The sequence below is a fragment of the Manduca sexta genome, chromosome 22 (assembly GCF_014839805.1).
Source record: "Manduca sexta isolate Smith_Timp_Sample1 chromosome 22, JHU_Msex_v1.0, whole genome shotgun sequence".
NCBI lineage: Eukaryota > Metazoa > Arthropoda > Insecta > Lepidoptera > Sphingidae > Manduca > Manduca sexta.
The window spans coordinates 13,731,993-13,965,888 of record NC_051136.1 but is presented as its reverse complement, the minus strand read 5'-3'; the positions used below and the strand labels follow the sequence as shown (position 1 = coordinate 13,965,888).

At 35.2% G+C, this 233,896-nt stretch overlaps 7 protein-coding genes across 8 annotated transcripts; 2 read left to right on the top strand and 5 right to left on the bottom strand.

Annotated features, from left to right (window-relative positions):
• Positions 1-44,476: 44,476 nt before the first annotated feature.
• Positions 44,477-52,104, top strand: LOC115441997 (protein ARV1). The gene is made up of 7 exons (XM_030166940.2): positions 44,477-44,698; positions 45,507-45,626; positions 45,858-45,991; positions 46,350-46,489; positions 46,978-47,049; positions 47,821-47,988; positions 51,973-52,104. Exons 1-7 carry the CDS (start codon positions 44,600-44,602, stop codon positions 52,083-52,085), a joined length of 846 nt encoding a protein of 281 aa, XP_030022800.1. The 5' UTR covers positions 44,477-44,599; the 3' UTR covers positions 52,086-52,104.
• LOC115441999 lies at positions 52,100-56,541 on the bottom strand. Its single transcript, XM_030166943.2, has 2 exons — positions 56,311-56,541; positions 52,100-56,237 (listed from the first exon to the last, which is right to left on the bottom strand). The coding sequence occupies exons 1-2, from the start codon at positions 56,375-56,377 to the stop codon at positions 55,897-55,899; spliced, it is 408 nt and encodes a 135-aa protein (XP_030022803.1). The 5' UTR covers positions 56,378-56,541; the 3' UTR covers positions 52,100-55,896.
• Positions 56,542-56,792: 251 nt separating this feature from the next.
• LOC115442028 lies at positions 56,793-59,418 on the bottom strand. The gene is made up of 5 exons (XM_030166978.2): positions 59,308-59,418; positions 58,574-58,742; positions 58,017-58,227; positions 57,417-57,513; positions 56,793-57,121 (listed from the first exon to the last, which is right to left on the bottom strand). Exons 2-5 carry the CDS (start codon positions 58,712-58,714, stop codon positions 57,010-57,012), a joined length of 561 nt encoding a protein of 186 aa, XP_030022838.1. The 5' UTR covers positions 58,715-58,742; positions 59,308-59,418; the 3' UTR covers positions 56,793-57,009.
• A 1,938-nt stretch (positions 59,419-61,356) lies between these two features.
• On the bottom strand, positions 61,357-63,747 carry LOC115442027. Its single transcript, XM_030166977.2, has 5 exons — positions 63,426-63,747; positions 62,880-63,057; positions 62,337-62,557; positions 61,894-62,024; positions 61,357-61,608 (listed from the first exon to the last, which is right to left on the bottom strand). Exons 1-5 carry the CDS (start codon positions 63,567-63,569, stop codon positions 61,410-61,412), a joined length of 873 nt encoding a protein of 290 aa, XP_030022837.1. The 5' UTR covers positions 63,570-63,747; the 3' UTR covers positions 61,357-61,409.
• Positions 63,748-64,639: 892 nt separating this feature from the next.
• LOC115442007 lies at positions 64,640-67,056 on the top strand. Its single transcript, XM_030166953.2, has 5 exons — positions 64,640-64,973; positions 65,382-65,553; positions 65,936-66,156; positions 66,430-66,560; positions 66,774-67,056. The coding sequence occupies exons 1-5, from the start codon at positions 64,836-64,838 to the stop codon at positions 66,955-66,957; spliced, it is 846 nt and encodes a 281-aa protein (XP_030022813.1). The 5' UTR covers positions 64,640-64,835; the 3' UTR covers positions 66,958-67,056.
• LOC115442005 lies at positions 67,053-79,915 on the bottom strand. 2 transcript variants are annotated; one of them, XM_037441452.1, is made up of 5 exons: positions 79,852-79,915; positions 76,748-77,523; positions 73,906-74,125; positions 69,444-69,636; positions 67,053-68,739 (listed from the first exon to the last, which is right to left on the bottom strand). In XM_037441452.1, the coding sequence occupies exons 1-5, from the start codon at positions 79,898-79,900 to the stop codon at positions 68,601-68,603; spliced, it is 1,377 nt and encodes a 458-aa protein (XP_037297349.1). In that variant the 5' UTR covers positions 79,901-79,915; the 3' UTR covers positions 67,053-68,600. The 2 variants fall into 2 exon arrangements, with proteins under 2 accessions (XP_037297349.1, XP_030022812.1); XM_030166952.2 differs by lacking the exon at positions 79,852-79,915 and adding an exon at positions 77,778-78,018.
• Positions 79,916-82,514: 2,599 nt separating this feature from the next.
• LOC115442004 (protein O-mannosyl-transferase TMTC1) lies at positions 82,515-199,811 on the bottom strand. Its single transcript, XM_037441594.1, has 15 exons — positions 199,506-199,811; positions 185,531-186,480; positions 143,276-143,453; positions 92,047-92,120; positions 90,430-90,564; positions 90,066-90,242; positions 89,603-89,792; positions 89,279-89,400; positions 88,869-89,033; positions 88,488-88,601; positions 88,162-88,305; positions 84,333-84,532; positions 83,834-83,993; positions 83,620-83,749; positions 82,515-83,238 (listed from the first exon to the last, which is right to left on the bottom strand). Exons 2-15 carry the CDS (start codon positions 185,824-185,826, stop codon positions 82,888-82,890), a joined length of 2,436 nt encoding a protein of 811 aa, XP_037297491.1. The 5' UTR covers positions 185,827-186,480; positions 199,506-199,811; the 3' UTR covers positions 82,515-82,887.
• Between the last annotated feature and the right edge of the window lie 34,085 nt (positions 199,812-233,896).

Here is a 233,896-nt window from a genome sequence, read left to right as displayed (position 1 = left end):
GGGGGGTTTTAACAACATTTATGCGATCGTCGCTGTCTTAGCAGATACAAAATATATTCTCCCGCCCTGTGGACTGGGGGCGTTTGGAGAATTCCACCACGGTATCCCCTGCCTGTCGTAAAAGGCGACTAATAGGTGCCATGGGGGGGTCGCCGGCGGGCAGCAGGGGGCTGTCGGCCGCTGGTGTAGGTTGTGCACGCTTAGCACATTGTGGTGACCCCCGGGATGGACGGCAGTGTGTAGTTGGCCTCATGCTGCCGTAGACGCCGAGGGCGTCCTTCGGTGCGCGGGGGCTTCTGAGCCCCCCACCCATAGGAGACGGGCCGCAAGGCGGCACCGCGCAGGGGCGGCTGCGGTCGCAGACTAGACACTTCAACGTCAGAGGAAGCCCGCAGCCGTCCCTAATGCGCCGAAGAGGGCCACTGCGGAGTTTTAGCTGGTAGGCCGTGCATAGGTTAAGTTGTATATAGGGTTAGGGACTCGGCCCGGCAGTCGCCCGAAGGTCGTCAGCAAATCCGGGCGGCTCAACGCCGGGCCGTAAGGCACGGTTACCCCAGCATAACCGCTCAGTCACCCCCCACGAAGGCTGGGCGATAGTAATAAGGGACTTTCTCCGCGAAACCAAAAAAAAAAAAAAAAAAAAAAAAAAAAAAGATACAAAATATATTCTACTATCAGCAAAATTGTCTCAATTTTTTTAATTATAAGTGCTGTTCGATAATATAAATTGACAAAACGTTTGTTATCCAGAGGCACCTTCGCATACAGCTTGTGATACAATATATTAACAGTAGTATTTTTTTTCGTTTCTGGCATACATACTATACTAGATAAATAAATGGGAATGAAACTAAAAGTAATAAGTCGTACAAAATCCACTACGTTGCGGCTTATCACCTCTTGGCAACTACACCACGCATGTACCGAACGGAACGCGGTTTTTTAACCGCCCGTCTAGTACATTTAAAGCGTACTGCGTCGATGGCACGGCCCGTGGATTCAATTAGTCCAATACGCCGCAATAACGATTTCGTGGGCGAAGCAAATTCAGTTATAAATGAAATTAATTTAGTTTGCTACGTCGTGATTTGATTTAGAGATGTGAATTATCTGTTGTGCGGTTTTGTAAATTAAACAAGAGGTATTCTCGAGTGTAATGAATCCATTATTAATACATCTGAGCTGCGAAAACCGGGACACAATTAACCGTAAATAAGATTATCCACAGCGAACACTAGTTTATGCTCGTGAATGTGCCCGTGTGAATACTTTTTCCAAGATAATAGTCCCACTGTTTTTTTTTTTTTGTTATAATTTTATTTTTATATTCTTAACAATTGTATTATTAGTAAAAGCGATATAAAATTCAACAATTATAAAAAAATATATATTACGATATCCTTGCGCATTCATGCACAGCGCTCTACTCCTTTTTCGAAAGGAATATTTTACACCCACATATCGCCAGCTATGTAATACAACCCCCTTATTCATAGGACGGAGCAAAGCTGTGATAACAAGTCTGTTTTTCAGTGCTGACGGCATGGCAGCCTTCGCAGTGCGTAGATATGGGGCCGTTGTGATTGACTAATATTGAGATACAATTGTTGCTTTGCTCCGTCCTTAGATAAAAAACGTCTATAAATATGGGCGTAAGATCCTACGCGGCTAACTTTTTTACCAGCGAAATTCCACCCGCCGGGTTGATACTGAGCAGAAAAAGTAGATTACCCGATCGGAGTTCATACCCGAAACCCCAACATTACATACGTACCGAGTTCGCAACACCACTCAGACAGAACTCTATAAGTATTGACTAAACTCATGGATGATAACTCAAAAGTATACAGAGTCATCTTGACGTTGCATTATTAAATGAAACCATATATTCTTCTTCGTGAAAACTACTCCTACCCCTTACAAAACAAACAAATCAGATGCGCATTAACGATATTGATGTGTCACGTGAAAGCACGAACAAAAATTACAGCTTATATTGTCAGTAAAACATAGTGTATGCAGACGACACATATTTCATCATAAGCCACATAAAGTCCACTGCTGAACATAAGCATCCCCCAAAGATTTCCAGACGGACCTGTCGAAAGCGGCCTCCATCCAGCGTATTCCTACGACCTTTATCTAGTCGTCAGTCCACCGTGCAGGTGGACCTCCAACGCTGCGCTTGCCGGTACGTGGTTACCACCCGAGAACTTTTTTGCGCCATCTGCCGTCAGTTCTGCGAACTATGTGCCTTGGCCACTGCCATTTTAGCTTGCTAATGAGTGACAAAAAATAAATATAATGAATGAATGATTTTCGTTAATTTACGGATCTCTTCATTCCTGATTTGATCGCGTAGCGGTCGCGATCCAAAACCGAGTTCCTTTGAATGAAACACAATACACAGCTAGACTTGTGCCGGCACGAGATTTACTTCAAATGCATTAAAAAACAAAGAATGAATATTAAATCCCGCGAACATCAGAGACCTATTATCCTGTGGCACAGAAATAACATTTAATATTTGTTTCGAGACAAAGCTTTATCTGAGATATAGAATTTAAAAGCAAAATGATCTGTTCTCTCATCGCCATTTTTAATTTCATTTCTATTTTCTACGTTAAATTGAATCTGTTTGAGCTATTTCGTTTTGTAGAATATGTTTTTGAATTGTTGGCTGAGATTGGTTTTTTCTTTGATACCAGTATTGCCACTTCACTAACTTATTCACTGAGCTATGTTTTTGAATATTTGTTTTGCATAGTATAATTGTCAAAACCGGTTAGTGAAAGGGGTACCTTTTATATTTTATACACAGCTCAGTAAAGATCTTTGACCTGCTTTACTAAAGCTTCTCATTCCGAGATTAACCCTATCCATTACAGCAAACGCTTCTACTATGCGCGAGTTATCTGGATGGGTACCACGGTTTGTATACTTCAGATACCAAGCAGCTACGATAGAGCACCATGTTTCCAGATTGATCGACATTATTACTAATATAACAAGATTAGTTATGTTTGCTGCACTTTATGGAACGTTACCTCTATTAACATCTTACATCCGTATTCTATGGCACAGTGCCTCCGAACGCATAGCGTCGGTAATTTTTATAGTTGTCTTTGACTTTGTTCAGCTTTGTTTAACTGACATCTAACTGAAGTAGGAATGTATTAGCAAAACACAGCACCCTTATGCCTACACACTGCGAAGGACATCATGCCTTAAGCACTGAGAAACAGACTTATTATTATATTTAATTACTGAATTGTGGCGGTCCAGAACCATATCATGTAGTTCTTAGTTCAAACATTAAAGAAGCGAAAATTAGAAATAAAATCCCAATTGCAAAATACATTCCAAAACATTCTCCTAAACAAGATTTTCTGTTCATTCACATTTATTCCTGAAAGAAAACACAATCTAGATTATAAAGGTTCAGTAATTCTTTTGTTGTTAAAATCCATTTTGTTCGGAAATGTTTCAAGACTATTGCCGAAGGATAAATCCTGCACAGAAGATGCTGAGTAAGAATCGTTACACTCAGACATAAGTTATACATTGCCTTAGGTTCTCCATCGACGGCTTATTTTGTAGTAACTGTATGTTTATGTTGTAATTACGCAGGTTAGAAGAATTATACTGTCTATCAATATATATGTCGTTTCCTCGGTAATGTCAGGTAAAGTAACATTTCTTTATTATTCTGAATTTAAAAATAATAACTTCCAGCGAAAGATGTATTTCTGGAGAATACAAAAATAGGTAGATAACCTATTGTTGCGGTAAAGGATCCAAACATATCCCACTAGACAGCTGAGCACTTTAAAGTACAAATACTCAAAATACACTTTTAAGTATTTTCTAACCTCAAGTTAAATCCAAAGCGAGCGAATAAATCGCGAAGCGCACCTCACGAGCTAACTTGATTTAGCACAAGACTACGCCATTGTTCGAATTCTTCCACTTACCGCACTGAAATCGTATTTCTAGAAAACATTTCATTTGAAAACGTTAAAATAAAGATATACTTTTGTAAACTTTTATCTAAAAATGTTGCGCACGAGAAAACAAAAGCTCTTGGAATCTGCGAGCTGTAACGTATAAAAGTCTGTTCTGAAGATCAGTGAGTTTAACAAAATAAACCAACGACAACATAACTACATACTAGAAGTAAATTATGGGAATTGTATGAGCAATATTTGCTAGTAATAAATATTTTATACACGTATATCAAGTTGCAAGTGGTACACTTGAGGTTTTCCTTAAAAATTTACACATTAGAGACAAAATTACCTAGAAAATAAATACCTGCTATATAAAAACAAAACGCATGTGTCTCATGTGAATAATTATAATATGATAAAAAATTCAAACAACAACTTAAACAGGGAATATGTAATAAATATACAAGCAAAGAACTGGCGGCATTTAAAAACATCAAAAAACAAAATCAAACATATTTTCCTTTACAAATTCAATTGAATTTAACTGTTTAATGATATTGATATTTAAATTAAAATGAATAAAGATTGACAACGAACAAAATGAGGAGCCACTTAGAGTAACGAGCAGGGAAATAAATTCAAATATGAATACAACAGAAACGGGACGACCGCAACGCGAGCTAGTTTAGGAAACAACTTCATTCTAGGACTTTCAGGCGTACGGGAAGAAACTTAGTACATGAGAGACAGAGGAACGAGAGAGTTCGATGGTAAATATAGGGTACATATACTAAACCTAATAAATACTTATCTAAAAATAGGACCTATAAATAGCAACAGTGATTAGGCGCAAGTTGTGACTATCAATGACAGTGTAATTATTGAGTAAAAAACGATGTGGATAATTTTCACATTACTCTTAATTACAATAATAATTATGCGACAACAAGCATTCCTGGCTGGAGCTAGCAGCCATTTAGGTAGAGTGATGATCTGCGAAAGGTAGGTGGCAAGAAGTGAATGCGACAGGCCGAAGACAGGCCAAAATGACGCATATTGGAGGAGGCCTATGTCTAGTAGTGGACAAAGATATAGGCTCATGATGATGATGAACAAGCATTACCTTGTAATATAGCTGCTATATTAAACTAAGATGGATTTCCAAAACCGCTCCTCCTTCCACCGTAACCAGCCTGCAATTTGCGGTCAAGTGGTGAGAGTTGCTCATCTTCACAGAACGTGCAGTACCATTGAGTGCCGCAGCCTCTATCGGAACTGTGTCCGGTACAAACTTCGCCCACTTCCCATAATTGATTCCCAACTGTTCTCTGTTTTATTTAAATACTTCTTATTCTAGGATTGATTGCTGATGTTGGTTTCGTTTAAAGGTATTTATTTACGTGATCATAAACTAAATGTTACGGATGCTATTTCTTTATAAATAGTTAAACTAGAAAAGATAAATTTTGGTGTTAGTCAACTTTTTCGATAAGAATACTATGATCCCACAGTATTTTTCTAATAAAAAATATATTGTTTTCCCGAGTATGTTTTTACTATTATGACTCGTCATCTGTCATTTATATTAAATTATCTTTACTGATTAAACTTGCGATTTTAAATTTGACATATTATTAAAATTATTCTAGATAAATAATAAATTATATGTGACATATTTTTTTAAAGGCATAGGGAAAAGAAAAATGTTTAGTGGATCTTCAGCTCATTGAGAAAATGAAACCCAATAAAAAAACTTAATCCATATCAGCTGAACGAGAGCATACTATAGACATCATTGTCTACAGCGTTGCTTACAAAAGAAAAAGTGGTCACACCACAACACAGAATAATACAGTTATATATTATGAACAGCGTATAATCCTATCTGCGCCTATCGTGAGCACGTTAAAACGATTTAAGAGCATTACATTGTAAGGCTTACAACGTGCTCATCTGTCCAACAATAAAAGTCTCAGAATCCATAAAACTTGCCTCAGATTAACTCGGAACGAATTGCGGCGGGCCGATGTTGAAAACGCTCGACAATTCGATCAGCGGTTCGGAAAATTTTAAGATGTTCGTCGTTTAATAAATAGATATCTGAATGGTAATGGCCGATGTAGGTAATGGAGCGTATTCTGTTCTGTAAAAGATGTTTATACTGAGCCATAGAGTCGATGGAGTTTAGAGAAAATCTTTTCTAGACTTAATTATATGGATGTTGGGATATTGCATTGGCAGAGAAATTTGTTTGTGAATTAATGACAGGATTTGATGGCCATATTTTATTTGAGATTATAAAGAGGAAAGTAAAATAGGAGCAGGGTTGCGCTTTGGGGAAAGTTGTCTGAAACAAGTGATCACAAATTTTATCCTCAGAACAAAGTAAATGTTTACAGATCTTTGTTTTGAATCTGAGTGATGTAGAACTAAAAGATAATACAGAAACCCTCGCTTATATCCTGGTATCATAGATCAGTGGTGTCAGAGATAATATGAGCGTCGTTGTTGCAAATATTTTATATAGGTAAAATTATATATTTATAACGATGCTGACTTCTTTGTAATGAATCATTGTTTTAACATATCCAAAACTGCCCTTTGTAATAAATCATTGTTTTATAAAAATATCCAAAAGATATATATATATATATATATTAGAATCGAGACATTATATTACAATTACTAAAGTTTGAGAACCACGTGCAGAAGCAATGGTGCTTTTATTACATCGACAGTTTGCGTTAAGTGTCTCAGTAGGGGGCGGTCTGAATTGAGCCAAAAGAGAGAATCCCGAGCAATCGCGCTCTTCAAATAGATGGTTATTTGCGCCAGAAACAACGGTTCGGTTGGGTGAAAAAATCTTCTCTAGGTTTGATTTTGTGACATTGAATTATATCGCATTTGACTTATCGGGTACCGCGGCTTTGCTTGCGAATAAATCAGTATTAGGTATTAACGAATATTTATTACCAACTTTGTGTGACATCCTCGGGATATTTCCTGGTTTAATTTTGTCCCATATTGAATCGTCAAGTCTTCTATAAGAATTTTCATTTATGCAGTCAGGCGTTAGCTCTGGAACTAATTTGATTCATCTTGAATTTTAAATAAATAAATTACATTCTTTAGGAGGGTGACAAAAATGATAAATTTCAATTGAAGCAATACTAATTTGCATCCCCATACGCACCTATGGAGCATTGTAAAAAAATATTATAACCGCTTACAAATAAATTGCAATAAAGAAGGAATCTAAAAATATTAAAACATTTACTTAAATTATTTGAATTAATAATAGCAATAAATATCGCTCTACAGCGGTTACAAAGCTATGCAAACACAATTTATTTTAAAACAAACGCAATGCAAAATGACTTTTATTTCTAAACAAAAATATTCATTTTTATATGTGCTGGCACATTTGTTATGCCAATAAACAGATCCGAGTTGGATTCCTTTATAACGTTTCTATTTCCTTCCCAATAACCGGCATGTGGTCGACATCCGCAGGCTTAACACGCTGTTCAAATTCCATTCCAGATATTGGAAATTTTATGAGAAAAATCGTAAATATTGTAATATCCGCTTTAGCATAACTTATACAATATTGCACTTGTTATAGATAATGTGCAGTTTTTAAAGATAAACAGATATTAATGGAAGATTGTGAACGATACTCACATTTAGTAGATGTATAGAAATAAGCCGTGGACAAACACAAATGAGACGTAACATCTCATGTCTCAGGATGACGATCGCAGTGGAATACCAAACAATACTTTTTAATTCAAGGTGTTGGATGGTGTTCCTACTGTTTATGGGCGGTCGTATCGCTTACCATCAGGCGAACGGCAAGCTCGTCTCATCATTCAAAGCAATAAAAAAAACACAAACGGAGTAATCGGAACACAAATCATTTCAATAACATTTTTAGCTTCTATTTTAGATTGTATTTAATATCCCCTACGAAATTTTTTGCTTGTATTTTATATCCGCTACGAACACAAGGTGTTAAAACCCGCCATATTGGTCCACGTAAATGTGTCGCTTTCCGGGATCAGCCTGTGTACTCGTATATCCGGTTCCATGGCCAGCATAATTATGTCGACTGCCGAGATGTAAAGATCTCTCGTCAGCGGACATTCTATTAGCCCCCACTCTATTTACCACCAGATGCAGTGAAGTCACGGTACCGTGTCCGTTTAAAATAAAATCCTTTTGGAAATTGACATGCTGGATGGAAACTGACTTCCAAAAACTGCTAAAACAATGAAACAACTTTAAAACTATAAAACATTAAACCTCATTTTGCTAATTATAAATTATCTAATCCCTTTATTAAATAACACTGTCATAGCCTAAAAACACCCTGACCTGCCATCATGTCGTCAACGATGCCTTTAATCCCACCGTCGCTGTTACCCTAATATGTAATTAGGGCCAAATGTAGGGGTCGAATTAAATGGAAATCTCGTTTACCCTTGCATCAACATGTCATTAAAAAAAAAAACTTCCCCGTACGTGGGTTTCATTGAAACCCTTTTAGAATTTGAAGGGTTGGGAATTACATTTTGTTTTTATTCAAAAGCTCTTGATAGTTATTTTTAAAGAAATGCAATACTACAATAATTCAAGTGTATATGAGAGAAGCCTGACAAACAGCTGTGGAGCAATTATGTTACAAAATTACCGACACTTATAGAATAAATAAATGACGAATCCTAAGATTGTAGCTAAACTATAAAGAAATACATAATATAATACGGGTATTGCATAAAAATCATGATAATGTTATAAGTTAGAGGCGCGTTATGTTCCTTTAGATCAGGAGTGGCCAACCGGTCGATCGCGACAACAAGTCCAGTCGAAGGCAAAAATATAAATACGTAGAACAGACCGCGCAACATACCTAATCACTAACTGCTGCACGCATCGTCTTGTATCATTTTTAATAATAATAATAAATTGTGTACTGAACTATGTTGTTTCATTTAAGATTTCAAGATGTATGTAGCTTGGTAGATCGCACAGAGTATCATCAGTGAAAAGTAGATCTTGGGTCTTACCAAGTAGGCCACCCCTGATTTAGATAAACTGCTTAGTTTTGTAGCGCATTGTATTAGTATACGTATTAGAACATAAGATTGTATTTACTTAAAAATAATTAATAATTGGCATAACTTTAGCGACTCACTATATTAGCATGTCCTTTAATAATTTCTATAAGGTATAAAATAACCATGCGTATGACCTACGTAATTTTGGTTTCCAGAGACTTTAATTCTAAACAATCGTGAAACATTATTGTTAATATTAAAGGAATTAATAAATTCAATACTATACAAAGGAGAATTAATTTTGTACAAGATAATATCTACTATAACTCATCGACTAAATAAATACAAGCACCCTTGTCACCGCAAAACTTTCACTTAGCAAAGAGAAGCCGATAAACAGAATATAAAAGCGTCCCTTTTCAAATATATTCATCATGTTCTAAAAAGATTTATAGATGAAGCAATAAAAGACCATTTCCCTCTGAATATCTCCGACCCAATTAGATAGGACAGGTGTGCGGACTCGGGTCCTTTCCCTAGGGACGTCCCCTCCATGGTTTCAAATATTCATTTGAATGTGAAAATTTTCAAATAAGGAAATCAGTTTATTGTAAATGTTTGACCTTGCTTCGGGATTGGTAAATATTGATTATTTTGTTCGTAGATTGTTTTAAAACGAGGTCAGGGAGCTTTGGTGTGACCTATAAGTGGTGTTTTAGGATTGTTTAATTCTTTAGTCCTATTATGTATTGGAATATAATTTTTGTGAAATTTGGAGCTATACAATTCTGATCATGATTCTGCTAATATAAATGTTCATGGATGGTATAGATTACGTTACATTTACAACGACGCGGATTTATTGGCATCAACACTTTTTAAGAAAATAAATACGAAATATAACCCAAATCATGTTTCTATGCATATTTTTTATATCAAAATCTTCCTCCACATTAATACGTTGTTTAAAACGTGAAACAAGCCAACGGTTTAACAAACTCAACATGCTCACGATACAATGCAAATTATTCCCGAGTTTGTATTTCTAAAAGGCGTACGTACAAACTTCGGTTAATTAATGCAAAGAATACAAAACATGACGGAGCATTACATTAATTCAATGGAACTTGAAGACAAAATTGTTTGCTCGCGCGAACTGACGCTTTCAACTTAAATAGTTTCAAAGTTCCTTTATTTCAAATTGTTATACCTCTCGGACGTGCTGTTTGTTGGAATGTAAGTTTGTTTAATCCTTTAGTGGCCGTTTTTATAATAATTAATATTTATTAGTTTATTACTTATTTATTAGTCACAGGAAAATAGATGTCGCTTGGTACAGGTAAGAGGACAACGAATTACCATAAATAAGGACAGATTTTTCTAATCTACTATTGACTTAGTTACAAGTAGAACGTTGATAGAAAAACTTTTTTTATTGCTTTGAATGACGCGACGAGTTTGCCGTTCGCTTGATGATGGTAAGCGATACGGCAGCCCCTAAACAGTAGAAACACCATTCAACACCTTGAAGTAGGTACAAAGTATTGTTTGGTATTCATTGCGCTCGCCATCCTGAGATATGGGCTGTTAAGTCTTATTATGTCCAGTAGTTACACTGGCTACAATGTTGCTCAAACCGGAACACAACAGTGTTACACACTGCTGATTGGCGGCAGAAATAGATATTGCAGTGGTACCTACCCAGGCTGACGCTCACATATGAAACACCTACCGCCTTTAATACATCTTTCCTGTGACTAAAAAAAAATACACGGATAAAAATATTTATTTACAATTCTGATACGTGAATTGAATAGTAAAGTATAAACAGAACTCTAGAAAAGTATCGCGATATATACATGCTCTCTATAGCCCCGAGGGAAACCGTAAGAATAACTTTCATGTATAAGAATTCTAATTAGAGTTTCGGTGAAGTATATGAATCCGCAAGAAGCGTGCGCGGGCGAAATGCCTTTCACAATAGGGGTAACTTCATCCATCGCCGAGATTATTATTATAACGTTTAGTATGTTGTTGTTTTAAAAGTTATAAATGATGAAGCGGCGATAGCCTAGTTGGGTGTGGAACGGACTGCCAAGACGAATGTCCGCAGGTTCAAATCCCAAGGGCACACACCTCTGATTTTTCTAAAATCATGTGTGTATTGTTTGTGAATTTATCGTTCGCTTTAACGGTGAAGGAAAACATCGTGAGGAAACCTGCACATCTGAGTAGTTCTCTATAGGAATTTCGAAGGTGTTTGAAGTCTACCAATCCGCACTAGGCCAGCGTGGTGTACTAAGGCCTAATCCCTCTCAGTAGTAGAGGAGGCCCATGCTCAGCAGTGGGCAAGTATATAATACAGGGCTGATATTATTATATTATATTAAATGATGATAACAATCATTGATATCTCTCATATTTGTTATTGGTACATAATTTAATGGTTTTCTTATTTGTTAATTATTAACTATATTATTAATTAACTAAATAAGTAGTTCCATTCGGTGAATGCTGTGACGCCTGAAGGTAATGCCTTTACCACGTGTTTTTCTTAAATTATTTATTTAGTTATAAGTTTTATTGTAATTACCACTGGATGTCCTAATAAAATAAAGTATGTAGGTATTTTGCTGTTACGATAAATTAAATGTTATATGCAGGAAAATGACACATGCGGTCAGATTTAAAACCAACAACAATGGATGACAAAGTTTTATAGCTCATAATAGGTACATACTTTTGAACATCAAAATAACCAGGTTTATTGGATGACATCATATTATTACCCAGCACTTTGCATTATATTAAATGCAATTATGTGGTTTATTTGTAATCAATTCTATTTGAATTCTTCTCATCCACCTGGCTTTACCCCATTTCTCTGTAGAGTCGATGTATCACGCTTTTCAAGTGTGACGCAGAAATTGACAGCTTCTATGAGTGTGGCGTATTTTAATTATGATACAATACCGCCCTGAGGTCTCGATTTTATTTTCACATCAAGTAAAATGATAATGTTTGTTTTGCTTGGTATAAAGAATCTGAAATTTGTGCTTGATGTGGCGATTCCGCCCCTTATCATAGATTGGGATGGAACACATAAATGAGGAAAAGTGACTTATACAGTGATCGAAATGCCTCGAATGATTGCCTCGATGGCGTAGTTGTAATTGTACAGGGTACGAATACGACTATTGCTTTGAGGTCCTGGGTTCGAATCCTGGGTTGGGCCAAAATAATTGTGACTGGGTTTTTCCATTTTAAAAATTACTTGGTCGCAGCTTGGAGTCGGGAAGTTGGCGGTATGATACCCCCGTGCCCGAAAAGCACTTAAGGCCGTTGGTCCTGCGCTTGATATCTCGTCAGTCATGTCGGATTGCCGTCTCACCAGACTATGAGAATGACGGAAGAGAGAGTGCACCTGTGTATTGCGCACACACTTGTGCACTATAATATCATCTGCATACTTGGCTCATCACCGTTAAGGTTGGCCGTCGTGGCTGAAATTCGGTTAGGAAGGAATCAATCAAAATTAATATAATTAATGAGAGATATTATATAAAGATTATGATCATTTCAGTGTACTCATTATGAGGTCTCAATTTATTTGCGCTGATTTATTATTGTAATAAGATCACGGGGTGATATAATCTTCAATAACTCGCAAACTATTGTAAAGCTATTAACTGAAGGTCGATCCGTTCGGGGCACATCGGAAACTATCGCCAACTTTAATATTAGTTACAAGTTTAAAACTAAAATAGTGTTAGCCGGTTACACGATAGATAATCGATGTGTGAAGTTAATTAAATCTACAGTCTTCTGCAAAATGGTGCAAGTTTTGGATTGTTCGAATAAATTGAGCTTAACTTTCGAGGTAGTTGAACGTTTTTCATTCTATTCATCCATTTGTTTATTTAGTAGCGTAGTTGTGCATGTCTCTGTTATATTGGCAAGTGATTTAATATGTGCGTCATCATTTTTATACAGATCTTATAAAAAATGTAAGAAATAAACATAAACCTCGTTCGCATTATTATAATATGATTTTATTAATACAATCCTTAAATAATATAATAATCTCGTAACTAAGATTCTGAGTAGGCACATTTGTTCTAAAAATAACTATGTGTGACATTTCCTATCTATGTCAGTTCGAGTCATCATCATTGAAACCATCATCACATTGGTTGCAATCATTATGACGGCTCTGCTTGACTACAATATGATCACGACGTTTCTAGTATTTTAGGTGACCCATGTGGCCGCGTCGGGTTGATCCCTTTTTTAGTACATGTTTTCTGCAAAAAACTAGTATTATTTTTTTTTCTTGACCCGGAAAAGAGACTACCGAACTTGATATGTAATGTCGACCAGCGAGAGATTGTTAGCATTCATCTGAAGACGGTCTGTTTTTCTGTATATATATCTTTCAGTTCTGAATGTCAGAAGCGACTGATCCTTCAGTCACTACTAATTTTGTTACGTATTTGGTTTTCGCTATCTAGTAGGTTGTAAGAGATATTATATGGAAACCACATTTGTTTTATACGGTCACTGCAAAATGACCACACTGTATTTGATGGTAAGGTAAAGAGTCGACTAATGAGAGATGTTGAAATTAAACTAATTTTCGGATTCTATCGCATTAGGGGGGACTGTCCCCCCGTGACCATGAAGGCTGCAAAGTCTTCGAAACGTCGGGAGAAAATAAAACATTAATTACCGCGATAGAATCCGAAAATTAGTTTAATTTCAATGTCTAACGTTCGCGTAAACATAAGAAATCATTAATGAGAGATCGTTATTACTCGCCAGGTTGTATTTACACCAGTTCACGTTTAATATATTTAAGCTTGCTACAGACGTTAATTAGCAAACCAACATGAATACCACACAAACAAAATCAATAGCGTCGTGCAGCATACCGAAAATAAGCTTTCGATATTTCGTATCTATTTGGAAATCGACCAAAACGCTAGTCGAGCTCCGCTCATATCCAATTATATCAGCCGCTAGCGATTACGTCCAAAATCACTAGTTAAACTAGCAAGAACCCCCAAAATTAAAACGTTGGTTTTGGCCGGAGTTTTCATGAACTTATTTAGTTATTCCGTTCATTAATAACTAAGATTGTAAACAAGATTTACGATGGACTGTCTTTATGATAATGGATCTTAATATCTTTACAATATAGACTTTTTGAGATCGTGATTCTATCATCTAATTCATTTGTGTTGGTAATAGTATTTAATAATTATTATTTTCAAATATTAAAATCAAGTCGCACATAATTTCCTGAAACGTATATATTTTATCGCCCGAAAGATTACTATTCCTCTGTATTTTTCAAGTCTTTTTTACATTTATATTAATATATTTAATAAGAAACAATGTATATAAAAATATGAACCACCCTCCGATGGAGAAGCGCAAGACCCAAGAATACCTTTTGTATCTGGCCTCTGACCCAACGGCCAAATTAAAGCTTTATCATTGATGATATAATTCACATTGTTACTAGGGTAGAAATACCTCCAAAATACCGTTGAGGATTGGCTTCGGTTTCGAAAGTATAATTTTCTATTCGACAAACCGTTAATGCCTATCAAAACTTACACGTTATGTGGTAATATGGAAATAGACTCGTTGAATTGTAGGTGAACTTATGACATCTCTATCTAGTTTATCAAAGATATAATATGTACTACCTAGGCAGTACGGCAGCGCTCTAAGCTCCTGGGTTTGAATCCCGGGTCGACCAAAATTCTTTTTGGGTTTTTCTGCTCAGTATCATTCCGGAATCCAGAATTTGTGCCCGATATGGCAATAGGCTCGCCCCACATCATGGGCCGAAAAGTGGGTGCTCAGGTTACGCCTCTGCATACCTCTTCGTAGATACATGCGTGATGTGTGTATTACATGTGTATAACGTTAAATCCCAAACTTAGAGTTCCCACCCTAGTTCGCCTTATATCAAATTCGTTGATAATCTGTATTTTCTATGCCGTTGGAATATGTAGTTAACTATGTTATTAATGGGTTTGTTTTGGTTAGATATAACTAGTAATTCTGTGAGCACATTCGTGAATTCTCATTTTATTATCATAGCTTTGTTTTCGTTCATCTTGTTAAGTTAAAGTTCAAATTTAATTTTGTATATAGTGTGTTATTTTATTATGAATTTCTTCTTAACTATCAATTGGCTAGTCGCTAGCAGTTAATGTTAAGGCGCATTCGTAAGGTGGTGTCGAAGCACCCAAATAATAATCTACCCGATGACATTAACAAAATGGAATTTTAATAATTGATAAAATTGTATATTAAATGTATAAATAAATAAACTTAAATATCAATGGTATACGAGTACAACAATAACGAGGTTCGAACTGAAGACACAATACAACACTTTCTTTGTTTACTAAAGGTCAAAGGAAATAGATTTTAATCACTAACGTTTCAAACCTTGGCAGACATAAAGGAACTCGTTAATCAGACATTTGAATTCTATTCAACTGTGACAATAAGGCTTTATATCAAAGGTCACAAAGTCCTGATCCTTGTACCCTCAGCATAAAGGTTGGAGGTACAAGGCTATTCCATTACCAGGGTATAGACAATATCTAGAACTGATTGGGGTAATTAATTAGGTATCTAAAACCACGTGACTTCAGATTATCTAAATTCTAAAATCTTCATTATTAATAGTTAATTTATACTTTACTTGGATATTCAGAGGTAGCATGTACAATCTTAAAAGGATTTAGGGTGTGGGTTTGAATTCTAGATCAGCTTTTGTATATTTATACAACTAAATGAGAGGAGCAGGCTGCCTCATAGTGAGCTGCAACAGCCCGACGTGACCACACCTGCACTAATAGCCTATAAGTGGCAAAAAAAAGCACATGAAACTAATTGAACTCTCATTAGTAACTGTCTCGTCTAAATTCAAATAGAATAATTGTTTTAAATTAAACGTCACAATTTTAAATGTCACAATAACATAAACTATGCATGAACTTCTAGCCCATTGTAAGATAAACAAACTCCACATTACCATAGAAAGATTTATAAAGGACGAAACAAAACGTAATTCAAAGTTTATTTAAGGGAGGAAATTTTTTCGTGTTTGGGGAGAGAACGGCCCAAATTACTGTAAAGACACCTTCTCTTTGTAACATCTGCACGGGCAATTCGAGATTCATTCCGTTTGGGATCCACTTTATTCACAGCAAACAATTTCTTTTGATAAATCGTTTTTAATCCGAACAAAAAACTGGATTATACCAATTTCGCGAATACGAAAAAGATTCTCGTAATGGAATTAGTTCGTTTCGTGTTCTTGAGCGGAGTGTACGTGCCCGGGTTGACGCTGTGCAGGGATTTGCCGTTATACTTGAATTTTATTTCAGCGGTTGAAGAACAATTTCACTTGCCCAAATGTAGATACTAGTAAATATTTATCTATCCTCGAAAATCGTGACTTAGTCGTAGTGACATCGCCTAAATTCAGTGTCCTAAAATTGGGTTAGTTCAATTAATAAAGGACATCTGAATTTATGTGATTTCAAAAAAATATATACACGACTGAACAAAAAGCCAACCTAAACTCTAAAAACCATTCACCATTAAAAATGCTTAAATACAAATAGGATTTTTTTACTATACACAAGTCAAGGACATTCGTAAATCATTTGACCTACTGTTTGGAGTTGCTTCGCGCTCATTGCGAATTCGGCAGACACCGTCGCCCACGTTGGAGTTCTAGAATATTCTATAGGTATTTAACGCTGTTCACGGGATTCGGATACAGCCTTTGCCTATTAGCGCACTGCATTTCACAGAATTGTGGTTAATTAATAGATCAAATGGCAGCGAATGGGAGTTCTTTTCACTTTTTTTTGCATCGTTGAGTGATTTCAGACTTTAAAGCCATTTTTCAATTTACGTCTTTCTCTCCCTAAAGAATAACTGTGATATTTGATCTTTAGTTCAATCAGTTACAAATTCCAATTCCGAAAAACAAGTTTCAATTTTGTCACTGTACCCAAATTTGGTCACCCCTTGAAAAATAAGTCCAAAACCACGTCTGCAACTGCAAGTACGCTGCAACTAGACTCAAGGTAACTGAGTTTGTTTATGAAGAAAAAATGGGATAAGGGCGGTAGTCTACTGAATTTGCGATAACTTTACGAAACGCAAATGTGTAGCTGCAAATTTACCCTGTTTATTAGTGTATATCTAATCAGGCCAGCAAATTTTGTATCGACTACCCAGGGGTAATCATGTCTCGTCAAGCAACATTCTATTTGAACCCCAATCCACTTACCATCAGGTGTTGTGGAGTCACTTTGCCGTGCACGTATAAAAAAAAATACTGCCTATCATACTGAGTATCAAAAGGGCTTAAAATTTCGATATAAAACATAACACTTACAACACTGAATAATTTCATAGGGTTGTGCGATTAATCCCTCTCTCATCGATAACTGTCGCCGTTGATCCTGGGTAATCCAACTGGACATCGAACCGGCGACCGGGATTATACAACACTGTTTTCATATTAGCCACACTTGATACATAATCCGTTGTCATTCATACTTTATTAGTAATTTGGAACTCATTTTAGTTGATCGATTTGGTTGCGATAATATTTCGTTGTGTATTTATTCCATGGTATTAAATGGTGCAACTTCATTATCAATTTTAAAGATATGTAAGTGTTTCCCCAGAACCGACTGTCCCAATGTGAAACAAGTAGATCATTGTTGACCTTTTACATTTATAAAAGAAAATGTTAAAGTCCACAACTGCGTATACTATAGCTACGCCACTGACACCCGTAGTGATCCATATGGGTGAATCGCATTCCACAATCACCCTGTATATATGTGATTTCGAACAGGTTGGCATAACTGAATAAACTTGCGAAAAATAATCATCCTCATCATTTGATCTGCACGCCAGTCCACTTACCATCAGATACAATGGACTCAGTTTATGTTGCCGTGTATAAGGCCATAATAAAGTACTAAATGCTGTATTTAAAAACTTCAGCAATAAATAACCCCGCTCTAAAACAGTTAATTCATTATCCCATTAAACGGGGTGATCCCGTGGGACGCAGCACATCTGGGCGGGAATTCTCTATGACAAACTGCGACCAATCCCTGAGGTTTTAAAACAAGTAGTCGCTAATAAGCCGCTAAGGATGAGGGTCCTGAGCCTTAATTTAATAACTCGTAATTAATGACGGTATCAATTTAGCGCTTGTTTGGTTTAGAGGAAGCTGAAATGGGCCGTGGACTAAGAAGTTGAGGGTCTAATTCTCAGTGAAGTAACGGTTGGGAGAAATGTTATCAACAAAATTTTTCTGCACTATGATCCTTCAGTGTCTGTGCCTAAAATTATTTCCAAATACATTCTATATCATTCGTAAACAAATATGAATTCCCGCCTCCCTCATTCAAATGAGATCAGGCTGTCATTGACTCTAATTACCGTGCTTTTGCAAATGACTGATCATCATTATTCAGTCTCTTAAAGTCTACTACTAGACATACTTAGGCCTTTTATTCTTCGTGCCACTCATTGTCTACACGAGCCATCAGTTAATATGAATTTTAAGTCTTCTAGTTCTGAATCTGCCGCTTCAAATATAATCCACATATAAGTAGTTAAGTCAGCTAAAGTAACTTTACGTGGTCACCGAACCATGAAAAAGCATGATGTACTCCTAAAATCTGGGTCCTGTCGACCAATCATTTCCATTTTTGCAATTTATTTCCGACCCTCCGATAGTTCGCTGTCATATTTGGAGACCTAAATCACAAAGAGAAATCGGATTTTAATGGAGGTACCCTTCAGTGTCTTAGATTTATAACTCCTTTGGGATATCTATATTTGGGATCTGGCTTTAAAAGATTAGTTTAGCCCGTTACGGCGTCTGCGTGAAAGATATCCAGAAAGTAAGCAATTAAAATAAAAATATAGTTGATGTGATTTAGGGTTGTTCTATTAGCGAAAGAACTTTATAATTGGTTAAACATTTCCTACAAACTTAAGACTACCTTTAACAATATTATTGTAGTTATTTTTTTTACTGTGGCAAAATTATTTGAATGATTCATCGTTACAAATTTGTCCTGAACTCTTAAATTTTACAGCCATTTGTGGTTTCATAATATTAAAGCAAAAAAGCTGTAATAGGATTAAGTCACGCAAAATTATTAAGATAACGAAAGATTACAAGTCCTTTTAAAACGTCTTCATCGTATCTCTGAGAAAAATATAAAAACGTTTTTAGTGAAAGTAGATGTTCAGATATAACATTTCTATTATAAAGAAACATCATACCGACCGGCGGATATAACTTCAGAAACCATTTCCAACATGTTCAAAACTTGTTAACCGAAGATAAACACGTGATAATACGTAAAAAGCGATACGTTGATACGGCGTATATATCGGATACGGTGCGGATACGCGGCGGATATTGCGCGGATATTGCGCTGGGGCGACGTGTCGCCTCTCAGATAGCCCATTAGCGTTATGTGACGGCATTTTAATTAGACCGAAATGGAAACACGCTGTAGCAGATGGGTGTGCTGTAACGTGTTTATGAGTTATGTTTCGTGTGAAATCGGTTTTTTATCTTAAACATACAAGTCAGAGACGAACCGCAGACCGCAGCCGTAGGCCGAAGACTGCAAGCCACACAACTAGCCTCTCTATGATAATGAGTCCAAGCGACGCGTCATTGTAGCGTGCCACACGCTACTTGCTATTGCAAATTGCTACTTAGGTATGTATTTCTTAAATAAGTTTACAAAATTTAATACCCCATAAATTAACAATTATCGATAACAAAGATTGGAACAATGCGTTCTCGGCCTTCGTATAGAAAAAGTCGTTCTCATAGATATTACTAAATGTACCTCATCGCAGTTGGCGACGCGTACAATAAAAGGGCGTATCCGCACTATAATGAAAGTACGGTAATAAACGTATGTCACAGTATCCGCAGTGCGCACGCCTACTGCACAAATGGCTTCACAGATAAACACACAAATAAATTTATTTACAAGTTAACTGCTATTATGTAGTCATGCTTTTATAGTTCATGGTAATTAGGTGAATTTTAGAAAATTACCTCGCTGTTTTGTTGCTTGTTTTGTTGTGGTGCATATGGGCAGCAAAAAGGTGAAGTCCAACGTTTACAAACGACGTTTATTGGGATGATACCAGAGCCATTGTCTCACTATGATCACGTAATAGTGCGAAAATGAACTTCGTAAATTTTGCATATAAAAATGTGTGGTTTGCCTGTGTTTCTCAGTGTATAAGTGTGAGCTCAAAGTATAAACAGCACATCGTTTTTATCACTAGTCTTTAGGCTCTTTTATGGTATAGCAGGCTCATCAGAGCTTCTAGTTATCATGTTCGTAAATGAAATATAGAACTCTCTAGATAAAAAAAATCTCAAGCAAAAAAATTCTCCAAAGAAATTACCGGTATAATTAAAAAGCTAAAAAAAGGCCATTATTTTTTCCCATCCACGTGCAAACTGTGACGTAAATACTCGTAAATTAAGCAACTGGAGCGCTAAACAGCTTTATCTTGTCAGCAATAAATTATTTTTATCTACGAACAACTAGAAACCATTGCCCAGTATAAAATTGTACCAAATTAAAAGCTTAGAAATGCGAGTAAATCACTCAGCAGTCACGTTTGTCTTAATTGTGGTTGTGAAAATAACTTTCTATCAGTAGGATTTCTTTTTAAATGAATGTCCTTTAAAGGAATATAACCTATTTCTTTCCCAGTGTGTGCAATATAAAAGATGTATCATTTGCAATGGTTTATGGGTGTTAGTGGGTTCACGCAGGCGTATAAATTAGAGGTTAGTAAAGCTTTACTTTATTTCGCGTAAGATGAACGCATTGGATAAGATATTGGATGGAACCCGATTCAATTTGTAAACACAGGTACATCATGTTTTCCGAATGGGAAAGATTTGAAATCAAGCAGATGCTACCTAACTATGCTATGCTATCTATTACTTAAATTATCCAAAAACGATTCAGGTATCAATTTTGAACAAATCACAATCGAAACACTTATATAATTAATTTATTATATTGATACGAAGAGCCGAACCCATAATAATACCTATTTCACGCTTAATACTTTTATTGAGTGTGAAATAGGTGTTATTATTGGTATAATAGCAGCTTTCTGCTATTATACCAAAAAGGCGACGAAGATATCATGAAAATATCGAAATGTTAAGTGGATTTTCGGATTTTTCTCTTTGTTACGACAATATTTACGTAAAAATATTGGGCGTTTTAAATAACAGTTGAAGAACAATATTGTGGGATGAAATCACCTATATTATTTTACGCGGAATTCATTTTATAACTGGTAACATCATATTTTTTAATACTTATAACATTATATTTGAAGCAAATACGCTACTAGGTCCTCATTACCAAGGGAGTAATTTAAAAAACGTTGACGAAAATAAGTATACGCTTCTTTTTGCAATAAAAAAAGCTTAATGTTAGCAGGTGAGGGAACATAATAAATTCTTAATAATAACTGACTGAGAGAACACACGGCTTTAACCAGACCACTGAGAGAATAATTTAAAAAGTTATAGTGAGTTTATACCCAAAAAGGTTACATTCAATCACGCATATGAATACTCCAAAACACCTTATATACAAACCCTGTTATAAGCATGTTCAAAACAAACCTATTCATCATAAGCAAAAATCATTCTGCCACGTCAAGTTTTATATTCAGTAAAAACACCGTCTAAACCTCGGCGACCTGAACCGATTTACATGCAAATTACACGGCGGGTGCCTCTTAACTGGCGTTTCCTAAACTTTGTTGCCGTCCGTTAATTTACCGCTTAAACTGGCTGCTACTTCTTGTGGTTTTTTATGCTACTAAGATTTTGAGAATATTTTGAGTGTCCTGTTTTCGTTTTTGCGTAGAATGCGATCTCATTTATAATTATTTATTGTGGCAGTGTTTATTTTTTTACTGTCACGAATGGAGAGAATAATTTGTGGTGCCAAAATTATTTCAAATAAAACAGAAGGTTCCTTAATGTAAGTGAATTTGTGGGAATCCTTAACTCCATCTCTCCCCTAATCACCGATTCCTACTTTAATAGGTTCAGGATATATGTTACATTACAATAAGAATTGGAGTTCATGGGCGGTGTGATCTACCACAACTAAGCATCAAGTGGTTCTGACATACAAAATTCAGCTAGCCTAAATTGTTTTCAGCGTTATATAAAAAGATAAAGTTCCTCAATCCGTTCAATTCTGTTAGAAAAGGATACAAAAAGTAACAATTTATTCAAAACTGACTCTCAACTAAAGTTGTGACTACGCTCGTAATAATAACATTATGGCTTGCAAACCAAATCTCCAAAACAAGCGAACAATGCCAACTTACTATTCTAATTCCAAACGACTGTTACCATCTTGTATTACAATAAAATTGGAGATATGAAAGAACTATTTCAAAGTATGTCAACAAGAGTATGAAACGCATGAAGTTTGTAACAGAGAGCTGCTCACAGTGCCAAGTTCTGGAAAAGAAAACATTTTAGATAGCTGTATAGCTGATTTACGATCTAATTTGGGCAAACTAACATGATTATATTTTGTAAGTCATACAGCAAAATATGAGGAGGTTTTAATGCCCATACGCATGTCTGTCAATATGTAACCGCATCACGATATAATAATCGAACGGCTTTGGAACAGGCACTACTTTTAAAAAGAAAAAGTTTATTGTTGAAATATTTCTATCGTATACACATTTATATTTAGCAAAGAGCCACTAAATAAAAACTGTTTTCTAAGTCAAGAACAAGGTCAATAAGGCCCTTATCCAGAATTAGTAATATCACCTGGTCATGAACTTGGTTTTTAATTTGCAGATGCATGTTGAATATGAGTTTCTTTACACTGATCGGAAACTAATATATGAAAATCTAAAAATCCTTTTTCGATTTTAAACCGAACTGTAGCTGAGTAAGTAATCTCTGGTGGAAAGGCATTCTAATAATAGCAATAATAAGGCCTGTAATATTTAGTCTAATGTCTAAGCTTCTGTTTATGAAAGAAACAAATATGACACAAATAATTCTACACATACAATTTCACAGAGTCAAATGGCTACTTAGTACTAACCTGGCTTGAAATGTATCTATTGGACCGTCCCCACTAATTCTCTAATGAAACGCTCCGGCATTCCGTTTCCACTAATCGACAGCAATATTGGCTCAAAGTCAAAGCTATCGGACATGCGCTAAATTATAAAGCGCCGCCATTATTATGGCAAATTGACTGAATCCAGGCAGGCTAATGGCTTTAACACCTGGATTATTTTCGATAAAATAATGTAATAAACCTTATTAAGCAAAGATATAAAGATAAAACTAATGGATGATTCCCATTTTTATATTAAAACGATAAATTTGCCCACATTGCTTATTCTTGTAGTAATAATATTCTTTATATGACTTAATATTAAGTAATTCACAAAAAAAAACTTATTGTATTTGATACGAAACCATTTTTTTCCTATAACAAAACCATTACTATTATACGTATTTGCTGACTCGTCGGTTTTAGATTTACCAGCTGATCTGACGTTATCCCCACGAGACTGTTGATCGCTTCCAAGTAGAGGTAATGCATCGATCTGTTTACTTGGCAAGCAGTCAAACAATACAAAAGAATTCACATATATTTAATAAGCGATAGAAACACTGTAGTCAATTTTGTAATAAAAAAACGTCATGGAAAACCGAGGAAAAGTGGCATAGTTTCTGTTGCTTTTCTCAGTGTAAATACTAGACCATTAGACTCGGCCAGCTTCAACCGGCCGGCATAATTGTGTCGACTGCCGAAAGTAATCATCTCTCTTAGTCGACATTCTATTGGACCCCACTCCACTTAACATCAAGGGCAGTGGGGTTACTTTGTCGTGCTCCTATAACAGCCCATAATACACAAAATCTAGTCTTTTTCTTCTGGTATTGTAGGCAATGGTGATCACTTGCTTTAGATTATCATTTTTTTACACAAAGGAATGACACAACCAGCACGCAGCGCGTCTAAGAGTAAGTAACACAACTGCTTTTAACAGCAGCGACATCACGCACTGCGTGGCATTTTTTGCGCTCATCACCCTGAGATGGTAGATGTTATTTAACTACTGCCCAGTAATTACACTGGCTACAGTATTCTTCACACCGAAATACAAGAGTGATTGTGATAAGCGGCAAAAATAGACATTGCGGTGGTATCTACCCAATCATGGTCTTGCATGTCAGAAACATGCTACTAGTGAACAACTACAATATTCTTTTTGCCTTCTTATTGAAAAAACAACTTTATAACAGGAGCGGAAGGGATACTGTTGAGCTTGCTTGAATTAGTTTCCTTTCGAAAGCAGTTTGTTTGCGAATAGTTTGAAAGCCTTCGTAGTTTACAGAAGAGGTGTGTTTTGTTAGTTTATAAGTTTAATGATGTTATCAAGAAAAGGAATTTAATTATTTGAAATCTTATTGTTTTAGAAATAGGGTATTGAATTGGAGTGGGAATCGATGAGATATCAGTTTTGATTACTATGTCGGACATATGTAATAATATTGTGTAAATGTCTTTTTTGATCTCACAATTACACATGAAGTATGCTGGGATAAAAGAATTGATGGTATCTGTGGAGGAAGTGCCCAGATTTACATTATCAAAAATAAATTCTGAAACTGTTGGTATAATAGACCTCACTCTTTGTCTACTAATTCTGAGTAACAGGGTGAGTATATTTGTATAACTACGTAAAGTCAGAGTTGCGTGCCGTTTTAAAAAACTGTCACAAAATACCTGTTGTAGTCCACGCTATGTCTGCTTAATTTTACTACGATACTTTAAAAAGGGTTGGTTTATAATATTTTTAATAAACAATTTTAGGCTATGATATAATATTATATATATTGTTTTATTTGTTTACCGCAATAGATTTATTTGATGCATCTACCTTTTTTATCTCTGCACCACCCCAAGGTTGACTGGGAGAGAATGCCAACGCTGTTAAACTCGCCTATGTAAAATATTTAATTGAATATAAAGTGCAAAATAAATATATATTAGGAAAGTCTTAGCGACAAATTAGATACACTTCTGAAAAGCAAATCTGTACTTCGTATGTGCATGATGGTACTAAAAGATGCCGTCCAACATTAAGCGAGTCTGCAACGTCCAAACACTAAAGCCGAATGTACATTAAATCCCATAGCGATTGCCTCGAAGCAAACTGAGGCATCTGAAATTGATGTCTTTGTGTACTACGGCTTCGACTGGGTCTATTAAACTGCGTCAAGAAATAACAAAATGACACGTTGTGAAGACCATTTTATCTATCTTGGTATGACAAAATGCATAATAATTAAAGACAAATAAAACAGGTACCCTCTTACATATTTATTAATAAAAATTCAATTGAATTGGCAACCGTTTGTAAGCACATTAACGACTGCGATATGTTCGTTCGACGCCACTCGATATCAATTTAAAAATATTCACTTTCATCAACTTAAATTACCCACTAATATGTGCCGTACAGTTCGACTTGCCTCGGCTTGAGGCAATGTCTAGAGCTGCCTTAAGTCGAGACGGTGAGGCTTCTAATGGACACGGTGCTTAAAAACTTTACAATGTAATAAATTCAGCGCTGCAGCAACATTTAGTGCAGGCTTAAGTGCTAATTAGTGTAATGTACTTTATCAGTATAATTGAGGACAGTTTGGCTTGTTTTGGACTAGGAATGGTGATCTTGGATTTTAATCGCTTGTGGAACTTCCAACGTACAAGTTGCACTTACATATTTTCTTTACATTAACGAAGATTAGATACCCGTTTATTAATATAAGGCATTAGTACCCAGCCGCTAAGAGATTTGTAGCATTAATTTCTTTTACTAAAACAAAGTGCTTCGGAAGTGAAAAGAAAGACTATAGAGATGTTAATTTTATGATCGATTTGTTGCGAATAATTTAAGACAGACAGGGTTTGAAAACATTGTTTTATATTTATAAATTCCTGCTAAAAAATCTTTTTGAGTTAAAATAATTTTATCTTAATTACGTCTCGCGTTTCTCAACTGCCGAATTTTTTACAAGCTTCGAATTTTCAAGATTTCCATATAGTGGGTAGTTGGGAATTGGCGCAACGTTGGAGCGCTAGTTATTTAGAATTGGTTCTTCACGCCTGCCAACCACACGACAGTGGGACTGAGGTGCTCGCGCGGCCGACACGGTTACACCGGCATGTAACTACGTCAATTTTTAACTACGAAAAAAATTTGTTCGTCACTAAAATAATATGTTATATCTTATGTATAGTGCTTGAGGTCAACGTTCAGGGTGTGAACTTAAACCTCTGCGATATACTTTTGCTTTCTGATGAATGCGTAAGAAATTGAGATAAATTGTTTGATATTTGCTTTACGTGTAATTTATATAAAAAATTGCCATTTATAATATTAATAAGGTACAAAATTAGTTCGATAATTTAGTGTTGGATAACCCATTTATTGAGGAAGGCTATGTATAGCAATATAACCAATAGGAGAGGAGCATCACTGAAAAATGTTGCAAAAACGGGAAAAAATTGTTGGGTTATATAATAAGTTACGCAACAACTATATAAGACGGAATTATTTATCTTAAAAAGTTCTAAAATCAGTTCTATGTTCTGGGGCTCCTTTTTCTGCACTTAGCAGGTCGGGCCGTTGTGCGTTAAACAATTATATAAGACTGGTTGTGCAAAAAATATCGTATGCTATACGGCACGGTGTGCACGTGTGCGTCTCAGGTCGGCGAGACGTCGATAACGAGAGACTTGAAGCCGCTGCATCTGATTAGCTGCGGCTCGCCCACACCTCACCGCTACCCACGCATTACACTATGTATATACTGATTAACCTATAGAAGACAGGTAAGCTAAAATAGAATAGCTTCAACATTAACCCCCGCAAGCATTTCTTATACGCTTGGTCTTCACACCGAATTCAAGCCGGGGGAGGAGGGGGGGGGGGTGTTCGGGGGAGGAATTAGTCGCTGACCTAAGGACACAATGTAATGTGTACATTTCTTCATTGCACAAGTCAGTGAGGCCTAAATGGGAACATTTACCCCCTTTTTCTCCACCGCCTATACTGGGAAGTTTCCATCCTTCTCTCATTTCCTTTCTCATTCTCCAACGAGGTCGCTGTGGTTGCTAAGCTAATGGATCGCCTGTATACCTTTCGTAGGTTACCCGGTGCTATCGGCAGGGGTTCTTAAAAAAAACATTAACGTCGAATACATACCCCATGTAAATTAATTTATTATCTGATTTTACAAATAAATTTGTGCCGCTATACTAAGTCAGCCGTCACTCACACTAACAATACCTACATGCCAAATTTGATGAAATTTTAAAGGCCGAAATATCCATGAATGTTCATTATTTTTACGTTTTTCTTTCAACTGCTAGAAGTAATCACTAACTAGACGTGAATTGTCAATACTTGTTTAGTTACCCACATTAAGGATGAAACATAATGTATCGAAAATGGGGCTTCGCTTCGACCTTAATACAAGGGGAAAAAACGTATGAAAAGCTATAGCAAAATAATCATTTATACATATGAAATAACTGTACCAAAAAGGCACAAAACTACTTACGTAAACAGGGTGTACTGACTAAGAATTCGCTAACTTTCCTTTCTTCTACTTTGACGCTATGAAACTCCATTAATTGACTTTATCTCTGTTTATTTATAGCACAATAGGTAGTGTTTAGCTGTCACGTCACACGCAGTATTTTAATTATAAAGGACTGCGCACGTGGATGCGCAAGGATTCCTGGCATACATATTACACCCCACTCTAAGTAACAAAGCTGTATTCGATTTTAAAGTTTGGGTTATACCGTGGTTGACACTAAATTTAGTCTTCAATTTCTATCTGTGAATAATACCTGTAATACTAATTGATTTTTTATATAAAACTGCTTATATTAAAGGAAAAGAACAGATTAGGTTGGAGCAGGGGAGTGGTCATATAATACGGTCAAAAAAATACTTAGATACGCTTTTTTTCACACGATATGGATTTAGTTCCCACACTAAATGATACAGTGTAAACAAATATCACTGTTGCTATCAAAAAATCTCTAATACGTCGCAGAAGACTGGTGGTACATAGTTACTGGTGGTAGATCTCTCATATGTGAGAGTCCGCCTGGGTAGGTACAACCGCAATGTCTATGTCTGCCGCCAAGCAGCAGTGTGTAGTCACTGTTGTGTTCCGGTTTGAAGGACATTGTAGCTAGTGTAACTACTGGACATAATGAGACTTAACATCTCATGTCTCAGGATGGCGAGCGCAGTGCAATAATAAACAATACTTTATAATTCAAGGTGTTGGATGGTGTTTCTACTGTTTATGGGAGGTCGTATCGCTTACCATCAGGCGAACGGCAAGCTCGTCTCGTCATTCAAAGCAATAAAAAAAAAGATTTTCCAAGTTATAAAGTCCTTGAATTACAATATGACAAGGCGTGACGTGAGGTGCTTGAAGTATGTCTCGGCTCATTGTCCGCCCAACAACGGCAAGAATCACGTAGAAAGAGGCCTCTCAAGATAACAACTGATTCAATAGACCATTGTAATAAGGTACAGATGAAGTGAGAAAAAGTTTTATTGATAGAGAAACTTTAATGGCGGTGAAAATTGCTTCTACCGTTTGATTTGGGACTTAGAATTTCGGGCTTGTTAACTTTTTGTCAGGGTCATGCGAATAGATTTATAGGCCGAGTGATTGGAAACGTCAGACTTTCTAAGAGAATTTTCGAACAGATGTTTTTTGTAAAGGGTTTTGACATATAAATTGGTGATTTCAGCACTTTTTTGATACTACTGCTAGATTGTTGAAGTTGTTACATTTTTACTTGTGTGTGCGCATAAATGAAATCACTATTATTGTAAAATATTTCTATGATATGATGTGATAATAAATCTATATTTACAGTTTTTGTGCGTCATTAAAGAGAAAATAATTGTGCACAAAAAATAAACGCTTTAACTATATGATAATAATACCATTAAATAACGAGCGAAAGAAGTCAATTGCTATACCTGTTAGTAAACGTACGCGTTTTACAAACAGTAGCAACACCACCATCATTTTGAATTATAAAATACAGCTCAGATAATATTTTTTATTATAATAATAATAATAATAAGCCCCCTGAAAGCCAACCACACGTCCTGATCGACCACCTGATCACGTGGGGGGCGGGCAACGCAACAATAAAATACCGGTGCGGCTAACGTGGCTCTGGAACGTAGGCTAGGAGAGGAGGTAGGATAGAAGATAGTAGAGACAAAGCTGCTTAGAGCTCCTAGACGGCTATATCATGGTAAGGTCTAAGTGGAACAATCAACATCAGCGCGGGGTGTTGGTTTCGGATTGGCGGCGGAAGAGTGTCTTGTACACCAACGACGGCAACCATAGGTTTAGTTAGTTAGCTTACTGCGCGCCCACTTGCTATGGACAAGCGAGGCGGGCTCACCAAAGTCCAAAACCTTAATGATGGAAAGCGGAAAAAGTAGATACAATTTACGGTCGCTTCCCGGGGGCGATCGCCGGGGCGCATCTGGAGCCGATGCTGGATGCCACAGCATGCGAACCATCGGTAGCGGAGTGTCGAGCAGGCGGGCCTCCGTTAGCTCTGTACCCCGTACGCGGGGTGCACGGGTAAATGCTACAGCCGACCAACAAATGCAACCAATACCAATGTCACCGTCATCTACCCAAAGTTTATTTGAATCTCCCGTCAGTTCGCCATTTTCATTTGAGATTCAATCTAGGTCACGTACGACATCTAACTCGACAAACCCAGAGGATGTTGTACAAGAGGCATACGCCGACAATCTTGTACCCACCACTGGCAACACTCGTGCGAGAAAAAAGTGGACAGCAGAAATGAACGAGTTCATAATACGCACATACCTTATAGTGACTAGATTGGAAACAAAATCACGCGGATATTTAGACCCATTACACAAGCAGTTTATAGAGAAGTTCCCTTACATGGATGTTTCCAAAGCAGCGCGTAGGAGATCAGCGACGAACAATCGTAAGAAATAAATTATTAACTGAAAACACACTAAAATTAATTAAAACAGAAGTTAAGCACTATTTAGAAACACAAAATTTAGAACATAACATAAATCAAAAACATGACACGGAGATAGGATCCAATAAATTCAAAATCCAATAAATAGATCCAATAAATAGAAACACAAGTAAATTCAACTTCTAGGATGCGGTGGAGTGACGATATTAATGAAGCCATTATAAGACACTATTTAAGAATCACGCAGTTAGAATCCAATAAAACAGCATATAGAAAACCATTATAAATAAGTGTTATTGAACAATTCCCACACATTGCTCATGTTTCTGAACAACGAATAGCAGACCAGCGTAGAGTAATAGTAAATAATAAACTCATCACAGGCCAAAGAATGCAAGAAATAAGACAAGAAATAGCAGAATTACTAAGTAGTCATAGACTCACGCAGAATTCAGATGAACTAACACAAAATTACATATCAAATACACAAACAAATAATATAGACGATCCGTTTTTAAATGTAGAATTTGAATTTACCACACAAAATACTACAGATATAGAAGGAAATAGAGTAACCCATGAACAACCTGATGATGAACGATGGCAGGACGAACAATTGAACATCAAAATATTAGATACATTCAAAACAGCTTATGACAATTTTACAAACACCGATCCTACAAAAAGACCCTATCTACCAAAACAAAAAGCATCTAAAAAACTTACATATATAATTACATATTTAAATTTACAAGTGCTACCTATATATCAGCCCACTGAACCTACTTTCACTACAACACATACACTAATATACTGTGCAGCGTACACCACAGCTATATGTAACGGCTCCAAAATTATAAATATTCAAAATAACACACCACAGCTACAAGCAAAAAGAAAAGATAGGAAAAAGGCTTGGCAGGTTAGATTAGAAAATAAGATAAGAAAACTAAGACAGGCTATAGGGAGAATGACGCAATATATTAAGGGTAACAGAAGTTTTAAATTAATAGCATACGTAGCTGATATAAAAGAGAAGTACAGGATTCATTCTCGGCATGAGAATCCAAATAAGACAGACGAACAATATTTAGATAGTCTTAAACAAAACCTTAATGCGACTTGTAGTAGGCTCCGGAGATATACTGACTGTACTAAGAGGAAAAATCAAAACGCCCAGTTTCACAACAATGAAAAACAATTTTATAGGGATCTATTGACAAATACAGACCGCATAAGTAGTTCAGAGAATAGTAGAAACCCACAAACAATTACTGCCGAGGCATTGCATAAATTCTGGTCAAATATATGGAGTAAATCAATAGAATACAATAAAGACGCTCAGTGGATACAAGAAGATGCACAAAAATTAGAATCAGTTCCCCAAATGCAATTCCAGCTAATTACATTAGACACATTCATCAATATACTAAAAAGGATACACAACTGGAAAACACCTGGCAGCGACTATATACATAACTACTATTATAAAAAACTCACAACTATGCACCCAACACTTTACAACCACATAAACGAATTTATACAGTCTCCTAAAACAGTACCTCCATTTGTAACTCAAGGCATAACTTACATGATCCCAAAAGGTGATGTAGATACAGACCCTTCAAAATATAGGCCCATTACTTGCCTTCAAACTATATATAAAATAATAACCGCATGCATTGCCGAACTTGTATACAAACACGTAGTTGAACACAATATATTAGCAGAAGAGCAAAAAGGGTGCCGAAAAGGAAGTCAAGGATGCAAAGAGCAACTTACCATAGACAGAATTGTAATGAAACACACAATACAAAACAAAAGAGAATTGCACACTATGTATATAGATTATCGTAAAGCTTTTGATTCTATTCCACACACTTGGCTAATATACATACTTCAACACTATAAGATACATCCAACACTGGTTACATTCTTGTCAAATACAATGAACAACTGGCACACAACACTTAAAATAAGAAATGTAGGAATCACTATAGAAAGCGACGTAATCCCAATTAAACGAGGTATCTTCCAGGGAGACGCCTTCAGCCCTCTCTGGTTCTGTCTCGCATTAAACCCACTCTCACAGATTTTAAATAATTCTAATAATGGTCTGAAAATAACAAGTACAAATAAAAATATCTTAATGGCACACCTAATGTACATGGACGATATAAAACTATATAGTAACGACACCCCTTCACTACAGCGTCTAGCAGACTTCACCCAACAATTTTCTAATGACATCCAAATGCAGTTTGGGATTGATAAATGCAAAACCTTTACACTATCTGACGGCCAAGTAACATCTGTAAGCTATGAATTAAATACAGGAGAGAATGTAGACCCCCTCAATCATAATGAAACTTATAAATATCTAGGATTCCAGCAATCGCATCAAATACCCCAAAAAGAAACCAAAGCCGAGATTATAAGAAAATTTAGACATAGACTCAATGTGTTAGCAAAGACTCAGTTATATTCGCGGAATTTAACTCAAGCAATAAATACATTTGCCATTCCTATCCTTACATATTCATTTGGAATTATTGACTGGACAAAGACAGATTTAAAAAAGACTGCAGACTATAATTAACACAACATTAACAAGCCAGCGTAAACATCACCCCCGATCTTGTACACAGCGAATGACACTCCCCAGAAATGAAGGTGGCCGAGGAATCATCGACATCCTGAACTTACACAACAAACAGATAACTACATTAAGAAGCTACTTTTACAAAAAAATGGAACAATCACAACTACACAAATCAATAGTAAAAGCCGATAGACGCATAACCCCACTGAATCTACAATACGAAAATCTACAACGTAATCAGCACATTACATCAAATAGAGACAAAATAGCAGCTTGGAAACAGAAGTCTTTACATGGGAGACATCCGCACGACCTGGAACAGCCTTATGTTGATAGGAATGCATCAAACGCGTGGCTACGGCGTGGCGATCTCTTCCCAGAGACTGAAGGTTTCATGCTAGGTATACAAGACCAAGTTATTGACACAAGAAATTACCAACGTTACATTATCCGTCGTCCAAACTATAATGATAAATGCAGACAATGCCACACAGCTTCAGAAACAATCCAACATATTACCGGCGCATGTAAGTCAATAGCTCAAAGTGATTACAAACATAGACACGATCAAATAGCTGCAATAGTACATCAATGTTTAGCCTACAAATATAAATTAGTTAAAGAAAAAGTACCCTATTATAAATACAAACCACAGATTGTTCTTGAAAATACATATTACAAATTATACTGGGATAGGACTATAGTAACAGATAAGACCATACATTATAACAGGCCGGATATAACAGTATTAGACAAACAAAACAAATCAGTTTACCTTATAGATATTGCCGTTTGTAACACACATAACCTCTCTTCTACCCACACCGAAAAAATTGCGAAATACGTAGATCTGGCTATAGAAATTAAAACACAATGGCGTGTAAATACCACCAAGACAGTACCAATAGTTATATCTACAACCGGTGTAATACCGAAAACACTCCACACTAGCTTACAGACATTAGGGATCCCACCAATGACTTTTTATACTTTTTACAAAAAGCTGCAATACTGAACACCTGCAGAATTGTTCGTAAATTTCTTAACAACTAAGTAAGGGAATTTCTCAACAACAATATTATCCATGCACTTGGCTTCGGCCCGTGCTATGTTTACCTTCTATTGCAGGAGAGAAACGCTTTTCGTTTATACAATAATAATAATAATATCAGCCCTGTATTATATACTTGCCCACTGCTGAGCACGGGCCTCCTCTACTACTGAGAGGGATTAGGCCTTAGTCCACCACGCTGGCCTAGTGCGGATTGGTAGACTTCAAACACCTTCGAAATTCCTATAGAGAACTACTCAGATGTGCAGGTTTCCTCACGATGTTTTCCTTCACCGTTAAAGCGAACGATAAATTCACAAAGAATACACACATGATTTTTTAGAAAAGTCAGAGGTGTGTGCCCTTGGGATTTGAACCTGCGGACATTCGTCTTGGCTGACCGTTCCACACCCAACTAGGCTATCGCCACTTTTTATATTTTATTAAGACAAATAAAATTTAGTTAATTTTAATTTTAAGTAAGTATTTTTTTTCGTTTCAATATTATTAGCACTGGTTGGCTTTTACTTTCCAAAACCCTATCTTTACATACCATCTATCGTATAATCGACAGGCTTTCATCGGAACGTATAAATTCAAGATACACTACGCTTTTTACATATAAATCATACTAAATGTCCGCAACATCTCTCCGAGGCGATGTGGAGTTCCTTTGGCCCCGTCCCCATCCGTCGTGTCTAAGTGAAGATTTATACACCACAAAGTCCCCGTGTAGGAGAAATGTCGCGGATTTCAAATTTCCTCATGATATATAAAGTGTGGAATCCTCTACACTTAACATTTCGCAATTTTCGTTTTGAAATATTAGCGTACATTCCTCACGTACTATTTCAGTTATTCCCACGTTCATATTTTGTGGCTATTATGCAGTATTGCGTTAGTTTTAGGATATAGCTCTTTTAGCTTATTTTAGTTTATAATCTAGGAAGAGAAAAAACGTAGCTATAATATATTATTAAAATACTCATAAGTACTTTCACACAAAAACATTCACGTTTTTTATCTCCGAAGGGGTAGGCAAAGGCGAAACTGGTGTACCCACTTTTCGCCGTATGTATTCCGTCCCATGATGTGATAGGGGGCGAGCTTATCACCATATCGGGCACAAATTCCAGATTCTGGGCTGATACTGAGTAGAAAAATCCAATATCACTTTGCCCGACCCGGAGATCGAACACGAGACCTCAGCACTGCAGTCATACCGTAATACAACTATGCTACCGAGGCAGTCATGAGCACTGATTTACCAATACTCTGCTATTAATATCAAATACGAATGCCAGCTATCGGCTAGTAATCATAGGGATCTTTAAAATCAAACCAAGTCCCAGAATAAAAGATACAATCAAAATCAAACCGTCCCATATAGAATTATAACATACAATCGCAAATAATTTTCTTTAAGCAGCATTTGATTAAGCATCATTGCACTCATAAACTTCTCACATGAACGATGTAAACTTCTAATCGTGTTTACACAAATTTTAACTCAAAAGCCAAGTTGTCAAACTGAATGCTACGTGCTATATACATAAAGCTACACAAAAAGGAGCATGAATGCTATTTAAAATCTATAGCGAGTGTTTTCATTAAACTGAATGGCTTTAAAGCGGTCCGGCGCTTTCAGTACAGGAGAATTGCTTTCTAACTAAAGTGCGTTCTGAGCTAGTTTCGCCGAGTCTTAGTAGACGCGGTTAGAAGCTAGTTTGAGTGGATAGACGGCTTAATGTGTTAAGCTTTACAAAACATCTGAATTACTTAGTGAAGCCTCGTGGTGTAGACGGCAATGAATGCCCCCATAGAAGGAGAGTCCGAAGAGAGAAGTGCGTGTACTACAGGAATGGGTTTCGATTTGGATTAAAATACCCTTAAGTTACAAGACTCGATACTTTTTTTATACGTGAACAGAAAGTGACCCCACTGCACCTGATGATAAGTGGAGTGGGGTCTAACAGAATGTCGACTGACGAGAGATGATTACCTCTCAGCAGTCGACACAATTATGGCAGCCTATTGGGACCGGATATACATAGGCTGATCCAGGAAGGCACACACCTACGTGGGTCACTATGGCGTGTTTCAGAAGCTGGTGTACGGTAGTCGCTATCCGAGGTATATAAAATATATCCCTACCACCAATATGTATACCAACACCATACGCTATTAAATTATTTCCGCATGATTATCACGCGTATCGTACTGTATCAGTGCAGTATTTGTACCTTGTACTTTCTGCTAGTGTGCAGTATTTGTATTATCCGCTAAATATAATATTATGTATTTTGTATCTTGACTTCACAGTGGGGTTCGCCCGTTCATGATAGAATAATTTGTGACTCATTTAGTAACACTGTAAAAATAGTTGGGAAATATCTCTATTGAAACAGATTTTTAGGCTTGATATAGGACCAAAACACTTTCAGAGGCCAAATAGTCATTTGCACTCGATTATTTAAGTTCTAGGAATCTTTAAAGAAACTTGGAATAAGCCTTAGCAGAAGTTAGCCAGAATCGAGAAATTATGTAAAAAATTCCTTAAATAACTTAAGTGAACAAGAATAGATTCTTATAAATCCCTCCCCTAAGGGGTAAATTGGGGATAAAGGAGTCGAAGACGTAAGCAAAAGCCCGTTTTAAGATAAACGTAATTACACAATAATTAAGGAATATAAATCAATGCACATTAATACATGAACTAGATTTGGAAATCCATACGCCGAATTCTAACTACGTAGATCAATCATAATTACGTTCCAAATCATTGAAACTTGTCTGATGTCTAGCTTTACATGCAAGAGGCAGGTCATTCATCACGCTAATAGCCTGGGCACTAGACAGCGATACTATAAATGATCACCAAGTTACAAATTAGAAGAAATAAAGATCATCCGCTTTGTTAATAGAGTGGTCGGTAAGGCGCTTGTTCATTAATTGATTTCGATTGAAAAGGATATTCGTGACCTGTAATACTTGTTTTTCTTCTCTTGATATATTTAGATACGAGAGATTTTTTTGTTTCTTTTTTAATATATATATTATGGATCTTAATTATCATATAATTTTGTAGATAATAAGATCAGAAGTCTATTATGGTTATTTATTTATAATAGAAATTAATTGAATTCTACTGTGGATTTAGAATGATATTGTATTTATCTATTTGGTAGGATACTCCATCAGTTGTTTATTCGGAAGAGGAAGATATGTCAGTATTTGCATAAACACAAACACCAATTTGAATTGCCAGATGACAGCGCAGACTCTCAAGATTCTAAGCGTAAGTACTGGTACTATATTATTAATACCCAGATTCTTCTTCAGATTTTTTTACCGGGCTCGGTATAGTGACCCCACTGTATCTGATGGTGAGTTAGGTTGGGTACAATAGAATTTCGACTGACGAGAGATGATTACCCTTGCCAGTTGATACAATTACGTGGGCCTGTTGGAACCGGATATACGTAGGGTGATACCGGAACGCGACACACTTACGTGGGCCACTATGACGGGTTTAAACACCTTGCGTACGATAATCGCTATTCGGATGGATATAAAATATGAACAATCAAAGATTTCCTAAAGTTAAACAAAGATTCCCCTAAGCTAAAAAAACCTAAAGCCAATATAACAAGGAAGAAGTTGAAACAAGTGAAATTCATGATGCTGAAACAATTTGAGGGAACGCGCCGCCGAGCTCTGATATTACCTGTAAAATGTTTTACAATGCAGTAAAACAGAGTGCCTCCCCCAGTCTCCCCCGCGTTTTACGCTGTAAACCATATCTCGTTCACGTGCATTGAGACAGGTTAATAGTTAATTATGTCTCTGTTTTAAAATGGGTTACAGTGTTAATGAAATTGCACATTATATGAATGAGAGTTGGATAAAAATCGTCAAGTTATGACGACCAGGATGCTCTGTTGTAAGTTCCAAGTTTATCTATGAACAAGGCTTCTCTAATCTTTGTATTATAAAACATACGTCACCCAGCGCATATTAGAGGAGGTCTATGTTCAACAGTGGACAAAGATTAGTATAGGCTGATGATGATAACGTCACCCTGTAGTGCGGCTGTTACCGGATCCTGTGTAGTCAAATTTACGATAGATTCCAAAGGCGAAAGTTGAAATATTCCGAAAGGGAACGCGACACAACAAATAGGTACTAATATGAATGTGAAAATCGATCTAATGATCAGCAGATTCTACATGAAGGGAAGCCGGCGGGAATAGGTTTTTATTATTTTCATTATTGAAAATAATAAATTGATCAGTGCTGTAGTAACATACAGAAGTAAACCAGGATTTCCGGGGTGTTTATCTCAATTCGGATGACCTTTAATGTGAATTTAATACTCTTACCCAGGACTGGGCCTTTAAACCCTATTAGGTAAATCTGTTCCTTAACATGCTTGAAATAGGGTATCGTGCCCACCCCATACTGGAATGTTATTAGCAGGAAGGCTACGGGACGAAATAGTCATTTATTAAATTATTAATAATACGTTTATCGGTAAAGGGTCACTTATAAATGGCCTAAGAAACAAAGCACACGAAATAAATCATATATCGCCGTCAATTTTATGCGTAGACATTAAAAGCGAATTTCATGAAGTCCCTCACAAAGGGTCGCACGTATTTTGTCATGAATATTTTATTTACGTCCGTGTGACCGAGGCTCAGATTTACATCACGGATTTATGGCTATGTCTTCTTTTATATTCAGAAATTGTTAGGGTTTTATAGTTTTTATAATATTTGGAAATTGGCTTTTTGTTTTTTAGTTAGATGGAAATCGAAAATTTTTTTATAAACATATAGATTTTAAATTTTAAAGGCTAATAGTTGGCGACAATGTTCGTCAGAAGTGTTTTGGACTCTTTTGCTCCTGGATTGATACAGGCTGAACAAGCCACTATGATTATTCAGTTCAGAATTCACGTATAAATTAATTATAAGAGATGATCACAATAGACCAAGATCTATATCAATATTCTATTTCACATGAAGCTATAAAACTATCTCGAAGTCGATATATTATTCAATTACGTAGTAGCAGTTAAAACGCAATGCTAGGCAGACCATAATGAATATGAATGGCAAGCTATAGGACTTGGTGGTAAAGATATGGCGAGTATACAGAAGTTAAGGACATATAAGACCTAAAAATCATTTGATTACTGTAGCCATAATAAAAAAATCACCCGTATACATTAGTAAAAAGGAGCTGATACCACGCCACCGAGAAAATGCCCTATTTTTTTTTATGGACTCAATAATCATAATGATAAAAAAATCTTATGTCTCAAAGTGACGTATTGGTGTGCCAGGCGGTACTTCGTAATTCAATTGTTCATGGGCAGCGCTTACTATCAGGCGAGCACCATTCTCATCTCATTCAAGTGCAATAAAAAAACAGAAGTAATTTTTCTTCCCGCTCATCACCAAGTCAGTAACCGCACGTTATCTAACGCAAACGTAACGCGGCGAAGTGTTCAAACGTTTACGGCACAATGAGACGGCACTTCGCCGCCCTTATCCGTTGTTTAGACAATAAACCATCCCCTAACATTCCCCTAACAGCACAGCGTACATTCAGTCCTCGTAACAGTTTGAATTTAATTTGTATTGTACTTGTTTATTGTTACGGTCGGTTTTGGAATAATATTAACTTTAAAAATGAAACCGTGTTGAATCAAAAATTAAATTTTTAGAGAAAATATTTATGTTACGTAATTGGTAATAGGTTATGATATAAAGAATATTTTTGTGTCTCAAGCTTTTAAAACTGTAAACAAAACACTATATAATATCAGGCAAACGAAAACCGTAAATAACATTGCATTTTATTATCATCCCATTACATTTTATTGTATTCAAAAAATCCATTACCGCTAGAACATCAATTATAAAACATTTACCAACGCGGCCGCGTTCCATAAACGGACATAAAAACTAATTAACATTTTCTTAACCGTTAACGTTGTACTAAAATTTAAGTACGTTGAAACATAAATATTAAACAGCCTTGCCGGAAAAGTTTGGCGGCATTCGCCCACTAAATTGGCTTTATTGGGGCGAAATACGTAAAGTAGAGGGTGATTGGGAGCGCCACCTCACGCTATGTTGACGAGGAAATTGTTTTTTCTTTTTTTAACAAATTGACAGAATGCTTTATCACGCTTGAGTAGCCATGGAATGATAGAATGTAACGTTTCCGTATTGTATAATTAAAATTTAATTAATGATATAGAAAAATATGCTTTACATCGGTGTCTTCGAAGTTGCGTTTGAGTTTTTAGGTAGTATAATTACTAATTAATTTGGACTATGAAACATTTCATGTCTTGTTATAACAACAAGCGGTGCCATGTAGTATTATTTTATTTAGACAAAAATATCGTTGTTACAATAAAATATAACTTAAAAGTAAAGCTTTGACTAAAACGTGTTTTGTATAATCATATTATGTAATCGGATTTAGCTCATTTATGATTTATTTTTTATATGTAAATTTTGGTCCGATAAATATATCTACATCTATAAAGTTAATGTTGTACATTCTGCTGATTCGCTGTAGGGGTGCATGAGCGAGCGGAAGATTATAATAATGCGAATTAAATTCTCGTGCTACACAGTTTTTAAACACAGCTAAATACACCTTTGACTTGTCTTTGTCCCAATTATGTCACTTGTTCCATACAATAACACTAAAACATTTTGTATTTTGTACACGAAAAATATCTGCAAGTGGTGCGAAGGCCTAACTCAGCGGGATGATCCAGTTATGGCTTCCAATTATTTTAAAATCGGTCGGAAAGCGCGCCAGTGCGCGGTCCCGCCGCACGAGCGCACGTTAATGGAATAGACCGGCCTAGAATCCACTGTCTTTTACACTGCACGATTTACTGACCTTACAATAGTAAATACTGACAGTAAGAATAGTGCTGTCTAAATATGCTGATGAAAGTCCTCTTGCCACTTAGGCTCCATTGTTTCATCCGTGATCAAGTAAAGTTAAGGTTCTTACTGCCATTTGACGAATTCGCAGTGCGCGTGCAGCGCCTTCTAATTCACTTGCAAATCGCCACTGTAATTAGAGTCCTAACTTTACAAGACCGCGGTTGCAATAATTAGGCCTTAATGTCTATAGTTATATAGCCAACAGTTAGCCATTTAGATGTTTTAATATCTAGCGTTTGTTATCATTAGAATTATTGTGAGTTACCTATAAGCTAGAAAAACTGCAAAGTAACTACGTTGGGCCTGATAATAGTATTACAGTTGCTCCTACTTCGCGTATTATGGGCCTATGATTTCTACCGAATTACTGAGCAGTGTTAGTTTGCGAAATCCTATGTCATCTATAATAATAAATATGTATCAATTATTTAGTTTGTACAAAAGCTTCTCCAACCATTGATTTTCTAGTTTCAAAATAATACGACATTAAGTTTTTTAAGATTTATAAACATGAATACAGCTTATTTATATTTTTATAAATTTACATTCTTTCATCTGCGAATCCCTAGGACCAGATCCCTCCCCCCAATTTATGCAAAATAAACAGAGGATTAAAAAACCTTTTTGGTTGTTGACGGCCTTTTGTAAATCTCTTCGCGTGTGTCTAAATGGGTCTTAATCCGCATTATTCAAATTTATTCGAGTACGGCAGGTAAGTAATTAATTTTAATGATTATATTTTGAATATTAATTGAATTCAGGTTATGGCTGTTTCGTGTGTGCCCTTTTAGATAGATTAAGGAACCTTTTGAAAGTTATAATCGATCGGGAGACAACGAAGTACTAATGCTGATAAATAGGTGAGGCTTCTTGGGCATCAAAATGCATCTCGGTAACCTTGCTTATTTCTGCCGCAAGCTATATTGGAACGAGTAAAAATGACTGGTCTCTGTGAGACTTGGGTGGTTTAAAGTTAAGTCAAAAGTAATATTAAAACGCCATTGCATACAAATTTTATTGGGAAGAGTGCAAATCGATATACCGCGTAACTAGCATAAGTGACGAAAAAGGTTTAGTATTATCAATCAGGTTTAGTAAAGTAATCAATCTCTATTATTGGGTTCTTTTGTTTACCTACGCTATATTTACCCGACGATGTCGTTTAGCATTCTATTCCTCTATGACAAGCGATCTTTCGTTAAAGTGACCAAGATATACTTAAGCAAACAACAAAAAAAAAACAAACTCAGTATGGTACGATTTTAAAACAAAAAGTCTGATCGTGTAAATATCTTCATATTTTTCGTTGGCTCTTTGAAGAGGTGGCATTTTATGAAATGTGAAATTGATATTGCGGTCGAGATGCAGTTAGAATTTCCATCTAGGTACCTAAGAGTGCTTCGTAAGTTATTACCGTGAAATCTGTTTTGGGAAATGCACTGCTAATGGAAACTCTATTCAAAGACCCTTTTTGGCTTGATTTTCCAATCAGATGGTTTCTATTGAAGATAACTTAGGAATAACATAATATGTTCTATAAAGAAAAATATATCGAAATGGTAAAGTAAATTTTCGATGACGTTAATATAGGTATTTTGATGATTAAACAGTTAAAGTAGGTCAGTGCCGTCAGTCGAAATACATCGTCAATGCGAGATACATTCCCTCTGGAAACCGCAAAATCATTATGTTCTGCATCTACACTGGATGTTCCCGAAACGAGCTACCATAGTGATTTTTTGCTGGTGATTCCAGTCGAATACAAAATTTAATCGATACCAATATTTAATTTTGTAAGATCAAGCAGAAGTTTTTGAACTGAATTCCAAGTATCAACGTTGTAAACTTATTCAATTTATGACATCTTTTAGGACGCAAAGGCCGTCTTTCAAGTTTCATATTTAAACCAAGTTTTATGGAAAGGCGTTGGTCTTATTAAATTTTTTTAGTTCATAAAAGTGCCCCTTGCAGGGTCCACAGACCCTTCGTACTTAAACAAAAATTTACATTTATATTGCTAAAACACTCCTACATTAAAATATTCTAATCCTGTACTGAGGTAAGTTCTTAAGAACGGTCATGTCATTTTATACTTTGTAATCAAGGCAAGTTTATGAATCTCCAAATATTATACTGAGTGCCGTGTGGCGTGTGCGGATGTGAATTTATTTATTACGACATATACGTGTATATTCTGTATCTAAGTACATAATATTAATTTCGCTGGTAGATGTTGTAAGTCTACCATGAGATAGGCATTCGAAAAGTCTTATATTTTTAATGATCATAGATTATAAAAGTTAATATTACGTATTAATAATAAGACGTCTATATAACTATGGTTAATGATACTACGGGATTTACAAAAAATAAAATATTAATAAGTATTATTAATTAAGTAATATTTTGTAATTTATTAAAATTAATTAGAGTTATCCGGTTCAAAAGCATGCTCTTTTTATCGGCTATAAGTATACATTCAGAAATACCTATTATGCGCTAAAAACATTTTAAAACTATATAAAAATAATTTTATTCTACTTTACTTAAATTTAATGTATACCTATTTGTACATACATTTCAGTACAGCGGGAGAAATTCGTTGTTACTCTTGACCCGTCGCGTCGTTCGGGTAAGAATTCGCAGAGGTGCGGCTAAATGTTCGCATACTGAGTAAGCGTTTTCACGCAGGTAAACTACAGACATATATTATGAAAATTTAGAATTCCACTGCTGAACATTGGTCTCACCTATAAATTTCCAAACCAACTTTTAAAAAGTGGCCTTCATCCAGCGGGTTCCTGCGACCTTTGTGAGGAGGTATACCTAAATATGTAATCAATGGACTATTTTTAAACTTACTTTATTCTTTCTGAAAATAAACATTAAATATATCTCTATTATAATAACATAATGAATCAAATTAAATAAGTTAAATTGTAATAAACTTTAATGATTACTTATGTGATTTTAAAGCGAACGATAATTGATAAAGAATACGTAACTCCATACAGTCAAAGATCGGATATTATTCGCAGTCCGTTCCATTTCAAACTAGGCTATTGAGTACTTCGATTTTTTGCCTACTAAAGAACATTTAAAGGAGGATTACAAAAAAAGATGGACGGTGTGTGTGAGGATGGATACTTGATGATGATGACTTCATTCTAAACATTACACAAAAAATAAATATTACTTATACTTAGGTAGTTACTTAATAATATTATTAACTCAAAAGAATACATTCTGGTCACCCCTTCGGCTGTGTGAAGACCAATCTCGACAACAGGTAGAGTAATAAATGTAGGTACTACCTTTTCTAAGCACTTGTAATATACCCTAGAAACTAAACTATATACGAATTACAAAATAAGTGACGCCATCTGTTGGGAAATATTGAACTATTTTGTTCAGTTGTTTAGCAACCTTTATATTACGCAGACATAGTTAATGGATAGATTTCTAGGTACTATAAATCAACAATATTTAGTTACTTATTGGTAGTGATAAGATAGAATAAAATTGTTACAAAATAAAATCGTAATATAACATGCAAACGGATACCGTTTTTGGACGAATTATTCAATGTCATCAAATTGACATTGTTTGTTTGACAAATGACAGTGACATTCTGTTATCACCGGCTATCAGCTGTTGAAAACAATATTTTTTAGAAATGGGAATATTTTCGTTTTTGAGACTGTAAAAATAACTTTAAATAGCTATATGGCTGATACAAAACCTTACAAATGTGTTAACTGCGGTGAAGCTGCAGCCGCTCTATTTAGGAACTACGGACCATCAGTATTAAAACTTACAAAATGTGTAAGTACGGTTTATTTTTTTCGCTGTTATTCTACAGAAACGGTTTATTATACGAAGAAAACCAAGTTCCAACTAGAATGCAGCTTAAAACACTTAATTAACAACAAACGGATAAATCACATCATAGTAAATGATTAGCTTGTAGTTTGCGAGAGGAATTTTTTTAGCAGAAACTTGGGAATTTATCATTTCTCTTAGTCCTACTATTCTATTCTTATAATGAATAAAAGATATTATATTTTTGTTAACATCATTTTTATGTATATTAACTTAAGACAGCGGTCGGCAACCTTTTGGTACGCAAAGGCCAAAAGGTGGCAAAATTAACTATAGGCGGACCATACGTATAACATTAAACCTAGAAACCCTGCTTTAGATGCGCTTACTCTTAATTTAATACATTTATTTTGATGTTGAAGCCTTATTACTTATATGCGGCGATAGCCTAGTTGGGAGTGGAATGGTCTGCCAAGACGAATGTCCGCAGGTTCAAATCCCAAGGGCACACACCTCTGACTTTTCTAAAATCATGTGTGTATTCTTTGTGAATTTATCGTTCGCTTTAACAGTGAAGGAAAACATCATGAGGAAACCTGCACATCTGAGAAGTTCTCTATAGGAATTTCGAAGGTGTGTGAAGTCTACCAATCCGCACTAGGCCAGCGTGGTGGACTAAGGCCTAATCCCTCTCAGTAGTAGAGGAGGCCCGTGCTCAGCAGTGGGCGAGTATATAATACAGGGCTGATATTATATATAAGCCTTATTACCGATAACATGCTTTTAATAAAAGTTTATTAACAAATTCCAGGAAGAATGTAAAGGCGTGGTGGACAAGTACATAGAGTATGACCCTGTCATAGTCATGATTGACCTTGTCCTAATGTCCCGAGAGGCTCAGAGGCATGTCATCTACAATATAGAATTTAAGGTGAATAGAATTTGCATTCATTTACATATTTTAAATTTATTCCATATTTATATTTAACTATCACAGACATTAAATGTTGGGAAAATGATACCTACAGAGGGGTGATCAATTTAACTCAATACGTAACAACCTATAGCATAACTCATATATGCTGCCCAATACTAAGAGAGGTATATATAGTTATACCTTTTAATATAATTTATTATAATGTAAGTTCTTAAATATTTTCAGTCATACTGGAAACTGCTCATCATACTGATAATGTTGGAAACATATGGAGTGTGGCGCAGCGACAGTCTGTTCAACATAGCTATAAACACTATGTGTGGTATACAGACCAATAATACTGTGAATATGACACATCTGTGAGTATCTTCACACTTACTTAATTAATTAAAAAAAAATTTAAGTTGTAAATTAATAAAAAAAGTAATTATTCAATTTATACTTACAGATAATATGTATTGCCTTTTCCTAAGTTTATAAAATCTTTATACCTACATAGATAAGGTACCTACCATAGTACCAATACTTGAACACAATAATACTCTTATAAAACAATAATTCATAATTATGTGGTTACATTCTATCTGTGAGAAGGACATTCCCAAAACCTAGCAATAAACAACTTGGTGATATTTTTTTTAATAAATAATATTATATTTATTAAGTGTGTCATACAAAACTTTTAATATAATAAATATTCTAAATAATTTATTTCAGGAGTCTGCCGATAAACTTATCAGAATCAGAATTATTGCGGAACAGCTGTCTGGCGTGGACACATGAGGAGAAAACAGAAGATAATGACTTGTTTATATGGGAAAAAGACTTTTATATTCAGTTCACATCTACATTCCTAGGTGAGTATTGATATTAAAATTATACAGAAAAAACTTGAGTAAAAAAGAAAACATATGCAGTAGTTAAAAATGTTGTCCATAGTATCACTATAATTATTATTTAGTAGTCATTATGGATGCTAATGATCATTTGCCATCCATTAAGACTCTACAATATAAAATACTTTCAAGACATGTATTCTGTTTGCCACTTTGATGTTCATTAACATTAGTTAGGGGATCAAACCCCAGACTGAAGGGATAAAAATACTTATTTAGCGAGTAGCTTCGACACAATCAATTATTACTAAGTATTTATAATATAACTAAGTACTTAAAGGACAAATAAACTTTGGTTTTGCTTTTTAAATGGTTTTTCTGTCAGGGGTTATTTGTAAAAAATATATCATTGTTAACCCATTGTGCCAACTTTCAAATGGGTTCAAGTAACAAATAGAAATCTATACATATTCAAACAACTATTTTAAAATGAAATTGTTGTTTTTCAGGTATTGTGATGTTTATATTGACAGTGCAGAGTTTGATGAAGTTGGTCAAACCAGTCACATCACAAAGGGAAAGTAAGTTGAAACTTTTAGATTCAACTTTTTTTAAATCTAATAAGTAAGACAGACTGGTGTAGCGGTGGTGTAGTTATTAATATTAATATAAGCATCTTATTGATAACAATACCTAATTATATAGTTTTAATTCAAGACTAGCGGTAACATTGTAGCCAAAGACGAAACATTATAGATTATAATAATTAATTCGCTGCGTAATATATTTTATAGATGTGTATAGTATTTAAAAATAGGAATGGAACAAATAAGGCCAACTTTCTTTTTAGGTACATATTAGAAAAATTCTGTAAAATTTGTAATATACTTAGATATAATTATTTAATATATAATTGGAATTATCTATAATTCTGTTTTAAGTATTTTTAGTGGTGTGATTATTACGCGTGCGCGGTCCATCAAGGCTTAGGTTTTAGTTTCGAAACCCGGATTGTATAAAATGATATTGTTTTTTTTTGCTCTCATACCAAACGAAATAAAAGCTAAAGCATTAAACTATATCTATTACTAGCTTTTTTGCTCGCGGCTTCCCCCGCGTGAATTGGTTTTCCGGGATACATTTTTTTCCGACTTAATCGATATGTATCGTTGTATTATGATCAAATTACACAAAATCACTATAGCCTATGTATTATTCTGATGTATAACCAATATTACTGTAAAGTTTCATCCAAATCTGTTCAGTAGTTTTTTCGTGAAAGAAGAGCAAACATACATACATCCATCCTCACATACTTTCGCATTTATAATATTAGTAGGATGTTTGTCTAGTATCATTGACGAGGCTGTTGAAAGCGTTCTCGCTGGCCAACGTGAGCATCCTGTTCACGCTGCCCATGCTGGTGTGGGGCAACGCCGAGACCTCGCCGGACACGAGAACCATACACTACACACTCGTGTTCCTCTACAGCTACGTTATGTTCGTCAATGTGTTTACAGGTTAGTATTGTATTATAAAACAGTGTTGCTTGAGCTCCGGCTTCTTGAAATACTTTTCCGGAAGCAGGTCACTTTTTGTAGATATTTTTCGGGATAAAAATTATATTTTAATCCTAGACATGGTCTATCTGTGCCAAATGTCATGCAAACCTGTTTAGCAGATTCTGCATTTACTTTTCTTGAATATCTATATTATATGAATATATAATATTTATTATAATAATATTGGGATATAATTCAATTACTTGTATGTTAGATTTGTAGGTAAGAAAACTGACGTGCATAGATTCCTAATATAAAAGGTCAATATTATTTATTTATTTAAAACTTTTTTGTACACCAAAAATGTAAAAAGAAAACAAAAAGAAAATATTAATGTCTGATATGGGGGTTAAATCATCTATCTATAGTCTATCTATATATATAAAAATGAATTGCTGTTCGTTAGTCTCGCTAAAACTCGAGAACGGCTGAACGGATTTATCTTATCTTGGTCTTGAATTATTCGTGGAGGTCTAGGGAAGCTTTAAAAGGTGAGAAAAATTCGAATAATTGCCGGGAAAATCCTCAAAACAGCATTTTTCTATTTCCCATACAAACGTTTTCTAAATAAAATGGAGAGTCAATTTGTAATTTATTACCGCTGCATAAAGTTCAAATTCGCGTGCGCGTTGGAGGATCTAATATCGCGTTCTGAAACTCAACAAAAGTGAAAGTGAATCGCGAACGCGACAAAATTGCATAGTCTCAAAATACATAGTACATAAATAGTGGTCGGCTTCGAGAAACTCAATTTTAGCTAACTTCAGTTGTTAATCTATACTATTATATAAAGCTGAAGAGTTTGTTTGTTTGTTTGTTTGTTTGTTTGTTTGTTTGTTTGTTTGTTTGTTTGAACGCGCTAATCTCAGCTACTACCGGTCCAAACTGAAAAATTCTTTTTGCGTTGGATAGCCCTTTGTTCGTGGAGTGCTATAGGCTATATATCATCACGCTATACCCGATAGGAGCGGAGCAGTAATGGCTAATCTCAGGAACTACCGGGCCAAACTGAAAAATTCTTTTGCGTTGGATAGCCCTTTGTTCGTGGAGTGCTATAGGCTATATATCATCACGCTATACCCAATAGGAGCGGAGCAGTAATGGCTAATTTCAGGAACTACAGGTCCAAACTGAAAAATTTTTTTTGCGTTGGATAGCCCTTTGTTCGTGGAGTGCTATAGGCTATATATCATCACGCTATACCCAATAGGAGCGGAGCAGTAATGGCTAATCTCAGGAACTACCGGGCCAAACTGAAAATTCTTTTTGCGTTGGATAGCCCTTTGTTCGTGGAGTGCTATAGGCTATATATCATCACGCTATACCCAATAGGAGCGGAGCAGTAATGGCTAATCTCAGGAACTACCGGTCAATGTGAAAAATTATTTTTGCGTTGGATAGCCCTTTGTTCGTGGAGTGCTCTAAGTTATATATCATCACGCTATGACCAATAGGAGAGGAGCAGTAATGGCTAATCTCAGGAACTACCAGTTTGAACTGAAAAATTTGTTTTGTGTTGGATAGCCCTTTATTTGTGGAGTGATATAGGCTATATATCATCACGCTATGACCAATAGGAGCGGAGCAGTAATGAAACATGTTGCAAAAACGGGGACAATTTATTATGATTTTGAGAGCTTCCGTTGCGTGCGCTGCGTAAACGGTTAAAGTTATGCAACAATGATGTATGACGGGATTGTTCCTCTTAAAAAGTTCTAAAAAATATATTATAAAACAAAAGTCCACCGCTGCATCGGTCTGCCTGAACGTGTTAAACACAAAAACTACCCAACGTATTAAGATGAAATTTGGTATGGAGACAGTTTGGGACCCTGGGAAAAACATAGGCTCCCGGGAAACTAATACTTTTATAACGGAAAACTTTAGCCTGAAAAACTTTATAACGCGAGCGGAGCCGCGGGCAAAAGCTAGTAGTATTATATAAAGCTGAAGATATTGTTTGTTTAAACGCGCTAATGCTTCAGGAACTAGTGATTCGAATTAAAAAAATGTTTTAGTGAGTACCTATAGGATAGCCCATTTATTCCTGAGATTAGCGCATTAACAAACAAATAAATTCTTCAGATTTATATAATAGTATAGATAAATTACGAAATCTGGTAACACCAGTTGAACTTGTGTCTACTGTTTTAACTCTTGGTCTCTCGTGGCTCGCCGGCGAGCCAAGACAGCTACATGACATTTGCGTGTGTCACGGGATTATAACCTTATATACTACATAATATATCTATATATATAAAAATGAATTGCTGTTCGTTAGTCTCGCTAAAACTCGAGAACGGCTGAACGGATTTATCTTATCTTGGTCTTGAATTATTCGTGGAGGTCTAGGGAAGCTTTAAAAGGTGAGAAAAATTCGAATAATTGCCGGGAAAATCCTCAAAACAGCATTTTTCTATTTCCCATACAAACGTTTTCTAAATAAAATGGAGAGTCAATTTGTAATTTATTACCGCTGCATAAAGTTCAAATTCGCGTGCGCGTTGGAGGATCTAATATCGCGTTCTGAAACTCAACAAAAGTGAAAGTGAATCGCGAACGCGACAAAATTGCATAGTCTCAAAATACATAGTACATAAATAGTGGTCGGCTTCGAGAAACTCAATTTTAGCTAACTTCAGTTGTTAATCTATACTATTATATAAAGCTGAAGAGTTTGTTTGTTTGTTTGTTTGTTTGTTTGTTTGTTTGTTTGTTTGTTTGTTTGAACGCGCTAATCTCAGCTACTACCGGTCCAAACTGAAAAATTCTTTTTGCGTTGGATAGCCCTTTGTTCGTGGAGTGCTATAGGCTATATATCATCACGCTATACCCGATAGGAGCGGAGCAGTAATGGCTAATCTCAGGAACTACCGGGCCAAACTGAAAAATTCTTTTTGCGTTGGATAGCCCTTTGTTCGTGGAGTGCTATAGGCTATATATCATCACGCTATACCCAATAGGAGCGGAGCAGTAATGGCTAATTTCAGGAACTACAGGTCCAAACTGAAAAATTTTTTTTGCGTTGGATAGCCCTTTGTTCGTGGAGTGCTATAGGCTATATATCATCACGCTATACCCAATAGGAGCGGAGCAGTAATGGCTAATCTCAGGAACTACCGGGCCAAACTGAAAATTCTTTTTGCGTTGGATAGCCCTTTGTTCGTGGAGTGCTATAGGCTATATATCATCACGCTATACCCAATAGGAGCGGAGCAGTAATGGCTAATCTCAGGAACTACCGGTCAATGTGAAAAATTATTTTTGCGTTGGATAGCCCTTTGTTCGTGGAGTGCTCTAAGTTATATATCATCACGCTATGACCAATAGGAGAGGAGCAGTAATGGCTAATCTCAGGAACTACCAGTTTGAACTGAAAAATTTGTTTTGTGTTGGATAGCCCTTTATTTGTGGAGTGATATAGGCTATATATCATCACGCTATGACCAATAGGAGCGGAGCAGTAATGAAACATGTTGCAAAAACGGGGACAATTTATTATGATTTTGAGAGCTTCCGTTGCGTGCGCTGCGTAAACGGTTAAAGTTATGCAACAATGATGTATGACGGGATTGTTCCTCTTAAAAAGTTCTAAAAAATATATTATAAAACAAAGTCCACCGCTGCATCGGTCTGCCTGAACGTGTTAAACACAAAAACTACCCAACGTATTAAGATGAAATTTGGTATGGAGACAGTTTGGGACCCTGGGAAAAACATAGGCTCCCGGGAAACTAATACTTTTATAACGGAAAACTTTAGCCTGAAAAACTTTATAACGCGAGCGGAGCCGCGGGCAAAAGCTAGTACTACATAATAAGGTTATTTTTCTGTAACACGCCTAGCTGTCCATGTTTGCCGGCAAACATTCAGCTACCTCACATAAAATTATAAGTACTAAGTAATATTTTGTAATCTTTGTATGATTTTTTTCTTTTCCAGTATTATACAAATGCCCAGTAGTGGTCACAGCGCTAATATTGGCAGTAAGTAATATAGTAAAGAATGCTACAAGTTTCCACATAACACCACTGATGAGAAGTTATGCTTTATAAAAATAAACAATTAGCAATATCACAGAGTATTTATTCAATATATAACCACAAAATGAGATTAATTAGACAAAACATTTAATTATCTTATTTCCAGTTTTTTTGCCTGACTTGAAGTTAGTCATCTTATTGTGTCCTGACAGTCTGTGAAAATGACAGCTGTCACACCGCCCGTGACTATCTTCAGTCCAGCCAAAAATATTGGTATTACACCAATAAATATTAAAACCAGTGATACTAATATGTAGTCATTAACTTGTCAAAGAAATTAAAATATACAACACACTAGGTAATCACTGATTGAAAATTTTCTTGGTAAATATAAATACATTATCTTCACTATAGCTATGAATATGAATGATGAAGATTTAATCAGTTATGACCAAAAAAATGTTATCCTCAGAGACATGCATTTACATAATATCGATCGAGCAAAGATAAGTCTATGAGAAACTTAAATAATCGGTAAAAATCTAACTAATAAAGAAATTACTGCAACACATTCCTTAAAAAAAAATTATTGATTCAATCTTCATCATCCCATTATATGAATATGAAATAGATAATATCGGTTCTACATAGTTGTCATGGATTATTTTTTACCTGTTTATTTTTAACCTGTTTGAGTAATGAATTCCAAAATGGCTTATGACTTATTCCTCATATTCAGTATACCATGAAATATCGAGACAAATAAATTCCCATCTGAGTGCACCTTTTTTAAATTTTAATTCTTCTATTTTACACATAGATTCTTTAATTATATTGAACTTAATTATAATATTTTTAAGGCATTTCAAATAGTCTGCCAGTTTATAAATTCTGTATAACACCCATAAATTACCTTAAAAATTAAGAAGTAAAATACGTAGGTATAGCAAATATGAAAAAGCCAATAAGCGAAATGGATTTCCAAAAACATACTATTTTTTTAAGCTACAATGCACACATATATAATTTAATCATAATCAAAATAAAATTAATTTACCAAATGTTTGTAAATATATTTGATAATACATTGGCTTAAAATACAATAACTATAGCTAAATACCTAACTTCTAGATAGAATATACTAAAATTACCGATAAAACAGCATCTATTTATTAAAAAAACATAAATAAAATATTTTTCAGTAAAATATAACTCGGAACAATTGTTTTCTTGTCTTAGACACAGTAAATAAAAATATAGAATTTTTATTTTATTTTATCCCTTTACCAAATCTAAGTTCCTAATTAATGAGTGAAATAAATAAATAATTTGTGCTTGTCTTTTAAAATAGTTAGGGCTAGTTTCACTACTCCTTAGCAAAAGTATAAACTAACCACATAAAAAAATTACACTCATCCATGCCCAAATAAATGGTAATAAAATGAGCATTGTCTACATTATCTGTGATATAATAACTGATATTATTCACTTGGTCCTTGTGTAACAGGCCCTTAGATTACTATAGAAACACAAATATTATCTTCCTTAATATTATAAGCAAAATGATATGCAAAGTATAAATAGCACAGCAAATAATAATTGTGCCATTGAATAAAAAAAAAACCATTCAGTCTTTGGCTAAATTGAGCATAAGCAAAAAAAGGTAATCTTAATTATTATTTCAAATTGGTATTATTTTTGCCATAGACTACAAAGTATGCTTTATCTGTTATAAAAATCAAGTATCACCACTTCACAAACCTTTGCTCAGTTGGACAAAAAAAAATAAAGACAATATGTTACAGACACTGGATGTGATTGTGTACTTGTAAGTTCTGAGCTGTACATATAGCAAACAATGTGTATCAAAGTGGCAGAAGAATAATAAATTATAGTCTATGATATACAAAGATCAGTGACAAATGACATAATTATATATCTACTATCTAACAACAAATAATCCGTATTAACATATATTATCAATGTTTATACTGGATATGTTATTTTTGTCATTGAATATAAGAATATTCAATGATAAAAATAACATGTCCTTTAATCATTTCTTTTATATCACTTGTCATGTCATAATATGTAATTTGTTGTCTACCAGCCTCAGTAACTATACAGGCTGTTACCGAACGTGTAAACAAACTAGGGGTCAGAGTAGTGCGGGAAAAATGCACTTACTTCATTATAATACCTGTATTAATACACTAAGAAACTACATGGTTTTCGCCTAAGAAATTTTAAGAACGCATTGAGGAATGAAGGACAATACTATTCTAAATATACAGTCACATAATACATAATACATAGAAACATAAGGAAAAATTACAATAAACAGTAATTTTAGATGCAGCATGTCACTTATGAATCATCATTTTTCTACCTAAAATAACCATTTGTTCGTACTTTGTATTGCATTTTTATATAACTAATAACAATTATTTTTCCACCACAGAGAATGAGACATTACTTGCATTGTTAAGTGGAGTATTCAGATTCGGAAACTAGAGATATTTGGCCAAGTTGATGTAGAAAAAACAACACTCAGACGAAATTGGTAGAGTTTTTAAATGTAAGACCTATTTAGCAATAAGATTCCTTCCTATCATAATGCGGTAAGTAATTATTGGATACCCTCTGCCTACCCTTTCTGAAATGTAATAGCAAGCTTATATTATTTGAATTGGAATGATAAAACCGCACTCATAGTACTTTTATACAAAAGGTGTCCTACAATAGTTACCGGGATACAAAATAAAAAAAAAATATATATTAACCAATTTACAAAATACCTATAATATGATTACAAATGTCAAAGTTCTAAGTGTATTGTCTTGATAAACAAAGCTATTTGGAATTTATATACATCTACTATGGAATTTATCAATTTAACATTTCATAAAGATTTCCTTAATTACCTGTATATTATACAAATACTTTGATGTACAGAACTTATCAATTGTTTGGAAATAACACTAATTTTGTTTGATGTTTTGTCAAGCTGATAGTGTTTCAAATACTCTCATACACCTAATATATGCATTGTTTATTACAATTAGCCACAACATATAAAATACTTTTTAACATTTATTGAGCCAAGTGTAGAGGTTTTGTTTGCAATATATAAGAAAAAGTGCATGTTATAAAATTTGTAGGTGACACAGTTATCAATGTCCTTTATCACTATTATAGGTTGTATGGTAATTTGAATTATGGTTAAAATATTTCTATTTGAAACCATTAAATTTGTAAGCATCATTTTATTGTCAGTTGGATTTAATTTTTTAGTAATATAAAATCTTATTTTGTTGAGTAGAAAGGCAATTCGTTATTTATTCAGTATTAGTATTGCTTTTACAAAAATAATTGTTTATTGAATTTCATAATTAGATGTGAAAGTGTTGGTATATATCACATAAAGAATGTAAAAGTCAAGAAACAAATCCTATATTTAGATGAAAAATAACATTCTTTGTTGTAATTGCCAATTTCAAAATACTTAACAAGGTGTTTATGTATATTGACTTTTTGGTGCCAAAATGTATCTTGTAAAGTAATGAACTCCTTTTTATTGCCATAAACAGAACCTTGGGTATTCAAATGTAAGACTAAAGGTACAAAACTAGAAGTAGGTAAAATAATCAAATAATGTTTGACATATAACAAAATATATTTTATGTTATAATCTCATTAACATCTACACTTGGCTCATAAGGACAATCATGCATCACAGAGTCAGCAGATTATTTTATATTAATTCTTATTAATAAAAGTCCGAGAAATAAAATTTATATACATTTATATTATTGACACTATGTTGCATACATTGTCTCTCATTAACAATTATATCTATATAAATAAGTTATATTATAAGGCATTAAGGGCTGAGCGGGGGGTCGTCATTGCCGATCATCACATCCTCGTAAATGACGTCGTTGTTCCTGTACATGTTAATCTTCTGCCTCATATATTCTATCAAATTGTACTTCCTTATCACTAATACAAGGCCACAGATGACTAAAGCTATGGTGAAGACGATCACCACGACGTAGGTGGAGCCGTGGGACGCCAGGGAATCGTCGGAGGGCACCTCGCACTCATCCCCCACCATCACAAAACCCTTTTCACAATAACATAGTGAAGAGGTCAGATTGCATATCTGATGGTCGCCTCTACAAGACGTATCCAGGGAGTTCGCATCGCAGGACAGGATGTGGTCTGTTAAAAAGAACACCATTCGTAACACATCCCGATTTGAGTCAATTAAATAATTGTCCACTCCAGTACTCACCCGACGATACGTAATGTATCAAATTTATGGCCAATGTCGTCACAATATCGATCTGTTTCAGCGCCATATTGTTGGTATAACAGGTGGATAGGATATCACATCACAAATTAATAATAAAATTGCGTAGTTTTCTTTTTAGCCGGATAAAGAAGTTAGCGACCGACTCTTTTCTTTCAACCGAGCAAGCAAAACACACGTCAAAAATATTGTGCTGTCATTGACACCGCAATTGCCAAATACGTTTTATTTCTTCAAATGTTCGACGAAATTTTTACTTTTTAAAAATTTTATCAGCAAGCAGATTAACGTTGTTTTAATATTATTTATTTAAGATCAAGCTGTACTTCTATTTATATCTTGCTTAAATAGGTAACATTTATATATTAAATGCCAATGTAATAGATATAACAAAACGCCAACTAGACTATAAACTAATAGGATGTTTGAAATAAAAAAACACATGATATTTTTGAGAGTCTTTATTTATTTAATTATTTTTTTCTTATAATTAGAGTTACAAAATAATACTTTACACATTAAAAATATTCTATAACTGTTGTTAATTATACCGTACGAGAGATGGCGCTTACCCCGTTCTACGATTTAAAATCTGGCGGGAATATTTTTTTTTTCTAAAAAACGTTTGTAGTTACAATCTATCAGTCTAGAATAATTATCATTCCTAGATTTATAGTTTGTTTAGAAATTGTATTCTTCGCCACTGCCGTACGTGTATTTTTCAGGTAAAATATAATCAGCAGGGTCATGGCCCTTCGCTTCTACGCCTCCGTTGCCATCACTGTCGCCCTCTCTGTAAGTTTAAATAACATAATCAAAATGTAGTAAACGACGAATCTACAAGCTATGTATAAAGGTAATGTGATAAAAATGATTTTTGTAATAAGAAAAAACAAATGTTTGTACCATGCATGTTAATTGTTTCAATGAACATTTATTTGTTTTCGAGCATGATATTGAGGATTTCATATTGCATATAGTTCCTGATATCCACGACACATCACAGAAGACTTAGGTTATTGTGAGGTCCAAAATGCATGTCATTACTCTAAAACATTTCCTATATACCACAACCAATTATTACTTACTTAATTTCTTCATGGTCTATTTCCTTCTCTTGTTTCTCAGCCGGCTGCCTCTCATTCTCATCTAAGTCTTCGGGCTCTGGTTCACGATATCTTTCGGCTACAAAGAGATAAATAAAAATCATGAATATGACGAAATATTTTATTAAAATTGGCAGTCTATAAGTTCAGTACAGTTGTGATGTCTCAGTCTTAAATGTAGGGCGAAATAAGGTAGTTGTGCCTACAGTACAGATTTTCGTAGCATACGAAGAACTTTCAAAAGTTTTTCAAAGTTTCGAAAGAAAAAATTGCAAATTAATTATAAAAATAACTCCTGGATTCTTGTGACCATTCTTACTTATAAAATCTGTTAATATATTATTATTTAACTGAAATCATTTATAATATTCACGTTAATTGTGCAATAAATTAAAATAATCTTAAAAATCCAACCCCAGATATCAACTAATAATGATAGAAAGAAAGTAGATTTAATTTTGAAGCTACTTGAATACGATTCAATATCAAGTCAAATACTGATGTGTCATCACCAAATCCATCTGAAAAGTCTCCTTAAAAATTTCAAAGGTCTCCTCACAATCTTAGCGGATTTCTCATCACCTCTTCTCTCGTGGTTGTGGCTGTGCGCTCCGTCTTGCTTCTCTTCGTCGTGGCCGAAGGAATCTTGTTTCTCGAACTCATAGTTATCTCCAGCCTTCTTATGGTAGGAGTTGAAGTGCTGATAGCCTTTCTTGCCGCCTCCTGACTTCTTCCTGGAGTAGCCTATTTCACCGTCGCCCTCATTTTCGTAAGATCTGTGGTAGTCTTCTGGCTGGAATAAAAATTACGTTTCTTTGACGAAGTATTTTTAGAGCTAGGTCAAGAAAAATATTGTTCTAAGTCGGCTTGCGACATAGAAAATTGTCTAAACTGACCATTGATGGAAAGTTTTATAAAGACATTAGCTTAACAAATAGTTTTATGGTATAATCAGCTGTTAATGGTTGTGGAACTCAATTACAAGAATGTCTATTAAACATTTTAAGCAGTTATTTCAGCAGTTAATTCATATTGATTATAATAACACAACAAGTTGGCAAACACCTTATCTTCATCGTAAATGCCAAAAAAAAGTTTGGTTACTAAAACATCAAATAATCGAAATCATTTAGACTTACCGCAGCTGCCCTGGTTTCCCGTATGTAGGATCCGACAGACATAGTGTCGTCAGCCATCTCCATATCTTCAAGTGTGAGGGCTGGCAGGGCCGCTGCTACGTGCAGCAAGCCCAGGGCTATGGACGCTAACCTTAGAGCCATTGGAGACTGGTAACTGGTGCTAATATCGCTATAAAAATATTTCACAATAACTTTTATTAGGGAAAGGTTTTCTACCTATATCTGAACCGATCATAGAACAAATCGCCCACATTTTAGATGCTCTAAGGAACAAACCCAAAACGTCGCGCGTTTAAATGGTTTTCATCTTCAGTACTATAGTTTAGGTACCGTTAGAGTCGATTATTACTAAATATTAGTAAATATTTTATTAACAAATGCAATATAAGAAAAATATAACAAAGGGATTTCAAAACCAATTCAAGATACGATTGCGTCTATAAAGAAATTTCAATTATTTTCCTGGGTGCATAAAATATCAAACCTGAAAAAATAAACAGAATTCCAAAACGTTGCCCCACAATTTCTTAGATGAGTCAATGAAGTTGATTGTTAGTAAGCGTCTAAGATTGCAATAAAACTAAAACAAAAAAAACTAATTTTCAATACGATTTCCCAAGTTAAATCTGCAATGTCATTGAAACTGAATTGAATTAATTATAATCGAACTGTAATCCAGATAAAAACTGCTGAAGATCAAATATAGACTCACTGAACTATTTTTTATTTTTTACCTCGTATATTGTAGCAAAAACAGCAAGCGTCCGTACAACGTGGTGACAACTTGGTAATTTTGAATCGATGCCTTGTACTTTATATAACTGTGGATTGCGCTGATTTTGTCTTACAACATCGCGGTTGACCCTTGTTAATACACGTATAATTTTTTATTATTTATTTGTTAAGTCGATGAATTGACCGGCCCAGTAGCAAATATCTACTAAGATAATGATTCAATTACTTAAACTTTATTTATTACTTTCAGTTAAACAAGAAAATAAACTATGACGCTCTAAATACTAAAGTAGCAGAGAAAATATATTATTGTGTACCTTACAACATCGATAGCTATTTTCGAAACTAGATTTCGAAAAATCTATGTAATAAACATTTTAACTATTATTTTTACCATTTGTGAGAAGAGAGACCCCAGTTTATTCAGGGGTTCTAAATTAGCATTATTTAGACGGATTTTTAATGAGTATTATTAGTTATTATTTATCGTGTTGGTTGTTCTGTAGTTTGTTTAGTTTGGGTATTTGTTGTGAGATGTTGCGCTATACTATTCCCAACACAATGATTCACGAGATTAATCACTTTTCGTTTCTATAAGGCTATTACTATTTAACAATACAAAGAAGTTTACGAGTTTTTATTATAGTACACAGTCTCATTAACTGGTATTCTGTACAACAGTGAATGTTCTTTTATATTAAGTATAATTATTAATTTTCTTCCTAGTATTTTAAAAATCGCATTTAAATTTTTATTTTTTTGGTAAATTTTAATCGGCTATCTTTTACGGTTCTCCTACTATATTTGTATGTAGCGCACCGTTTAAAAGTTTATACTGTATTTTTCCGATTAAGGAAGTATTTAAGATTTCTTGGTTAGTAAGAAATAATATAGACGATTAACTTCTGTGGTAAGTTTCAACATTTGCGGTCTACGAATAAAATAGCGGTAGTAATTACATTTTATCTAATTTCGTGTTGTATTATATACCATAAATTTCACACCAGAATTGGAAGTAGTCATTGTTTAATATTGAAATATAATAGTTCAGCTATTGGCGAATGCATCGCAGATTTTCGCAAAAAATCTCTTTGTGTCTTCATAATGAGGTTCACTTTCAATCAACCTTCAGATCATTGTATCAATCGGTATTACGAAATGATTACCAGAATTAACATTGCAACTAACGTTTAGCTCAACGAGTCAGTTCGGCATGAAATTGCTTTCATTACAAAGCGATAAATAAAGAAATGCATTGACCGTACAAATTAAGAAGTACCTTCACTGGAATTTTGTAATTTAGGTGTTTGTTTTTGCGGCAGAATTCAAGGTGTTTGCACCGTCCTTGACTTAGCTTATGATGCAACAAATTAAAAGATTCTAGATCAGGGTTTGATTCACTAAAATGTGGGCAAAAAGGTTATCCGTCTCTAATGGGAATCTATTATTTTTTTAGCTAAATTCAGTTTCGATAATTGATCTCAGTTGCTTTTTACACCGACTTCAAAAGAGGAAGGTTTATTCGTCGTAATTAATTTTTTTATGTTTGTTCAGCAATCATTTTTTACTCCATGGTCCAATTTAACCGATTCTTTTTGAGTTCGGTTTTATTCCTTTGCGTTTAACTTCATTGGTATACCTAGGACTTTGAACTTGGTCGAGTATAGCAAAAGTTTTTGAAGAAGAAAGATGCTTATGTTCAAGGTTCGGAAGATTTAAAGTGAAATTCCTCGAATGGACTTTTTTTATTTTGTTCAGGAAAATGTTTTCCGTTTACATTTCTTCAGTATACTTTCCAGTAACAATAGCTTTGTCAGTAATTTCACGAATTATAGTGCCACTGTCGTCCTGAACAGTTATGGTCCTGTGACTTCTGATGTATTTATAATTATAGCTCGAAATTATAATATTTTTAACTTATTAATGATTTTCCATTTCAGATCTTCGGGGAATCAATTATTCCACCGAGATTTAAGTATTTTCTTTACAATAGCAAATTAGATGCATTCAATAAGGTTCAATTTTGATAATAAAGAAAATAAGGAACATAATCTCAAATATCTATTATACAGCCGTCAGTAGACGTTAAATTATGTGAATCTTATTTTCTTCTGTCTGCTTGTGTAAGTGCTGTGTAGACTGCCAAATAGTTGCTTCCTATGGCGGATATCTTCTCTCGCTCGGTTAATGTTTCTGTTGCAGAGTGTGTGATCGCGTTCTTATCCTTAAGTCCGTCTAGAGAAGTATTGCTTGGGAGCTGCCATTCTTTCTTTAACTGCAGGTCTTCGAGATATTTAGCACTAAATAAATGAAAGGCATTTAAAACTTGCACAAGAAATTAGGTATTAATAGTACGGTTTACAAACCCTTTACTTTTTCATTAATTTAATTGTTAAAAAATAGGTACACCGTCTAGGTACTTGAGACCTACATAGTATAGCATGATAACATGTTGGGGTCGTATAAAAAAGAAGTATTATCACTATAAACTAAAGAGAATGCACTAAGTAGGAACGCATTTATCTACATAATATTAAATCCTAAACAAAGTACATATAAAAATAGTCTTGTAAAAAGACACGAACATGCTGTTGTCTGTGACGTCGAATCTTATTAGCGAGAAGCCGACATCTCGCCCCCTCTGTATGACGTTCTTTGCTAAAGTGTGGATGATTTCTGCACTCTTCGGTGTGTCTTTGGGAACTATTAAAATAACCTTAAAAACAAGAGCATACATATCAATACCAAAAATATTTAACCTAATAAAGATTTAATAAATGACCCGCATTTGCTGGTGAGCGTTTTATAGCAATTAGAATTTATAGCCTACGATACGCGGAAAGACTGCAATATTTTTATATTATAATAATATTATCTTTCCTTCATTACATTTGGCTCTCGAAGTATATTATCCTATCGGTAATTATAATTATTGTAATTCCGCCGATATCTACAGATTTTTAAAGATTTATCTACACCTTAGATTCTGTGAAGTCAATAAAGTGATTAACTTTGTTTAGAAAATTACCTGTAAAATATTGTGTACTTTATATTTGTCATGCAGCGCCGGCGCTCTAAGGCAGTGTGCGGTAAAGTACATCAATCTCCTTGATCTAGGACATCTGACGCAGCGCGCCCACTTCTCCAACATAGTTGCATCCCAAGCACACACGGCGGTGCCCAAGGCCAGTCCTCGGATTTGCGACCAGCCGCGACGTGGCTCTTGCCGCTCTGCTAGCATCGAGTGGCCTGAAAGAATTGATATATTGTGTTTTGGTCTACTAAGAATATATAACTAAAATATTGAAAAGCCACCAAATCTTAATAGAGATAATATAATTTTTTTATTTAAATTACATAAAAAATAAAATGTTACTGTAGAATAAACGATAGCAAAATAAATATGCAGCTACAACGATAACAAAGCAATGCCCTCATCAATACTGGATATAAACATAAAATTGAAACAATTATAATTACTGACATTCTTAATAAGCAAACAGAAAGTTTGCAAGTTTTAGTATTGCAAATAGCAGCAATGCTTATCGATAGCGATATTTGTAGTTCCCACCTTGAGCAAGCGCCCTAGCTACATAGTCGCACAAGATCACATGTGAAATAGAAGGCGATGCTGCGAGCCCTGGCCACGTGGTTCGAGCGTGCTCCTTCACGAACCTTAGGACTCTAGGCACGTCTGATGCCCTGGCTCGACGCACGCGAACTTTTTCTTCATTCTCGGAGCCCTGTGTCTGAAAATGATTAAAAATAGCTTACAAATTTAGCTAGGCTGGCAATGTTTAGCACTTATCTAAGCAAAATGATGCTGTTGAAAAAAATTTGCGTTATAAGTACTTATATATTTAAGAAAAAATTGCATTTTTTTGAGATCTAGAAAAGTTACAGCCCAATACAAATGTTCATCTTTGTAAGCGTAATCAATCAATGTAAGCCCTTTATTTAAGAAACTAGTACCAATAGCTATTACCTATTATATCGAACGTTCGATATATTATGTCGAACTAACTAAGGAGTAGCACGAGAAAAGTATTTTAAAGAATTATAGCCTTACAACCTGATACAAAATATGTATTTGCTTATCATGTCCTTCAAAACTTACTACGATTTGTTTAGAACCGGAGTCGGTTTTGGATGTATCTGCGAAGGTCCTCAGTTGCCTGCTTATGCAGCTGACAACTCCATCAGTCTTCCTGGCCAACTGTCGCCCTGAAATTAGTCTGAAGAATCCTATCAGTGTGGACATAGTGGGCGGCCGGGATAATGCTATGGTTCTTAAGATGTTTCTATTTACTCCGGAATTCCATGATTGGTGGTTGAAATATAAATAATAATTAAAATATACAAAGTAAATAATACGGTGCCATACTGACGGCTAATCTGACGTTAATTTGGGTTTGTTTTTACTGGATTAGCGGCCTACTGCCGTAGTTATTGAAAAAGGTTTTAAAGCTTAGTTGTCTGAAGAGTATTTATCAAGAACACAATGTTTGGATTGTTTTTCATCGACTCTAAAGAGAGGATTAAATTTCGTCAAAAGTAAGTAGGCACAGGTAAAAGTGGACGTACGGAGCGACATAGTTGTGAAAAAACGGCCAAGCTCCTTAAATAATTATTAAAAAAAGAGGTTATGTATTCGTCTTGTTTTTTTTAAGTATTTTCACCCATAATGTTTGAGTCCATGGTCGTAAGTGATGCTGTTTGTATTGCATTTCGTATAGTTGTTATGGTTCCATTATACATTATAGAACCTTCGACTTTAAAATCTAGAGGGAACTCCTCTAATTAAATAGAATCTCGGTAATTATTTTTATATTAGGTTCATGAGAGGTTCGACATACTTACATATTAAAAAATATTGTTTTTTGGCCTTCAATAATATTTGATTATGTATCAGGGAACTCTTACAAAATTAAAAGAGAATAATTATCTTTATCTTACTTACTTTACTCTTACCTTTGAATCGTTGAAAACAATTATCAATTTTAATTAGGCACCGACTTTAAGTGCATATTTACATAGAAACAATAAAAGGAAAGAAGGTTACATTGCCCGTGGTTTAATAATTTTGTATTGAACCGTATATAAATATCCAATTATTTACTTTAATGTTTTTGGAGTCAGTTTTTTTTTTTTTGTTATGGGAAAAATAAGTACAATATTTTAATATCTATGAGTGTTTCTAGGTACTTTCACTTCATTGCTTTTGGCTACATTACATTTTATATTAATTCAACATCATAAATTACTTATAGTCATTTTCTCCCTCTAAGGAATCTATTTCGTTTTGCAGCTATGAATATGGAAGGTAAATTGGTAACCAAATAAGGTTGTATTAATTGTTTAAACTATTCATACTTCCGTAAATATTCTATAACTTTTTAAAATACTTCTGTCAGAAATGAAGCATTCAAGATATCCTCAATCAGCCAAAATCTAGAAATGTAATCAAAATTTTATGTTAATTAAATAAGAAACCAAATAAAAATCATGAAGTGGTAAAAGCAATGTAATGATGAACTGCCTTAAGGTATTTAGAAGTGGTCTGAGGGTGGCTTGCCAGGTTCACCACCCAACCAACATGGCCTTCAAAAGGTTCAAAAGAGTTTCGCCCTGCGACATCTGCTTGAATCATCCAGATAAAAAACCGGTAATTTTAATTAACTAATAATATTAACATTGTTTCTACTGTGTGGATGAGTAACAGTACAAAAACTTCTATTTTGTATATATTGTACTGTACAAGGAGCCAATATTTTCATTTAAAAGAAAGCCCTGAAAGATAAACATAAAGATATTTTTTTTTAATTTATTTATTCCAGAAAATTTATAGTAATTAAATAAAATTTTACTATAACAAAAAAAAATCCTCTAATGTACAAAAAAATTTGGTGAAACGTTTATACAATAATGGGAAAACAGGAGCTGAAACAACATCTACCACACTTATTATTTTAATTAATATAGTATTCATTTCAATTGCTTTCATAAAAATTTAATAGGCATATATTTTAACCTAAACTTTAATATTTATTTCCGTACCAAAATGTTGTTTTAGTGCTTTGATATCCGCAACGTGTCAGTAGAGCTCGGCAACCAGTGCCACGCTAAGATGATCCGTTCGTTCCTGTACACGCACTACTGGCCTCGGGAGCCAAGCGTCGTCGCGCTCTGGATGTCTCTCAACTGTCCCTACTTGGACATCTTGACTGACAAGTACTCGCATTCAGGTAATTCGTCTATAACTGTCAAGAATAATGTTTTACATTTTGGAAAAAAAATAGTTTTAAGTAATTCTTTTTGCATTCAATACCAACAAAATTAGAAAGATAGCCAATATTAATTTAAAATGAAAAGTGTTTATATTTTTTTAACATTTCAAGATTTTATTGGAGCTCTATTCGTGAATATGTTTGGGTAACTTAGTATAACAAGTTTTAGTATAATATGGATGATTATAAATAAATTGTAACTATCAGATTCCTTAGTTAACTTTAGGAGTTCACCCTCAGGATTCTTAACACCAACGTAAATCCTTGCAGCAAAATTTTCTGAGGAAATATTTACCACCTTGAACTCTAAATAGTTGTCAATATTGGTAATTCATATTAGGTGATCGTTTCCTCGCCTTCGAACGCATACCACGCACAGGCGAGCGCAAGCTGGTGGGTGTGTGTGTGGCCAACCAGGTACATCCTTGGATGATCGATGAGCTGGAAGAATGGGCGCACTATACTGCCTCCCACCCTGAGAGGAACCGCATGTACTTCTGTGCGCACTGCCTGAAGAGTCCTAACCTCTTTAGAAAGTACAATGTGGACTACATCTATGATGTGAGTAAAGATCGTCTGGAATGACTGATCTTTTAAAGCAAGTTTTTCATCATAGCGTATATCTATCCTAATGATAAAATATATACTTTACTGATATTTTGTAAGTATTAAGTAGGTACCTACTTAACAAATTATCATGTGTTTACCCTATCAATTTGTACCGTCTAGTCTCTTTTAAAACCAAGTCATTACATTTTAAATTAATTATCTCATATCTAATGAGGCTTACATTGCCATTCTTATAATTTTTTGTTAAAATCTCAATGTGATCAGATTGAGGTCTTAGCCACGGCAGCGGAGGTGACCGGCCAGGGTGTAGCGACGCTGCTTCTACGCAACGCGCTTGCGCACGCGCACGAATTAAGGCACACTCTCGCACAAGTGGTGGCTGTCAGCCAGTACATGTAAGTTTATCTTTGCAAATCTACAGATCATTTCCAAATTTCCCGATATTTGCAGACTTGTGGGCAAACATATTAAACAAGATCAATCGTAGAAAAAACATGATACATTTATAATTGTTTTGATTGGTCACATTTGCCTTACAAAAATTTCGATTAAATCAGGGTGACGGACTCCTTGAAGTGACAGTTACTTAAACATATAATTCTTTTCAGCTCAAAAGTGTGCGAAAGGGCCGGTATGAAGCGTGATTGGGCGATGAACTACGATGAATTTGTCGACGACTGCGGGCAGAGAGTGTTCTTTCCCAGGAGACCTCACCAAACTGCCGCCATATATGTGAAGCACTTCGATCCTAGAAAAGGAGCCGAAACACCATGCAAACCGCCATTCTTGTAAAAATCATTGTGTTTAATGCCATCTATGGGCATCGTCGTTAACTATTTACACGTTTATAACAAGCAATGTCCAATATTGATAAATAAAAAATCATAAAAATTTTGTTCTTTTAATAAAAACAATTGGCGAAACATTATAAAAATAGATTAAACAATAAATAGGATTACAGCGCATGTGTAACACGGTAAAGCAACTTCAAATCTTAGTCCACACAGATTTCACAAATGTAATCAGTATTAAAATTTAATTAACATTTCCACAGATAAAACATTTTGCTATGTATACCATAGCAAGAAATCCTATATGCATTATACGATTCAATGAATGTGTGTATTTCATTCTTAGCTCCCATGAAGTTTAGATACCTATCTATTCATAATTCAAAATAGGCAAATAAAATTTCCATAGTAATATTAAGAAACGCGGGTTTCAGATTTGAACTAATAATGCTATCACACTTACTACTTAAGTACATATATACATCTCGAAAAGTAACTAAATGACAATCAGAAGACCAGCTCAGAGTCAGGGTGTTTTCTGATTTTAGTATTGCTTCTATTAAATAGCTTTGTAAGAACTGGCCCCGAAATGAATGTGATAGATATGGAATGGTGATTGGATGATCTATAAAATATGATTAAGGTGAATGAAAAGCAAAAATAACAACTTACATAGACGCCATTGATGATATATTTAGAAATAAGAGCAAAAACTACTGGTTACTTAGAATTTGAACATCGAGAGTCGTGAAACGCAAAAAAACGAATGCCATACAAACACAGACGTACAAAAAATAATGAGGTCAAAAAACGTGTCTGAGGGCATCGGTCGATTTGCCACGGATCTGATGTAACCTAATCAAACATCTTTCGAAACGACACAAAGTAATTTATATAAAGAAAGAGCTGATGATTGAAATAATATCTCATTTCCGGAGACAGAATATTACTCATAATGGCTATGTAATAACTGAAGGAAAGAGCCAAAAGTTAAGCAATGCATTTACTAAAACATGTTGATAGTCTTGGACGGCGTTTAAAGAGAAGGAATTAATATTTACGAAAATTTGTATATAGTTTCTGCAGACAAACCGATAATTGGACATAATTAATTACATAAATACAGTTGATATAACAAGATTCGTTTGGAAACAGGTGCAACAATTCGGATGTTATAGTTTTTAAAATAATTTGTCCGAGTTTGGGTCGTCCAAAGAGGACTGGTGTAAGGCAGGCCGACAGTTATAGTCAAAACCTAACAAAACATGTTTCCCATCATGCATGAAGTGTTTCATCAAACCTAAAACTCAGTAGGATAGCATACATACACATGTAACAATCATAAAATTAATAATTTGGACATAATAATGATTAGGAAAATGATCTTAGTGCAAATAAAAATGGAGTAAGTGAAATAATTAACCATTAAATAAGACAAGTTTTTCCTATCACAGTTGAAAATGTTACATAAATTGAATACTTATTTGTGTGGATACGATTTCTCAGTCTATGATATAACGATAGAGGGATTACACACAACTTTTAAAGTTAAAAGAGTTGTAATCTCCAATCCGCTACTCTTATTTTAAACCTCAAGACTTAATACCCGTCTATTGTAACATGCAATAACTATCATGCGTGCTTTTAGTTTTTCTTGTATCCCCATTGGGAGCCTCCTTCCTTGCCACCTCTCCTGCCGTGGTCTGAATGATGTGCGTGGTGTTCCTCGTGGCCCCCCTTGCCGTCGTATCCTTTGTGGTCGGCGTCCACGTGACCTTTGTTGCTGGAATTTGATAAATTGCCATAAATATAGTCTTGTTATGAAACACCAGGTTTTAAAGAAGGTAGTTACAAAAATCCATATTTTTCAAATAAGTGTTTTTGTATGATTATAATTTACTAATTTGTCGAATCTATTTATATTGTGATTCAATGCAGAGATTCCCCTGATTATCATAAATAAGTTTTTCATAGCTTTGATAATAATTTATTGAGTATATAAATGACTAAAATTAACAAATGTTTAATACTCAATTAGAAGCCTAATCAGATCTTCAAAAGGTAGTACCAAGTTTCAAACAGACTTATTGTGTCGAATGACATGAGATAATCATCTCTCGATACTTTATTTGAACGCAACTACACTTTGGCTAGCGAAATGTCATAGTCAAGGTGCAGTGGGGTCACATGGTATATTTTGCTTTTTTTAAATGGGCACGACAGAGTAACCCCCCAGTGCCGATTGTAAGTGGAGTGGGATCTTATAGAATGGAAACTGACGAGAGATGATTGCCATTCGGCAAACGACACAATTAAGCCACCTGTAAAAATAGGATATACACAGGCTAATCCCCGAACGCGACATACTTATATGGGCCATTATGGCAGGTTTTAACACCTTGTACAGTCGTCGCTATGCGGGCGGATATAAAGTATATCCTACCACCAGTAAAACAGTTTTCATAAATGTGTGTATTGAAATCTTACCTGTATCCCTTCTTGCCACGCTCGACGTAGTCGTGTCCGGCATCGACGCGGTGCGCCTTCTTCTTACCACTCTCGTTGCTGGCGTGTTTAGCGTGGAACTTGCCGAAGCGGTGGTGCTCGCCGCTCTTGTGGAAGTCGTCGTAGAACTTGTGCTCCTTATGGAACTCGTCCTTGTGGTACTTGTTGTGGTAGCCTGGTACAGGTTTAGTGTTAAGTAATGTGCAAATTGGAGTATCTTATATAAAGTTGAAACTAACGAAATGGATAATAATAATATTAATATAGTCAAGAATGCCTTTCAGGATCAAGACTTTAATAAAGAAGAATAGGATCAAGATGATGAAAATTCACAGAAAAAATCAAATTTTAATCCCCAATAGTACCAATCGTATTAAAGAGTGCCCTAAACCAGCACCATTATTAACGACTTGCCTGGTGAAGATAAGGCGGGCTACTCTTTGGCTTTTTAGTTTTGAATACTATGACAGTCAATTGTTTGTTTAAGGTAGGTACTTAAGTAAATACAAAAGTCGGTCTAGTTTTAAAAAAAGGGATATTAAATCCCTGAGCGGAAGGAGGTCGAACCAAAAATTCACAGTAGCCAAAAAATGTGTTGCATTCTTTCACCATATTGGCGTGTTTTAAGTAAGAATTACCTTTTTTTTTTTTTTTTCATGGGGAAAATCCTCTTGGATCCCTACCTACTAATGGGAAGCAGGGTATGCCGGACTTTTACCGGCTAAAAACCCCATGTTAGTCTCCATCTGCACCTTGGTGAAGCTCTGGGACCTCAAAATGAACACGCCAGAACTCCACCAGTGCTTTGCTGAAAGCACTGTCTCGGTGGAGGAATAAGAGCTCTTACTAATACCCTCCACTCTCAATACAATCTATCTGCAAGCTGTTAAGCAGATGTACCAGGGCGGTGGATACGACCGCCTTGGCGTCTTCGTCTTCGAACGGGGTCGGCCCTCTCCCGATCCCGCTCTGCGGCCTCCTTCGCAATCATGACAGTTTCACAGAAGGAGGCCACTGCTTTCCAGTTGGATTCTCCCACCAGCATCGCCATCACGACTGCGGGCAGGGAGAGATTACTTCCAATCCGACCCGTTAGGGCTCGACGTTCCCCATCCCACGCAGGACACTGCGCGAGTGTGTGGTCTGCAGAGTCCTGAGCAGTGCCACCACAGTGGTGGCAGTTCGATGTTGCCTCACGTCCTATCTTATTCAGGTAATCGCCAAAGCACCCGTGCCCGGTGATCACCTGAGTCAGTCTATAGGTGAGTCTTCCATCTTTTTGGTCCATCCAGTCTTTAAAGACCGGGAGGATTGCTTCGACGACGCGTAAGTAAGAATTACCTAGACTACTCATTTCGAAAATAGGATTCAATAAAATATCAATAAAATTATATTCGAAATTAATGTTATAATTCAAAAATAGTTATCGTAATGTTTTTACGTGACCTTTGTAACAACTCAAGTGTAAAATGAAACCTGGTTACGAATTGGAATATTAATTTAAAATTTAATGCAAATATCTAAACGTCAATCAATTTGTACGTGATTTAGGTAGGATTTACGCTTTCTGATTTTAAAGTTTTAAAGGTGATTTATTATCGCTTTATATTTTATTATAACCACAATTTTGAAAGTTTACTTAAGCATATTTTTTTCGATAGCAATTATTATTGGGTTTTGTTTTCTAGCACAGGCACAATTTTTTTAAATAATAAAAAAAGTTTGTGTGTAGGTACATTTAGTTTTATTTTGAGTCTATCAGTCAACTCTCTTTAATTCGTAATTCGTGAATTCCCGGGTCCGACTACGATGCATAGTTCCATCAAGGAGCAGTACGTTTCTATGAAACTCGATTATATTCCTGTTTGAAAGACATTCTAGCCAGTGTTATAACAATCGACCATCAGACTCGATATTGATATCTTGCAATTTGAAGTGAAGTACTATCCCTTGCACATTATAAGTTAAAATTTTAGAATATTCTAGAGCATGATATTTCCGAATTAGGAGCACCATCTATTTGTCTTGTTAATTATTTTAAAACAAAATTCCACTATTTGTGGTTCCACCTATGTCAAAAACCATTAGGGACGAAATATTAGTTTTTTGAGGATAGCATGTATAACAGACATATCTTATATGCTTGGGTTATATATTAATATATATTTTTTAATTATTCTTCTATAGTATCCAACGAACAAGTCCATTACAATAACGAATTGATTGAATCTAATTACCATAAAATGAAAACTCAATTCTCATTGATTTTTTGTAAACAATTCTCTAATTCTAATGCAACGGTGCGGTTTTTTCTTCGTCAGGCAGGTGTTGAGGTTTCACAAGTAAGGACTTTAAAGTATTTCATCAGAATTGGACGAAGCGTAACTATGAACGAGATGGAGAAAAATAGTGGCATCTAAGGGTATGAAATGAGAGTCCGTCTGGATAGGCTTTTATAGTAGCAAGCAGGTAAGTGTTTTGCCCAATGTTTTATTATCACCACTGCTCGACGACGCATCGACAAAAGAATAAATACGCTATCAATATGCAGAAATGGGAGTTAGCAGGGAATTTTACCTTATTCCATTTAAGCTGGTCTGTATCATGGCTCTGCACTTGGAGTTTAAGATTAAATTGTAATAAAATGCTGTATACGTCTAAGCCCAATAATAGCCCAATAGCTCTAATAACCAGCAACCTTAACCAATTAATTAACGCAAACACTCAATTAATATATTTTCATTGAAAGAGAAAAACAATGATAGCTAGTTCGATCATCGTATCTTTACGTTCAATTAGTAATCGGAATTTCGATACTGGTTTTAATCTTACCATATTGGATACTTTTCTTCAATACATAATTTCGTAGTTCTATTCTAAAATAGATTCATCTCGTCTCTGAGACATTGCAGATGCTCACGGAGATCTGATTAGCACATCTATTTCTAGATACTGATCAAATGTTACTAGAATCTATTCTTAAAACGAGAAATGTCCCTAAATGATAATGCATATATTTAATCTTATCAAATTCTACAAAAATTATGATATATTTTGTTACAGATATGCTGAGCAAATATTCATCTTATGCTGTAATAGGGTACTAGGCTATCGGCATATTATGAAAGATAAACTCCTCTTTATATATTTTTTACTGGTAAGTGCACCCACTTTCCACCGTGTATATTCCATCACATGATTTGATGAAGGCGAGCTTATCACCATATCGGGCACTAATTCCAGACTCCGGACTGATACTGAGTAGAAAACTCAATACGGTGTCCAACCCGGGGATCAAACCCGTGACCTCAGCACTGCAGTCGTACCGTAATTAAGAATACTTTACGTTAAGGATTCATACTTAATTACATTCTCTACATTTACAAATAATGTTCGTCAATGAAGAATCCAAACCACGTACATTTGTTCCTACGAATTTTAGGTATCAACGAAGAAACACACATACTGAGGTTATTCCCTATCATCTAAATATAAGTATTTTGTGCTGAAGTACCACACTACGCCTGCTAACTTATATCTACTACCATTCAATTGAGTTACATAAAATGAATTTAAGAAATCGTAGGCGTTAATAAAACTTGAGGTCAAATTAAAGAATATGCCGTAGTTAATAATGTGACGTAATGTCGCTTTCTCTAACCGCAACCAATCTGCCTGGCCATTATTAACAGATTATTGGAAACCCTTGTAACAATTTATGTCTACGTGATCAAATGTACTTAGATGTTCAAGTCGTGATATTGTGGTAAAGGGCAAATTATAGACAATTTCAATGATTTGAAGACTATCAGTGGCGTTGTTGAGTACTTACGCAGTATTCGGTGCTGAGATTTCAGATTCAGTGTCAGGGTGGTGGAAAGTAATATGTGGTTTTTCTGTTTGATATCAGCTCGATGTTTAAAATTATGCCATAAGTCACAATAAACATTGCCTTCCCTATGATTTGGGACTTAACATAGCAGGCAAATCGTGGGTACACTTAAAATCATTGGAATGGCATTCAAAGATTTGATGTATTGTCATTATCAGTCTATTACGCCGGTTATTGATCAATAATTTCAATTAATAAATAAATACTAAATAACAATAATACATCGCTCACAGCAAGATGTATGATTTGATTCTAAAAGAGACTGAACTTCTATAATACTTAGATCAAACAATTATATAGCTTTAATATCGATGTGAAAAAATAAATCGTCTGCGCTACTAAAGCTGCAATTTTGAATAATAGCTGTTAATAGTTATGCTATAAAGAATAAACATAAAGGATGGCAATTTCTTGATAATCAGCTTCTTATAATTTCAATTTTATGCTAAACAAAGTACCTGCGTAAGTTTTATTAAATATGTTAGGCATTGGATCAGACTTCAAATTAAAAACAACTTATGAAATATTGAAGATATAAAGGGACTAACTAACCTTTGGTCTTATGTCCTTTCTTGTGACCCTTCTTCTCGTCGAAGTGTGCTCCCCTGGAGCCGTGGGCTTCCTCTTCGTGACTACCCTTATGGTCAGCGTGGTCATGATGTTTCCTTTTCTTCCCAGCAGCATCCTCGTACTCCTTGCGATGCTTCTCATCTATCCTGAACCCTTTGCCTCCTTTGTCTACATGATGATCGTTCTGGAAGCCCTTAGTTGTCTGGAAAAGCAATAATTTGATTTTGAAAGACCTATCGGTGTGACGATCAGGAATTGCTAAGTGATTTTCTTATTATTGACTAGTACCTGGTGCAAAATCTGTGAGATTGTATTTTTTTTTATTTAAGAGCTTTAAATCTCTCAAAGAATCATTAGTAGCCTACGCGACCAATAAGATTTTTTTTATCTTCTTCAATACCCTGGACCTGCCCATAATATCGGCGTGGGTAAAGTATGGCTAGTATACCTATGGTGGCAGTTTATACCGTGAGATTATAGGTATCCTTAATTACTTACTGATCCATCATTGCAACATCAAAAAGTTTATTTTAATGTCTACAAAAACCTTGCAAGAGTTGAGATTCTTACATTGATGACCAGGTGTTAAAATAATATAGACTATAATAATAAACACATACAACAAACTTTACTCAGAATAAAAACAAAACTATTCACTGGATTCTTATATCAGCATGTCATAATATAATTAAACCATTTATAATGAACACCTGGCCCTAACGTTTCCATTTCAATTGGTATATGTTAATGCGTTTCATATGCCTTATTACTAAAATACCACCAAAATTCGCGTGATCCATTCATTATTCTGATGTTTCTCAATCTTTATAACAGTTCACACAACATCATAAACAAAAACTAAAAATATTAATTTCCCCATACAATACCATGCAAAATTGAATTATATGCATGTCGATAAACACTTAATAATATCAAAGCTATAACGGTGCTGTAATGAGGGGAAAATAACCTTCAAACTAGGCGTCATAATATGAACCAAATAGGCTCGCAAAATTGCAGTTTCACCTGGAGTTCACGAAGGTCAACCCGCCGCCATCTTGAGTAATTAGAATGAACCGTGGGGCACTCGATTTATCAACCCATTACCATGTTTGATAGATGTGTTAAATATTAATGATCAAACATGGTCAACTTTTTTATCTGTTGGACCAAAAGATTCCGACATTTTTGAGAGGTCATTGACAGCTTCTATTTTAATTAATTTTAAGATAAGTGCATTCAAAATCCAATATTAAGAAAATGGAAAGGCGATTTGATAGCTGCGCAACTCTTTCTTTCGGCACGAAACACTTTTTCTACTTTGCAGGAATTCATTTCCATGGGCTATGTGAGAGTCTTCCATGGGTCATGGTTTTATCGGTGGCCTGGCGTTAAGCAGTCTTGATGAAATTCCGGAATAAAAGTAATCTATGTTTAATTTTGAAGATTTTCACTGACGTCTTCGTGGTTAGTGGCTTGACTGTGCCCCCAGTATTACTCACGTCTACGCATGACGGTAAACACTTATCATCAGGGAAGCTACTAGCTCCCCTATCCTCCGAGGCAATGAAAAAATGTGCCAAGCCAGAAATGTATGGCTAACTACATTCAGTCAAATCAAGCGTTTATGAGTAAATAAACATCTTCACAAACATTATTCTAATATTAGGCAGTGTAAAATAAACCGTATAAACTGTGTCCCTAAAATACTAAGCCGAGGTTTTAATAGTACTGATTAATAAAACTTTAAACTGATTTATTATAATATTATTGCAGACGGATTTTTGTATTATATTGTTTTATGGGCCGCTGATCTGACATTGATAGCTTTTTTTACCCTCGACAAGCCAAGCAACGTAAAACTTTCAAGTCAAACAATATACAAATTTTGTTGACAGTAATCGAAGCGAGGATTTGTCAGTTCTGTCCATGACAGTCCTGATATTACGTGATCTTAAAACAAATAATTTAATATCGTCCCAATTGGCGAGTCTAGCTAAGACAAGATGATATTCTTAGACCTATGACGTGTTTTAACACTAATATTATCTCACTCCAATGTCGGGTCAGTATCACATATATTTCCCAATATGTAAAAAGGTTTTCGCGTACTAAGTTATTCCGGTTAGTCGTAATATAAATATTAAAAATTAATATTATAATTAATTATATTCGTATGTCTTATATTTTCAATGATGCGTTAACTGTAGTTTCTATAGAAGTAATAATTAAATGCCTAATTTATAAGCTAATGTCTGTATCCCATAGTTACGTAGGGGGTATGTAGAAGCACAGCTATATAATAATAATATCAGCTCTGCATTATATACTGTCCCACTGCTGGGCATGGGCCTCCTTTACTACTGAGAGGGATTATTAGGCCTTAGTTCACCACGTTAACCTAGTGCGGATTGCTAGACTTCACACACCCTCAAAATTCCTGTAGAGGATTTCTCAGGTATGCAGGTTTTCTCACTATGTTTTCCTTCACCGTTAAAGTAAGCAATAATTCACAAAGAATACAAACTACGGATTTGAACCTGCGGTCATTCGTCTCGGCAGTCCGTTCCACACCCTACTAGGCTATTGCCGCTTTTTCATAAGCACAAGAAGAAAGAAAAATATTATTATTATTATTATATATCCACTGTGAATAGAATAAAGACTATTCCTACTTTGACACAGATTCCAGAACATAATGCCCAATCATCACGCTCGCACGCTTGTTAATTAATTTAAATTTTCTATTAAAATTCACAGAACGAAAGATCGAGGGTAGTTCTAATAATAAAACTGTGCCAACGAAGCAAATATGTTTTCTTACCTTCCCACCATGTTCATTATAATGATTTCCATGATGTGCGTGTCCACCACCTTGCTCGTGTCCGTGTCCGTAGGCCTTCTTATGGTGGTGACCTGCCGCCGCAACGAATTGGTCGCTTTCAGCCAACTGTTTCAGCGGCTGTGAGTAGGGCACCGATCCCGCCGGCACCGTCCCGTCTAAGTTAGCTGGAGCTCTCGGGATAAACTGGACAGGGTCCGAAGGAGCCGCAAACTGCGCCGGAGCGGATTGACCAGACGCAAGCTTCTCTGGTTCCGCTACAAACTTCGCTGCGGTCGGCTGACCAGGAATGAATTTTACAGAATCAGAAGGGGCTGCGAATTGCGCTGATGAATGTGCACCCGGCGACACGTGGTTTACGGGTGCCCGTGGGTCTAGGTATCTGGCCGCTTTAGGAGGCGCGACGTAAAGCTGGTAGTGATCAGCGCTCGCCGCCAACATTTCTTCAAACGGAGGCGACGACGGGTCCAGGTTTTCATCGGTAAACTCGTGGACCTCATACTGATGGAACTGTCGAGGTGCCGCGGCGTCCACTGACCTCTTATGCCTCTCTGAATCGCAGCGGCGCTTGACCCTCGTATGGTCCATGTTGGGGTCGTACACCTCCCGCCGCCGCCTGTAATTGGCCTCGTTCAAGTCATCGTAGGACTCGTCCACATCCTCCTCCTCGTACCAGGGCTCGTCGACCACCTCGGCGACGGCGATCGCGACAGCAAAAAGCCAGAATACCACTGGCCGCATTTCGTCCAACCAATGCGCTGAAAATTCGATATTTTTTTGTTTTATACTTATAAACCTCTCACCGTTGACTAACTAAGGACTTGGGTGTTGAAACGTATTTTTTTAGAAATAGTATGAGCGAGCGGGTGGTCGTGCGCGCGGTATGACCGACACTGCTCCGCGCGGACTTGCGGCCGACGTAGAAAGCGGCAGCGGTCGCCCGACGCGAATTGAAAATTATTTTCACGAATTTTCGAGTTCAGTGAAAACGGTTGTACAAAAACACTTTTACCGGTCCGAGATGAGTTGCTTGCGTAATAATATCTAATTGGATGACCGAATCGATTTGCCGATTGAACTTTGCCACAACGCGATACGCTAATGAGTTTTCACGTCTACCGTGTTTTATAAATAGTCAGCCGCCCGATTTATTATAGTTTATGATTTATGGTTATATTCAAATATAGTAATGAACATGTTGCATGGTATGTTTCGAATTATTTTATATCGAAAATATAATGTACCTATCGTTAAAATATGATATGAATTTGTGATGGTCATGCTCACATTTTTTAAACAGTGTTACGCTAAAAATTGTCTATGATCAAATTAATTAAATATCTGTAATCCTCGAATTATAGATATTCATACCTTTTTTACTTATCTACACTATTGGAGAAAGGGTGATTTTAATCAATATTTCTTATATTATGACTATTAAAATATTGCCAGACTAATGAAAGGAAGCCTAAAGTCCCCGACTTACCTTTGTAATACAGAACAAAGGGAGTAACTTAGCACAGTATATTTAAATGAAACGTTTATTTATTTAACTGTGAAATGACGAAATATTGAGATATGAGACTGCGTCACTATCTGGGTAAATACAAACAGTAACAAAGTATAAATATTTATGCGCGTGAGTAGATCGTTATTTATTATATCAACTTAATGATGAGCTACTTGCTCGTTTACAAACGGTGGTAATTGGGTTCGATTAACTCACTTGCTTGTATCGCGATTAAGGCCTTATACCCAACACGACGCGCTTACCATATTTTTAAGTTATCCAAATTGAGAAAAAAATAAAACTTCATACGTTTGCAATATATTGTATCTACTTTAGTTATTTTAAATACGTTTTTATAATTTTGATATTAATTCGTTAATTTTATAGTAAAAATTATTGATTCCATGCGTTACCATTTAAAGTGCACCTCGTTTAATTTGCAAGTAACATTATTAAATAGAAAATTTAATAAGAATTGTTTAGGTAAAATACCTATTATTCGAATCTAAAATTGGTTTTTAAAGTAATTATTCGTAAATCTTTGTTTATTCCCGCCCGTAACTCGCGCACAGTTACTCAAGGCCGTTTACTCGAGGAGGAGTCTTAAAGATCCATTTACAAATGGAATCCATCGAACAAAACTTATCGTCTACATTTATGATAAAAAAGCAATTTAAAAATGTCACGAGCTGTAACATTATTCAACTTAATAACCTGATGACCTGAAGAAGTTGAAATTTGAATTATGACATCTTTTGCCTTTTACAAAGTTTTGCAAAGTTGTTACGAAAATAAATGTAAAAAGAATGCAGTGTTTGGACTAATAACATTTCCGGCAGAAAGGCATTTTCAGTCGAATGTAACTGAATCGATTTTGGAATTCGATTTGACACTATGAAACGACTGATTGACGCTTCATTACGATTTATGATAGGTTTTAAATCTTACCAGAGACCTTGTTTTCGTAAAAATTTAGATAACAGTGTAATGTAAGTTTATAATTAAAAGAAGAAGCAACAATGAAATTTTTTCTATCTATGCATACGTGCACGCAGAATTAATGTAATTAAATCAATTCGATATAAAAAAAACGATTGTTTCAACAATCGATATTCCAATCTATCGAGATATCGGCACCATCCAATAGTATTGCAGAAGTAACTTGATTGAAATGCAACCGATTCGTGACTTACATTTGAAATATGGTTATGTTCGTGTCTCTGGTTCCGTAATGTTTTTTCTGGTTTCCTTGACCAGCGGAGATGGTTGCAACAAGTGCTTTTTGTTATAACCAATTAATGTTTGATCGACGTGTCCTGATTCTGAAGCTTGTTTTACTATAGAAAGAGTTACATAGCAAACGTTACTTTTTCTTAATTATATCTGTAGATATAACGTTATGATTAGTGACAGCGGATGGATAAACTACCTTGTACGGTAATTTTAATTACAATATCCAGTTAATGGTGAACAATGTAAAGCGCCGAAAGATGAAAATTCTAATTTAGAACAATTAAGTTACTTTTACAATGGAGATATTTTTTCCGCATAGGCGTAATCAGTGCTTTGAACTTACTTCTGTGCTGTTGTGTCGACTGTCGAGGGGTAATCATCACAGTTGACATTTTATTGGACCCCGTTCCATTTACCGTCAGATGCAGTGGGGTTGACATTCTATTGGACCCCATTCCCCTTAACGTCAGCGGAGACACTTTGCAATGCTCATAAAAAAATATTCTTACTCAGAAACTAAATTTGTTCTGTCCGTCTCGACTCTGTCTGCAGTTAATAGTTATGTTACGGAATAAGTAGTTTCGTCGCGCACGAGCGGTGCCAGCCAGCAACACTCCAACAAACGCGTCAAAAAGATAGGTGGGTATTTCGTATGAACTCAAGATTATTGACGGCTCAAAAACTTTGTAAATAGACTGGTTTAGTGGCAACTTGAAGTACGAAATGCAAAGACTGACGCAAAGATGTTACTCCGCAGTGTTTTGCAAATACAACGGTATAGTACCTATAGGTAAGTAGCGATTAAAAGTCCACAAATTTGAGTAGAAGCATCAAGACGTTCAGCCGCCTTTTGTTCTGTTTTAATTCTATATTCTTCTAATTTAAAACAATCTGCACCTTATTCTTACAGATCTATTTCATAGCACCATGATAAATAAATTGCAGTAGTACTGATTGGAAAAAACAGAACAATTTAAATTGATCATAATTTAGTCTGCCTAATTAATTTGGTCACCTTTACAACATCTGTAAAACATAAAGAAAATATTTTAGATTCCGACGTAATGCAATATTCAACTTCTATTTATTGAAATATTCTATTGATTCGATTGGTCTCGCTTTATTCTTTTATTTTCATCAATTGTTACGATTAATTTGATTCTTGTCTTTTTAATAAGAAAACCTAATTACTTTTTATGTCAACACTCAATTTGCGGAACTTGTACTATCGGAAATAAAGTTTGGTAACGTCCCTCACTTATATGCAATTACGTAAGATTTTATAATAACCTAAGCATGGTATAAATAGAAATGGTATACGTTGAAGTAAACATTTGATTAAATACGTAAAATTGTTGGAGTTTCTAAAATCAGATCAAACAACACGTGAGCCCGGGGTTAGAACTTTTAATACTAAAAGAAGGTAATTTAAATGATATTAACAAGTCCATAGAGACACAAATCGAAAAATAACAATCAGTATGTATACATGATTATCTAAAACGGCTAACGGTCGAAGTTACTAATGCAGTATAGACTACTGAACTACGTGAATGGCGTCCCAATTGGAATTAGATCATTAACTACCCCCCAATTAGCAAAAAATGTTAATAAGATACTTTACGCCTACGAAGTTGTTAATATTAGATCTATGCTTTAAAGTAACGTAGTTGTATAATGAACAGTCCGTAACATTACTCCAGCGAATAATGGCTGTATTGATTGACAATATGCTTGACCTAATGTTGCGTTGGAGTTAACGTTCTCTCACCTTTGTTACCGTTTCAATAGACCATATTTCGATATGTGTTAGGCAATGTATTATTAATTTTTATTGGCCATTTCAGCTACAAATTAATTTCCGTCGTATTTTAAATATTTATTTTCATAAATAAGCGGAGTTAGACAAAAATTTATAAAAAGATTAATCCCCCCCTCATTTTGTAGTCGATAATATATATATATATATCCCTCGTATTTTAATATTTATTTTCTTATCAAGCGGACTCAGATAAAAATAATAAAATGAAACCTTCTCTCATTTTGAAGTCGATAATATAATATTCCAATAACCTATCTAGTTACATTGGTATCAGATAGTAAGAAAATACCACAGTTTTAATACTTACTCTGTTGGAATAATTGTGGAATTGTCTAGGTATACCGACGAATGACAGTAACATATTTTTGGTGACTAACAAAAAAAAAAAATTAGGATAATAAATAATTCAGGATTTAAATGGAGCATTAATCTAAGAATCCTGTATCAGTGATTTTTATACATATTGCATCCAACTTCATCCAACATTTCAACATTAATATACAACTTGCGCAATGCACAAGACCTACTCACTTCTATTAACTCAATGAAAATTTATTTTACAATGATAGAAAATAAAAACAACAAAAGCTAAGGTTCATCATGTTTTATTTCATTTGTAACCAAATTTATACATTATAGAAACATTGAGTTCGACGCTGCATGACCAATATTGGAGCCACAATCCTCTTTTTAGTATTTTCTGGTGCTGGCCCAATATTGGTTATTGTAGCTTTGTGACATCAGCCAATAGGACTGGTGTCAGTGTTTGTTAGTTTATATATGGCATTATATAAATTAATAAATGATAACAAATAACTTCATTTCGATTTGAAATACACTGAATAACAAATTGTGGTCTTCTTAACGGACTTTAAAATGATTTAAGTATTTTACCATATCAGTTAAGTATACTTTATGTTCAGAATTAAAAAGAATGACGTACTACAGTGAATTACGAAAACCGATTACAGAATTTGGGTCTCTTAAGGTGGTTTTTTCCATTAATTATTCTTATTTATACCTACTTATTACTACTGTACTGTACATAATACCAATTTATTTACAAATACGTACACAAAAAAATTGTAAACGATTTTATATTTATTGCACAATGTTCAAACGTCATTATTATTAAATCCCAAAGGACGAAATTTGATAAAATTAATACAATTCCATTAATATTATTTTTGATAGCTACATTTCAGCTTATTTTATACTAACTGCATGGTTTGAAAATAAAAACAAAACTATAGCTTACACTAATTGCCTTAATTTACATGGCATACATTGCGACTTACAAAATAATCACCAAAGTCTTTGTTTAATATTTAACCATTACTTTTAGTAAATGTAGATTAATTTTACACAATACTTATTTACAGAGAATTCAATATGACTTTATTTTGATACTGAAACATTAATACAAAGTCAACTATTTTATATATGGACATTGGACAGAGTTCATCAATATATTATACAAAAGCATTTCCTGATTGCCATATTGGATCCTTCATAACTACTAAATGCAAATCACAACTTCACTCTTAGTCTTCAATTTTAATAAGTTTTTATCAAATGGTTCGACACAAAAGGCGAAAACGACTGTGGGTCTTTAATTTTTTTCTTTTTGTGCAAAGGACAGCTTTTCTGCTTGTGTCCGGTTTCTGATTTATTATGTGTAGGTTTGTATTGAGCTGATAGCGAGACGCTCTTCTCATTAGTTTTCTTGCAAATTTTCTTAGAATTATTATCTAGAATTTTGTTCGCGTCACACGCGGCCAATGGTACACTGTGCGCTGTATTGTGTTGAATTTTGGACCCTTCTTCGACCTGGTTGGATTTTAACTCGTTTATGTAGACTTCTGGAGATACTTCCAGTTTGCTGTGGTGAAGACAGGTTGACGTTGCCTGTGAAAAATATTAAGTTATTGTAAAGGGTCATTTCGAACGCTACACAAACCATTCATTATGATTAATTCCTTTTGTAGTATCATTAAAGTCTAATGTAACGTTGCGACATATTAAAATGTGCATCAATAGTTTTTCTTTAGGAATAATTAAATTATAATAATATTTTTGTGTTACCGCTCATTAAGGGTTTGTATCATTAACAGCCAGTCTCTTCAATGACACCAACAGTCAGTTACTATTAATTTCGTCAAACATATGCGGCAATTCTTATAGCCGTGACATTAACGTCGTTGTTTCAGCAATTTTTATAACTTTATTTCTATTTTTATAGTTGGTGAAGAAACTGGATGTTAGAGTTGATCTACATTGAGTTCTAACTGGTAGCGTGTGGTGTCGCGGGCGCGAGTAGAGCGCGGCGCGCTCGGCGAGCTCGGTGCGCAGGCGCCACGCGCGCGCCGCCAGCACGCGCCGGCTCGCGGGCTGCCCGTCGCCGCGCACGCCGTGCCATCTGGACATACCGATACACATATACCAAAAAAGTTACTTAATGGATGTTATAGAACTCGGCGATAACTTGATATTTCATTGTTACCTAACCACTAGCTGCAGTACCCTAGCGTATTGGCCCGCACTGCGCAGTGCAAGACAAGCAGCGCGCAGGGATAGTATCTCGCCGCGCGTGCTATGATGCCCAGTGCTGAACGAAAGCCGCATCGCTGTCATGTAATACTCCAGCGACAGTGGTAAGAGACCTGGAAAGGAATAAGAAGCTTATTGCCCTAAACGTGGCACCATAACATTATTAAAAAGCCATCTTCTGATGGTGGTATTCTGTCAGTAATATGTATATCGCATTGGTTATAGTGTGAAAGTAGCAAGGTCGACCCTGGCACTTAGTATTGGTTAGTATTGGTATAACACTAAGCAAGAAGGAAAAGAAAGGTTAAGATCATGGGGCCCTATTCCATTTACAGGGGCGTATCCGTCTTTTTGCAATTACGGGCGTTTTATTCGAAGGACAGCTTCGATAGCCGTATAGGTAAGAGAGCAAAAAATCCCCTATTATCTAGAAAAGTAATTTAACTGGTTACCTCTATCTCTGAACCAATTGCCATAAAGCAAATAGTGTTCCCAATTCCTTGGTTCCAGTTCCAGGAGTTTGTCCAGAATCCATCGTATGTCTTCCTGTGGTTTGAGGTGGAGGAGCTCAAGGTAGGCTTGGACGAACCGTGGCTCTAAACTGATGCAGCGTTCTAACATCTTCAGAGATTCTGGTATACGGTTCTTTTTTCTGCAAGAATATTTATTAGTATGTAGAGAATTTATACGTCAGTTTGGCGTAAACTTAATTCGGTTTGACCTTCATAATCAAGTTTGAATAACTAATTTTATAACCTTAATTTTATTAGAAATAAAGGACCTTAATAATTTATGATTAATGACAAATCAAATTCATGTTTTATCTCAGATACCCAAATCATTTTACATAAAGAAGGAAGTGATGAAACAGTGATTGTTTAAGACCAGGGTCCACAACACATATTCCTTACAAGGGAAGATTTTTAGACCTTTTAGATTTTGAAGAATACCAAGCCGTCAATTCCTGTGCTTGCATAACTATGCTATAAAAAGAACTAAATAATTTTCATAATCCCCTAGCCGAGCACCGTTCCCATTTGCTGAGTAGGTCAAGATTCAAGAACTCCCCCTAATTTGGTATCAATTGACATGTCGCTCCTTGAATACAAAAGGGACACAAATCGAAATCCATAAATTTTACAGGACAGCCAAAACAAATTTTTGAAACTGTTTTTTTATAATATTTCATATATTTATTAATTAAATATAAGATGTTAATATATCATTAGATGCGTATTTCTTAGCTCTATCTATCTATAATATAAACTTTGTAATAGCTGTTGCCTATTAAGAAAAAAAAGCAAAAAAGTCCCTTTTGCATTCAAAATTTGAACCAATATTATAAAAAATATGTCAAAAATTAAACACGGTTTTACAAATAAAAATGGTTTATTGTACCTTTTTGGTAAAAAAACATATTAAAAAGTTTAATCTTATTACTAAGTAAAAACATAAGTGAATAGACAACAGGAAATCATTGTATTAAAAAATCTAAACTAAAAAATCTTAACTTATTTTTAAGTAATATAATTGAGATCAACTTTGTACGTAACTATTATTCAGTAAAATTAAACATCTCTCTAAAACAATTATATTTGTAATAATAATAGAAAAAACAAGAGATAATTGTGTATTTATCATCATCAAAATATACATAAATTAACCATATTCATTAATAAATCTCTAAAAAACTCAAAAAATAATCAAATGACGACACTAATTTGTCTCTCTTTAACATTAATAATTTAAACAAAACAAAATACGAGATCAGTTCTAAAGGCACATAATTCAGTAGCAAAATACTATAGCTTATATGTAATAATACTATTGCACAATAACAATCTAAGTAGTCTTACAAAATCACAGTTATAAACAATTTAAGGCACTTTTTACGTAAACTATTTTAAGTTACAATTTATAATCGTTATTTATTATTGTTTTGTAAATGTTTGTATGAAATTTATAAGTCTTTATTATCAAAAGGAACTTTTAAAATTAACTATTCTAAATTTTATCACAATTAGGTATCTATTATTAAAATTACAAATTTCGTAAAAGCTTTTGGTAATACTTAGAAGAAAAATCTGCAATTGATGAACTACTGGATGTTTATGATCGGCTGGAATTGGTATCAGAGTTGCTTGAACTGCTACTCTAGTCACTCTGTTCAACAACTATTTTTGGCCTATTTATGTCTTTGGTATTCGTTACACAGCTTACTTCACTGTCTTCATCCGCTAATATTGATAGGTTAAGGTCAGGTTGACTGTCTGCTATAGAACTTGTATCTGAAGAATCAATGGGTAACGTGACGGGTAGACTGATTGCAGCTGGAGTATTAAAGCAAGTTTTATATTGCACATTATTATTGTGGCCAGGTAATGCTTGAACTTTTCCGATTCTTGAACGGAGGTTGCCATATTCAACATTTTTCGTGCTCTATTCATTTTGTCAATCTGTAAAAAAAACATCTTTAACGTTTTATAACTAAAAAACATAAAATACCCACAATTCTATACATATATTATACAGTCCTTAGTTCATACACACAATACATACATACACTAAAATATACACACAATCAAATACATAACAATCCTTAATATGACATTTTCAATACCAATTTGCCAGGAATAACACTTTAATTATAATTAACAAATTTAAGCTACCACCTCATATTTAACATTCAAATTCACAGTCAAATTCACAGAAAATATGGGGCAATGCATCTTAATCACATATTTTTCAACATTTACGAATATCTACCCGTATTATTATAGGTCCCTATAAACACTCACTGATATTATTTAAAAAACTTTAAATTAGTGACGAAAGCTACAGGGACAGGGCTTCAAATTAGTTTATATTATTAATTTACAAACAAATAAATACGAGTATGATTTTTAAATTAAAAATCACTGAATTAATAAGAATAGAACAAAATTAACATCAAAATGGTAATTTTTATTTTTAAAATTGTAACGAAAACTAAAATTATTATCATGCAAAACGGCAATATTTCTGGCCTTCCCATTCTAGCACGCTAAAAATAATTATTTATTCCACTATAATGTAATGCAAAAGGGACGTATTTCAAAATATGGCAATTTTGTATTACAAAATATAATAACAAATACTAATGTTAGAATGCAAAACGGACGTTTTCCAAAATATGGCACTTTTGTATTATATATTATGGTTACAAATACTAATGTTAGAATGCAAAACGGACGTTTTCCAAAATATGGCACTTTTGTATTGTAAAATATAATCACACTTACCTGAAATTTTGAATCCAATACAGACGTATTTTGGATTGTGGCACTTTTTCACGCAACCGACGTGCGTTTGCGTTGAATCTCCGGGCGCAACTAACAAAATGGCGGTTTTGCACTGACATTACCTGTCAAAGTGAGCTAATGCAAAATGGCGGTAAGTCAGTGCAGCCATAATATAAGCAAAATGATGGGAGTTTTTTTTTCACTATAAAATATAGTCGGTTCAGGTGTCATTTTTGCAATAAAACGATTTTCATTTTTTTTTTAATTGTGGCCCTTTTGTATTCAAGGAGCGATGTGTATAGACATAATCTAATATTCTTTGGCATAAATGTTTGATATAAAATGCAAACAGAAAATGAGAGATATCAAGACGTTAACCCCAGATAAGCGCTTTTTAAAACAAAGGAGTAAAGCTTGAGTAACGACTACACAAATATTAAGTGCGCAAATAAGCAACGTACTAGACCTGTTATTTTATTTATTTTGTGTTTTCTTACTGTTTTATTATGAACTCGAGTACATCCGTTAACAAACTTAATTTGTCCTAGTATTATTTGTTCCAGTATTTCTTTGCTCTGTGATTAATTTAAAACCTACCTACCTAGTTATTTAGTGCTTGTTTTCTCATCTATGATGTATACTCCTCTGCTTGGTTGTAATCAATTACCCCATTTTCTATGGCTGTCGATTTATTCATTTTGGGTCGAAACTTATTAATTTTAATAAAGTTATGTTTCATCGGTTTCATAAATATTGGAGCCATTGTTAAATAAGAAGAAACTTAATGTGTCAAATTCATAAAAAAATAAATTCTTATTGGACCTCATTAGTCATGTTAGTTACTTTTTCATTCGTTGATATATAGTTTGATTCTAATTTAGTTCATTTAAACAAAGTATTTTCTATACAATAATCCAAAAGAGAAAAACAGAAGACACCTCTACTACTTACTTCTAAATTTTGTTGGACAGACTTTATTATATGGAGCAAATATTCTTACCTATATAATTTCGCCAAGTTATAATGGGCGTTGACGTGGTCCCGATTGTACTTCAATGCTTGAAGGAAGTGATGCTCCGCGCGGCCTGACGCTAACACCAGGGTGCCAAGGTTGTTGTGGGCACTGGCATAACTTGGCCATAAACTGGAATTCATAAATTGTTGCATAAACTACCTTGCTAGATGTTTGCTTTATCATTGTTTATTCAATTAATTGACAATATTTAAAGATTTCAATCCTAAATAAATAATAAATACTCAATTTTAAATTTAATAAATTTCGTTCTGTATTACGTTTAGTTATTTTAGTAAAACGTTCAAACTCACTTGAGAGCCTCCTTGTAATGTTTGATCGCATTCTCCTGCTGTTCTATGTCTTTTAAGAAATTCGCAAAATTGTAATGCAACTTTGCATTGTGAGGAAGCACTGAGAGGTCCGCTCTGAAAGAATACGATCACAAAATAAATGATTTTTGCAGGAGAAAAAAAACACGAATATTTTTTATATTATCGAGCAGAATATGTTGTGTTCGGATGCCAGGCAGCATATGGTATACTCTGTTAGCCGCCATCTATATACCAAAGAGGTTTTTGCTATTGGAGAATAATTTTAAGACTATTTGAAAATGACTAGCATCTACATCTCCTATATTATTGAATTTCGAAAGAAAGACATTATATGTTTGAATAATCATGTAATCAACACACCTTAGTAAGGATTCTCTGGTCCTCCAATCTCTGTTCCTCAGATGGGTCCTGGCGACTCCAGCTGCCACCAGAACGGCGACGCATAATACCAAAATTCTTCTTTTATTGACGCCACGACGCCATAACAACTGCATGCCATATGCAGTGAGGATCACAGATCCAACGCTGGAAAATAAATTAAAAGAGCTACTTACTAAATTATTTAATTATTTTTCCAACAAAACGCATAAATATCGGTATTGTCTAATGACAGTGCACTTTGAGAGAAACCGTGGGAATATTTTCCTGGGATTGAAGTCTCTCGAAAGGAAGGAGTCCCTCTAAGGCTCTGAGCAAAATATGAGAAAATACATCATTCATACTAAGGATTTACAACAGATATGTACTAACGCATGTATTACACAAATTACCTAGGTATATAAAGGATTCTCTCCGCTACTACAAATCCAACGGTAACCAGTAAGTTAGATGCCGGTAAGTACGGTATGATGAGCAGCATCATGCCGACAAGGGCTGGAGTGTGGCGCTGCAGCTGAAACATAAACAATGTTATACATCTTATTTTTGGAATCAATGTGACGACGAGCATCTCGCATGGCTAATCATCATCATTAGGCATTGGATTGTTTGTGTTATAAATCAATCTTAATAATTTTTTTTATCAGTCTGTTTTATTTAGAACGAATTTTATTAAGGTACGTCTACAATATAATTAAAAAATGAAGGCCCCATACCTCCAAATCCGTCAAGCATCTGTAAAATAATGCCATCAAAGCAATCAACGCTGCACAAGTAATGAGATTCCTAATGTCCCAAGTGCTGGTGATGAGGGAGATTGACCCCATCTGCCAGTCGTGGCTCAGAGTCCAAGGACACAGGAGCAACCACCAGTTGAACGCGGCCAGGTAGCAGAATGTCATCAATCTGGAAATTACAAGATGAATTAAGAAATACTCCTTATTATGTGCTTGTTTCTACAGTAACCTATGATCAATAACATAATATTGCGTTTTGGATGAAAGAGAAGGGGATTATTGAAAACAAGTAATTAAATAATACATAAAAAGTATGTTAATGAAAAATGATAAATGTTTGACATCATGATACAAAGTTAAAAACTTAAATATTTTAAATTGTACCTAAACATGTAATAATTCGCCTATAACAACTTTTTATACGAAATCCAAGTAAAGTTACCTGACAGCAAACGAAGGATGAAATGCTGGTGGATTATCTTGTGGAGAGAAAGCCGGTAGTGATCCTTGGAGAAGGGCGAGCCTCGCTCCAGCTAGAAAGGCCAAAGCAGCAAGGACCTTCACTATCCTGGTGCATGCGCTGTCGCCTTTCCATCGCCACTTCACTGGAGATGATGATCTGAAATATTTAAATATTCAGAAATTTATAACTTTGTAGTTAATCAAAATCCTTGGATTCTTAGAAAAGAATAGGATCTCATTATTTTCTTTAATATTGTTATAGTTCTGAAGATTCGTAGTGCCTTATTCCACCCACATAAAAAAACTCAGATTACTTCTTTAATAGAATAGCAAGGACTTTATACCTTTGTATATTACTCCAGCATCTATACAGGTCCAGAGTAGCGCTGAACAGCAGAGCAGTGAGCCCAGTCTCCTTGGCCAGCATGCTGAGAGCACCAGCTACCACGCTCCACCATACTCGATGACAGCTAGAAGTCCTGAAAATATCAATAAGTACCTACAGTTTCTATGTTTTTTTTAAGAATTGCACAAGATTTGATTAAATTCTTAAGAAGGTAACGGGTTGCTCTTCTAGAATTGGAACGGAAAAGATATGGCCGAAAATGGTGCACAAGTATTAACTAGAACACGATAGGCAACTCTGCCTACCCTTTGAGGAATAATTTGTGAGCTTACGTATGAATATGAAGCAGACGTTTCGCAGCAGAACGGATAAAGTTTAAACTTAATTTAAAACATTGCAAGCCGCGACTATGATTTCCAACTTGATGGTAATGAAGCTGTAGTTTTGGTAACATATTAGTTCTGAATTAAACTTTTAACAACTTAAGTACATTCATTATGCATATCGTTCATTAATTTTTATTGTAACATAAAATATTACAGTCCATTTTAAGTAAGTACAAATATGTACGTTGATTGATCTTACTAGATACATCAGCATTACGCGGCTCTTTAACTGCTGGCAACTTTTATTTACATATTTAAATATAAGTAATATATATTTTATTGCGGGTCCTGAAACTGTGTTTTTCATTGTTACTTATTTTATTCATTAACTTGTAGATGGGTATAAAATTAAAAAAAAAAGTTAATTAGATTTCTGACATGACAAATACGCAATACCTTATTGTTGAAGCAGAATTAAAGAGTTATATGAATAAAGAGTAATATAATTATATTATGTAGCCTTGTATTTTTCTATCCTAAAACGTCTTTCTAAAAACTCTATCACCCCAAAATAACCAATAAAGCTGTCTAATTATCCAGAATTTGACAAATGTTTGTACTGGTACAGCTTCTATAATGGACAATTGTTATTCCAGAAACGTATTCTAACGCGGAAACTGTTTTGTTTCAAAATCTAGTTTAACGGGTAACAATTCTGTTTTGATATATTCAGCTTGTAGTTTTGTAGATAAATCAACTTCATTAAGATAAATAAATGCAGTAGTTGTATAATCGCCTGAAGCTTGGTGTAGAAACTTAATTTTATGAAACAACCATGCATTTATTAGATCTTATTTAAATGACGTTTACAAACAAGAATAGGGAACAGAACTACAGTAAAATGTAGATAAAAAAGCAAGCTTAAATATCGTAGGTTTCTAGAACCATCATATTAATTACTTTGAAATTGAAAATTGCGAGGATTTCAGTATTTTGTTATAAGAAAAATTTCTTTAAAGATCCGAACAGAGGTCAGGTCTATGACAACGGTGTTAAAAGACAGGTAAGAGCGGTGAATCCAAGAAGATGCTGAGAACACCCAGTTTTAGATGGTTTGCGTAGTTAAGTTACCCTTGAAAACATATTAGGGGTTCATATACAGCTTCCACAGTAAAGTATTTGGTGAGACAACGGTGATAATAAGACCTTGTAATGGATATTTGGATGTTGTGGGTTGAAAAGAAAATAGACTATGTTTGTAGGATCAAAAATATTTGTTACAAACTTACCCATGATACAGGAGTATAGAAGATAGAAAGAAGAAACACGCCAGCACATCAGCTCTGCCAACGACGCCGGCCACCTGTAATAATAATTATTAAATTTTTTTAAGATCTTTGCTAGTTTTACAGTGGATATATGAACTGTAAAAAATGACATTATTCCTTAAAAGTAAAGATCAATATGCTATAGTATATTTAGATCCCAGAACATACAAAAAGGCAACAACATGAAAAAGAAGGCAAATATAAGTCCTGTTAAACGCAGAAACGATATTAAAACCGATTTCCTTAGCAAATAAAAAAATGAACCTCCAACGGAAACGCCTCAAGGAAGATATTTGGAATCGTTTAATCCCCGGCAGTTAGGGCTGCCTCGAGCAATTAAATAGCTCCTAACTACATTAGGATATCGTTATTCGTTTTAAACGGTACAGCAACCCCTTAAGTGTCTATTACAAGTATAATCTAAGCGGAACACGCGTCTCAACCTTCTGGTATAAGGTTGTCATTTGGATTTTTCAAACTCAAGAGAACGATGAGTGGTTGCTAGACTTTGGAACGTTTCACCGACGACTTTGGTTAATAAAGGATTGAGTGTTACTATGTTAGGCTGAAAGATTACTTGAGAAGTCTTGTAACGCTTATTAAAATAGGAAAAACTAATATTAGAAAACCAAAGCTTATCTAAATGAAATATTTATGTGCCAAAAAAAAATTCAGATAAAAACAAAATGTTGACATAACAGTTTATTTGAGCTCTAATATTTGTCCGATTCATTCTGTTTCACTTCTTCATATAAACAAGGCTTACGATAGCGCTCAGCTTATACATCCAGACAATATTTAGTCTGTTTCCAGATTAAGGCTTCCAAAGTTACGATAACGACCTTAAAACTGTCGCCAAAAGCCTAACCCAACGACGTGACAAGTATTCTAAACCATTTTATAACTCGAGATTCAAAATACTAAATTCTATTGCTGTTCAGGTCTAGACTATTCCAGTACTCTTCTTATTGCATATCGATCTCCAATTTAGATATAAGAAAATATTACTCGAGATTCGTAGGACTTATTTTATGATCCTTAAAGGCTAGAAGATGCATTTCTCGAGAATTATTTAGATGGCCTATTACGGCTAGTATGAAATCTTCACTTCACCATACAATAGTTTATGCAAGTGGTGCTAAATCATTTGCAGCAAATAGTTACTACCTATCAGAGGCCTAATCTACAGAAGAGTTGAATTTAGTCCGTAGAAAATCGCTCTCAGCTCTCGCTTATACCACAATCTAATATAAGGCATAAGGCAGTTTTTGGAAGGGAAACTGCGTGGAGCAGATTACCCGCAGTTTTAATATTTAATTAATTGACAATTAGACCCTTATCAATGTAAATGGTAATAGAGAAAGTTACGTCCCTGGATGAGCTTTTCGGGGTTAGACTATTCGAATTAATATAGTGTGTTGTGGCATGGCGAGGAGACATTATTAAATGGTTGGGTGAGACTAGTTCATGAACGTTTAACTATGTTTCTATGGCACCTTTCACGAAATTCAATTTATTTCGGTAATATTTAACCAAGGAGGAAATAATAATTTTCCTTATAGTCATATGAGTTGTATAATATTTAAATGCTTTGCCAACTGCGCTTGCCTACTTGTTTAGGGTTTATTAGTAGTACTTGTGCATCTTCTCTAGTGTAAAACCGTCAACGATACAGCCTCTATAAAACCAATATTGGATTTTTACGTCAATAAAATACTAAGGGTCTGTTTTAGAACTTTTGAGAAAATGCTACTCATCATATTACCGTATAAGCCGACCAAACAAAAGTCACACGTAATCTATGCTACCAAATAATTGGTAATAAAATGAGTACTATATACTTTTGCTGTGTAGTGTGATAACTGACATAAATTAATTATTGGCGTGGATTCACTAGTCATGGCTCTAAAAGTTCTATGATTTGTTGCTGGGAAAGTGACAGCGTTTTACAACTAGGAATAAAAGGTACAATTTCTGGCAGATTCTCATTTTTTTGCCCCGGAAAAAGAAATAATAATGATATTGATGATCCATTTGAATATTTTACACTTCAATAAAAATCTACTATTGTATTTGCTCTCAAAGAGCAATAGATCCCCCATCTATTTACCAAGTTATTAGAAGTAATGAGCTGTTGTCCTATTTAGTAAAACTATATGGAGCTAATTAACGAACGCACTTCGAACGGCTCTCATCATATCGGTCTGTTGACAGTCATATAGTTTAAACAATCAGTTATTAATTAATTATGAAGTCTACTCACTGTGGATACAAGTACAGTAGTCACATAATTTTAGCTACTTAATATGGGATCTATAGCAAATGTCAAAATATTGCTATCGATGTCTATTAACGAATTAATTTTGAGTTTGCTTGCGGCATCTAAATCGATAAGTAATTAAGATGAAGTTGAAGTATTGATAAGTTTGATAATACAATTATATGAAAACGAAATATTGACAATTCGTTGCTATCATTTTGTTAACGGAGTAACATGGACAACGTTTGCATGGAGCTTTATGTAAAGGAATTCGGAAGGGAAGGTCGAAGATAGTAAATAAAATACTCATATTTTTATCCTCCGGCAATACATATTTGCCAATATTAATAATGGTACTTCCATATTTTATGACCAAAAAAACGTTACATTTGATCCCAAATATGAGTTGCTTGCACAAAAAGCAATATCTGAAACTATCGTAAAACAGCTGCGGTCTAGTTTAATCAAAAGCAGAAAGACATAAAGTTCATAAGAAAACCAATAACTACAGTTTCTTAGTGAAATGAGAGTACTCACGTAGACCCGACTGATATAAATTGCATCGCACAACTTTTTAAATTAAAACCTCGTGCAAAGACAACTCTTGCAATCGGCCGTTTCATAGGAAAAGTTTCAAGATTATTGCCTCCCAATCGACCACGTATATTGTTCAAGTAGTACCTTTGTGTTGTAATGGCTTGTTAATGCTATTAAGGCCAAGATTAGTTTAGCCATTGCCGAATGTTAGATCTTCGTAGTTTCGTAAATACGTAGGCAAAGTTGGAACAGAGTTATTGCTCGGTATCTTTTAACGGGCACTTTTGGAAACCGTATAAATGATGATGCTTCTGTTGAAGTATTATTTAATTCATTGATGTTGAAACTTGTTGATTTTGATATTTGATTTCTATATTGGGAATCCGTAATATATCTGAATTTTCCAATTAAGAATATGTTTGCTGTCCAGGAACATTGTTTATCATTTTGTGTAAGCTCGCGAGAGATGAAGAACTATTAAACCGTTGATGTACCTACACTTCGGCTCATCCCGTTAGATATAAAGGGTTTATATATTTTCAACAGTATACACATATTAATAGTGTGTCATAGCTTCCATTTGTAACGCCGCAGGCTGTAATCGATAATGATTTATTTGAAGCGAGGCTAGAGCGGAGTTGTCACGTATTTTGTAAAAGGTACGAACATCTGTCGACGCACAAATTTGATTTCACGCTGATTTCGGTCTGTTTGTTCCTTGTATTTCAGATGGTTAAATGAGATTTGGGATTTTGTACAGATGTCGTTGCCAATTGGATTACTAATAAAAAAACAAATTACTTAATACCTAGTAATCATTTCTTATTAGGTTATTACCCAAAACACATGGTTGAATAAACAACAATTAATAATATAGAAATACACGGACTTTTTTTTCAAATTTATTAAATATAACTGACCTACAGCCACGATGATCACAACTGAAACAAATTGTTAAGAATATTAATTGTCTGTATAATTAATTTTGCTCGCGGTCTCCGTTTTCAAATGCGATTACTCTAGAAACTGTCCATTAATCTGTTTTCCTTATTATTTTGATTTAAACTGCATTACTAATATTGTATCTAGCACATAAATAAAACATCCATTAAATATAAAAATCTACGGCAATAACCTATATCAAAATATATTTCCCCGAATAAGACCCAATTAAATTTCTGTAGACGTCGCTGTTTCGAATATTAGATGTGGCATTTCGAGGATCCGTCCGTTTGCAATATCAGGGAAACCTTCAAAAATGTTATATCTCTCCAATTCTCAAATTGGACGAAATTATTACACTTTATTACGACGAAGACGTTTTTTGAATTATTTATTTGATATTTATATTTAGAAATTAAATATTACAGTCTTCATAAGTTTCACTTAAAGGGCTATACAAATTTATTTAATACGTATTCTCAAGTTTTATCGCCTGCACCATTATTTGGTGTAGACATGCTTGTGACCTGCCAAGACTATCTACGATTATGGCAAATTTATGAGTAAAGTCTTGGGATCATCACTTTTCTTGCCGTAATAACAAATATTTCTTCCCATGTTCTCTCATATTTCTAGTTCCATATTATTCAGATTGTAGTTTTTGTCTTCTACACGCACTAGAACATACTGCTCATAATCATCAAATTATATTTAAAAATTCCCTATTTTATAATAATTTACTTTTCTGTTATGACCTGTCATAACCGATTGAATGCTTACAACCAATAAAGATTTTCAGGGCCACTGTAGAATCTAATCTAAAGGTTAGAATAGATATGTGATATGATTGCCTTCGGGCAATAAATAGCGCCAAGATCCACAACCCAAAACAACAGGATACTCAAATAAAACCCATCAAACTAAATAATAACCATTAATATCCGATGTAAATTGTAATCCATTTAGTTGAGATCAAAGCGGCTGCCAGAAGGTACCGCGCAGAATAGCGGCTGAATTTTGAATTCAATCAAGCGAAGCCACGTTGCTCCGAAGCGACGCCGACAATAAATGTTCAGCTTTTGTTAATTATACTGGCAACTCCGAGTTTGAGCCCAACAATGAACTACGTAATCCTGTTTACTACTATTTTGCCGCTGTCGAACTTTGGATGCAGATCTGGAGCGATGGAAGGGAGGGGAGACGGCGTTGTTATTTTTTAAATATTTTGGATTCGTGCCCAGTAATACGAGGTATGGTGGAGTGTATTTGAAGCCTTCATTTCTAAATTTAATTTTATACTTATACATGTACAGGTAGACTTAATGGTATAGGCATTCTCTACCAGTCAACGTAACCGGGCGGTGCTGAGATGTAATAAAGTAAGTGCTAAAAAAAAAAACAGTAATATGAATTAATTACTAAATCATTTACGTATATAGATACTGGACGTGTTATGAAGGGATTTTGTCACTAAAATTTACGTTATGAATTGTTTTACAGTATCAGCGAGTACATGAGATATGGTGTTTACTTACCAGACTCCCACTTCTGACTGAACTAAAGACTTTAGCAGTACATTTACATTACTAATGGGCACTTAACTTCCATTTTGCTTCAATTAATAATATAATAATCTATCTATAACCGCTCTCAGCCCAAGGTTTAGACCAAAACGCTCTGCTCCACAGTTTCGATACGATTTCGTGCAGATCTCTAACTGCTTTATGCACTTTGGCGTGGCAAAGATAAAATGTGACATCGCTAAAAATGGATGCAATAAACTTTTACTCTGCGGCGCCACCGAGCTGCCGCTGTCACTTGTGCAACCATATTATACTGGAGTTAGAAGGGAAATGGGTTCAGAATTCGCTTATCAGAAACTTTATTCGCTATGAAATTTTAAATTCACTATTATAATAATGACAAAACGGATATCAAACCGATTTGCATAGTAGCAAAAAATTTTGTAGTAGCGTTTCTTGTTCCACATGAGTGAGTATTAAAAAAGGTTTTTAAATTACATATTCGGGGTAATTAGACATTGCGTTACGACAACTCTATACTCGTATTTACGTTGACTAACATTGTGCCAAAAATCATATTTTTACTAAAAACCCTGGTTTTACTTTACTATTTTTTTTATAATTTTGTATTTTAGTGCAAATACGGCATTTGCGTGCGTCTATTTCTGACTGGAAGTGTGATTTTTCCGCAGTGACGAATGCTCTTAGAGTAGTACTAGTGGCATTAGGGTGTGTAAATTTAAAATTTATTTTTATTGCATTTTTTTGTACGTATATTACCAGTGTCGAGGTCATAGTCGTATCTAATTATGGCGAACTCTATTTATTTTGTCTTACACTTTTTTATTTTACTGGTTGGAATAATGTATTAAAAAGTGTTTTATTTTAAGAAGATAAGTATGTGGTTTTATTTAGTAACGCAAAGAACCCTGTATATATCGTTAAGGTAATCAGTCTAATCGGGGATAAATAGAAGAAACTATTCGATTTTTTTTTTTGCCGAAACGACCTTTAAACATTTCTTTAGCCGCAGATAAAAATATCACGCTAAAAAAAAATTAAGAACTAAGAAATCTACGTCCACATATAGAATTGGTGTCAATATTTTAATTTCTATCAACAGAAATTTCTTGTTTGAGAACTGACTAGAAATCTATAGTTTGTCCAAAGAGAGAGAAAGATTGCCTTGCCGTGCACGTAAAAAAAGATAGTTTGTCTCGTTTGTCTTAGAGCCGTAAATTCGATATTAATCGAAACTACATCCCTTTTAGTGGAAGCTATAGCATTTCAACGTTATATACTGGTCTTATTATCTCTCATCATGATAATATCGACAACCTACAGATTCCCATTCCCAGAACAAGTCTGTGGTAAATTTAATAAATTCCCGTTTTCAGAACAAGATTGTGGTAAAAGACAACCTTGAAACCGTTAAGGGAGAATATTATTAATACTCATTTGTTTAGAATCGAATTTCCAACGTGATTTTTGAATAAAAACCTCCGTCTATACGCAGAAAGGTTAAGTCGTTTAACTATTTAAAATAAAGAAGAAAAAAATATTGTAACATTTTTCATTTAATAAAATACTGGTATTCCCAGCATATTTTTGCGCAATATAGTGATAAAATCTGTACGTGACACAAAAACATCAAGTTTCGGCAACTTTAAATGCTGGCCAAAGTTTGTTACAAACTCTGGTAATTGTTTTAACTTGCTCGGGTTCTGCTTTTGTTCACATTTCAGCACATAGCTAACCTGTTTTCGAAAAGAGCAAGTTTAACTTTCTTACGAGTTCTTTTAAATATTTTATTTTCATTTCGTAGCTACATAAACTTTGTGATTTTAATGGAAAATAGGTTTGTAAGAGGAATCGATATTTTTTAAATCGTATGATTTGAGCTACCTAGATAATTAGGATTGCCGTCCTAGTATTTTAAGTTATTAGAAACTGGTATTACAAATTGCTTTGCCACGTCTAGAGCGATTTATTAAATGTCATCTTCCAAATTTTCATGGAGAACTCCAAGAAATTTACGTTGTAAGAAATGAGTGAGATCAAATCCTTGGTCACTGCCTCTGCACTTAGTTCCACGCTCAACTCCATTGTTATCCTCGTGGATTATTGGTCATGTAATAGCGATGGCGATATGACGATAGATTTGCCCCTATTACACTATGGGATGAAACATACGACGATGAGTAGGTGTCCTGGTTGTTCCTCTCCCTACCTTGGGGTATAAGCGTGATTTGTACGTAATACGAATGTAGGTATATACCATAATGCTATTAATAATAATAATTTCAGCCCTGTATTATATACTTGCCCACTGCTGAGCACGGGCCTCCTCTACTACTGAGAGGGATTAGGCCTTAGTCCACCACGCTGGCCTAGTGCGGATTGGTAAACTTCACACACCTTCGAAATTCCTATAGAGAACTTCTCAGATGTGCAGGTTTCCTCACGATGTTTTCCTTCACCGTTAAAGCGAACGATAAATTCACAAAGAATACACACATGAATTTTTTTTTAGAAAAGTCAGAGGTGTGTGCCCTTGGGATTTGAACCTGCGGACATTCGTCTCGGCAGTCCGTTCCACACCCAACTAGGCTATCGCCGCTTTTATAATGCTATTATTATTTACAAAATTATAGTCTGATTAAATTGTTAGTTAGTATTCATCGCTCGCCTACTACCGCTTCACCGAGGAAGAAAAGACTCCATTGAAAAGTTGAACATTCAGTAATCTACCGCTGTACGTATTACACTTACCAATTTATGTCGATTCATACAGTAATGCTGCCCCGAGCCTAGATTTTCTCTTTAAAACTACTCGATCGAATTCGCAGATAAATAAAGCATAAAGCAAAATGTCCCACAATGCTTTGTGAAAGGGTAAAACAGCACTTTAGAGCAATAAACAAAGCTGTCTTCGTGAAAAATCCTCCGCGAAGCACTTGGCTGGGTCCGCAACAAGTGTTATTGTTGTGCTAACAATAGTCGAATCATAATTTTAAATTGGACAACTGGTTCTAGAGTATTTTAGTTTTTTGGCTACCGTTGGTGAGACTAACTTTTGACAAGAGTAACTAGATTATTTCATGGAATAATTTTGAGTAAAAATTTTACGACCATCAAGAGACAATGAACAAATTCGTGGAATTCAAGTGCTGAGAATACTTGAACTGAAAACAAGTTGAGTGGCTGTGGAGCAGGTAAAGTTTTGTAATTGGCTGTTTACAATTCCCCAGAAGAAAATTTTAGTGCTAAAATGAAAGCTAGTGCGTTTACTAAAACAACAACCATACTTGTAGGTCGTGTACAATTGTTACTTAACCTTTGAAGTACGTGAAGGATATGGAGGGTAAGCAGTATTTTTATAATGCTGTCAATTACATTTTGACCAGCTTAAGGACTGGTCACGAATATCTACAATTATTGAGTATTTTCGAGTAGCTAAAACTAAAATACAAAGCTATTCATCATTCAAAGTTTGTGGACATACATTTAAAAACCCAAATCACTGTCTCAAAAGCACCTCTCTTTTTTTGCAACAAAATCAACCGCACAGTTAGAACGCAATTTATTAAAAATAACTGAGGTCCTCTCAGACCTCAAGAGACTAAGTGATTCAAGTCCCCAAACCTTCGTGGTGTCTCGCTCCGATGCCGACTCAACGGACAACTAATTGCTGCAGACTTAATTAAGCCTCAGACCCTTGTCTTTTTGACACTTCTTGGGTCAGGAGAAGATTATCCAAAGGAAAAACATTGGAAGTAAACCCATGTGTTGCTTTTGAGTGCTCAAAGGGAATAAATAATATGGACCTCGAAGCTATTATGTTTTTGAATTTTCGCTATGAAATGTATTTAGCTTTTGTGAGTTTGCGTAAATTAATTTCATCACAATTAAATATTTATAATATGAAAATAACATTCTGAGGTAATGTGTTAAAATATCAAATCTTAATAGACTTTATATTCTTCTTGTTCACAAAAAATATTAAATCTATTTCGTGAAGACTTGAAAATTTACTCACTGATCTATGATATGTTGGTAAGAAACGATATTAAACATTATCTTGAAAATCGATCTTAATCATATTTCCTATGACTCGCTTAACTAAACCCAGATGATATCGGAGGGCGTAGGGTCGCGTGCGGTTAGTACCAATGGCCAAACTTCCTTCGGAGGTAATCATGGTCCTCACCGCACGTGACTTGCAACCTTCGGGTCAATATGATAAGACTGAATGTGAGTTTAATGCGTTTACTAACAGAGGACCCGTTTGTTACGGAGTTGTGTTCTGAGGTTTGTAATGCGTATCCAGCTAGTATGTTGCCAGTTTCTTTAGAAGAAACTAGTTCAGTTTGTATATCTTTATCATCAAGTGAGAGCCTGCGATCATCGCCTCGTCATATTCTTCCAGAAAATGGCAGGCGTTGCATGTACGCCGTATCGTTGATCGTGATCAAAATACTGTCTGTGACAAAAATCTATTTCCAATATAGGTAGGTACGATCAACAATATGCAGGGTGTGGTTAGTCGCATCACATTTTCGACAATTATGTATCTATTGATATAAATGTATAAGTTCGCGCAAATTACCCTTCTGACAGGAAAAATTCACATGAATGATTTTAACTCGTGCGATAGACCTTCCATAATAAAATCCAGGAGGGCAAAGTAAGAAACAATTACGCATAAAATAATATCCCCGGACATAAGTATTATAGGGTCCAGTAAACGATAAGGTCCCGATACGAGGCCCCGCACGCATAAACTTTTGATGGCCGGGCGTTATATTGTATGAGCAGCGGACCCAATCTCGGTAATGGTACGAAGACAATAACATCGGCTTGTAAGGTTTGCGCAGACTTGTCGACTTAATAAGTCTATTGGAAAACCTGATAAATAAAATACAATAAAAATAACAAGACTCATTTCAGAATCTGGTAGGAAGTTAGTGCTTTGAGCAGTTTTATACAAGTTTACGGCTTCTCTTTAAATCACGCTCTCTTAACATCCTCCATGCGTGTATATACTTACTTATACCTTTGTAATATACGCGATACCGCCAACATCACTCTACTGCGCATTTAAAGCGCGTTATCAACTCGCCTTAAAAACATCCAAGTGGACTGTGCAATAGTGATATCTTGGCGATATGAGACATATCTTAAAGATAGGATATTAAGTAGGTATTAGTTCGTTCAAGCGCGTACGTGTGCGTATGCGGCCATAGCTCGGTTACACTGCACGAGAAATACACCCAATGTATAAGAACAGTAGCAGGACCGAGATGCTGACGTGGTGAAACCGACAACGAACCACAAGCATTGTTTAACTTTTGATATGTTATTGTTCTAGTATAATCTAGTATAATGGTCTCTTGGTTGTGAAGTTGAAAATTACTAAGATGAATTTTATAAACCATTGTCAGTTTGCAATAATGCGAAGGCGATAAGTATGCGTCACCCGTAATTTGTGTTTCATAAAGCTATTGCCATTCGATTAAATACATATGTTTTGAAACTGTGTGAAAGTGTACTACTCGTTAGACGCAAGTTTCTTCGACAAGTTTTCGAAATAGTAATTTTTGGTTAGTAATCGATGTTGTTTTATCATTTGCGACTTAACAATTTTGTATAATGCAAACAGTATGTACGTCATATTTTATTTATTTTTCAAAGTCGGGGAAGGGCAGCGAAGCGAAGCAGACCTTTTCTATTCTGCGAAAAAGGGTTACAGAGAATTTTACTCGTATTTAAACGATCTATATTGGGAATGGTTGGTAATTTTATACAATGTTTTACTGAGGCGCAGTAGAGAAATTGTAGATGTAAAGCGAATATTTTCAATTACATAGGCGTGTAAAAAGAGAGCATAATTGGTGCAAATAAAAATTGAGAATACAACTCGTTTGAAAATAAATAATTAAATTTGCTAATTTATATAAAACAATTAAATTTGTGGCAACTGCCAGTTAATGCTTACAAAGAGCTGATTATTCGTTTGTAGTGCGTATAGTATCTACATAAATATATAAGTTATTATAATGTAGGTGCAAACTTTAATAGTTTAACCTAAACCACTGCCGTATCAATCAGCACAGCTCTATTTCCAAATCCTTAATTACACATCACGTGTTCACTATTACAAAGTCTTATGTTAATTTTCACTTATGTTGCAAAATTGGTGTGTTATGATGTTGGTAAAAAAGAAAAGGAAAATGTAATAAAATGAATAAAATAAATAAACTTCTCCTTTTATTTATCTTTATATATTGGATATGTTCCCCGAAAAAGGCTTAGAATTTTTGATACATAATTCAATTTGCTAGTCACATAACATAAAACCTTGTTATAGTGAGTCAGCTACATGACATTACACCACGACAGCTACTAGATTACTACAATTTTAGTATTTTTATTAGAATCCCCACCCCACACCTGAGATACATGAAACGCATGAATAAAGCCCGCGGTTCACGGTTTTCGTTCAGAAAGCAATCAGCCGTTCATTGCGCGGGGCCGGCGAGGCCCGCTTCATACAAAATGTATGGGAGCCAGCGAATTTTTGTACTTTATCTTACACATTACTACACGACCGTGTTGGATATTTGGGTTCGTACTACAGCGTATGTATTATAGCTTGGATAATACACATTAAGAGAGAATAATAATGGTTATTTAACTTTTATGTTGACTTTAAGTTGTCTTAGTTTTTATAAGAACAAAATATATTCACTGACATGAGATAAAAATTATGATACAAATATGGACTAGACGTATATTTTTTGTCATTTTATTTTAAATCCATGTGGAATATTCGATGCCACAGATAAGCACAGATAGAAAAACATACAGATAAAAAAATTATCACCCCCTTTTTGAGCCCGTAAAATAAATACCCAAATAGACAAACCTTTTCGATAGAACTGTAAATAGGCTGTCTTCTGTCAAGGAAGTTACAATTTATTCCCCAATTAAACTTAAACACGATATTGTCGTGTAAACTCAAAGTCGGACCACTGTTGAGCCAGTCACGGAGTGGGCGTTCTTGTTTCGAGAAAAACAAATTTTTGAGTTTGATAATTTTTAGCAAGTATATGATGATTTGCATGAACTTTATATAAATAATATCATATAGCGGTTTATTTTTTGTGACTTATCAATTATGTTTGGAAGAGATGAAGTTAGCTCTAAACAGTAAACACTTTATTCAGCAAAGATATGCTGAACTGGTGATCATGCTTAGTAATTTTTACATATGTTTAAATGGAAATACAACAATAAAAGAATTTTCTACCAAATAAAAGGATAATAAAATTTCAGAATTCGTTCAACATTCAATTAATGAAACGACAGATAAATCAAGTGGATTATACGCTCAGGTGATGATGAAAATTCATATTAACGAGAAACTACGGAACAATCAAGTGTGAATCCTCCAAAATGTTAATTAACTGTGAACAGAAATTACTCCGCGCCCGTAGGACAGGTATCAGCTGACCGCTTATTATATCGGCAGCTAATGAAGTGCAGATGTATGCTTACTGTTTGTAGTAACAAGACTATCTCGGTTAAAGGCCGCCTCATAAAATCGTACAAAAATCGATATTACTCCTATGAATCATGATCCTAAGAAGAAGGCTCTTCGACTCTCAGGAAACACTCGGGAAATTATGAGCACGGTTTGCTCGTTCCATTACGTTTCGTTCATTCATTTGAAAAAAATATAAATAATGACTAAATTACTCGCTCGACAGTAATTATAAAAGGTAGGAGGACCATCCAGATTGTGCAAAGCGTCGAATTCGATGGGGCAGAAGCCTCCGCGCGCCGACGGACGCTACTCTTTGCTGCCCGCTCGCGATCCCCGATGGCCCCTATTAATTCCCGTGAAATCTCCAAACGCCCCCAATCCATAAGGCCGGAGACACCGGCCAGTCTACGTCCTACGTCTTCTTTGGCGACGGGAGGTATCTTCTACTAATTCTCTCTCGGCACTCTTCTTCAGCGAAAGATCTCTCTCCACTTCGTAACCTAACCTAGCCTAACCCCGGTTCTCTTTTCTTAAAGCAATGCATAAAATAATCTTCTGGTATAATTAGTATATTTTTAGTAGTAAAGAATTCATCATCAGGTGTTTTTGCGTTGCCTAAAAATACTACAGCTACAATGATCAATTCACGGTATTATTAAAAACCAGCACCGAGCCGAAAAATGTAACGCATTCAAGCGATCCCTCTACAAAACCGAACACGTCCAATCTACTCGCGGGCATTGATCGAACCGCACAAAGGGGGCAATTCCTAGTCATCGAAACTGTTTGCAGAACAAAAAGTACGGCCGCGGCTCACTTGCGCCGAAACAACTTTATTTTACAAGTTTGGAGAGCACCCATACGAGGTACCCGCTTCACTTATTATCTTTAGAGTAGTTTATCGCTAATCAATCGATAGATGCTTCAAATAAATGACTACTAACTAACTCAGTTAAAGCTTTCAGATTCATAGATTGTATGAAAATGGAGCATTGATAGGTCTTTGCTGCTATTGGTTGTGGTGTTACAGTAAACACGTTGACAGCGTCTACGCGCCGCCTAAGACTAATTTAGACTACACACCACTCACCATCGATAAATATTGCTATGCCCGAAACGCACAGCAATCATAATAAAAAATGTATCTAGTATATAGGTAAATATTTTTGTCACAATACTTTCGTCTCTCCTCAATTGTGATAAAATATAAAACTCATCAACACGTCGGTACCAGAGCCTGCACGGTGTATATTGTGCTGGAGCGTGATCGTGTTCCGCGTGACATGATGGATGGCGAGCCAATGGCTATCTCTGATGTAATGCCGTCATGCTGTCCCGCTCCCCATCGGAGATCCATGCTCGGGACTATAAATTGACATCGCGCAGTTTGTCGAGCAAATTTGTGCCTTATATCCCAATAATATCAAACAGTGTTAATTACTAACACCCGTGTTTCTAGGAAAATAAACCTGAATACTTTTGCCTACTTCTACCACTTCAAGGTAACTGGTAGAATATAATTTAGAAATAGACGAAGAAGAATATAATTTATTCCGATTATAAATATTTGATAAAGAGTGCACTTTTACTTTGTTTCCCTGTTTTTTAGCTCTTTTCACAAAATACACCACAAACTCCAAAACTCTCTAACAGCACCAATAAAAACTTCAGCTGACAATGAATAATTCAGAGTGAATCCATTGTACTTCTATCATTTAACCCTTAAATGGGAAATCGTCGGTGTCTAAAACCCGCAATGAATATTCATCGGAGACAAGACGCGGCCCGCGGAACCTTTTATTGGATCACTGGATCGTGCTTTTCGTTCCAAACGACAGCTGAATATTTTCACGTTGGATTTTTAGTTTTTAAAGATTGTTCGGAATGGAATTGAAACGTCTATTATAATGCTAGAATATTCAGAAGAAGTTCACTTAAATTTTTATAGATGCGTTGATTAGTGCCTCACACATCACAATGTTAAGTGAAATGAAGACTTTATACAGAATATGTATGCTATCGTGTAACCACCAGGATATTTTAGTGTAGAGACTGTTTACAATATTGCATTAGCAAATATTGCAACACCGATGCGCATAACCGCTCTTTCATTCTCTTCTCCGACATTATTCCAAGTCAGTAACTACAATTACAATTGCTTGCAAAAGGTCCTACATTTAGGGTAAATGAACAAACAATACCGCCCACCGTTTCCTTGCGAAGACAATGATCAAGTATCTCTATACAAAGTGTGGGTATCCACACGTTATATTATACAGTTTGTATAGGAGAAATTGTTTTTCTAGTGAAAATATTTTTGTAATGACTTATTAGAACCAAATTTGATGAAATAAAATGTAATAAATGAAAGCCCTAAGTCCAGCAAACGACCTTAAACATTTTATCCATACATTTACATTGCGCACGAGTTAAGGGCTGGAAAATGCAAATATTTATGAAAAAAATAGTTAGGAACAGCAATATTAGGTCTTTTTAAAAATTTTACACCACCTAATTTTCCTTATTAAATTCTCTATCTAAGAGTGTTAATAACATGTTGAAATTGTGTGTATATCCACATTATAAAAAACAACCAAAGCAAAGAAAACATATTGTAGAAGTATTAGGTAATTTTTTATGTATGTATTTTAAATTTAGAATAGATAGGTTCTAAAAATACGGTTAGCGAGTCTTCTTGCTGGAGTCATGCCCCCATACAAAATGACACAAAGAGGCAAATATAAAAACTAGGATCAATGTAGGACAATACAGAGACATAACAACTCTCGTTCGACATTTTTCTTGGAATTGTTTATCAAATGCACAAATAACTCGTGTCCTGCCAGCTATAAAACAACTAATTAGATAACAAATTAAATCAAGAGGTAAATAAATTCAAAGTCTAAGAGCAATAAAGCCCATTTTCATTTGAAAGCCAAATACAATCCAATTTAATTGGCACTGTATTATAACAATAGAGTATACTGGCGCGCATTATATCTAAAACTGACCCGAATATTATTTCAATCAAATTATTGTTACTTCACAACGCCGATGGCATACTTGTAGAACAGTACGACTGCAAAGCTGAGGTTTCGTGTTTGATCCCCGGGTCAGGCAGTGATATTGAATTTTTCTTCGCAGTATCAGCCCGGAGTCTGGAATCTGTACCCAATATGGCGATAAGCTCGCCTCCTAATACGTCATGGGACGGAATTCACGCGGTGGAGAGTGGGTGCATCAGTTGCGCCTCCGCCTACCACTTCGGGGATAAAGGTACGTGCGTGTGTGCGTACGTACGTGCGGGCGTACGTGCGTGCGTGCGTGGGTGCGTGCTTGCGTGCGTGCGTGCGGGCGTACGTGCGTGCCTGCGTGGGTGCGTGCGTGTGTGCGTGTGTGTGTGCGTGTGTGCGTGTGTGTATGCGTGTGGGTCCACAAGTTTATTTATTTTGAATGGCTGATGACAGTTTAATATTGGGGAGGAAATTCTATACACAACATGAATTTAACAATCATCAAGCTTTTTGATAGGTTTGAAGTTACTTTACCAGTTATATACCACAACAGCCTCTGAAAACATTTTGGAACTGTGCTTCTTATTGCACAAGACATACGACACAAAATAGCCGCAACGAGTTGCCGTATAGTTGTTTTTCATACAATTACTATGAACCTGACAGTTGACCAACTAATTACTGAACTAATCAACCGTTGATTAGGTGGCAATAATTAGTTAGAGTAAATTGGCAGTATATTGTATAGAAACCCAGAATCTAAGCATAGGGATATATTATATCTATCGCAGAAACCCAGCTAAATGTTTAATGCAATACCTACTTTCCTCCCATACTCTATGTTAAAAATATTTTATTCCACAGAGCCTTGTTGCCTGAAATAGTGTCGCTTGCAAAATGATAGATCAATTTAAATACATGTCCAGTAAAAAGTCCATCCATTATTTTTTCCATTTATGCGTTCTAAAAATATTTTATATTAACACTTCGCTTGCAAACTTTTAAATCCGTTTTTGCAAACAATACTATTTTTACTGGAGTAAATTTAGGAAAGTTTTAGTTAGCGTTCAGTTTGTAGTGGCACCATTAGTTAAAATAACAGCGGACAGAGCCGTTTAAAACATTTGGATTTAATAAAACCTTTTTCCGGTAACATTATTATATCAACGAAAATATTTTTTGTCAAACTTTTATGCGAGTGTTAATGTATTTTATATGCAGAGTTTTGCTGGTGTTAGTATATATTTTATATCCTCTGATTGCAATCACAATACACAAGGTGTACAAACGCGCCATAGTGGTTCACCTAAGTCTGTCGCGTTGCGATATCAGCCCGTGTATATACGGTCCCAACTGGCCAGCATAATTTCGTCGACTGCTGAGAGGTAATCATCTTTCGTTAGTCGACATTTTATTGAACCCCATACCACTTACCATCAGGTGCAGTGGGTCACTATGCCGTACAGGTAAAAAAAAAAGTTTTTATCTACTATTCATTTGTGTAGGGACTATCGCAATGCCTGTTTCTGTTCTGGAGCAGCGATCTGCAAGCATAGTATTCTTATAATAAAATAAAAATAAAATAAATAAATAAATAATATTGTTTAAGAGATTTGGGAGTATTTTTAAATCAAATGTTCTGGTTACTCTTGATACTATTTATCGTAGATGTGTCAGCTTCTTCATTTACTACACTAGAGTAGACCTAGACTAGAGTAGGTAGTAGAAAAATATCTATAAATATTATATATGTCTACAGAACGCTTGTATAACCATATTAATAAACTAAGACTTATCCTAAGAAATTCCTAAAGCTGGGCACCCTACGAGTGTGTATGCAGTATATAAATGGTCACATTTTGCAGTGTTAAGTCGACGTTATTGCGTCTTGTAGAAAAACTTTGTGTTCGTTTAAACGCTGTGGCGACTGTTCATTTCGAAGCTGTTGTAAAATTACGTAATAGTTGTTTATTTATCACGTGTGCTTTCTTTAGTTATTTCGTTATTTACAAATCCTTTAATCATTTCTTTGGGTTACTAACCAAATTTTGATTGGGGGTTTTACCCTGAAAATTGTTTTTTCCGAAGTTGAAATACTGTCCTCCGAACTCAATCACTCCTTAGGCTTTGTGATAAACTATATTTCGGTTTAACCCCTAGCAAATCTTTTCTTTTAAATTGGAACAAATTATCCGCCTTTCGTCCCTGAACCCCCCAGTCCCATCCCCTAACGAGATACTTTACAATTAATTAGGGCGATACTCGACATTCACTCAAACGTAATTTATATAAGTAGAAAAATGTTTAACATTTTAGGTTAAATTACAGCGAATCGCAACAGTTAATCAGGCCCGGACGTATCTTATTTCCCGACAGTAATGACGTGAATTTTCTGCTATAAACATCTCGTTGATTTTATGTTGTAAATTTTATACGTTAGATTAACTGAAATTGGATTAAGATTAAACTTATATAATTTTTTTAAGTGGGGCCACGTTGTTGCTATATTATATTTATAGTATAGACGGTACTGCCGTTCAAAATCGAACATTAATGACAATTTAGTTTTGTTTGCCGACCTAACCTATAAAAAGAGATGTATCCTTAAATGTGACGGCAGCGATTAAGTATACCATCTCTCTGTCGAGTTTATTTCCCGTCCTATGATATGATTTGCCAACGTCCTTGAAGGGAGCTAATTTCAGACAGACGACCAACGGAAGCTCTTAAGAGGAATCAATTTTCCCCGTTTTTGCAACATTTTTATTGATGCTCCGCTCCTATTGATCGTAGCATGATGATACACAACCTATAGCCTTCCACAAACAAAGAGCTATCTAACATTTACAGACTTTTTTATTTTGAACCAGTAGTTCCTGAGGTTAGCGCGTTCAAACAAACAAACTCTTCAGCTTTATATAATAAAAAGTATAGAAGTATCGATACGTATTATCGAAAAACAATAAAATACTGAGCTAATTTTTCATTGAACAGAACAAATTAACTTGACACACATACACACTTTTGACAAAGTGTTGAACTAACTTAACATTGAAAGGAAATAAGAAGAAGAAGGTGGTATTCCAGGTTGCATCGTAATAGTGATTAACGGCTCCCGTCATGAACAGGCTATATATCAGGAAAAACCTAGGGGAAGATTTATAATAGCAAAGAATTTACTGAGGATTTTGAATCCGCCCAGACAGAGACCACGGTACACGAGGTGCGGAGCCCCCCTCCGTGGCTTACGTAAGTGTGCCGCGTTTGAAGATCAACCTGACTATATTCGATTTTAAACAGACCAGAATTTGTGTCGAGGGGTTATCAACGTTCATAAGTTAGCATCTTTAGCTCTGTCTACTTGCTTACCATCACTGCGGTGGAGTCAATTGGCAGAGGTCGTATAAAAAAGAATGGAAATTAGGAGGGACGGTGTTTATAGGACTTGAATATCTTAGCAATTGTATCAAATGCAGTATTAAAGCTTCAAAACTTGAAGACAGTCACATCTTCCTTAAGCCGGCGCCTGAGATAAAACTGTCACTATATTATGAAACTTTAGGTGTAACACAATTCTGTAGACTGGCGAAGGATAACAATCTCTCATCAAGCAACACTCTACCATCAGTAGCAGTGGGGACAATTGCTGTGCTGTTAGTGGCGAAGGGTGCATATAAACCGATTTCTAATTCGATAATCATTAGAACGATTTGCAAACTGCATTTATGTATACTAGTACCTCTCTGTTGTGTCGGGTTACCTTTCAGAAAACTTGACTTTTCGCCACTGGTGCCCGTATATAGATATAGTCAAAATCATTCCTCGTTAACAATACACGTTGAAGAAACCATCACTCCCATACATAAATCAAACAGCATTCCCTAGACTTCATTAGCATACATCCCTATCTGTATCACTCCACGTCTGATTGTTCCATGTAAGGCGATGTCAGACACCGCTCAATTAGTGTTGTGCTATCGACACGCGTTATCATTCGATACGTTAGCACGTGTAAGACATCACGAATATATCGATTGAGGCTAGCTCTGTAATAAACGGTGTTCGTGGCGTTACTAATAACTATTACACACGACATTTATATGGTTACAGTTGATTAATATTGTTCAATTAAAAACATTGTAAGGGAATTACCACGATAGAACCACAACGTCGCTTAACAGTTAAACCCTTAAACTTCACAGACAGGGCAATTATTGGTAGCAATCATCGTATGGAATTATTGTCAAAATTTACCTCGTCTGAAAATCCGCGCTCTGGAATGTACTTTCTTCCACGGTGTTTCCTCAGCATTATGACTTGTCCTTCTTTAAACGAGGTTAAAAAAAGTCTTTTATAGAAGGCTGCGGCTTGGCTAAGCCATTGGCACTGCCGACGTTCAGGGGCAACGGTAACTTACCATCAGGTGGGCTATTAACTCATCTACCATCGGTATCAATAAAAAAAAGAACATTCGCAGTGGCGATGCAATTCTTGCCTACATTCACAGGCAATAGATCCTCGCCTGGGCTGATAATAACGTATAGGAATATGTAAAAGATATTAGAAAAAATACGCCTGCATCTGAACAGTACGATTAAATAAACTCCTTACGATTAGTAGTAGCAATAATTGGCTCGTCGAAAAGAGGCTTTCTCCATTTGAAAATAAGCACAAAACAATTCTATTTTTATTTAAAAACACGCGAATTAATTCCAAAAAAAAAAATTCAAAGCACATTTACCACAAATTATAACAAAGGAACAAACACAAATCAAAACACAAACCCCGGGTTCAGGTTCAGGTTCGTTTACCTCATCACGTTCTTAATCCACAAAAGAATTACTCAACAAACCCTGATTACTTTAATACACTGAGTGCTTAAAAGAAAATTGAAAAAAGAAAACCTCCCGGAATCCGTCTAATTCCCGGAGAAATCCGGGGACACAATTAGCGAGTGACGTCCCCCATCTCCCCGGACCATTAGGCGGCTGAAACCGGATCATTGTTTTAAGAACCGTGAGACAGCGTTATCGGATAAACTGGGGGAGAAAGGGGATAGATTGCGCAACGGATACCACGTTTTAAAAAATATTTGCTGTTAGTTTGAGATGTAAATACTGATGAAACAATATGTGCATGTTGCTCTTTTATTTCCCATAAGTGACACAATGAATAAGAACGTAACATAGTGTTCGCCACCACGAAGCATTAGTATGTATATCAGGTATTCAGTGTACACTAGCTACAATAAAACGCAAACTTTGCAGCAAGAATGGAAATTGATAGTAAGTAATTTGGTTGGCATTTTTTTTTGTTCACTGTACTTTACAGTATTCATTACGACCAAGAAAATATTTAGTTTTCTTATGAGGTCCAAGTATATAGCGAAAGATTTAAACTTCGTTCAAGTGTCATTAAAATCGTTTTAGCAATTTAGACATGTAACAATAACAATTTATCAATTATTTTAGTATACATTTTATTTTTATTATGGTAAGTGCAGTTCACAATAAAACAAGTTTTAAGAATGGCCAAAATGCGACCACCCGTTCCGAAGTGTTAGTTGTAGTGAATTTAGAGTGGCATCACCTATTTTTAGAACAAAGTGGCGGTTCTCACCGATCTGGGTCGGAGGTCAAGTGTGTGAAAAAAGTTCCGAGCGGTTTGAACACTTAGTGCTGAGGTGAGTGGACATTCCAAAACATTCCAGACATTATTGGTTCTTTGTCTGGTTGTTCGCTACTAGCTGGCGAGATTTTCCAGTGCTTTAACGAGAAGATAAAGTAATTTTGTAGTACTTTGCGGCGTTCGAGGTGTCTTGTACCATTATTGTAAAGTTGGTAAAATAACTTGGTTGATTTTCGGTAAAAGAATCTGTCCAATTTTTCTTTAAAAAATTCCAAGTGTTTCGCAAACTGGGAATCGAACTTAGAACTTGCTTATAACCATCGCCTCTACAACATGCATCAATACTAAAGTAACGTTAGAAAAAAAAGCTGGTGTTTAAATAGTTACCAAAACCATTTTTCTCACAACTATATCGCGTTAAAAGCGCTTTTACCGCTTTCTGGCGCCATCTGAAGCGCTAACCGTTCTTAAGGGATAATAGCTGATGTAAATATGAATAAGAAATTACAATGCGTAAAACAGACGGCGTATAATAAACGTTTAATGTTCAAGACGTGAAAATAAAAATACCGCTGGTTTTATGAAACCGTGAATATGATTAGGAATTGGGTTACTATATGCACACTCATGTCTCTTGAAGAGGTAAGCAGTGGTGCAATAATGTACCTATTTATTGCATTGTGTCCTATGACATGGTGGTGAGCTAAAATTCCACAAATTCCAGATAAATCCGAAACTAAGTAGAAAAACTCAATATCGGGTTAGTACTGGAGGTTGGTCTCATATGTAAGAGTCCGCCTAGGTAGGTCCCGCCGCAATTTCTATTTCTGCCTACAAGAAGCAGTAATAAGTCACTGTTGCGTACCAGTTTGAAGGACACTGTAGCCAGTGTAACTACTGGACATAATAAGACTTAACATCTCATGTCTCAAAATGGCGAGCGCTGTGGAATACCAAATAATACATTGTGATTCAAGATGTTGGATGGTGTTTCTACTGTTTATGGGTGGTCATATCGCTTACCATGAGACGAACGACAAGCTCGTCTCGTCATTCAAAGCTATAAAATAAAGAATAGTATATTGTATACAATAAACAATTTAGATGACGTTAGTTTGTATATACAAGATGTTTTTAACTTTTGAATACCAGGGTAGCATATCGTGGTACGCAGTAGCCGCTTATCATGCGTTAAAGGCGACCGCTGAGTGCCAACAGTGGCCTGAAGTTAGATCAACATACACGCATCACGATGTTTTTCCTTCACCGTTAAGCAAGCGATAATTCACAAAGTATACACACATAAGGCCTAATCCCTCTCAGTAGTAAAGGAGGCCCGTGCCCAACAGTGGGACAGTATATAATACAGGGCTGATGGTGATGATGACACGCATCACATCTGCGATATATGGCCCTCCATATGTTCCCTGAAACAATGCGTATTCCGTCGGGATAGATTCCATTTTTGATATTAAAAACAGTATTCAGGAATTATTTCCGTTTGGAGGAAATTCTCCGGTATAATACCTTGAGTTATGAGAATTAAGAATTATTCCGTGGCCTACCCACTCATTATTATAACCATAGCATGTTATTACCAACGAGGAAAACATAACAGCTAAGTGGTAAATACTACGGAAGCATAATGTTACGTTTATAAAACAATATATTATGATGCTCTACTTAATTACCAACATCATTCTCGCTGTTTTGCAGGTGCGATGAAATATAATTCTGATCTAAAAAGCCAACCTTCTTTCAGTCTAAACATACGAAGATAATATTTTCAAACAAAAATTACTACTAATACTCTAAGAAAATTCGTCGCAGCGGCAATAATCAAGCTTTCACCCAGAAACACACTCACGCACACACCATATTCACACTAAACTACTAAATGATAAAAACAGAAAATTAAAACTAGGATTATTGGTAATTGGTAAAGGTTATTCATGGATGATTCTTGGGCAATGCTAACAGAGGTGGACGAGTATGAGGTTTCATTTATTAATACAATGTGGGGCACATATTTCTGCTTTTCTAAAATTATTTGTGTATTCATTGTGAATTATCGCTTGCTTTAACGGTGAAGGAAAACATCGTGAGGAAATCTGCGTACTTGAGAAAATCTCTATAGGAATTTTGAAGGTGTGTGAAGTCTACCAATCCACACTAGGCGAGCGTGGTGGACTAAAACATAAAGTACCAGGGTTGAAAACTAGGTTCTAAAATACTTGTAAGTATTTCTCGTCCGTACCAGCGTGCCGTACTCTGAATCGAAGCCCCGATCAAAACATGGTCGGGTACACGATCTCATGCTTACTGAAACCTGACGCGCGGCTTGATAACTATGTCACCATATATGGATTTTATCTTATTAACACACTTCCAACATCATGCGAGATTCCCAGAATTTGTAACCAAAATATCAGTTCTCGTGGGACATAATTCTACCTTAAACCGGACAAAGTAATGGTCAAACAGTGGCTACGTATAAATCAAAATTAGCACAAAGTTCCGCGGCGCTTTAGCCGAGTTATTAACTGCGAATTCTGAATTAGTTGAAAATTTTCTAGCTATTAGATAATTTAGAGTTTCACCAGGTAGGTCTGGACGTAATTTGTGATTTATTGCTGTCATGGGCGGATCCAGGTTAATTAGCTTACAATTATTTCGCATTCCCCAAGTGAATACAATATTAATTTGATTTATTTGGGCTATGTCTGTATTTTGATTAAACTTTTACGTTTGTTCTATCTTTCCTATATTTTTCACCTATTTTCTACTACTTTCGTATATGGCTCAATATACTTTTAAATGATTTAGAAATAATTTGGCTCCGTTTTTCGACCGGTTCCTTGCTTGTTGATCCCGTTTAGGGCATATAGTTTTTGTCAGAAAAAAATATTTCTGGATCTAGGATCTATCATTTCATAGCCCTTACCACGAGGCTAAGGAGGCGACCACTTTTTTATTGTATTTAGTCACCGTAAAGAGATTTTATTGTATATGATACAAGCAGTCCATTTAACCACGACATGGATAATCGTTTCATAGTAAATATAAAAACTTTATTAAATTTAGAAAGATTTATGCAGACTTAGACACGAGCAGATGCTAGTGTACACGCAATCTTAATATCCTTTACCGGGGAATTGCAATCGGTGCAGGACAAAGGACGCTTTATGCAAAGGTTAAGTGCCTTTTACTTCCAACGTCGTTCTGCGACATCTTGGCAGCCTGTAGAGACGGGCACAAATTACGGAAACAATTAAATTTTGCAGATATTAAACTAACATTTAAATAAAACTTTAGAAGTTAAGCTAAAATTACTGTATGCGAAGTTGTGCTACATAGGTTACACTGGGATGTTTCATAAAATATTTTAACTGGACTGTGTTGTCGTTGCGTTACATTTACTTTGTAGCTGAATAAACTAAACATTTAGTCATTTTTTAAATATCGAGAATAAGTGCCACTACTATCTTTAGACTGTGACCTGAATATAGTTACATAATGCCCATGTTTTAACATTTATATTATGTTAAAGTTATTGTCTATTGAAAGTAAAACATATTGCATTTAAAAAGCAAAGCCAATCAATTTGACACGTTGATACAAATAAACAAACATTAATTATAGGACTATAGTATCCGATAGCGCGGATATTTATCCAACGGGTCGGATATCCGCGCAAATAGATCATGCCTAACTATTTCCATAACATACAATGAAGCCAATACTGCAATTTAATCCTTGTTGGAACAGTATTACTGTACGTAAACAATACAGTGTATTCTACAAACTAGCGGTCTGAGACTTGAAGTTTATGGCTTTATTGAATAAGTATCATCGGATAGTGATGGGTATTGTATCCGACCCGGCGGATATTTATACTCAAAGTTATCAAGATTGATTTACCATAATAGCTTTATCTATTGGATCTGCCCACTCGGTTAACTATATTGATTACACTTGAGGAATCTCGTCTCTTGATAGGAGAGGCTTCATCTTTTGAATGCATATAATAAACTATGTACTCGTTCTATATTTTATAACATAATGAAAAACAGAATGTTTTTTTTTTATGTTAAAATAATGCCTAAAATATGGGAATAGAAGGACGTTTTTACAATTAATTTTACAAATTTTATCACTACCTATTTAAATAGTCTACTTTGTGATTTGTGGGCACGGGTTGTAACAATTCTAAAGATCTAAGAAAACTAAATAAATGAAGTTATCTTAATGTGGTTCCAGTACAAGCATTACAACTACAAATATCCTTGCTAACAATGCTAGAATTACTTCACGGAGTGAAAATTCAAGTGGTCTCGGCGAGTGCTCTTGTATCTTTGCGGTTTAGAGGTTAAAGTGCCGCGAGTGATGGCGGATTTTACGTTCGATATAACACGAAGATTCTTAGGTAAATGGCGAGTAATACAAGTAATTATTTAATTCGTAAACCTTATTCGTAATGTAGATTTTTTTACAATTTATGTGAACAGCAGGTCAAGCACAGCCAATTCTACATTTGAATTATAAATATTACTTCCTGTAAAAACGGATTCGTAGTAAGTGAGAGATTCGAAATAACATATATACATAGGTTTCGTCTCACTTCAAATCAAAAAACTAACAAACCGCTCCAACCAGCATCATTTCTTCACTACAAAACGGCAACTCGATATTAATCTCAACACTAATCCGATACCTTATCGAGATATCAGCGTCACTCCACGGCTTCCTCGACACGTGAATAAAATATCGACAAATTAAACCCGATCCCGGGGCAGGGCACGGCACTCGCCGGGACGAGGGTTGTTCCGGGACGCCACGGTTATCACTTTAACAGACGTGGGCAAAGAATATGGGTAAGGGATAAAGATTATGTGCTTTTAAATAAGTCGAGTGTGAAGAAGAGGATATAAAGATTTGCGGGAGAATGGATTACCGTGTTTGGCCATGTTTATTTTTATAAATGGCTTTTGTGAGATCAAAAATAAAATGTAGTAGTTGGTTATCATAATTTCTTGTATTTTTTTTTTACTGCCTCGGTGGCGTAGTTGTATTGCATGTCCGGTACATCAGCGCTCTGAGGTCCTGGGTTCGAATCCTGGGTCGGGCAAAGTGATATTTGGGTTTTTCTGCTCAGTATCAGCCCGGAGTCTGCAATTTGTGCCTGATATGGCGATAGGTTCGCCCTCTATCCCATCCCACATCATGGGAAAAACATACTTGGCGAAAAGTGGGTGCCCTAGTTGCGCCTCTGCATACCCCTTCGGGGATAAATGCGTGATGTTATGTATGGATGTATGTTATTTTTTTTATATTTTAAGCTTTTATGTAAGTCTGATTTGTAATAAACCATTTGAATTGGTAGTAGTTTTTTTGAACAAATTGTAAGTTTTATATAGGAAAAAGTCTGTGCATTTTGTTGGGACAAAAATACATAAAATGTACCAATATTCAAAGTTTTTAATTCCATTCAAACTGCATCACAATAACATTAGTCTGTTTATATTACCGATACTGGAGTTTAATTCAGTGAAATGTCCAATGGGCTCGATAAACGGGCGGAAATACTAGCGGTTTGTCATATTAACTGCTTCCTAAGCGTTGCTGTTACTTCTAATGATTGCGAGAGCTGTATTGAATGTAATATTATTTAGCTGGATTCTTGATGCTCAGATTGTCGTATTGTTATTTTTAAGGGTTTTGTAGTGACTTTATTGCAAGATATTTATATTAGCAAGTCAGAATGACGCGCATGATTTAATTATATAACTCATACAAAAGTTTGAGTAGACATGATCCTGCTAATGCGTACTCGTACCCGAATTTGATACTACATTAAATCATTAAGACGCAATCCTGCACTCTAGCAATAATATAAATGCGAGTGTTTTTCAAAACTATTGTATTATTAGATTTTTTTTTGTTTTTAAGATTTTTCTATTTAATCCCGGAAAAGATACAGGATATCTAAAGCTAGTGACACAATGAACTCACATACTTTATCATCCTAAGCTGTATAACTTGCTTGTATGATAGCGTCGACGTGTTTGACAAATATCGCCCACCCTGATGAGTTATGAATTAATGTTTGTGCAAGTTAAATTGTTTTGAACGTGATGACGGTTATTGTTATTTATGTTTGTAATTGGGTCGAGATTAGACTCCGTTTGTGATAATTTAGTGCCCGGTGTGGGAATTTGTGGGTTTATTTTGCGTTTAATGATTTTTTACGCGAATGTTAGACGTCGAAGTACAACTAGTTTTCCCCTGTTTCGTAGGCTTTGTAGAACTAATGGTGGACTGAGGTGTAAGTTTTCCTAAAAGTCAACGTTACAACATCTACCTATACTTTACAACTAAATGAACTATCTATAAAACATCCCGCACTTGATATTCACACTTCAAAATATTATACTTTCCGACGCTCAGTAAAACACATATTATCCACAGCACCCGAGTCAAATACAACTCCCACATCGTCTGCCTTACATTAGCCAACATATTTTATATTTATTATTATTATTTTGTAACTAAATAACATGAACTTGTAATTTGAATAAGTTGTATACACTTCTATTTGGATTCTGACTAGCCATTAGATCCACTGTAGTGTAATTTAGATAATTATTGTCAGTAATCTGTTTAGTGTATCTGTATAAATAAATAAATAAATAAATTCTTAAATTTCTGCTGACGGTCCGATCTATGCAGAATGAGCTTACAGTGTCTTATAGTTTTCATGTAGTCGACTTAAGTGTGGGCCTGCTTCAAGGATTTGCAATGACATACAATCTTAGTGTTTTTTTATTATTTCCTCTGTAAATGCTAATATAAAAGATAGACACGAATGGTATTAAAAGTAACAAGATTTTAAACAAATATAGATAAAAATCAATTCGAGAACTACATCCTTACCAAATTCTTAATAGGTAATTGTGACGACTTTCATAAGAATTGAGATGTTTGGTAATTGGTTAACCGATATGTTATTTCGAATACAGATGCGCCTAATACATATATATCATTCATAATTTCGATTCAAAACCTCTTTATATAATATTCAGAATAATTTCTAAATATTGACATTTAATATTTAATCTCTAAGGCGTCAGTGCTAAGCAACGCAACTGAAGGTTCTTAGAAGAGAACCAAACAAGTAAATATCCCATCACGTTTTCCGAGCAACTCTATCAAAGTTTAACCGATCCGTCATAAATCTCCATAGTACAAAGACTTAAACTTAGCAGGTGGCCTCAACCACGCGTAAGTTTCGTCTTAAAGAGGAATATTCCGGAGTGTGACAAAACTCTACAATTTGCACGACTCTAGTACGCTAAAACTGTTAAGTTGGGACCGCGCGATTGTTCGCAAGTTCCCGAGTGTGTGGGACAGTGGATCTCAATATTTCAAAAGTAATTTCCTAGCACGTTTTTGTACAATGCGAGTCGAGACTTCCTTATATTCTTTGATATAGACGCGTTAGGATAAAAATATTCTTGTAGAGGTGTGACCTTTGCTATAAAAACACTGATTGTTGACAGGCTGAGCACTTGGTCGGTGACCAGTCGTATAAGTTGGTTGGATCGTGAAATATTTGTGAAAGTATTTCTGTAGTCAGTGACAGTTCTTTTTGTTGCTATCAAAATCGTTTCAGTTCCAAATAGACGAATTATACGTTATAGGCAATCGTTTACAATAACCGGCCTATTTTTATGAATAATATAATATAAATCAGTCACTTAATACGTTATTTGAGTAATAAGCAAGTTTATGGGTTTGACTTCGATGTGTAACTCTTTGGAACTGCTAGTGATTCTGATTTTTTTTGAATAGGAATCTATATTTCAATGCTATATGCAACTTGAACATATTAATATTATTATAATAGCCTAGTACGGTTAATAAAAAAATAACAAAAGTAGTTTAGTTTTAAGAACCTCTGGCTCAATTGTTACGTAAAGAAGTTCCTCCTTTCACTGTACTGTTTTATTTAACTATTAGAATGGTATCTTAAATACCTAAGAACATTCTCGACTCTTAGATTTACTGCTAAAATTCATTTTTGAATTAACGTTTCATGAAATATTTCAATATACACGTGTTAAAGATTATTTTGTTTATTAGTGATTCAGGTAAATATTGGGCGGATTTCGAAGCATCAATAATGTTATTTAAACAAACTCTAGTAAACATAAACATTATGGGTTATAAATATCAATACATATGCCAGAAAAGTGAAAACGGAAATCGACATTACTGCGGTTTTTTGTACAAAAATTAGCTTTTAAAACCTTATAAACAAGTCTAAATTTAAACTATTCTAAATTTCAAAACAATGAAGAGGATATAGATGTAAATTACGATTTAAAAAAAAGGACGCATTAGAAACAAATATTTGAATTTGTGTGCGTCTACTTCGGAGTTTGACAAATTAAAAAGTCAAAAATTTGTCACAATCTAGAGTATTCATAGAAGGAGACATCTTCCTTATATTCCTTTATACATCGGGATAAAAAAGCGCCCATTCCATCTAAAATATCTAATAAATTACGTTAATAATATCAAGTCAATCACTTTTAAGGATATTTCTGTCAAACAAGAATATAGAAAAAAAACCTTTATATATACAGCCAATAAATGACGTTAATTTATTTAAATGTATCAGCAATATGATGCTAATCAAAAATGCAAAAAATGGGCACGTTTTAAATTAAATTTGGTTTCTTGTATAATTGGAATTTTGCAGATGTCTTTTTCATTGCTGCTATTAAATTTATGTATGTAGTAAGTATTTTATTTAAGTGTAAATTACTCGCTTTGGTTCTAGGTTCAAATCTCAAGTCGTGCAACATGATACAAAGCCGACATAAACTACGCGAAATTCTTTTAAACACGCTTAAAAAGATTTATTGCGCAGGCCATGCACAGGGGTAGGTAGAAACTCAAACATCCTGCAAAAAGAAACTAAACTATACACAAGGTCCCACTAACCCACAGTATCGATCGTAGGATTAGTTCGCAGCATGTGACGCCGTAAATCAAGATCAGAGTTCGACAAGATTTTATCAGTTTAATACAGTTTGGGGCAATTAAATTGGGAGGCCAAGTTACTGCGCTAGTTCATTAATTTATCGATGTACGCGACGTGTTGATCAATGCTGCATGTTGCTTCTACCATGCATAAGTAGTAATTAATGTAATACATAAGCTTCTCTATAAGAATTTTGAGGGTATGTCAAGTCTACCAATCCCTACTGAGCCAACGTGATAGACTAAGGCCCTTTCAGTAGTAGAGAAGACCCGTGACCAGCACTGGGATGATATATACTATAGAGCTGATATTATTGTAAGCTTTATGATTAAAAATATAGAGTTGCAATTTATATGCAGTTGTTTTGGTCTTATTTTCGTCCCATGATGTGATAGATGCGAGCATATAGTTTTTAATTACAATTAAAGGATTATTCCTGTTGTTCCGAAAGGAAATCTCAAACAAAATTCCTTTGTCCAACTTTATTTCAGGACTCAGAAGTTTCCTCAGAATAAGAAAAATATTATTAAACTTAAAACGTTAGTTTTAATGTTTGATATCATGGTTATAAACTTCAACTCCGACTCTTTAAATAAATATGCACGGTAAAGATATTTTAAACAGATAGTGAAGATAAGAAACTATTAAGTCCATTATAAAAATAACAAAAAAAAAACAAACTCACTACAAACACAATAAATCATAAGTTAATAACATTTGCTCGTAGATTTTATAAATTCCCCCACAGGTGGTGAAATCTAAGTGCTTTCGTGATATTGTAGTGCTTTTAGAGGCCACTTCTGGCCGCGCGAGCTTTCCGATAACTACACTTTTTAAAATACCAGACATTTTAAAAGAATTCCGGAGCGAAATAGTTTTCTTTTAGCTTCTTCAGGAAAATATTTAAAAATAATATTATCTTATTTAGATCTTTTGTGAGGCTCGCAAGTAAAAATGATGCAAAGAGGTATTATGTTCCACAGCATAGGAAAGTAATTACAGTCATCAGTCACCAGTTGCTCCATATAGAGCAGTCCAAAAAAAATATAACGCCGTGCTCTCCCATTACAAATGTCAAATTTAATAATTCTATAAATTATCATACACCCATTTCGCCTTTATTCCTGCAGGGGTAGGCAGAGGTGCAAGGCAGTGCATCCACTTTTTACCAAGTGACATTATTTCTCACTTTATGATTCAGAGTCCAGACAAAAATTTTGCAAAAACCCTAAATTACTCTTCTCGACCCAGGATTTGAACCCGTCAGAGCGATATTGTGCAATACAACTACGTCATTGAGGTAGTAAAAATTATCACAACAGTTATTGCTGAAAAATATAAGCCAACCAACAAATACTTCGCTTTTTTCATTTCTTTCACTATAGAATACTTAAGAAATCTATACACTTAGTCTAAAGTCCCTTAATTTCACATGAATCTGAGAGTCTAAACAAGATTAGAGTCTTGGCACGTCCCCCATTTGTTTAGTTTAAATGGGCAAGTTATTATCCAGCTAAAAAGCCGTCCACAAAGCACCATTGTGCCTCAAACAATGAGGCAGCGGTGCCCAAATGGATTTCTTTTAGTTTACAACTCTGCTAATTGCTAAGCGCTTTGTGCGCTTTAATTTCAGAATTACTCCGTTTCAGAGATAATATCGGTGTGTCGTGGAAGATGACGTAAACGTTTGTTATGTGGATAATTTGAATTTGTTTTTTTTTCTCATTTGTGGATGTAATGCCATTAGACCTTGTTGAAAAAAAAATTAAGATAATTTGAAATTAGAGTGAAAATTTATTGTTTTGTGTAATTTGTGGATGTTGGTGTCATTAATCGTTGTAAAAAAAAGTAATGATTAAATAATTTGAGTTTAGATTTCTTTTTGTGTCATTTTTGGATGTAAATGCCATTAGTCGTTGAATAAAATAAAAAAGATTATAATTACTTAACAAGTTGCTTGTTCACTCTTACACGATCCTATATTAAATATAATCGATGTTGGAAAAATTAGATTCAAAATTTGTATGTTGGTAAATATTAGAAAAGACTTTCATTTATGTTTCTCTCTTTGTTTATCCATATATTGTTATGTTTTGCTGAAAAAGCCGTAGAATCATGTGACATTACTCAATTTATGTAAGAAATAAAACATAGAGCCTCGAAATAGTGCGCTAGCGAAGTATATGGGGATCATTATAATAATATGTTGTATTGCTATTATTTGTAATTTGAAGTCCTACATGGCGTATATCTTAGTATTGAGTTTTATAAAAAACTAAGGCATTTGTCAGAACAGAGGTCATGCGAACATTATATATTGTTATGTCAGAATTTAGATTATAACCTTAAAATATTTATTGTATAAAAAGATTTTTTTACGACAATAATTATTCAAGAAGTTTTTAATTCATTCATTAAACCTTCAATATTAATAAAAATGCCATTTCATTTTACATCAGTCCAAACCCTAGTGAGTGAAATCCGATATTTAGTTCATAGCGTACACATCAAGTGTAACCGTTGACGCGAATAAAACCGCGCGGCCGCAGTTTTACCGGCTCCGTGTATTTACAGTTGTTTTGTGAGTTCATAAGAAATACAACAATATTTGCGGTGGCCAAACAACCGCTGTGCAAATAATTCCCGTCGTGTTTACACTCGTAAGTGGGGTGGGAAACCATATTTTTCCTGATGTTTCTGTGCGTCAATGATGCGTGTAAAGTGTTTGGGAATAATTCTCTTTCTTTTATGTAATATAGCTAATGAGCAGGGTTGGTTTAGCGGAATGCAACAATTTCTTTGTAATATTCACGATGAGGTCTTGTGGCATAAGTGAATTGTTTTATGTTAAATGTTGTGTTATTCATTTCCTTATTTCATGAATTTTACTACGCTGATGAGATATAAATCGTCTTTTTATACGCGCTAGGCACAATAATCCCACTGTATCTGATGGTGAGTGTAGTGAGGTCCAATAGAATGTCGACTAACATTAGATGATTACCCCTCGACAATCGATATAATTATGCCGGTCTGTTAGAAACAGATATACACAGGCTGATGCTAGAACGCGATGCATTTACGTAGGCTATTATGGCGGGTTTTAACACCTTGTGTACGGTGGTCGCTATGCGGGCGGATATAAAATATGTCCTACCACCCGCCCTTAGTCGTGCTGAGGCATAAATTAAGTCGAATCTCGATATTAAAACTCAATCTCAAATCGTCTTTAAATCGCAAGTCCAGAAAATTATTGTCCAAATAATTACATCTGCAGAGCGCAAAATGTTTCCATGTTAATTTACAACCCACCGCAGGGACACCGGTTCAATTTTCCACCGATTTATACGGACAAAGCCCGCTCCGGCGACAGTTGCCGTATCAGCAGTTATTTATCGGCAGCGCTCTCCATTGGTCTCGTTAACACGATTTACCTGTCCCCTTATAATTCACCCGTTTTTACTTAACGACTGGTTAGGTAAGAATTAATGGTCAATGACAGCGGTTGCCAAACTTTCAAACGGCCCTCGAAAATTCTTCGAAGTAACTCCGTGATTAATAACTTTGAAAGTAAGTGATTATGTACTTGGATATTAAAATGTTCAGTTCGCGAGGTTTCTTTGGGTTGGAAATTGTTTTATGACCGTTTTTGGATTTTCCATTTCTTGTCGAAGTGTCTACGATTATGACGACGCGATTTAATTTTCTTTCTTTATTAAAATGTATGGAATTCGTTTGTGAATTTATTTCTGAATTATTTCATGTTATTCGTCGATAAGATTACGTCCAATGTGCTATTATGGATATTGTTAGGATACGTATTTTATTTGACAAAAAAAATATTTGTTCCCAATCAAATCAGGATTTGTATCAAAGTTTGAACATCATCCGATTAATTACACGTATTTTAAATATTAAAACACTCTGTCCGGTGTTGATGTACAATGTTTGCGCATTATGTATCCATGTTATTTAACAAGCAGCATATAAAGCAAGTAATTAAGTGTAAATTAATATTATAATAATGTGATGAAAGCTATGGAGTCATTACTACGCTGCGAAATGTGTTTTGTATGCTCATTTACTAGATAAAGAGGTCACGCAATATTTTATGATAGTTTGTATGTACAAGAATTTCTGTTTTGTATATTTCTACTACCAAACGATAGTGTGCAAGTACTCATAAGATTCAGCTTATCGGATATTAAGTCAACTGGACATCATAAGCCTTAATTTATAATATTATCTTAAAGTTTAGCATTATAATAATAATATAATAATATCAGCCCTGTATTATATATTTGCCCACTGCTGAGCACGGGCCTCCTCTACTACTGAGAGAGATTAGGCCTTAGTCCACCACGCTGGCTTAGTGCGAATTGGTAGACTTCACACATCTTCGAAATTCCTATAGAGAACTTCTCAGATGTGCAGGTTTCCTCATGATGTTTTCCTTCACCGTTAAAGCGAACGATAAATTCACAAAGAATACACACATGATTTTTTTTAGAAAAGTCAGAGGTGTGTGCCCTTAGGATTTAAACCTGCGGACATTCGTCTAGGCAGTCCGTTCCACACCCAACTAGGCTATCGCCGCTTCAGTTTAAAGTTTAGCATTATTATACGAATATTACACGGTAATTTGATATTAAATGGACGATGTTGCTGTTATATAAAGGCAATCGTAGCTTACTATCGATTTCTTATAAATGAAATATAACATCATATAAATTTGATGTCTAATAAGTTATTGAAGATTTCGCCGTTATCATGTATTAAAACTATAATATTCGGAGGGGCTTGGGCAAAGTTTGGGCATCATTTTTATCACACATATTTTAAGTAAACATTGGATGTACAGAATAATGATTTTGGGTTATATTCTCGTGTAATGTAACACATAATATGATATTATGATGCTACCTGCGTCGTTTCTTTAATGACATGGTAATTTGGATGTGTAACTAGTGTCTGAGAAAATTGAACGTCATAGCGCGGTGGAGATGCCCTGAATACCCTCACTGGGAGGATGTAAATCTCTTTACTTTCCTATCTATCCTTATATTATCCTTATACTAACTTTTCCCTCTGATCATTCCAACAGTATTTCCTTTCATATCAGAACAGGAAAATCATAAGAGCATATTTTCTTACCACCGTCGCGGGAACACCGTGCACGTATGATTCTCCCCCCTCTACAAATATGCCCTAATTTACATAATTTATACTCGCTTATTTTATCTTCACAGCGCTCTAAGGCGCATATCTTTTGATGTAATTAATGAAATGTTTGAGGAATTTCACGCGTTTCTTGTTCACGCAGAATTTCTAACAATAGGTCATAATTACTGAATTCCAGTGACATAGGTATTTTAGTTGTACAGGAATATGCTAATAGCAGTTCTGTACTACGCTATAAATTAATCTTAAAGATTCGAATAAGCAGACCATGACTACGTTTTTTTACAAAAGAATAAATTGAACGAAACGTTCCAAACTTGAATCTTGTTTACCAAAAAAACAATTACGATTGGATGAAATGTTTACCCAGCGCAGCGGTGAGCCAATGGCAATGCTTTGTTCAAAAATTTAACGGTTTTTGCATCGCAAACAATTGTTGGTCGTATTTTGTATAATTAAAATTGCATAATTAATTAAATTGGCTTATAAATAAACAATTTATCGGCGTAATATAATGGAGTGTTCATTAATACAGATCGACAGACAATGCATTTGTAAATATTTAATTACGGACTTAAATGTGTAGTTAATAAAGTCTTTTATTATTCTGATAATAAATATTACATAAGGTTACACGTATGTTTGTACGATAACTCCTACTGTTGTTGTTGTGGTCACGAGGGGGGGGGGGGGGGTTTCAGGAGAGGATACAAATGTATTAGCGACTTTGTCCGCGTGGAAATTTTGGTATTATATATTTTTTTATAATTTATATTATTTGAATAAATTCTTGATAATGTCAGAGCAGCTTCGAATTTTGTTTAGTTGTTTTTACGTGATGCACGTATTATTGAATCTACAGATACATTGCTGACAGATTTTAACATTTTATTATTCTTTTTTAATTCAGATGTATACAAAAAATCTAGACAGACCTTTTAATATAAAGTCTTGGACCTACACGTAGATAATAATATAAGTCTTCGCATAATATATCATCTATAGTCTTTAAATCTCGAAAAATCCAGACTCAAAACAAACTTGCGCACCATACAAACATTAGTATGAGTTGGAATTGAATCCATTTTTTTTTATCTTAATCCAGCACAGCTTTAAAAGATATTCTTTTTTATACCAATTTTCGTATACGACGAATCATAGCATTGAAATTGGAACCTTCGTTTCTCTAAATATCAGCTAAAGTCAACGAAATTATTAAGCTATAATTTTACCATTAGCCGAAGTTTTTTAATTAAACTCGGATAGTTTACACGGCCAGTAGCCCAAAGAGCCGGGCTCTTTAGCCGAGCTCCTTTAGCTAGGGCTTTTGTCAGATTCTCTTAATTAATGCGTCCCAGCTACTGGATAATTAATGTGTGGATGTGTTGTCGGTTCATTAATACGTCAGTTTTAGCTGGTGCACGTTTTATATTGGAATTTACTTTGGTATTATCAACTCTGTATACTGTTACTGGGTCTCCTATCTGACAAATTGGTTTTCTTTCTTTCATTCCTAATACACTTGGTATAACTTGGCATTATATAACAACGATAGCAATCGAAAGAATTGAGCAAGGTGACAGTCTAAAGTCTCTACCTAGCTCTAGAAAATAGAGGCGCGTTTCTACGTTTGTATATATAGATTTATTACAATAGTCTATTTCTTCATTAAACCGAGCGATCATTTACCATTAATTATCTGATACCTTCAAAAAGATAAACGCGCATGCTCTATTTGTAGTTAGAGGTTTAATACTAGCTTTGTATTACTCACTGTTATTGTATTATTAACTTATTGAGCATGGGGCTTCTGTACTGATGAGAGGGTTCAGGTCTTAGTCAACGACGCTGGTCCAGAGAGAGTAAGTAGACTTCAAATACCTTCAGCATTATTATGGAGAATTCTCGAGTAGGTATTCACGATGTTTTCTTTCTTATTTGCTCCCTTCAGGAATAAAAGCGCGAGTGTGTTTGGGTGTTATTATATTGTATACTTTAATATTATTTATGAATTAGACAAAATCTAATATTATTTTAAAAGAATGTAAGAAATCTACACATTTAATGTTTTCTAGACTTAACTTACACCTTAACGCTTCTATATTTATACATGGACGAAGCCACAAGTAAACGCTAGTGTATAATTGGAACAAAAATGTTTATTCTAAGGAACAACGAGCCAGAAATTAGCATACAATTAGAATAAACTCTTTAAAACACGTAACGTATGTCCCGAGTGTTGACATTTCCTACATTTTTTTTTACAGTGGAATGGTGAGATGAGCTAGGTACCTAATGGTAACCGCCACCGCTATTCACTTATTATTTATTCCACCTCTGCCAATAAATAGAAGTAACGCCTTCTACAACTCTGGCAAGTATTAGTCACACTTCGTACCTTTCCAGAAGAAATAAGTCCATGCAAAACATTTCCATTTATTTAAAAATAATTAATACAGATACAAATACATACTCACGCCTTCCATTTGGAAGGGGTAAAGAGAGGCCCAACTAGCACACTTCGCCCTATGTATTTCATACCATGATGTAATCAAAGGGGCAAAATTATTGAAGAAATTTACTTATAAACGTTTTCACAATTTTAACTATCATAAACTTTACATTTTACCTCTAAAATAGCTAGAATACATTTTATCTTTGTGATAGCAGAAAAAGCGTACAAGGAATCGTGAAGAGTAAGGAGGATAGAACATACTGCTGCTCTGCGTCGTGACGAATTTCTGCTTCGATCCTAACTTCAAACCGTACAGTCTAAGCTCCTTAAAAACACCAGAGAACGCAGAGACATTATAAGAATTCCCCATAAAACTTCAAGTTTGTGAAATTTACCAACCCATATTAACTGAAGTGATAAACAAAAAGTCTAAGTCTAGCTTACGGTCTAAGCATGAGGATATCATAAAACAGATACTTCTTCAAGAATCCAAACACCAGCAAAATCCGTCGTAAAAACTCATTAATTTTCCATAAACTCAGAAAATACCTCATGAAATAAGATTTCTACGTCGAAAGCTCGAGACACGTGATTGTAGTTTGAATATTTAAAATATCCGCAAAATTTCGCACAAGAACTTGGCCGTTTTATAATTCAAGAGTGCTGCGCGTGTGCCTGTAATTACAAGAGGACCGACTGTATATTCCAAGTTGGTAATTATTGAGAGATTACCAAGTTTATCTTCAAGGATTCGGGGAATTTGGAAGGTATTTTATATGTTCAAACGGTTTTTTAAATGTGGTTAAGGATTTCTTTCAGTTTAGGTAATATCGTAAACTTTAACATTGGAATTCCTTGGAGATGAGAGAAAATAGCAAATGTATCACAATGTATTCTTAAACTTGTAGTAAAGGAGTAGAATAAGAAAGAGCGGGAATTTATTAAATCTTTAGAAATCGAATTAAAGTTTTTCGTAAAAGGAGAAGATAGAGACTGGAAAGACAGATAATGAGAATTTGTCTCCAACAATTTAAAAGGACTCTACAAGAATCCTAACACGATACTATAACATATCAACAACTTAGAAAATATTTATTTATTATATCTTAGGAGAACCAATAGATAATTAACCTAATAACTATAGATTGAGGTCTTAATTATAGGTCCCCACGACTAAAATTACGTATTGAATATATTGATTTGAATTACATTTCGCTATTATAATAACATTTATAATTATTGAACAACAAAAGAAAATAATGTATAAACAATAACCGCGTCTATAAAGGTTTTTGTCTTTTAAATATAATATAAATTGGTATAATTGTAAATCTTCAGATACAAGCTAAGTTTAGTTCTAGACTCGCAGAATTCTGTTATCAATATTACATACCATTTGATAATAAACGTTTATTATTATTACATATCACCACATTTCCCATTTATTCAAACCAGAATATAAACACCTAAAAACACAGTCATTATCCCGAAAGGTAACAAAAAGTTTTTAAGTGCAGCACATCCACTTAGTGTTAGCTATTCGGCAGAATAACTAAATAAAGGGGACGCACGCACGACTGCTTGTCTGAGTGAGTTACGAATTCACCGCTAAAATGGATCGCGACTGTTTCTTACTACGGCTTTTTTCCTGGCACGGTGAAGTGGGCACTAAATATTAATCCCTCCAAATTTCGGGCACGTCGGTCAATCTCAACGGAGTTCAGGTACGCAGGAGTTATTATAGTGCACAAGTGTGTGCGCAATACACAGGTGCACTCTGTGATTCTTCACTCTCATAGTCCGGTGAGACGGCAATCCGACATGATCGAACAGATCAGGCTCAGGAGCAACAGCTTTACGTGCTTTCTAAGGGGTATCACCAACTTCCTGTCTCTGAGCTGTGGCTGAGTAATTTATTCTGAGAAACACACAGTCACAATTAGGATGCAGCGCGGTAGTAGTACTCGTGCCGCGTAAGCATTACCACTACGCCACCAAGAAGTCATAATAAATATACACTTAATCTGGGACGGTACCTAGTCATCATAAAGTCTTGTCAATTCGATTAAAACTTTAAATTATTTGATATAATCGCATTGCTCGTTTCAATCGTTAAGTTGTGTCGCGACTACTATATACACGACATATTGGGTACAATTTATCACTCCAGACTGATATTGAAGAGAAAACCCCACTCTTGCTCTTATCACTTTGCTCGATCTGAGATTCGAATCTAGGTACGATTACCTCAGAGCGGTAATCGTACCGCGCAATCAGTACAATTACGCCACCGAGTTAATATAATTTTAATTCCTTAAAAATATAAAAAACACACACGCCTGCACAAGTCCGCATAACAAAGATCCTCATTTGCATCCGACCGCATAGACACGGCGGCAGATGCTGTATGAAATTGGCTCCGTTTGCAACAAGCCTTAATTAAGAATCCGCTAACTTATGTAAAATAAAGGGATCGTCAACCAGCCGAGTTTGTTACCAGATTCCGACGTTAATTAACCGGAGTACTAGCCGGTGTTACAAACGACCGTTTTAATTCCAAATGTTTGTGAGCCCATGTCTTCGTTGTCGTTTATGAGGAAAGATTGGTAACTCCTGGCGTGGCGTTGAAATCGCGTGGTTTCAAAATAACATTCCATTTTTAAATTATATACATGTTAATTAATTCCCTCTATTTTTATAGTACTAAATTTTATGTTAAAATATTTTTGTTATTACATCTAAAATTCACATATTTAATGAAATTGTATTTAATATTACGCTTTAAAGCTGTGAGTAGCGCATATTTCTCTGCTAAAGCTTCTGCCTCATTTTCTATTCATATCCTATGCTTATCATTTACGTAACTGACCTAAATAAATTCTAAGTAAATATTTTCACGTTGTTTTTCTGCGGGGTAGTCAAAAGTACATTACCTGCCGATCAAAGAGGCACTACAGCTTCTTCATTAAAAGTTACGTTCCGCACATGGCATCATAATTTATATATGTATGAATTCTTAACTAGAAAGGTACCACTGTTTTTCGATAATGTATGTCAAATGGCAGCTAATCTGTTGAGTTCGTATCAGTCAGTGATTTATAATTAGCTCTTGAATCTAAAATCTTCCCTTCCCTTTCTCTACCTCTTCTCCATTTATATCCTTAGTTAGTATTTATTTATATTTACTCTGTTATTAACGACGTTTAGTGTTCAAACGCCTTTTGGCCTGCATGTCATCAATTATCTCTGGTAATACAAACGCACCAGGGTCGAAGTCATCACACACCACATTACTAACTCGTTAGCTCTTAAAAAAAGTTAATCCAATTTTTCCTTTGCCTGCCTTTTCTCTGCAATAAGGATAAATCCGACTCTAAAGGAACAAACAGTTTTAAGACAAAGGCTGTTGAATTAGCATACCAAGAGCCCGAGGTGTTGGCACTTTAAATTTCAACACAGGTACAGTACCCTTTTAAGCCAGTATTTATTTAAATATTCCTTAAATTACTGTTCTGGTGTGAATGCTGGCGAATTATCATTTTAACGTACTGCGCGAAGTCTTTGTTTATGCATATTTAATGGTGTGCACAGTAAAGATTACACGTGGAATTATTGTAATAAATAATAATAATGTATGTCAGGGAATAAATTAAAGTTTTTGGGGTGAGCCTATTAGTGACTTCCTGGGGCTGTGGGTGGTGATGCAGAGGAATTTAGATGTACCATATCAATGACGCTGTTCTCAGCATTATTTAAAATAATAGGTCAACTCTTTTAAAGATATCACTAGGAATATGATGTGGTATATAATCAATACTCGTAAAATAATCTACAACATTTAATCTATATATATATATATATATATATATATATATATATATATATATATATATATATATATATATATATATATATATATAAAAATGAATCCCTATTTCCCTTGCTCACGCCATCACGCGTGAACGGCTGGACCGATTTCACAATTTTTTTGTTGGTGTTGTGTTTGTTATTGTCAGGAGAAGGATGTTATGAAAGAAAAAATTAAGGAAGTTGAGCGGAACGCTAGAAAATTTAAGAAAAGTTAATTTCAACGATTGACAGAATGCGCCTTACAAATTCATAGTTAAGACGGGACATCGTCTTTCGGGTCAGCTAGTTCTCAATAAATATCAGAAATTCTTGGCAATTTGCTATTCGATCTATTTTCCGAAGCCCCGGGAATGTCTGGTGTTTGTGTGTCAAAATCACAGCATGACTCAAAACACGTTTTGAGTCATGCTGTGATTTTAATATTACATTACAATAAACGGCGATAAAATATTTTTTCCCAAAGCAGCAAGGCTTCAAAGAGAAATTAATACCTCTTGACATACTTTCTAATCTGTAAAACCTTTACTTAATTTAGGAAAAAGAAAATAATAACAATAGGGGACCGACCTATGCTTAATTTTGTACATTATTTTAAATGTAATGGTTAATAATACGAAAAAGAAACACTCCTGCGAAAACTGCATAAAAATTGGTTAAAAAATGAGCGACTAATTCATATTTAAAATATTGTAAATGCAGAAGTGGGGGCGATGTGGGGAGATCGCTTCATCTCTTTCTTTCGCACGCGTCGTAATTCCCGATGACGTCACATGTGGGTATTTTGTTTCTTCTGTTTCTTGTTAATTACCCTTTCCACCGAAATTCAAAGACTTGTAACTTGTTGATTTTTTTACCGGATTTTAATAATTCCTTCCGGTACCCTATTGGTAAGCATCAGTAAAATAACAAATCTTTGTCTATGGTCAGACAATTGTACTCTGGGCAATGTCGGTTCATAAAATTATAATATTTTTCCTTACTATGAGTACATGTTTAACAAGAGATTAATTTGACTGATAATGATGTTATCGGACTGATCCAATATCCAGTCGGAAAACTGTCATACCAATTATAATTTGCTATTGAACTGATAATTATAAAACTCGGTAAATTTTCATGAAAATATAAAATTAATTCATTTGTAAAAAGTTATTACAAAATAATTACACTTCCAATTATACATAGTTAATATTTATTACGCATTGGTACATTATTTTTTTGTAATAAAACGTGTAATTTTTTTACATTTTTAACTCATAATTAACTTTGAACATTTTCTGTTGTTTCCTCTAAAGATAATGCGAATTTCTAAGCATTACCAAGGGGGATAGAAGCCAAAGTAATTACCAGGTCCTATATCACTAATCATCTGTGTAATATAATGAATATTGCAGTGCTATGGGGGACTCTACAATTCAAAGAATTGTAAATTTTATATAAGAAGCCTTAAAACTCATAATCAACCACAATTTCATGATTTAAATAAAAATAACAATAAAAAACAATAATCAACCCTATTATTATTCTATTATTAGACGTAGTAATTTATTTTAAAATATCGAGTAACTGTACATAGAGTTTAGTCGTGTTTTCTCTGACAGCTGCGGACAGTCGCTGTCCTTCACGAGCACGTGCGAGGTTCCCACCGAAAGCAAACAGGAAAAACCCCGGAACAGGGAATTCCACATTCTTTTGTTTCGTTTCGGGAAAGTAAAAATGCAGTATATATTTTTTATGTTATTTTGTGGTTTGGTAATGATACTGTATGGCAGAGGTTATGACAAATTTCTCTGAAATTTTACTGCGTTGTACCAGTCGGACCAAAACGCGGTTATTTTTCAGAAAAAAAATATATAAAAAGCACACAGTTTACAATATCGTGTATTGATTGCTGTCGTGTGTGATGGGTTATCAGTTCAATATTTTGTGCTGTTTTATTACACTACTTTTTAGCTACACCTTTACAAACGTGCCAAATGTAGTAGAAAAATTTACAAACATTACAAGTGGAACATTTATGGGAGTAGCAGATAATCCGGGTTCGAATCCTAGGTTAGGCAAAGTGATATTCGGGTTTTCTGCTAAGTAGCAGTCCGAAATATGTTTTTTTTAACCAATAATCCGATAAAATTGCCTTCTATCACAACATAACACTGAATACACGTGGCGAAAAATAGGTGCCCTGGTTTCACTTTTGCCTACCCCTTCAGGATTAAAGTCGTGATGTATTTCTGTTTTTTATAGAATACGCACACGACAATGAAAGATAAAACCATAATTTTGCAGCACAATTAGCTTCACATTCTCTAATATTCTAACCTTTGCACCTGCTGGTATTGCATTCTATAGGAAGTGTCAACTAAAAGGGGAGAGCATCTCAAGCCGCGCTGTAATTATATTTAATTGCTTGTTCAGGCTTCGCTTAGGACCTAATATAGAGGGGGAAGCGTGAGTCACGACGCTATTCAGGGCTTAATGGTGCATATAATTATGTGTGTATGTACACTAAAGTCAACGACGCCGCGGTAGTATGCTTGTTTATAAAAGATGATTTATTTTGTTAATAAATTTTACATAAATTTGATTTTGGTTATAATGATAATAATATAATAATATGAGCCCTATATTATATACTATCCCACTGCTGAGCACGGGCCTCCTGTACTACTGAAAGGGATTAGGCCTTAGTTCACCACGCTAGTCTAGTGCGGATTGGTACACTTCACGCACCCTCAAAATTGCAATGGAGAATTTCCCAGTTCTGCAGATTTCCTCACGATGTTTTCCTTCACCATTAAAGCAAGCAATAATTTACAAAGAATGCACACATAATTCTTTAGAAAAGTCAGAGGTGTGAGCCTTTGGGTTTTGAACCTGTGGACATTCGTCTCGGCAGTCCGTTCCGTAATCAACTAGGCTATCACCGCTTCGTTATTATTGTTACTTGAAATAATTATTTATATAATAATTCATTCGACCGGGTTATTGTCTGACAGAAAACCGACATAGCTGACAATTTCGGTTGCATGTGCACAGCGAACTTAATGGATTTTCTCCCAAAACGTCGCCAATGACACTATTCCATAGAGAAAGCTCTCACAATCCAAGGACTGTGACGAGTGTTTTGCAATAAAATGGCCTATTTTCTCACCTTAAAATATGTCAATTTCAGTCTACAAGAAGCCGTAACAATATCTCATGAGAAGCGTGCGTTCCAAGGTATGTAAGTGTAACGGAGCCATTTGTTCCGTCTTGTCGCACACAATGCCGTCTTTCGAGCCAATAAAACATATTTATAGATTCCCATATGTCCCGAACGAGCCATAAAGCGGCTGCAGCGACGCCCTCCAAGCGTTTTACCGATATTTATATTTTTATGTTTGTTTTCCATTAGATACGTCGTGTCCACTGTACGGTGATTTGTAAGAATATGTAAGTGCTTTTTGTTATTATGAAACTTTGTTTATGTCTGAAAGTGTAAGGTTAGTACATATTTTATGAGGTATGTTTATTGAAAAATAAATATGTTGGTTGCCCTTGGGAATGCAGACTCAAATTATTTTCATTTTCACCAACATATTCATTATATTTTTGTTAACCATTATGCGCACAGCTTGGTTGAATTTACATTAAGATATTCAGCAAATATATCAATTATATAATCATATTATTGACATGTTTGCTGGTGGTAGAATATATTTTATATCCACCCCAATAGCGACCACCATACACAAGTAGTTAAAACACGCCATAGTGGTCCAGGTAAGTTTATCACATTCTGAGATCAGCCTGTATATCGGGTTCCAAGAGACCGGCATAATTGTGTCGACTGTCGAGGGGTAATCATCACTCGTTAGTCAACATTCTATTGGACCCCACTCCACTTACCATCAGGTGCAGTGGGGTCACATTACCATGCCCATATAAAATAGACAATTAAGCAAGATCCAAAACTACTATAATGCCTTATTGCGCTTACAATTTCGAGACATAAGCTAATGTCTTATGATCAACAAATTGAACCGGCTATAAAGTCCTTCAAACTTTAACATAACATGGCTGCTCACGAAAAAAGTAGTTAAAACTACTTCTGATAACTATCCAGACGAAGTCTCGAATACGAAAGATCTTCCCCTATAAAATATTACCACACAACATTCCCTAAAAGCGTTCCATCTATTACAAAACAAATTTTATACAAATACTAAAAATACAAGTGAGCTCTGTCGACAATTCTCAAACAAAACAGTACCTACAGGAACATTGTCGTATAAAAATATGTTCAACAAAATGTTATACGAGGTGAAACGAGCAATAAATACGAGATAGAGATGGTAGAGACTCGTCCCACGTGCTTTGAGATAGGCGTGACGTATTATGCCTTGAAATGTTTTTGACCTTTTCTGTTAAAGCTTTTAGCGCGAATAGAATATGAATATTTCAATAATACTTTTATTTCTCGGTGGACATGTATTTTGTGTTCCTGATAAAATTTAATGCTTTAATATTATTATAGTGATTATTTTAATATCATTTTCTCACAGAATAATAATATTAAATAAAGTATACATACTCTTTATATATATACGTACGTATTTCATTTTAAGATACTATACCATTGTCTTACATAATCCAAAGATTTCGTACCACAAAATGATTGATAATAACATGGAAAATGTGAGACGCTACGTCGTAGCGACTACGTGCATTTGCTACGGCGTAGCGCTACGTGATCTCAACGCGGTGTGACAAAATTGTGGCACACGGTGTGCATTTCTCGTACGTGTCCAATACATTAATCTTCAACGTACTCCAGGTAATGCAATGTCAAATCAAAGGAAAATGTCTCCTCACCTCGCAGGGATGAACTCAGAATAGTTTGGTAGTGGTCGTAATTATTTCACGGCATCTCACCCGTAAATTGAAAATGCCTGACATTTAATATAAATTTGTATGTACATTATTATAATCATGTTTATAGTTGCCAATGATGATAAATTAGCTAATATGTTTGTGAAGAATGAAAAATATAAGTTGTATCTTTTTGAGGGCAATTCGTAACAGTGTCGTCGTGGTACATAATATTAATTAAACTTCCCTCAATAATTTACTAAAATGATACATTTTATTTAGATTTTCATAGATTAGCCTAATAACAAAGCCATCCTGCAGCAGAATATTTATGCCCACCGCAGTACTCTCCGAGTCCGTCCCTGCCCGCCAAGAAGGCAGTATTTATTACTGTCGCAAAGCAACGCACGACTCTATGCATTGAATAATTCATACGACGGCATCCTGCGCGTGGACTACGCTGTATGAAAATATTGGATTATCATGGGCGGGATTTAGGTGAAGTGCTTACGGGCTAAACTCGGAAAATACAATGGAAGTACGTTATGAATGAGGTAATAGCGCCTAGTTTACGATAGAGTATTTTGGCTGTGTAACCAGGAATGTTGTAATCAAATTATGAGCTATATTATAAAATAATTTAGATTATTTTTTTATAAGTGCACGGCAGAGTGTCCACACTGTACCTGATTGTAAGTGGAGTGATGCTAATATACTGTGGACTGGCGATAGATGATTATCCGTCAGCAGTCGACACATTTATGCCGGCCTGTTGGAACCGGAAAAACACACGCTGATCTCGGAACGTGACACACTTACGTGGGCGACTATGGCGGGTTTTAACTCCTTGTGTACGGCAGTCGCTATCCGAGCAAATATAAAATATATCCTACCACGAGCCAAGATTGCTGCCTTAGATTACTGTTTGTATCAAATATAGGATAGAGTTTTTCATCTGATGAATTCGCACTAATTATAATGCCATTTAAACAGAAATAATATTTACATACCTATCATAACATCAAGGCAACAAAATTATTCTCAATAAAATTATGCGTGATGCTACGGCGTAGCGTCTACGTGCATTTGCTACGGCGCGGCGTAGCGCTACTTGATATTATCAACGTGCAACAAAAATGTGGCACAACTACACGATGTGCATTACATTTTATTTCAGTACAAAAATAGTTAAAGCGGTGATAAATGGGCGAAATCTCCCACACGTTAAATATCTAATAATATAAAAACCTTCATCGAAAAGCCTTTATTCAAACCAGCTTAATAGTTTAGTTTAAACATAACCAGTTTGTGATTAGTTTGACTAGCTCAGCCTATGAACTTTGGTTCGGATTATACGCTATGTACATACATATTATGTGAATGGAATTTAGTCTTACTTAGTTCCGGTCGGGTGAACTAATCCCGGATATTGTGGTTAAATAATACAGGCCATGGTAAATTAGCCGTAAACGTCATTAATTTACGTTCGTTATTGGGTTAGCTATTCATGTGTGAAGAGCTACGGAAATTAATTTGTAATACATAGATTTAGATTTACCCGAAATTCACAATAGGCCAGCGTGGCGAAAAAAATACTTTATTATTAGTAAAGGTTTGTTCAGTAGAGATTCGAAAAACAAAACTTACAGTATTTTTATACACCAAAGTTATTATAATCTCAGAAAGATTAAAATTACCGAAATAATTTTGCAACTATAGAGTAATCCATAGTACCTTTATGACAGTCACTTAGCGAAGGTAATCAGGCAGGACTCGTTTTTATGGATTCATCGCTACTGTCCCTTATTAAGATTTAATACTTTGTCATGTAACTATGTGCGCGCATCACATTCGGCTTAACGTTTGTCGATGCAGGATACAAGATTACATTTTGCGAAACTTCTTTAACATGTCTGCCAAAATAAATTAAAACTATTTTACTCCCAGCTGAGGCTCGTAATTTAATAAAGAAAATGATTTTATTGTATTTTGATAAAACCCCTAAAGGAACAAGAAACCTAAATGTACATTTCACAAAAAATAACGTATTTTCACACAATACCGTTAAAATTCAACTACAAATCCGACAATCCCTAATGATTATCCATTACAAATATAAATATCAGCATTTTTACAGAGGCCCTTAAGGCAAGCCCTTCAATTTTAAGGAGGTCACTGGTACCCTCAGCTCACTCAAAGGCGCTCTCTGGAAACACAAAACCTGCCTTATTTACAGAGAAACTTCACAGACATAATTTATTACCGACAAAAACATTTATTCGCCTGAAAAAAATTCAAGCCTGTAAAGACTTTGAAGGAAGTAAATTGTCAAGTTCAGGACGGGATTCCGGTAAGTTGAGTTGTTTTGTAAACAGTTGTACGAATGATAAATGAATTAATAAGTGAAATATGAAATACAACATTGAAAGTGAAACGAGTTTTTCAGGAAAACGACGTCATAGACAATAACGACTCTCTGAAATAGAACAATGACTGTTATCGGAACGGAAACGTTGACAAGGAGAGAATTTTGCCCAGCCTTTCGTAAATAGTTCAGGGGCCCTATTCTCTATCCCGCACGTTATTTTAACAGTGCGTAACAAGCACGTAACACAACGCATCATGTTTAGGACTATAGAAATTTGGCTTACAGAATACCATTCCACGCACATTTCTCGAAGATAACATGACACGGCCGCGTTACGCGTTTACACTATCATACAGAATAAGGGCCCAGTTTTTATACATAGCTTAATAATTAAAGGAGAGGTTGGGTTGTTCACTTAATGATAAACGTCATGCCTCTGAATAAAAGGTATCGCATATGCACTGTAAATTACAAAGTATGGCACGCATTATTAATTCTCCTTAAGTTTTTTCTCTTAATGCCTTTTAACACTGGCCGCAATGTCTTTACACATACATAGTATCACAACTCTATCTTACAGGGGTAGGCAGAGACCATGGATTCCCATTTTGCACGATTATGGCGTACTTCTCTCGCTTCCTCAACCTTTATCAATCTTTTCATGCATTCCCGCCGGTTCAGGATACTTTTGATCTGGCCTGTACTAAGAATGTCAAATATTTGACATTCGAAGATTCGGTGTGATCAACTCCCTACTGGCTCTTCCTATTTGTCAGTCTCCTACCATCCATCCTCTTCACATGCCCAAACTACCTTATAATAATGCTAATTTTATAATGTCTTTAAGGCGATACCTCAAGGTCCATTTTCATACATTTTGTTTCACCTTTAATCTGGGTAACTAAACAAGTATTGGCAAGTAAAGAATTTAAATTCACGTCTAGTTAGTGATTAGTTCTCGCAGTTGAAAGAAAAACGTAAAAATAATTAATAATCATGGATATTTCGGCCTTTAAAATTTCGTCATATTAAATTGAAATGAAAATTGAAAATGTATGAAAATGGACCTTGAGGTATCGCCTTAATATAAAAAAATAAAACAGTAATTAGAAGTTATACGTCCTATAATAAACAAACCTACTTAGACGCATAAGAGATGAATATGAATAGCACTTAACTTGAATCTTGCATTCGAGATACCTAATATTATTTCTACCTATTATAACGTAACGTACAACATCAAAGGCCAATACAAATCTAACGCAAATCCCTTTGCAGTTTCAGTCTAGCATTCTTTAAAAACTAGATCAGATCTGATCGTTTTTGGGTCGGTGCCAAAATTTCCAACCAAAGTTCGGAGCTATACAGATATTGCTCAAGGGTCGGCAGCGATAGCAACGCTTTTTAATTGGCTTTCGACCAGTAGTGTCCACTTGAATCTTCTCTCCAGTGATGGTGCAAGCTGAGAGCTACTTATTGTATTTTTTATAGTAATTGTAATCTTTTTGCTGTTGCTATATTTCTGAATGACAAATGGATGAAGAGAAGTGAGATTGCAGATAGACGTTGTAATTTGTAATATTCATTCTTAATATAACGAAATATGTCTATAATAATATTATATTATCAATCGAAAGCTATGTAAGATTTGGGGATTTTTATTTAATTGATTTGCAACATTGTGATGAACTATTTTGATTTTATTATACTTCAAGGGAATGTAGCGCATAATTTTTGTTGCTATTCTCACTATCTTAGAAACTGTAAGAGTAATGATCTATTTCTAGCTTACCTTAATATATAAGCTTGAAAATATTCTTACATCAACATTAAAAAACGACCTGATATAAAATGACGTCAGAAGTTTCCATCACACCAATTTCAGAGTGTGTTTACCGTTTAACATAGGACAGTGATAGCGTACATAACGATCACAAACACGTAAACAATACAAATAACTTACCGCCTCAGTATGTATGGGATGTACAGCAAATAGCAAGGCAGCGAGGGCAGCAAAGGGACGCTGCAAACGTGCGACTGACACACCGGTGCGGGCGACGAGCGCGCAACACGCCGCGTGCAGGGCGACGTTGCACGCGTGCCACCACCACGGAGACAGCCCGCAGAGTTTGTAGTTAAACCTGAAGAGAATTAGATTTAAGTTAGAATATTATACACGTTGACAAATAATCATTGTGTTGTGAAAAATGAAGGTAAAATGGGAGTGTGCTGTAATTTTTCATGTCGTGAGTGAAATTGATAAAAACTAAGGACTAGAGTCTAAAATCGGGCGATCCATGACTCTTCTGGATTATGACCGGCAGTGGCGAAGGGTCCATATCATCCAATTCCTGCCAGCTTCGCTTTCGTAATTTATGTAATATCTAATTATCATAAGAACTTTTACAGACCGCATTTATGCATATTCTTAGTACTTATATATTGTATCGGGTTTTCTTTCGGATAATTTCACCTTTTACCACTAATGGGCGTTAGATATTATTTATTATTATGTTACTCAAGTATTTGTTGTTAACTTAAACAATAAAAAAAATAACAAATACATTTAACTCACTAATTCACCTCGAACATTATTTTCTATATTCGTCTATTATTTACTCGTACAAATTGTTTTACCACCAGCGTTTCCCGTTCATTATCTGTCAATTGTCTACTGTATCGTGTTAGTTCGCAATACGCACCGAGTGAATTAATTCCAGACGTCTAGGTCTCGGCTAATATTGAACCTGGCCTGACAGACATTGCAAGACGATAATTCAATGTCCGTTGATACTGTTATTCTGGTGTGTATGAATTTAGATTTCCTGAATTAAGCATTAAGATTATACGTAGGTATTGTAATGTGGGATTATGTGTGTATAGTAATCCATAAACTGATAAGAATGCCAGTTCACGACTTATTTTCAGGTGATGGTAAGTAATTGCCTCAGCGTCAGAAATATCGTCAGTGGTGATCATAAGTTATCCGTGTTCTCAGTTAATCAATAAAATACAACAACAAAATAAAAAGAAATAGAAATAATATCTAGAATCAAAAAAACTATGAAAAATCGGTAAACATACGTGAGGGCATGTAGGCATGTCTCAGAATATCAGTTTTGAATAAATTTCTTTAATAATACTATTTTCAACTGTGCTGTTTAATCACGAATTTAGCATAATCATTTATTTTATTTCTATAAACAACGTAAAATCATTTGCAACATAAATTAATTCATAATATTCCATATTTATGTGCTTTTATCTCATTCTAAATTCAAATGTATAAAATCACCCCATTAGTGAAAATAAACCCGCAACTTCACAAACTACAAAAGTAGCATAAAATTTTAAATGCATCATCATCTGTAGTGCCTGAAAACGTCTCTACATTCGTCCAAGGCCTATTCTTTGACGTAAATACCGCAATTCTCCGCCACAGGAAGCGGTAGAGGCGTCTTAAGCGCTCTCTCGCATTGTCTTTGTCATATACAGTACTGTGTAGTAATCTCTACGTAGCGGAATGTAGAGACTAAGTGCTCTGTCCAAAGACGTTTTTAAATACCCATTTCACGACTATTTTAGGCTCTGTTTGATGATTTTTCTCTCCCTTTTGTACGCTTCTCAGTTGAGATATATTTTAGTATTATAATTTTGTAATTACGAATTGTGCCTTTGAATATCTTTGACCTTACTGACACAAAAGACAACTCTACATAATTAGTTTCGAGTTTCATTACTCCATCGTTCAAATATTTTATATTTTAATATCCGGGATAAAATCTATATAATAAAACACTCATGTCAAAAGAATAATATTGAATTATTTAGGTATTCCTTGAAAATTTTATAATTTTTATAGACAAAGTACAACTGTCCGTGTAACATTAGTTCATTGAAATTTCAGCCGCATCATTACCACTGCAGTAGATGGCGTATGGCACGCCGGCGGCTTTGCGGTAATATATGACAGAGAGCGCGCCAAACTTGCGGTCTCGTGGTAATAAACTAACTGCGTAATGTTCAAGGAAAAACCTATTTAAATTTCGAGTTCAATTGGGAATTTTGGAGTTTATTACTTCTGCGGTTGTGCTGTATTGGTAACAATTTATTTATATATTTCTAGTTTAATGTGCATGTAAATTAAAAATAATTTACGGTTTTTATGACTTTAATACATTTCAGTTGGAGGACTTGTTAAACATAAATGACAACTATTTATTACAAATACCTTACAATCATATTTTTTTGTTAGTTATCATATTATAACCAAATCTATCCCCGAAAATAAACACATAAAAATACAGCAAAATAGTACAACCAGTAAAAACTTTTGATTGACCCGCAAAAGTCCTACCGCTACCCGTCCTAATCTCTGACAAGTTCTATCTTGAACTAATTCCGGGTTTACGTCCGCAGATAAAAATAACTGGAAAATATCTTAAGTCATCCCCGGGGGAGAGCGGCCGTCGGGACAGCGTCGCGATATGACGCCTGTCAACCTAAAAGACATGTTGTGTGTCATATTACTGCGTTATCTTCGCCCGCGGCTGCATCCGAACAATTATGAATAGTTTGTGAATATTTTATTAGCTTTTGAAAGGGGTGGGTAATTATAAAAATTTATACGTTAATTACCTCGACATATTTTGAATTTAATTGGGTTATTAAATAACCAAATGATGGTTATGAATGAATAATTCGATGTATGTTTTTGTACGAGCAACACATTTTGAACATTTTAATTAAGGAAACTTTTAGTTCAGTTATACAAGTTTGAAACTAATATAATCAATTCTAAATTGTCTAATACTTTATCATACAAAATTATCCTCAGTAATATACGAGCATCTACGAGTTCCGCTAGTCAACATACAAAATACGCATTTAATTTTACTCTGCTCAATCTCCAAGAATCAGTATATCAAAATTATTTAAGAAAGTTTAATTCACCTCATAAGAGCCCCACTCATCGCTCATTTACCCCATAACCGCTGCGACAACCATAAAAGTACATTAGACACAAATTTTGAAGACACGTCACTCGCTGTAACATGAGATTTACATTTACATTACATTTAATCTTGATACTTTATACAGTAGGCCGCGTATTGGGGTGTTTTACACGGAGCATATTAGCCGCGGCGTAAGGGGTAACAAGAGCAAAATATGTTAAAGCTAAATTGTAGATTAGGGATTGTCTGGGGTAAGTTAAGTTACAGATATTATACCACATGGTTATGATAATAAATTGATGCAGTTTTGTTTTAGTGAAGATTTCTAAATGTCATTTTTTATTTGAGTTATTATAATTGATGCCAAATAAGTTTATTTTAATTATAGGAATACCACGTAACTATTAATATCGACAAAGACTGACACGCTTCGTCTCAGGAAAAATGAATCCAAGTATATAACAAGATTCACGACACGAAAATCACATTACCATATTCCTTTTTTCTTCAAGGTTAATACATCTCCTGCGAAAACACGATACGTCGTGATTGTGTTATATATTCCCGCCCTAATAACATGGGGTAAATCAAGGGTTACCTCGCTGTGATGTGTGAGTGACACGCGGTTGGCTCAGGACGAGGAGGCAGCCCTAGTTACACGTCGACGATTATGCAAGCCAGAGGTTCTTAGTTTCATTCACAATTAAGATGGTGTGAAATGTGATTGCCTACTTTTTCGCTCGTTACGTCCTAAGGGAGTTAAAATACTTTGAATAAGAGCCGAGAAATGAACGATTCTGCCAGCAATGTGGGCTAATTTTTTTTGGTCTTGGGGTGGTTTAAAGTACAATCGATCTCGTTTTATCATGATTAAATGAATGCTTTTATTTTTTTACAAATTGAATGTTTTTGTTTGCTAAGCACTTGGTAAATATTAATGTTTTAATCAAAGTTTTGCTTATAATTATTACAGTAAAGTACAAAGTTAACAAATAAATAACTATCGAGTTTTCAACATTATATTTCACGGGTTTATTTGACATAATTCGCTTACTTTGAGAAAAGTTTTAATAAACTATCTTTCATTTCTAGGGATACGTCTAGTTATTTTACAATATAATTGTACCGAGTATTAGAGCTCAGCGACTCTCTCGGAACACTAAGCTGTGTTTAATCTACCATGATAATAATCAGCTGGGAAACTGGGAAAAAGTTATAAATAGTATATTATTTAAGAGTGCTCACCTAACGATAAGTAGCGAGTTGGATGTGGCTTACCATCAAAAAGACTTCTAATTTATCTACTCACTAGAAAAAAAATATATATTAAAATTTCTGCCAAAGATCGAGAAGTAATTGACCATATATAAGGCGATACCATTATCTTAAAGGGTAAGTCTGAGGTGCAAATAGTAACTCCAGCGAGTCTCTGTGGACGGTGAATCTACCAGCATATTGGGCATTTGGTAATTCGAATACCGGTCAAATTGGATGTAAAAAATAAAATGGCCAAATGTTGAGAACCGCTGTGTAGTGACAGCGCTTGGCTGAGCGGCTGTACATTTATTTATTTGTCAGTCAATCAAGCGACAACATTAAATCGGATTACTCGATCAGGATTTTATAGCGTGTTTGATAATCCATGTTTTGTATTTCCTAATGTAATTATAAAAATTAGAAAAATAAGTTTGAAGATTAAGTTCCAGGTTGATTTTCATTTGTATAGCAGCAGCAATAAAACCATGGCGTTCACCTACACCATAATCTTGAATAATAATTATTAGTAAAAACCTCGTCCCTGTTTTACGCAGTAATACCCAAGTTCTCCCTTTATTTACTTTAATATAATAAAATGTCAAGTAGTTTCAAATCAATCCTGCATAACATACCAAACATCCCTAAAACCAGGTTCCCAGTACGGGTAATTAGCCCGCACAATCTCGAGCAAAAATCATCAATTTTCTAATTCAGCAAGCCTTATGGAATGGCTCTAACTTCTCGTTAGGTTGAATTTATCCCAGATCCTCGGCCGCCATTCTTTTCCATTACCAAGGTGTGGAAGAGGCCACTTAGCGGCTGGCGTAAGTTGCCAGTGGCGGCGGTTTGGCCAGTTGATTTATTAAGATCTCTGTTTACGGATAAGGTTCATAAATGTACATTGAAATAAATAAAGCTACACCGTGTCTTACGATAAAGCCTACCCATTTTCATTTCTGTTATGGGGGCAAATTTTTATGCTCTCCAGATGTAGCGGAGTATAGTGGTTAGACCATAAATTTATGTTATAAATGATATTATATATGCCAGTGTTATTATTATTTAAAATAACTTATGTTACAAACTAAAAATATATTGTGTAACAGCTATAGAATCTCTTTACCTAAAATATCCTGACGTTAGTTCTTACATTTTCTCTCATTCCTATATTTAAGTACCTGCTACTCAGTGCTTAAGTATTTAAGGTTAAATAGTAATTAAGTAACAATGATGTATCAACATAGCTAGGACTGCAATCTAGAATAATTACTGATCTATCTTAGCTGAATGTTTTGATTGTAATCTTATTTTTTTCCTAAATAAATAAATGTCAAGACGTCGCTCTAGTATCAAGAAAATGTGGGGACTATTTATAACCGGTAAAAATAATATAATTTAAAAAGTAGATTGGCTTTAATACTTCCTCAGCTACGGGGAGTTTTTATTATTAATTTCTTCAAGCGAAGTGTGAAGAACTTTGGTCGTCATGAAATAATATAGCCATACATGCCACGAGTTCTATTCTGAGCAACTCATAGTTCCTTTGCGAACAGAAACTTATACAAAATTAGTACGACTACAGAAATGCTTCACCAGTTTATGCTTTAATAAGGTCGTCACAAAAGATGCTATAATTTTTTCAATATCAATCAATTTATTTAATAGAATCATCCTAAATTAATTTGAACTATATAGCATAACAAGATAACTATTAAAATCATGTGTCTCGTTAGTGAAACGGTCCCACGTTCAAGAGTCTTGAGAAATTTCAGCTCCAATACAATTAAACGAAACAAGGCGACAAACGCTGAGCCCTAGAACCCTTGGATTACAGCCCTCAGATGAAATGCCTATTCCATACCCCGAGGGATCAAACTAATATTATAAAAGGACAACTTTCCCACAAACGGTTGAGTGGGTTTGAGTTTTTTTTTGGTAATCTATCCTGGAATTTCTAAGTGGTTTTTAAGCTTAAAATATTAGAATATTGAGAAATTTTAAAACATGTTTCGTGGGTAATTTTTTTCTTATTATGTATAGTCGGAGTAATTAGACTCTAGGCTTGCTTTAAGGAAGTTTAACAGGTCAGAGGAATTCATTTTGATAAAATATAAGATTTAAGCAATTTTTTTTACTGTTATGAGACGTCGATGAAGTCTATTACGAATATAATTTTAATTAAATTTGTGTAGCATTCACATTTTCTAGTAATAGACAGTTATTCCGCATTGCGTCTAGGCTATCCAAAGCTTAATAAATCCTAATATAACCTTTAAAAACTATTTCCCACAAGTTAAGTAGCATTCGCCACGTAACCCCGGCCGTCTCTCAGATTACCCCGTATTTTATGTTCGCCTTACCCCAAGTCACGTACAGGAAGTCGTTTACCCCATTGTTCAAGTATTTTTCCATAAGAAAATGATTTGAAAAAGATATCTCACGATCTCTTTGAGAATTATTTCTTTGAGGGTCGAGAAGGGGTCATAAGGAAATAGTAATTAGGATAAAAAGGGTGATAAAAACCTTACTAGGTTTTTGCAAGATAATCCTTATGATAGAAAAATGACCCTAGATATTTTTTTATAACTTCTTATAGAATCTATATACACGTACGTACTTACTACGCAGTATGTTTTCCAGTCAGTGTGGGTAAGCCACACGGCTTTGTCTATTTCTGAAGATAATCACTATCTTCTGTCTATATTAAATCTAAACAATTTGGATTAGAGTTAAGTATTGTAGACATTATATGCTGCGTATTATAGCGAAGGATATTAATATATCAGGATGTAAGGCACGATTAATGCTATGTAGCATTTTTTTCTAACCGGCACTGAAAACCGACTTCAGTTTATCTGATGATAAGCAGAGTAGCATCCATAAAGAGTATGGACTGACGAGAGATGATGCAGTCATTTCTGTCATTTTGAATAATGTTTATGAACATTACGCTGTTTTTCAGCGATGGAATAAGTTCTGTCATTCATGCACACACACACCATGCATTTATCCCCGAAGGGGTATGCAGAGGCGTAACAAGGACACCCACTTTTCACCAAGTGTGTTCCGTCCCATGATGTGACATAGGGCGAGCCTATCGCCATATCGGGCACAAATTGTAGTCTCCGGACTAATACTGAGCAGAAAAACCCAAATCTCACTTTGCTTGATCCGGGTTTCAAACCCAAAACCACAGAGCACTGCCGAACAGCGCATGCAGTACAACTACGCCGCCGAGGCACTCGTTATAATAACATCATACTAACTTAATATACCCATAAATATACGGAACAAATATAAACGAAAATGAGTAAAAAGTAACATTTGTTACAAGACATCTTTCTAAAGAAGGAAAACGTGAACTTGTATAAATAACACAATAGCGGGTTTCATGTTAAAACAAGGGAAAAGTATTTTGCCAGCTCCATCAAGAAAATGAAGGAAATCCAATATGTAAACAAAAATAAACAACAGAGGAATTTTCGTTTCTTGCAACTGATGTTTAGTAACTGAGATGTTCTGGTTAATAATTTGGACGTGGAAGTAGGTTGTTTTATAGGTAAACTAGCGACCCGCCCCGGCTTCGCACGGGTGCAATGCTGATACTAAATACACTACAGAAAAACTGTGAAAGTTGTATATAAAAACATAGCGGCCCGCACTGGCTTCACACGGGTATAACATAACAAAATAACAGTATGTCTCCACTATTTAATGGATGTTATTATACATATAAACCTTCCTCTTGAATTACTCTATCTATTAAAAAAAAAACCGCATCAAAATCCGTTGCGTAGTTTTAAAGATTTAAGCATACAAAGGGACATAGGGACAGAGAAAGCGACTTTGTTTTATACTATGTAGTGATGACAAGAGCAAATTACTAGCCTGACAGTATGCGCCACAACTACCCTTGAAGCAGACCAACTCACAAGCCTATATTTTTTTTTTATTTGGGCACGGCAAAATGACTTCACCGCATCTTATGGTAAGTGGAGAGGGGTCCAATAGAATGTTGACTGACGAAAGATGATTGAAACAATTATGCTGCCCTGTTGGAAATAGATATACAGTCTGATCCCGAAACGCGAAGAACTTACATTACTTAACTATATACCGCTAAAATGCGCGCGTTATTCTGAGACATTACATGTGTTAAGTTTTATAATGTCTATTATCTACACTGGCTAAAATTTTCTCCTAATTAAAACGCAAAGTGTTTAGTTGGTGATAGGATATTTGTGTCAGCCCGGATAGCGACCACCGTATAAAGGTGACCACAAGAGTAGAACACGCCATAATGGTCCACATTAAGTGTCGCGTTCCAGCCCGTGTATATACAGTTTCAAAAAGACTGGCATAATTATATGGACTAGTGAAGGATAATCTATCGATAGTAGCAATTGATCTGGAACCCCACTTTTATTTTCCCGTGACCGTATCATTAAAAATTAGTCCTGTTTTGTTGCAAAAACAAAAAGCTTTGGTATCTTACATACTGACGTATCCGCCATAAATTCCAGAACATCTTCTACCATAATAAACCATTACTGATGAAATTCTCCCGTCACCTATCCAAATGTAAGATTTACCAAACCGGCAAAGCATAAACGATGCCTTTTGACATCCAAAACTGAACGTCGCAAAACAAAATAGGGTGAAGCGAATATTCAAGAAACCCCGAACATTTCGAAATGTTAAGACGGAGCGAGGCATCGCAAGGCGGTAGTGTTACAAATTTTCATATCGGGGTAAAGGGTGTTTTACTGCAACACGAACACGAATTCTGGCAATAAAATTTTATTTGTGAACACCGGGATCCGTCAGACGATATGGGTTGCCGTGTTATTGATCTTTCTGAATGTTTTGTTTTTATATTCACGCTTGAAATGTATCGGGTGTGCAATATGCTTTATTTTTTAGTAGGTAGTTGTTAAAATTAAAGTTCAAAGTTATGGGACCGGAGGGTGTTTTTAAATACAGATGAAATAAGCGACTAAATGATTTAAGACAAAAAAAAACCTTTCACGAATCACCGTAAAGAAAGAAAAATATTAGGCTCTCAAGAATATCTTGCATCAAGCAGAGTACATTGACCATTTATAGACCGATGTCTGTGTTTTTACTGATGTCAATATCAAGTTTATAAATAAATAAATATGGCTAAAGGTTAAAATGTGCCATGTATTAATTCATCCACCTTTGACTATCACGCCACACCTCCCGTGAAAAAAAGTATTTGTCTTCATTAATTCTCAATACCCGAATTCCCTCTTCTAGTCTTGGCCATATTCATAATATGACATGACTTCCAAAAAACAGCAGACATTTCATTACAAGTGACCTCATTAACCACAGACGGTATTTATCGGGAAAAAGTACCGGAAATGTTTATTTCCCACTGGCAACCCTCACGCAGTATTCCAACAGCGTTCGTTAACATTAACGCCCGAACATGACGTGACGCGAAACGCGAGCGTAATAAAACGCGCCACGTCAATTTAAATTTGAAAAGGAGAGCACGTTTTTGTAATGCGAGGGAAATCCTCTTACTAGTACTGTCTAGATGTTGAGGCATTGAGTTGTGAGTGTTGCTAGTCGAGTAATGTTTACGTGGGGTTTTGTACCTTAAAATGTTGGTAAACGTGAGCTCTTCGTGGAGGAAGATCAGCAGTGGGAGATTTATAAAAGGATCTTTGCATTCATACATTCATCAAATACTTGTAAGATTTGTATACAGGCACGGAAAGTGACCTTACTGCATCATATAGTAAGTGGATTATGGTCCAGAGAATATTGACTGATGAGAGATGATAACCCATAATTATTCCGGCCTGTTTGAAACCGGAATTACACAGACTGATCCCGGAACACGACACACTTACGTGGGCCACTATGGCGGGTTTTACAAGGTGTAAGATCAAGGTGTATAAATAGATTTAATAAGCTAGCATGTACACGATACTCATTCATTTGATTTCGCTCTGTGTTAAAATAAATAATTTATTATAATTGAAGGAATAGATACATGGATACAAATAAAATATTATGCTGTTTTTTGGAGGTGTTGATACCTGAGCATTGCGTTGCCATGACAACTAACTTTAGTTTATTCACAGATACTACACATGCAACGCAATGTGCAATGTGTTCCACTCGCCAGCTTTAGATAGTCGGCATACACGGTGGTCTCTACAGCTTTATACAATAGTATAGATTACTCACATCAAAACAATATTTATAGCATTTAAAAAGCAACAAATATTTTTAAATAATTTCAAAGTGACCATTAAATATTGACAATTGGGTACAATATAGTATAATTGCATTTAATAATAATAGAATACACTTCAATGATTTTATTAAAGACAATATCTAATAAAGAAGCTTTTTCGATGTCGAATTGGAATGAACTTGTACACCAATTTCAAAAGATTTTTATATTCTACTTGCCTCGTGCAAGGTTTAATAAGGTATAAATAATTAAGAGAGACTTAAAGGACTTAACAATTGTTCGTAGCTTTGGTTTAATAATTTTAACAATGAAAGCGCCCATAGATTTTTCATATTCAGCTTCCATAACACCATTTTGTATTTCTAAAATAGTTATTGCAGCGTTTATAAATTGAACACATTTTTAATAACAATATTTATCCTGATACAGCAAAGTGAAATATATTTGTGAGCAAACGACGTCACGATTATATTAAAACACTAGCTTTTGCTCGCGGCTTTGCTCGCCTGAAATTAGATAAAAGTTCTGAAACTGAAACCTGATAAAAGTTCCGCTTTGTACTGTTACAGGATAAGAAATAGGCTATAACAACAAGGAATAATGCGGCTTCCTATTAGTGAAAAAAAATCTAAATTAATTACTTAATATTCCTGAGATTAGCGCGTTAAAATAATCAAACTCTTCAGCATTATAAATTAGTATTATAGTTATTACATTATAATTGTTAAAGTCGATTACCACATTAACATTAAGAACTGTAACATAAAATTTAACTTACAAACCTGAGTTGCAAAAACTGAGATAGTCCGAGAGCTCGACACTTGGCAATAAAAACAGTAATGAAAAACCCGCCAAACTACCACGAATCTTTGTCTATATCCAACAGAATCCTGCGGGAGGCATTACACGTCTTGTGGCAAGGGTTACGTTTACCGGGATGCGGTTGCGTACATTGCTCCCTGGGATATTATTACAGAAAGGATTCTGGATTCGGATGGGTATTGTGGCACTTCAGCATAGAATATTGGATTGAATGTTGATTGAAGGATGGTTTCGATGGCCTTCTGGGTCTTTAGGGACAGAATCTTTTCAGGGTTAGTCGGTAGAACGAGTTAATTTTTTGTGTAAAAAAACAATTTACATACGTCATGGTATATACATTTATACACACGAAGTCACACCTTTTTTCCCTGCCTACGGGGGTAGGCAGAGGCGCAACTGGTGCACTCACTTTCCACTGTAAGTATTTCGTCCCATGATGGGATGAGGTGGAGGGTCTATCGCCATATCATACACAAATTCCAAACTCCGGACTGATACTGAGGTAACTGTAACTGAGGTCAAGCAAAGTGACATTATCACTTTGCTTGACCCGGGTATCGAACCCGAGACCTTAGCACCGCAGTCGTACCGTAATACAACTACGCCATAAAGCGCATCATACATAAATATCAACATGATTTCCCAATTAACGGGTTGGTATAAATAACGCACCCACATTTCGCCTGTTATGTTAGGTTCCTAATAGGAGATTAAAATAAAGTAGTATAGTATTATAAGCAGACTGCTAAAAATAGGCTCATTACACATCGTAGGTAAGAGATCCAAACCTTATACACTATTCTGGAAGCTTTAGTTCAGGTATATGATAAATAAAATAACACAAGTGTAGTATTATCTACTTGGTTATAATTAGTTCACTATGTTAGAAATAAATTTATATTACTTCATTTTGTTGGGCTAATAAAAAATATTATTTGATGAAATTGTTTGGTTTCGCTGCTCTATTTATAATGTGTTTTTGACCCATTTTGCTTTTTATGCTATGATACGCGAGGAGAGCCACAAGCAGAAGCTACTAGTCTAAAAGTACTACTCTACTAGTATTAAAAAGCCAGGGTTTCTAGAATCTTCCAAGAAAACAATAGTCCAATATAATAATTCTCGAAGACATTCCCTTTAAATATTTATAGAGTTATATATACACAATACAATTCAGAAAAACATTCCACTTGATCTGTTCAAAGGAACGTCCTTAGGAATTATTTCACAGCTCCACGAAAACAGCATTAATACTAAATACCTTAATAAAATTATTAATTTTTCACAAAAGGAGCCGAGGGAGCGAATAAAAGGCGGCTCTATTGTTTTTTTTCCGTTTTATGAATCCGAAGATGTAATTTGCGAACAGACAAAAGGGGGAAAATTGTATTGTATTAATAATTCATGATATAGTCACTACAAATGGCCGAATGAATTTAACAGCTAGGAAAACTGTTGCATCGTTTTACAGCGCTTTGAGTCTAGATTTGTGTAAAAACTGCCATTGTTTTAAGGATAGTTGGGTCTTGTGCACACGCCGGTTTTTTTTCATATTGTACCTACAATGCGACAAATAACCGGCGAGAAATTCATCTGAGTTAGATAACTATTTTTGTTTAAGTTTGTGTATGATTTGGCCTCACCTCCAGATATGTGGCCATCAAGGAATATCGATAATCGAGAAGCGGCGATAGCCTAGTTGGTTGTGGAACGGCCTGTCGAGACAAATGTCCGCAGGTTCAAATCCCAAGGGCACACACCTCTGATTTTTCTAAAAAAAATATGTGTGTATTCTTTGTGAATTATAGCTTGCTTTAACGGTGTAGGAAAACATCGTGAGAAAACCTGCATACCTGTGAAGTTCTCTATAGGAATTTCGAGGGTGTGTTAAGTCTACCAATCCGCACTAGGCCAGCGTGGCGGACTAAGGCCTAATCCCTCTCAGTAGTAGAGGAGATCCGTGCCCAGCAGTGGGACAGTATATAATACAGGGCTGATATTATTGTTATTGTAAAGGTATATCCAGATGCTAAAGAAATTATCGGAATGCTTTTTACATAACATCCAATTCGATGACTAATTCTAAAAAGGAGAAGATAAAAAATTCTGTTGTTAAAAGTAATTAACATTAATAATACTATTACAAACATTAAGTTTTTGATCTGGATTTTCTTTGGTATTGAAACACGTACATAATATATTATGTTATGGGAATTCAATTCTTATCTCTGTAGATTACAATCAGCGTCGTGGTACATATAAACATATAAACGCAATGTAAGCTATTTGTTTATGCTCATATCAAGCCGAGTACAAACTAATGCGGCTCATCTCGGCCTCTTCAACAACCCTCGTCGGATTAAATATAAAATTTCCCCTTTCTATGCATGACGATGTAAACTCTGACAATTATAATAATCCAGTTTTTGCTCCCGCGTGAAATTCTTTTCATATTCATCCAGCAATTTCTGTGTGCTGTAATTTTATACAAGGTTCTAGCATTTCAAACGTCTAAACATAAAATTTTGCTTTTATTACAAGCTTACGACAGGGTGACATAAAGAATTACCATAGAGCCACTAGAACAAGAACCAGTAAGGAACATAATCCCGTGCGGTGTAGCAGCTCAATGACCGTATACTTGATCATGATATTTCTATATGCTTTCTCATGCAAATGACCTAGGCATGAAACAGGCCATGCATCGCTGCTTCGGGCTTATTATTTTTATACAAATTGACGGGCTCGTCGAACCACTAATAGTATTGTGCGCGTAACATTAGCCAACACGGGTAAGGCTACACACAATTAAGTCGTTGGTTGAAAGAAAGAAAGAAATTGATTGTCAACTTACACCTGATGTAGATATTTAAAGAAAAAAACAAAGTACTTAAAACATATTCGATAACCAAATCGTGACAACTAGGTGACCATCAACATAAGCTGTTATAACAAACCAAATCAGAATAATTGTTTTCAATTACCGTCTAATAAACTTAACGTTGCAAGACTCAGTTATTACAATTGAGATGAATATAATTTATTTAATCCGTACACATTCAGATATTTCTATAGCCAATATGGAAAGATTTTCCACTTGAGAGGTAAGAATACTACCTTCTACTGAGAGGTTCATTTTCTATACCAGTTTATCTTATGTTTGTACCTCGTTTCCCTTTATAGAATTATTCTCCATAGAGGGAATATTATAAGTATTTGGATTTAAGCTAAGAGGATTTTCTCGCAGGTTGCGATCGAAGCCTTTGCGATGCCTTGCACAGGACACTAATGAAGTATACCCGTCTTGGACATCGAATAGAAACCCTGATTCTCTATCTACAATCTTCACTGACATTTTAAAGTATAACATTTTAAGTTTGTTTCTAGGAAATTAATTTCTAGGTAAGAATAGGGGAAAAATAATAATCGTTTAAATTTATATCTGGAATAATTTCCTAGAAACAAACTTTCCAAACATTTATTAATAAAAAGCCACGTAATTTAAATAATATTATTTTAATTTGGTTATTTTTATTATTAGGTTAAAGTGCCGACTTTCTCTCTGGCAGCCGCCAACCGATGCTAGTTATTTTTATACTTAAATATGGAAAATGAAACTATTGTTCCTTCTTAGTATTTCTATTTAAATACATTGTAATAGAAAGTATTTACATTTTATTTGTACCCATAGAATTCGACATCTATTGAGAATAATTATACAATTTTATTATTATTTTATTTGACAGAATTTATACAATTTTATTTCGATAAATATTTTAGAAACATGCAGGAATGTAGAGCGCATTCAAAAACTTTTATATTCAGAGTTATAAATTAAAACTTCCGAAGCGTCCGAGCAATGAATGTAAGCTTTATAAATTAGTTTACATACTATAATTTTATTTAATCTTTTTGTCATTTTGCTCATTGAGTAAGAGTTCTAGTCTTAGCTATACGTTTATATATAATATTTACTGGATGACGTGAAATATAATTTTTTAATATTATCTGTTTAAGGAGGGAAAATAATTTTAAACTCGCCAGATTTCTCTGGAAGCCGGCTAGGTTAATAGTAGGCTTTTTATTCAAATTAATATATTAAACTGACTACCAGTAGCGATGGTTGAAATTTTCCAAAAGGGAATCCGATACAAAATAATATAGGTACTAATATGCATAAATACGCTCAGTAAATCGTTCTAATGATAATTACTTAGATTATACATAAATAACAAAAGAGAAGCCGATGGGAATCATACGTAAGCCGACATACCGCATAAGCCGACATGGTCATATGAACTCTTCACCAATACTGATTATACTCTAGGTATCATAATGTTAAGAGCAACTTTCTGGCACTATTTTTATTGTTACTGTCCACAGATTCAAAAAATCTATAAAGCTTTAATAGATTTTGTTGTCTGTATTATTAACATTAAAGGTAACAGATTAAACAACTCAAAACATCAAAATTTGATCCCATCGGACCGTTTTGGTGATAAAAATATGGCCTTTATTAACACTAGAACTGACAACACATCTTTATTAATCAACCAAAGAGTGATAATCTAAAATATTACACGCAACAAATTAAAATCACACGGAGTTAAGAGGATTGCGACTTCCGATCGAGCCGTCTCTAATGCCTCAGAACAGTAATGAAGGAGCCCCGGGCGTGGATTTGCTGTGATTGGATACTTCGCGGATTTCATATCTTTTAGGGATTATGGGTCTGTTGTATGACTTTTACTGAAACGGGTTATTTTTTCTGGGCACGGAAAAATGACTTCACTGGACCGGATTATAAATGAAAAGGCGTTCATTATTGACAGGCGAGAGTTGATTATCCTTCGCCAGTCTATGCCGGCCTGTTCGTAGTGGTTGCGGTCTGCGTTTGTAATATCAGCCCTGTATTATATACTGTCCCACTGTTGGGCACGGTCTTAGTCCACCACGTTGGCCTAGTGCGGATTAGTAGACTTCACACACCTATAGAGAATTTCTCAGGTGTGCAGGTTTCCTCACGATGTTTTCCTTCACCGTTAAAGCAAACGATAAATCACAAAGAATACACACATATTTTTTTTTTTTCAAAAAGTCAGAGGTGTGTGCCCTTGATATTTAAACCTGCGGACATATCGCTGCGTTTAAATAATGTTATATGATTGTGACGCTTTTGTAGTTTTTTTTTTGAAATCTTTATTTAAGGCTTTTGTAGTTGTAGGCGAGAAAGTTGGTTAGTAATTGTTGCCTTTATGATGCAGCGGGTTGCGAAATAGCATTAAAACGAAAGTTTACAAGTTAGAATTGAGACAAATTTATATGATTTTGAAAACGTATTCGAATATAGGCAGTAAAAAAATATATTTTGATCACATTTTTCATTACACAATATAATTGTATCTTATTTATTATATATTTAAAACTTTTTTGTACACCAAAAATGTAAAAAAAAACACTAAAAAAGACAAATTTGTATACAGACGGTGGCGAAGAATACCCCTATGAATGTAAAACTGTTTTACATTTAGATGTTATTAATTACAATTCCGAAAAATCAACGAATCTTTACTTGTACCTATATAATATTTTAATTACAATTAATTGACCGACCTGTGTAATGAACCCACAAAATACAAAATTCGAATATAATAAATACGCTGATAATTATAAATAAATGCATACCAAATTCAACTTCAGCAAAAATAAATATCCGACGAAATATTATACGAAAGACGATTGCGAAGCGTATATTCCTCGTTATTCGATTGATAGTCTACCATTACACAGTAAGCTAAAGTCATGCTCAGAAGCCGGCCATAATATGAATTTCATTTGTACCGCTTCAGTTATTTTTCCCTTATTGAAAGCCTTGATCTTCGACCGATCGACGGCTTCAGGTCAACCATGAACGATTATCCGTATTCGGCCGTCCGATATCCGAAAGCGGTGCGGATTTATCCGACAGAATATCCGCCGGGTTTCGCTTCAATTTCGAATAATTTATTGGAAGGATTTTTATTAGTTGTCGATTGGAAGATTAATATTTCAATAATCACATCAAGAACACACTACAGTTTAGAAATAGGTACGTCGATATCCTACAACTGATTTGTCTATTAAAGTAAGTTGAAGTTCTCGAAATATTGATATTGTTTTTTTTATTGTTTTAAATGACGAGACGAGCTTGTCGTTCACCTGTTGGTAAGCGATACGACCGCCCATAAACAGAAAAACAACATCCAACACCTTGAATTACAAATATTATTTGGTGTTCCACTGCGCTCGTCATCCCGAGACATTAGATGTTAATAAGTCTTATTATGTCCAGTAATTACACTGTTTAAATACAGGCTTAGCGCTTCCTATTTAGTATTAATTAATAACTCATTTTGTCAAAATGTTTTATCTAAGCCAAGATTAACATTTAGGTATTCAAAGTTCAAACTTTAAACAAACACATATACTTTACAATATCGATAGCGATTAGTCCTAGTTAGTCGAGCAATGGACATCCTGTAGCTCATGACTGTCATATTGATGACATAACAATGATAATTGTAACAGCACACCTCAGACCATTTTTTTTTTGTCGCGGGGAAATCACTTTAAGATCCCGCATTAGTCCAAGGTACCAAGGCGGGTATGTTCGGGTTGCCAGCACGCTATGCACGTCGGCGTACCGACTAAACCCCCGCGGTAGCCAAACCTCATACCAAGCAAAGTCAGTAATGTTTAAAGCCAAGCCAAAGTCATGCTACGAAGGTTGAATGTCGCAACTTTCACTCGAGCCAGCCAGAAGTATGAACATTGCTTATGGTCTGCCGTTGTTCGTGACATGACATCCAACTGTTAAATTTACGAATATTACCCAAAGCATTCATTTGAGGAGACATTCATTTGTGTACACTTGTATAAAGCGGAATGCTATCCGTCTAATAAAGTATAACAACTAAGTTTGATATATATATGTATATCACCTTTCTTTTTTATAATAATCTTTGGTCAAGTCCTGCGTTGATGGAACGGCAAAGAATCAACTCTTGAATGATGACCAATAATGGTTAAAGTCCCCCCCATGAACACGAAGGCTGCAAAGTCTTCCAAACGTCGGGAGAAAACCAAAATATTAAAACCACGATAAAATTCGAAAACTAGTTTAATTTTAATGTCTAACATTCGCGTAAACATAAGAAATCATTGATCTATAATGAATCTTACGTCTCACCTGATATTCAGTGTTGTACTTCTTTCCTTCCTTTACCTATTCATCTACAATGCTCACTGATACAATTATTGTGGGATTGTAAATCATTCTAGTTCCCTTGCATACAGTATAAGTTATACCTTCGTATAGCATCGACTAACACGATCTACAATATGTACAGTTAGCAACAAAAGTAGCTTTTAAACTTTAGCGTCTGTATCGACAATCGTTGTTCACTAAAATAAACGTTATAGGGTTTACATGATTTTCAATAAAGGAAAAAAATAATATTTCGATTAAGTTAGTATGTAGAAAAGTTTCGAAATTTCTAAAGAGTTCACCAGCTTTTGTAGCTGACTGTACCTGTCGTATATTAATCAGTTATCTACTTATTTATTACATAAATAACACATTTCCTCAACATAACAAAACACATATTAAATTAATTAACAACATTTCACCTACAGGTCCGCCTCATGAAAATTAATGCGGGGCCCGTACAAATACTCATTTAGTCCAATAACCACGGGGAGAGATTATTTTCCTTGCAATTAGTTGGGCGCGGGCGTGGGGGGCACGGCGGGGGGTCACGGGCAAAGGGTTAACGGCGCGTAATGTTGTAAACTTGTTAGTAATGCTAATACAAATATTATTTCAGTTGTTTGTTTGTATTAATAACTGCTACAATTTGTTTATTGACAATTTTATATGGTGTATATTTTGGTCGTAAAATATTATTATATTTAAGTACTAAGATTGAATTACTTAAGAGTTGACTTAATAACTTGTTTTTGTGGTTAACTACTAATTATATTATGGCCGTTTAAAATTCAAGGTTTACATTGTGATATCAATATAATACTAATAAACCAAGAAATAATATTGGGGGTCATAAAAATAATTTCATGAAATAAATTTCATCTAGTATCATTCCTCAGATCAGTTAAACCAACTAAAGCGGGATTTATATTAGCAAGAAAACTTGCATAAGTCGACTTTCGCAAGCCATTTTTGTTTTGTGAACAATTACAACAATCTGACTCCTGCCTTCTAATTTTAAAAGCTTGTAAGACTTGACTTCACTTGCGATAGAGCATGTATTTAGTAGCATTGTAATATTGCCAGTAGTATTAACGTAACTGGAAGTTCTTACGCAATATATTGCTGCAATACTACAAGAACAACCGCCTTCGAATATTGTAAGTGCGTTAATGTCATCTACAGACCAGGTGAAGATGAGCTAGACCCTCGCCTGTCATACGAAATGACTGCCAATAAACATTGAACAACACCATCCAAAACATTACATTACTAACCATAAAACATAAAATGTTGTATTACTCTATGCTCGTCACCTGAGACATTAGATGTTAAGGCTCATAAAGCTCTAAAATTATAATAATGAGCATCGGTACAATAGCGCTCTGAGGTCCTAGGTTCGAATCCCGGGTCGGGAAAAGTGATATTTGGGTTTTTTCTGCTCAGTATCAGCCCGGAGTTTGGAATTTGTGCCCGATATTGCGATAGGCTCGCCCCCTATTACATCATGAGACGGAACATACTTGGCGAAAAGTGGGTGCCCTAGTTGCGCCTCTGCATACCCCTTCGGGGATAAATGCGTGATGTTATGTATGTATGTATAATAATGAGCGTCAAACGGGAACACGACAATGCTTCTACATTGAGACTTGGGATACAAAAATATACATTAACGGGGCCAGAGGGATATACTTTCGATCATATTCGATAATCCTCGTTCCATATTCCAATAGACATAAAAATCACATTCCAATAACAATCGAAACAGTATTGTTATGTGGAATGTCCGAGCATTTCGGGTTAATATCCATTTGCACGCATGCATTTTTAAAGGAACCACCTTAATCGTACCGGCTGGTTACTGATATTCCGCTAAATAATCATTAGCTGGGCAGGGCCGGATTAAGAATCCCGGGGGAAACCTCCAAATTAATGTTCATTTAGTAATTAGGTCGTTTGGAATATGTATTATATCAACAAGATTGTTCAAAATCTAGTAGTATCTTACTCTTCAGGGTTTTAACGTAACAAGCAATTATGTTTCGGGAAGTATTTAGAATTATTTTGTGAACTAGTAATTGTACTCAGAATTTCATCTACACATTAATAATTTATCACAAATAATTAAGGTACCTATTTAGAAACACGTACTACATGTATCCGCTTACGTAAATTGAAGTGTAATCGTCGTTACGATTCATACTTGACGTAAGTGTCTGAATTACAAATTTATAAAACAATTTGATGTATTGCCTCAATGGTTTACTTGATTATTATTAGTTGTAATCAATTACAGTATTAATAGCGATAGTATAGTTGGGTGTGAAACGGACTGCTATGCTGAGATGAATGTCCGCAGGCTTAAAACTCAAGGGCAAACACCTTTCTGACTTTTAGAGAATAATCTATGTATTCTTTGTGAATTATCGCTTACCTTAACGGTGAAACATCAAAACGGGGAAAACATCGTGAGGAAACCTGCATACCCCACAAACTTTCTGTTGGTATTTTGAGGGTGTATGAAGTGAATCCGCACTAGGCCAGTGCGGTGGACTAAGGCCTAATCCCTCTCAGTAGTGAAGCCCATGTCCAACAGTGGGATAGTATCAACCCGAAGTCTGGAATTTGGCCCTGATATGGCGTTAGTCTCGCTCCCTATCATATCATGGAACGAAGCACACATGGCGAAAAGTGGGTGTCCTGGTTACACCTCCGTATACCCCTTCGTGTATAAAAAACTATGTATTTGATGTACATATCTACTAAATAAACCCACAACATTCATCGAAACAACAATAAACTAACACGTAAAAATAGAAAAGAACTTTAAACGGTCCAGTAAATATTATTATTCAATAAGAACTGATTTATCTATACTAAACTGTCCACACGCCTTACTCCACCCCTGCGTTGACCCGCATTAATCCTTTCTGCTCAAATTTTCATGGCCTATTTGAATCCCCAACCCTTCGTTACAAGTGTTTTAGTCCTGATCTGTGCGTGCTTCATTTTTCCGACAGCGGTTGAGGGTTAATTATACTTATTACGTAATTCATAGAATTAAGCAACACAAAAGCATTTTCATCGCGTATTTTCGGTATCCTGATGTTTTTGTGGTTATCTTTATTTAATTAAATTCTGGGTGTATTATCGTTGTTTGTGGAGAGCGTACTTTGGCTCTGAAGGTACTAAATACGCGGCAATGCCATTCAAAAAATAATGAATGCAGTTTTCACCGATATATGGCTAGAACTCTAATTCAAAAATAGTTAAATTTTATTCTAACTAACTTTTTCTCTCGGCCGGAGCCTCAAGCAAAATCTAGTAATTCAAATAAAAATATTATCTAACTTTAAAATATTTTTGGCAATCCTTCAACTCTGACTAATTGGCACGATAAGTCAGCAGTTCCAACATTTCGCTGTAAAATGTTATCTAAAACTATTTAAATTACAAATTAGGTCAACCTTGAAGCAAAATGTAATTTTAGTCCGTGAAAGGCAACTTGCTAAGTGCTACGTCTCTCGTAAATGAGACTGTCTAGCGCTTTGTCTAATTCTGCTGCCAAGTACATTATGTTCAACCCGCCTAGACAGCCACTGTGGTATACCTGGTATGTCACAGTATGACGTTCCACTGATTCCTGTGTCAGAACCAGTCAATGTGTACTCAGTAATAAAGGTCGGTAAAAATCGAGCAACTGTCAGGATGAAACGTCTTAACGCTTCAAGAAACGATCCCAATCTCAATCATTAATCCGAATTGAATTAATCAAAACAACTCATTTGTAAGCATGTTAAAAACAGATTATTCTGATTGGTCTATAAGATAGATCTCAAAAAGCGATCGTTTATTCAAAATGGCAGTTACTGTTTGAGTATTCTTGGATTGAGTATAATAGTCCTTTTATTGTCACAAGCTGAAACACAATAAAATTAATGGGCATTATGAGACATAACAACCATTGTATAATATGCGACGGCGCTGTCGGTAAAAAGTTTTGAGTGTGTTACTGAGTGCTACTGACTCAAACTCTCAACAGCGAGCATCGCGCCTCTCATCCAGAAAAACAAAACCAAACACTGAATAGTCGCTACAGTATATTCAACTAAAATTTCAACTGTAACATTATTTGAATTCATGAAGCAGTCTCAACACTTTCGTTTAGATTTTTAAAATTCTCTCTCGGTCCGCGCTCCGTACGACAAAGTGACGACCTGGAGGATAATTCTCGAGGTAGAGATATATGTCGAATAGACATGATGGAAATTTGGATATTCGGCGCATAATTAAGACATATGATTCTCACATACTATTGCCTGTCGTATACTAAAAACAGTAAAAAGTCTTGTTATGCGTAAGCAAATACGGTTTTATACAAATCCGCCATTTTTTTCGATATTTTGACGATTAGACAAAATGTCTAATGCATGAGAATTAGGCCCTGGTGTTTTTATTACATTTTTTCATCAAATCTCCTGATGCGAAGTCAGCTTTTTTAATTACATAGAAATATGCTTTCGTGAAATGGAATGCATTGCTATGGCCCTTTGTCCGTACCATCAGAGTTACATTTTTACTCGATTAAACTTATTGAAGTTATCATTTTTTAAGAAGATGGTAACAGCAGATAGGCTACGTGACGCAGTGGCGAATTGGCGGTATAACCCGATTCCTGCCGGCTTCCCTTTATATAAAACTTATGTAGAATCTAATTATCATTAGAACAATTTGCAGACGGCATTTATACATATTAGTATGTATATGTTGTGTAGGGTTCCCTTTTGGAATATTTCACCTTTCGCCACTGACATGATGTAATTGATCATTGCTACCTATACCTACTCGCAATTTTAAAAAATCAATGCATTCCCAACCTTTACGAATATATGGCGATTGGCAGGTTATAAATAGGACTTGCCCTATCTCTATAGTAATTTAAAGTGAGAATATAGTACAGGGTCCTTTTGACATTGCGTTCATAAATGAAACTGCATATTCGTTTCTACATCTGCTAATACTGTGCCAAATACAATCCATAAATAAAAAATATTTCCACCAAAAATCCCAGTTTTACTTTTAAAACTTTTTGATCATTTTATAGGTAAATGTGAATATGGCATATTCGTTAATATATTTCTTACTGAAAGTGTGGTGTTGCCGCTGCGACGAATTCTCTTAGAGCTTTAATAGTGGCATAAGGGCGCGTTAAATTAAAATTACCTTTTGCTGGTATTTATTTTGTTTTAAACATACCCTTTTTATATTACATCTACGGTTCAAAAACATATTTTAAAATGTTATTTTTAAGAAAATAAATTTATGTTTTCATTTAGTAACGCAATGTCAAAATGACCCTATATATCTACCATCGAAAAACATATTATCCTTTTTTGAATACATGTAACCGAACGTAGCAAACCTCACAAAATTCTCGTTCATACCAGAAACTTCAGCGAAATTCAAGTTAACCAGAAATTCCGTCGTGCTAACCATCGAATAGTTGAGGAGGCACGCCGTCCACTACCCTGCGACATCAAAGTGGATTGTTGGCACATTGTTATCATTTATGTGAGTTTGTAAGGAAACTACCAAGTTCTGTAATATTCAACAAACTTTCACTAATTTTATATTACATGATTTGTGAGGATTTTGTTAATATTTTACTGTTATCAATTTATTAATATACTTTTTGATTACACCTGAATATGGTCATATTTATCTGGTATGAGTTGGTAGACTTTATATACCTTCAAAATTCCTATGGTGGACTTCTAGATTCCTCACTTTACCGCCGCCATTTTAATAAACAACTGCAAAGGTTTTTTCTACCCATCGCCAAAATGAATCAAACGGATTTTTTTTTACATGTCTACAAATAACTTGTCTTAATTTATTTATTCTAGAGATCGGATTCAAGACTGAGATTGGGATCATTTATTGGAAACGGCTGTAAGACGAGCGGTCCTTATTCATAATGATTTCTTATGTGTATGCGAATGTTAGATATCGACATATAACTAGATGGATTTAATGATGTCTTATGTGTTCGCGATTATTAGATATCGAAATGAAACTAGATTTCGGATTTATCGCGGTTTTTCCTATTTTGATATTCTCCTGACGCAACGTTTAATGACTTTGCAGCCTTCATGGTCAATTCGCCTCGTGGCTATGAGCGGCATAGTTTTCCAAACGTCAGAAGAAAATTAAATCCATAATATCGTGATAAAATCCGAAAACAGATAATTATAGCAGATAATGTTCATCCAGAAATGATAATTTTCTAAAACTTAAACTCAGATTTTTAGTCGCAGTGTATTATGATCAAATTCCGTTCCAAACATAGTCATTCTCGCATTTTATACATGCTTATTCTTACATTCAACTTCTAAAACCAATCTAGCCCCAGTACAAGTAATCATATATAACTCATTAAGACTTTGTACAACATACCTATCAAAGTTGTACTACGCAAACCCCTAATTAATATTTGGATGAAATATGTCTGCGTTGTATAAATTAGTGCTTAGAATGTTCTAGAATAGGATATCTTGTTAACGGCTAAACTTAGTACGCAACTCATGTAGCGTTTCTTAACCTAAATTCAGTATTCAGACATAACACTAGTTCAAATGCCTATATATAGTCAGTAGAGTTTCTTATCATGATAAAATCTCTTTTGTTTTATTTTGTGTATATAATTTATCTTATCAAAAACAATACGGCCGTCGTTGCGCTGATGGCAGGCATATTTGATTATAAAAACACACAATTCCTATCTATTTTGCGAGTCCGCGACCTATTTGCGTATGAAGCATTGTCGTCATGTATAAAAAAGCCCTTTTGAACCTGCCTTTTTTAAGCAATAAGACTTAAAATGTCTCCAGAATACATTAAAAAACCGGCTTTCCGTCAAATTCGTCAGGAATAACATTAAAAAACGTGCGCAGATAATGAATGGGAGGAAAACGCCCCGTCATGTGATCGACGCGCGGGGGCCGGGGGCCAGGGGCGCCGGTTCAACAGGGACCAGACGGCAGGGAACCTTTTGATTAATACGTTTAATTAAAACCCTGTACAGCCTCTTCTGTAAAGAATAAAATGATTTCCCGCCTCTCGATACATCGGCCGCTACTAATTAAACGGGGAATATGTTGTATACATTTTGCGGTTTAACCTCGATTTTTTACTCATCCAATTAAGTTGATTGGTTGTATTCATGCTTTCTGTTAACCGAAGAATATGTACCGATGTTTGGAACGTAGGAGGCCTGTTATATCCAACTTATTACTATAATGGTTTAGATATGTATTGATCTGACACAAAAAATATAATGGAAAATTATATCCCACGTACTTTTTTTTTCGGGCACGCCAAGTGACTCGCTGCACCTAATGGTAAATGGAGTAGGATCCAATAGAATGTCGATTGACGAAAGATGATTACCCCTCGACATAATTATGCCGGCTTGTTGGAACCGAATATACACAGGCTGATCCCGGAACGCGACACACTAACGTAGGCCACAGGCAGGTTTTATCACCTTGTGCACAGTGTTCGCTATCCGGGCGGATATAAAATCCTACCACCAGCAAGCAGTACTATGCTAGATATGCAACAAAAAGCGAGATTTATATTCTCGGTGCTCCACTATATGAACACTTAAAGGCACAGAATCATCAGCTTAAAATATATTGTGGTTCACGTATTGATTTTTCATTTAACATTTATATTTGGGGTGTGAGCGCTTTGTATGTTTGCTACCAACACAAATATATTATAAAGGTGAAGAGTTTTTTTGTTTTTTTGAACGCAATAATATCAGTAATTATTGAACCGATTTCGATTTTTTCTTTCAGTAACAAGAAACGAAACTCCTCAGTCCTATAGGCAACTTTTTATCCGGGAAAAATATTTATCCCGGAAAAACTTTTTCATGCGGAATGAGCCGTAGGCAAAAGCTATATGTTAATAAAATCGTAATTAGATCAGTCTGGTGTTCGATACTTGAAATCATGGGAATTGTGAAAAGCTTCCGAACAACTGGAGCTTTTTGACATTGATTTAAAATTTCTTTTGATTTTGACGGTTTGATTTTTGGAATTAATCAATTGATTCTGACAATCTTACGGAAAAAGCTACATTGTTCCTGTCTGAATAGCATTTTTTAATAATAATAGAAAAGAATTTCCGTAGAAAAACTTACGTGCAGAAGCTAGTAGATTAATTAAAGGAAAAGGTTGTAACTTGAGAGACGACGTAATACATAGTAAAATGTTTTCTAGGAAAAATTTACTTTCCTGAAAGCTAATTTCATCGCACGGGAAGAAGCGTATAGACACTTAATAATATTACACCGAGTTTATAAAACCAGAAATATTCCTCGGAAGATTTCTAGACTTTTAAAATTATTTCTAAATCAATTACATTAGCTTATTTTATATTCAAGAGAGCAAAGGTTTATAAATGTGGAATATTTTTTATAAGAAAGCGTGTTGTTGGAAGTAGATTGTTAGGGCAAGAAGTAACGTTTCGATTATTTCTATGCGGGATTCTAGTAGGTGTTGACACAACTGGTGAGTTTATGTGGTACCATCAACCAGCAAACTTCGTGCTGTCAATAAACAATCCGATTCCTTTCATGTAAAAAAATAGAAAAACGAGGCCAATTTCGCTAAATTCTCATCAAAAATTTATACTCCTCAAGAAAATACTTGGAGTTCTGTGTCACCTTATTACGATCGTGATAGAAAAGGTGATTTCCTTTAGGAAATATTTTGTACACCGACACATCCATCGGCGGCCCTGTATACTGAGTCCAATTTCCGTAACACAGACTCTGTCTGGGTTTTCGAATATGTCTTTTTTGACAGTCTTTCTATTAGCTTCTGTCCTCGTCAATGATAGACGGTTTAGAAAAAATTTCACATTTACAAAGAAATTGATTTCGCTAGTGAAAGTTATTGAATTTTACTTTACGTCATAGCGGCGTTCATTTATTTAGTTCATTTCGAAATATTATAGGGACGACTAGTTTAGACATTTATTAAATCAATAAGGCTCTTTGAATTTGGACTCTAAGCTAATAATAACTCTTTAAATATTGTTCTCGTTCTACCAAAACTAGACAAAACACTTAAATCAATTAATTTTCAAAAGACTCCTCTGACCCCAAAACTTGGGAATTATAGCGGAAACAGCAAGCCCAATCGGCTTTCAGGGGCCGTAACACCTAAATAAGTTTGAAACTTTACCAAACTTCCACGGTCCCTCTTTTGGTGGAGTTTATTTATTTTGACCTCCCAATAGACCTCCGAGATTTGTTATCGGTCACAATGAAAATATTACCCGAAAGTTTGGCTTGTTTGGCCAACAGTTTGGCGGAATTTTTAGATGGTAATTGTATCTGCGGATTTGTTGAGGTAAGTTGCATGAGTTTGAAAAATTATTTTGTAGAATTCAAGAATTATATATTTGTATTTTTTGTATGATTTTCGGGTAACATTAATGGAATAAATGTGGTTACCCATTTACATACAATTGAATAACGAAGGGCTGGTCACATTTGTCGCAGAACAGATAACTGCTGGGGTAAGCGTGTTCTGAAGTGGAAACCGCGTCATGGCAAACTTGGACTGATGATGATGATGAATAACGAAAACAACAAACCTCTTGCGTCAAAATTTAGAGTCCTCATTAAACATACAACTACACAACACTACTTTCAACTTTTAAAAGCAAAGGACTCCAATAGTGGAGTCCTGGGAGTCCTATGAGTGAGCATAGGCTCATCCTTGCACATAACAAAATCTAATAACTAGGAATAACATTTTTAGACTCCTAGCTTAAATAAATTGTTCTGAATTGCATTTTGTACTTTAACTTCACATGATGCAAAAATATTTATTCTTGAAACATAAAATATCATAACTATATCATCTACCTCTTCAGATAAAGGAGTGAGTATAAGATTCAATTGTTTCAACATCCCCAACCCCTATTCAACAACACAAATTGTAGTCAGAGAATTACACACAAAATACACAACAGGCATCCCTAATTTACATGCATAAGGGATCTTGATATACATGCAAACACCCGTTACTCTATTCATTCCTTAACAAACCCCTATCGCTTATCTCGTGATTCCATTTCAGTTATCTTTACCTCCTTATCACTTGAGTTCACCCTTTGTCGTAAAGTCTCTCGTGAGAGAAACATGAGAGGCAGTTGTGCGGAACGCGTGACTTATCCTTGTTTGAAGAAATGCATTTAGTGGTGGGTCGCTTTCTTGGTTTAGTTGAATGGGATGTGGACCGTTGGCCCTGGGTTCGAGGTCTTCTGGGTTTGTGGTCGAGAAACTTTAGTTTTATAACACGACTAGGTGTTGCTCGCGGCTGTGCTTGCCTGAAAGCCTTTACAAAGACACAAGTCTCTAAACAACGGTACGACGCATGCGCTATCTATATAAAAAAATCTGATTTAAGTATTCTATTATTATCCATAAGACAAATTACTTGCATAAGAAGTTATCTATTAATATAATAATGGAATATCGTCTACCCGTCTCATCATTATCATCAGCATTTCAGCCAGGAAAAGTCCATTGCTGGACATAGGCCTCCCCCATTGAGCGCCGCCCGTCTGTCGCATTTAAAATATTAGTAAGAGTTAAGATAAGCAGTAAGGTAGTAAGATTTCCTCGGAAGTGGATCTCTCAGAGTAGCATTTGTTTCTGCGGTTGGTAGCGGCTTGCTGTGAACAACATTCTTGTACCTTTGTTGTGTCAACGCCACATTGATAGATGTAACAACAATTGTTAGATGAAGAGAACTCAAATTTAACAAACACATTGATGCTATTGTAACGAACAGTTTTAAGGTACTGGGTTTTGTCTTAAGAAGCTGTAGGGAATTCAAAGACCCTACAACCAAAATTCATATTTTCAAATCTTTGGTTAGACCTGGATTAGAGTACTGCAGTCCACTATGGAGTCCATATTACGATATATATATCAAAAATTTAGAACGGGTGCAGAAAAGATTTTTATGACATCTCTGCTACAACAGTCAACTAGCCAAAAGACTTCCTAGATATGAAGACCGACTTAAACACTTTATGCTGAGCACGTTACAGAATCGCCGATTGTTATTAGATATGATGTTTCTGTATAGTCTGGCAAATGGATTGATTAATTGTTCTAAGGCCACGAGAAAATTTAGCATTAATGTCCCAGTAAAACTACCTAGATTTAATAAGTACGCTCCGTTTCACGTGCGCTACTCTTCTACGAATTTGGGTTCTAATTGTCCTGTTAACAGACTGTGTAGAAATTATAACTTATTGCATAAATCTAGTAACGTTGACATATTTTTCCAAAGTAGAATGAAATTTCGGAACGCCATTTTAGAATTCCAATCACAATCATCCTTGCCTTAATTTTATTGTTAATATTTTTCATATTAGTCACCTCTCCGTTTTAACACAGTCCAATTAAGTTTTGTACAAAAAATGTTTGCTCTTTTCTTTCGTTATCTTCTAAATTATAAATTAATGTAAAATTGTATGTGTGTGCCTGTGCTCACGCATTATACTTTTTGTTTTATTTTGTATTGTATATTTTGTCAAGTTGTTTTGTGTTATATATGCATGCCGTGTACGCCTTATATTGTAACGACATTTAGCTTAAGATTTCTATTAACGTTGTTGTTATGAATTATGTGTTAATGTACGTTACGTTGGTGTTACTAAATAAATAAATAAATAAATAAATAAATAAAGAGTGACGAGGATAGCCACTATAAGGTTTTTTAATTTGAATTCGAAGACCATGACCATGACAATGCAATTTAAACGGAGCTTCTCGACTGTAGGTCTAAAATAAGTCGAGTAATTGAAAAAAATCGCCACAGGAAAAACACGTGTTATTTTCCTATAATTAATTAAATTACTGTTTAATCTGAAACAATCATTCACGCTGTTACATAATGAACATACATCGTTAACGTAACACGTCAAAACGTCTGACGTGAAACGTGAAAGTGTCACGCGTGACAGCGCCATGTTTGTGACAGTTCGGGAAACATTGAAGTTAACTACGATTTAGTTCATACAACTTGTAGAGGTCTATTATAAATGTATAATTTATAAGCTTTTGAAACTTTAAATAAGCGGCGATAGCCTAGTTGGTTGTGAAGCGGACTGCTGAGACGAATGTCCGCAGGTTTAAAACGAAAGAGCACAAAACTCTGACATTTTTAAAAAAATAAGTGTTTTCTTTGTGAATTATCGCTTGCTTTATTCGTGAAGGAAAACATCGTGGGAAAACATGCATACCTGAAAAAATCTTTATAGGCATTTTGAGGGTGTATGAAGTTTACCAATCCGCACTAGGCCAGCGTGATGGACTAAGGCCTAATCCCCTCAGTATCAGAAGAGGCCGTGCCGAGCAGTGGGACAGTATATAATATAGGGCTGATATTATTATTAATTAAAGCTAGCGATAGGATATTTGTACCTGTCCGAATAGAGACAATCATACACAAGATAACCAGCCATAGTGGCTGGCGTATGTGTGTCGCGTTCCGGGATCAATCTGTATATCCGGTTTCAAACAGGCCGGCATAATTATATCAACTGGCGAGAAGCAATCATCTCTCGTCTGTCGACATTCTATCTAGACCCTTTACTTACCATCAAGTGCAGATGGGTCACGTTGCTGTGACCGTAAAAAAAATATCATCTCTAACTTTTGTTCGCGGCTCCACCCCCATGAAAATGCTTTTCGTTTGTAAGATACCCTTGTATGTTACCCGCATAGAAAGTAGCTTGTATTAGGGATTTGTGAACTATATAAGTACTTAGATAGTCAAGAAATTCTTACATTTAAAACATTAGCAGAATATTTAATTTTATATTAATCCTTTCCATATTTTTATACTATTATATTTTTTTATACTATTACATTGTTATTACTAATATATTTTTTTAGATAAGGAATTGATTATGTTATGAAAAGAGTCGACTCTATCAACCCTTACTGAAACGAATTCCTGATCTACGACTGCCACTTCCGCCCTATTTCCGAATTTTCATTATTATTTTGTATTCGGTATATTAATTCTCTTAAGGAAAATGATATCTTTTCATGATTTCCGCACCGTTAAATCGTCTTTATGACAAATATCTTAGTAGTTACATAAAAATAAAGTCCTATACTATCAAATATTCTTGTCCATCATATTATTTTACTAATATTGTATATATGAAAGTTAATGAAACATAGCGTGGGACGCCCTCTGGCCAGATGGCGGGACGATTTACACAAGACTGGCAGCTACTGGAAGCATAAAGCAGCAGACCGGGTTCTGTGGCATACCTTTGGAGAGGCCTATGTCTAGCAGTGGACTGCAACAAGCTGATGATGATGGTAGTGATGAAAGATAATAAAGCTGTTTAAAGCATAGTAATGGGTATGTAATCGAATTACCAAATTTTATACTACACCAGTTGTCCCTCGCCGCTTCGTCTTTCCCGCTACAAAACTTGCTAAATCACCGTAGCTCTCTATAGCGTAATCTGTATGAAGCCAGCGTTATTTACTTACAAAATATGAAAATTCCCATAGGCGCAAGTTACTGGGTTAAAAAGTAGCCTATGTGTGAATCCAAGTCATGGCCTATATTGTGTTCCAAATTTCATGCAAATTCATTTACTTATTTCTGAATTTACTTCTAACACACATCCAAACATTTTCACATACTTTCGCATTTATAATATTAGTAAGATAATAATACATAGTTGTAATAAGGTTTACGTATAGTATGCATAAAACTATTGAGTTTCAATAGTTGAAATTCCCTACAACAAACATCTAACAATTCAAATCTAAACAGGCGTGTTGCGGAACCCGTCACGCTCTACTGTGAATTTGTCACGCCGGATTGTCGAACACTTGTTTGCGTCGAATGATTCTAATAACGGCGCGTCAAGCCGGTGTCGACGCGTGTCATTTGTCACGTACGTGCGCCGTGTCAGAATCGAAATGACACGCGTCAGATTTGACGCAGCTTTGACAATGCACGATAATTACTGAGTAACAATGTTTTGTGTAAATTATGGAACTAATTTATGATTGGCTTGTGAGATGGATGATATGGGATTGACTCTAATTTTATATAATTTATTGAAGAAACGAGCAAATTTATTATAAGCTACAACTTACTATAAATAATTGCTAGTGGTAGGATATATTTTATATCCGTCTAGATAGCGACCACTGTACTCAAGGTGTTAAAAGTTAAAACTCGTGATAGTGACCCCATGTAATTGTGTCGCATTCCGAAATCAGCCTGTGTATATCCAGTTCTAACTGGCCGGTATAATTGTGTCAATTGCCGAAGGGTAGTCATCTCTTACCAGTTGATATTCTATTGGACCCCACTCTACTTACCATCAGGTGCAGTAGGGTTGCTTTACAGTGCTCGTATAAAAAATAAATAAATAATCATTAATTTACAAGGCATTGTATGTAACTGCAGTACATTGATAATCTCGAGACATTGTTTGCTATAATACCTAGTTATTTCCTCTTCAGGCGCCTTCAAACCGGAATACAACAAGGCTCACATAGCTACGTGACGGTAGAAGTTAACAATTCCGTGATCCCTACCTAGAGGTTCACTCATGAAATATTTACTACATACCTCGTACAAAATATTTGCTCCCGGCTTCTCCCGCGTCACAGTTTTTCTAGGATAAAAATATATATACATATTTTCCCGAGATGGAAAGTAACCTATATCCTTCCCAGGATCTTAAACTAACTCCATAACAAATATCATCGAAAAGGAAGTTTTTTTTCGTGTATGTTTATAGCTTTCAAACAGGCAGACGCAGTGGAGGACTTTGTTTTATAATTATGTAAAAACTATAGACCAGTTGGGACTAATGAACACATTGCCAAGCGTATATCCCCTTCTTTCAGCTTATAAATAAACCTATACAAAAATATAAAACAATGCGAATGTTTTTCGACCTTCCAGCATTGTTCATCTAATTTTTATAACTCAGTTACCGTCTCTGTCTCAAATAATATTAGACAAAGATCTTTCTCGAAACTCGTTTTGTCCCTTTAAATAGCAAACGTAATAATTCTGGGACTAAATAAGAATTATATTGTTATTTGGGAGTTCTTATTAATACTAAAAATATTAGGATAAATATCTTTCGAATTGAGCGGTTTTCTAAGAGCAGATATATATTCTTATTTTTTAAAAAAAAATAGGTTATATTATAGAGCTGTGGGTGTAGTAGACAGTGGTTGTATACCATCGATTTACGCACACATGTTAAAAGACCACGTAGGTGTATTGCCAACGTTCAATAAATTGAAATTTAGTATGGAATAGTGTATATTTTAAACGTATCTTACTTACCATAGATCAACTTGTTGGCGTTGATTGAGTGGTAGCCCGATTGGACCATAACTTTATACCATAGAACTTGTTACATAAACATGCATGCAGAAATAGCACTATTTCACTGTGGTTCTCTTTTGATTTGGTTTCATTTACAACATTGGATGCAAAATATATCGGACACCTACCAGCAAAGGAGCTGCAAGTATGTTTTAGATAGCGGTAAGTTTCTAGCCGCATTGCGACTCAGATTGCGGGAAGGCGTTAAGCATGCGAACAGCCACGGTAATTTATGACTATGCTATACAATGATCAGGCAATGTACAATTATGCGGCGTCACAGACTTGTAAAAATCTCCAAAATGTTTAGCAATGTTATACGCACTAAAAAAAAACAAACAGATCAGGCAAAGTAATCCCATACACCTGATTACCCCTCGTCAGTTGTCACAAGTTTGCCAGACTATTTAAAACTAGATATACGCCCAGAAAGCGACACTTACATGGGCTGATATGGCTGGTTTTACACCTTGTGTACGATGATCGCTATAAGGGCAATTACTTTTATAAACCATAATTACTATACAAGCAACTTTTATGATGAATAGTAACTATCCCCCCTAACACCCACCATTACTACTCCTATAAGCTAGGATCGGCAGTGGCACACGTTTTAGGACACCGAGCGGTCAAACTTAGCGAGTCTCTGGGAACACTAATTAGTATTAACCCGCAAGAAATTAATCAAATAGCAGGATCAAAAAGAGTTTGAAATATTTTTCCGCTTCTCTCCATAGTGGAGGACAAAATTATAATCAAAGAAATTATAACCCTAATCATAAAGATATTTACAATGCTGAAACCCAAATGTAATGCACGTATAATATTGAACAAATCCTATTTGAGCTGTTAAATTCGATTCCAATAGTATGATGAACCTATCCAAAACTTGAATTGCAAATCCAGTAATTCAAAGCCATGAAACAGCGAATTCGCAAGCGCATGCAGAAATCAAAGCTATTAGGAAATAGAATAAGGAAATGTATCGCGTGTCGGCAACTTATTACGTCGGATATATCCGCCAGTATAATACCGACGTAACCGTTTGGTTCCTCATCGGGTTTGATTCGTATGCAGATTCGTGTTCTTTCTGTATTTGTGTGGATTATATTTATTATTTTAATAACTTTATTAAGCGGCGATAGCCTAGTTGGGTGTGGAATGGACTGCCAAGACGAATGTTCGCAGGTTCAAATACCAAGGGCACACACCTCTGACTTTTATAAAATCATGTGTGTATTCTTTGTGAATTTATCGCTCGCTTTAACGGTGAAAGAAAACATCATGAGGAAACCTGTACATCTGAGAAGTTCTCTATAGGAATTTCGAAGGTGTGTGAAGTCTACCAATCCGCACTAGGCCAGCGTGGTGGACTAAGGCCTAATCCCTATCAATAGTAGAGGAGGCCCATGCTCAGCAGTGGGCAAGTATAAAATACAGGGCTGATATTATTATTATATAATATTTATTATTTTATATGGAATAGTGTATGGTAGATGGTCTCTCTTGCTATAGTTCATATATGTATTTTCAGTTCCGGTGGTGTATGCTAAATTTTGGATAATATCTGATATACTGCGGGCCATTTCATGTTTGTCTGATTTTGTTTTTAAGGCTGCTTTTGCAGTGCTTTGAATGTATGTGAGATACTTGTAGAGAATTATACGTCAGCTTTGGTATGCGACAAACGTTCGTCACGTATTGGTAACAAAAGTTGTTGTCACAAATAAAAGTTGGACATGTGTGAGTTGGTCTCGCCCACCGAGGGTGACGTACGAACTAGTTTTTTTTTGTATTAAACTGCATATTTACGGTTTTCCGATTTTTTCCTTGACATGTGCTGTAAGACTTTGCTTCTTGCTAAATTTCGAGATTCCAGGTAAACAGAAAGTAAATACCCTATAGGTTTTTATTCCCTTTTGAAATCGTAAAATATGTGACATAAACGGTCATATCCTTTGATCGCATTGACTTACAAGTTTGATATTTTTACAGTTAGAAGAGACCGTAGACCTGAATATGTGATAAGTTTCAACTCGATACTTCTAAGCATTGCTCAGTAAAAGGACAGATCGACGGACGGATGGACAACAGAGTAATCCTACGAGGGTTCTTATTAAAATACCTAACCTTAAGAAAATACCCCATTTACTCATACAACTGAATACATAATGTAATTAACTGCGATAAAAAAAAAGAAATCAATGACATATTAGCAAATCCATATTATATAAATACTAACTTTTGCTTCGCTCGTATCAGTTAAAATGTCATGAAAGCTTCGAGGGATTATGCAATTACTAGCTTTTGCCTTCAGCTCCGCCCGCATGAAAAAGTTTTTCCAGTATACAAATTAGCGTAATGTATGTAGAATATTAACTCCAATATTCACGTTCCGGTAATCCGCCAAAATGGAAAACAAAAATGAACCACATATTATGTTAGTCGTAAATAAATAAAAATGAAATACACCCGGCTACATCCTGCAATTATTCCCGGTAAAATATGATCGGAGACTCGTTTTCTCGTATATTTTCCATTTTCCCTCCATCTTGTGTTTGTAAACATCCCCGGAGACGCGGCGAGATTCTCTCATAAAAGTTTGTTCTTAAAACACGTATAAATTATTTTTGTTTTACCACGTGCTTGTAATTCGAATACCAATGATTTTGTCATTGCTCTAAGATCAAGATCTGTCTCGGAATACCTTCAACATCATTACTTTTATTGAACTGGCCAACAATCACTATGTATAAATTTTGTCATATTTGTCCACGATCGAATCTTCCAAAATACCGTTAGCACAGTGACCGATCCTGTAAACCACAATATGCATGAATATATATACATAATGGACAAAGAATTATATGTCATGTAAACCATCACATAAAGCTTATTATTCAAGAGTCCAAACATATATTAAATAGGAAACTATTAGCGGGTGGACCGCGGCGTTCCGCGTAGTTCCGACCCGCACATAAGTTTGATGGCCATCATCAATCCGCTCCCGGAACTTGCCATCAAATGTCTCCAGAACAGACCCAGCTAATGTTGCATTACATATGTTCTCACGTTTCCATTTGTCATGTTGGAGTTGTGTTTCGTGGTTGGGGTGTTTGACACTCGCGTTCTTTATAATGACTTTGAAAATGAGACAAACACTGGGTATGTTATTAAATTATGGTGTTTTGACTTGAGTCTGTAATCTGTAGGTCGATGATGGTTTCTCATTTAATATCATTGCCATAATTTTAATTATGATAATAAGTTTTATCGCGCATTATGGCGAATTATATGTCGTTTAATATGAATATATTCATTTCTAAAAATGATATTTATAGACCATATAACAATTCAATTATAAGTATAAAACATTTTGATCTCATATAATTTAAACTTGAAAATTCCAAACTAAATATTCGTCTACATTTATTCAGAAACACACATCATTTACTAATTATTTTATCCTCAACCATAAACATAGAAACTCAAAACAACTTCACTAATAAATTCCATATTTATTCATTACCTTCCCATAGTAAATAGTATCAAAGTTGGAACATTTAGCTGAGGGGACGCCGGGGCGGCACGTAACTTGAATACTCGCCATCAATCTGCGCGTACCGAGCAAATGTGAACTGCAAACAGACCCTGTTAATGTTGGCTGTTGTTATTAAACGACCTGTGCACAGTGTTGGTTCTCGAAAATTCTCCGGTTTCGTTGTTTGCGCAAGTATTTTACTTACAAAACATACAAATCACAGGTTATATAGCAGCTTAGGTGTTTTGTACAGCTATTGAAATAGGGTATTTGACTTATTTTTATTTATCACTTTTATAAAAATTTTTTTGTACTAATTGCTGTTACATATTAAATAAAGCACAAAATTAAACAAAGTCAAATACCCTATTGTCGATATTAGAAAGTCCTTATTTCCAATCCTCATTCCTCTTCTTAAAAGACATGCACGAACTAAAATATTAATTCCCATTCATTCCCTAACATCATCAACTTTAATAATCTCATCCAAACCACTCCAGTCGTCTACACAACAGATACTATTGACCTTCCATAACTCATCTCATCGTATTAAATTAAAGCCCGCCATCCATCATTCCCATTTAATTCACACCAAGTATTTTTGAGCCACTCACGGCGGTATCGTTTATCACATCTGCCGTCGTTTCCGCTCCTATTGTCTTGTGAAAATCTTTGTGACCTACTTCCGGCGAGGACGCGCCGTTTGACAACGGCAGAACTTGCGGAAAAAGTGTTGGAGTATTGTCTTACTGGTGTTATTGCGTTGAGGTTCTGTTATGGGAATGTAGGTGTGCTAAATGTTTTGTGAGGGATGAAAATAGTCTGGTAGTTAACGTTAATTGTGATGAACTGGGTTAAGTCTCGTCAGATTTTTTATTGTTGATGTTTATTACGTCACCAAGGTGTTATGTTTGTTTTAATATACATATTATGACAAAAAGAATTATTGGTCAGATTTTTTTTTTATATGTGCACGACAAAATGAGTAAGAGGATTGTGATCCAATGGAATGTCGACTGACGAGAGATGATTATCCTTCGGCAGTCGACACATTTATGGTGTATCGGCCTATTGAAACCTATCGGTAGGATAGAATAGATCAGCAAGGAATACTAATTAATTTAAATTTTACACATTTGTACTTACAAATTACACTAACCTACCACAATGAGTTTATAGTAGCTAATATTAAAAGCGTATTTTAAACGTTCTTTTACGTAATTTGTGCTAGAAAAAAGAACACCATTAATTGCTTTTCTAGGAAAATTACATATCGTCTATTCATCGATTGCATGCAATCGACATTTCGCTGGTTCACTATCACAAGGTTCTATGTTGTATAGTTTGCACAAGTCGAATTATCAACATCAGATGATGTCTGAAATAAACATTTCCAATGATCCCGCAAGATTAATAAAGAGCAACAATTTTATTCTCTTTTTTCATTTATACCAACATGAAAATTTTGAATCTCTTTTATCCAATACAAATAAACATTGACAAAGGACCTTGTAATAGTGAGCCGGCAATTTTCAGATACCAACTACAGCTCAAATTAATTATTATTCTCGGAAAAAAGTATATAGGATCGCATTCAAGCGCAGGTCGAAATATTTTTCGATACCGCTCCACAACATTCCGGAACAACAAAGACATCATCAAAAAACCATTGCAACATCTCTCCGACATGGGAAATCGATTCGCGACCATTAAGGCACAATACTGCTTCAATAACACTGATACGACGAATTTACATATCACACACGCCATTTCCTCTTTCATTCTCCGTACGGGAGTAAACATAAGCAGAAAAGACGCAATGGATTGTTAAATAGGCGATAAAGTCGCGTTAGAGAACGAGGCTGGAATTTGTATGGCTGAATATGCTTTCTTAGTTGAGTGGGTTTGCTTATCTTGAGTGTGATGGGTAATTTTGATAAGGATTAAAGCGTATAGAACGATACGTAATATTATGATTATACCGGATAATTTTGACGTTGCATTAATAAATGAAAACACAGTCGTATTTATCTCTGCTAACGCTGCGCCAAAAAATCATCAATAGTTGTACAAAATATTCGTGCCGAAACGACTTTTTTATTCACTGAGTTTTTATTTGAATTTCGAATACTCCTCAGGCTAGGCCTCACAAACGCGTGGGCTCAGGGCTTACAACTTTATAAACTAGATTGAAATTAATTCGAAAACTTTACAATACAAATTGTTCCAAATAATAATTTTATCGTTTACTTTAATATTATGATACTCTTTCTATTTAGACAATAGCAGTCTGCCTGTTAGAAATTAATGAATTAAAATCAAACTATTAAACTAAACCTCCATGATTATTGGGGTATTTAAATAACCTAACTTTGTGATTATATTTTATAGACTGAAATTACTTACATAGACTGAAAATTCGATATTGCTTAATAATCTCTCAACTATAACTAAACTTATTTTTACACGTATCTTGTTGTAGGTTCTGTATTGGGCATAACTCCAGCTACTGTCATCTTTATTGGTTTATCTAAGCTATGGAACCTCAGGTTGGGCTCAGGTTTGACAATAGGAAGATTGAGAATTGTAATTTGTACGGACACTTCTGTCATCTTAAACAAAAGCTAGGCGAAGATTGGATAGATGGATGATATATCTGCCTCTCCTTTGATATGCGCGCGTGAGCCTGTGTTCTATTTTATCTTTCTACCTATAAAATTATAAATGCGTAAGAGTGCCTACATCAGTGGCATAGTTGTATAACTACAGTGCTGAGGATCCGGGTTCGATACCCGGGTCGGGTAAAGTGATAGCAGTGTTTACTCAGTATCTGTCCCGAGTCTGGAATTTGTCTCTGATAACGCAAATAGGCTGGCCCCCTATCGCATCATGGGACGGAATACACACGGCGGAGAGTGCATGCACCAGTTATGCCTCTCTGCCCTACAGAAATAATGTAAAGATGTTAGAAGTAAAAGCAGAAACGACAGAACAGCTATTGAACGGCATTTGGCTCAGATAGATTCTATCTTAGATTATTATAATAATCTATATTAATCCAGAAAGTACATCGTTGTATTTTTTATGCCATGGAAAAAGGTGCAGACGACTTCCCGAGCAAACCATTATTTCATTTAAGAGACCAACCAAGAAGATACCACACTCGAAAATAGGAACAATTTTTAGTCCAAGGCCTTGATAAGATAAGGTAAACAAGCTCAAATAACATCAAAATAAAATGAAACCAAGCGACATGTTCCTTCAAAAACACCGTTTTGTTAATAAAAGAAAATCCTGGACATTTATGTTAAAAAAACATCAGTTTTTTTAGGACATAATTGTGGCTTAAGATAACGAGCGTTAAGATAAACATCATGTAACCTAGTAAGTAGAAATATTAATCTTATTGTAATGGCATTAGAAATGAAAGATATTTCTCTGGATGAGGATTGAGGAGTGTGATGATAGGATATATTTTATATCCGCTCGGATAGCGACCACCATGCACAAAGCTTTAAACCCCACCATAGTGGCCTACGTAAGCATGTCGCGTTTTGGGATCAGCCTGTGTATATCCGGTTCCAACCGCCGGCATAGTTGTGTCGACTGCTGAGGGATAATCATCTCTCATTAGTCGACATTCTATTGAACCCACTCTACTACGATAAGGTGTAAGTGGGGTCAATTTGCTATGCTTGCATAACAAATTAAGATGTGTTTTGAGAGCTCGGCAAAAAGTAGAATGTAGAATTTATTATCGTCTAATCCTTGGACAATATATGGCCAAATAAATATATTTTCTTCCTATCTTTATTCCACAAAACTAACGATAACCACTCATTGTTAGTCTCCTTTTGCTTAACCAAACCATTAACTATTAAGTTATTTATTGAACCGTCAAAGCAGTTGCTTTGACGGTTCAATAAATGTTCAAATAAATGACGGTTCAAACCGTTAACTGTCAGTTGACGATCACCACCCATAACCTCACAAATTTCGCGCCAGTCTAAAAAATGTCAAAAATAGACTTCTTATCCAAAAAGGTTAACCACCACTCCTACCAAACCAAATCATCAGCCTTAGATTGTGACCCAAACGTGTGAAAAGCGTACAAATGACCTCTCAGGGACAGACATTAATCCGTCCCCGGCTGTCGGCCCTCTCCGTGCAAACGTAGCGAGATGATGCAATGATGGATGACCGCTCGCCTCCGAGCGAAGGCGCGTGCGGTTAACTCCCAGTTAAATATTTGAGGGAATCAGTGTGTACCTAGTCATTGCATGCTTTTTTGGTTATGTATTTTCAATGACTGCCTCAGTGGAGTGGTTGTATTGCGTGCGTTTCGATTGTCGCGCTGAAGGACCGTGTTCCAATCCCGGGTCGCATAGTTCTACTATGTTTTTTGCTACATGCTCAATACGAACCTAGAGTCTGGAATTAGGCCTATTACATCATGTGACAGAACATACAAGGCTAAAATTGGATTCCCTGGTTGCACCTCGGTTTTCCCAATCAGGAATATAGGAGTGCTCTGTGTATAACCTATCTTTTACAAGCGCTCTGGAACACGGTATGCATATTCCATATAAATACGACGTTATACATAGAGAATAAATGTTATATTTGTATACTGTGTAGTTCATTCTAGTCACTATAAACTTAAATATAAAAATTACTCACCGGAAAGAAAGCGTCGTCAACGGCCGGTATGACTTATGGCTGCTAGTGTCAGACATCGGAGTGCCCCAAAAATCATTCCGGAACACTCTCCCGACACTGTTGGCTCCGTTTACATCCCCGTTGGACACTATCGCCGGGATGTCGTCATGCACGAACTCCCCATTCAGGCTGTTTGCATACGTCAGCGCGCCAACCGACGCGACGAGTGTGTACACCGCCCACTCATTCTCGCACAAACTTCGCCACGTTTTCGTGTTGGTCTCTTCACGCACCGGTGGTAGGGGACGTCGGCGCATTTTGATTATTGGCACTGTTTGTATTTTTCTCAAATTTGATTTCGGTACTTAGGTTTATATTTTTGGAATATATAAGTTATTTTTAACTTATTTTATTCGTTTATTAGATTAACGTTAATAAGCATTAAAATATTGCTACGCATATTTTAATTATTTTATCTTGTTATATCTATAAATACCCGTCACTTAGCACAACTGTTCAAAATTACTAAAAGTTACGTCACGCGACACAGGAACTGTAATCCCTTAGCCTGCCATAAACAAAGTCATTTTCATGAATAACAAACAACCCTAGCTCATCGATTTTATAAATCGCCGTTCGTAAGTTCATGCATACACAACAGACAAACAGACGGTACGAACGCATCCAACCGTTCAAAAACCCGTACGTTTGTACATCTATCCGGCTAACCCGTCCGGCCACTGCGGCGGGTCCGGCCAGTCCGACTCGTGATGGATCGCCGCGGCCGCATAAATCAACATCGCGGCTCTGCGGCCACCGCTGATGTCATATTCATGAGTGGCCGGCTAACCCGTTGAACGATAGAGCGGACAAAAGGACCGGTAGCCCTTTCCTTATTTCGTTTTTTAATTCTTGCTGCAGGAATTTTATTTTACTTGCGCTCCGGTGATTTATAATCCGCCCGTTTTGACCTGAAACAAAGAGCCTTGTATTAAAGATCTTTTTGTGTTCGTGCCTTTATAAATGGATGTTAAGGGTCGGTAAGGGATAGTTGGATAGATTTATTTTATAAAAGCTTTTAAGGGGAATATCTTGTACCTTTCGGTGAACATATTTTCATTTTCAATAGAAATGAAGATGCTTTTTTATTTATTTATTGTTATATGCATGCTGAATAAAAATCGAGATCATTTATAAACTGTTGTTTCCATTATCGTGCTCAGTTCATAGCATTTTTTATAGCATTGATATCTTAAAATTTGGAATAACGTGCATAGTCGAGTATCCTTTAGGGGGTCAGAAAGATACATTGAAACTGCACAGATCGTTGAACTTATTTCTCTCATGACGTCATACGAGACAAGTCTATCCGAAATTAACAACGACTCCAACTCACATTAGAGCTTTTGAATCAATTAAAAACCAAACAAACACACATTACGCATTTATTTTCGAAGGGGTATACAGAGGCCCAACTGGGGGCACCTACTCCTCGCCAAGTGTGTTCCGTCCTACGAAGTGATAGGTGACGAGCCTATCGTCATATCGAGCACAAAAATTCCAGACTCTGGGCTGATGCTGGGCAAAAAACCCAAATGTCTCTTTGACCGACCCGGGATTCGAACCCAGGACCTCAGAATGCTGCCGTACCGCACATGCAATACAACTACGCCACCGAGGCAGTCTTAAATCAATTATTATCCTGAATATCAAAATTACTATACCTATTATATATTTGAACTTCATTATTTTAACATTAAACCTACCAAGAGATTACCAAACCGTGTTATCTCAAGTTTCCAACTTAAATGCAAATGTTCTGTTTTCTTAACACACAGGTTGAAAGCTTCGTGCTTAATCCTATCGCTGTAGTTTGCGTTTTCTATTGACCTTAACCGTAAATAAGTTAAGTGCCTCCACTGGTATGAAGCTAAAGTGGTCAATATTTTCACAGGGTAATAGCTGCTATTGCTCTGGAGTTTTACTTTATTCCGCTGTTGCATTCCTTCCATTTTTTATAGAGTTCTCTTGTTAGCTCTCTTTATTTACTTTGATACTTTTTTCTTTCTTTTTGGCTAACGAGTCTTCAACTAAAATAGTATGGTGCTTTAATTTTTCAATATCATTTGTAATTTTAGATGCTTTAGTAACGTGTCGCTCTGAAGTTTTCACACAATATATCCTAAGTTTACACCTATAAATCTAGAACTAGACGGAATCGCAAAACAAATAGCAATATTAACCAATTTAAATTCTACCAATCAAGTAATACTAATTCCGATAGCTAATCCCAAAATTCGCGCAGTAATTATAACCAAACAAATTATATCGCCAACATGACACATTTACAAACAACAAACATTTGATCAAACAAGTGTTCAATCATTAATCAGATCTCAATTAGAGGCAATATCTACGGACAAGCCGGACAAATATCGGATTACGTATGATTGATTGGATCCAAGTTTTGTGGACAGCTAATGCGGTCCTCGGCAATCAATTGGATGAGGATTAGTGGTAATGACAGACGATCTCCTCGGACACGCGGCTGATGATATCGTGTCTAGTTTGACGGATTATTTGGTATTGGTTAATGTAAACATGCTGGTACCGGACGTTTTGTATCTGGTTAATGATAATCCACGTGATATCCAACTAGAAGAACAGAAATACTTAAATAATTCTAATAACTGTCAAGTGAGGCAGATTTCTTTGGTCGACATTTTATTTGAACTACACTACCATCTCCTTTCGCATTACTCTGCCAGGATAAAAAAGACATATTATATATCCAAATTATCATAGAATTCAATTTCCAAAGTCATTAAACCCATATTAAAAGAAACCATTACAAAATAGCAAAACCACTCCCTTTTAAACATAGAAACTTGTATTCAAAACAGTGTCAACAACACACAAGGGGCGATGATCGCTTACTCTGCCAACCCTCGTTTACCGTCCTATCCGAAAAAATATTTTCCCCATCCCTATGATGAATTAACGCAGCGACAACCATCGTATAAAACATATTACGTGTCTTACAACCCATCTCTATATCCTCAAGTGAATAAACTTCGGAGGTTAATTTATTATTCGTAAAACTTGTATCCGAGCGTATTCGCTAAATTGTTTTTAAAATATCGCTTATCAAGAGGTTTGGAGAAAGTTCAAAACGGATGGAAAAAGTTGGGTATACTGCTCTGAAATATAAATGTCTGAATGTTAATAATTTTACTGGTGTCGTGGCGGGTTAAATAGACCTTGCAGGTTGTAGGTTTGATTAATTATTGAATATTGAAGACAATGATGAGTTTTCTTTGGTCATAGGCACTTATTATAGACCGGCATCCATCTCAAAGACGGTTATGGTCAACCTGACTATAAGTCCTTAAACTTTGATGTCTATAATTAGTTACTAATATCTGCCCACCAAAAATATAACAGTAAACAAATATGTCGATAAACGATAGACAAAAAGGTATTACAAGTTACCGGAATTATTTTCTATTGTTAGTTTTAAAATATGTGGACCTTTTCAGAAAGGTGCCAGATGGCAATTTACATACCAATGTGTTTTAATAACTTCTAATTACGCGCGGCAAATAGTTAAATATTTTAGTAAACGAATCTAGTACATCCATTTTTATTATCTTCCATAAACCCTTCGATCACACAAACAACATTCTGAAACATACCCTACCATTGCTTTTGGAGTAATATGAATATTACTTAATGACGATAACAATATTAGAGTGCCATTTATATTTCACTTTAAAATTCTAGTTGTTTAAATGAGCAGACGTGACAAATTAATTTTTAGACGCCCTTATTAATCAGTTTTCATACTTTGTAATGATGGGAAAGGCAGGTAAAATATACTTTAACTTTACGGGTAACTTAAAATCTAAATCATAGCAACGTTTCTTCAATAACTCCGCAACGAAACCGCAAGCCAGTTAATCTTCCTCTAGCGGCTTGTTATTCGATTAAAGTTGCCAACTTGCGCCACTCATAATTATGTTTAGTCTGAACGCCTTTTCACTGCGCCATCAACGCGTGTTACCTAACGGCGAGCGCAGACGACCGACCAGCCCTACAAAAATTCACCTAGCAACGTTAATTAAAGGTACGGTTTCTGTTGGCATGTCACCAACTAGCTGATTCACTCTGATGTTCGTTGTCATAAACTCTAAGAAATCACTATACATAATACAGTGCATGGTGTACCGACTTTCATCAACACGAATACGATAGTTGTCTTCCTTTAAACCCCCTTCCCCTCCATCCCAATTGCAAATAACACATAGTTTCGTGCGATGTCGCATATTCTTAGTTATTTACTTACTTTTTTTTACTTTAATTAAGGTGGCGTAGTTTTACCCCTTTCGAGATGAAAGCTAATCGAAATATTATATTAATACATTTTACGTTTATTTTAGTTTTTTTTCAATGTCGAGTTAAAGTAGGTCACCAAAAAATCGGTCGTCTGCTCTCAACATTTCGAATACCTGTATCTTTACGAGCGTTATCGTTTATGGCCCGCCACGAAAAAAACTTAACCGTGTTAAAGTTTTATCCCTTGTTTTATTGAGTTTATACGTTTCAGTTGTGTTTTGGGGGTGAAATTAAATCCGTTTTTGGGAAAATAACATCTCTGTCTTTAAGTTTTAGGGGTGAGTTTTGTTGTTATTCGTTTTTTTACAGGCTATAAAAGTCTTATTAAGCAAAGCGTCACCAATTATTTGTGTAAAAGAATTGGGAGGAAATTCACCTAAATCTAGGTCACCTACTAGGTTCTTTGTTGACACTATAGGCTTGTTTATTAGTCAGCAAGTTGGTATATCATAGAGGGTCCCCATAACATTGCGCTACTAAATAAAACCAAATACTCGTATTTATCCTTCCTCTACCAACATTGTGCCAAAAAGCATCTATGAAAAACAAATTGCTTCGCCAAAATTATCGATTTTAATTTTCTGATTTTTCAATAAGTTTGTAGTAAAGTGCAAATATGTCGTGTGCATGAGTTTCCAACTGAAAGTATGATGTTGCCGCTGCGACGAAGTCTCTTGGAGCACTAGAGCGATTAGATTAATTGAAATTACTTTTTATTGATATTTATTTTGTTCGTAACTTACACTTTTTTCCATTTATGATTGAAGTATCTTATTGTAAACTGTTTTTAAGAAGTCAAGTATATGGTTTCATTGATTATCGCAATATCAAAATGACCTTGTATAGCTTAAGTCTTTTAGATAGGCATATGAAGCAAGGGGAGAGCCTTTTCTGAAAGCCAGAAGAATTAATAATTCCTTTCCTAATTTACTTCAAGTGGAAAAGAAACGTATAGTTGTCAGTTAAATTCTTTATAAACATAACTTCTAGATTCTTATAAAACACTAGGTACTCACGCCTTTTATCCTGAAGCTGTGGGCAGAGGTGCAACTTCAACACCAATTCACATGGTCGATGTTCCAAGGGTTCAGGCTAAGCGCTTTGCTTCCTTTATTGAGCGGACAGCCAAATTGTGGAATTTGCCATCGTTATGTCTATTTCCGCATAGATACAATTTGGGGCTCTTCAAATCGCGAGTGAATCGGTTTCGTCGTACCAAGCATGCTGGAACTTAGGCCGCATCATCGTTTACCATTAGTCCGTCAAACGCGACACCATTTAGTATAAACAAGACTCACTGTTCGCCGTGTACAAACAAAGTATGAACCTAAGTTGTCAAAGTAAAATAAATAACTTTATACAACTATATTTTTTTAAAAATTACATAACCCTTTTAGTGTGTTAATTTGAGCCGGAGATAGAAGCGTTCCAGCTAATTTGCGATTCTAACGAGGGCTCGAAATTCCACTTAGTATTACGAAACTCAGACGGTTTGGACAAAAGTAGCACGGGGTAGTAACTTATCTATGGAAGTATTAAAGTATGAAGCGCTCCGCTCATGCTATTGACTTTGCTGCTGTATATAGGCGATGGTGATGACGTACACCAGGTAATTTGTCCAACACCTACTGTTTTTACCGACTTCAAAAAAGGGAGGAGGTTATCAATTCGACTCCAAAATTGGTATCCAGTATATACTTGTAATATCATTTTTTTTTTTTTTTGTTTTGAGTGGTTTTTGAAGGCGGTTCAATTTTTTGATTTGTGGCCATAACAAGATAAGGGTCAGTACCATAATTTATACTAGGGTTAATAGAAGTTTTACACTAGCATAATTCAGTAGTTAAAAAAAAGAATAGTTGTAGGTATCTCTGTCTATAACTTTGAAACTTTGACTTAGGAATTTATATTTGTTGATGTTTTTAAAATACTTCAGAAGTTATGAATTATTGAATGCTTTATAAGATGTAAAGAAGTCCCGAGTAAAGTAATACAGAATAAACTATGTCAGAAGTAGGTCACCTAGAGTAACTTGGTCAATATTGCTTTAGCCTAACATAACACATTACCTTAAGTGGTAAGGGTACTTGAAATAAAAAGCGAATATTTTTTAAGTCATTTAAATATTCCAGATTGACTTTTGGGCTTATTTTTATTTTTATTTTATTTTATTTAGGAAAACAAACAGCACACATTAATAACATTTGAATTAAACATAATAATTTTTACATTAGTCAAACAGTTTCCACAAATATTTTTTCCAGATTGAGGACAGTTTTTAGGTTTTCGATGTTAGAATAAATAAAAATTACACAAGAGCTAGTACCAGAAAAATAACACCAAATTAACTTACACAGAATATAAAAAAAAAAATACAGAAAATAAAAATAAGTCAGTTAACTTTTCTAACAAGCTTTTTGTATTCTACTTCATAATGGACCGTCTTCTGTAAGTGCCATCATAAGTCATAACTAGTGTCCCATAACATGTACGATCAGCACTTTCAAGAAAAAATTCAGAGATTTCTTTTTCAATCAACATCAGGTTGAAAGTGTACTAAAGGCATAACTGCGGCACCTTTGACTCCCACATATTGCTGAGTAATATTGCAACAAGAATATACCGTTTAGCGAATATGGTAGAACCATGAGCTATTGTAGTTTATACATGGTTTATTGTAGACTAGGTGTTGCTCTCAGCTTCGCCCGCGTGAAAAGACCCAGAACAGCGTACGACAACGACTTCTATTTAGAAATCCATTATTTTTTTATAAGAGCAAATTACCGAAGTAAAACTACCCAGGGTATGGTCTAAATGTGTGCCAAATTTCAGCCAAATCTGTTTAGTTGTTATTGCGTTTATCTTCTTCTATCTATACTAATAATAAATCTGTAGAGAGGTCAATTCTGTACATGAAATATATTTCCAAAATAATAACTACCAGGGGGTGATTAGGGATCGATACTGATGCCAAAAATGCAATTGGTAAAATTTTTGTCTGTCTGTCTGTCTGTCTGTATAACCGTTATAGAAACAAAAACTACTCGACGGATTTTAACGAAACTTGGTACAATTATTTGTCATACTCCTGTGCTAGTTATAGTATACTTTTCATCACGCTACAATTAATAGGAGCAGAGTAGTGAAGGGAAATGTTGGGAAAACGGGAGAAGTTACTCCATTTTTTAAGCTTCCGTCGCGTGTGCAACCTTAATGGTTAAAGCTACACAGAAATCATGTATGACGGAAATGTTCTCCTTAAAATTATGTAAAAAAATATCCCACGACAGCATATGTCTATCTTTTATGGTTGACTAACAATAGCACGTGTAACTCCCGATAGCTTAGCAGTTCGAAGCTTTCTCATTATATTTGTCTACTGTTACGTTTATAACACTCTCAGTCATCCCTAATTAAAAAAGTTAACATTATTAAAATATTAATAAATATTACGCGCTAGCTCTCTTTCACTCTACCTTCAATATTTATCATTTTTAAGAGTCGGCAACCCTTATTTGCGGCCAGATTTAATTAGGTAACCGTGTATCATGATCAACAGAAAAAATTCAGCTTTAATTTGATGTATAGCTAATAAATATACATTATGAACGAGTAAATGTATCATAGTCATACCTGCTTACACCTGGCTGCGAAGAGGTGCGGCCAAGTGCGCAACGGCAACCGTGGTTTTTCAGAGTCTTTATGTGTATTGTCATGAAGTGGACGATATTTTATTTGAAAAACAAATGAATGAAATGTTTTCCGAAAAATCAATTAACAATAATTTAATTAAAAATATTTGCGGCCAAGTTTTAATAGGCAACCTAGTAGATATATATTCTTCTAAGCATAAATATGTGTAAGAATGTAGTTTTTAACATGTACTCGATGAGTGCACTAATTCTGCAGTGGGATCTCGTACTATAACATGTTATTTCCTCTTTAACTACAGGTACGTCCATTTTTTTTCAATTATTTATGTTATTTGAATTGTTAGCTTTTAAACGTGTTTCTTAAATCAAGTATATTATTTCTTTCTTTATTATTTTATTGCACTGAGTATCCTCACGTTCTAGCACCACCTATGTAAAGGAAGTTATATGTAGCCACTAGTCTCCCAAAAAAGATTTTTTTTCAGGCGAAGTGCTATAGACGATTCCATCGCAAGGCTAGAGACACACTACCTTATGGTTACATCATTATTCGTAGATGTATAAAAATAATCCTTATATGTATGTAGCCTTTAAAGTAAATTAATTTTTTCCATTAAAAACCAGCGTGTCGTCTTAAAGGTAAGTTTTTGACTTAAAATCTTACAATGAAAACGTCTAGACCAATAAAATCCCTTTGTAAAAATCCTTTGCTTTTAATACTGGGAGAGATTGAAGCTAATTTCGACAAGACGATCAACGTAGCTAAATAATTCCTTACCATACCTTCACAAGAACACACGATTCAATTGAGAGATTAACCGGAAACTAATCAAATACTTATAGGGCATATATATCTGTATTGTACAATAGAGCCCTTGCATAAATAAAGAGCTAAGTCGACGGACAATGCGGTATCCTTATGAATGAATAAACCATTCGGTCGGATTATAACGTCTAGAAGCCGAGGAATTAGAACTTGGAGATCGGGACGTCTTTTATATTATGAATGGTTTTGGGGAGAATATATTGGGAAGTTGTTGGACTTTGAATGTCCTTGCATTTAACAGAGATAAATAATAGTTCACGATAGATCAGTGGAGAATGGAATGGACTACAGAGACGAAGGTCCATGGGTTCTTTTCACGTATATAGGTTTCTTTATGATGTTTTCCTTTACCGGTACACCGAACGACTATAATTAATAGACAATATACATATAACGTTCGGACATCTGTTTCGGCAGACCGTTTTATTCTCAACTAGGCTACAGTGCACGATAATACCAACTGACCCAATAAAAATCATCAATCATCAATCAATCAAATCAACCAAATTCCATCACAACAAGAAGGTAAACAAATCAGAAAATTGACTAAAAACAATCCTAACAATATGAAGATACAAGACAGAAGCACTAAAGACATAAACAAATAAACGTAGTACGTTAATAAATCATCGCTCTCAGTGATAAAATTGACAAATACCCGTCCATAACTCAACGAACTGTCCCATTCATTAGTCGGTGTTATTTTGAAACAAAGGCGTTGACGGCCGCACTCAGATCCCAATCTTAATGTGAATAAATTACTTGTTACAGCCGCTTTGTTTGCAAGTTACACTATCGCCTACAGATCAATCCACTTAACTCACTTAATAGTCGTAATAACGTGCTGGGGACGATAAATGAAAGAAATTTTGGACACATTATGTAGAAATCAAAATGAATTATTGCTGGGTTGTATAATTGATATGAATTTTTTATACAGCAAAGTGTCCATTGCGCCTGATGGTAAGTGGAGTGGAGACTAATAGAATGTCGACTGACCCGTCGGCAATAGACACAATTATGCCGGCCTGTTGAAACCGGATATACACAGGCTAATCCCGGAACGGGAAAGACTTATATGTGCCGCTGTGGCGGGTTTTTACACCTTGTGCACGGTGGTCACTATCCGGGCGGATATAAAGTATATCCTACCGCCAACAAAAACGTTTCAAGGTATTTCACGATTAATTATAAGATTAATAATCTTAGTTGAATTTATATTTAAAATTTCATTGCTCACTAGGATTTTGCTAGCGGTTGCCAGAGAAAAATCATTCTTTGGAAAAAATGCTGCTTATCAATTATCAGGGATAAAATGTACCTAGCCTATATTAGTTAGACCTTAGACTATAAACAATACATCCAAGTGTGTGCAGCGTTTTTACTCCTATCAAATATTTGCATTTTAAATAAGATAAGTAGGAGAAGGACTTCTGATAGACAGGAACCCTGTTCCGACTATGGGGCGAATTCGTCTTTTCAATTTACAAGGATTCTTCTCGAAGGACAGCTTTGGTAGCCATATAGATAAAACTTGATTTTTTTACTCTTTTACCTATGTGGCCATTCAAATTCAAATAATATTTATTTTAGTAAACAGGTAGGATTATAGTATTACGCATTTATAATTACAGAACAAGTATGAGCCGATATGATAGCATACATTGAAGGTGTACTTCGATTAAAACGCACGTAATTGCAAAAAGGCGGATATGCCCCCGTAGATGGAATAAAGCCCCATGAATTTATACTCAAATATCATACCATGGGACAGAAATATGTTCAGCAAATTGTAAATACATTTTTACGACTCCGTTCCTTTAGGAATAAGGGTGAGATTATATATGTAATTTCATTACAAGATATTAGTTGCACAACATCCATGAGTCCCTAGGGATATGTAATAGCATTCACGGTGCATGTCAGGAATCTATACATAGTGTTAACTTGACATATAAGTACACACCTTAGCTTCTGAGGGATAGGCTGAGATGTTAATACTGCATCCACCGTAGATATTCGACGAAAACATCGTAAGAAATCCTAAATAACTGAGAAATATTCATAAGAATTTTGAAGATATGTGAAGTCTGCCAACCTACAATATGCCAGCGTGCTGGACTAAGACCTAAATCTGTTTAGTAGAAAAGGCCCATGCTCAGAGTGGGCAAGATTTATATACATTATAAAGAGTTGGTATTAACTTCCGATGAATAAAATTAAATGATCATTTGATATTGTTATAAAAATGTAGTCCCAGGTGACTTGTGGTCTTGTGAAATTATAACTCACCCAATCTTCTATTAGTCGACCAGGAACCGAACCCAGAATTTCAGTTCATATAAACTCTACTACTAGACCGATAAACCCATTGTAAATACCTAACATGTTATTCATCAACTCCTATACCCATGCCAATGTGAGAATTGTGTTTTATTTGTATAGACAGCAACTTTTAAAGGTAATAGTTTTTAGAGCATCGAATACCATTGTTTAGTTTTGTAGAGATTTGTAGAGAGATTTTCGATTGAAAATGTTTTGGCAAAAGCACCGGGCGATATAGGCAATTTGTACTTGTTTTGTTAAACGGAATAACAAGTTCGACTAGGGAGGTTATTACGAAGAGGATTTCAATTATGTCGTAAAACAAACACACAACATCACGCATTTATTCCCAAAGGGGTATGCAGAGGCGCAACCAGGGCACCCACTTTTCGCCAAGTGTGTTCCGTCCCGTGATGTGATAGGGGGCGAGCATATCGCCATTTCGGGCACAAGTAAAACAAACATGTCGGAAATATAAAGATCCCAGCAAAAACGAGTGACATTCTATCTGAAGTCTACTCCACTCACCGTCGGGTGCAGTAAGGTCGCTTTGTTGTCAGTAAAAAAAAAATACCAAGTTTCGCAATATCAAGTTCATTTAACCCCTCTAATGTCATAAATCTATCAAATCCCAAGTAAACTCTAGCAGACATCATTTACACGACTTGTCTCATAATGAAAACAAATTTACATTGTACATTATTGACGTGAGTATTAACATTATGATTATGATTTATTTATTTTTTAATTGATTTGAATGACGAGACGAGCTTGTGGTACGCCTGATGGTAAGCGATACGACCACCCATAAACAGTAGAAACACCACCCAACAGCTTAAATTACCAAGTATTGTTTATTATTCCACTGCGCTCGCCGTCCTGAAACATGAGATGTTAAGTCTCATTATGTCCAGAAGTTACCTAGTAGTGACATCAATCTATCCAGATCATAATAAAAGATGCACCAATCTTGATTAATTTGTTATAAAATCATCAGCCTGTTGTTATCCTATGGAAGGCACCTAAATAATTATTAATCACAGAATTTACGCAATGTTAACGCAAAATAAACACTTCACCCTTTAATAATGATCACCGCAAATTCAATTAAACATTCAGTGGTCTTTCTCACTAATTCTTAAAGTTAATTCTAAACTGTCTCTTTATTGACTTTGTACTTTTGTTCGGATTCTAAATCAAACGGCATTTTGAATAAACACAAATAATTTTGTGTATTTAATTAACTTTCGAGGATTCGTTGGGAGTTTAAAATGTTTCGCTAGGGCTTACCCTGCCAAGTTTTGTTTCGGTCTGGGAGACGTTGTAGCCAGGGTAATTACTGGGTGTTATGTGACTTGTCTAATGTCTCGGGGTAACCTGTTTCAACGCCAGGCATTTGCTAAGTTCCGAGTTGTGGTGCTGTTCTTTAGCAGGCGTGGGGCGTGAAGAACTCACGACTGAAAATAAACTGTTACTACCCTGCCTTTTTCCTTGCCTTTTAATTCCATTTATTTTAAGCAATTGGTTACAATCGTGAAGAGTGGTTCTTGCTCCTTTAGCAATTAGCAACCAGTACACCAGAAATCAGGAATTTAAGACTTTTTTTTAATTAAACCTGTGCCTCCATGGACATTGTAATTAATAAAATAGCAGTAAAGACTTTCAGGATCGGTCGCCTAACAGAACAAATGGTTTATCTCGCTTTTCATCTGTTAAGTTAGTAAAGATGTTTGTTATTAATGAACTCCTAAACTGCACAATGGATTTCGATGAAAGGCACTGTCAAAGGTAAATTAAATCTTGATTTAGTATCACTTTTTATATACAGTGAAGAGTAAGAATCCAGAAACTTCACGTAAAATCAACGAGGTCAATGTAGTTCAAAAATACTTTATATTAGATGTAACAACTACAATTAAGAGAAAATCAACACTTACAAAGTACAGTGCAGCTATAAAGATAAAGAACAGACAGCGCTCACATAAATTTGTATACAATAAACGCATTGTTCAACCAAGCTGAGTTACAAGCGGTAGTTTTGCAATTCTAACTTTACCTCATATCGGTTTCTGGACGGATGATTCGGCGGCTGAAGTTATTTGGGCCGAGGCATAAACAGAAGCGGGAAAACGTGGGTATAAAAGAAGCCTATTAACAATAAAGTCAATAATATTAAGTGAATTACTATTTAAGCGGGTGAATATAGCAATTCAAGTATCTAGTTCTAATGACTATTATTAATAATAGGATTTTGTATAACAAATGCAGGAAACTGAACTGCACTCATCCTATATGTGTATTTGGAATTAATCTTTTATAGAAGAAAGGGCAAATAAATTTGTAGTACAAATATACAAAATGGTACATAACATTGAACACACTGCTGCTTGCGGCAGAATTACACTAGGTGATAGATACCGTTTTAGATGATTCACCAAAAACCACTGATTAAATACTTCAGCTAACCGTACAATAAAACATATTATAGCTATACATTTGCTGGTAGTAAGATGTATTTATATCCGCCCGAATAGTGTACACAAGGTGTTGAAACCCGCCATAGTGGCCTATGTAAGTGTGGCACGTTCCCGGGATCAGCCTATGTATATCCGGTTCTAATAGGCCGGCGTAATTGTGACGACTGCCAAGAGGTAATCGTCTCTCGTCAGTCGACGTTCTATTGAATTCCACTCCACTTACCATCAAGTGCAGTGGGGTCTGTTGCTGTGCTAAACTGAAAACATGTTCTAATCAAATCTAACCTCAAAAAGAAAACTAAAACTGTAATCGCTCGTACCTTAACCAGTCACCGAGACGTATGACTTTCTGATACACTGGGCACGGAGCCTGCATATTTGTGTTGGTGTAAAACAGTTTCGCTGACCAACGCCGATTCGCGCTGTTATTCGCATATTTATATCTTCACGGGCCGCGAATATTCCACCGTTCCATTTTGTACAGTTCTTTGAGCGTTAGGCAGTTTTAAATCAAGCGGGTTGTTCGTAGACTAGGAAAATGAGTTATAAAATTATATCGTTTGGTATGCGGATATGATGGTAAATACTATATCTGGTTGCACATAATCGGTTTCACTGTGCGTGCATGATTGACGTTTTAAGAAAAAGATTTTTTTAAAAAGGAGAATTTATTTGGTAGTTTAAAGCGAAAAAATAAAGCTGAACTTGACATTATTTTTGTCGATGAAGTTTTTTTTGTTGGCTATGCAATATAAATTATAATTATACTTTACTGTATAATTTCTCCAAAATTGATAACCGATCTCATATACATTCTTAAAACATATGACAAATAAACTTAAAGACTAATAAAACTATGATTAACAGAAACCGCAAAGTTTATCACAAAAAAGTGGAGTTTATTATAATTTTTTGTATGAAATTCTAGGTAGCTAAAACATATTTTTTCTCAACTAGTTACTAAAACAGAAATAGAACTAAATAATATTAAGCTTATATGCCACAATGCCCTTCACAACCAACAAGACTCCTTTTCGACGTCCATCTACTCGCAAGAACTATATAAGTATATTATGTATAGTAATAACTAGGCTGATTCCAGAACGCGACACTCACCTTAGCCTCTATAAAGAGTTTTACACGTTGTACGGTAGTCGCTAGCCTAACAAATATCCTACCAGCAGAGTGTATACACTAGCTGACTTCAAAACCAAGGAACTAGATTTTACACCAATTCAAAGTTGAAATTTAAATTCGCAATACGTGACCCGAGTCAATACAGTGTATAGAAGTTATTCTCTACGTGCCGCAACCGACGAGCGCACGTTTGTGACGGCATGGGCACGAACTCCAATTTCGCTTCTTTAAAAAGGCAAATCTTACTTTAGGATTTAACAGGATTTCCTATTACTGCTTGATCCTGAAGGATTTGGGAGTTTCGTTTTTGAAAAGCTTAGGAATAGATCGGGCTCGAATAACGTTCTGGATTAATTGGAACGAGTAAATATCAATGTTTGGTCGGTTCGTTTGCTGACAGCTGAATGATCTACATGTGAAATAAACTAAAAATAGACTGCCTCTGCGTAGTATTACAGTACGACTGTAGTGCTGAGGTTTTTGGTTCGATCTCCGGGTCAGGCAAAGTGATATTGGGTTTTTCTACTCAATATTAGTTTGGAATTTATGACCGATATGGCGATAGGCTCGCCCCCTGTCACATCATGGGACAGAATACACACGGCGAAAATTGGGTAAACAAGTTACGGCTCTGTCTACTCTTTCGGGAATAAAAGGCGTGAGTGTATGTGCAATAAACTGATCCAGTGCATGTTGGTAGATTACCATAACCAGACTCATATGATACCTCAGAATGATTACTTTGGAAAGACGGTTATTGAACTCATACATTTCTATGCTAGCTTAGATTATACAGATCATTAGTAATTATTGGTTATTTGACTTAACCTAATATAAAACCTTGCAAGTCTCATATACTGCCAATTATAATAATAAGATGCTGACCTTGGGCTCCAAAAATTATGTCCTCAGCGCTGACATCCAAGATGCTATATTTCATCCAATTCGTAACAATAATTCAATAAAGGTCGCTGACGGAGCGAATATTTTAATCAAGAATAACGTATTATCAAATTATCTGTCGGCACGTGATACTTCTCTGTCCCTCCCCCAACTTAATTATGCTCATTAGGTGCACTCTATGATAATGGACCTTATTCATCATTCGCTTTATTAGATCAACTCCGAAATTAAGTGTTTTAGCAACTTTTGCAATATTTTTTTATGTAAAGAATATCGAAAGAAGTTCCAGACTTAAACCAATCTTATATATTTATAATAATCTCAACTAAGATAAAGAAATCTCAATAGCAGATAAGAAAAGAACATGTAGTTAAATGACATTTAATCTTGTAATGAAGAAAGTAAGACAGCAATTAGTTAAACACTAATCAGTAGCGTTTATGGATACTAGTTAAATCTTTAAATATCCAATCATAATACATCAGCAACTGATCCGTAACACCGGGATTCAAGACCCACTCCCGCAGGACCCATCGGAATATCAGCCAATATCGGATAAAAGGGCGTCAGCGAAGCAATAAACGCAACTTCTTCCCCGACTTTGAAAGTGGCTCGTGTAGTTTTAATCCATTTAGTACTTGGAAGATAAATTCGGTTGTGAATTACGGCTTTAATAATTGCCATTTATTGCTTGCCAGGGCCAAGTTTTGTGCTAATGGAATGGGTGTGACTTTGTATTAATAAAATGTCTTGAAATAAAACTATTTTACGGTTTTTATCGCGGTTTTTTATATTACAATTTTCTCCCAGCGTTTCAAAAACTTTGGAGCCTTCATGGTCACAGGGGGATTGAACCATAAAATAGTTTTATTTCAATGTCTTAACATTCACGTAAATATAAGAAATTATTATTAAAAAGTCGTGTTCTTGTCTTAAAATTTCTACCAGCTTTTGTTCCGTGAGAAATTGTTTTAATGAAAGTACTACAAGAAACTTTAACTTTCTGATATAACAAGGAGCCTTTGTCATCCTACAGCCCATTTATTATAATGATATGTAAAAAGTTATAGTCGCTCAGCGTGAATATAGTGTAATCCAAAATACTTTTACATTTGGCAGTCTACCATTAGTAAAGATAGAAGGTATCCTACAAAATAGGTCAAGCAGCTCGATCAAAATAGCAACCTTACACAATGTGTTGCACCGTCATATAAAAAAATTAGACCAGGGCTAATAGAAGAATATACTTTTCTATTAGAAATTAGCGAAAACATTTTAAAGCCTACTCTTCAGTCCATTATCAACAAAGTTTTCAAATGATTAATTATATTTGTTTAGGGCCTACGTCACCAAAGTCCTTAAATTTTCCTTTATTGAATCCCAGTGCGTGAATTTCAGTAGTTTATTCATTATCGTCTCTTGGTTTAGTTCAATTATATTACTTTAGAACAACAATCTTGTTTGGATCTCGCGTCAACTTCTACGAAATTGTGAATTCCAAATTTAGGATAGAAAAATGATTATAAAAATTTAAATTCGTTTCATCATTGTAAAGAAAATCAGCAGTTGTTACGTCAGTGAAAATGCTAATAACCTCAAAAACCTGACCCTGTGTAAAACCTCGTTCGTTTCCTCAAAGATTGGCCTCGCATCTAGAAGCACCTAGAGGTCCATAAATGCTTAGGATTACTGAATTCATGTAGTTTTCTAACGTTACATTAGCAACAACCTCTATTTCTGTGCGCAGGTGTATAGACCTATAAATTACGCACTAGCAATATCAAACTACGGTCCCTCAAACTAAAATCTGACCTTTGAACTACAAAGTAATAAATAACTTGTGTTAATCCAGTTAAACTTGATTGAAGAGCGGTTAGGTATTTAGGCATAATCAAGGTCTAGGCTGGAAGGCTATTTATTATGAATAGCCGCAGTAAAGGGTCCCTCGGCCGCAACTCCTAAGCATTGACCATTTCATTGCCGCCCTTGAAGGCTTTGTAGCCCCGTTCTGGGATTAGTTTTTGTTATATTCCAGCTGTATTGTCTAAGACGGTTTTACTGATCCAATATTGGGTTTTATTTTTATTTCGTTTCTGTACTTTTTATAAGATGATTTCAATCCTAATGTTGCGAAATATTGTGAGGATGATTACAAATTATTTTATTTAAATAAATAATTAGATTTGGATGAAATTGACAAACTGATAGATCTTGATTCTTAAACAGATGTTCTCAGACTCAGCCTCGCTAACGTATGTTATCAAAACACTAATCAATAAGTTGGTTAAGTTGTTAACTTGTTATGTGGCACTGTAATGAATGTACTAACGGATACTAACGATCTAGCCACACTACATGCTAACTTGAACCTAACTTTTGAGGATCGTAAACTGTTGCTCGACCGCATTGAGGTTGAGGTTGTAGCTTGCAACGCGCTAGTGAGCACAACACAAATTTATTAGACGAGGAAGATTTATGATGATTTATGTTTTATTAAATTCAAATTGCATCAGAACTTGGGGAAGTAGTAAAGCAATATATTTGTATGGTAATTATTTTCATTTCCCTTAAAAAATGCCTAGCCAACTCCAGATTTACGAAAAAGATATGTTCAGCAAAGATTTTGATTTATTGTGATGAGAACAAAAAATATATAAGTTCCTTTATGATCTTTAAACCGTTAAGACGTTATCATATTAATCTTTTGAAACGTATGTCAAGTAACGTATGAAATTGTATCATCGATGCGAATCATCAAAACAATATCTCTATTATATTCTATAAATATTACACAACGTTCTAATCAAACTGAACACAAAGAACAATCCAACCCACATTGTCTGCAACTCCATCTCAGAATCCGCTCGCCGCCTAGTTACCGCCTCCCGCTGGCCACATTCTGGCCGCAATTTGACAAATTGATTCGGCACAGTTCATGTTACGGATCCCTTACAATTATTGGATCCAGATCGGACCCTTGATAACGGCCTCGTGCCGACAAATTGCTGTTCCCCTTGTTTTCTAAATGTTTTATTAGTAATTTCAACGTTAATTACTTTTATTGGGTCCTAGTATGCTTAATGTTCGATTCTGCGGGCTTTTAAATGCGGTTAAAATTTCGAATATTATAGTAACAAAAACTTTTTGTGGATTTTAAATAGATTTCGAACGTTTTGATTCTGAAATTTGAATCAAATCATACAAAACGAGAGTATGATTACCCGATTTCGGCGAAGCAAAGAAGGATAACACAAATACATTAAAGTACGGGGTTTGATCCAAAAAGTGTAGAGTAGTTCAAATGTAATATCCAGTATCCGCTATCGAGAAACGTTACGTCCCTGTGCAGTTAAAAGAATTATGTCGAATTATCTTACTATATACACAAAGTATCCGAACAGGTTTAAAAAGGCCGGCATAATTGTGTCGACTGGCATGGAATAATCTTCTCTCGTCAGTCGACACTCTATCTGGACACTACTTCACTGCCATCATGTGCAAACGGAATACTTTCTGTCTGTATACAAAATATATCATTCAACAATAACAAATGCAACCATATACTGCAGAGGTAAGACACTTATGCTAACATTATGCCAAAAACCATCCATAAATAACGAATATTTTCCAAAAAAATACCGATATTACTTTTCTGATTTTAGCTGAGTTTACCATTCGCCTGATGGTAAGCGATACGCCCATAAACAGTGGAATCACAATCCGACACCTTGGATTACAAAGTATTGTTTGGTATTCCACTGCGCTCGCCATTCTAAGACATGAGATGTTAACTTTTTCATTTTGCAACTACAGTTTGAGTAGCTTATTGTAAAGTGTGGCAATGACGTATTTACAGTTTCATTTAGTAACGCAATGTCGAAATGACTGTAAAAAATATTTAACTTACAATAATAAATAAATCATTTTAAAGGCAATGTCTATTGTGCTCGTATGCTATGTATCTTGTATAATCCTGTCGATGCAAAAGATTAACGGATTTGTATAATATCCAGAGGATAAAATACTTGGCTTTGGATTAACACATTTTTGTCTACGGTATCTCACAAATTTATTAATTACAAAAATGATACTTTAATGGGACCTTAAATTATAGACCAAAATGTATCACTGCAAAATTCAATAGTTAATTCAAAGATAATGAGTTTTGAAAAATTTTGATTAAAAAATAATGCAACAAAAGAAAATTCTTAAAATATTATGATTTTAATTTATTATTTTGTAATAACATATATTATGTAATGATAATAAGCCAGTGTAAGAGTTTAAACAAAAATATATTTACACACTAAAAATCACAATCTTTTTAAAACAAGTGTTACTCATTCCTTTCGGATCCAATTACATTTTAGTTTATTCATTGTATTTACATTTCAAACATATAAATTGCACATTGGAACAAAAACTTGCACAAAACAAAATAAAACCTAAAACTCTCATAACACGGTCGTTCAAAATTTGAAAACTATTTGAAAATGGAAATTTCGCGAACCCACCAATCCCGGGTGAGATAAACATTTTCAACTGACGCTATTGGTTGGCAAAAAATGTTTATGGCTCAGCGGCGAGCTACAACTATCGGGTTCTTTGTGTTATCCAGGATGAATGAGAATAAAAGTGTATTGGGTCGAGTACACGCCTGGCCCGCACACCTGGGAATAACACCGCTTGTCTCGGAGCTGTACACCGTATGAATATTATATAGAACGGAATTTATAGATAGGTAGATCTTTAATAGTACACTGGCGAAGTTTATAAAAACTACAGAAATACTATGGAATGTATCAACTATGAAGTTTTATATATCTATGTTTGAATTGTATGATAATATTTTTGCATTGGATTAAATTCCGGTTAAGTTAATATTGTAAATAAATAAAAAATCAACAACAACAAACAACCGTTTGACCGCTAAAGACGCAGCGCAAATGCTTTACTCATTGATACGCGTGTTAGATCCTCAAGTCTTAAATATAAATAAATGATATCGAAGACTTCATAACAAATGAGCATATAGACAAAAGTTCAGTTTTACCGAAGCCACAAAAATGTTAATAAAACAAAACTAATAGATTGTATATTAAATATAAGTGATGCCAAAAAATTGTGTTCTAAATATCAGCCTTATTAATACTTCAAATTTTATTCACGTTTTTATCGCTCCTCTAAAACTAAATTTGTCTTTACGTCCATTTGTTAAGCCCTCGATATGCTAAATTATTTTACAATTTACGGCATACCATAGGTAGTAAATCATGTTCCAAAAAACATGCAATACATAACATTGTAATTTATTGTTATATTTTAGTGGATAATTTTATGTTTGTTCTTTGAAGACTAGACTAAGCTGTTTCTTTTTTACATATCACTCCCTCACCTTTTTTTAAGTAATTTTTATTTCAATTAAATCATACTAAGTATAAATTCGTCGACAAACGTAACATGTTTGCAGCAAAATCTCAAATATAATTCAAAAATCCGCATAGAACCTTAATTCAAAACGTATTCTGCGTGAAAAATCATTGAACCCATAGGATGGCCAGCTCTTCGCAACCTTAAATTTCCAAATGCACGTGCTAAAATCCCGTCACATTTGCCGGTCGCAAATTCCCGGTAAAATATCCACGCGGGCCGGAATAGCGGCGGTGGCGCGGTCAGGGTTGTCACAGCGCAAGAATTCATGCGATTTGTACGGCATTTTATAGACAGCATCGTTATGAAAACGCTTAGAATTCCCTCCACAATGGATACTAGATTCCGTATGTTTCATTTTACCTGGTAGATTTGTTGGCAAAAATAGGGTTGCTACGTCGGAATTTTAATTTTAAATTTATATTTGGTTTGTTGTAGATATATTTTTTGACACGATAAAATTTAAATCTGATCTGAAATCTGAATCATGCGACTCATATTTTAGAGTCATCTTTCCCAGGACACATCGAAGCGACATCCGAACGTAAATGCAATTCTAATTGTAAAGTCAACCTACGGAAAATCTACTTTTCTACGTTTGTTTCAATGAGCAGATTCACGCGAAAATGCACCAGTTAACCCCAGGAGGCAAGTCGCTGAAGCAATCCTCTGTACCTTCGTTTTATGTACGGTGGTCAACATCAGGCCCGGAACAAAAAAAGTCTAGACAGATGTCATAGCGAAGTAAGACATCATGCTTTTTTAGCATTATATATTTTTTACATGCTGAATTAAACACAAATCACTTATATCAAGTCTCGCCACGAGAACTACAAAACATATTTCCTTAAACTACAAATGCAACGACAAACGCAACTAGTTCAATCAATACATTCTAAAACGAAACGAAGAAATCAACAAGAAAACTAGCGCGGACAATTTAACTTTCTCAATAACTCGATCGAGATGTTTCTTGACTTCAATATTTGTCTTTTGAGGATGGTGTTACTCTTGTTCTGCAATTGTGAGGTCATCGGGGGATTCGGAGTGATCATGATTATTCCCTTATGGGTTTAGAAGTGCATTTAGGCTTTGATACTTGAATTCAATTTCTATTGCGCATGGGATAGGAGACGAAATAGTAACGAACGAGTAGTCATTAAAATTGATATCTGTTTTTCAATTTCAAAAGAGGTCCTCCCCGTTGAAATGTATGTTCCTAATGGTAATAAGTCAATTACGTCATGAAAGAAGATTATTACATCCAAATAATTTTATTATTGATCCCGCAATGAGATATATCAAGAAGATTGGACGATGGGTGACTAGTTATTAAAAGACTGCGTAAAACTATCACTCATTTTGTAGACCAGGGCAATATAAAAAGCGCAGATAGGATCATGAATAAAAATAAATAGTGGAAGCAACAGGCGGGAGATAACGGCGGGATGAACCAAACGCTTGGAATCTGAAAGTGATCGATGCTTCTTTACGCTATTTTTCATGCTTAGTTATATTGTATCTTCGTAATCCTTTAAAAACAATTTATTTCAGATTTAAAATAGGTTTATTCTTATTTATGCTGGCAAAGAGATCTGGTGGTAAATATATTGTTTAGTTATAATATTAAACAAGAAACATTCCATCCTACAACTGATCAGAATTATGAAGACGCGTCTTATTATAGACCAGTTTCCGCCCGCAGCTTCGCCCGCGTGGATTTCGGACTTAAAAAATGGAGGAGGTGCTCAATTTGTCGGGATGTTTTTTTAATGTATGGTGGTATGCAAGTGTTCCGATTGTTCGGTCAGGGTCTGATGATGGGATCCTGGTGAAATCAAAGGAACTTTTAACCATTAAGGTTACTCACGCGACGGAAGCTTAAAAAATGGAGTAACTTCTCCCGTTTTCCCAACATTTCCCTTCACTGCTCTGCTCCTATTAATTGTAGCGTGATGAAAAGTATACTATACCCAGCTCAGGAGTTTGAAAAATAATTGTACCAAGTTTCGTTAAAATCCGTCGAGTAGTTTTTGTTTCTATAACGGTTATACAGACAGACAGACAGACAAAAATTTTACTAATTGCATTTTTGGCATCAGTATCGGTCCCTAATCACCCCCTGATAGTTATTTTAGAAATATATTTCATGTACAGAATTGACCTCTCTACAGGTTTATTATAAGTATAGATGGGCAGTCAATACCTATCTATCTGCAAATATATAAGTTACAGATAACAAATATATCTTATTTGTTATCTGTAACTTATATATTTGCAGCGTTTATTCATTGGATGATCGTTGAATTTCGCTCACACTTTACTTCACAGATACTTAATATAGATAGATAGATACTTATCTTTATGCGTGTCTACCCATACGCCATTCCTCGATACTTGAACACCTTCCATTCTATCTATGGTTTTATCAGCCTCGTTCTATCTACATTTGTATCAAATAATAGTATACACGAATAAATACTGACATTCCATCTTGACGTCTACGAAAAGTACCGCGAATATTTCGCAACGTTTGGATATTGGACCTGTCTGTCTAGTCTTTTATCACATGCCTTGGTACTTTTGTTATATTGTCAAGAAAAGTAACTTGCACGTAGACAAATGTTTACTGGCATAGTGCTTGTATTAGTATCTTTACTGGAATGTTCTTTTTAGAAAGTGTTGGAACTTTGACAGTACAGCAGTAGATATAAGACCAATTAGTTATAAGAACCCTGGATATCAGCGTGAGTATTTCTAGCAATGATTATCTAATGTTAACTGCTTTTGGATTATGAATTCGTTTATTTATCTTTAAGGGGTGTTTAAATTTGACATCGTTTTCGAAAAGCAGTCATGAGTTGCCTCCAATTTTAAATTATATGTACGAGCAATGCAGATAACCTAGCTGAAAGTTGAATGGACTGCCAAGGCAATCGCATGTCTGACTCCATGCACAAAACACGCACGTCTAAGTTTTTGAAGCTGGTGTTAAAGTCAATTATCGTTCGCTTTGACGTTGAAGAAACATCGCTAACCTACACATTGAAGTTTTCTTAGAAATTTCGAAGGTTACAGAAGTCTACTACCATTTAATTAATATAGAGACTGTTGAAGGAAAAGTAAGTAAGTCTTATTACTAGTAGAATACGTTTATGCTTGGGGTTATTATTCCGTCCCGGGATACAATATGTGCCATGTCGGACATAGTAATAATTCCTAACAACTCACATATAATTTAACCTGATGGTATAACAAATTGAAATATACATTCTTTATTGTCTTTTCATTGGACCTAAGCGCCTTAATAAATTCACTCAAACAAAGAGATATGACGAAAAGACTCTAAAAAAATTGTAACCTGTGAAAACGAGCGTGTGAGCCCTGATGTCCCAACCTGGACAATTAAGTCGGGAGGCGCGGTAAGTCGATTGCTGTAATGTTATTGGGCGCCGAAATTGCACCACTAATGGGCCAGAAGTGTGTCATACGATGGGGCCTAAAATACCTTTTCATTTCACACTTACCACAAATTCAGAATGGTCTTTAAAATAAAATAAAATAAAAATGCTTTATTCATCACGTAGGCGAACATAGTTGCACTTATGATAAGTCAAGGTACATGAGAATATTTAATTATTACTTAATTAAATTAGCTTATATAAACAAAGACAATTTATATTGAAAATAAAATAAATGAAAAATATACTTAGTAAACAAAGAAGCCAGCTCGGGCTGGCAGGGAAGAAGAAATTAAATTATGTATATATGTATTTTTAAATAAGCAATAAGGGAGAAACGCTTTGGCTAGAAGCTACGTTTGAAACTCGACAAATTTGATGGATTACGTATTTTGATACGAAATAGAAGGGATTAGGATGCGGGATAGTAGATCCTTATCCCCCCCCCCGTCTCCCTATGCGAAACACAATTATAAATAATATTTAGAGCACAATTAAATCAATATGAGTCGAGTCATTTGTAAGAAAAGTCAACATATATTGTTTTAATTGTAAAGATTCCTAAATAGTAATCCATCATAATCATATTTTTTGTAAATCTTGAATTTATGCTTTTTTTAAACATGAAAGCGTCCAGACACCTTATTCAATACAACTTCCAATCCTGCGCAAGAAAGTGTGATATTCTATTAAGTACGTACCATTGACGTCTCGAGCATTCCTCAATCCGGGATAACCATATTATAACAGCCAAACATCGATATCCTAACTAGTAACTCGATAATTTACAATTCATTAGTTGTAACACGTTTGATATGTAATTGTATTGTAATGTGTTGATGAGGTGTCAGTGAATCGTTAATTAATACGTTTGATTTTAATTGATTATGTGATTCATCGCCTGAAGATAATGTTCGATTTTGATTGGACGAAATTCTAATTGCTGTTCTAAATTTAAATACACAAAGACCTGAGTAACACTTGAAAAACTTTACATTACTTATTAAGTGAGAAAGAGAATATGACGCTGATGTTTTGGATTTCTGCTGTAAGTGTCAATCGATATAATAGAAAAACTAAAAGTTACAATATCCGCACATTTTTGACTGTATTATCTATGAAATAAGTTTCAAAGTGCGATTTTACGCATGTAAAACATAGTATAACCTCACGGCTTCATCCTCAGTGAGTTAGATGCTCCCGATCCGCAGCGAAAATACGCTGCTATAATAACTAAACAATGTTTATTTTTGTATACAACGTACGAGCAAGGCACGACAATGTTGATAAACGGCGAGCAACGCGGTAATGGAGCAGCTAATTCCGCATTTTAGAAACACTGCAATATGCAAAGCTTGCTATTCGGTTGCTTGACGACGTTCTAACATGAAATTAACGTATTTCCTTAAAGGCGACTATTTCAGACAAATGTGATTCTTAATAGTAGCTTGGTTTGCAAGCATAATGTATGAATTTACACGCAGTGTTTTGCGTCTAATTTAAAGTTTAGATCGTGTTATTGTACTATGCATGTAGGTGCATGGATAGGTAATCTTTTCGTACATTTGAAATTAATGTTTGAGGAGGACAAGCACAGTAAAACATAACGTTAACAGTTTTTTTATAGCTAGAAAAACAAGCTAGTGTGTCACTTGATTTTACACAATCTTCAGCGCTCATAAAAATGTGTAATACAAGTAATATTATAGATGAACTTCCTTTAAGGAATGGAATAGAACACAGGAAAGGAAATTGGATTTTTGGTTTACTGGAAAGCGCAATTACCGAACGAAATACAGCAAGTTTTGACATTAAGTTATACAATCTAGGACAAACCTTTAAAAATACGTCTAGCGACTACAAAACAAGCATTAAACTTTTCTTAAAAAACCTACAAGGTAATAAACAAAGCTTCGAGCAACTGGTTTCGCACGGCTGCGCGGCGGCAGAGACGAATGACTATCTTAAATCAGCACCAACAAGCCGCTCTCTTTATTGCGAACTGTAACCGGCTTACGCTACATTCGGGTACTGGAATGTTTTAATGCTTATATTGATCTGGGCTGCAGCAATTTGGAGCGTAAAGTTAAAGTTTTATTGAAAATATTTTCAAGATATAGTTGGTACAAAAATCTGCATTTATAATTGGATAAAAAATACTCAGAATTGTTGAGTGACTTTCGTCGAGATTTGGGTCAATGAATCTCATATTTTGGAAAAACTGTTTACTTTAATGATACTGCGTTATTTGTTTAGAACCATCATTTAGGCCCTCTCCCCTGCTTTCCAGTCAAGCGACAGCTCAAACTCAGTATAAAAATCCCCTGAAATTGGCATGAAGCTAATAAACAAAGGGCAAATGTATGAGCAACGGTAGCGAATGGTCGGACTGCGGCTGCGAGGCGACGAATTACCCGGGACTGACAAATGATGCGGTAACGCTTCCACCGACGGCGGCCACCGGCCTACACCAGCGCGACACTGTGACGATTTCATGATCTAAACGAAATTTAATTGTACATTGCTATGATATATGTTGTCGCACCTATCAAAACTACCTTCATTTTCATATTCTAACACCAGTTTTTCCCCCTCTACACATAATTTGTCAAACAACATTATAAAAGAGGCAGCATTGGGCGAAGAGGGGAAGTTGTGCCTTAACTGTCGCAGAGTGCGTATGTTTACCAGTGGTATAGTGAATTAGTGTGATAAGTGTCTGATTATACTAAGTCATGTATACTACTGTGTTGGCGTATTACTACACTTTACTCATATATAAGGAGCAAACCAGCATACGATTCACCTGATGGTAAGTGATTACTGCCGAGAAGGAGAAAAAGCCTATTTCGACTTGCGAGAGTAATGGTCTACAGAAATAGTTTACGAATCCATTCGGGAGTTGGACCTGTTTTTTATCCTAGGATTGCAAATTAACAGCGTGATATGGTGGCAGTCAGATAAAGCGCTATAGTTAGAGTATTATAAATAATTTTTTTTAAAATAACTCGGTTATTAATTAATGTAGCACTGGCTGTAATTATAAATAAATTATTGTAGGTAAACCTGAGTTCTTCACTTAAGAATTTCATACCTATTAATCTAATATGTTAAGAACAAACTTTGTACCCGTTTTTAAGCAGTTTTGAAGCATTGAGATTTGGCATAATAAAGTTCATAATATATAGAGCAGAAAAATAAAATTTATGTATGATATATGTTACAAACATATTTAATTCGACGGTCGACTTTCAACCACTAGATGACCACTAATAAATATTTTTTAAGTACGGATATTAACGTAATTATTTGTCATTGACTTTTAGTGACTAGTCGATAAACCACAACTATACACCTCTAGTTGATCATTATATTTGGCACTAATCGTCAAATGCTTAAAAATAAAAAGCAGGACTCATAAATCGATGCCCAAACGTTACCAGCTCTCGGTCTATTACAATTGTACGTACATATTGGCCGATTTCCTGGTACTAATTCCCAACCAAATAGAATTCCCGATCGAAACAGATACGTCTGAAAGGGACTAATAAATACACGCTCCGAATATTCCGATATTGCGTATAATTTCGACTAATTTAACATTTTAGTTAATCGTTGATTCGGTTTGAAACGTATATGTCCTCATTACTTGATGAATATTTGGAATTTGTTTGATCTATAGATAAAGTATCGTTTCATTAGCTTAGTGCCGCGCTTTGGTTATGAATTATTTTATTATATGTTATCTGTATTCTGATTAACAATAATAAATATGTGCCTCGTATTATTAAAGCCTACTATACAGCAATATAAAACTAGTTTTCGGATTTTATCTCGGTTTTTTATGTTCTTCCGACGTTTCAAAGACTGCAGCCTTCATGGTCACAGGGCGGATTGAGATGTTGGTCGTCCGAAAATTCAATGTTACATTAACTACCTACATTTTACAATTATAATTTTTTTGTATTTGCCTAAACATAAGAAATCATCATGCAGCCCAATATAATGTTAATGATTACGTCATTTTGAGCGAGGAAATAAAACCGTCTAATCATTATTGCTTACCACTTCTAACATATGAGATCTTAAGTATAAACGAACAAAAAACAAACACACATTACGCATTTATCTTCGAAGGAGTATGCAGAGGCGCAACCAAGGCACCCATTTTTCGCCAAGTATGTCCCGTCCCATGATGTGATAGGGGCGAGCCTATCGCCATATTCAAACTGCGTGTTGATACTGAGCAGAAAAACCGAAATATCATTTTGCTCGACCCGAGATTCGAACCCAGAACCTCAGAGCGCTGCCGTACCGCGCATGCAGTATATGATCGGTTAAACTGCCTCATATACGATCTATACGAAGCAGTTTCAACGATCTTATAGAAAGGCTATAAGAAAAAATGAGATTTTTTCCAGTAAATCATAATAATCTAAACACTATTCTTCAACTTTTAATATTCTAGGTAATAAAAACGCTGTAATATCCTAGAAATTAAGTGTTGTTTGTACAGGGACATTGTCGGAACTAATAACGGGACTCCCTACGGAGAGAAGGGATGATGGATGCTCCTCAGTATACGGCAATTTGCTTGTCTGTTTTTTTCAATTACTAGGAAATATTCTATAACCATGTTTAGATAGCAAAGATAATAATCTTGTGAAATACTCATTTCTTGTGATTGCCTCGGTGGCGTTCGATTCCCGGTCGAGTGAACTGATAGTTTTTCTGGTCAGCCCGGAGTCTAGATATATGTGCCCAATATGGCAATAGCTTCACCCCCTATCACATCATGGAACGGATTCAACAAGGCAAAAATCGAGTGCAATAGTTATAGCCCATCCCTCTGAGAATGAACATGTGAACTCATGTATGAATCTGTTCAGAAATACCAGGAATCCGCCCACAATTCTTCGAGTTCATCGTTCATACACTATTGTGAACAATTTTATTCTCCTTCCTTGTTTATAAACAAAACAAACTTACTCGCTATCACCTAAGTGCTAAGTACTGCCGGTATTTTCCATTATTTGCCAACGCATTTCCTTAGAATTTAAAACAACAGTAAAATTACAACGGGAACTTTGTTGTTAAGAAGCTTATAATGAGTGGGCGAGCGAACAGTTCTTATGAAAGGAAATAAGGTATTATAAACTCTCAGTTTGTCTCGCTAAGAAGTTTACAACAGTTTACTGAAGTAATTACTGCCGGACCAATATTCAATGTTATAAAAGCATATCATATCTATATACACTATTATATAGGGCTGAAAATTTTGTTTGTTTGAACGCGCTAATCTCAAGAACTACTGGTTCAAATGGAAAAAATACTTTGTTGTCGGATAGCCCATTTGCCAAGGAAGGCTATAAGCATCTCATCACGCTATGGCCAATAGGCGCAGAGCAGCGGAGCTACGTAAATGGTTGTAGTTGCATAATAGTCATGTATGACTTAATTGTTCCTTTTGAAAAGTTATAAAAATATATTATAAAACAAAGTTCCTTACCGCATTGTCTGCCTGCCTGAATGCGTAAATATCCAAAACTGCCCAAGGGATTTCGATAAATTTTGGTGTGGATATAGTTTGAAATCCTGGGAAGGATATAAGGTACTTTTTATCTCGGGGAAATATATCGGGACTTTTATCCCTGAAAACTCTTTCATGCGGTCGAAGCCGCAAGCCGAAGTCATGCGGATTTGTGGTTCTTGGTGCTGAGAAACACTATACTAATAAGCTAACAATTACTAAAGTAAGTTAAGCAACGGACAGTCAATGAATGCTTAATGTGATGATTAAAACATTGCAGGAAGCAGCAATACATAATTGAAATAAGAAATAGTAAGTATGTACTATAAAAAAAAGAAGTCTGTTAATGACGCATGACATTATTAGCTCGACACTCTAAGAAAGAAACTAAATCGTAATAATGCCTAATAATTACAATGTTTTAATATCGAGTCAACAGTGCTACATACTCTTTCCTATAAAGCTTCCACCCAAAGGAGGGTTTTATCTAACACTGGCTGTGCCCGCGACTTTACCCACGTGGAAATCAGTGTGTTACAATGTTTTTGCCGTATGAGTCCTGAACTATGAGATTTTTTACAACCACGCGACCACTTCAGCAGTAATCGTTATATTTCAATCAATTTACATAAAACCTACAACTTCCTCAAGAATTGCACTATCTTTAAGTAAAAACCGTACAAAAATCCGTTCAGTAAATTTTGGGAAAATCGATCACATACAGACAAATTTTAGGGGACTTGCTTTATAATATGTATAGATTTCTTTATACAATCTCACGAGCACTAAACCTTCAACAATAGCCCAAAAACTCTTAACATTTTCAAAAGCCCATGAATCAACTGGGCTGCGATAAATTAACAGAACGATTAATTCCTCGCTCACCTTCCATAATAAATAGCTCCGTACAAAAGAAGCCATAAACCTTCCCCCATAACTCAGTGGGATCAATGAGTTATTAACGGAGTTATAGCCCTGGGTATTACGCGGCCAGATAAAGAAGGCCATTGAAAGGGCCCAGGTAACCCTATCGGAAGATTTAAGGTGTATACGCAAATTTAGTGGATTTGATTAATGGCTTTCGGAAAGTGCAGGGGTGTTGTGTGTTTTGATTCACCTGGTTATAGTGAGTTTTTGAATCGTGGAAAATGATGGCATGGCTTTCAGTTATGTATTGTAATAAACTTTTCTTATATAAGCCATTCTATTTTTATAAAATTGACTGTTATTAAATAAAAACAATTACTTCAGCATGATCAGCAGTGGGCATCCTGCTGATGATAATGGTGAAAAGAAAACAATTAAACAAGAAGATATATCAAAACACCCTTCTAAAGCAATAGGGAGAGGTATAACTCCTATACCTATGCTTGATCGTTCTTTTTTCACCCGTAATACGGAACAAGACTATCGCTATATTGGAATATTCAATCCTAGGCAACTCCCATGTTTCTCAAGTAAAATTATCATGTTACTAGTTCCGTATTGAAAATCGAATCCAATATACGCGTTATACACTGCTACTACAGCAAAGATTGACTCTGAATATTTTCCGTTTGAACGAGAAATGTGCAACATCACGCTATATATTCGTATCGAGTCGCTGGCTAGATGTATCACCTATTTTGTGTAACAAAACGCGTCTATTCGTTATTGGGGCAATGGAATGGATTACTGGCATCGATTCGGAAAGCTGCCCTGCCCGTATACTGTCAACTCATATTGGATATCAAACTGGTACTAATTCAGAAGTATTTCGTTGTATTTTGATGTAATAATTTTATTTGCAAAATAATAAGTACTCGCCTTTGTACTATTCGTTTTAATAATGAGAAAGTTTTTAACTAGTGTTAGGATGCTTGTTATAAGGAAGCGCAGAAACTGCTAAATGGAATTGAATTTCTGAAAGGTTGAAGACAAATTACTGGCCTAGAAGATCTTCACCGAAGAAGATTCAACGTTCAGTATGATAAAACGCGTGCTATTGATCCTGGCTTACAACAATTGCAATGGCGCGTGTGAGTGGAGTAGTTTCTTGAACTTAAATACGCAACAACAAAACTTATTCATCTATATTTTCTATGAACCAATTTTACCGTCAAAGTAAAACCAAGCTTACAACGTGCACTATCAGAACCATCTCTTATCCACGGTTATAAAAAACAAACTACAACATCATTCCCAATCGATTTTTCACCTTCATAGTACGCGGTATTCCTCACATCCATACAAATTTGGTTTGTATCGAATTTGAATAATACATTGTAAATAGGAGAAACGAGCTCGAAGGCCGTCCGTACATCTTCAATAAGGCTTTCGTTTCTAGACTCGAATAAAGTTTTTTGTCTACAATGCTCTGTGTTATCTTTTTTTTTCAATTTGTCCAAACAAGAATTTAGATGGTTCTGGACGTAATTTCGATTTGTGTTCATTGTCGTAGAGATCAAAGCCTTAGGTCAATATACACAACGTAAATTACCTTTTGTGTCTATTTATAAATGTAATAAACAGCAAGTCTGTTAATTTTCCTGTGCTATTCAACTGGAAGTGTAGACCTAGGTTTGTTCCGGTGGGATAATTAAATACTATAATACTTGGTCCTTCCGCCACAGCGTGAAGAAGCATTCTAGTAGGCTGCTACGATTATGATGAATGGCATGAGATAGCAATCTGTTACCATTCGATACTTTACCAGAACGACATCGCGTTTACAGTTATTTACACTTTGCCGTACCAGAACAAACAAAACTTAATAATGTATAAGAATTGTCTCGCTGTACAAAATTCTCATATATTTTATTCAGAATCCGAATCTGAAACTTAATCCGAATCTTATAACGTATTTTAGTTTCCAAAAACCAAAATACGAGGCAAAATAAACCTTATCGTCAATCATCCATGAACTAATTTCAATTGACCTTAAGGATATCAAGAGTCCCATACCGACATAGGTAAGAAAGCAAAATAATGAAACTAACCAAGCATTTCCAAACACGATCCCGGGTCCCGGGATTCCGGGCTTAGTGTTGGACCGTGACCGGAGCATTAGCCGGGAACAAGGACGGTATGCAAATGGAACTCAAACAATACTTTGTTTGTTTAGGTTCTGTAATCATATCTTAGAATGGGTTTGTTTTTTTTATACCCAGCAGGTCAGTTTTCATTGCACCTGATACTACAGTGCAGACAAATATAATGAATATCCAGAATAATGCCTGTTTTTTGTACTGGCTCATACCGAAGCGCGATTCAAAAAAGTCAGCTATAAAACCTTTTTTTTATATGGCCACGGCAAAGTTACCTCACCACACCTGATGGTAAGTGAAGAGGAGTCCAATAGAATGTCGATTGACGAGAGATGATTACCCCTCGACAGTCGATATAATTATGCCGGACTGTGGGACCCGGATATACACGGACTGATCCCGGAACGCGACATACTTACGTGGGCCACTATGGCGAATTTTAAGACCTTGTGCACGGTGGTCGCTATCCGGGCAGCAAAACCTATAGGTGTTAGCGACAGATTATTTAGCCAATCATCTCTTTTCACAGCCCGTTGTATAATATTTGCTGCGGCTAATACAACTACTAACCAAAACATGTACATTAAATAAACTCGTACCAACTTTGTGAATTTATGAACGCGCCCTTCGTTTCTTATTAAATTATTCCAAGTTTGGTCTGCGAAATTCAGTATTAGTGGTAAATGACGCGTAAACCGCTCGCTCTAGATGTTCTTTTGATATCACTATTAGGATTAGATTTATTGGAGCAGGAGTGTTATTCCTAGCTATATGTTTAGGGTTTATCAAGGTCACTTGTATACCTGAGTTAAAAGAGGTGTAATATTTTTTGTTAAAGTATGTTTTCTTAGAAGAGTGGTAGTTTAGGTTGACTGCCTCGGTGGCGTAGTTGTAAGTGTACACGGTACAAGTACGACTACCGCGCTGAGGTCCAGGGTTCGAATCCCGGGTCGGGCCAAAAATAATTGTGACTGGGTTTTTCCATCTTAAAAAATTACTCAGTCGCAGCTCGGAGTCAGGAAGTTGGCCGTGTAATACCCCCGTGCCTCGAAAAGCACGTAAAGCCGTTGGTCCTGCGCCTGATCTCTCTCCGGTCATGTCGGATTGCCGTCTCACCGAACTATGAGAGTGAAGGAACAGTGGGTGCACCTGTGTATTGCGCACACACTTGTGCACTATAATATCTCCTGCGTACCTGGCTGATCTCTGTTGGCCGCCGTGGCCGAAATTCGGCTAGGAGGGATTCATTCAGTTTGGGTTTTGATTGGAAAAATATTGTAGCCAATTGTTGCTGACTTAATCAATTAATATCAGTCACAAACACATTGCATATCTTCAAATTCTCGATGTCATATTTAGACTAGTACGTAAATTGCTCATCTTGTGAATCAGATACTTTCAATCAAGTTAATTACTGGAATTATTGATTATAATTAATAACACACAATAACAGAAGCTATTGTGAATACATTTTCGACATTAACATTTAAGAAATTAAAGTTGGCCCGAGTCAATATACTTTGCACTACTATACTCCTACAACTACAATGTATATCTAAACAGTTTTTTATAAAATCGTTGACAAAAATGAATCCTCTGTAACAAATGTACGTATGTTCCGCTAACAAATGTAACATCGTTCGCCGAAAACGTTCATAGACGTGACTACTTCATCGTGACGCGACGTCCATTTGTCGTGAAAGCCCACTGAACATCGCGAATAGTGAAGCTCCGAACTTTGAGCGTTTTCTACCATTCATTCATTTAGTGGGAACGAACGAATAAACTGGGAGTGAATGGAATGATTGTATATATACATATTGACATGTACATTCATGGCAAAGCGATATTACTTAGTTGATGTTTCAGTGCAGTCTAAAGTCATTCCATTAGAGCATGACGTCTCTGGATGCTAGGAAAACCTTATGACCATAAAATATAACTTTTGTATACTATAATAAAACAAATCTGTCTGTAGTCTCTTTGTTCGTTCGTTAACGCATGGATAATAGCAGAAAAAAAATCAATAAGATTTTATTCTTACATTAAACGAATCTTCAATAAACATATCAACTATAAAATTCAGAATATATGTTAGAAATTACAGCAAATAAAATCCACGCGGACGAAGCTGCTACGCTGCTTATGAATATATGTTATTTCTTTGAGATTCAGTTATATGATTTATTTTTAATATCGTTTTATTTCTCCTCGTAACTATGCGCAACTTTCATGAATTACGTTTAGCTTTTTCCTTTCTAGCCAGCATTTATGTAGGCAAAAGTTTCTATATTGTGGTTCTATAAAATATTATTTTACATCTAATTACACACATTCACGCCTTTTATCATTGAATGGGTAGGCAGAGGCTCAACGGGTGTACAGACTTTCCGCCGTTTGTATGATGTGATAGGGAATGAGCCTTACGCCATATCGGGTACAAATTTCAGACTCCGGATATAATAATATCGGCCCTGTATAATATACTGTCCCTCAGCTGGGCACGAGCCTCCTCTACTACTGAGAAGGATTGAGCCTTAGTCCAACACGCTGGCCTAGTACGGTTTGGTAGACTTCACACAGCTTCAACATTCCTATAGAGTTCCTCACGATGTTTTCTTCACCATTAAAGCAAGAGATAATTCACAAATACACACACATCATTTTTTAAGCCAGATGTGTGTTCTTGGGTTTTGAACCTGCGGACATTCGTATCGGCAGTCCGTTCCTCAACCAATTGGGCTATAACGCCTATCCGGGCTGAAACTGAGTTGAAAAAGCTAATATCACTGCCCAACCCGGGTACCCTAGCACCGGGAACAACAGTAGCTCCTCTGACTTACCCTTCAGACATAAAAGGTGTAATTGTGTACGCGAAACTTTCTATTCGATTCGATCCAAAACTAAGATTCATTCTGTAATAACTTTGTGTTTTTCTTTTCCTAACACTTCTCCGAAAGAAATGTTATTTTACAAACATTTCTATCATTTAAATTAATTTCCCGATACAACACAAGCAAGCCGAGCAGAACAAAGCCAGTAATATTATATGAAGCACGCAGTAGATCTAAAGCCGCCGCTCGGCACGGCCCATTATGCGGATGATTCAATTAGAAGTGTATTTACGGGCGGCAATAGCCGGCTCCGAGTGAGTTACCCGTCTCCGCACGTGTTATCACGCTCTCTAATCAACTGCGATGGACGCCATTGGACGTCGTGTACAGTGTAATTTAAATTCTTTTCCGTTTTCTAAATTTATGTTTGGAAAGTTTTGAGCTACGTGGGGACACAGACATGTTAAGTTCTTTCTTTTTCACCTGTTGCTTTGTTTTAATGTGAATTTACAAATCATGTTATATAAAGGATTTGGTTCTGTTTTTAAACATGGCCTTACACATCTGCAGTACTCCTCCACACCTCTACAATTAATCGGGAAAATCTTTGATAGCATTGTTTACTCATGATAGAGTTATGGTGAAGACAGTAGTGTATGCAGTATGTTTTCTGAAGCTCCGAAGAATTTATATCAATTACTAGTCCTAAGTGTTGAATTTAAAACTTCACAATTGGACCAAATACACAGATGTTATAATACTTTAAGTCTATGGTCAATAATTGACGGAAACATAACCTGAAATAATTCTGTCTAAGTATTTTATAACTACGAATTATTCGCATGAATACGCACTAATAAGATAAATTGTACTTTATATATAAACATTTTAATAATATAGCTTAATATACCGTGAACATTTATAGCATTATATTATATCTTTCAGTATAAATGTGGGTAGAGCTGTGGCTGCTTAAACAGCGATTTTCCATAAGCCAAATAGCAAATTTATTTATTAGCAAAGTTATCAAACTTAATCACAGTATTAAGAAGTCAAAATAAATTAACACAGGTAATAAATGAAAATACTTCGACTTTTACAAAGTAAACGATACTGTATTATGATCCTTTTTAACAAAGGTTTTATAACCGACCCTACTTTCAATTATTATATTTTTTTACATAAAAGCTAAAACAAAAAGAAAACATCAAAACTACTACAACTATATTACTAATCATTCGCACAGGACTAACAAAATCGCTCTATCGCCCGCCCAACACTATATAACAACTAATCATTTGCAATCACACGAGTAAAAAAATCGCTCTATCGCTCTATCGCTCTATCGCCCGCCAATCGCCATCACACGAACTCCACCCCTACCACCAGGGCAATAAACTCAGCACTTTATTTGCGGGCCACGGCCCGCATACTTGCCCCTCCGAAATGTAACATCCGACATCTTACGGACGTACCTCGGGGAATTACAATTCGTGTACCTATTTATCAAAGAGTATATAAGAAGATAAACATTTAATTACAACGCTTTTGAGCTTATGTTATTCTCAGGCCTAAATTAAAACGTCAATTCCTGGATAATAAAGTTATCTAATGGATGTTGTTTACTTTGACCAAACCAAACGAGTGTAAACATTGATAAGAATTGGTCGTGTTTCGGATTCTGCCAGTGTAACGCCTGGACATAAAAAGACTGTCTCAGGATGGCGAGCGTAGTGGGATACCTTACAATACTTTGTAATTGAAAGTGTTGGATGGTTTTTTTACTGTTTTCGTATCGCTTACCATCAGGCTAACGGCAAGGTCGTCTCGTAATTCAACGCAATAAAAAAATCTGTACCTACCTACCTACCTAGGCGATCATCGTCAAATAAATAATACAAGAGAAAGTACTTTATGGAGTGGGAAAAATACCGATGGAATATTTGATCATATCAAAAACAACTGATTGCAGATAGTAAATGAAAACTGAAGAAAATACTATACATTATATATTTCCTATCTGTGAATTATACAGCCCATTATTTTCCAGAATTTTATTCTTCTACCAAACAGTCGGAAACGATAATATTCTGACACCGCATTGTTATTCTGGTTCGTGGAAACGTAAATTCCTGTGAAAGCTTTGATGATTTTGATGAAGGTTATCGAATTTCATCGCGAAAGTATTCAATCCAAGCCTTATTTTGGGAACATTGCGATTTTCCTTTTCTTTTGATTATGATGGGTGGCTAGAGTTCAGTAAATGTTTTACAAAACCTTATTTTATTTATACTGAAGATAAGAACGTAATCTTAAGAAGGTAAAAGTGCTGCTATTATATACACGATAAAATCAAATTAATGAATGAATTAATCCCTTCGACCACGGCGGCCAATCTCATCGGAGATCAGGTACGCATATTCTATAGTGCACAATTGTATGCGCAATACACAGATACACTTTCTGTTTTTTTAACTCTCATAGTCCGGTGAGACGGCAATCCGACATAACCGGATATAGATCAGGCGTAGGCCCAACGGCTTTTATTTGCTTTCCGAGACAAGGAGGTACCACACCAATAAACCTCCAAACATCCAAAAATGTTGCATTTACAATAAGTAACAGTAATATAAATTATTATGAAATACTTCCTTGTCACTATCTTAAAATACTAGGAAAAAACTATACCAAGGAAAGACACAATAATCTGGCTCGTAAACTATGACATTAACAAACCTGATTAACCTTTTGTTATTAAGGTTATGTAGGTGATTATTCAATTAATGGCTTACTCATATTTTTGGTGAGTATTTCGTATGCGATTTTTTTTCCGATGTTTATCATTGCATTATTTTGTGGCGGTACAATTAGTGCATACACCGCCATCTTGTCCATATCACTAGAACTGCAAGATAAATATTGACAAATAGTAAATAATGCTCAATAATCACACGAGATGACGATAGATGATTCTGACTAGCGATAACAGAATTTACGCGAGGCGCAGTACATACCAACTCCGATTAGGAACCGTAGGAAGGGTCGCAGCCGGTAAGGCGCAACATCTGCCTGATCTTCCCTTTCCATAGAGGAACGCAAGCATCGGTTCCTCTACAGCAGCGGCTAGCTTTAAACGCCGCTACAATTTCAATCGTTAAGAACTGTTAATGTTCTACTATTAGTTTTAAAGACATCGAAGCCAAAGTAGTTAGTGCGAATGATATTGCATATAAGATTCTATAGAGAAATAAATAGAGACTATTTTATTACTATCCACTCACCCACGACAACGTAGTTAAAGTACCACTACCTTCTGCCCACAAGCTGCAAATCCTTTAATTCCAGTCACCATAAGGAAATTTGACGAGCCCAAACATAAAACAAAAACAGAGTAATTTTGTTCTCTAAGTACAATGTTCCAGGCGTACAAATTACAAGGAAGGTCCCGGCGCGAATAAATGATTATTCCTCATTTAACTCCCATGTCCTCGCGACCTCCTGTCTAATGAAGGATGACTCGATGGAGATTTAAGCCGCGGTATATTGGCATTTGGATTTCGCTTTGTAAATTTTTTTTTTCAATCCTTAGACCATTCCGAACTCAAATCTTTGAAAAAGTCATTTCATTCTGTATTTCTACATTTTTATTACACAGTTCGCATTGTAGGCGAGGAAAACCTATTTAATTTTTTTTTAAGTCGAAAGATTTGATTTATTTAAGTTTAGTAAAATATCGTAAGAATTACATTATTAATATTATTATAGCTATTTTAAAGTAGTAAGTAAGTATTTGCTTCTCTGCTAGCTGCTTTGAAGAAATAATGCAGTTGCTGTTGCATATTATAAATTATATTGCCAGGGGCCAAAAATTTATTCGGATCCATCTCGTATTTCTAATTGCATACTTTTAGCAATACTCAGTGATAACCACAGGAAACACGCCTAATTATTTACCTTCTAGAAAAAATAATACTTAGATACACTCAAACTATGTTATTCCTGTTTTAGTAGCGGCCAATTTGAACCTTGAGTGGAGGTATAATTCAAGAACCATCTAAATCATATTGTAAAAATAATTTAATTACTTGAACAATGTACGTAATGTAATTACTATCCTGAGTGTATGAATATCATATTTATCTAACCTATACAAACCGTAAGCGCTTTTATTTTAAATACTTGGAACAGACATAACTATAACTTAACATAAATTTTGTGGCGACCATTTTTATTCTAAACGTTATCTTTGCTTTGTGGAAAATTCTAAAATTTCACGAAAATAATTTGGATAACGAGGTGACCTAGTTAGGTTTCATCTCCTTTATTTACACTAACGAGACGATGAGGGTGCTCTGAGGTAAACCACATCTGGCCATAAACAGTAGCAAGAGCGCTAATAGCCTTGAATTACAGCCTATAATGCATTGCTGACATCCTGAGACATAGATCTGGAGTGCCCTAATGCCCAGTAATTACTAGCTTCAATATCAAATCAGAACACTGCTGGCTTGTTACTTGGTAAAGGAAATACAGCGGTAATATGTACCACACCGTTTCGTATACAAAAAGCCTTTTTAATAAGTACTTAAGTTACAAAATCGCTTAACACAAAAGTCAATTCAACAACTAAAATCCATTTGTACCGTTTGATAACCATTCAACAGCCCTAAACAATTTCGATAAGATCCCGTGAGAATTTGCTGTGAAACAGCTACTTTACAGCGTAAGTGGCAGTCAAACAATAACAAACAGACATTACGCTAAACGACCGTCGCACTTAAATAATTCACAAATGGTTAAACGCTTAATGCCGACGAGACGCTGGGGACGCGCCAACAATCCGATTACAATATTTGCGGACCCTATTGCTCGGACAAGTTGTAAAGGAGAGACTTACAAAGGTTTTATGTTATGGGTATTTGCATTAGGGATGTCTGCCAGTATGTACATTGTAAGTAACCTCGCCCGTTCATCGATAAGTCTTTGTTGAGAAAAGTGATTTTAGGCACGTCTATTAGATTATAATGTTTAAAGTAACTTTAACAAAATTATAAGTGGTCATATTTATGAATTATAATCTGTATCTATAATTAATACATATGTAGACATAATATTAAAATATAGTTATTATTATTATACAAGCAAAAGTCCTCAAACAACCATATAAAGGGTAATTGACTACATTGCATTACTAAATGAAACCACATACTCACTGAGATAGGACTAAATTCCTTTGAGAATAAGGCTAACTAAGTAATAAGAAAATATATAACATCAATACAGAAGTGGTGAGTCTACATAGCTTCCTAAGAAATCTCAGAAACACATACGATCCTTTATTACTCACAGGATGTCTTAGGATATCCTGCTTTCTTTACTTTGGCGATTGAAGCAAAAGAAATAAATTTCCGCCGAGACATATATCTCGGAAATTATTGGAATCGAAAGCTGGATTTACTAGTGTGTAAGAAAAAGTATTTTTATATATTATATCGTTCATAATCTTTTGATGTAATAACATTGCTTATAATAACTGCGTATTTATGTGAAAAATAACCTATTTTATCCATTACTAGTGTAATTCCCAAAGTTACTCATAATTATGAAACCACGACCGCCGCCGTGTCTGTCTGAGCAATAACTCAAAAATTACCAAACGGATTTGGATGAAATTTGAATGTGGAAGTAGTTTGAGATGCTAGGAAAGTCATAGGATACTTTATTACCAGGAAATAAAAAAACAGCGGGATGTTTATCCCAGAAAACTCTTTGCCGCGGGCGCAACCGTTAGTGTGCCAAATAGTGAGAAGATTATAAAACACAATTAAGGTTTTGGTTTGAAGGCACATCCTAGTTCCTCAGTAATGACGCCGAATATGACGATTGACTTGCTCTAACTTTCTTATGTTATTATGAAACGAAAAATTTGGTTAAAAACTAAAGGCGCATTAGATGCACCTCTGCATTCCCCTTTGCATATAATAACCTGAGCGTATACATTAAAATAATAGTGAATACGTGTCACTAACCGCATTTACGGATTTGTGTGTTTTTAATTCCAATAACACATTTTTAACTCGCACATCCAGAAATAATTACGTCAATTCTTTTGTATTAATGGCATACTGTTGTCTGTTCAAACAAAGAGAATATTACGAAATATTTTATACAATGTATTCCATCCTACTTTGTTGTGATAACTTATTCGATTAAATATTTCCGTGATAAATTATTAACCATACTTTGGTCAATAAACGTTTTTTCGTGAACGTTTCGGTCAATAATGAAATTTAAGGCACTGCGGCTTATCGAAATGTCAATTTCTCGTGCCGTGACATTCGCCACAATAAGCCGGTGCGAGCCGGGCGTGTCTTAATAAAAGTCTTTGTGGCTGAATGCAACGCCCTCTTGACCTTGACCCGTGGCCATTTTGTAAAAAGTCACGTTTTCCGCTTTGTATGCGGCGTCGTAGATATAGCTGTTTAAAAGAAAATTGAGCATGAATGTTTCGAAGTTATTTTTTTTATTAATTACTGTTGTTTTCGCCTGAATTCTTGTTGGGTATTTTTATGTTGTAACATTTAATCACTATTTGTGCTGCCTGATATAAGATGAGTGCCTCAAGGGATAGACAGGGTCGTATCTATTGTATTTATAAAGAGTTCGAGTAGCTTGCTGGTATGAAAAATATGTCAAAATTTTCAATTAAGTTATTACTTTAGTTCTCTAATACCTTACATAGAACTACTGGGCTTGTTATTCTGTGAAGTTACTTATTACATAACTTACCATGCCTACTAATGATATTACACACCCGCGCCAAGTAAGTAGAGACGCAACCAGGGTGTAATGTATAGCTCATTATATTTATTTATTTAGTGTTTGTAGGTACTTGTAAAATAATATTTTCAACACTATCGGCATGTTACATAAATAAACAGTCCATTCTATACCGCGTTTCATTGTGCATCTCGTATTTACACAGGGCACCCACTTTTCGTCAAATGTGTTCCGTCCCATGATGTGATAGGAGGTGAATTCGTATAGGACATTAATTCCAGACTACGGGATGATACTGAGCAGAAAAACCCATTTCCACTTTGCCCGACCCCGGATTTAAACCCAGGACCTCGGATGCAGTGTATTGCATAACTAATAGTTGTAACTACGCCACCGAAGCTTTCAGTAATAATGATAATATTATTTCCTTTAAATAATTTAAACGATATCCATCCATACTAACACATAGTACATAAGCATATTTTAAAGCATATTGATCGCTGTCTTTTCCTAAAATGCGCGTGCATAGCATTCCACCTTCTATAAATTCAGCAGTTAGATATGAAAGGTTAAGCTCTGGATCGAGCATTGATTTATTTCCAGTTGCAGCAAAACTAATGTGTTTGAAGCGGCTTAATTACTTTGAAGATTTTAATTAATCTCTCATGCTTCGGTGGCGTAGTTGTGTTGCATGCGCGGTACTTTCGCTTTGAGGTCTCTAGTTCAAATCCAGATCAGTCAAAGTATAAAGATAATGTATTTCTTATTTGTTTATGCATCTTATATACAAATGTATACAAAGGGACTTAATGCCTCCGACATTCCCTTCCAGTCGACCCTGTGTAGTAACTCATTAACAAGGTACATCAGAGGTACCTCGAAGCATGACCTCATAAATAAATATAAGTACATACGCTTTTTATCCTTGTAGGGGAGTAGGCAGAGGCGCAACTTTTTGTAACCACTTTTCGCTATGTGTGACTCCCATGACGCGATAGGGAGTGAGACTATCGCCTTATCGGACACAAATTCCAGACATGGGTTTTAAACGTGCCGCATTCTTGGCAGACCATTTTATACCCAACTAGGATATCGTGCACTCAACAAAATATATAATAATCCTTATAAAAATTAATGTTAGACAATTCACTGTCTAAACTTAAAAAAAAATCACTGACTAATAGACAACACACGCCCTAAATAGTGGATCTAGACGCATGACAGTTAGACAAGGACTTTTTTACATAACGCAAGTGAGCGGGGATTTTACAAAATAAATTCTAAAGGACTTACATTCCACCGCGGCTTTAATAAAATACTAGCTCCAAATTTAATATTCAAGTTTAGAAACATTCCTTAAAACGTGTCCTTGACCCCGCAAAGGTCATCTTCATTAGCCGAAATTATTTAGACGTAATTCAGGCAGCCATTCTTGTATAACGACACAAGTTTGACGTCGGTATCAGCGGTAAACTGCTTCTACATATTACCTTACTTGATAATAAGAGGTTGAAGGGGTCAGTTTAAGGTCAAACTCTGTATCCTTAAATATGCCTTATATGGAGGAGTACAGCTTTTAGCGGGATGAAATATCGAGTGGCGATGTTAAACGCCTCAATAAATCAGTTGAAATATTAAAACTATTTTTCTAAAGGCTGATCAATCTTCATATATTTGTAGTAGGACAAAGTACAACACAAACGAATTAAAAATTACAATATTTTGTACAAAATTGTCAATTTCCCTCACATTTATATTCAGTCAGGTTATATTTATTGATGCGTAAATTTTATATAGCGATTGTTAAATTAACCCTAAAGATCATTCTTGTTCTAAGTATCACGGTTTTCTTAGTTCAACAAAATTTCCATTCCAAGAAATGTATCTTTTTTTTCAAGAATTTCTCGCTTGATGCTATTGAAGGATAAATTCTCGGAAATAAACATTGAACGCAGAAACCAGAATGAAATTCTCATCCATGTAGAAAAAAGTAACATCTCGTAAATAATTTTTATAGTCAAGAATCATTCAATAGAATTAGTAGAAGGTAATTATTTATCTAAACGATCGATTACAATAAATATGTACAATAAATATGTATTTTTCTCATATCAAGTACCGAAATAAAATTATTTTTCGGATTATATAGCAGTTTTTTATATTATGATTTTCTCCTGCTCGGGGCTTCGCCCGCGTGAAGGAGTTTTCCAGGATAATTTTATTTTCTAACTTACTTGATATACTGTCTTTATATTATGACCAAATTCCACAAAATTATTATAAATTGTAGCCTATGTGCTATTCGGACGTATATCCAATATTACCATAAAGTTTCATCCAAATCCGTTCAATAGTTTTTTCGTGAAAGAGGAACAAACATATATACATACATACATCGTCACAGACTTTCGCATTTATAATATTAGTAGGATATATATGCTGCAATGAGGTGGACAAATGACCTCATAAAACTCGCAGGATGTCGCTGGATGCGAGCCGCTTCGTATAGGTCGATCTGGAAATCTTTAGGGGAGGTCCAGGTTCAGCAGTGGACATCCTACAGCTGATGATGATGATGATGATAGACTCGTCATAAACAATAATCATCTAAATTACAAATGGCAGATTAAATATTTTAAAATTCGAATGTCTAAGAGTTACGCGCGCATTGTAATGCTATATTAATATTGGTGGGCATTCGAGTCGCTTACTATCAGGCGAGCAACTTACTCATTCATTTTAAGAAAAAACTCTAGGTTCGAGAGCCGATTTCACACAAGCTCATATTTCGACTAAACAAACCTCATAAAACTGTAAATAGCGTATGTTTCGCTTACACGTCACGTACCTCATTATCAAACGAGTCGTAACACCCATTCAACATCCACACAACTTTATACACTTCAGTTTCACATTATACTTATTCACGTTCTAAAAGGTTATTTATTTAAATTGTGATAAAAATATCTATATATTATAAACAAAGTCCCCTTTTCTGTTGGACTGTATATTATAGATTTTCTCAAAATTTACTGAACAGATTTTTATGAACTTTGGTATGAAGATAGTTTAAGACCTTGGAAAGGTTATAGGCTACTTTCTTTCCTGAGAAAATCTATAGCAGGACGTTTATCTCGGAAAATTCCTTCACGCGGGCGAAGCCATAAGCAAAAGCTAGATAATTTATAAAACGAAATAAAGTTACTGGACGATAAGTTAGATATTAGTATACACGAAGCCTTAACCTCTGATACGATAGGCAGAGCCACAACTAATGTATCCTCCATGCGTATTTGTTCCCATGATGTGATAGAAAAAGAGCCTATCGCCATACCGGGCACAAATTTTTAACTCCAAATTGCAATTGAGCAAAAATAGATTAAATATTACTATTGGCTATAAACTGTACTCTAAACCAAACGGGTTCAGAGTAGGTGTGGTGATTAGGTCCCGAATTAACCCACAAATTACCTTGATCCCGAAAAATAGACTATTAGTTTTATTACAAAAAAGGTTCAGGCGTGCGAAGGGGCAGCAAAACCTAATCCTTAATAATTACGAAAGTTCTTCAAACAAGAATTTTATGAGCACTCCGTCACAACAAACAACTAACCTATTTAAAGAACAACAAACACTGTTAATCCAATAACTAGAACAACGAAAACAATTAATGAACACAGTAAAAAACATAGGAAGAGATCCGATGGTGTATAAACGCGATATTTTCACAAAGGCTTCTCTTTGATTTTTTTCGAAACAAAAGCAAATAAAAGCATCCTAAACGGACCCTTTTGGCCAATCGGAGGGAATTTATTAAGGCGCTCCAGCGAATGATCTTTGCAGCTATAAAATTAAATTATGTTTGGAAGGAAGATTGCTAAATAGGTTTTTTTATAGGCAGGGCAGGTCAAGGTAACTGGTCACCATTTTATACTGCCAGTAGTCTACTTGACCTTAAGGTTTTTTTTTCTGAATTTAGATAATCAGCTATTGATCGTCGATAAAATACTAGAATTGGATTTGTGTCCTGTGAAGAAAGCCATGAATATGGTAGACCTGCTTATCTACTTACCCTTACTGAGATGAAGTCGTATCCTGATACCTACATCGATAAGGTATCTGTGTTCAAATAATTATTATTTATTGACAAGAAGACTTGCACTCGGATAATGAATACGACCGCCAATAAACAACATAATCCAAAATGTCGATAAATAGGTACATTTCAAATATTAAACTGTTTGCCAACCACCTAGTTGGACATATATCCATCAGAAAACACTCGCGAGAACGCAAAAACTTTTAAAAACCAGACAAATTTTCGTCCACACCGAACTTCTAATCCCAACATTTTCCGTAGAACGTCGAACGTCAGACGCCAAAATGCTGACTTATCAACGCTGAATTTCAGTTAAGGTCCCAAATTAACACGTCATTAACCCTAACCCTTTTTCTTAACTACCCATTTGGGGTCATCTTCGCCCATTCTCAAGGTACGCTAGAGGAATTGCTCAATTTTTGGTGCAACCGCGGTTTAATGGAGTTGGTCTTAGGTATTAAGTAAAGGATGGAGCGAAAATGTAGATAAGGTATGTACGAGCACTTTGTGCTGGCGAGAAATATTAATATGTAGCGATAGGTTAGTTACGCCTCTGTCTAGCACTTGGATAAAGCATGGGTTATACAGTATGTATTTCAGTCGAGGAATCTATTTAAAGGCGACAGTTCATGCTGGCATGTAACTAATAAAAATATATTATATGCTTTATGTTAGAGTAAACATTAATAAAAATCATTAAGTCTCCCAACGTGTGGATTATATAGTATCCCTTATGGTAGCTATTTGTTTGACCTGTCTTATTGGTAATTAAGCAAAACTATGACCTTTAAGTACGCACCGCATACTTTTCACTTCATACTTGAAACCTGGTTAGGTCCGGTAAAAATACATAGGTGCTAAAAAGATCATATTATTTAAGAATAATCGAACACTGCATACCCTCCTTAAACAGGTCCCTCGACTAACCTTACATACAGTACATTTTTTTTTACTTTGAATGACGAGGCGAGCTTGCTGTTCGCCTGATGGTAAGCGACACGACCGTCCATAAACAGTAGAAACACCATCCAACACCTCGAATTACAAAAGTATTGTTTGGTATTTTACTGCGCTCGCCATCCTAAGACATGAGTTGTTAAGTCTTATTATGTTCAGCAATTACACTGGCTATAATGTTTGGAATATCAACATCATCAGCCGCAGGACGTCCACTACTGAACATGGGCTTCTCCCAAAGATTCCCAGATCGACCTATTGGTGGCGGCTCGCATCCAGCGACCTCCTGTGACTTTTTTAAGGTCATCGGTCCATGAGGTTTAAAATATTAAAATTAATATTTTCTTCAATTGTAAAAAGACAAATGTCTATTGATAAATCACTGAAGTGTGGTTAGTGAGATAAATAAAATAAACAAAAGGAAAGTCTTTTAGTGCTGACAATCTAAAAATATTCATTTTATTTGTTTCCAAGTTCATGAGCTACTAAATTCGAATTCTAAGAGCTTTGATGTTTGTTACAAATTAACAGATAAGCCGATGAATAGATTTGGG

Excerpts from the sequence above, each read along its gene's own strand:
- LOC115442028 (XM_030166978.2), bottom strand. The coding sequence starts at position 58,714 with ATGGCTCTAAGGTTAGCGTCCATAGCCCTGGGCTTGCTGCACGTAGCA. Across the intron at positions 57,514-58,016 it reads CCACAACCACGAGAGAAGAG|CCGAAAGATATCGTGAACCA; the intron begins GTGATGAGAAAT and ends ATCTCTTTGTAG. Across the intron at positions 57,122-57,416 it reads ATAGACCATGAAGAAATTAA|AGAGGGCGACAGTGATGGCA; the intron begins GTAAGTAATAAT and ends TTAAACTTACAG.
- LOC115442007 (XM_030166953.2), top strand. The coding sequence starts at position 64,836 with ATGATGAACTGCCTTAAGGTATTTAGAAGTGGTCTGAGGGTGGCTTGC. Across the intron at positions 65,554-65,935 it reads TGACAAGTACTCGCATTCAG|GTGATCGTTTCCTCGCCTTC; the intron begins GTAATTCGTCTA and ends AATTCATATTAG. Across the intron at positions 66,561-66,773 it reads GTGGCTGTCAGCCAGTACAT|CTCAAAAGTGTGCGAAAGGG; the intron begins GTAAGTTTATCT and ends AATTCTTTTCAG.
- LOC115442027 (XM_030166977.2), bottom strand. The coding sequence starts at position 63,569 with ATGTCCACACTGATAGGATTCTTCAGACTAATTTCAGGGCGACAGTTG. Across the intron at positions 63,058-63,425 it reads CCGGTTCTAAACAAATCGTA|ACACAGGGCTCCGAGAATGA; the intron begins GTAAGTTTTGAA and ends AATCATTTTCAG. Across the intron at positions 62,558-62,879 it reads AGCTAGGGCGCTTGCTCAAG|GCCACTCGATGCTAGCAGAG; the intron begins GTGGGAACTACA and ends CAATTCTTTCAG.
- LOC115441997 (XM_030166940.2), top strand. The coding sequence starts at position 44,600 with ATGGCTGATACAAAACCTTACAAATGTGTTAACTGCGGTGAAGCTGCA. Across the intron at positions 44,699-45,506 it reads TATTAAAACTTACAAAATGT|GAAGAATGTAAAGGCGTGGT; the intron begins GTAAGTACGGTT and ends AACAAATTCCAG. Across the intron at positions 47,989-51,972 it reads GTTCGTCAATGTGTTTACAG|TATTATACAAATGCCCAGTA; the intron begins GTTAGTATTGTA and ends TTTCTTTTCCAG.
- LOC115442004 (XM_037441594.1), bottom strand. The coding sequence starts at position 185,826 with ATGCGCCGACGTCCCCTACCACCGGTGCGTGAAGAGACCAACACGAAA. Across the intron at positions 89,401-89,602 it reads GATGCTTGACGGATTTGGAG|CTGCAGCGCCACACTCCAGC; the intron begins GTATGGGGCCTT and ends TTTATGTTTCAG. Across the intron at positions 84,533-88,161 it reads AACTTGGCGAAATTATATAG|AAAAAAGAACCGTATACCAG; the intron begins GTAAGAATATTT and ends ATATTCTTGCAG.
- LOC115442005 (XM_037441452.1), bottom strand. The coding sequence starts at position 79,900 with ATGTCAACTGTGATGATTACCCCTCGACAGTCGACACAACAGCACAGA. Across the intron at positions 77,524-79,851 it reads GTCGACACAACAGCACAGAA|CGCATTGGTTGGACGAAATG; the intron begins GTAAGTTCAAAG and ends TCGAATTTTCAG. Across the intron at positions 68,740-69,443 it reads CGTGGCAAGAAGGGATACAG|CAACAAAGGTCACGTGGACG; the intron begins GTAAGATTTCAA and ends ATCAAATTCCAG.
- LOC115441999 (XM_030166943.2), bottom strand. The coding sequence starts at position 56,377 with ATGGCGCTGAAACAGATCGATATTGTGACGACATTGGCCATAAATTTG. Across the intron at positions 56,238-56,310 it reads GATACATTACGTATCGTCGG|ACCACATCCTGTCCTGCGAT; the intron begins GTGAGTACTGGA and ends TCTTTTTAACAG.